The 223,350-nt window shown below is 38.5% G+C and overlaps 24 protein-coding genes and 6 long non-coding RNA genes across 43 annotated transcripts; 14 read left to right on the top strand and 16 right to left on the bottom strand.

Moving 5' to 3' along the window:
- The first annotated feature begins 6,463 nt into the window (after nucleotides 1-6,463).
- On the top strand, nucleotides 6,464-20,684 carry LOC119076165 (ras-like protein family member 10B). The gene is made up of 6 exons (XM_037182850.1): nucleotides 6,464-6,918; nucleotides 14,143-14,265; nucleotides 16,452-16,565; nucleotides 17,854-17,967; nucleotides 19,644-19,711; nucleotides 19,869-20,684. Exons 2-6 carry the CDS (start codon nucleotides 14,242-14,244, stop codon nucleotides 19,987-19,989), a joined length of 441 nt encoding a protein of 146 aa, XP_037038745.1. The 5' UTR covers nucleotides 6,464-6,918; nucleotides 14,143-14,241; the 3' UTR covers nucleotides 19,990-20,684.
- Nucleotides 20,685-26,705: 6,021 nt separating this feature from the next.
- Nucleotides 26,706-27,104, bottom strand: LOC119076174. The gene is made up of 2 exons (XR_005087542.1): nucleotides 26,968-27,104; nucleotides 26,706-26,905 (listed from the first exon to the last, which is right to left on the bottom strand). It is a non-coding gene; the product is annotated as an uncharacterized LOC119076174 (long non-coding RNA).
- LOC119076195 lies at nucleotides 27,059-28,357 on the top strand. The gene is made up of 2 exons (XR_005087564.1): nucleotides 27,059-27,177; nucleotides 27,277-28,357. It is a non-coding gene; the product is annotated as an uncharacterized LOC119076195 (long non-coding RNA).
- On the bottom strand, nucleotides 28,329-28,760 carry LOC119076176. The gene is made up of 2 exons (XR_005087544.1): nucleotides 28,619-28,760; nucleotides 28,329-28,551 (listed from the first exon to the last, which is right to left on the bottom strand). It is a non-coding gene; the product is annotated as an uncharacterized LOC119076176 (long non-coding RNA).
- A 6,665-nt stretch (nucleotides 28,761-35,425) lies between these two features.
- LOC119076098 (cathepsin O-like) lies at nucleotides 35,426-36,885 on the top strand. The gene is made up of 4 exons (XM_037182754.1): nucleotides 35,426-35,701; nucleotides 35,782-36,050; nucleotides 36,129-36,467; nucleotides 36,539-36,885. The coding sequence occupies exons 1-4, from the start codon at nucleotides 35,525-35,527 to the stop codon at nucleotides 36,858-36,860; spliced, it is 1,107 nt and encodes a 368-aa protein (XP_037038649.1). The 5' UTR covers nucleotides 35,426-35,524; the 3' UTR covers nucleotides 36,861-36,885.
- Nucleotides 36,886-37,549: 664 nt separating this feature from the next.
- On the bottom strand, nucleotides 37,550-38,147 carry LOC119076173. The gene is made up of 2 exons (XR_005087541.1): nucleotides 37,795-38,147; nucleotides 37,550-37,738 (listed from the first exon to the last, which is right to left on the bottom strand). It is a non-coding gene; the product is annotated as an uncharacterized LOC119076173 (long non-coding RNA).
- Nucleotides 38,148-40,624: 2,477 nt separating this feature from the next.
- On the bottom strand, nucleotides 40,625-66,890 carry LOC119076018 (period circadian protein-like). 5 transcript variants are annotated; one of them, XM_037182613.1, is made up of 11 exons: nucleotides 66,574-66,889; nucleotides 49,903-50,095; nucleotides 49,645-49,835; nucleotides 49,460-49,558; nucleotides 49,302-49,399; nucleotides 46,113-46,548; nucleotides 44,502-46,042; nucleotides 44,312-44,437; nucleotides 44,028-44,204; nucleotides 42,400-42,576; nucleotides 41,976-42,322 (listed from the first exon to the last, which is right to left on the bottom strand). In XM_037182613.1, exons 2-11 carry the CDS (start codon nucleotides 50,064-50,066, stop codon nucleotides 42,284-42,286), a joined length of 3,048 nt encoding a protein of 1,015 aa, XP_037038508.1. In that variant the 5' UTR covers nucleotides 50,067-50,095; nucleotides 66,574-66,889; the 3' UTR covers nucleotides 41,976-42,283. The 5 variants fall into 5 exon arrangements, with proteins under 5 accessions (XP_037038512.1, XP_037038508.1, XP_037038510.1 ...); XM_037182615.1 differs by having other exon boundaries at nucleotides 49,684-49,835; nucleotides 66,574-66,888; XM_037182617.1 differs by lacking the exons at nucleotides 41,976-42,322; nucleotides 42,400-42,576 and adding an exon at nucleotides 40,625-40,874.
- LOC119076050 (delta-1-pyrroline-5-carboxylate dehydrogenase, mitochondrial-like) lies at nucleotides 58,648-62,823 on the top strand. Of its 2 annotated transcripts, none has more exons than XM_037182683.1 (8): nucleotides 58,648-58,874; nucleotides 59,230-59,348; nucleotides 59,872-60,520; nucleotides 60,585-60,731; nucleotides 60,792-60,832; nucleotides 60,902-61,492; nucleotides 61,556-61,674; nucleotides 61,740-62,823. In XM_037182683.1, exons 2-8 carry the CDS (start codon nucleotides 59,299-59,301, stop codon nucleotides 61,853-61,855), a joined length of 1,713 nt encoding a protein of 570 aa, XP_037038578.1. In that variant the 5' UTR covers nucleotides 58,648-58,874; nucleotides 59,230-59,298; the 3' UTR covers nucleotides 61,856-62,823. The 2 variants fall into 2 exon arrangements, with proteins under 2 accessions (XP_037038578.1, XP_037038577.1); XM_037182682.1 differs by having other exon boundaries at nucleotides 58,648-58,878.
- Nucleotides 66,891-76,243: 9,353 nt separating the features above from the next.
- LOC119076014 (poly [ADP-ribose] polymerase tankyrase) lies at nucleotides 76,244-85,892 on the bottom strand. Its single transcript, XM_037182605.1, has 15 exons — nucleotides 85,352-85,892; nucleotides 81,049-81,273; nucleotides 80,692-80,987; nucleotides 80,212-80,336; nucleotides 80,004-80,140; nucleotides 79,634-79,939; nucleotides 79,245-79,559; nucleotides 78,731-79,156; nucleotides 78,391-78,669; nucleotides 77,826-78,326; nucleotides 77,604-77,761; nucleotides 77,342-77,540; nucleotides 77,182-77,275; nucleotides 76,951-77,107; nucleotides 76,244-76,886 (listed from the first exon to the last, which is right to left on the bottom strand). The coding sequence occupies exons 1-15, from the start codon at nucleotides 85,545-85,547 to the stop codon at nucleotides 76,809-76,811; spliced, it is 3,492 nt and encodes a 1,163-aa protein (XP_037038500.1). The 5' UTR covers nucleotides 85,548-85,892; the 3' UTR covers nucleotides 76,244-76,808.
- A 2,254-nt stretch (nucleotides 85,893-88,146) lies between these two features.
- On the top strand, nucleotides 88,147-90,244 carry LOC119076061 (general transcription factor IIF subunit 1). Its single transcript, XM_037182698.1, has 5 exons — nucleotides 88,147-88,312; nucleotides 88,423-89,282; nucleotides 89,348-89,574; nucleotides 89,651-89,906; nucleotides 89,969-90,244. The coding sequence occupies exons 1-5, from the start codon at nucleotides 88,289-88,291 to the stop codon at nucleotides 90,177-90,179; spliced, it is 1,578 nt and encodes a 525-aa protein (XP_037038593.1). The 5' UTR covers nucleotides 88,147-88,288; the 3' UTR covers nucleotides 90,180-90,244.
- LOC119076150 (mitotic spindle assembly checkpoint protein MAD2B) lies at nucleotides 90,233-91,172 on the bottom strand. The gene is made up of 3 exons (XM_037182833.1): nucleotides 91,012-91,172; nucleotides 90,460-90,941; nucleotides 90,233-90,397 (listed from the first exon to the last, which is right to left on the bottom strand). The coding sequence occupies exons 1-3, from the start codon at nucleotides 91,025-91,027 to the stop codon at nucleotides 90,293-90,295; spliced, it is 603 nt and encodes a 200-aa protein (XP_037038728.1). The 5' UTR covers nucleotides 91,028-91,172; the 3' UTR covers nucleotides 90,233-90,292.
- Nucleotides 91,173-93,032: 1,860 nt separating this feature from the next.
- Nucleotides 93,033-109,825, top strand: LOC119076016 (E3 ubiquitin-protein ligase TRIM33). 3 transcript variants are annotated; one of them, XM_037182610.1, is made up of 13 exons: nucleotides 93,033-93,672; nucleotides 105,809-106,306; nucleotides 106,375-106,557; nucleotides 106,625-107,285; nucleotides 107,363-107,443; nucleotides 107,530-107,741; nucleotides 108,079-108,154; nucleotides 108,223-108,413; nucleotides 108,482-108,656; nucleotides 108,718-108,915; nucleotides 108,982-109,138; nucleotides 109,250-109,373; nucleotides 109,452-109,825. In XM_037182610.1, exons 1-13 carry the CDS (start codon nucleotides 93,535-93,537, stop codon nucleotides 109,641-109,643), a joined length of 2,886 nt encoding a protein of 961 aa, XP_037038505.1. In that variant the 5' UTR covers nucleotides 93,033-93,534; the 3' UTR covers nucleotides 109,644-109,825. The 3 variants fall into 3 exon arrangements, with proteins under 3 accessions (XP_037038505.1, XP_037038503.1, XP_037038504.1); XM_037182608.1 differs by having other exon boundaries at nucleotides 93,046-93,672; nucleotides 107,530-107,924; nucleotides 107,992-108,154; XM_037182609.1 differs by having other exon boundaries at nucleotides 93,049-93,672; nucleotides 107,560-107,924; nucleotides 107,992-108,154; nucleotides 109,452-109,727.
- On the bottom strand, nucleotides 103,799-105,407 carry LOC119076073 (leucine-rich repeat-containing protein 15-like). Its single transcript, XM_037182722.1, has one exon. The coding sequence runs from the start codon at nucleotides 105,337-105,339 to the stop codon at nucleotides 103,921-103,923; it is 1,419 nt and encodes a 472-aa protein (XP_037038617.1). The 5' UTR covers nucleotides 105,340-105,407; the 3' UTR covers nucleotides 103,799-103,920.
- Nucleotides 109,826-115,699: 5,874 nt separating the features above from the next.
- LOC119076131 lies at nucleotides 115,700-117,528 on the top strand. Its single transcript, XM_037182803.1, has 5 exons — nucleotides 115,700-116,357; nucleotides 116,431-116,481; nucleotides 116,616-116,850; nucleotides 117,008-117,178; nucleotides 117,246-117,528. Exons 1-5 carry the CDS (start codon nucleotides 116,216-116,218, stop codon nucleotides 117,496-117,498), a joined length of 852 nt encoding a protein of 283 aa, XP_037038698.1. The 5' UTR covers nucleotides 115,700-116,215; the 3' UTR covers nucleotides 117,499-117,528.
- A 434-nt stretch (nucleotides 117,529-117,962) lies between these two features.
- Nucleotides 117,963-128,443, top strand: LOC119076179. The gene is made up of 3 exons (XR_005087547.1): nucleotides 117,963-117,999; nucleotides 124,265-124,269; nucleotides 128,311-128,443. It is a non-coding gene; the product is annotated as an uncharacterized LOC119076179 (long non-coding RNA).
- LOC119076134 (uncharacterized oxidoreductase TM_0325-like) lies at nucleotides 120,235-132,841 on the bottom strand. 2 transcript variants are annotated; one of them, XR_005087540.1, is made up of 3 exons: nucleotides 132,282-132,841; nucleotides 131,604-132,015; nucleotides 120,235-120,290 (listed from the first exon to the last, which is right to left on the bottom strand). XR_005087540.1 is itself a non-coding variant. In XM_037182808.1 (2 exons), the coding sequence occupies exons 1-2, from the start codon at nucleotides 132,717-132,719 to the stop codon at nucleotides 131,656-131,658; spliced, it is 798 nt and encodes a 265-aa protein (XP_037038703.1). In that variant the 5' UTR covers nucleotides 132,720-132,841; the 3' UTR covers nucleotides 131,504-131,655. The 2 variants fall into 2 exon arrangements, 1 of the variants encoding a protein (XP_037038703.1); XM_037182808.1 differs by lacking the exon at nucleotides 120,235-120,290 and having other exon boundaries at nucleotides 131,504-132,015.
- LOC119076111 lies at nucleotides 128,114-129,393 on the bottom strand. 2 transcript variants are annotated; one of them, XM_037182772.1, is made up of 2 exons: nucleotides 129,254-129,393; nucleotides 128,114-129,185 (listed from the first exon to the last, which is right to left on the bottom strand). In XM_037182772.1, exons 1-2 carry the CDS (start codon nucleotides 129,290-129,292, stop codon nucleotides 128,199-128,201), a joined length of 1,026 nt encoding a protein of 341 aa, XP_037038667.1. In that variant the 5' UTR covers nucleotides 129,293-129,393; the 3' UTR covers nucleotides 128,114-128,198. The 2 variants fall into 2 exon arrangements, with proteins under 2 accessions (XP_037038667.1, XP_037038666.1); XM_037182771.1 differs by having other exon boundaries at nucleotides 129,251-129,346.
- A 2,106-nt stretch (nucleotides 132,842-134,947) lies between the features above and the next one.
- LOC119076186 lies at nucleotides 134,948-145,819 on the top strand. The gene is made up of 3 exons (XR_005087556.1): nucleotides 134,948-134,959; nucleotides 138,585-138,600; nucleotides 145,665-145,819. It is a non-coding gene; the product is annotated as an uncharacterized LOC119076186 (long non-coding RNA).
- LOC119076020 (meckelin) lies at nucleotides 136,049-143,059 on the bottom strand. Its single transcript, XM_037182621.1, has 13 exons — nucleotides 142,710-143,059; nucleotides 139,950-140,506; nucleotides 139,604-139,894; nucleotides 138,731-139,063; nucleotides 138,389-138,670; nucleotides 138,065-138,193; nucleotides 137,874-138,005; nucleotides 137,542-137,804; nucleotides 137,057-137,200; nucleotides 136,706-136,871; nucleotides 136,539-136,626; nucleotides 136,305-136,468; nucleotides 136,049-136,244 (listed from the first exon to the last, which is right to left on the bottom strand). Exons 1-13 carry the CDS (start codon nucleotides 142,900-142,902, stop codon nucleotides 136,164-136,166), a joined length of 2,823 nt encoding a protein of 940 aa, XP_037038516.1. The 5' UTR covers nucleotides 142,903-143,059; the 3' UTR covers nucleotides 136,049-136,163.
- Nucleotides 145,820-146,285: 466 nt separating the features above from the next.
- LOC119076160 (peroxiredoxin-5, mitochondrial) lies at nucleotides 146,286-147,527 on the bottom strand. Its single transcript, XM_037182844.1, has 3 exons — nucleotides 147,323-147,527; nucleotides 146,954-147,088; nucleotides 146,286-146,877 (listed from the first exon to the last, which is right to left on the bottom strand). Exons 1-3 carry the CDS (start codon nucleotides 147,428-147,430, stop codon nucleotides 146,554-146,556), a joined length of 567 nt encoding a protein of 188 aa, XP_037038739.1. The 5' UTR covers nucleotides 147,431-147,527; the 3' UTR covers nucleotides 146,286-146,553.
- A 5,349-nt stretch (nucleotides 147,528-152,876) lies between these two features.
- On the bottom strand, nucleotides 152,877-155,190 carry LOC119076155 (uncharacterized protein CG16817). 2 transcript variants are annotated; one of them, XM_037182840.1, is made up of 5 exons: nucleotides 155,035-155,190; nucleotides 153,578-153,700; nucleotides 153,390-153,504; nucleotides 153,227-153,323; nucleotides 152,877-153,151 (listed from the first exon to the last, which is right to left on the bottom strand). In XM_037182840.1, the coding sequence occupies exons 1-5, from the start codon at nucleotides 155,049-155,051 to the stop codon at nucleotides 152,988-152,990; spliced, it is 516 nt and encodes a 171-aa protein (XP_037038735.1). In that variant the 5' UTR covers nucleotides 155,052-155,190; the 3' UTR covers nucleotides 152,877-152,987. The 2 variants fall into 2 exon arrangements, with proteins under 2 accessions (XP_037038735.1, XP_037038734.1); XM_037182839.1 differs by lacking the exon at nucleotides 155,035-155,190 and adding an exon at nucleotides 154,846-154,901.
- A 2,746-nt stretch (nucleotides 155,191-157,936) lies between these two features.
- LOC119076026 (mutS protein homolog 5-like) lies at nucleotides 157,937-162,701 on the top strand. Its single transcript, XM_037182643.1, has 4 exons — nucleotides 157,937-158,068; nucleotides 160,109-161,400; nucleotides 161,472-162,447; nucleotides 162,513-162,701. The coding sequence occupies exons 2-4, from the start codon at nucleotides 160,119-160,121 to the stop codon at nucleotides 162,697-162,699; spliced, it is 2,445 nt and encodes an 814-aa protein (XP_037038538.1). The 5' UTR covers nucleotides 157,937-158,068; nucleotides 160,109-160,118; the 3' UTR covers nucleotides 162,700-162,701.
- Nucleotides 158,159-170,507, bottom strand: LOC119076045 (protein spartin). 3 transcript variants are annotated; one of them, XM_037182673.1, is made up of 4 exons: nucleotides 167,038-167,165; nucleotides 158,790-160,053; nucleotides 158,436-158,733; nucleotides 158,159-158,365 (listed from the first exon to the last, which is right to left on the bottom strand). In XM_037182673.1, exons 1-4 carry the CDS (start codon nucleotides 167,148-167,150, stop codon nucleotides 158,289-158,291), a joined length of 1,752 nt encoding a protein of 583 aa, XP_037038568.1. In that variant the 5' UTR covers nucleotides 167,151-167,165; the 3' UTR covers nucleotides 158,159-158,288. The 3 variants fall into 3 exon arrangements, 2 of the variants coding, with proteins under 2 accessions (XP_037038568.1, XP_037038569.1); XM_037182674.1 differs by lacking the exon at nucleotides 167,038-167,165 and adding an exon at nucleotides 170,371-170,507 and having other exon boundaries at nucleotides 158,167-158,365; XR_005087533.1 differs by lacking the exons at nucleotides 158,159-158,365; nucleotides 158,436-158,733; nucleotides 158,790-160,053 and adding exons at nucleotides 162,878-163,106; nucleotides 163,168-163,347; nucleotides 163,413-163,667 and having other exon boundaries at nucleotides 167,038-167,052.
- LOC119076135 lies at nucleotides 167,269-168,536 on the top strand. The gene is made up of 2 exons (XM_037182809.1): nucleotides 167,269-167,396; nucleotides 167,459-168,536. The coding sequence occupies exons 1-2, from the start codon at nucleotides 167,355-167,357 to the stop codon at nucleotides 168,170-168,172; spliced, it is 756 nt and encodes a 251-aa protein (XP_037038704.1). The 5' UTR covers nucleotides 167,269-167,354; the 3' UTR covers nucleotides 168,173-168,536.
- Nucleotides 170,508-170,780: 273 nt separating the features above from the next.
- Nucleotides 170,781-171,475, top strand: LOC119076171. The gene is made up of 3 exons (XM_037182857.1): nucleotides 170,781-170,932; nucleotides 171,001-171,088; nucleotides 171,258-171,475. The coding sequence occupies exons 2-3, from the start codon at nucleotides 171,002-171,004 to the stop codon at nucleotides 171,327-171,329; spliced, it is 159 nt and encodes a 52-aa protein (XP_037038752.1). The 5' UTR covers nucleotides 170,781-170,932; nucleotide 171,001; the 3' UTR covers nucleotides 171,330-171,475.
- Nucleotides 171,476-172,595: 1,120 nt separating this feature from the next.
- Nucleotides 172,596-174,386, bottom strand: LOC119076116 (high mobility group protein 20A). The gene is made up of 5 exons (XM_037182778.1): nucleotides 174,101-174,386; nucleotides 173,934-174,004; nucleotides 173,757-173,845; nucleotides 173,644-173,680; nucleotides 172,596-173,255 (listed from the first exon to the last, which is right to left on the bottom strand). Exons 1-5 carry the CDS (start codon nucleotides 174,252-174,254, stop codon nucleotides 172,644-172,646), a joined length of 963 nt encoding a protein of 320 aa, XP_037038673.1. The 5' UTR covers nucleotides 174,255-174,386; the 3' UTR covers nucleotides 172,596-172,643.
- Nucleotides 174,387-176,758: 2,372 nt separating this feature from the next.
- LOC119076121 (multivesicular body subunit 12A) lies at nucleotides 176,759-180,256 on the top strand. The gene is made up of 6 exons (XM_037182789.1): nucleotides 176,759-177,521; nucleotides 178,398-178,553; nucleotides 178,617-178,811; nucleotides 178,872-179,007; nucleotides 179,074-179,268; nucleotides 179,327-180,256. The coding sequence occupies exons 1-6, from the start codon at nucleotides 177,424-177,426 to the stop codon at nucleotides 179,453-179,455; spliced, it is 909 nt and encodes a 302-aa protein (XP_037038684.1). The 5' UTR covers nucleotides 176,759-177,423; the 3' UTR covers nucleotides 179,456-180,256.
- A 3,408-nt stretch (nucleotides 180,257-183,664) lies between these two features.
- On the bottom strand, nucleotides 183,665-184,958 carry LOC119076122 (E3 ubiquitin-protein ligase RNF4-like). Its single transcript, XM_037182791.1, has 3 exons — nucleotides 184,616-184,958; nucleotides 184,230-184,527; nucleotides 183,665-184,173 (listed from the first exon to the last, which is right to left on the bottom strand). Exons 1-3 carry the CDS (start codon nucleotides 184,781-184,783, stop codon nucleotides 183,737-183,739), a joined length of 903 nt encoding a protein of 300 aa, XP_037038686.1. The 5' UTR covers nucleotides 184,784-184,958; the 3' UTR covers nucleotides 183,665-183,736.
- Nucleotides 184,959-186,950: 1,992 nt separating this feature from the next.
- LOC119076004 (probable E3 ubiquitin-protein ligase HERC2) lies at nucleotides 186,951-203,748 on the top strand. Of its 2 annotated transcripts, XM_037182578.1 has the most exons (30): nucleotides 186,951-187,128; nucleotides 187,261-187,707; nucleotides 187,779-187,993; nucleotides 188,055-188,232; nucleotides 188,290-188,683; nucleotides 188,742-191,243; nucleotides 191,308-191,461; nucleotides 191,522-191,824; nucleotides 191,881-193,526; nucleotides 193,586-194,559; nucleotides 194,621-195,739; nucleotides 195,802-196,040; nucleotides 196,216-196,280; nucleotides 196,337-196,579; nucleotides 196,643-196,760; nucleotides 196,822-197,275; nucleotides 197,335-197,673; nucleotides 197,743-197,895; nucleotides 197,955-198,074; nucleotides 198,145-198,224; nucleotides 198,286-199,324; nucleotides 199,394-200,075; nucleotides 200,144-200,856; nucleotides 200,918-201,235; nucleotides 201,314-201,352; nucleotides 201,448-202,561; nucleotides 202,623-202,817; nucleotides 202,884-203,043; nucleotides 203,102-203,410; nucleotides 203,493-203,748. In XM_037182578.1, exons 2-30 carry the CDS (start codon nucleotides 187,281-187,283, stop codon nucleotides 203,643-203,645), a joined length of 14,445 nt encoding a protein of 4,814 aa, XP_037038473.1. In that variant the 5' UTR covers nucleotides 186,951-187,128; nucleotides 187,261-187,280; the 3' UTR covers nucleotides 203,646-203,748. The 2 variants fall into 2 exon arrangements, with proteins under 2 accessions (XP_037038473.1, XP_037038472.1); XM_037182577.1 differs by having other exon boundaries at nucleotides 186,951-187,707.
- Nucleotides 203,749-212,499: 8,751 nt separating this feature from the next.
- Nucleotides 212,500-216,583, bottom strand: LOC119076015 (kinesin-like protein Klp61F). Its single transcript, XM_037182607.1, has 9 exons — nucleotides 216,393-216,583; nucleotides 216,014-216,308; nucleotides 214,896-215,924; nucleotides 214,538-214,841; nucleotides 214,164-214,465; nucleotides 213,322-214,066; nucleotides 213,121-213,254; nucleotides 212,722-213,057; nucleotides 212,500-212,659 (listed from the first exon to the last, which is right to left on the bottom strand). Exons 1-9 carry the CDS (start codon nucleotides 216,467-216,469, stop codon nucleotides 212,600-212,602), a joined length of 3,282 nt encoding a protein of 1,093 aa, XP_037038502.1. The 5' UTR covers nucleotides 216,470-216,583; the 3' UTR covers nucleotides 212,500-212,599.
- Nucleotides 216,584-223,350: the final 6,767 nt, after the last annotated feature.

Raw genomic sequence — 223,350 nt, 5'->3', positions numbered from 1 at the left:
AATTTTTACAGGCGTCAGAAAGTTCTTCTTGATTTTTTTTTTGTGTGCTATCGCATCAACAATCGCCGACACGCTTATCAAATTGTACAAATTAAATTGTTCAATTTATTTAAAATATGAAAATTCAACCAGCTCAAGGAATTGATAATTGTTGTTGATTTCACTTATATATCGCAGTAAGAGATAATGTTGTTGACAGAATAGAAGAAAAATAAAACCAGAAGCCGTTTTTGCGATAAGAGAAACCATTAAAATCACCTCATTCATACGGCGGCACCTCGATCGTGTGAACATGATTTTCGAAGCCAGACCCAGCACGTGTGCACTATTTTCTTGCTGAATTAATGTTTTTTGATTAATGGGGGAGTGAGTTTGAAGAAAGATTCCAATTAAAGAAAACTTATCGCTGGAGATGGTCAAACTGTTAGATACGAAAGACAGGGCTTATTTTTCGGAATTTAATTAGGACGACTCCGAATTTTTCGACATTTTGTCAGAATTCAAGTTCCCAATAATAAGCCCTGCGGACGGGTATAATCTGTTATTGACAGCGACAAAAATAGGTGACCAACGCAACTAATGCGATTCTTTATAATGAAATGTATTTATGTTAAAACTAACAAAGTCTGCTGGAATATGACAAGTCCCACGAAGCTTTAAGTACGTTATAAAGTTTACCTATCAAATTTGTCTCTTAAAACCTCTCTAAACTTTTCCATTAAATCTTGCAGAAGTAGATTACTTACAGTCACTAACATGTTAAAACCGCCAAATCTAAGAAAATTTAGTTTTAGATTTGTGCTTGGGCATTCTACATAAGGCTCTCACCTCACAAATCTCAAATAAGTAAGGATACCTGCACGCCAGGGCCTATTTTCCCCAAAGGTCCTTAAAATTTGCTGTAACCCAAAAACTAAAAAGGCCGTAAAAACGACGGAACGTCGATTTTGTTGTTATTTTCGTGAAACAGGAAAAATGACGGAAAAATTAAAAAATTCTCGGGAATTTAATTCCTCTAAAATAACCCCTGACACGCACCTCCCACTTAAATAAATAACTACTTCTTCCAAGGTCGTAAAGTCTTTTACACATCGTAGGCACGTAATAGATATTTACAGCGCAACACATTCATACGGTAGTAAAAATGATTCTGAAGGTTCTCATTGAGTGATTCTGGTAGATGTACAAATTTCTAGACGCGTCATGATACTAGAAACACAAAAAAGCAAAGAGAGAGAGAGCGAGTTTGCCCGGCATTCGTATCCATTCTGAAGGAAAAGATCGTCTTCGTGCCGTAGACTGTTTGCAATAGTCATTTACGTCACAAGGACTTCCTACTCTCACAACGCGCCGAAAATTCGTTCGGGTATATTTTGCACATTAATCGACACGATCAACAAATTCATTTTCTTGATTTAATAAGAGATATCATGTTGTCTTCTACCTAAACTATGTACGAAAAGTTTCGAATTTCTTAATCTCATTTGTTATATAAAACAAATTGTTAAAACATAAACACATACAACTTGGCAGTGGTATCGAATTTCGACCACAAGAGAATTCCCCGTACAAATGCCAGTGTTTCAATAAAAGAAGAAAATGGTATAATTCACAAGCAGAACAGAAAAAAAATTGATTCGCAACTAAGCAACTAATCCGACATGGCAGAGAGAAGTGGTTCAGATCAACCTTGATGGTATGATATGGCCTTACGAAACAGAACGAATATCGGACAGTATAGCAAATCGAATTCTGTTTCGTTATTGAAAACTCGATTGCAGTTTAGACTGGTTGCTTGAATGCCACGCTCATAGGTCAATATCTGGTTTTTAAACTTCCCGGGTAAAAAAAGTTCTTACAAAAAAGTCAATCGAGTGAAATGCGACATTCCCACTGAGGAAAATCGTGTACGCAAAATCTCAACTGAAAAGTTTGAATTCGTTCGCTTAAGGCTTCGAAAGAAGGTGGTAAATTTCGTTGACAAAGAATTATATTAAAAAAAAATCCTCTGAGCATTTTCAAGGATTTTCCCATCGTTTTAAAGTGTTTTTCAGAGGATTTTTTCAGAGAGATGCTAATATTACGACTGGGTCGCTTCGACGGATAGAGGGAATATGTCGCATAATTTTGAATTTGGTCGAGAGAAAATGTATTGAATTTTTTCTCAAAAAACCAGCTGTCATTCGACATATTCACTCTATCATAGCCCTGCTTCTAGCATGAACACAGAAAATATTCGGAGGCTGATGAAATCACAGTAGGCACTGCGTTTCTCTTGTACAGATAGATGACTTGCTTTCGTTGTATGAGTTAAAACATACAATACAAACAATCCTAAGCGGTAGCTCGTATCACTAAAGCCTTCAAATTTGACACTTGTCAACTCAGTGTTCATGCTAGTGGCAGTGCTGTGCCTCTATCCGTCGAAACGATGCCATAGTCGTCATATTAGCATCTCTCTGGATTTGTTACTGATTCTGAATGGATTTTCAAAAGATTTTCTAGTTTTTATTTGATTTTCTTGAAGATTTTCTACGAATGTGAGGATTTTCTTTCGAAAATTTTTGGAGGATTTTCTATTGGCTGACAAATGTTTTACCATGGATATTTGTCCCTCACGAAGAAACGTTTAATTTCCCTTTTTTTACTCGGGATAATCGTCTTGCAATTATTCCAACAAGCAATTTAAGTTGAAAGAGAACAACAGACTCATTAAATATCTCCAATTCCCACAAGTCTATCCGTCAAACGGTAGCCCAGATATCCCTCTAAGGTACCACTTAATTCATACGAATTTCATGAGTAACTAAGTGTTAAATGAAGCAATTTTTTTTCTCAAGTTTTTCCTCTTTTTCTTGCGGAAAATATGAGAATTAACACACACAAAGATCGCAGTTATAAATCATCTCGTGCTATTATTCAGCTCTACGTTTTTATTATAATTTCAAAACGGAACCATTAATTTCCATTATTATATCCATAATATTCCTTTGCATTCCCTATTGTGAGGGCGCAACGGACTAAAATCCTTTGTTATACCCACAACAATTACATATTATCCGAATAGATCGATGTTAGCATTTATATAGAGAGCCACTAATTACTTCTATGCAAATTCCATTTACATAATTCCATCTTAGCATCGTATACACTCCATGTATATCCCTCAACGGTGCCACACATTCCCACATACATAACCTTTTGTGTAAATAAAATGAACTTTTTATCCCATATAAGTGATCCATGTACATACCCCACCACATTGGAAATTCAGTTCGGTTCGAAGAGCATGCGAAAGTATCCTGTCCGATGCTATTTTCTGTACCCAAAACCGAAATTCTCATTCTTACGTCTCCAAATGTTGAGAAAAAAAAAAACATTCCAATTATCGCGCATATATCGGCTGGTTTGTATCATTCGTTACGTTACCACGCATCTCTTGAGGTCTTTTTCAGCTTTTCCGTTGGTGTGTGCTTGTTGTCTCCCACATTCCATCAGACATATTTCGTACGGATCTCTGGTTGATGTTCATGTGCTCCGCTCATGTTACCAAATTATATACAGAGATTGAGAGAGGCAGAGAGAGAGAGAGAGATTCTGTTTAAAGGAGATGTATGTTCAAATACATGAATGCAAGCACGGTTATCCTGAATTTTAAATTCACCATTGAGATGAATTTTCCCGTTGATCTCTACCAGTCATATATGGTCCATGACAGTGTGACCACATCGTTCTCATTTTCATAAAAATATTTTTTTGCAATCCAAACACACACACAAAAAAAAATTTCATTTTAATTTAATTTTCTAATTTTTTCCAATTTTTGTTGTTGTTGTCGTTGTTGTTCGGTTCATTGTTGAAAATTAAATTTCGTAATTTCCAACAACAAAAATATTAAATTTTTGTTTGCTCCATAATCGAGAGGAGTGCAATTCGAACGGGAATTTGTTCGTCGATTTTTGTGTGTGATTTATCGATGTGGAAATTATGTGATTGTTTTTCCGTGTTGAATTGTGGAAATGCGAGAACTGAGTCATAAAAATAGGTATTTTATGGGATTTATAGATGTGTCGTTGGATTTATGGATTGCGAATTTGTTTGGCTTTATCGAAGATCGATAACGGATAGATTTTGGTCGAAAGTTTTTTTTTTTTTAAATAACATTTCAGATATAATTTGAGTAAAAAGTCGAAAGAAATCGTTGGCTTCAGCTTATGTAATATGTACAAGCACCAGCAAGTGTATAATATGACTCAACCACCTCGCAAAGGTTTTAAAAACCAATAACATTTTTACCAAGTGAGAAGAGAGAGACTGACATGAATGGAGAATCGCCTCCTCAAACATTTAACTAAGCATAAAAGAACCAATTATGCCATTTAATTGATACTTTCTTTTGGTGCCTCTTCGAGACCGTATGCCATTTTTTTTGTAAATTTAATTTTCATTATCAACCAAAATTTGAAGAAGAAAAAATATTCGAATTCAACAGGCAAACGTTTAATTAAAATAAAATGTTTGCTTCCATTAACCTCCCCCCCCAAAAAAAAATACCAGCAAAGCAAAGCGATTTTTATACGGAACCATTTCACATCAAGATTTAAACTTTGTGTTGACTAAAGATAGATTTGTGTGTGTCTAATAATACGAAAAATAAAGCAACCCTTTAGCAGAACACACGGGCCCTACATACAATATAAATACACCATAATGCCAAAGAGGTTGCCAAAATAACACACAACAACAAAAAAGCAAAAACCCGAGTCTTGTGTGTGTATTCCTCGATTTAATGTTTATATATTGTGTGTGTGCTTGCATTTGAATATTGGGGGATCGGAACACTGAGAAAACGTTTATGTGGTGAAGACATTTTCTGTAAATCAATTTTCCCCGACGTCTGAGACATGTTTATTTATTATTTTGTTTAATGTTGAATGATGCATACCTCTGGGACTGTTGTTTTCGCCTTTCCTTAGGGTAATATGGATATCGGGTGGGTGTGTTGTGTTAAAATATGTTGTTGTTGTTGTTTTAGGAGTGGGTTTTGTATTGGCTCCGTTTCAAATGTGCTGAAAGTTTTTAAGAAGGGTTGTTGTTATACCTGGTGTAATTGATGGAAACTGTGGCAAATTAGTGAGGTGTAGAGTAAGTGCACGAAAATTATAGACAATATAGACAATTTATTATTTCGGGGAATTGCTATGCATGGTTTAATAACGTATAGCTGACACAAGACGATTTAATTTATGGTATATCAGTATTTGAAGGAAATTGAATTCACTTTCTCGTTGGAATAATATGGAATAATTAGAATAATTAGATCTTTGATCCGCGGATGCGAATGAATTTAATGCATTAGGGTCTCTGTTTCAGCATCAAAAGAATTCTGACCCAATACAGTCTCTGTCCGAAATGCAGACATTTGTTAATAGGCAAGACATTTTTTGAGAAAACTTTTTCTTTTTTTTTCTTTACAAATTTTCCACATTTTCACAGAATTCCCACAGATTTTCCAAAGAATTTCCACAGAATCTCCACATTTTCACAAATTGTCCACATTTTACTAGCTTTTCACAGAATTTCCAAATTTTCACAGATTGTTCACATTTTACAAAATTTTCACAAATTTTTCCAGCTTTTCACAAATTTTCGATTTTCTCACATTTTTTTTCGTTTTCCCAGCTTTACACTAAATTTCCACATTTTAATAGCTTTCCACAAATCGTACTCGCTTTCCCAGCTTTTCACAATTTTTCTTGATTTTCCAAAATTTTCCATAAACTTTTCACATTTTCTCAGCTTTTCATATATTTTGCAACTTTTTTAATGAGGGAAAGCTTAGGAAAGCCTACTAATTCTAACAGTTTCAATGATGGTAGTTATTATAGGAAACTCAGTTGGTATACATCGCTTCGTTCTATCGGAAAATGCCAATAGTCAGAAAATCTGAATGAACATGAATTGGGTTTACGTTTCAACCACTTTAGTCTGCTTGCACCCACATCCTATTTTCGATAGAAACATTTACTTAACTTTCGTAAATTTTCTCGAGTTTTCTTGAAATTTTTCTCGAATCTTTCAAAAAATTCTTAAAGAAAATTCGAGAAAATTTTGGAAAATATTCCAGCGAAAATAGCATTTCTACAACTGATCAGTAACAAGAAACAGGCTACAGCATCGCCTACCTTGACTGCTATATATCTATAATATACTCAAGATATATATTTTTCTTGAGTTTGAGTTACTTGTCTTCGATTCGCTGATTAACAGATTTGCAATGCAGATTTTGTGTCTGATCAACGTTGAATGTAATGAGGATTTCTGACTCCCGTTGTAGTAGTTTATCACTCATCTCGTATGCGATAAAGTCAAATTAATTTGCTTAAAATCTTCCGATTAAACACGAAAATATCAATGACATGACATAATCAACTAATGCCAATTTTTTTTTCGTTGAACCTAGCAATAAAAATGTTAAGTTTCTAATACGAAGTGTTATATGGTGCAATAAAAATAAATTTCTAAACAAAACCAAATCAATAAAATCAATAACAAATAAAAGTGATCCAATAATATTCGAAGAAAATCAACGCGATACAAATCGATTTTCTTTCGGATTTCCCTGCTAGTTTGTCTGTCTGTTTGTTGTTCATTAATATTGAGTTAAATTGCCTATCAAAACGTCTTCTGTGTAATATGTGGAATAGTTCGCCAACAAATTCGAAAAAGTTATTGATTAATAATTGCCGTGATTATGGTAACGCGTCTACTATATCGCTTGCAATGGAAATTCATATACAAAATAAATGTATATCGGCATAGCGAATCACTCTGGAGGGTGCAGAGCCATGGTTGCAGGGCCCCCTTAAAGCAGCTTTTTTGGGGGCCACTGGTGTTGGAAAGACTAGTGTTTTGCAGGTGAGTTTCTAGCGAAATAGTGTTGTATTTTGTATATACGTAACTTTGTAATACACGCGGTTGGACGGTCCTTTCAGATTTGTGCATTAGGTCTATTGTGCTCAAGAAACATCCACACATATTGTTCCACACTTTCCGTTTTTACGGGGCTATGATATACGTAATACGAAATACGTAATACGAAATACGAAATACGTAATACGAAATACGTAATACGAAATACGTAATACGAAATACGTAATACGAAATACGTAATACGAAATACGTAATACGAAATACGTAATCCGAAATACGTAATACAAAATTCCAATTTTTTACCGATAAGCTGCACTGTTCTATGAAAAAATGAGTATTAACAAAGATCACCTCAGCTTGCACCTCAATATACGTTGAATCATGACGCAAGAGTAAGTTCTATTTAGTTACTTCAGCTCTGACAATTTAACCTTTTAACGGCAGGTGTAATCAGATTTTACTTTAACAATTTTTAATTCTTTGATGAGAAATCTTGTATTTCACTGATTGTATCCTTCATATTGCTGAAACATAATGTTGATATAAAGTGGACATCATCACCTCTTAAATCATCGGTTGCCATAAATAGTAAATAGATTACTATCAATTTCTAACAGTATCGTATCTTCCAGTTAACATATGCTATCCAATAAATGTGTAGCCAAAATAGCCTTACAACTGATTGACTTCAAACACGATTTATCCTTTAATCATCTTGTGCATTTCTATTCAAAGCACCGGAAACTACTCAATGCCCAACAAGTTTGGTATATTGTTTGCATGGAAGCCATTCATAAGAAACAATAATTTCTAATCGGGACAATTCATAGCATTGTGCTGTGAGTAATAGTATATCATTTCAATAAAGCTTGTTCGTTCTCCGTCCATTTTACCATAACAGCAAAGGTCAAGCTTGCAAATGAGACGATATGGGCTAATCGACGTAACAGTTTAAATCTGTTCACTAATTGTAATTGTTTGATGGTTTGTGTACATTCATTCGCTTTTGATACTGGATATTGATTTCAACATAAAACACTCCAAAGGTACCAATCACGGAACACATAGCGATGACAAAATTGAGCCGATGATCTCTGGTTATCGTGGTCTTATATAGTGAAAAGTAGGTTAAAACGAATGAAGTAGACGCATCGAACAACAGAAGTAACAGATTCAATGGTTATATGGTGATATGCTTGCCACGCTTCTAAAAGAGTACTCGCCCTGTACTTCCATAGGTATTTTACGCTTTTTTACGTATTGAAGGAAAAAAATACCCAAACCAATCTCAAATATTACTTACGGATTAAATTACCTCTGCAAGGCAATTTTAAGTAGATTTTTACTCATCTTCTTTCAGCCAACTAATAAATAATTTTTAGCACGCAGAAACCTTGCAATTTTCTTTTCTCTATAAATAGAAAAGTTGAAAGGAGTTATAAGTTCAGTCTTTTAAAAGAAATAATTTTTCTCTCCATTATTTATGGTGGAGTTGCATCTTACAAAACTGTAGAAGAAAATTCCACTTTTGAATTATGGAAAACGGAAAAGTGTTTTAATGCCACACTATAACCAAAGAAACTTATTGTGGCATATTGTGTAAAAAATGCAAAAAGATAAATTGGAAAATTATTGAAAAATTTTTCACCATTCAAAGAACATAAAATTCTCAATAAAATGGAATTTTATCGGAGCAATTTTGTTGTTGCAAGTTTAACGATGTTTGAATCATTACATGAAATATATATCGTACGTTGTGAAGCTCCGTACAGGCGATATTTACGCTTCGTTTCATATTGCGACTTTTATCAAATTTTTCTCCTTTTTTTATGTGGACTTAACCGTATAAAGATGATAAATGTTTGTAAAGGTAATCACCAAGAGTGTGTCGTTTGTATCGATTTTTCAATTTAACTCTCAGATTAAAAGACACGGATGGTTAGCTAAAAATGTACCGTACATTTGTGTGTTTCGTATTTTATATTCAATATTATCTTTTCACCTGGTCTAACCAAACCTTTTTTATTGAAAGCAAACAAATTCACTGTCGTTATTGCAGTCGTTTACTTTCGAAAAAGGATTCTGGTGAAAAGACATCATCAAAAATAATCTAAAATAAAGCATTTAAAAAACGCCCGAATGTATGCTTTTCAGCAAAGCATCCATGCCTCTTACGTGTACCTGCCAGGCACTGTCTGGTCAGTTTAGGTGAAATTGTGGTGTTATCATATGGTACTAGTTCGTGTGCACTATAAGTGTAATAGTCTACCGATAATAGTACTCGTAAACGAATGTCTGAAACATTGTTCTCGTACATTTGTGTGCACAGAGTGTAAAGTTTCCTACGAACAAAAGAGAAGACTAACCGGATGTTGTAACCGAATAATAAATGTAGTCAGTAGCTATCACAGGCAATCTGTTTAAATTCGTTGAAAGTAGCATAACCATACCAAGGAATTTATCTTTTGTTGTACGTTACTGTAATTTAATCAGGCTTATGCACCATCTTGATTATATACTCATGAAGCTCAGTCTCAACCCCGGTAGCGTTTCCGGTAGCGTATGTTTGAATACAGGAGACGTCAGTGAAATTTATACACGAAATACTGTAAATTTTAAAATGCTGTAAAACCACTTACAGTGGAGGTGTGACGCAAGTCTTGTAATCCACTTACAAAAGAACTGATATCGGTGTAGTTGACACTTACAGATTCGACACGCACAAAGCTATGCGTCACAAATTACAGCGGATGGGGAAAGTACGCAAAAGTTTTATGAACAAAAATTTACCTAAAAAATTTTAGGAAGAAAATTATAACAAAAAAGTTTCCGTCACAAGTGGTCTAAATTTCACTGACGTCCCCTGTAGGACAGTTTCCCGAAAATGTATGACAAATTTTATCACAAAAATTCACCAAAAAAATTCAAAGAAACTCACCTCTTATACTTTCCATTGCATTCGGGCATAGTCTCTTCAGGCCGCCAAGGCATATTTGAACACTAAAACACTTTTTACTCGATGCAAAAACAAAAAGTTTTTTTTTTGTTTTGTCGCGACAAAAACACAGAAAATATTTCGACACAACTGTGACGCTCCGCTATTATAAGTACTAGAATCAATGTTTGCTGTGTTCACTTCAGCGGTAAAATAATTTCTTTCAAAACAGTGTCGGACATTTTATAAAAATCATCAAACAGTTGACAAAAGGTAGCGTACACATTTAATAATGTTCACCGACCGTTTTTCAAAGCTTTACGAGAGCTCAGCGGACATTCTTTCAACAATGGGAGAGCATTTATTACAATTGTAACCTATCGTAAGACTGCACTCGCACTGAGCGTAAATAAATGTTTGTTCAGATTTCACACTTCTTTAGTGAGCTAACAAGACTTCGCTAAGTCTAATTATGCCGCCTCTTTGAATAAAAATATCGGCTGAGTTCTAATAATTCTCCGCTGAGCTTTAACAAATCTCCGCTGAGGTCTAATAACTCTCCGCTTGGCTTTGAGAAGTGTCCGTTAGGTAGAAGCAAGGTGTAGCTGATCGGACACTCAATTAACAGCGGAGATCTACAACAGCTATGTGGAGTTTTATTAAATCATAGCGAACACTTATTAGGTATCCGCTGATGCTTATTGAGTGTTCGCGTAGCTACATTGACTTACTACAACGTGCTAAGGCCTGACGGACTCTCACTGAAGCCAAGCGAAGAATTATTAGAGATCATTAGAGGTTTGTCAAACCTCCGCGGAGATTTGTTAAAGCTCAGCGGAGAATTATTCGAACTCAGCCGATATCTTTATTCAAACAGGTGGCATAATTAGACTCAGCGAAGTCTTGTTAGCTTACTAAAGAAGTGGTAGAGGTTACAATTTTAATAAATGTCTACAATCGTTGAAGTGTCGGACACTTTTTTGAATGAAAATATTTTACCGCCGAAGTCAACACAGCAAACATTCTAGTACTTATAATAGCGGAGTGTCACAGTTGTGTCGAAATATTTTCTGTGTTTTTGTCGCGACAAAACGAAAAAAAAACTTTTTTGTTTTTTCATCGAGTAAAAAGTGTTTTGGTGTTCAAATATGCCTTGGCGACCTAAATAGACCATGACCGAAAAGCATAAGAGGTGAGTTTCTTTGAATTTTTTCGGTGAATTTTTGTTATAAAATTTGTCATACATTTTCGGGAAACTGTACTGTCATTTCCCTATGACGGGCCTTAAAACGAGTAACTTCTTTGTTCAATAACTTCACTGACGCCCAAAATAACAGTTGTTTTTATCAAGAGCAATTTTTTCCAAAACAGTCAGCCTAACTCAACATTCCTTTGTGCTATTACTTGCCACGTTAATAATAGGCACTGCTGTAAGTGATAGAATCTCACAGATTCTCATCTCCATTGATACAGAAAAGTGTCTTAAATGCTATAACCTAATGGGAAAACTGCTGGAAAAACATAAAAGAACGTAAAGTGTGCAAACGAGATTGGATACAGATATAATCAAAATTAGGTGTAACTATGACAAGATATACAACATACTAGTAGTATATGGAACAAGTACTAGTACATACCTATGTCATTATAGGCCCCAACCCGAATATATCCAGCCTCATATTTGCTCACAGCAATAATATATCGTTCGAAAACAATAAAGTCCTTATGTAATGTACTATCTCTTGTCTGCAACAATTCAGTTGTAGTGTCGTATCTGTATGTATTGCCTTGTATATATTTTATGGGTGGGTTAGATGAGCTACATGTGTTCGCCAACGACAGAAAGTAGACAACACAATATACTTTGGGAAAAGGGAAGGAAGGATGGATGAAAAAAAAACTAAACTAAAACGAAACAACTTGAGATTTTTGGATTAGATTTTCATATCAATACACATTATTGTTTTTCGGGAATGTTATCCGGTTGTGTCAGCTGGTTGTATTGAAATATATGTTGTAATGTTGGGAGAGATGAAATGAATTTATTTTTATGTGAGTTTTATGATCTCCAGATTCGGATATGATAGGAATTTTATTAGGTAATTTAGATGAAAGGACGGAAGGTTGTTTTCATTTAATATTATATTGTGTGTAGGCTCAGATTAGGAAGTGACTTATTGGATTGGGTGCTCTGTGTACTCGTTCTTGTTTTATTTTTTAATGGAATGGTCGGTCGGGTCACAAATTAAATTTCAATTCAAATTTTTTGTCGTCCTTTATACAAACAATATTCAATCAACAGCTTCCATATACGAAATAGCTATTTTCATAATAAGGTAGTAAATGGGATTGTTTTTCGCACTAGATGTGGGATTGCCGATACGTGCGAAGCGAGTTCGGCAACACATCGTGTGCGCAAAACCCCCATTTACTACCGTGTTAGTAACAAGGTTTTATCTCCTGTAATGTCATAATATTCACAATTTGAGTCACTCAAATTGAGTGTCACTTTTAGAATCAAAATGGGCTAGATTTAAACACGTCATTCACAGAACGTACGTTTATTAACTGAAAATTTCGATAATTTCTCATTTGCACACGGCTAACTTCGATAATTTCTAACTTCGATAATTTCACATTTATTCACGGAAAACTTCGATAATTTCTCATTTATTCACTGAAAATTGACAAATTCTTGACAGTATACTAGATGTGTGTTTTATTTGTGGGGAATATGAATGAGTGACGGCGTCATGGCGTGTTTATGTTTCAGTTTGATTTTTGAAATTTGTTTTTTATGGTGATTATGACATTACAGGAGATAAAACCTTGTTCCTAACACTGTAGTAAATGCGGGTTTTGCGCACACGATGTGTTGCCGAACTCGCTTCGCTCGTATCGGTAATCTCACATCTAGTGCGCAAAACAATCCCATTTACTACCTTATTATGAAAATAGCTAATTTTCGACACTTTCACATACCTACCTCGTAGAAATGTGTGGAAATCGATAAAACACACAAAATTATAAAATATTTCGAAAAGTGCCCGCTGCGCCACTCTACCCTTCGAACAAAAGTTGTTTGTTATTACCCAAGAATTGAAACATGAAGAGAAATCGGAAGTGAAAAATTTTTCGATTAAATTTGGTTCAGACACATCGTGTCTCAAGTTCTAGGTATTCTAAGAGGGTGAAACTTCAGAAAAAGATGTTTCGGCTTTGAAACATCGAATTAAAACCATTTTGGTGCAAAAATTGCGACCATAGTGTAGAGTCTTTAAATTTTTACTGTTGACGGCCATCCACGGCATCCAGACCTAATTTTCTGACCAGGATTTAATTCTAAAATGTTGCTGGCAGGTTATTCTACAAACCCTTTCAAATTTTAATCTCCTGCCACTATTTACCCGAAGGAAAGTTCAGAAAAATATCGGACAATCTGACTTCTAGGAAGCGTGGAAATCCTGGCCTATATCTCAACATCCAGGCGTAGGGTCCATGTATGTATACACTGACAACAGCGTTCTAATGAGGCTTCACTTGATGAAATAGATTTCGAATTGGTGGTGTGAGGTTATCTCAAGCCTTAGGGATTTTCCGGGTAATTTTTTTGGGATAATCCCTTCACCGACGCCATTTTGTTGTTTCAATGAATGTTGATACTTGATCAGATTTTCAAAGAAATCATACCTAGATCCACCGGAATTCATCCAAAATAGACAGATTTTCGTAAATCTGTCTATTTTTAGTGAACCATACCTTGAGCCACCAGAATTCATCCAAAATATAATATCCCATTTTTAATCACCAAAACACTTACAGTCAGAGGGCATTGAAATTTCAGCATGAATTTACTTCAACTGTTTTTCAGCTGATCCACACATACAATAAAAACAATGTTCAAAACGTTGGGATCTAAGGATATCAAAGTTTGAAAGTTTGAGATGTAACGTGGATAGCAAACAGTGGAAAGTTGTGAGGATCAGCTGAAAAACAGCCGAAACAAATTCATGCTGAATTTTTACTGCCTCTGACTGTAAGATATGACAAAATGAAAAATAATCGGGTGTCTACATTCTCTCAATCTCCATATGGCCCACATAGTTTTCCTAAAATATCCTTATGTCCGGCATCATCAACCACTTTGCGATGAAATAATCCCTGTCTCGTCGCCACAATCACGCCTCATTTTATATCCTTAATCATCGTTCGTTAATTATTCATATTTGCTAAACGTAAATTGAATCTTTTTTTTTCCACACTTTTCTCAACAGCAATTCTTCAAACACGATTTCCCACTTCGCCATACATGCACAACGAGACGAAATGTATATAGGAGCTGTTTGGTATGCGATACATGCATTCGAGAGCTGATGGTTCTTGATATTCCACCGCAAGTAAGTGGATAATTAATGCGGTGAATGTCGCCTTATTTTCAATAAATCATAATTCTGTACTCGCCTCGGGAATACACACCGAGGCAGCAGCTGTTAGTAAGGCTCGGAACAGGTCGACCGCTGCCGACCTGAACCTGAAAATGACTCGACCTGAAGTTTCAGGTCAGGTTCAGGTTGCTCCAAAAGGAATGACCTGACCTGACCTGACCTGGTTTTCGAAAAACCTGAAATGACCCGAACAACCTGAATGACCTGATCTCTGACTGAGTGCAGTCTTGCTTCACAATTTTGAATTTGACGGGATAAGTTTGAGTAAATTTGAATAATTTGTTTTGCATCGCTGAAATTTTCGGATTAAGATGAAATGGGAATTTATTTCAAGAAAAAAAAAAGAAATTTGATTTTGTCAACAAGTGACAGAATTTGTTTATGAAGTATGAGTTAAGTCGAATAGAAAATATCAATTAGCGGAATCTTGATACCCTGATTTCACCGACATTGTGTTTTCTTGTAATGACGAACGGGTCGGGGTACCAATAGGAACTCCTTTGTAGAAATCTCGCTCCACAGAAATGGGTTCAGATCGAATTGTGAGGAAATCTCTCGTCATCAAGCTTAACACAGGAAAATATTTTTGGTTTGCCTTTTTGATCCACCTAAACTTTAATTGAATGAGCCAACTCAAAAATACATTAGCAGTTCTCATAATTGACGTGAAAACGTTGAAAATAACGGCGACAAATGTAATTGGGAGGTCTAATAAACCCTCAACGCTACCGTATGTTCAAAATGTTGTATAACAATAAGCTCAAACAATAAGGGCAGGAAAGAGACAAAGTCTGTAGTTGCGACTGTGTAATAAAAACGAACTCTTGTCTGAAGTATGATCAATTTTTTTGAGGCTATAATTTATAGTACATTTTCTACCTTGGTGTATATTTCGAGAATAACTTCGTATGTACAATTGTATATAACGAGCGCCAGCGAGTGTATATACAATTGTACATAAGAAGTGATTCGAGGAATATACACCAAGGTAGAACAATGTTTTATCTGCTGCAAGCTGATATTTCGTACATTAGCGAAATAACCACAAAAAATTGGATTTAAAATTAATTAATTAAGCATGTTGTTTTAAAACGATTTCACAACAAAAAAAAAACATCATACAGAGAATCCTTTATTTACTTACTCACACACACATACTATCCACCTCAACATTTCGTTCAAATCACATCATTCCGACTACTTTGATTATTTTTGATCGATGTAGAAGTGACTAACGAACCACTACCGACACCAATTGCATCTCGTTATGTGATTTGTTGGCGTAGTGGTCAGCATGTTTGGTTGATATGCTGCTGGTCCCGTGTTCGCTTCGGCGATTTTTTTTTTTTCAAATATGTAGGTGGAAAGTAAATTTACCCTAGGTGGGTTATGTGTGAATTATCCAATCGTATAGGCTGTGGTTATGTATGTGTTTGTGTTTATATGCAGAAACGCGTAATGTATGAAATATCAGCTTGCAGGAGATAAAACACATTATCTACGGATAATAGAGGCCTAGTCGAAAATTTTGCTTTATTTTTGCAAGTGGTTCCTGGTGGTTCCGGGTGGTTCCCGTGTTGAAATCGAAAAGTTATGTATGTAAAGTGTCCTTAAATTTTGATAATGAACAAGTCGTCCATACATCATTTTGTCAAAAAACTTGAAATTTAGCCATTATAAATTTGGGTCGAAAATAAATAAATTATTGACAAATTTCAAAAGGATATGTTTTAAACTGACTCACTTTTCCTTGATAATTTTATCAAATTTGCCGTGTTCTGCGCACCGTTCCGTTATTTATACCGTAACTCATTTATAAATTACGAACCAAAAGATTTTCAAATAAATTTTGGTCATTTTGACTTTGCCGCTATTACCCGTAGAGTCTATGTTGTTTGTATTGAGGCTATTTAATCAGATCGATTCAGGTCGGTCAGGTCAGGTTCAGGTTTTTACCTGATCAACAATTCAGGTTTTCAGGTCAATCAGGTCAGATCAAAATTGAATAAACAGGTTTCAGGTCAACTCAGGTTCAGGTGACCTGCCTCAGGTTTCAGGTTGACCTGACCTGATTCCGAGCCTTAGCTGTTAGACACACGAACAATTTATTATTAATATAAAACGTTGTTGGTTTTCAGAAAAAATTTCCGACTGATAATTTAGCTGAATGGAATAATGGTCAACCGCTGGGATTACGGACAGTTCATGCATATGTGCTGGTTTTTGATATGGGAAATTTAGAAACATTTCAGGTTAGTAAACCTAAGTGCATAGAATAGAGAAACGAAGACATTTTACATTAACGATTTTAATGAGTGATAGCTCGTTGGATTCGTCCTTCAATTCTAGGAAACACTTTTTGAAAAAAAAAATATTTTCTGTGAAAAACGTTTAAAAGTAAAGACATGTCAGAGGGTACCGAAACCGTTCTTCGGCAATAACTCAAGAAAAAATTATTTTATATTGTTGTAATGTTGTATACGAATGTCGGTCTTGGAAAGACCTACAGGTAGAGTATACGCACTAGCTGGTGCAAGTACATCCACGAGAGTTATGACTAAAAATATAGTGAATGTTCGGAGAGTCCGCCTTCCTTCGCTCCACGGAACTGAGTATGGGATGTTGTAGCTGGCCTCGCCCACTATCGTTTCACATATAAATGAACCTTTTTATAATTTTTTTTTTTGCAAAACTTAAAGATACGTGTTTTCTAGAATTGAAAGTCAAATCCAACAAGACATCACTCATTAAAATCGTAGACCGCTTGTTCCTTAATCGCCGGAAGTCTTGGCGATATCACTCTCAAGTTGCTAGAGACTAGAGAGTTGTGAATAAAACGACCATTTTTGCTCATTCGAGACATTGATCTACTTGAAATTGAAATGGATACGAATTTATTTTCACAAAATCGGCAGAATAGCTTTTTATATTGTAATGGCTTTTACTATGCTAATTACGTTTAAACCCAAGTCAGCTGGATAATCTCGAGAATTTCATTTTTCTTTTTCCCTTTGTACAAACAGACAAAGAACTTCCTTTCGCATAATAATTAGCAAATGTTGGCAAGAACAACATTTTTTACCCAATATCTATGCAATGCAACATTTTACAAAAATGTTTTTTTTTTAAATTCCTAAAATGCAATATCTTTGATAAGCCGCAGATTCGATGGTATGTGAACCCATTGTTAAAAGATTCCACCGAAGAAATCATCTAAAATATAATATGCGTCTAAAGTGAACAAGCAAGCCTGAAATATTGGTTTTTCTTTTGTCTGGCAAGAAGCCAAGCAGCGATGTAAATGCAATGTTTCAATGAAAGCTTTATGCGATTTCTTTAAAGCGAATCGGTATATTACCATACACAATGTTAAGTGAGATACGTATAAGTATATTGGCAACAAAAGACACACCTATAAAATATGATGACACACCAGTCTTTATGCCGGGAAAAAGGTTGAAAATCCATTTTCGTAGAATTTCTTTTTTTGTTGCTGTTCGTTACTATTGAAAATAATATTCCATTTCGTTCTATTTATAGTACTGCCGCACCATAAGAGATCAAATACTGGAAAGCTTCAACCATAGGGATTTTAGTTTAATGGTTGTTGGAAATAAATTCGATTTAGTAACAGAGACAAATCCATATTCTCAGGTAAGTCGCATTTCAAACTAAACGGATGTAGTCAATTGATTGTAAGGGGTAACAGAAAATAATGTCGTAACGACTGTGGATGAAAGTGATGAATTTGTGATACTCGCCAAATCGCAAGTGTGCTTTTTGAGCCACAAGCTTCGATAACTTCGATAGCTTCGATAGAGTTTGTACACCCGAGCCGAAGGAGAGTTATCGAAGCAAAATTCACAAAAAACCCATGAGCTGGCGAGAATCACTAGGCTGTTTCTGAATTACGTAGCCAGTTACCAGTATCCAATGTATTCTGGTTTATTGCCTGCTCGATGCGAATTTTTATTATCACACAAAGAAATTCATGTTAAATCAAAAGAAAACATTCTTCATGTAATGGCTCATTTTCGTCAAGGGCAAACTTGCGCGGAATGGTCAACTTTCGCATGGGTCAGGCAATAACAGTACATTCCTGTCTTGCTGGGAAAGACAACAAAATGACTTTTCTGCATACACTTCCGAAAATGTGTCATTACTTCATTGACTTGAGTCAAGTCACTCGACCGTTAAAACTTATTATTCTGGGGCGTAGTGAGTGAAATAACTTACGTAATTTTTGGAAACTTTGAATTTTGCAAACAAGTTCGAAACGAGGACGTGATCTACTATTGAAAATATTCTTTTTCGATTGAGAGTCTCTCTCATAACGTCACTATATTGTCATATTACCGTAATACGAAAAACATTTCTCTTACGCCGCTTGGTCGCAACGTAGCTATGCAAAAAGTACAAGAGTTTTAGAACGCAAAGTTTAACCAAAAAATCTATTCCACCACTTCTGTGCGTAGGGACATTGTCGAATTCACCACACTTGTGTCCGAATTTTTGGAGATTGTGATTCGATATTTATTCAACTGAATGCTCCCATCGATTCTCCAACTTAGAAAATATACCATCTGGGCACAGTTTTGAGACTTTTCACACCGTAATGGAAGGAAATAAATTAATTTTAGAAGGACCTATATGCGCATTTTGAATGTAAGATTCAGTTTCTCAAGTCACCTATAGCAGAAATGGAATGGGAATGCAATCTGGAGCAAAGATAGAAATTGTATTCAGTTATACAGTACAGAGGAAATTGAGTCCGTTGGAATCAAAAGTAGGTCTATTCCATCTGTCAAAGTGATGTTTTAAACGTCAAACATTAGAAACTCTGTAAAACTGTCGGTAATTTCGTTAATTCTTCCTTATTTGTTTAAAAATCCAGTTAGTGAAAAAAAAATTAAGAAAAATCAACGAAATTACTGACTACTTAAAAGATTTCTTATGTTTGACGTTTAAAACGTCACTTTGACAGATGGAATAGACCTATTTGATCCCAACGGACTCAAATGACCTTTTGTATATGAATCATTTTCATGACTGGTCTTGCGCTTTTGCGGAACATTCAATTCCATTCAACCATAGGAAATTATTATTCCACCACCACCATACATACTTCAACGAGCCTAATTAATTTCTATACAAAAAAAAACTGAACAGCCCAACGACTCTTCAGTGAAGTTCACATCGAACAATACTTTTCAATTCCATCGAGCAATATTGCAGAACGGAAATCGTTTTTATTTTGGTCTCATTCCAATTCATTTTTCTGAATATACATTTACAACTAACCGACTTCCCCATCTCTTTTGTGTTCGCAGGAACTAAAGGATATTTCAACGTTAGTTCGAAAACACTGGCGTTGCGGATATGTTGAATGTTCAGCAAAGTAAGTTGCAAATTGAAAATGAAAAATAATTACAAATCATATTGACGGTAAAATGTCTTGAGCTTAAAGCAATTAAAAAGTCAATTAAAAATTGTCAATAAATTGTATATTTTCTCTCTTTCCACCCCTCCACCAAACCCACCCTCCGTTTTAATAGATTTAATTATAAAATTGGCGATGTATTTCGAGAGCTAATGGGCTGTACCAGACCGGGATACATAGCACGAACTGATTTTGCAAATGGTAGCAATGCTAAAGGAAAATGCAATATTCTATAAACAACATAAGCGGTTGAACACATTTTTAACCTTTTACAGACGGCTCGTGGCGCATCTGTTGTATTTAGCAATATGTGACGAAAATAAGCGATCAAACTATGGCTAGAATAATCTATAATGAAACTTTTGAAGTAATAGATTTTTGAATCAAACGACTGGATTAATATGCCTGGTCGTTCGTCTGTGAAAGGTTAAATTATTATCTGCGGTAAAACAATATTTCTACACGTTTAAACAAATGATTTTGGAAAACAATACAAAATGTTGGAACATTTAATTAGCTCACCGACGGCACTATTTTTAGCCGAACAAAAATATGGAAAAATTAGTTTCTAAAATTACAACAAGATAAAAAGAATAAAAAAATTAGTTGATTTCAGTCTCAGAAGAACATTAGATTAACAAAGAATGGTTGTTGATTATTATTACGTCGTTTACACCTGTAAGAACTTAGTAACTAAGATTTTGTGACCGAGGTACACACTAAATTACACTAAAGATAAATAAAGATAAATATTAAATTAAATATTTCAAACTATTATATACATTTTTGGATGACAACAACGTGATGCTTACTAAAACTAACTAATAAAATTTAATGTTGTTACATGAAAATGAAAAACGCGTTCTCTTCGAATTGAATTAATGTTTATCGGTTGGATTGAAAGTGTCGAGGGATTTTTTTGGTTTTTGAACCAACAGCACCGAAATCGGATGCATTTCGGTTATTTAAGTAATGGTCTGTGAGCCAAGGTTGTATATGGTATGGATTAGGTGACGCACTACGCAGACCACCACTAATTCACTGGTATCGCAAAAATGTCGGTCACTTTAACTGGTTTTTAATATTTTGCACTAAAATTAAAGTCAAATTTGGTATGCCATTACCGTACATTTCAGCGGATTTTTTGCCACATTGATCTGCCCTACCTTCTCATAAAATACCTTGCTTGGCTCTGAGCAATTATAAAAACAACTGAAGGCAAACACACCAACCAAGTTTCGGGTGAATTCGAGTGCAGCGCAAGTTCACTTCATTGTAGCATCTAAACCATTTCAGTAGAATTCTTGCAGTGTTGAAAATACTATTCCACATTTCATCAACTCCGTTGAAATCGTTGGGCTACAACAAACAATATATGACTCTACCTGCACTGAAATTCACCCGAAAGTAATTAGTGATCCTCTGACGGTGTTTATTGCATTACCTTCTGCGTTTACATAACTTTTTGGGTCTAAATGCCCTCAATGTCGAAACAGTAGCGGAAAACCCGCATAAGATTGCAGCGACTATAAGGAAATGATTTTTTTTTACAAAAATTCATACAACAGTTGACGAACGTGCGTGGGATATGTTTACACGTCGGACATGTGCGGCGTACATGTCCTACGTTAGCAGCATACGCGACCGAAGGAAGACAGAAGTGAAGCTGTCTGCAAGCCATTTTATACATACCTGAAGCATGTTGTTTTATCAGTGTAAAAGTCAAGGCGTTTACAACGATTTTGGCTCATGGTTATGGACCCAAATAAAAATTAAATAAAACAAGGCATCAGAACAGTCGGAGCGTTTGCTGCGACTTAGCCCCGTACAACCCGTAATCCTATTTCGTCAGCAACCATAATACGTCCGTAGCCCTAATAAGCCCGGAACCCTAATACGTCTACAACCCTCTAATGCGTCTGTTACCAAAATGCAAGTCAAGTTGGGCATTGTCAAATTTACTGAAACTGTTCATTTTTAAAATTGCGCATAGCGCAATTACGAAAGCCCGTACGAAGTACCTTTCAAATAAAACCAACAATTTACGACATTATTTTAGAAACCCAAAATTTTTTGCCAACTTTCCATTGGGTATTCAATTACCTCTCAAATGAAACAAAAACTAGCAAAATCGGTTGAGATTTACTCGATTTATGTGCAAAAAATACTTAGGGCCGACTAGCGGCCTTAGTCCAAGGGCCCAAATTTAAAACTTTTTTTGCCACCATTCTATTCGGCATTCACTTATCTCTCAAATGAAACAAAAACTAGCAAAATCGTATGAGATTTACTCGATTTATGTGCAAAAAACACTTAGGGCCGAGTAGCGGCCTTAGTCCAAGGGCCCTAATTTGAAACTTTTTTCGTCACGTTCTTTTCGGTATTCAATTACCTTCCATAAAAAACTAAATCTAGCAAAATCGGATGAGATTTACTCGATTTATGTGCAGAAAACACTTAGGGCCGAGTAGCGGCCTTAGTCCAAGGGTCCTAATTTGAAACTTTTTTCGTCACGTTCTTTTCGGTATTCAATTACCTTCCATAAAAAACTAAATCTAGCAAAATCGGATGAGATTTACTCGATTTATGTGCAAAAAACACTTAGGGCCGAGTAACGACCTTTGAGCCCTCCCAACAAGCCCACGTTGCATCTTACCCAAAAACAATGTTCAGCAACTTTGTTCTACTCGTCAATACCTTTCATTTGATATATCACAAGCAGCTATTGCGTGCGTATTTCGGTAGATATCGTCGAAAGACTGAAAAACACCTATAGGGCCCTAGCTCTGGAGGGGCCGACCCTACCATGCCCATTTTCGAACTTGACCTTACTTTTGTCTATACCAATCGGGAAAAAAAAGAATTTTGAAAAAAGGTTGTGATTTACTCAAGCTAGAGGGGTCACGGACGGACGGACGGACGGACGGACGGACGGACGGACGGATGGACGGACGGACGGACGGACGGACGGACATTTTTTTTTATTGCGGATTCGTCATCTATGAACATAACCGAATGCTTTGCCCTTACTGGCTGCTTCCAATTCGACGTGTTACAAACGGCATATTAATCTTATAAGCCCCCAGTACTTCGTACGGGGCTAAAAAAGAATGCGTCCGACTTCGGCAGGCTGTTGTTGTTTCGTAGTCCCTCTAGTCAGGAAAATAATATTGCAAACAAAAGAAAGAAAAGAAAAATCCTTTTTGTACAACTTCCTTTTTGAATACAAAACTGCACTCGCCCATGCATGATGAGTGTGTGTGTGGTGTGTACACTGTGACAAATTTAACAATATTGGCCTTCAGAATATTTTCTATAATTATACATTTTTTAAAACTCATATTTATAAATGAATGAAAAAAAAATAAATAAATGAAACAAATTTGTCTCAGTGATAGTTGTGGATGCGCGCGCTCTGGTAATTTTTTTTTCTTTTCTTGGTTTTTTGTTGTTGTTGTTGTTGTTATTGCATACAAGCACACACAAAGCACTTAAAACGCTATAAGTAGATTTTGTGCTTGCAAAAAAAAAATTAAAATGAAAAATTTGAAGAAAGGAAAATTATTGACATTTTTTTACAAATTTAATAAAATGAAAACAAAAACAGAAAAATAGATGTGTGACGAGGGCGTCACACATACGTAATTTTAGATGATCGATGTTAATTGTTGTTGTTGTTGTTATTGTTAAGGCTTGGTAGGAGCTTGTTTATTGATCTATTACAATTTTTGCTAAGCAAAGCCCCATTACAGTAATTTATCGAGTGAGCTAGTGTTTAAGGTTTTTTAGATTTATAAATTTCGATATATTTTCTACGGCACCATCAATAACACTATAATTTTATCACACCCACCACAGCCGATTGGATCAAAGGAAATGAAAATTTTATTATTGGCTTATAGCGGAGAACATTTTAAACGCACACAAATTAAACGAAAATTTTGCAGGCGGTACGATAAGTGAGTTTAACGAAGTGACTATTGTCGTTTAGACAGTATTTCCACCCGGGTGCAAATAGCACAAGTTATAGCCTATTTTCACCCGAGAGTTTTGCAGTGGGGAAATAGTATTTTACATGACTAGGGATAAAAAGATGAAAAGTAGAGCTTTCGTGTGAATGCTGTTGATCCGAGGCGAAGCCGAGGTCAATAAACACACGAAAACGAGACTTTTCATCTTTTTATCCCGAGTTATGTAATGGATTTTACTATACTGGTGCATGTAATAAGGCTGTTACATGTATAGGCAATAACCTTTACATCACTCGCATAGTAAAACGTCGTACTACACACGGAAAATAAAGTTATATCTCGTATCACGATGAGTAAAAGTACCTCGGGCTGCCGCCCTCGGATACTTTTTCTCATCTGGATACGAGATATCACTTTACTTCCCTTGCATAGTAATGTACTATTTCATGTTGAGAGCGTCGAAAGACATGCTGCAAACATGAAAAGTACGGTTTTCGACGAATGTGGCATGCAAAGGTAATTTTTCCTTGTGCAAATCTTAGACGAATTATTCCTAGGCAAGTATTTCGTATGGGAAAATGTGTCCCCAACATCATTTTGTATAAGATGCAGATTTCGTAAGATTTTACGTAGAATTTTGCAGTAACACATGTAGTAGGCGTTGACATTTTTGGTAGTTGTCAGTTTGTAGTATTTTGAAAATTCAGTATTGCGAATGTTACGTTTTGTTATTGTTTAGTATTCGGGACAATTATCATTAATTTACCGTAAAAATATTGTGCAGACGCGTTTTTTCGAGTGTGGCTTAAAAGCAGACAAAGGTCTCAAGTGTTTTTATTATGAATTGTGTCAAAACTTTCGCGTATTTATTAATTCATTGGAAGAAATCACTCTTCTTGGGGTACACTTCCGGTCTCCTAAAGTGTTCAACTTCATCTCCAAGGTAATCGTTACAATATTTTATTCTTTTTTAATTCAAAAGAATTGTTAAGTAAACAAATTCGAATTATTCGCGGTAATTTGACCACCAATTCTCACACTATCAAATATTTCGTATTTCATGTCGGGGACACAATTTTTACGTAATTTTGTTCGCAATTTCCAGTCCATATATAATACGTCTAAGGTAAACATTGACTCGAAATATAAGTGTTGCATCAGACACAGTACAAATTAATTCATAAATTGATTGTTGAATCGCAAGTGTATTTTTCGTTTTACAACTCAATGTTACATTAGCAGTCAGGTTACTTGAACACTCTTACTTAAATGATGTCATAATATAGTGTATCATACAACGATGCATGCAACTGAACAGAGGCATGTAAAATTAGCAAATGTTTGCACATTATGATGCTGAGTTGCATAAAGACTATTTGCAACCGGGTGCAAATACCACATCTTAGACTATTTGTGCGCGGGTGCAAAAAGCATCTAGCTAACAATTTCAAGTGAAATTTGTGTAGTCTACAACTGTTTAACGTTAAAGTTTTCCAAATTTGTCAGCTACATTCAAATTGTCTTCGATCTATTGTTTTTTAAAGAAACAGATAAAACGTGACAAAAATGAATTAGTGAATTTTCAGGAATAGAATTTCCCTAAGACCCTGTTTGGTAGTACTAGTCTTTTACAATCGAATTTCGAAGGAAATTTTCATGGTAAGCCTTCTATTGTTACTCTAATCTGTCAAGATTAGTCAACGAGTCAACGCGTCAGTTTTATTTTTTTTTAAATGTCAAGAAACTTCCGAAATAATGTGACCTTAACCAATAGATTACCCTATTTATAGTAGGTACCAGAAGGTCATGTCCTGCAAAGTTCATTTTCTTACTCTATCAGATGTATGAGCATATTTACTTCACTATTCGTGCCCAACTTCACTCTGATAAATTAATATCCATTGAATGTCACATCAGTGAAGTTGTTTTACAAAAAATACGGCGCTGACACTAATTCTATGCCGAATGTTATAGAATTAAACAAAAATCTAGTACATTGAGCTGTATTTTCCAAACTCCAATAATTTATAAACATTCTTTCATGAAATTACTGCTGTCACTGCGCTTATTTTCATGTGAACCAACTTCATATGGTGACATTTGTTCTATAATGACAAATGTGAAGTTGGTTCACATGAAAATATAGGCTGCAGAGAATGAAGTACTATGAAAAAAATGTGGCGCCTCTACAGGCCAACCCACTTGTCCTATGAATAATCTGTTTAATTTTTCGATTATAAATAGAGTACGATTTGTAACCAATTAAATGGAGAAAATTGTGATCGATTTTCGTCAGTTTAATAAGTTAACCGATTGCAAGTATTCGACCTATTTATTGGAAATTGCTAGGAGAAAATTCAAAGTTTAAGTTTTCTTTGATCTGATGGCAACCTTAAGACACAATAATTGACGTTTATCCGCTTACCTTGTAATAAATGTGCTATAAATGAGAAAACGTTCGTTGTGCACGCTGTGAAAACTGGATGCATAAAGCTCTTATTCCAATTAAAATTTACATGGAATTTCATCTCGCCTAATTCTCTTTATTTTCCGACATAATACGGATAGAACTATGACGGTGAAAACTGACGGTGAAGTTTTATTATTTAGTTATATAACCGCCAACGCAACTAATGCACTGTTGGCCTCAAAAGTTGTAGAAATAATACTTACGTTTGTTGACGAGAGTCACTTCTGTCGACATTATTCTCGTTCTGTGCATTAAGATTGTAATTGCAGTTAACGACTCGTAAATAATCGTTTTGAATAATTCTGAATTATTCATAGGAATGAATGTTTTGAATAAGCGGTCCGCAGCACCACGAACAATTTGTTTTATGTTTTTCGCTTCTTTTCATTTTTTATCGAACCACTTCCTGATTGCCAACATCTTTCGAAATTATGTACTTTGGCCACAAATCTATCTTGGTCCCGACTAGACAATGTCTGCTTACTCTCTTTTTACATTATATACAACAGTGTACGGTTCAACAGAAATGAAATTTATTGAAATTGAAGTTGTTAGAACTTTGACCGTCTTCAAAATCTATTTACCGGCAGTAAAAGGAGTGAATGGTCCAAATTTAAGTGCAGCCTTAGCTGCTTCAGCTGCTGCCAGAGCTTGGATAAAATCGGTCGGTGATACAGCCGTTCCCGGCGGTAAAACAAAAAACCCGAGTACCTGAAAAATTAGTAGGATTTTTTTACCACTTCTCCATCTCAATCCGAAATCTATTTTCCTACAGTTTCCAAGCACAATACCGCAACACAAACGAACAGTAAGAATTTCATTTTTGGTTTTTAAGTAAAAAGATGTCTTCGAACGGATGTTAAACTGAGCCAGAAGATCGTAATATTCGGTGTTTTATATCGAAAAAACAAGATAATGATTCCGTGAATGCGTAATATTGCCAAATTAAAAGCGCACTTGTTCCAACAATGATGCCTTAAACTGTTGAACATATGGGGTGGTTCAATGATTGAAAATTGTGTCGAACGAATTTCGATAGAAGGTTAATGGGTGGGAGGCTATCGCTAATGACTATTCTATAGTGTTCTGTGCTTGAGGATTGGCAGAAGCATTTTTTGCATTGGTCAGCCAATTGAAGCCGCAGGACGAGAAGCAAAAGAAAACGTTTTCGGGCAATTGCCAATTTTCTCAGCTATTCCATAAGTCACGAAGCAGTCTAACGGTCTAAAGTAGAAAAATTACCACAACTACTCTATGTCACACTTAATCACCCTCTGCCTCATTTGCGTTTAAAATTTGAAATTAAAATTTTTTCTCGTGAGTGTCTGTTGTGAAACTGAAATTTTATTCGAGTTTTGATAAATATTCGAGTAACGAAATAATTGATTCGTCTACTTGTACATGCAGTTACGCACATAAGTTCGCATAATTAGAATAATTTGTGTTAATCTGATGTATACGTTATTCTTTAACATAAGCCACAAGCGCGGAGCATAGAAGACGTGTAACGTTTTCGGTTATTTCTACATAGATGACATGGGTTTTCGAACCGGTACATCATTGAAATAATCAGATGCTCAAGAATAGTGTATTACATTCGATGCTGCGAAAGTAATTCATTACATGAGGTAACAGTTTTGTCATAAAAGCACACATTGTGTGCTTTCTGAGCAACAAGCTTCGGCAACTGTAGATATTTTCGGCAAGTATAGCCAACAAATCTTGCCCCATACGAAAGTTGGTTATCACAACGGAATTCACGTAAAATAAATCGAAAATATTCCTTTATGCAGGGTACAAACTACCATGTAATGGACGACTTTCGCTCTGGGGCATGCAATAAAATTATTTTTGAATTGTTGGAATTTTGCAGACTGACCCGAAGGCAGGTATGTTCACCTGGTCTAAAATGCGTTTTCCCGGTCTTTGGTGATGTGAGTATAGTAATAGTACTCAGGTTAATGAATAGGAAAGAAATTGTGATTGTGTGAGAAAATGACTTCCGTTTGACTCATCAGTAACGACATCTCCAGTGAATGTAAAGGCGTTACGGTTGTAAATTTAAATAGCATCAAGATTTGCTTTAGCTCCTTGCTGGTTATTTCTAATAAAAGAACGGGAATCGAATTTTTTTAGATAATTTATTCCTAATTCGATGTTCACTTTACACATATTTATTTGCCCAGACCAGCCAGACCAGCACCACTAGCCAAATTTGTTATGAAAGCTTGTTTCGCTGCAAAGACATTTTGAAATACAGTCGCTTTCGCTGTGGCTGCCGTTTGTATTGCTGTTAGCTCTGCTTGCGCTAAACCAGGAACCAAGAGTTCCAGTGTTGGTCTGGGTGCACCAAAAACCTAAATTTTTGTTTTATTTATTTTTCGATATTTTCCTTCAACTTTGTTTTGATTTTTTTCAACTTACGCTTCCCAAACATAGCAACGAAACACAAGCGAATACTAGAAAATATTTCATTTTTCAAAACTAACCACACGATGCTTGTCTTAGAATTCTATTGATAAGGAATGGCATTCGATGGGGCTATTTATACGGCATCCATGTGAATAATAATTGACGTTGGTACGCTTTAATGTTCAAGTTCAGCCAGACACACGACCCACTTGTTTCAACAAACGATTAAAAATACGACGCACGTGTGCGCGTTTTTGTCCTATTCAACATTTGGCGGTAATTTATTCGCAGCCAAAATTTTGCTTATCATTTCGATCAATATCATGCATCACTTTACTTAGTATGGTGGACCAGACCAGAAAGATAGACGGGTTAAAATATCAAAAGTAACATTCAAATTTTCCATTTAGAAATGGAAATTAAATATTTTGCTAAACGTATGAAGGAATATCACTCCTCCTAGCATTAACATTCGTATGACAGACGTCAAAAAACCACCAAATTTTTACACATGTATACGTACACATTTCTTTGTGTTGTGTGACTTAACTGGCACACGATATAACTTCTGTTCTAAAGAAAGAAATGAAAATCCGTTTCTCATACCACCAGTCTTCAAATATGTTAATGCTAGGAGCAATGCTATGATAAAAGTCATAATATAAAACACCGAAAGTAGAAGAAAATTTGACGTCAAATAATTTCCTACTACAACGTCTAGATCCTTCACCATCATATTTTATACAAAAACTTGCTGCGTAATAGCAGATGATTTTCGAAATTTGTAAGTCAATTTGGCGTTGTACAATTTTATCATTTATTTAGCGCGATCATTTTTAATAGTTCAGTCATAGCAATTAGCACGTCACATTTAGACATTGACTTAAAGGCTGAGCAGCGCGTGTTGGGACGTCATTAGACGAAAAACAATATTTTTTGCCCATGCTATATCCGGAAAGTAAAACTAATTTGAAACTGAGACAGAGCCTATTGTTTCTGAAATTTACAAACTTCGTTAAATTTCGTTAAATTTCTCAGAATTTCGTTAAATTTCACAAATAATAGGCCATGATTCCGATGTAACTCTTGATGCATTTTTTTCTTGTAACATTTATTGTACCTTCGCATAGTGTAACCGACTGAATGAGGTCATAAAAAGACAAAGACAGGACACATTCACTGTCCACAACATCCCAAAATCATTGACAATAAAAATTTAAAACCAAACGAATTCGATGCTGATGTAGTGGATGATGGACACGGGACACCGCAATGAAATTGAGAGCAAATTACTTCTCTTTTCGAACAAGGGAATGGGTTAAATAAATGTACTGTTCCCAAATTGTTATTTTATCTAGTACGATTCGTAAGACTTGCGTTACTGGCTTTACTGACGTGATGAAGGAACTTCATCTGATGCTACGAGATTCTGGTGGCAGTGCGGCACTGTTATCGAATTTAACGAAATCCCTAGTAAGTCAGATAATTTCGAACCACAATCTCCCGTTTATAGTGTTTTCTCTCACTCTTTCATCCATTAAAATTCATTATTCCATAGCGGCATCCTTGTCGTATATATGAATTTTAATGGATGACAGATTGAGAGAGAAATGAGAGAGAGAGAGTCGACATGGAAGAGTAACCATTTCCAGTCTCTATTCAATTTTATAGATGTTTCATGTGATTCTGTCGTAGTATCGTTTATAAAATCTGATTTCCATTCCTTTTAGTCGTAAGCGAGTTGATTTTATAATGGAGAAGTAGGACATGAGTAAAGTACCTGCCTGAGTTAGAGGCGAATAACATAGCTTGTTAATTGCTTTTGATGTTGCTATGAACTGGGCTTACTTTCTCAGCTATCTTTATAATGTAGATTTTAAACAAAACAAATTTACTTCCAAAAGATTGCGTCTTTGAACGTTTACGAAGTAGATTTACATTGAAAAGCACAATTAATAATATGAAAACACATGATGAACAAAAAATAATAATTAAATCTTAAGCAAAATGAAAATACAATAACTAAAGTAATTTAAACACAAAATAACCCGAAATGAGTGTGTCACTATTTCTAAGTTTGTTCAGTGAACAATGTTCACAGTATCTTAAATAGTTAAAATTTAAAAGAAAATCACAAGAAAATAGCACAAAAGACTTAGAGTTATGCAAATTACTGATGACAAAATGGTAAGACGACAAAGTACAGTTAAAATCATCCGAATTTGTTGTCCATAATTGGAATGATAATAAACGAAAATTGAAAAAAAATACAGCCAACCGGTGCACTCACACAAAATCATGGCTTTTGCATGTCCTTAGCGTGATTGTGTGAGTGGACCAGTTGGGTAAAACAGCTGAAACAAACTAAGACACAAATTCGGTTGACATTAACTGTATAATGAAAAATTTATTTAAAACTCGAAGCTGTTGTTGACTGCACAACAATCAGGGAATCTCTTCAATGCAGAATGTTGAATCCTTTGCAAATTGACTCATTTTACGCTTCGTTAGATAGATAAATCGCAATTAGTTGCCAGTAATTGTTCTAATAAAGTGAATGATAATTGTGCGAAGGCATATCTTCACTATCAACCTCAATGGGGCCACAATTGCAATTTGAAAATTTGGCGATTATGAATTTTTTCATATGTGCACGTGCGGTTTGATTGACCCTTTTTTCTCCCCTCAATAGGCCATGAGAAAAATGTGATTAGTTAATCTTCAACCAAATCGAATCAAGTTAGATCACATTTATAGTGAGAAAAGTGCAGCACTTTCTCTCCCGTGGAACTTTTCTGACTCGAACTGTCACTTTGTTTTCAAAAATGCATTGATGTTGTTTGTTTCGTGGAGAAAAACGGTGGATTACACCTCGCACATATGAAAAACATTGTGTTCACGTCTGGAAGGAATATGAAATATTTTTTTCCTATTTTCTCCCCTTGGTGAACAGTTTGCTAGGTAGCAGATTCGAAGGCAAATTCAGAAAATCGATTTTTCAAAAAATAAATCCTGGCTGACATATAAAGTGGCTAACTTCAAGTCCAAAGAAATTTCTATTTCTTCATTCAGATTTATGTAAGATGTGAGTTCCCACTAGGAAAACCCAAAATTGAAATTTCTGCAACATTCTACTACAATGACATACCAGCAGAGTATGGATCGGTCCTTCGTAGAACTTTACAGTGAACTTTTGCTTCATCAGTCTACTGCATTTTTATGTCATTGTTGATTAGTTATTTGCATTACTTGGATTGAAACCACGAAATTACAGTATTCGACTTCGTCTCGACGAATCATACAACGTATGCAAAAATTATTCTCTCGGAATTCACACATATACTATGATTGAGTGGTTTCAATCCTGTGATGCACACAGTTTTACACTCGTCACACCATGTAATACACAAACAACAAAACCAAATGTAATACACACCGTTCAAGGTTGAACTTGAATGTATAGAAGAAGAATGAGAATAAAAACGAAACCGAAAATACGCGATATAAAGCCGAACGAGTTGATCGTTCGATGTGCATCACACTACTCGCTGATACGGAGAGTAAGCTCCGACTCTCTCTTTGACGAATAACATAAACAAACTCCACCATTAAGGAAAATATCGCCTGGATCCCTAGACCTGTTTTAAAGGTCTGCTGAGAGAGAACTAAAAAAGTGAGGTTTCCGATAACTTTTGACGCGTGGTATTCAGTGTTTTCATGGTTTAATGATTGTAAAATTATTTACGTATCTTTTGTGGACGGCAGATTTTAGGCCATTTCGTGAAGCGAAAGTCCCTAAAATCAACCGTCCACAATAGATGCGTATGCTATAATAAATCGAGTTTCGGTTCAAAATTTTGAAGCCAATCAGACAATTCGATGAAAATTAATGAAATTGGAAATTTTAGCTTAAGCTTAAGAAGTGAGATGAAGTGTTGTTCTTTCAGACATGGATTTTTAATTACGTACCTTGAGAATAAAACTTGAAACGACAAAAATTGTAAATGTTATTTGTTAAAAGCACGCACAAAACAAAATTTTGCTGGAAATTGAAACCCGACTTTGTAGACTTTTCATTTTCTTATTTATTGTAGTCAAAACGATGCACAATGTGTGATAAAATCGAAGAACTTTTGTATGAGTATCAATTTGTATGAATTTTACCAGAAAAGTACACCGTTTGTATACATTGAAAGTTTATCACAAACTTAGCAAGATTCAGGCTCTCACTAAATTTAATCGCAAATGGAATCGTGAATTTCCACAAGTAATAGATTTTGATGTCCTCTACGTCCTCTAATGGGAGAGTGTACATTTCGAAAACAAATTTTTAACAGTGTGATCATTTTCTGCTACTACGGCTACTACCTTTAAATAGTTGTTTGAATGGATGGAAAAGAAAAGTGCGCAGTGCCAGAGAATTTGAAGTTGCTTTTCGCAGCCCGGTGAGAACGGTATCTGTTGTTTTTTAACAGATCAGAGGAAGTTATTCAGCAAAGAAAGCTCCCTCTTGTTAAAGTTGCGTGTTCACAACTAACGTCATTATGTAATTTCAGTACACACTTTCTACAAGTGAATGTCGTTGCGTATAGATGTCGCTATTGTTTCTCCCCGATGCATCTAATTCGCTTTGAGTATTTTGAGTTTTATGGCGACGATGCTCTTTGTTTACCTTTTGCAACAAAGTACACTGTCAAAATAAATGTTGTATTGTGGATAGAACAGATGATAGAACAGAAGCATCCTGTTTGACTCAGATTATACATTTTGTTTCGTGCAATGAATTAGCTTAAGAAAATGTTAGAAGAAGTTGAAAATATTGTAAGACACTGACCTAGATACAAAAAAAATGTTGAAGCGCTTTCCGTTCAGTTTGCATATTTATAATAGCCGATACAATTTTACATGATAGCTATACATATAACCATCAGATAAATAAATTTGCAGAAATGTAGCGCATAAGATTGAAACACAAATTTTGTAAATACATTTAAATATAGAAAATAGAGAAAATTTGTTCAAATATCAACGATAAAGAAAAAAGAAATGAAGAAAAACGTAGACCTAAAATAGTTACAAGAAAACAAGAAACAAGTACTTAACTTAGAACTAATGTTAACAATAAACAAACAAAAAAATCTTATTGAAAGGACAAATTAATAAAAATGTTACCTAAAAGAATTGATTTTCATTTATACTAGTCGAATTCAACCGAATATCCCATAACGTTGCATGGAGAATTCTGGTGTTTTTAAAGGAAACAAAACCATTTTCCATTGCCTATTTTTAACAATAAAGGCAGGGTAAATTGAAATGATCGATTATTAACATTTTTAGCGTATTGTGATTTGAAAACGAGTATGATCTAAACAACAAACTTTCGGTCGATCTGCATAACATTCACAATGTTTTTTCGGTGTATTGAGCTTGCGCGCGCACGTTTATAATTCGAACTCGAGCTCATGCGTATGCATTGTAACTGTTTACAGATTAAAAACCTAACAAATGCACCATAAACAGTTCAAATGTATGTAAGACTATACTGGCTTTCAAATCTGTATACACTCAGAATCGATCATTTCATTTTGCTTCGACTTTATTCTAAGGAAATTCAATTTTTTTTGGAATTTCGAGAATTTTTAAGAATTTCATTGAAAATTCTCTCGTGAAATCAAGAATGAGGAATTTTCAAGAAAGGATACTCCCAATTCTATGTACTGCCATTTTAGTATCTATTACAGTACACTGACCAAATGGAATAGAAAAATCTCGACCAGTGACCCTTTCCAAATTTGTAGCCTACATTTAGGCGGAAAAATACTCGTTTTTTATGATTTCTCTGAAACAAAATCTTTTTTTGAAACGCTTGCAAAAATGTGTTACTTTCAAATGAAAAATTGGTTTATGGGTGATAACATAAATAGGCCATAGAATCGAATACATAAATTTACACAATCTACACAAGTTTCTCAAAGTATGAGAAGTTATCTCCCACAAACCAATTTTCCCATTAAAAGTACCACATTTTTGCGAGCTTTTATTGGTTTCACTTTTTCAAAAAAAAAAAGATTTTGATTCAGAGAAATCATCAAAAAACGAATATCTTTCGCCAAAATGTAGGCTACAAATTTGCAAATGGTTCATTGCTCTTAAGATAATACTATTTTTCAGTAAAAAATATCTTCTGAATGATGTTACCTACAGTAGGTCGTATTTCAGCTGTGATTTTGTTTTCCTAAACGCCTGCCCTTCGTTGCACGCAGAATAATCAAAAAAAATCGGTTGCAGAAATTAAGTTTTCCCATGCCTCAACAACGATATTTGCCTGCTTGGGTATATAGAAACGTCATCTGCTATCGACATAGACGACAATTATAGGCGATTAGCTCTTGCAGCTGATATATAGCGAAATGTAGGATTGAAATATCGACGCGATAGATTTTGTATTAAAAAAACTGGGATTCTCTTAACGCAATTGAACCTCAGCAGATTTAATAGATATTGTTACTGTTGTAGAATGTATGGCACAGATGAAGTGAACAACTCGATAGATTTTTAACAAAAAAAGACCATGTTCAGACCGTACGTCACTCTCGTCCCTCCGTTGTAGAGTATACGTTGCATTTTTACCACTTTAACAAACGTAGTTAGGTTGCTAGAGAGGGTTTTGCTATGTGAGATTATTCTTACACACAGCGAGTGAATGCATAGATAACCTTAACTCAACTAACGTTTCCCGCAACACTTGCTGATTGCATCCGTATAATGTTTTGCATTTTACAAAATTGTCGATGATAACATACAACACATCGGACAAGTATCTTCAATTAGCATTCTTTGCATTTCTGTGCTACCGTCTTCAGTCTCTGTGTTAAACTCGAATATTTAATGGTTAAATAGCAGTGAGAAAACACTTCAATGACGGATCCACGGATTTCTATACTAGTGTTCAGTTTGGTACTAAGCTCAGTTTTCGGTGAAATTTTGCCAAATTTCGGTGATGTTGAGACAAAGTTTGTTGACTACATTGAGCAATTCAATAAGTCTTATCGCTTCGACGTTGACGAATATCGCAGAAGGTTCATTACGTTTCAGGTTCGTTTCATTCATTTTGCTGATTGTAAAATTTGTTTCGTCACCAGAACGTTAAAAAAAACTGTTAAACTGTTGACTAGACATCATTGGAAGTGATCAAATCGATGAATACGCTTCGAACGCACGAAGATTCCGCCCGATTTGGACTAACTGAATACTCGGACATGACCCATGCGGAGTTTGTGGCAGCTAAACTGAATCGAAATTCAATAAAAGCGAGAACTGACCGTCGATCTAATTCTATTATCAAGGAAACACGGGATGATTGGAAGTCACCGATGTCACAGAATATAATACGTTATGCGAGGGCTGCTTCGGATGTGGATGATCTGCCAAGGAAAGTCGATTGGTATGGGAAAAAAAAATTCCAACAGCAAAATGACCACTCTTGAACTAGAGCCAAATTTTCCTAATTTTCATATTAAAGGAGAGAACACGGTGTCGTATCGAGAGTACGAAATCAAGGTTTGTGCGGCGCTTGTTGGGCACACAGTGTTATCGAAACAGTGGAGTCAATGGCAGCGATCGAAAGTAATTCGTCGGTCATTGAATTAAGTGTTCAACAGATGGTCGACTGTGCCGAAAACAATAATAATGGTTGCCAGGGTGGAGACACCTGTAATGTCCTCGAATGGCTTGTACAGAAGAACATCAGCATTCAGACTATGAAAGAATATCCAACGAACAACAATAGTGGTCATTGCAAAATGGGAGAGTTTACGAATGGGTCGCAGTCCGTTCATGTCACTAAGTTTACGTGTGAACGGTAAATTCATTTGAAATTATCTGAACCTTAGCTGATAACTGTCGAACTTTCTCTGTTCTGAATTTGCAAAGTTATGTCGGACAAGAGCAAAAAGTACTGTTCCATCTCGCCAACGATGGTCCAGTCGTTGCAGCGGTTAATGGTCTTCTGTGGCAGAATTACCTAGGCGGAATCATTCAGTTCCACTGTGACGGGTCAACGACTAGTTTGAACCATGCAGTACAGATCGTTGGCTATGACTTGGAAGCTGACATTCCGTATTACATTGTTAGAAATTCGTGGGGAAAACGGTTCGGTAATGACGGTTATTTGAAGGTACAGATTGGCGGTAATGTATGTGGCATAGCCAATCAAGTATCAACGTTAGGAGTTGACAATGGTCTGCGAGTTTAGCGTATACATAAATAAAATGGCTAGAGAGTGACTTTTGTACAGTAAGCGTTTTCTTATGTTGCAACAAACATCTGCACCCTACTTATAGACCAGTGCCACACGAAACATTGAGACTCTCAAAGCCTATGCACTTTCTAGCCCTAGTGGGCCTGAAACGAGGGTAGTCCTTGTAGATCTCGACAACCCTCGTTGTGTACATGGTTGCCGAGATATACACTGGGTCTATCCTCGTTTAAGCCCTTCTAGGGCTAGAAGGTGAAAGTCGTGGAACAAATGTTTTTTGACAACGCTGGCGAGAAAATAGTCATTTTCTCCCCTCAGCTGAAACTTCAAGGCCTTTGTTGCGAAAAATTATGTGTTGCCCTTGGGAAGAAAAATAGGAAATTTCCTTTTCTCAGGTGACATGTTGACACAAACTCACCCTCGACCCTGAAACACCCTGTACACTGTCAATTTTTAATTGCTGAGACCGACAATTATGATTCGTTTTCCGTTGTTTAGCCTGTGATGAATAATGGATCTCATCAACGCAAAAATGGTCGTGTGTTTTCGACCTTATAAACTTCGTTCACAGATACGAAAGTAGTTACGTAATCTATCCAGTGAAAGAACTCCGAATAACGCAAAGACTTAAAAAAAAGGTGACTCACCACATGTGCCGCGTTAAACAACCGAAAAAACGGATTTTCTGGACTGGAGAATTTATTAATCAATTTGTTCCGTTGGTTCACATTTCAAATTTCTTATTTGCCTATCCCACCAAATAGATTTTGAACTGCCGTTGCTTTGGCTGTGGCCAGCGTTTGTATTGCTGTGAGCTGTGCTTGTGCTAGTCCAGGAAACAAAAGTCCTATTGTTGGCTCAGCAGAAGCAAGAACCTGTGGCGTAGATTTGTGAATTAATTTCGATTTTTTGTTGGATTTGTTCGACTTACGCTTCCCAAGCAGAGCAGCGCGACGCAAGCGATTATCAGAAAATATTTCATTTTTCAAATTGTTGTAACACCGATTTCTGTCTCAGAAATAATACTGGTCACGATCGACATTAGATGGAGTATTTATATGGTGTTACCCATTTGAATAATTGACTAAATTACGTGTTGTGTTCAAGTTCATCTAGACGGCAATGCCACTTGTTCAAATAAGAAATTAGACCAAAAATAGGTACACATTGAAGCTGAATAAATTTTGTGGAGTTAAATTCATACACAACAACCAGCACGTCATTGTTAGTACCATTAGATGAAAAGCTCTTCCATTACGCATGTTAAAACGCCTAGGACGTCATTGAATTGTGAATACAGGTGACATTAGACTTAAATACATATTTCATTAACCCTCTAGAAACGGCAGTAGTATTAATCGAATCTGTTTCTTTATGGGACAAGTGGGTTGGCCTGTAGAGGCGCAACATTTTTTTCATAGTACTTCATTCTCTACGGTTTATTTTCATGTGAACCAACTTCACATTTGTCATTACAGAACAAATGTCACCATATGAAGTTGGTTCACTTGAAAATAAGCGCAGTGACAGCAGTAATTCTATGACAGAATGTACTAAAATATAGAAAAACTCTATTACATTTCTTCTTAGTTTCTAAACATCATTCTTCTATTCATGGTCGATATTGGATGCATTAGATGAATGTAGAGTAGACTCAAGGTACTCCAACACAATTCGATATGTGTACAAAAATGCTACTTCATGTATAAAACTTCATAAGAGCACGGAGAAATTCAGAATTGGCCGAGGTGTAAGGCAGGGTGACACCATTTCACCGAAATTATTCACGGCGATTCTGCAGAGTGTTTTTAGGAAGTTAAACTGGAGTAAAATGGGAATAAAGATAGATGGAGAGTACCTGAGTAAGCTGATGACATTGTACCGATAGCAGCGAATCTAGGTCAGGCTCAGCTTATGCTACAACAGTTAAGTGAAGAGGCAAGCAAAGTTGGCCTTAAGATGAACTTATCGAAAACAAAAGTCATGACCAACATCGGGGACGATAGAGAGATCAAAATTGGTGACACTGTCATTGAACGAGTCGACAGCTATGTATATCTAGGACATAAACTGAAGTTAGGTCTGGACAACCAAACTGCAGAAATAAGACGTAGGATTGGTCTTGCATGGGCAGCGTTCGGAAAACTCAGACTAATTTTCAAAAGCAAAATGAATAATAGTCTGAAACGCAAAGTTTTCGACACTTGTGTCCTTCCAGTGCTCACTTATGGAGCGGAAACGTTAACTTTAACGAAAGTATCCGAAGATAAATTGAGAGTGACACAAAGAGCCATGGAACGGAGTATGCTTGGAATAACACTCAGAGACATAATGACGAATCAATGGATTCGACAATAGGCATGGGCGATAATGAAAATGATTATCGATAATTATCAATTATCGATAATCGATAATTATCGACTTTTTTTATCGAAAATTATCAAAAAAATATCGATAATCGATAATTATTGATATTTTGATAATTATCAAGATATCGATAATTCGATATAAAGATATTTCGGTCCGAAAATCCGATATTTATCGATATATTCCGATATATCGGTATATTATCATGAATTTTCAGATAAATATCAAAATATCGATATTTTGATAATTATCGAATTTCGATATTTTGATAATTATCGATAATTATTAAATTATCGATAACGATATGATTAATCGATTATCGATAATTTCTTTAGATTGATATTATCGATAATTTTGAACGCCTCCCATCCCTATTCGACAACAGACCAGGGTCGTTGATGTCATGGAAAGAAAAGCATCTCTGAAATGGAGCTGGGCGGGACATATTGCAAGAAGGACAGACGAACGTTGGACCAAAAAGATCATGAACTGGCGACCATATAAAAGACGAGCTATAGGTAGACCACCAGAGAGATGGACGAACGGAATTAAGAATATTGCAGGTACAAACTGGCAGCAAATGGCAATGGATCGTACAAAATGGAAAGAAGTTGGAGAGGCCTACATCCAGAAGTGGATAGAAACAGGCTGAAAAAGAAGAGAAGAAGATTCTTCTATTGTTTGAACATGTCATCTAGTATTAGAAAATCTATTACTTCATTTGTTTTGACATGGACTCGACGTTAAAGTGGTTTCAGCAGGCCAGAACTCATCTCATATTATTGTCATCGTCGTCGTTAACGGATAATTAAAGAAAGATACAACTTATTACCACTGTTGAATAGTCAGATATTAGGAATCAAAAGTCGTTTTCCATGAATGGTGCCAAAGGAAATTAGTCTAAGAATCTCGTTGCCATAGCAGCTGTTAAAGGTAAGTAAATTTGATTATTGAAGATAGCACACTTAACCGAAATCGAGTCGTTTACTTCTCTATTCATTTCCTTAGCCCGACATAAGTGTGAAATGTCGTCAGAAAAGAATTCCGAGAAATGTATTTTTTATGATACGACTTTCCTTCGTCTGAACAGAGCAAATTAGCTGATTGAACCTTTGATGCAAATTTGGGGCATCGGTACAGTTTTCTCAAAGCACATGGAACTTTCACAGACAATTTTATTTTTTATTCAAAGCTGACATATTTTTACTCGAAAATGTGGTCGTCCATTTTTCAAAAAGGGCTCTCGTAAAAAGATATTAGCGATCGAAAATTTCGAAACGCAGAAATGTAGGCCACAATTTCAGCGTACGCTCGGAACCTCTTAAAGCGAGCTTATTAGCACAGTGGACTGTAAGGTTCTTGTCTGATTAAAACTAAATACTTTTTATCGAGGAAAAACAGTCATCTGTATTTATTTCATAATAATTTCTGTTTGCTATAATTATATAAATGTATAAAACAATTCTTTCTAAATATATATATTATTCTCTGACAATAAGTAATTCAAAAATACAATTATTTGGCATAAGTTCAACATTGTTACACAATTTACGGTTGGATTTGTTGACAAGCCTTGCTGAGGTGATTTGTAAAATTTCGGTTTTCCTTTTAGGACGGAAGAAAACTTTCTCAAAAAATGATACACTGTAAAACAGAAGGGGACTATTAATAACTGCGCGTCATTTTCTACTTTCGAAAAGCTTTTCGTAGCGCTTTTTTCGACAATATGAAGAACGAGAAGGCATCCTTTTTTTGTAGAAGTCATCAGCACATTCAGGTCAATAGAAACTTCTGAAGTAATAAAGAAAAATACCAAGAAAGAAAGGAATTGACTCTCTAGCCAAAGAAAAACCACTGAAACTCCATCGATTGTTTCATTTCTTTTTGTCGAATCCACTGCAAATATTTCCAATTTCTCGTTATAATACTTACTGTCCAAAGTTGATAAATGAAATGAAACTTTGCCGAATTAGTTTTGAACTGACTCTGACTCTGTAAGTTAATCTATAGCATAATTTACGGCGTTCTTATTTCGCATAACCGCAGTTACTCAACGTTACCATCGTATCGAAATTGACGTTTGTCTGACTGAATTACATTGGCACAATTTGAACCACGAACAGTTCTAATGGTTCGGTAATGTTGTGTTGTGCAGATCTGTGTAACCATATCAGAAGTTTTTCTATCAAATCTTTTACTTCATTTGATTTAACTATTAAAAAAAGATTTATTTCAAATCTTTTACTTCATTCGTTTTGAACATGCTTTTTGTTATAAAAGACTGTATTGGTCAGAACCTTGTCGTTTATTCTTGTCGTCGATATCGATAACAGATGATCTCGTTTATGTAGTAGTTTGCGACTGTAACGTGTTTTTAAATGAGGGTGACGGTAACAGTACATTGCTTAACAATGGTGAAACCGATGGATATGGTAGTTGTTGTGTGAAATTACCGAGGTCGGTTAACACACAATAAGTACCATTTCCATCATTTATGGGGACTCTTCTGAAAAACAGCAGACCAAAACCATTTTCAAAAAATTCTTCGAAGCTTGAGTGGCTAGTGTAAGGCGATCAAAAACCGAAAACATGCAATTTTGTTACAAAAATTTCTCCACTTACACGAAACGTACATGGTCGTGTGGGGTGTTCAACCGAAAAAAGTCTGAAAACTTACCCTTTTCTTACAGAAATTGTCGAGGTACACGAAACGTGTCATTAGAAAGGTAATTGCATGTACTTTCAGGGCAAATAGGGTCTTATGGGGGTTTGGAAGCATCTACGATGAAATATGAGAAGTTGAAATGTTGAAGCGTCCTGATCACATCGTGAGAGAAGGGAAATGAATATGCCTTAAGATGTAGAATGTTATTATTCAATGAAGACAATAAAAATCAAAGACCAAAATACGATTGTTGATGGACATTTCGTCCATTTTTCGCTGTAAATGAGAACGGTGAACGAACAACAAATTAAAGTAAAATTAAAATTCCGACAAATTCCGATAATCTTCCTCAACAAGATTTATCAAAAAATTCGACACATAAATATAACTACATGATAACGTCAGTGGTATACGTACAATCCAGCTTCTAGTTGGTTTGGAAGTGAAATGCACAGTTTTTATTGTAAAATCGACAAAAAATCAATAGCTAAATGTTTACTCAACTGGTACCGGAAATGTTGCATTTTCTTCGTATATCATAGTCATCGTACTAAAAGGCATGCCGTCATTGCCTTCGCCAAAGAAATCGATTCTTTCGTCATCGCTGAGAGAGAGTTTCGTCAGCCCTTGCTGATCGAGCTCTTCATAAAGTTGTGATAATTGTGCATTTACCATATCCGACTGAGAAAAAAAGATTTTTGTTTTATTTTAAAGTTTACATTTCATCGGAGAATCCATTTTCGATGTGATGGAGCAGAGGAACAATTTTGTGTTTTGACGGAAGAGCAATTGAATATGGCCGACAAGAACGAAGCGGAGACGGAGGTATGGATTTGTTTAGTTGATTGTGTTAGTTTACGTACATTAGGCAAAGTATATACAGTCGGTGACCCCGCCTATAAGTTTTCTAACGACGACAGCTTTGTGCTCTATTCTTAAAAATTCATTGAAACCCAGTCTAGCGCTTTTGCAATGCATATAACACTTACAGCAGTTAGGCCCTCAGAAAGAAGGAAAAAATCTACATTTTGGCACCAACTTTTTTCCCAAGCGCAACGATAGTGGGTGAGGCCAGCTACAACACCCCATACTCAGTTCCGTGGCACATCGAAGATGCAGAGAAGGCGGACTCTCCGAACATTCACTATATTTCTAGTCATAACTCTCGTGGATCAACTAGCACCAAGCGGTGCGTATACTCTACCTGTAGGTCTTTCTAAGGCCGACAATCGTACAACATTACAACAATTTAAAATGATATTTTCTTGAGTTATTGACGAAAAACTGTTTTCGGTACCCTCTGACATGTCTTCACTTTTGAGCGCTTTTCACAGAAAACAATTTTTTTTAAGAAAAAGTGAAAGACACGTGTTTCCTAGAATTGAAAGACGAATCCAACGAGCTACCACTCATTAAAATCGGAGATTGGAGACCGGTTGTTTTCTATACGATTTGCGTCCAACATTATTTTCATCGGGGTGCAATTGCAGAACAGTTCTCGCAATGTCCGATTTTTAGACATTACAGACGCTTGCTAAAGGTCGATCTCAAGAGCGAAGTTTCAAACGGTTGCGTCAATTTGATGTAATTAATGGTTGCGGAAATTTTGAATTCTTTCACGACAAACGACAAGCACATCACCGGAACAATTATCAAATCTGGTACTTCTTTTGATCTAAGAAAATCTTTTACTTTAAAAGCCACCACTTTTCTACATTGTGTCCATTAGAGGTGTTGCTCGTCGTTTATTATTAGTGTTGTAAGACGTGGGTCAATTGGGATCTGTGAATTGAACCAGGTTCGTACAAAGAAACAGCCAAATGAGCCGATTATTCCAGTCTGATCTCATTCTCCAACTAACTACTTTTTCGAGGATCGTTTTACATTGCATGAGTTCGAGACAGAAAGGCTGGTCCCCCTCCCCAAAAAGAAAATTCTTTCAGAATTCGACTGAATTAGCATCCCGACTGAGAATCATTTTCTCGCATTTCAAGCTTAGAATATTTATGTGCCGAATAATTTCTAGCCAGAGGAATTTCTACGAAAGTCTCAGCTCAGTTCCCCCTTAACAGAACTGCCGTTTCGTTTACGAACAACACACAGCGACGATAAATTAATTTCTGATTTATCACCTGTTCAACACCGGTTAAGAATTGCATATCTTCGTTCAGCAATTGGGTGTCGTCCTCATCGTCCACTTGGTATAAAAATTTCACTTCGTTCGAGTAAGTCATCGCTAGCATCTGGGTCGGTCGTTTAGCAAACATCATTCGGCGTTGTTCGTTCGTAGAATCGTCTGTGACCAGGTCCTAAAACGCATAAATCGTTCGGTCGTTAGTTTTCACCACAGATTTGACAGTGATCGTGATAAAACCCTGCACGAAAGCTGTCACTGGGCTCGTTGCATTCGTCTTACCTCCAAATTTTTTTTACTCTCCAATGAACTGTTGTCCGATATAGTCGTTTTGACGAATGACGAACAGAAGCTGGAGAAGCTGGATCCCTCCGAATCCGAACCGGATGCGTTGGTACTCGTTTTCATCTACAGAGAAATATGAAAATGAAATCGGTGCTCGAATTGACAAACAATTCCGGATTTGACTCACCGTGTTCGAGGCAGTCGTATTGATCACTAACTCTTCGGGTAATCCAACAGAGGATGAGGTAAACGGCTGTAATTGAGGCTTTTGGTATGCTGGAGGACAGAAAACTGGCTGATTGTATACGGAATGGTTGGCGTACATGAGTCCAGTCATATAGTAGGGTGCGATGCCAAGCGTTGAATTTTCTCCGGAACCTCTACTTACTTGCGTCGGCATGAAATAGACGGCCGGATAAATTTCCCTGGTTTGTGCCAGAGTATTTATTGGCGCCTGATTCGTCGTATTAACCGCAGGCAATTGCAAGTTGAATGACCTCCACAATTCGTGATTCTGATTGGTTGATTGTTTCATTTGAGGTTCGTCATCCGGTCGAACTTCTTTGGCGAAAAGCGGTTTCACCATCTTCGATCGATGCAAGTCGGGTAATCGCTGATGTTTCGAGTGTTTATTTGTATCGCTATCCCAGGCCGCCGAACCGCTGCGCTTCCGATTGACATTTCTCGCATCTTTGTGCTTTTTGATCATTGATTTTTCCATGTCATCGTTGTGACGTATCAGTAAAGCTTCCGTCAGTGTGGGTGGGTTGAAACTGTCCGATGATAGTCCCGTCTCCGTATTGCTGCTGTTTGTTATTACTTCCATCTGATTGTTACTTCCCGAACTGCCGTTCCCGCCCGAACAACTGTCTCCACTTCCATCGCCACTTCGTTGTAGCGGACTTAGTTCGGTCATCGGTTCGCCAACCTCATTGACATTCGGCTCCATTTTCATTTCATTGTCTGAGCCAGTGGTAGTCGGTCGACTGTTGAAAAACCTCTGCAAATTTTCATTGTAATTCAACTGATTGTAACTGGGTGGCGTTTCTGACGAGCTTTTGCTGTCATAGTAATCATGATGAGGGCTGATCTCTCCCATCATCATCACTGAGTCTCGCTCCGATGGAGTTGCTTCCAATTCTTGCGGTAGATCTAGTTGCAGATCGGATCGGTTAACCTCATCCATCAAATTTTCCATAAATGATGCCAGTGCAATGCATCTCTTCGATATTTGTTCTTTAACAGCATCCAGCGGACGAGACACTGTTTCCGTCATAATCTGTAAGATCTCTTCCTTCAGCACTTTGCTCTTGGCAATCGTGTCTTCCGAAAATCTGGTTAAATGCTCCACAAATATGTCAACACATTCAGGTCCCTTAAGTACGCGGTGATGTCCAACCACAAATTCCAATTTCCGGGACCACGGATTGACGAAGCTTGTCCACTCCGTTTCCAATGTTACATAGCAACCATTTCGTATAAGAAATCTGTACGGCTGACTACGGAAAGCGGCTCCCGTTTCACCCTTGCGCATAACAGCTCCATAAACCGTTTTTAGCAGTGGCAGATCGGCTGGATGATAGAAATCCATTATCGATCTTCCGATTACGTCTTGCGGCAAATAACCGAAAGCTGGTACGGAATCACCGTCGAGTGCTGTTAGTATACCAGTGGATGTATGTCGTGTCGAGAATTTCGGACTTCTATGATTCAGTATTTCGTCGGGAGCTGAAAAGGGCGTACAACGTGATTAGAAATTTGTTCGTTCGACAACGACAAGAAGCTTCCGGCATCTTACTTTTATACACTCCAACGACAGGCTGAGCGCTCATTACCAACAGTACACTCGTTCCTTTCGGTGTCAATGCGTTCGACGTATCGGAGCGTGGATCACCAGGTGCCTCGCGAAAGCTCAATACCAACTTGAAGGGGACATATGATAGAGATTTCTGCTTGACAAAAAATCCGGACGACTTCAGTCCTCGATATTTTCGCAACAGAACAAACAATGAATTTCTGGTGTCTTTGCTGTACGCGTTCTTCGATTCCGAAAATGGAACCGCCACACCGGACGTAATTTGGCTGGCAAATGTAGCTCGGTCTTTCGGATGCACAAAGTCGATGAACGAGCGGCCCAACCACATATCGCGTGGGAAGCCTAACGCATCGGTTATCGTATTTGTCGTGTACAAAATGACTCCATCATGCATCGATATTATGCAACAGAATCCATTCTGAAAATAGATTTTAATTTGAAACGATTGAAAACTTTGTTTTAATATTTAAATGCGAAATAGGCGAGATAACTTTGTATGAGTATCAAACGCCCCCACGATAACGAATGGTTTATAACACTCCACACAAAATATGGCGAAAATTTCCGTCACGTTTCGGTGCTGATGGTTCTAATATTATTGATTTCGGTTGCTCTTTCTGTTCATTTTAAAGGGTTAGTTGCCTAGATATGGTCGGTTGCAGATACACGAAAGGCAAGTAAAAGAACCCACGCGATAATTATATATTGCGTCGTAATCTATAACTACTGATGGTCGTTCGCACCCATCGCAGAAAGATACGCATTAGTCACAGATATCCGAGATTTCGTTTTGAAATATAGTTCGAAATCTGTAGGACTGTACGTAGAGCAACCTGCATGAAACTTTATCTCATTTACTACGTAAGAAAAGTTTGATTTCGAGCTATTTCGGTTTTCGTAATTTGTACTTTTCGTACTTTGATCAAATAATTGAAATCACTCCATAATTGCGCCAAAAATTTAAATATTTTCAACTGACAGTTGGACAGAATAAAGCTGACGTAGTTTAATAAATGTCATATGGGCAACGCACTTCAAGCATGAGTAGTACTCTAAATAGAATTCCGGAACGGGACAGTGTCTCAAGCAAATTTTGACGCTGTAAAAAAATCTGGAACATTTTCCATACAAAATAATACTCTATTTGGCAGCTGTCACTCGAAGCACCTTTGCTTGAAGTGCGTTGCATATGGGGCATGTTTTGGAATGTAAGGTGCACTTGCGGTGTGAATTGTTTTAGTGATCTAATTACCATCTGTAATTGGGTAAAGGAGATCAAATTTTATTACAGTTTGTTCATGTCATTTTTACACAGTTTTAGATATGTCAGAGTTTTAAATGTACCCAGTCAATTAAGTTCTTCCCAAATTATGAATTTTTGGCGCAAAATTTAAAATTTCTATCGCGAATTCAAATATTGCGCAATTTGGGAAGAGCTTAATTGACTGGGTACATTAAAAACTCTGACATATCGACAATCTTTAGAAACTGTGTAAAAATGAAATGAACAAACTGTATATGACTCGATGAAAATGTGCTATGTGAGTTTATAAGTGCTTTCCCCACTAAAACAAAAAAATTTGGAATGTTGAGTTCGACCTTTTAGAAACTTCGAACGTTTTAACAAATCTTTTACCTCTTTTGTTTAAAATATTTTCTGATACTTGATTCAGAATCTTTTACTTCATTTGTTATGAAATATATTAAAAGTAGCCAGTGCCAGTCGTTGCCATCATTATCGATAACAGATGACTAGCTGTTTCAGAAAGGTAAGATATGTAAGCAAACGTTTGCGAATGTAAAAAAATGAAACTTTTTTCCAACCATCCTAAGCCACACATATGCGACTTGGATTAATTCTTCTATTTCATTTCGACTATGATTCGCTAGACTTGTTCGTGTGCAAATCGGTGTAGTGTTCTTAGAGTACCACTGCCGCAATGACCTGATGAGAACTGGTATTTTTGAACTGCATATTAATGCAAAACGTCGAAAGACGACATATTTGAATTTTCTCTCAGATCGAAACAGTGGTCGAATGTCTTATGTAATGGAAACTGGTTCAAGTCGATGGAAATTTGGGAAAAAAATGGAATTTTTGGTATGGGCAAGTGGGTTGGCATGTAGAGGCGCCACATTTTTTTCATAGTACTTCGTTCTGTGCGGCTTATTGTCATGTGAACCAACTTCACATTTGTCATTACAGAACCAATGTCACCATATGAAGTTGGTTCACATGAATATAAGCGCAGTGACAGCAGTAATTCTATGACAGAATGTACTGAAATATGGGAAAACTCTATTACATTTCTTCTTAGTTTCTAAACATCATTCTCCTATTGAGTGGAAGTATTTTAACAATCTGAATTTTAGTGGAAAATTTGAGTTTGCATTACACAAACTAGTTTTCAGACTAGTGTATAACATGCAAGGTCTTAACCAGAGTTCATCGTTTGCAATTCAATTATTCAATCAATGTCAATTATCTACGACCTTCTGCATCAAATAAAATTATTATTTTTTAATTGAGTCAGCTGAATTTTTAATATGGAAAAGGATTAAATTCTCGCTCATTATCACAATGAAATTTTTATAAAAATAAAAACAACGGAAAATATCCTCGCAATTCTAATTTTATCGGAATTTTCCATTAGTTATTCATCTACCAAGTGTCGTAATCAGACATTATTTTTAGTCTGGTATCGAAATATCAACGTTGTGTGGGTCGGTTACTTTGATAATAATCGAGAAGATCGACTTTTTCGCACTAGTGCAATAATGTAGGTCTGTTGAGGTACAGTTATTGTTAGCCAAGTTACAGTAACGCAGTTACTAGCCGACATAATATATTATAATCAGTGTGTTTGTACGATTATACCAGCTGGTAACTAAGCAGATGAAACAAATTTCTATACAAATTTGGTTAAAAGTAACTGTATCAAGCCTTGTTGGTTTTTTAATATTTTCAATAGACTCCGCGGATGAAAGCCGAATACCTAAATTCTTTTGTCTCTTAAGGACTGAAGATGTTCATTTAGACAAATTCTTTTTCACAAAATCTATTACTTCGTTAGTCTTAACAAACATTTCGCTACATAAAATCAGATTCGGATGCCGAACAAAATAGTCTTATGCAGACTGTATAGATTGGTGACCAATAACAAAACTTACATTCACTGAAGCCGTATGTTTCTCCGGTTTTTCCTTCTCCCGATTCGATTGTATGGATTCCAAACTTCCAACGCTTGGTCCCAATGATGCTGCGTGATCTTTAAAAACGCGAGGTATAAATGTAACGTTCGTTAACAATTTCAAAATGAAAGTCATACCTGCGGCCAATGGTGAAGGTACCGGCAAACAATTGGGAAAGCTATCGTATGTATTACATAGACCATCGCCAGAATGGTCACGTTTCATTAGGTGATTTTCTAAAAGTATAGAATATCGAGAGAATATGGTTCGATTAATTATAAAAATTGTTTCGTAATTAAAATCATATTGATTGTTGAATGACCTGAATTACTGTCGTAGGTTACAATAACTTCTGATTCACCTTTTGTATCACCGATTGATGTGACCGCATTATCGCTGGCATTTTCAGTTAGTGGTTCGGATAGCGTAGTTTGATGCGTAGTTTGTCGTTTGGATCGTTTCTTTTTTCGTCCTTTGGTTAACGCATGTAGACCGGAATGTTGGTCAGCATCGCTAATTGCATTATTCGTCATTTGAACATTATGATCTGCGTTTTATGTTAAAAATTATTCTTCTTTACTTGTTTGCTTGCGTCGTTTTGCCTCCATAACCACTACTGCCGCTGCTGTTACTCCCATAATGACGTGATTTCGAGCTTCCGCTGAGCTGTGATTGACTGTTACTGCAACTGTTTGAGTAAGCTGAGTCCGAAATTTTTGTATTTTTTGTTGATTCACCCTCCATTTTTCAAAGAGGTGTGTGCCTTAAGAATTCTGTAATTTTAAGGAAAAACGAAATCAGATTCACCGTTTCCAGAAATTCTAGGAAGAGACCGTCAAGATGTTATGCACACCTGTCAATCAAATATGGATACGCTTCCGTACAACTACACAATTAGAGCTACATGTTGAGGGATATGTCTTACGTACGGTTTCCACTCAATGAAAAAGTACTCAGTGAGACAGCCGTGACGCCGTGATAAATGAGCTGTCAAGTAAACAAAGCAAAAATTGAAAAAATTCAATTTTGTCTCTCACACTGAGTACTTTTTTGGTAAGTGGAAATCAAGCCTTAGTGCTATCATTGAATATCGTCGACAAAAAACTTCCAGAAAAAACAAGTCTGCAAACGAGTGGTATATAAACTGGAAGATCCTCCGTCAACCAAAAACTTCGTTCGAAGTAGTTATTTGTTTAACGAGGGAAAGAAAAATTGGAAATTGCAATTCCAATTTTCAACTTTTTCCGGATAGGAGGTGAATGCAACTTTCTTCTCAACAAAGGCTTACAAAGTTTCAGCGAAGGGAAGAAAATTACTATTTTCTCACCTGGGTTGTGAAAATCCTTTGAACATTTTGAAAACCGAGGGTTATTTTAAAGTAACATTTTTCCAGTTTTCCCTTTTTGTTAAATTTTTTTTTTTTTCTGTATAATTTGAGAAAATCTATGAAAATGTTACTTATCCTCAAAATCCTCAAAACTTGAAAGGAAAATACGTAAAATTCTAAGGAAATCCTTGAAATATTCTCCCAAGGCTATATACTTTGGGGAGGTCACGCAGTTGCAGATACGCGGGTTACACCAAGGCTGTATACTTTGGGGAGGTCACGCAGTTGCAGATACGCGGGTTACACCAAGGCTGTATACTTTGGGGAGGTCACGCAGTTGCAGATACGCGGGTTACACCAAGGCTGTATACTTTGGGGAGGTCACGCAGTTGCAGATACGCGGGTTACACCAAGGCTGTATACTTTGGGGAGGTCACGCAGTTGCAGATACGCGGGTTACACCAAGGCTGTATACTTTGGGGAGGTCACGCAGTTGCAGATACGCGGGTTACACCAAGGCTGTATACTTTGGGGAGGTCACGCAGTTGCAGATACGCGGGTTACACCAAGGCTGTATACTTTGGGGAGGTCACGCAGATCGCCATTTTATTAGATACGCGGGAACACACCTTTTCCATACAAACAAATTCACCAAAATTGAATTTGTATGGCGTGGTGAATTTTTTGTATGAAACGTGGTGTGTAACCCGCGTATCTGCATCTGCGTGACCTCCCCAAAGTATACAGCCTTGGGTTACACACCACGTTTCATACAAAAAATTCACCACGCCATACAAATTCAATTTTGGTGAATTTGTTTGTATGGAAAAGGTGTGTTCCCGCGTATCTAATAAAATGGTGATATGCATGACCTCCCCAAAGTATACAGCCTTGTATTCACCCACCCCTCGATGGGAAAGGTGTGTTTCACACGTCAAAAAACGTCTAAATGTTTATACATTTGCAATTGTACAGTTGTATGGTTTAACTTACACCAAGTATGCTTGAGTCCTGTCGTAACGAGCGAGGCACCCACATTAATTTTATCAGCCTTCTAGCATTTTCTATGGTAATGCTAGTAGAAATGCTATGTTCACATTCTTGCAAAAAAAGAGGGTGACTAACTTTACTATGTGTAGAAAGCTATACGACCTATTGTTCAAAGAAAATTGAGTCCAATCCATTTTCCATTTCCTATATTCTCTGTATCTGCGCACCATATTTTTGCGTCTTAAACATTAAATTCACAATCGAAATTAATCCCATTGTTAAATCGTGGAATTGTTTACTGCTGCATTTGAATGGTTCGGTTATTTATGTATTCATTTCTACGAAATTTAAATTTAGATCGGAAATGGCAGTTATTATTGCTGGAGTAACAATGTCTCTGTACATTTATTGAAATAAAATGTTATATAACTTTCTCGAGAGTCAATTTTTGAATTACAGTCCGAATATGGAAAGCATTGTAAAGATTTCGCTATGCTGGTCGTCACGTTGTTGTATGGAAAGCATAGCTTTGTTTAATTTGTGCATACAGCTGGATGACAAAAGTTTTTAAATTACTGTACGGTAGGAACGGAAAACGTTTCCTTTTGTGTTTCGCTAAACAAAATTGTTTTGTGCTTTTAATGAATAAAAGTTAAATTTAAACTTAAGAAAATAATAACGTGCTAAGTTTAGCTGCTAAAATTTCCAACAGCAGTTGGACATTCACAGAACGAAATAATAAAATAGAAATGTAGGTCATGGAAATGGTCTCTTATTAGTACAGGTAATCGGAACGGATGCTAACGTTTTAGACTCGTACGAATAACAAAAGTCTTATGACTTTACTGTTACGTTTGTAACACGTCGGATTTGACAAAGAACATAAACAGGTCAATTTGCGCGGATCGTGTTACGTCCTCCTTTTACGTTCTCTGGGTTCGAATTCTTGATTAAGAATGTAGCTTTTATGGTTTCTCAGAGATGCAAAATGAACTAGAGATGAAAATCCATCTGTCTGCAACTGCCAATATAACTTGAGTAGAACGCAACCGATTTTGATCATTTAGGCCCAAACGTATAGTTCACCGTTTAGATACGGTACTTTCAGACACTCGCTTAAGTTTCGTCAAATGTTTCGTTCATCCATTCATTTGTATGAGATTTTTTTTAACGTGAATGACACTTCTTGATGTGGATGGCGTTTCAAACGGCTTTGAAGATGATCTATGGCAACGCGCTCCAAGAACAGGCACGAGAAATAAAGGGCCACAACGACGCAGTAGTCCAAAATGCTCATAGAAAATTCATTTTTAGACCCGTACGAAGTACTGGGGTCTTATAGGTTTACGCATACGTTTGTAACACGTCGAATTGGACTCCCTGAGTAAGGGGAAACCTATTGTGGTTGTCTAGAGATGCCAAATCCTCGAAAAAAAAATGTCCGTCTGTCCGTCTGTCCGTCTGTCCGTCTGTCTGTCTGCACGATAACTTGAGTAAAACGCATCCGATTTTGAAAATTCTTTTTTTTTCCCGTTTGGTAATGTCAAAAGACAGGCTAAGTTCGAAGATGAGTGATTTTGGATCGACCCCTCCCGAGCTGTGGCCCAATAAGTGCTTTACGGTTTTTCGAAGATATCTCCGGACATTTAAACGTTAAACTTGTAAGTGATACGTCAAATAAAAGGTATTTACAATACAGATCGACAAAAAAAAGTTTATGGAAATCGGATGACCGACTCGTGAGTTAGACCCCTTGGTGTGGAACAGTTTTTGCTTGTAGGTCGGCCACATTTGAACATATTTCGTCTGTTTGAGCTTTATTAGATAGGTATTGACCGTACCAATCAGGGAAATTTTTTTTTTATGAAATTATGTTCTCCGGAGCGTGAGCTAGGTCTCTTGGAGTGAGCTCTTATCTGGCTACTCGGAAGTACAGTGAACGTGGTGTATTTTGACAATATCTCGAGTAAATTTTGACCGAATTTCATGAATTTTTTTTTGTTTGAAAGGTATTAACGAATGTAAAGCGTCGGTACTATTTCCGGTCTCCTAACAAAATGGCTGCCGGCGGCCATATTGGATTTTAGTAAAATAGAAATATCTTGGGAAAAATGATGCTTAGAGAGTTTCTGTTAACATGGAAATAATTTGTTATGTGTGTGGGGTTTCAGGGATTCCATATACGGACATCTATATATACCTATACACAGCTATATTGAGCTATATACAGGCATATAGAGCTATATAATAGCATATATTTATCTGTGAAATGTTTATTTATAGTGAAATATAGGTAAATATAGCGGTATATAGCTGTTTAAATAGGAATTTATGAAATTTGTCTTCGTACGGGGCTGTCTATATTGCCTCCGGCAATTTAGTTGTATATGATAACAAGGCAAAGAGTGGATAATGTAAGTGATTTTAAAGGGAGAATAGTTTTTCAGCAGAGAAGAAAATGAAGTAAGAGAAATGAAGAGTTTCACATTAAAGGCTTTTGATACGAATAGGTGTTTCGTACGGGTCGGCGTTAGCTATGTTTTTATGTTGGTATAGGCCACTGCGTTACGGACGTTCCAAATGACGAGGCCAAATGACCGTTAAAAAAATCTGTTCTTGTGCCTGTTATTGGAGTGCGTTGTCTATGTAAGACTAGAAAATTCAATCCGCTCGCTTTAAGCTTTAAGAAAATTGTAAATCGATTTTCCGGCCGGAAAAGCGGTTTATAAAAAAAATGTCAAATATTTACAGAACGTGACAACTTTCTTCGATATTTATTTTCTTCCTTGAAAGGCTGATTAAATCAAAGTATATAAACACTGAAGGTAATGCAGACCCTCAGCGGATCAGAGAAATTGCGGATCCAAACTTTCAGGTGAATTCATTTTTCGTATGTTGTCTAACTTAGACTTGTTCAACATGACGGCCCTAAATCCATCCAATTCACCACTAAATACAACAAATTCAATACGTGTGCAACATGACAGAGCTAATATTCACCTGAAAATTTGGATCCGTGTGTAACTGTGGATTTGCATTACCTTCAGTGTTATACTTTGAAGTTAGACAACATACGAAAATGAATTCACCTAAAAGTTTGGATCCGTAATTTCTCTGATCCGTTGAGGGTCTGCAGTGTTTATATACTTTGGATTAAATGGCAACATTTCGTGGAACCACTTTTTTCATGTGAAACAAAATGGCGTCAATATAGGGATTTTCCCAAAAAATTACACGGAAAATTGAAAATTGCACCGCCTAAAACTGTATCAGCATCGTAGAATTGAAGAAATGACAATTCACGCCGTAAGTGCGGTCGAAATTAAAAATGGAAAGTGCAGAGGTCTTTCTAACGTAGCGTCATTTTCATACAAGGAAGCGTTGAAATGTATTTTTCGGTTCACTTTTTCATCGACTCGTTCACTTGAAATTCAAAATTTAGGCACACTTACGGTGTGAATCTGTTGCTTCTTTGGCTGTGTATCGGCTGGTGTTCAATAGAAAATCTTTTACTTCATTTGTTTTAACATTTTTCATTATTACATAGTCAAAGGTCATATCGCGCCCTTTTTTTCATAGCGGTTGATAACCTATGACTAGACGTTTCTGATAAGTTAAAATTTTAATTTATATCAGTTGTTCCAACTACCTTCCAAAACGACAGATCAAGTTCCTTTTTTTAAGTATTACAGCTAAAGCCAGTGAAATTTCAGCATGAATTTGCTTTACCAATTTTTTTTAACCTAATCCACACAAATAATTAAAACTGTTTGTACGTCTTTATACGGTTTTACTACTACAACACGCATGCATGTAGCAGCTTCAACTGAATAATTAGTTTTCATTGTATGTGTGATCAGCTGAAAAACAGACGAAGCAAATTCATGCTAACATTTCACTGTCTCTGACTGTATTACTGAGATTCAACTAGGATAGCTCATATGTCACACTAACTTCCATTGTGATTAAACTTTGAATTGAAAACAACATTACCTTTCACGACAATCGAACAAAGTAAAACAGAGTGATGCACAAAATATTGTGAAAAAAAACACCGACTGGCAAATTTCGTTCACCATCAACACCGTTTCAAGACTCGAATTGAACTGAGGTCGGACGAATCGGGTAAGTATAGCGATAAATTTTTGTTATGAACATTTCATTCGGTCGTCGAAAAATAACCAGCAAAATGTTAAAATATCACGATTCGTAACACGTGACATTACCAGTTTCGAATGAATGTTTCGCACGTATGCACCCTGTGTCAATCAATTGACAAAGAAAAAATTTGTTTGTTTGCTTTATCCGTTGTCCGTTGAATAAATGAGAAAGTAGGGGATTTTACGGCTTATCTATCATCAATGAAATTATATTCGAAACATTTTGCCATACATCCTTTTGAATTAGAAAGTTTTTGCATTTTTGCATGGTAAATTTATGAATCAGTTCCGCAATTCCGATTTAATCAATTCAATGATTCAATTCATCTGATTTCTCGATACACAATAAAGGTTTTTCATTAATACAAAAGTTAAACAATTTATTTATGGTGCCTGATCAATATTTCAATCAAATTTTATCATTCGCTATTGAATTTAAATATTTAAATATTTTCCTATCAAATATAGTTTCACACGACGAAATTCCATTTGTCTTCGAAAAAGTAATTTCAACCATCCCACGACGAAAACGCACAGCAACAAAAATTTCACACGTCAAATAACGCATAAAAGTGTACAAAGTCTTCGAGCGTTCTTCCTAACTTTATCAAGGACTTTTCATCTGGGCTCCTATCATGGCCCTACGTTAGTGAAGGGCCGTGACGCAAGTCCGTTCACACTGAAAAATTTGACAAAATTTTTTTCCGCAGGACTGAGGAACATCATGGCCCTAAGTTAGTTGCAACGTTCGAAAATTTAACGAAAATCGAAAATTTAACGAAAATCGAAAATTTAACGAAAATCGAAAATTTGACGAAAATCGAAAAATTGACGAAATTCGAAAATTTGACGAAAATCGAAAATTTGACAAAAATCGATGGTTTGACGAAAATCGAAAATTTAACGAAAATCGAAAATTTGACGAAATTCGAAAATTTGACGAAATTGGAAAATTTGACGAAAATCGAAAATTTGACGAGAATCGAAAATTTGACGAAATTCGAAAATTTGACGAAAATTTGACGAAGAAAGTAATTCTCTATCTGCCTCCATTCAAGAAATATCTTCAAAACCCCAATTGACCCACCCATTTCCAACTTTCGACATTTTTCACATATGCCCCTCTGTTCTACTCGTAAAACTCTTAGACTTTGCCGAAGAAAGTAACTCTCTATCTGCCACCATTCACAAAATAACTCTAAAACCCTAATTGACCCACCCATTTCTAACTTACGACATTTTTCACATATGCCCCTATGTTCTACTCGTAAAACTCTGAGACTTTGCCGAAGAAAGTAACTCTCTATATAACTCTCTACATAATCGCAAAAATATTAGTCCTTTCATCCTACGCTCGAGTAGCTCAAAATTTGGTCACTCTAATCACTCTAGCTCAAACGAATCTGCCCCGATTTTTTAAATTATTTTTTTGTTCGAATCGTGTTACGAATACCTTTCATTTGATGGGTCGCACGCCTCTGTAGGTTTCAATACAGCTAAGCTACAGCCGAAAACGAGTTCCCGACCCTCGAAAACCACACTCAGAAACCACTTCGAGGCCAATTAAACAAAATTCTGGTTTTTCCTGGGGTAATGGCGTATCACATATTCATTTTTATGCCCACCCTGAGACTCCTGCAAAATTTCATGGAGATTGGCTGACTGGTTTCCGAGATCGACCGTCGATAGATAGATAGATAGATAGATAGATAGATAGAAACATACAGAGTAAGTTGAAAGATTTTGATTGTTTGGGAAAAGTCAATTTGGTGTATTTTGTATGAAAAGTGACCAATTTCAAAACGATGTATCTCCGGCTATATATAGTTGCCGCGTCTCAAAAAAATTTCTTCGTTCTTTTTTTGGAAGTTAGACTGCGTCAAGGGGGTAGGGTAATCTCGCACACCACACAAATTCATGGTGTGCGAGATTCACCTCTAAGTGGTGAATCTCGCACAGTCATGACTTTTCGTTACATGTCGTAAAAGGACGCATACTATGATCGCGTGTGCGAGATTCCCCGACACCGCGTCAAGTCCTCCGCTATCGCTCCGGACATGATTTATTAGTTCGAACAGTTCGAGTACCATTTTTTTTAATTGTGCGTACAGGTATTCGTAATGAGAAGCTGCTGCCAATAATCAACAATTTCCTAATTAACAGAATATTCACAAACGGTAATCGAATATCACCATATAGCACTCTTAGCTTGAAAGCTTCTTTAGTACGGGCAGGGGACATGTTTTTGTGTGTGTGTGGTTATAACCCACAGTCCCACGTAATTTTGTCACGTAAAATTGACTCTAAATTTGACATGTCACATTTTAGTGTCAATGCTTGGAGCTAGAGTGCTATGGAATCACTAATGTTGTTTCTTTGCGTAAGGTAAGAAACATCAAACATACATGGAATCACCAATATCATCGAGTTATTTGCCTTTTTTGTTGATATCAACAACTTCATTATATAAATGCTTGGTTATATTATCTAACCACATTAGCCGGACCTAACCGCTTCATAGATGAAATAATCACCGTCTGCGAAATCCCACACTATAATTGTAATCTAATTCTCTCTCCGAAACTCCGAAAAGCAATTGTACTGATAGTATAGTGGTTTGTTTACACTTTGCCAGCCTTCAATTGTACAAATGCATTGCGGTTGAGTTTAAATCAAGTTGCGGCTAGGAACATTAAGATTGCTTTTTGATGCTTAAAACTTTATTGTTTTGTGAGTTGGTCTAAGATATTCGGGTTTATTATGAAAGCAATAGTTGTGGCTTCGCTGTCAACCAGTTTTTCTCTTCCACACAACGACGTGAGTGTGTGTTCTCTCTCCCGACCTGTCACTGAATGTTGTTACATAAGAACATAATTTTTCAAACAATTCCACTAACGTTGTACGGTCCGGACTGTATCATTCATATACGTGCAGTGTGTGTGTCGTGTGCTTGAATTCAATTTTTATTGCGTGAAATTACTTTTTAATGTTTTGTATTGATCATCCGACCCAATAACCGAATTACAATTCCATTGACATAAGCACAACACCGTCAACCGTTCGCCGTTGTGAAAAGAAGGTAAAATTTTCCGCAAACAATAAAAATTGCGTGAGTGAGTAACTGGGCATTGTGTAACGACTTACACTGAGAAAAGGATTTTTGGCCAACAGATCGTGCTCGATCATCTGTGCTAAACATAAACAACCGAAAAGTTGTCAAAAAGTCATTCTATTTTGGTCGAGATTTTTGTTTCGAGTGTGTCTCCCCACCGCTTGATTCTCATTCACTCATTGGACCACTTAATTTTGATTGAAGAAAATCGATAGAACGTTGTTGTTGTCTGACATAGAGTGTGTGTTTGCCAGTGGAAAAATCCATTCACCGTTTGCGTTTGCGAATAAAATTTGTTTTCATTTTTCACGTCAACAGAATCCGCTGTGTACCGAATAAATTGCAAAAAAATTCCCTGGCAGTCGTTAGCAGTGCAGTACACACACAATGTTTCTTGCAAGTCGATACGCTTTATCACCCGCTACTAGTCTTCTCCGGTAAGTGATTTGTCTTTTGCATAATTTGGTGAGTGTTGTATGCGATTGAATGTACAGTAAGTTGCTGCGTCGGTTTTGTCTAGTTTTTTGTGTCGCTAATTGTTGTGTCCGAAGTGTCGACGGTCTATTTCGGTAGACAATAACAAGTTTCTTCAATTTGGTAAGTACAAGCAGTTGATGTGGTGGTAGTGGTGCTGTACATGCATATACACAACAGAATACAAAACGTTTTGGTCGGCCGTTTCACATACAAAATAGAAATTGACTCGACTCGTGAACAGGCAATTAATACCGCATGAACCAATACGACTGCATCAGTTCAGTGTACGCAGTTCAACAAATTTGATACACAAACTTGAGACACTAAATTATTTGAAGGTCGCCGCACGGACCGGTAATTACGCTGTTGAAACTTGTGAATGACAAATCTCGTTCTGTCAGGGACTGTCGTTGATTGATTGTATATTCCGTCCTAGTCCAACTGGATTCCAGTGAGACGAACTCATTTTTCTTTTGCTTTTAGGGCCGCTGAACGATCAATTAGTACTGTGGTGCCGGATCTAAATCTGCCCGATTTAACGTTAGTCAACGAACCAGTCCTCGGCTATGCAAAAGGTTCGAAAGAACGAGCTGAACTCGAGGCTGCACTAAAGAAAACGGCCGACAAATGCGAAGACATTCCGATTGTCATTGGTGACGAGGAGATTCGCACCAACGATGTCAGGTGTCAGGTGATGCCACACGATCATGCCAAAAATGTGGCCGCATTTTACTACGCCGACAAGAAACTGATCCAGAAAGCCATCAATACGGCCGTGGACGCCCAAAAGAAATGGGATCGCACAACGCTGGAGGAACGGTTGCGCATCTGGAATCGAGCTGCAGATTTGATGGCCGGTCAGTATCGACAGACATTGAATGCGGCCACCATGTTGGGCCAATCGAAGACTGTGATACAGGCGGAAATTGACTCGGCTGCCGAGCTGATCGATTTTATTCGAATGAACGCGTACTACCTGAAGGAGAATGCCAAGTACAAGCCGATTAGCGAACAGATCAAGGTGACCAAGAATTCGATGCGATACCGTGGCATTGATGGATTCATTGCCGCAGTCAGTCCATTCAATTTTACCGCAATCGGTGGCAATTTGGCCTACACTCCGGCACTGATGGTAAGTCCGTTGAGAGTGTCCCATTTCTGAGTTTCACAAAAATTTTGATTTCTGCTGGGTGTAGGGCAACGCCGTTTTGTGGAAACCTTCCGACACAGCAATGCTTTCCAATTGGATCATTTTCAAGGTGATGAGAGAGGCTGGTGTTCCGCCAGGTGTTGTCAATTTCGTTCCTGCTGACGGTCCCGTATTCGGTGACACAATTGTGCAGGTAGAAAATTGGTCTGTTCGTGCACGAACGATCCGAACTAACAATTTTTCGTTCCTTTAGTCGCCCCATTTGGCAGGCATCAATTTCACCGGCTCTGTTCCGTAAGTAAATTTTGGGCGAATGTCGGTTGTTGTCCTATAGTCTAACGAGACTTTCTGTTTTGAACGCAGAACTTTCAATCGACTGTGGCGTCAGGTTGGCGAGAACATCTCGTCGTACAAAAACTTCCCTCGACTCATCGGCGAATGCGGTGGCAAGAACTATCACTTTGTGCATCCATCGGCCGATGTACAGAGCGTTGCAACCGGCACGATCCGAGCAGCATTCGAATTTTGCGGTCAAAAGTGTTCCGCTTGTTCGCGAGCCTACATTCCCGAATCTATGTGGCCGAAATTGAAGCCCGAACTGTTGCGTCTACGCGACTCGCTGAAAATTGGCGACGTAACCGACTTCTCGACATTCACATCGGCCGTCATCGACGACAAGGCATTCAAACGCATCAAATCGTACATCGACCATGCCAAGAGCTCGAAATCTCTGGAAATTATCGGAGGCGGAAAATGCGACGACAGCAAGGGATATTTCATTGAGCCGACCATTGTGGTGACCACCGATCCGACCGACAAAATTATGACCGAAGAGATATTCGGTCCCGTATTGGCTGTGTATGTGTACAAGGATGCCGATGTGAAGAAAACCATGGAATTGGTCGGAAGCAGCACGGCATTTGCACTGACCGGAGCTGTGTTCGCACAGGATCAGTGAGTTTGATTCAGATATATTTCGCATGGCGGAACCAATGCTCACATTTGACCTCCTTGCAGAAAGTTCCTCGAGTATGCGCTGGAGGAATTCCGAATGACTGCCGGCAATTTCTACGTGAATGACAAGTCGACTGGTTCGGTGGTGGGACAACAACCATTTGGCGGAGGTCGTATGTCTGGTACGTTTATTTACTGAGTAAAACGTTCATCGAGCGGATTCATAAAATGGAATTCGATTTCGCAGGTACAAACGACAAGGCTGGCGGACCACACTACTGTTTGCGATGGTCGTCTCCGCAGTCCATTAAGGAGACGTTCGTGCCCTTACGTGATGTTGCTTACCCATATATGGGTAACTAAGGACGAGTCGACGAAAGACAATTCATTTTCCTTTCTGTGCTACTGAGCCAATGCAATTGGCTAGCAAATGGCAATTCATCCGTTGCTTTTACGTTGTATCGATAGACATTAATTTTAACTGCTTATGTGAGCACAGCTGCACAGGTTGCAAGTATTTTTTTGTTGTTGTTGTAATTCAGGTAATTTTAAGAATTTTTATTTTCTCTGATGTCGTTTGCTGTGTTCGGGAGTATATTCTACGGCGGCGAACGATTTCTCCACTCAGTTTTACTGTTAGCATCGTTCGACGAGCGAGACATCCGAATCTCTTGTTTCATGAACAAATTACAAAGAAAATGCTCGACGACGAATAGAATCTCATTGCATCCAACCAACCTATCTACCTAACCTACCTATACTTAATCACTTAGAGAGCCAACTGTGGCATTTTATGTTAGCCAACGGATCCATCCAAGAACGGAAAGTATTTCCCCTTTTGATTTTAGTTTTACTTTTGAAATTTGTTCCTTTTTGCGCGGTTTGATTGAAAATCAACTGCACCGACAGAGACGGGTCGTAAGATTTTTATTTTATTTTTTAGTTTTTATTCTTTGTTGTTTATGCATTTAAAGCGAAAAATTTTATTAATTTGATGGAAGTGAAGTGGAAGTAGCAACACCGCGCGACGATTATTTTATATTTTAAGGAAGTGAATCTCACTTATATGTAATGAGACAGCGGGTCTCAAGGATGAAATATCAATTGATGAAACAAATATATCTCTGACGTTGAAGACAAAAGACAAGACAATATTTATGTGAACCAGACGAGAGTCGATGATCTAACCAAAATGGAAATTTGAAACAATTTTCATGTCATCCTAAACTTAAACTTAAACTTAACAATAAAACAAAACAAAAAACGGTGTGTTGACGTGGACATTAATAGTAATGTTGTTGTTGTTGCGTTGCTGTTATTGGAATAAGAAAAAATTGAAAATTTTCTCAGTGTTTTTACTCATGAACTATATAATGGAACAGTCGATTAAATTGGATGCTGCGAAAGTAGTTCATTAAACGGCACTACAGTTTTGTAAAATACTAGCAAATTCATTCGTCTGTTCTTTGCGCAACAAGTTTCGGTAATAACTGACTTTTCGACAAGTGTAAAATTCGTTCATCCGAGCCGAAGTTGAGATATACAGCATTCAACTACAATTGTTAAAAACACAGTTACCGAAAAAACACTCGCGGACTCAGTATCACAATGTTGTTTCTGAACTAATGAATTACCCATCAGCATCCAATTAATTCTGGTTTATTGTCTGTCCCATGTGAAAGTGGAAATCTAAAAATATTCATTCATGTAATGGATCCTTTTTTCAATGGGCAAACTGCTGTGTAATTGTCAACTTTCGCATAGGGTGGACAATAAAAAATCTAACAAATTTAAGCGAAACCAAGAAAACCAAGAAAATATTTTTCATTTGTTCGTTTCATTGTAGACAATAAGTTTCTCCGTTTTTCATTACGAAGAAGGAAAAAAAACGAAATAAATTAGAAAAAATGCAGAAAATATGACTTTCCTTTGTTGCACGCCAATACAACTACTTCCATGATAAACAATCATTCAAAAGAACTGAACGACGCACAGAAATAGTCATAAAAGCGTACAAAGGCCAAAAACTAAAATGTCCACTTTTCGTATGAAGGTTGTTGGTCTGAGGTTAATAATAATCGTTCGAAAACGTGACTTTTCATTTGTTATTCTAAGTTATTTGTTGGATTTTATATATCTCTACGGTAAAGGGCACTTTACGGTATAGCAAGCGAACTTTAAGTCGCTCGATATATAAAACTATTCATGCTACCAGAACTGTAAAACGGTATATCGGTTCTCGATGTATTGATGTCGTAAACAAGGCTTATCTGGAACCGAGATACTGCTTTACAGTTCTAGTAACATAAATATCTATTGCTCACTGTACGCTAGGAAAATTAGTCATAACTTGCTATGTCTTACTGTAGTCGTTACTTGATTGACATGAGCTCTAAACATGTTCTGCAATTCTGCAATCATTCAGAGCGACTGTAAAGATGTTGAAAATTCCAATCAAATTGAACGGTAAGACCAAGATATCATGATTTACGCTGATTTAATCTTGCAATTATGCAATTATGGGCAAATGGTTCTCTCCCTAATCCGTATCGATTAGTCTAATCTGGTCTCACGACTTCTAAATGTTAAACTCTAAGTCTCATCGACTTGTGCAAAGCCGAGCCTATCTAGTCGATTGGCTCTAGCTAATCCGTTCTTTTCCAGGTGGCTCGTTGACACAAAACGCATCTTCTTGGTCACACGAATCAGAACCACTGCTGCTTTTAAACGTCATGTTTTGCGTGAAAATTGATTGAAAATGTAAGTAGTCAGGGGGCATGTCGCCATTGATGAAATAAATGAAAAAATTGTTTGAACTTTATATTTTGCCTTGTGTGATTGGAGGACTGGACACTCGAGAAGAGGACACACTAAAAAATCTTTTGAAAATTTTTGAAAACTATGAAGTCATTTGATCAGAATAGTATTTTTCGTACCAAGACAGGAAATGACGATTTTTTCAGCACCAGTCCTAAGTTTTCCTTACGAGCGAAGCGATATTTAGTTCGGGAAAAACTGACATTTCTTAATGAAAAATCATGGCAAAATAGGTCGTATTTCAGTTGCCGGATGCACAAAATTCTTAAAATCGAAGAAAATCCTCATCGATTTTTTGATGGAAATCCTTAAAACATAAAAAGAAAATCCCTAAAATCAATGGAAATCTTAAAACAAATGCTAGCGAAGCCGATTAAGACGATTCTTCTTAAAGACACAGAAAATCTTCGGGAAATCGCTGAAAATTCTCAGAGGATTTTCCTTTGGAAAATCCTTTGTCAACAAAATTAACAAATATCCACCCCTCGGTCACACTCGGCAAAATAAAAATTTCCAAACAAGAAACGTAATCTGCTATTACGTGATGAGATAGGCAAAACAAAAGCGTGTAAAGCATCTTCACATGCTACATCTTACATGAATAAGGCCCAAATTTTTTAGCCTCTATCGATCTCGGCTTCAAGCTTGATCTTACGAGCAACGCAAATACCACACTATCCACCTAACAATGCAACACAATACATATTTTCACGAATTGAAGCAATAAGTATTTACATGCTACATGCGTCGAACACCGTACTTTTCATGTTTGAAGCACGTCTTTCGACGGTGTCGGGGAATCTCGCACACGCGATCATAGTATGCGTCCTTTTACGACATGTAACGAAAAGTCATGACTGTGCGAGATTCACCACTTAGATGTGAATCTCGCACACCATGAATTTGTGTGTTGTGCGAGATTACCCTACCCCCTTTCGACGCCCTCAGCATGTAAAATCCATTGCATAACTCGGGATAAAATATGAAAAGTCTCGTTTTCGTGTGTATATTGACCTCGGCTTCGCCTCGGATCAACACGAAAACTCTACTTTTCATATTTTTATCCCTAGTCATGTAAAATACTGTTTACAGAGGGGAGAAATAAGAAAATTTCAACAAGAGCGATGTTTGCCGCCAGAGCAAAGCGACGTCCTCAATTTCGCTCGAGTTGGAATTTTCTATTTCTCCCAGCCCAGAGGTGAACACAACGTTTTTCATGCGTGTTTTGCCGTTTTTGTCTACGAAACAAAAACATCGATTCGCCATACCATTTTCGAAAACATAAACAAACTGGCAGTTCGAATGAGAAAAGTTCTATTTTTTTTACGGGAGAGAAAGTGTTGCATTTTTCTCACTAGAAATGTCATTCGACCAGTCGTCCAGAAAACACAATTTTCTCATGGCCTATGAGGTAGTAAATTATACAAAACACAATGCGCACATGAAAAATTTCTTACTTCAGTGTAGAGATCTCGAACGACAATATTGTAGATGACGAAATCGCTAATAAAAGTTAAAAAATTAAGTACCACTCTAATAATAGCTGAAGTTCTGACTGACACGAAAGTCGTCGCTAAAATTCCATTTATGGATGATATTAAGTCAATCAAAGAGAACTGACTGTACCGGAACACAACTCCGTCTTTATACTGTTCACTCATTTCTAAATGAAATGCGTCGTGCATCCAGTAAAATGTTGGTGGAAAATTTCGAAAAATGGTGTTCAGTGCACCTGTCAGAAGTGTGTATCGCAAAATAATCACAAAATCGGATACTTTTGATGTTCAAATTATCTTATACTTCATTTGTTAAACCACTCATTTAACTATATAAGACCAGCTGAACAAAAGGTGATCGCTTACTTTTGTCGTTGCTGTCGATAACAGACGATAAGCTAGCCGTTTATATTTAACAATTTTAACAATTGTAAGAAAATTAAAGCAAAAATCACTCGAGTGCCCATGACCATGTAATATTCAAACATTTAAGATTTTAGATGGACGGTGGATTTACATTCTCTGCACAAATACACATCTTATTAATCTCTCGTATCACTTGGCAATTAAAATTTTAAATTCCTTTGTTCTATCATCGAGTTTCTAAAATTTGAATTTCCAATTTCTACGAAACGACTACACAATACGTATATGCAATACAACGATATCCATAACAATTGACTTAACAACCTCTGTTAACCATCAATTATTGGCTCTTATTTCAAGGATTTTCTATTCGAAATTAACTGCTTTCCTTAATCCACTTACCGAGTTTATTCGCACACTGGTAAAATACGTTTGTTAATTCGATAAACGTTTGCAGATTGATTGCACTTATCGCTTTAAACAAAAATGAAATTCGTGCACTGTACTGACTGTACGACGCGAAACACTTGACTGTTATTTATGATGTATGGTCTCGACCGTTTAAGTATAATATTTCACTGACTGGAATTATAAATTTCCATTTGAATTTCCTTCACACCCGTCCAATGATTTGAATCGCACTGAACTTAGATTATCAACTGACTCGTATCGTTCTACTTGAATCAGTGTGTTCTTCTGTTGCTGGCGAACGAAGAGTATAATATCACGGAATGACACACGTGAGCTTTTGCAAATGCGAATTAATTCTAAAATATTTTCAGCAGTCTCGGCAATCGATATATAATGGGCGATGTTACAGCATTATAAATAAGATTTTACAAATTTTTTTTTCTTTCGTTCGTATTTAGTTTCATTTTTAGTCAAATGTATTTAAATAGGAGGGTTATTTATGTAGGGGTTGCTTTTCCGTCTTATTCGCCATTCACATGTTGTATTTTAAGTTCAGCTCTGTGGTTATCTAACAGAACTTTCTAAATATACCAGCGGATTCTATGTGCGGTAAAATTAATCGTTTTATGTGAAATACCCAGTATAGAACAGATGCCTTGTGCGATTTCCAAACATTTCAAACACAAACTTACGTAATTCCTTGATTAGCTATACTTTCTCATAGCCCCCTCAAGACTATTCGTTACGAGGCCTCAATGTTAGTTTCAATTTTATGTTGTCTCTTGCGTTCGATATTTCTACATTTGATTGAATAGGAGTTAGGAGGTTCTACTCAAAAGCGTGAGGTAACGTTACTTCACGGCGGTTCAACTTTATCTCAAGTTTTTGAGTAAAATGACTTAGTAAATGACAAATGATGGAAACGTCTTCTTGTGTCCTTACCGACCTCGGCTTCACCTCACACAAGAAGTACCATTTCCAAATGAGGTAATTGGCACTTCTGTGGGAAGTTTATCGATCCGAGGCGAGGCCGATCCTACCACTTGGTACTCACTAAGATTTATACCTCAATATAGCAGTATATAAGTCACATTGAGTTATTGAATTGCCAGTCGTGGCTTCGAAATCAACCGCAACCCATGTTAATCTATTCATCAGATTGTTGTCCACGATAACAGTACCGATAACGTCTCTCTGTACTACCTGTAAGTCTATGTGGTAAATGTCATTCAGTCAGCTGGGTGAATGCCTGTGACGGTGTTGTGTTGTCTTGTAAAGATCTTGGAAACTGAACGCTCAATGAAGTTATGACCGGTTTTACGGGGGACCAGTGAGTAAAGTTCTTGGCAATGGGACAAATGATCGATTGGTAAATTTCAGTCAAGATATGATGCGTCCATCATTGAGTCCCATTGGACCCATTGTTTATGAACGCTTCCTCTGGACAATTCCATGGCTGTTACTTCGTTTGTTTAAAGCATGTAGTAACTGTTTCTAAATGCAGTCAATTACATCCTCTTTCCACGACCGCTATGATGTAAAATCTAACTCGGCTTCGCTTCGGATCTACGAAATTCACTTTGAAACATTTTCATCCCAGTCTTCGGAAGAAAATATCTGGAGCATAACGACAAAGAAATCGAATCCTTTCGAGACTACCACGTCACCGTTTCAAGAAAATTGTGTAAATTATATATAAATCAAATCAACACTCCCACCAACCTGACCCACGCAATAAAATGCGAGTTTCTCATCTAAATTTTCCATATCAAAACCCAATCATTTGTCCATATCATTGCGTTTATTGGTGTCGTATGCGTCTTCAGTTTGCAATATTTATTTACTTTCACCATTCAATCGGTACTCGGCGACTCACTCCAACCAACCCTTCCCACAAGGTTGTTTACATTCTTAGGTATGTGCATAGCTCGTTTCATCCGAAGAAAAGACACATCAGATTAGTATATTCATTTCATATCAATACGCAATTTCGAACAACAATGCAACATTAATGTGCCATGCCAGAAGAGAACATTTTATGTAATGGAAATAATCGTGGTAATATTAGAGCTAAATTGGGTTGGGACACGACTATATATATTTCACGTGTAACGAGATGTGATCGTAATTGAAAATAAAATCGGAAACACATGTTGATTTTGTAGCAAGTTTTGAAATAGTGTCCGGTCCGTGCATGCTCTCATACGGTAATGAATGTTTGTCTTACAGCAATTTCGCAACCAGCAATAAATTTGAATTTAGACTTTTTTAATGGAAAGAGTAGAAGCACCCAATGTTATGACCTATTAAAGCGGTGAAGACGTGAATTGAAGTTGTCAATAGGAAGGAATTCATACTTAGAACGATGTGTTATGCGTACAATTTTGTATCATCCTTCTATGAAGTCGCTACTGCGGACCCTAGACCGGATCATTCAGTAATTTATGCAGCAAGTTACGAATTTAGGTTGTGTAGCTTGCTGCATAATGGTTCATTTATGACATCGAGCGCAAGGTACTTTATAAGCTCTACTTCTGTAATTATGGCACGAGGCCGCATTTCATTGCGAATCTCTCCGGCGATAGATTCCTAGCAGCCCGAGACTGGCGTACATATACTTAGGGATTGTCCGCTTTTTGCAAAGCCTTATATTTCACACTTTTGGGTGTTAAGAACTCAGCGATGAAGATTTGTCATCTTCAGATGGAAAACGCCTTAACATCTCCTTACTGTGAAACTGTGAAAACTAGGAAGCAAGGCAAGAGAGTTGAAACAAAGAATCTTGAATGTGGATTTCTGCTTCTCCTTTGAAGCCTCCCACAACGCTAATATAATGTCTGAAATAGCTATTTTTATAACATATGCCTACATATTCCCACCACTCCTCCTAAAATTCATAAAATTCTTAAAATGGACCAAATCCTCCTAAAATCTCCTAAAATCTTCTAAAACTCCTAAAATTCCTAACTCTCGAAGAAATTTTTTAATAATACTGAAAAACTAAAAACGGTAAAAACAGCAAAATTATGCGGCAATGAATTTGAACTTCTGTATGAACCTGACTCAACTTGCGAAAACACTCCTTTCTTTTAATCATGCAAATAGCGATCCTGAACGTGGATTTAGCGAATTGTTAGAAGATGCGACTATCGTGTCACTTCGAACGTTTAAGGACACATTGAATAATATAAACGTCACTGACTTCCTAATGAATCGACGTATTTTCCAGATGTGTAGAAAAAAACTTTTTGGTGCACAAGAGCTGATAAATGATGGAAACAAAATTATGGTGAATCTTGTTAATTCGAAAGGCGCAGTCGACAAGAAAAACCTGATAAAGGATCAGTTGCTGGCTAGTCGAGACTGACGTCAGAAAAGAGGAAATCATAAAAGTATCAATTATTAAACTACATAAGGTAAAATATGTTTTGACAAAAAAAAATAACTTTTTGTCAATTTTCTTAAACATTTTTAGTATTTTACGAAGTGTATGAGAAACAGAGAAAAAATTCCTCCGGAAATTACTTATACAACCTTTCCCACATTTTAAAAAATTCCTCCTAAAATTCTCCTAAAATTACCTTCCAAATCTCCTAAAATACTCCTAAAATTGCCTTTAAAATTTCCTAAAATTCCTAATTTTAGGAGCCTTCCTAAGCCGTGGGAACTTCATGCCTAGAATTCGAGTGTAGGCAGAAGTTTAGTACAAGATGTTAGTACAACATATGATACTGTACATCCAACCGAATTTTATATAACGGTTTTCCCAATAAAATCAACGAAAGCTTATTTTTTGTCACTGAGTTGAGAAATACCTTGTAATTGCTTGAGCATATTAAAATTTGCAGTGCAAACCTTCCACCGCATATTTTTTTATCATTCAAAGCTTAACGTTTTACTGATGCCAACCATATCAACAAGTGTATTTCATTATGAACACCTCTTTCACGGCATAGTAAAATAAACCAGGCAGAAGCGGTACATTTTTGAAACGTCAAATAAGCTACCTTATATACACTGTACGAAAATGACTGTTAACAGTGACACAAATTGAAAAATTGTATTTACAAAAAAAATAAGGCTACTAGATAAATCAGGCCCCTAGTCAAATCAAGCACTCTTGTCTGGTTTACTTTACTCTGCCGTGCTTCTTTCGATCAAAGTATTTTTGGCCGATGGTGGAACATCTTTTACTTCATTGGTTTTAACATCTTTGGAATTAACAAAAAAAAAGTCGTGACATGTTACAGACGGCTATCTGGCTATCATCGACAATGACTTCAGGAATAGATGGTAACCTTTTCCTAATACGGTCCTATAAAGCACAATACTTTAAAACAATTGAAGTAAAAGATTAAGAGATCAATCTCTTGAAAATACGTGGATCAAATGAAGTAATAGATGCTATAGTGTTTCTGATCGCATCTGTAAATGAAATTGGAACACTATGTGGAAAGTTAATATTAAAATGGCAGATTTACACCATATTAATCAGGATTAATTAAAAATTGTTTGGTTTATTGGAGTGATCGTCAGTCTTCTCCTCCATCGGAGTTTTTTTTTTTATGCAATTCGAAAACGGTTCAACCGATATCAACCGATATTCACTAGGCCCCATCTTTTGGATGGGTCAGATCCCTTGACTGACTGACTAATTTTCTCAAGAAGATTTTTGTAATCCGTGCAAAAAAAATCTCTCTAAAAGTTATATAAAAGTACAAGGGTATGCGTCCAGTAGCAAAGTTTAGCTTAGAGATTCTTATTCCCTTTTCTTAAATACCACAGATTCTCAATCCACATAAAAAACTTCGTTCATATCATGTCCTTCAAAATGGCTCATACGTATTTTCAGTACTTAAGAGGTATCGATGCTTTGCTGAAAAGTATACATTTGGGTGATTTTTAAATACTGTCTTTTGATGATATCTTTCCGCCAGAATCATTTTTCAAGTATGTACGACTGCAATAACGACCACAAATTGTTAGCTTTCTACATAAAACAGATTAGGTTGTAGCAATACTCTATCTAGCAACCAAACTCTCAATTCTCTGTGTCACACCTTATTTCTTTGTATTTTACAAACACTATTACATGTAAGGGCTACTTTATTCTTTTACCACCTTAATAAAAGTAGTTTGTTTGTTACAATACCCTCTGGTTGTAGCAGTTTGACCAATCATGAGAAAACTAAGCAGTTTATGAAAATTTCGTTACACTGCTCACTTTTTTTAGAGCTGGTAAAGTTTTTTTTAATAAAAACATGGAAGAATGAGACCATGTTTTGACACCTTTTATTGGTATGCTATAGTACAATGGTAACTTATATGTTAATTTATTCTTATTGATGACAATTTTTCCAACTGTCTCTCTGTGGAAGACACCCAGCCGAACGTGTGCGAGTTTTTCCATTATATTGATTAATACTACAATTTTAGCTAACCACCGATGCCTCTTAAGTTTTATTGTCTGCTAACAGACCCTGGAAAGGGGCTAATTTCTCGCTTACCTCTTAAATAAAAATGGATGTCGTGTGATTACGGCGCTCGCTTCGCTCTGGCCGCAAAGTTCACACTCGTCCAAACTTTAATTTTTTTCTTATCATCGATACCAAGATATTACACAAAAAAATTTTTTGGAATAAATCCTAGAATATTATTCCAGTATAACTATTCCATTAACGAGCTTAACCCAAAAATTTCTTTTTTAGTATTTATAATTTTCTTTTGTGAAAAACCATTAAGAATTACTCAATTTAAACACGATAATATCACGGGACGATACAAAAATTCTTTTGGGAATATCTCTCAGATCCTCCGACCGTTATGTTATAGCCCATCTTTGGACTTATCCTCGGGAATGGAATTCCCCGTCTAATAAAAAAAGTTTTTGAAATCCGTTGAGGATTACGTGAAGTTATCGTGTTATCTAGGAACGAGACAAAAATTCTTTTGTGAATATCTCTAAGATCACCTGTCCGTAATGACCTATCTTCGAACTTAACCTCAGCAATTTAATTCGCTGTCGATAAAAAAAAAACATTTTGGAAATCCATCGAAAACTACTCGAGTTATCGTGGAATCAAGCGACAAGACAAAAATTCTTTTGAGAATATCTCTAAGATCACCCGTCTGTTATAGTCCATCTTCGAACTTAACCTCAGGAATTCAATTCCCCGTCGATTAAAACAAAGTTTTTGGAAATCCGTTGAGAATTAGTCAGGTTATCGTGTTATCAAGGAATCATCAAAGTGTGACAAACATTTTCTGTATTTAAGGTTTTTGGTCATACATTCATGCATTTTCAATCATAGTAGTAAACATTGTGTGACAAACATTTTAGGGTGTTTATCATCCATAAGACCTATGACTTTCAGTCAAGGGAATAATTGTAAGGATGAAGTCTAAAAATTATATGAAAATTGTGGGCTTACTAAAATTCTGTTTTAATTCAATGGGTTCCGTCTTGACGCGCGGCGGAATATACTAGTAAAGAAAGAGTTATTGAGTTTTAGGGGGTAAAATAAGTGGCGATGTCTAGTAATTGCAAAAAACTGAGGTCAATCTCGTCACAAGTATGGATCGAAGATTTGTTCTTAATTTGGTTACACTGGCCGACTTTCGATTTTGTGGACCATTTCGATTCAGCTGTTTGACCAGCTGGTCCACGTAAACAAACAAAGTCAGTTAATTCTATAATCATCAGGAGTAGTGTCTTATCGTTAACAAAATACAACTAAAGAGTTTCATTTGAGTTGAATGTATTACTAACACAGTGCGAACATTTTATTCTATTCAGATATGACTTTCACTATTCCACTATTCTTCTTAAATTAGAGAAAACGTTTCCACGCAAAACATGTTTTCTACGCAAAACATGTTTTCCACGCAAAACATGTTTTCCAAGCAAAGCACGTTTTCCATGAGAAACATGTTTTTCATGGGAAGCACGTTTTCCATGTGAAACAAACTCTGTTTGTTTAAATGGATCAATCAGCTGGTCAAACAGTGCACAAAATTGAAAGGCAGAACGAGACAAATTTGCATTCAATCAGTGCTAATCTCTCGATTGATTACATAACTACACAGATAAAAATATGGGATTAAAATTTTTAGGTCCGAGGGAATTACACGGAAAATCCGTGAATTTTGATAAAGGCTGTGTAACTTATAATATAGCTGTAGTTTTTATAATATAGCTGCAAGACTTATAAAAATATAGCTACTAAACGCATATTCTGTTAATGTTGGTTATTTACATGCAATATGAGTTACACAACTATATTATGGATTACAGAGCTACATTATGCACCGTGGACACATTTTATAGCTAGGATCTGCATATTGTAGCTGTGTACTCTATATCATAGCTGTGTAACGCATATTTGTCGTATGAAAAATATAGCTGTGTGCTGCATATGAGAAAATGTATGGGACCATGCATTCAAGTCGGACTCAATGTTAATATACAAACAAAAACTGTTCTAAAATATCTTGGCTGATTGTTATGAAGCTTGATGATCAGATTACAGTAATACCTTTTTAATATAGTCAGAATGAGAATGACGAATGAGAATATCAGAAATTTCACTGCATTAGAAACGAATTAGTTAATTAGCCAAATCGTAAAAACCAAACTCGTCATTTCACAGAAAATAATTGAATTCGTGATTCTTCGCGCGGTTTCAATTCACTTTCTTTCAGAACCTAGAACAATCCTTGTAGTGACAACTCACAAAAGTGAAATATAAAAACTACACACTTGAATTAGGCTGTGTGCCGCATAATATAGCTGCAGGATTTATATTGCCGTAGCAACGCTTCGAAATAAGAACGTGTTAAAGCACAAGCAAAATTAGCACATCAGCAGCATAGATGACGGTCGGATTCTCAGGTTAAGCATCAACCGGCGCGGTTAGTACTTAGATGGGTGACCGCAAAATTCATGAAAGTTTGGGAAATTTTTTTTTATTTCTCGTGATAGATTTGAAATGTGGCTCACGGCTGTAATATAAATTACACAGCTATTTTAACTGTAGTCTTCGCAATATACATAACACAGCTATATGCCAAAAAATTGTGGTGCTAAGTCCACTTATAGCTCTCACACGCATATCAGGATTTTCCGTGTACTTTCAAAAAGTAATTCTTGTGGGATTAGATTTTTAATATTCGCTAAAAATTGAATAAATGTAATTTCTTCAGGGATTAAAAATAGGACTAAACAATAATATTGGGGATGGAACGATCGCACGTTAAGGGATTACTGAGGGATTCTTTCGAAAAACAGCCTACCGAAATCGGGCCGATTTTTGAAATGAACCCTAGAATCCAAAACCGCTTTCAAAATCTCTTTCCGGTTATACTGTGTGGCCAGTGGAGCTGGGAAGTGAACCACCTAGACACTTCGACAATAAATATATGTGAATAGCGTGAATAGTGTCACACCCTTGCCGAAATCTGAAAATTTCAATTTTCCTAACTGTTTTTCTTCCACAGGTGACGATGCACCCAAAAAACATGGTTTATATGCGTTGTCGATGTATATTTTATCCTGAAATAGTTGAACTTTGGAGGGTGATGTAGCTTTGCTAAAATAACTTTTGATATAAAAAAAACGTCTGCTCATACAGTACTCTGTCTCAGCTCTCTAATGATACCTCACATGCGTTTGTAGTTCCCGTTACTTGTCAGTAGAACGGGACAGAATTGTTACTGTTACTGTTATAGTTACAGTGAGATGCGGGAAAACAAGAAACGTATCCCCTTCAAGGACCTTTAAGGCCAACACACACTAGCATCTAGTGTCATCGGGAATACGATATTTCTATTGTTTAATCAGCTAAAATCGGTTTAAACCGGTTTTAACAATAGAAACATCATATTCCCAACTGACACAAGATGCTAGTGTGTGTTGGCCTTTAGACACTCAAATTGTGACAACGACATCTTTCTCATCGTTAACTATTTACAACAATTATTTCATCTGAAGATTTAAGTAAGAAAATTGCACAGAAAAAGGAAATCCGCTGTTTCCCTGAGAGCTACTGTTCCACGAACCCAATTTTCAAATATTAATCAAATTTACAGATTTTCTGATTAGTCGTCAATGGTGTTTTTCGCTTGCATCTCCGGAAGTTTTCGCTCAAAAATGATGACCGATACGTCAAATGGAAGGTATTGACGAGACTAATCAGAAAATCTATAATATTTGAAAATTGGGTTCGTGGAACAGTAGCCAGTATCTGTCAAGAAATCAGCGGATTTCCAACTTTTTGTGCAATTTTGTTACTTAAATCTTCAGATGAAATAATTGTTGTAAATAGTTAACGATGTGAAAGTTGTGTCTAAAGGTCTTTGAAGGGGACACTTTTCCTGTTTTCCCGCATCTTCCTCAGGAAATTATTCGAATATTGATCAATTCTTTGGGAAGATAAGACGTCAGCAATCTGATTTTGCGGCATATCAGAGGTAATGTGTTGAGGCACATCCGGAATCGGTAAGAGAGAATTTGTGTTCCTAAAAGCATGCAGAAAAGTGGAAGACAAGTCATGGTCCTCTAACTGTAACCAACTTAAAGGGTCAATCAGCTGTAAAGGCAACACATTCTTCGGTCACTTCGGGCCGATGATTTATAGATAGAGAGAGAAAAAACACCAACGAGAACGACGGAATGCCTTTTATTAACTCATTTAAAGTTCAAAACAATTTTACATTCGTGCTATTACATAGCTCTAATATTACATACGACGGGTTTTAAATGGTTTTTTTTAATGTTGAAAAACAAACGAGAACGAAAGGGTTAACGCGTGAAGCACAGAGTTCGCGATGCGACCAATGCGTCACAATTCGTACGTTATATTGCAATTTTTATCACGATATTTGCGCGGTAAATCGATTCGTATAAAATGATTATCATTTTGCTGCTGGTAGACTCGCGTACCGATTGGTATGGCAGTGTTGATGGTACGGCCGGTCCGATCCGAATTGACGTTAAAACATTTGATGGCCGAACACCATAACGAGCACCATTGCCACGATCTGGCATTCGAATCGGTCGTGGTGGTTGTCATTAATGCTGTTGTCGTCGTCGTTGTGGTATTTCTATTTCGAGTATTGCTGCGATCAATGGAAACGGCCGGTGTTATGACAAAATATTTTTCTAAACGATTATCCGTTACAGTCATGCTGTTCCGAGTATTGTTTGCAGTGACCGTACGCAGTGCAAATCATCTGGATGATTCCTCGTTCCCGGAATTATCCTCCGGTTTGACAATCTGATAGGTGATCAGATATTCGGGGTATGCCTGGAAATGACAGAGACTGTAGTTCTGAGCTGGGACTGTGTTCAGCAAACAATGGAAATCTTACCTGTTCGCCGCGATACACAACATATTCCGGGAAATGTAAACCACCAACCGAAGGTCGACCAATCACGGAATGATGACCGGGAGGAGCATGAGCCATTTTCATTGCACTGAATTGTAAAAATGATTTTCCTAATGCGACTCTACATAACAGTAACTGCCTGGAAGTGAATCATTTTTAGCGGATTTATCGAAGGAGGAGAAGACCATTAGTGGTGCCCCATTAAACACTGACCTAGGACACGAATAGCACGATTTGTCCTTATGCGATGGGCATCCAATACCGCCATTGATGCCATAAACGTACTGATTGCTCTTCGAACTGTGCTCTGTAAGTAATGCGTTCCGGTACATTAGTATCAACTATCAAAACGACTGCGTGTGTAACAACGCACTTGAAAAATACAATCCAGCGCCAAACATTCCACCAATGTACGCATGTCGCTCATCGAATCCTTTCTGAACGATGGCATTTATGAACGGACTGCCATGGAACAGCATACGTTCGGTGGATTGATGATTATTTTCCTCCGTGATTTCGCTGCGACGATGGGCGTACCGTTCCCATAGCTTACGATTCTGAACTTTTTGAATCTGTGGAAATGGCAGGAGTTTTGTCACAAAATGTCACAACTGTCAAACGTGTAAGACACTCACTCTGATAATGTTGTATCGACTGAAGAAGCCACCTGATTGACCGTTATCGCGATGCTCTCGTATGGTGGCTTGCATTTCTTCTTCGACGGCCAGAAATTCTTTGTCGTCTGGCAGTAGGTCTACTAGCAACGTTCCAGGGTTCGGCGATAGACCTAAGCCTTTACACACAAAAGCAAAAATGTACTGACCCAATGCTAAACCGTTCGCAAGCAATGCACTCACCAGTCGTCGTTCGTAATTGAGCTATTCCTTTCAGTATTTTGTGCCGGAATCCATACGCCGACACCCCAATCTGTTTTAAGTCTTCGTGTCCCATTTCGGCTAAAATTTCTAACGTAATCTGCTCCCGGTCAAACAGCTCAATCAAATGATCCAGCTGTAAACTGTTCAGTAGGCTAGCTACGGTGGACAGTGTTTCCGGTTCAGTTGTAATTTCATCCGGTACACCGTCCGTATGAGATTCGGCTCCTTGAGCTGGTCGAAGTGCAGAACGGCTGCAAGTCTGTGATATCGGAACGCTTAATGTCATTGACGCACCGGTAGGTAGCGTCACAGTCTCTGTGGTGGGCGTTGTGGCTTCTGTACTGATCAACGTTGCATTCGATGTAGCCAAATTCTGATTGCCTATGGATGCGGTCATGGCATCTTGCAGCAAACATTTCACATCATCGGCTGAGGCTAATTCAATGGGTGTCTGTCGTTCTTGATTCTTCATGTAGGCATCTGGTCAGGGAAAGTGTTTCGATTAAATTGACGTTCCGTTTCACATTTAACGTTACAATCATACCTGCTCCATGAGCCAACAGCAGCGCACACAATTGTGTACGACCTTTTTGGGCCGCTTCATGTAACGGTGTAAATCCCCATCGATCGGTGGCATTCACAATCGTGTTGTGTTTGATCAATAGAGCAGCAATATCTAAATGGCCGTACGATGAGGCGTTATGAAGTGGTATCAGTCCACCCTTGTCCTGTGAATTAACTTCGGCGCCGTTCTCCAACAAAAACTCAGCCACTTCGAAGTTATTGTAACCAGCAGCCAGATGAAGGGGTGTACTGTTCCGACCTACGAATTATTTCGTCCGGTTAAGTATCAACTCACGGCCACAACAACAATCACATCCTACCTTGCGCATCACAACAGTTAATATTTTCCGGTGTAACAAGCCGTTGGACTCGAGCCAAATTCCCTTTCTTTGCCGCATCCAACAGAGCCGCATTGCCACGCAACAGATCGGCAACATCTTGATCACCTTCACGCACTAAGTCTAGGGGTGTAGCACCATCTCGATTCTTTTTCGTCACATCGGCACCGTGCTTTATCAACAGTTTCACAATTTCGTATTTGTTTTTCGCTGCGGCTTCGTGTAGGGGCGTAAACTTCCACAGGTCGGCAACATTAACATTGGCTCCGTGTTTGACTAGTAATTCAGTGACCTCGTAATGTCCGTACGAGCATGCATTGTGCAGAGGAACTAGGCCGCCTTTATCGGACGTATGGACTTCGGCACCGTGTTCGAGTAGAAATTCTACCACCGGCACACGATTGTAGCCTGCAAAGAAATCGATTGGAAATTTTAAACGGAATCGCATTTAGGGACCTCAGGTCCACTGGAACCAAAATCTGTAACTGCACCATACCTGCAGCAAAATGTAACGGCGTTGAGTGTCTTCCATCCAAGTCTCGACAGTTAACGGTGTGCGGATTGGACAGTACAATTTTCTTGACCGTTTCCAGATCACCGGATTTGGCCGACTCCAGTAATTGCACTTCCAGATCAACCGGATCTGGTGGACTTTTCAAAATTTTCAGTACATTTTCCGACGCTAACTGAGCGGCTGTGTATCCTTGCAACGACACAATCGTATAATCGATATCATATGACAATAACAAACGACACGCTTGAATATTGTCGTCTCTAGCACAACGGTGCAGTGCGGTCTGACCCAATCCATCTAAATTGCGAATGAAAAGAAGGGGGAGATGATGATCGAATGGATAAATCGACTCAAGCCTATTCCGAGCGTACCTAATGCATTCACTTTGGCGCCGTTCTTCAGCAACGTGTCGATAATTTCGTAGAGAGAATGGTCGGCAGCAATGTGCAACGGTGTGAGCAGATTTTTATTTTTCTCATTCAGCAGCGCTCCCTTTCGAATTAAAATATCGAGAACCTGCTTCCGCTTCGGATATATCGACATGGACACACAATGCAACGGCGTGTCGCCAGTGTACGGATGGACAAAGTTACAAGTCTCTGTCGTCAGGTTTTTCTTCAGCTTCGTAATATCGGCTTGACGACATGCTTGAAGGACGCAATGTCCTTTGTATTCATCTGGGATAGAGGAAAATCGACGTTAAAACAACGTTCCATCCACATTTTAAACCAGTCAACTTACATGCTATTCGTTCCTGTAATTCCCTCGTCGGCGCCGAATCGATAGCTGACTTATTGTGACAATTCAGTAGTGATGGATCGGCACCTTCGCTGAGTAATAAACTGCAGACTTCCAGTCGGGTCTTTGATGCAGCCTCGCTGTTGTTAAGAAAAAAAATCGAATTAAATGGAGCTGTGCATCACAATCGACGGAAAAGCGTTTCACTTACTGCAATGGTGTAAATGCCCACAGATCGTTAGCATTCACATTGGCTCCGTGTTTGATTAGCAGCTCAGTTACTTCAAAGTGACCGTACGAGCAGGCATTGTGTAGCGGAACCAATCCACCTTTGTCCTTTAATTAGAAAAATTGATTGAGGCTGTTTCAAAATGAGTGTGGGTTCTTACAGATACGACGAAGTATCTGAGCCAGTTAAGTCGCTTGTCCCTACGTTTATAACACTGATAATACGGATCTGGGAGCTTATAAAACAATAAGTTTCCAGACCTGCAGCTAGTTCAAGTTTGAAGATAAGAAAGGGTTTTGATGATCTTTGGGTAATTACCAATAGTAATCAGTGTAGCCCGTCCTGAGTCAATTCCTTTTTTAAGGAAAAACGAACGGGAGTGTCGATACTAAGTAGGGATTTTTGACGACAGTTTGACCAAGTTTGACTAAGGTCCAAAAAAGCAGTAACAAAAAAATTTACCTTCGCATGCACATCAGCTCCGTGCTGCAATAGAATCTGAACGATTCTGATGCGATTGTAACCAGCAGCCAAATGTAGTGGCGTTGATCGTCGTCCATCACTAGCGTGACAATTTACATTCAATGGCGTTAAGAGAGCCAACAGTTTGTCTTCGCCACCCGATCGTGCCGCTTCTAGCAGTTCATCCTTGTGATATTCACCGGTCAAAACGGATCTTGTCGCATCATCGGCCAGATCGAGAGGAGTCTTTTGTTCAGAGTTTCGAATATTTGCATTCGCTCCGTGCTGCAGCAAGGCTATCGAATTTTAAACGAAATTAGAGATGGGATATCGAGGGGGATATCATAATCAGCTCACCTATGCACACATCGACTTTTCCTTTGCTGGCAGCCTCATGAAGTGGTGTGTAATTCCAGTTGTCGGTTGTGTTCGGACTAGCTCCAGCTTCTAATAGCAAACGAACCACATCAGCGTGCCCGAAGCTGCAGGCATTGTGCAACGGATGTAGGCCACCTTCATCACAGGCTTGTATACATGCTCCGTGAGCCAACAAAAATTCGACCACTTCACGACGTCCATAGCCTAAGTTGATGACAAAATTAATTAGTCGTCTTGTGCAAGAATCACACTCATTGCGAATAGTCCCTTGCTCTTGGACATTGTTGGTTCTCTAATTAAGGCGAGACATCGCCGTCGGGACGAGATAAAATCGATGTATCGCTTTAAATCGCTCTAAATTTATTGAAACATGATTTGGTCCTAATATGTTTCAATGGGACTACCGATGCATTCTTCTGCCTTGCGATACCAGATCCAGGCTACGCATAAAATTTTCAAGTGAAGTAGTCCTTCACTAGTAGTTTCAATAAATCATTAAATCAATGTAGACATTACAAAGATAGTATAGAGAAATTCTAGATTGAAATTGGCAGGAAAGACTCCTGAGGTCATGTGCTATACGCTAACACTTTTTTTTGACGAAAATCCTCCGAGAAAAATTTAATAATTTTTCTCTTCATATTACTAACATTGGATCTGTTGTAACAACTTTATATTCGCGACATAGCGCAGCGTTTTTCTGTTGATAAGGTAAAAGAGTAGTAGACGATAAAAAATGACTGCCGTAGTACCGTTCCAGATGCTGTTCCAGCAGTTGGGCCCTCAGAAACAAGGAAAAAATCTACATTTTGGCACCAACTTTTTTTCTAAGACTTCTGTAGGCTTTGCAGCCCAAAAGTACTGGGTTCATTTATATGTACAACAATTATCAGACCTATCCTTCTGTAGGGCTCTTTCGTATGAAACCACATTGGAGACCGAAAAAATGTACAAGACAGGCTCAAAAAATTCCAGAGACTGGCTTGCAGAGCCATTACGGGTGCATGGAAGTCCACACCAACAGATGCGTTGGAAGCCTTATTAAATCTACCTCCACTTCACATTCTTATACAATCGGAAGCAATTAAGACCTTAGGTAGAATCGCATCCTTGGATGACAAAAACTTGACACCTACTGAACATACCAACACTTGGTTTAAGGCTAAGGATTCTCTACCTGTTCTGTCCATGCCTTCAGATAAAATTACCAAAGTTTTCACTTTAGATAGAGATTTCGAAGTCGTCGTCCCTAGCCGAGAAGAATGGCTGAATGGCACATTCCCACCAAAGATAGGCACTGTTCTATATACAGACGGTTCAGTTATTAAGGACAATGCTGGAGCAGGCATGTATTGCTCTAAGCTAAATATCGAAATGCAGATTCCACCAGGAGAGTTTTCATCGATTTTTCTTGCCGAACTTCGGGCTATCTTGGCCGCTGGCCATTCTTTGGTAGATGACAATTCCATTCGACAATCAATATATATTTGTTCAGACAGCCAAGCAGCCCTAAAAGCACTTAAGTCGTACACGCAAAGTTCTGCCCTGTCGTTAGAATGCTGGCACCTAGTGAACCAAATAGCGCAGGTAAACAATTTGAAGCTAGTATGGGTTCCAGCACACTCGGGCTTCGAGGGTAACGAAAAAGCTGATACGCTAGCCAAGGCGGCAGCTTTGAGCAAGACATATGGTCCGGAACCCATAAATAGCGTACCGCCGTCGATAGCTGAACGACAGATACTTTCCTTAAGAGAAAAGAAATTCAGAGAACACTGGGCTAATATCAGATCATGCCGACAGTCCAAACATTGCATACGCATCAGCAGGATCAACACCAAGTACTTAATTAATGTCAGTCGTACGAGGTTAAAATTATACACTGGAGTGATCACTGGACACTACGGCTTCAACAAACACCACACCACTATAGGCAAACGTTCTGATTCGAGCTGTGACCTATGCGGTCACCATACTGACACAGCTGAGCATTTTCTGTGTGACTGCCTAAACAGGATGAAGCATCTGGGCAACTACACCATTAAATACCAGTCCATCAAACATTTGCTACCCAAGGACGTCTTGAACTTCATCGTTAGTTCAGGTAGATTCCAGGAATCAGCATAGAACCGTAACAAATCATCGATAGTAGCACAATAGGCCCAACGGAGGCCTCCGTGCGCGATTTAACTCACAGTAGTTAATCAGCTATCTCCTTAATAAAAAAAAAAAAATGTGGAACGATAGTGGATGAGGCCAGCTACAACACCCCATACTCAGTTCCGTGGAACATCGAAGCTGCAGGGAAGGCGGACTCTCCGAATATTCACTATATTTTTAGTCATAACTCTCGTGGATGCACTCGCACCAGCCAGTGCGTATACTCTACCTGTAGGTCTTTCCAAGGCCGACATTCGTACAACATTACAACAATTTGAAATTATTTTTTCTTGAGTTATTGACGAAAAACTGTTTTCGGTAATCTCTGACTTTTCAACGCTTTTCTCAAAATTTTTTTTTTTTCGAAAAAGTGAAAGATACGCGTTTCCTAGAATTGAAAGGCGAATTCAACGAGCTATCACTCATTTAAATGGACAACAGCTTGTTCCCAAAGTTAAATCACCTGAAGTCTTGGCGATATGATTCTTAAAATGAAATTTTCATTTTCATGGTAAACAAGCGTCACACGTCAGGGCCTAAAAGATTAAAAAGTAATTCTTCTATAAGGATTCCTTATTTGGGGATAAGTTCAAGTAATCCCTGAGGGGATTAAATTTAAATTCTAAAAAAGATTCGGTCGCGTACTGTTAATCCGAAAAAGATCTAGATCTAGGTCCATATTTTTATCTGTGTTGGTCCCTTACAGTCAATGCATACAACTAGTGTTCAACTAGAGGCAATTTTTGAGCAGAAAATCGTTTTTGTATTTCGGTTTGAGCACGCTGATTTCAAAAAAGTTAGTCAGCAGCTGAAAATATGTTTCTATCAAATCTTTCGTAAGCACGTAGAGGAAGGGTATGCAGAAGAACCGTTAGAATTTAGTGAAAATAGTCAAATGTTTACCATATTTTCAACGGCTCATTTGTCATATGAGTCGACAGCTACGTATATCTAGGACATAAACTGAAGTTAGGTCTGGACAACCAAACTGCAGAAATAAGACGTAGGATTGGTCTTGCATGGGCAGCGTTCGGAAAACTCAGACTAATTTTCAAAAGCAAAATGAACAAAGGTCTGAAACGCAAAGTTTTCGACACTTGTGTCCTTCCAGTGCTCACTTATGGAGCGGAAACGTTAACTTTAACGAAAGCATCCGAACAAAAATTGAGAGTGACACAAAGAGCCATGGAACGGAGTATGCTTGGAATAACACTCAGAGACAGAATGACGAATCTATGGATTCGACAACAGACCAGGGTCGTTGATGTCATGGAAAGAATAGCATCTCTGAAATGGAGCTGGGCGGGACATATTGCAAGAAGGACAGACGAACGTTGGACCAAAAAGTACATGAACTGGCAACCATATAAAAGACGAGCTATAGGTAGACCACCAGAGAGATGGACAAACGGAATTAAGAATATTGCAGTTACAAACTGGCAGCAAATGGCAATGAATCGTACGAAATGGAAAGAAGTTGGAGAGGCCTACATCCAGCAGTGGATAGAAACAGGCTGAAAAAGAAGAAGAAGAAGAAGATATGTCAATGTGGATGCATTTAAAACCCAATTCGCCCCGAAAGTACACGCAATACCCTTAAAGCGACATCTTAACCGGCCATGTATCTACCTCTCATGTATCTACCTCTCATGTATCTACAAGTGAAAAGTGAATAATTGTGGTTCTCCATCAGCTCACACTAGCCGCATTATGTGACATAGGAATGAAGAAAATTTATTTAAAAAAAATGGCTTTGGCTTCTCGGCAAGGGTTATTATAGGGAATTAAATTCCTGAAATTCTCGAAGAATCCCGAATTCTATTTTCTGTTAAATCTCGTATAATGTAATCAGTTCAGGTTAAAAACAATGAAAGGAACTTTGATGTATCGCCTTTTCAGGCAAAAAGACACAAAATGATATGTGGTAATCTTTGAGAATTTAATTCTCTTAAAATAGACCCTGCTTCCAGGGTCCAACACCTTTCTGGGCATGTAGAAAAAAAGTCCACTAAAAAATGCATCTGATAACAGTGGGCCCACTTTCCAGAACAATTATTTTCTCTCTCACACACACAAAATGTGTCCTTCGCACTCAAGGACATATCAATATTGCTATAGTGTTTACCTGCAGCGAAATGTAACGGAGTCGATTTGCGATTACCAGCTGTATCTCTGGCATTCACCGTCTGTGACGTAATTAGTTTCTTCACTTTAACAGTGTCACCAGATTTACAAGCCTCGAACAGCTCACGCAATGGATCATTTGTAAGCGATGGATCCAGGCTGACCGACAGCAATGTTCTGCTACGTGTGGTCATCATAATTATAATCAATTTAAAATATCACTCGAATTGCTAAGCAATTGCTAAGAACACTTTTTTTTTACACGGAGAGAAAAAAATGAAAACAAAAAAAAATTCTTTTGTGTTGTCACCAAAAATATTGAAAGTGAATGTGGCACACAATGTAAATGGACACGTATTTAGATCATTTTGGAGCGGAAACACCTTTACTAAATTCACACCGAGAATACCAAAATACTTTGAATGCAATTCGATACTGATGAATGTAATTAATTAAATGCTTTATTCGACCAAAATCAATTTAATTTGAGTCACTCAATGTCCCATCGACAGGCCATCTTTATTATGATTTTTAATACTGTGCGAGCGGCCGTTTGCATTTCGCATGTGGCACCTCCAACTCCAACAAAGTTGTTGTGTTAGTTTCAGAAAAAGTGCGCAGCGATAAGAACCAAGGTTCTGAATTTGAAATTGGGAAGCAGTTTGCATTATCATCAATTAATCATGAATTCATGAATTCATTTAAAGAGAAAGAGAAACTTGTCCACAAAAAATTCTAGTGGTCCATATATTTCGAAATAATAATTTTTATGATAGAAATAATGCTCAAAACAAACGAGGCATTGAAAACGTGTTTTGATCCTATATTGCTCAAAACAAACGAGGCATTGAAAACGTATTTTGGTCCTATTTTTCATGACGAAATTTTCGAAACTGTCAGTACCGGGCTGGCTCGAAAAAGCCCATCGGGGGCTCCATGCAACTCAATTTAAAAAGGCCCACAAATTAAAAATTTTCATACAAAAATCCAAAAGGCCCATCGGGAATCCCCCGAATTCACCGTATGGCCAGTCCGGGCCTGGAAACTGTCAAATGAAGTTAGAACTTTTTCTATTCAAAATTGCGACTGCTGCATCTGTCAATGAAAACTAGGACCAAAACACGTTTTTAATGCCTCGTTTGTTTTGAGCATAAGAAAATCCTTAAGGCTAGTACACATATCATGAAAAATCGACCAATGCAAAATATGACATAAAATGTACGAGTTATCTGTCAAATATTTTGCAACCATTACTCATAGGTAAACATTGTGCTTGCAAAAATATTTGACATTTTGCTCATACATTTTATGTCATATTTTGAAAGCAATTTCACTCCTAAAATGGCGGGTTCAACCATATTGGGTGAGATAATGATTATTTTATCACCTAAAGTGGCTGAATACCAAAACGCGCTATTCATTTTATTTTGTTCAAATTGGACAAAAATGCGGATCTTCGCAGCACGCAAGCATGAGAAACGTTGTGTTCTCCTCGGGGAGAAAATAGGAAATTCCACCTTGAGCAAACCTTCTCTCTTGATGAAAAATCCTATTTTCTCTCCCTGGTTAACAAATAACTATTTCACAACTCAGACGAGAAGTGGTCATTTTCTTCATCCGCTGAAACTTCGAAGGCCTTTGTTGAAGAGAGTTTGTTGTGTTTGTTGAGAGAGTATCAGCCATTCAAGTTTACGATATTTTTAACATTGCAGTTTAGTACCGGGCTATTCAAACAGCTAAAGAGATCTAACAAATAACGACAGGAAAACAGGTTACAACACAAAACCAATTGTCTCCTTTCCCAGTTTTTTTTTAACATCCACGAGAGACAGTAAAACGAGAGCTACTGTCATGTTTTATTAATTGAAGATCATATGTAGATCAAACGTTACGTCCTTAACCAGGACGTTTTGAATCACTGAAAATATCGTCAGCTGCTATACCTACAAATGAAAGCTAAGACATCAGTTCAAAGGCAAAACAAACAGAGCTACGACGCTCTTCCCTTACCCATGGTTCACGTTAAGTAATTAAACGTAGAGACAGTACTTAACAAAGTAAACTGAATTACTACTTTCAATCAGTTCCCCTAAAATTATTTTGTTCACTTCTAATTCGTATCCCACTGAATAAAGTCGTTTTGTATTTGATCTATTCTGAAACTTTAATCTTGTTGAATCCAATAAGGTTCCGATTCCTTACAGTGTTCAGTTACCTCTTAAAACAAGTTGGAAATTTGATTTTCTTAGGAATAACACTAACACTAACAGAAAAGCATCAGAATCGACCACAGTTCTTGAGCATGTGTCTGAAAAAAGCTCGGAAAATAGGCCCATGCAAAATGATTGACATAAAATGCATGACCCATCTGTCAAATATCTTTCATGCCTGATGCAAACTTGATGTAAACGCTTGTTTCATGCATTTTGCATAGTCTTAAGTATAGTTTCCACTTAAAAAGAGCACTCCGTTTAGCCTCCGTCTACATGACAGTTGTAAAATAGAACAAAAGAAGTGTCACGCAAACGTAGTGGAAATTGAATTTATTTCAATTTTTTACTCCGTTTACGTGACAGTTCCTTTGTTCTATTTTACAACTGTCATGTAGACGGAGGCTAAACGGAGTGCTCTTTTTAAGTGGAAACTATACTTTACGAACTGTCTAAGTAAGTAACGTATTACTGTAGTCCAGTGAAATATACGACTGGTTGTCATTTAAATCTACCAACTTTCAACTATGGTTGCTTGCTGGGTCTTTAAATTTGTTTGACATAAAACCGACAAAACATCTGACATTTGAACGTCAACCGCAAGGCTAATGATTGTAAACGACTGCATACATTGTTTTGGAACGGTTTTCTTGTGTGGTCATCAAAAATTCATTTCCAAAAATAATCAAAATTTTTGACGAATATTCTCGTTTACATCCGGAACCAGAATGTCTAACCAGAATGTTCGACCGGTAAGAACTTAAACGTTAGAAATGCGAGTGACATTTAATAATTTCATGCTGCATTAAGACCATTACAGCCTGGTGAAATAACCATTTTTTACTTGAACCCATTTATGTAGAGCTCATCAACGGCGCCACCTGCCTCTGTACAGGAATTCGTCATTCGCGTACCGAAAAATCTCAAAAAGCACCATCATGTCATGAGATTCAACGCAACGCTGAATGTGGATTTCGCTCAATGGAAAATGGTGAAATTGGAGCGAGAAAACAATCTCAAAGAATTCAAAGGACTCGATGAAGACACACCGAAATTCGGTGCCGGATCCGAATACAATCGTGAGTTGCGAGAAGAGGTGCGACGCAAAAAGTACGGTATCGTTGCGAAACGATACAAACCGGAGGCCCAACCATGGATATTGAAAGTTGGTGGAAAGTCGGGTAAAAAGTTTCGCGGGATCAGAGAAGGCGGAGTTGGTGAAAATGCTGCCTTTTATGTGTTCGCCCATGCTCCGGACGGAGCCATAGAAGCATATCCACTGAACGAATGGTACAATTTCCAACCGATTCAACGGTACAAGGCATTATCGGCCGAAGAGGCCGAACACGAGTTTGGCCGACGAAAGAAGGTCATGAATTTCTTCTCGCTCATGTTACGGAAACGTTTGAAGGGTGATGACGATGAGCCAGAGGATCCAGAAGAAGCGAAATTGAAAAAGGCAGCAGGAAAGAAGGGAAAGGAATTAAAGATCAGCGACATGGATGAGTGGATGGAATCGGATGATGATTCGGATTCCGATGAGGAGGACAAGCCGAAAGCGAAAGAAGAGGATGACAGTGGCGATGAGAAAAAGAAGAAGAAGAAAGGCCAGCCGGAGAAGCCGAAAAAGAAACGAAATTTAGATGAAAGTGCCGGCGAGGAATCGGATGATGGGGATGAGGAAGGTCGCGAATTGGACTACATTTCTGATTCAAGTGATAGGTTCGTTGGTCTTCACACCCATTTTTGCTTCGTGATTTTTAGAATTGAAAATTGTGTGTTTTCAGTGAACAGGAACCGGAGAAGCAAATGAAATCCGTGGCTGAAGAAGATGCGCTACGCAAATTACTGACGTCTGACGAGGACTCCGACGATGAAAAGAAATCCGGCGAATCAGATAAAGAGGAGGACGAAGCAATGGCGAAGAAAGAGGCTAAAGAGGCAAAAGATGCCAAGGAGGCCAAAGACAAAAAGCGAAAGAAATTGAAGAAAAAATCAAAGGAAGAGAAGAAGGGTAAGTGTTCCGATGCGTTCCGGCGTTCGTTCCATTTGGAAATTTTCTCATTTCCAAATTTCACTCGATGTTTTAGGCTCCTCCAGCGAACTAAGTTCGGACAGCAGCGACTCTGATGTTGATGTGAAGAAGAAGAAAACGAACGGAAGCTCAAACAACAATTCACGATCAGCTTCGCCAGTGGAGAACAACAAACGGAAATTCTCAATGCCGACCGATTTGGGTGGATCCGAAAACAGTAACAGTCCAACATCAACACCAGCCAAGCGACCGAAATTGGATCCACCACCATCATTGCCGCCATCGTTCACAAGCGTCTCCAACAGCAAGGAGTACGTTTGGCGATTCGACATAACTCTGAACGGCTGTCTAATTATCCGTTTAACTGTTTCAGTGACTATGGCATTACGGAGGAAGCGGTTCGACGTTATCTCATGCGCAAACCGATGACAACCACCGAACTGTTGACGAAATTCAAGACCAAGAAAACCGGCGTCTCAAGCGACAAGCTCGTCGATACGATGACGGCAATTTTGAAGAAAATCAATCCGGTCAAACAGACCATCCAAGGGAAGATGTACTTGAGCATCAAACAAAATCGATAGATGCGATAGGCCGCCCGTCAACATGAACCTTCCCGAAATGAATTAAATTCCCATTTGATAGAAACGAACGAACGAAACGTTTTATTGAAGTCTTAGAAGGTGCACGTAACGAATCAGACGAAGTCCTCGGCACTCAGCTGAAATCCCGATACCATTGCCATTGGTAGAATTGTGTGCGATTCGGCCATAATGTCTTTCCCTTGCGTCCACGGAAATTCCTAGAATAGAAATCAATGATTCCCGTTAAACCCGACCGACCACTTCCATCACTAATCCTTGCCTTCACTTTCGGATCGCACGTTAATTTGACCAGCGCCACCTGTGTCGTGTGCAACAATATCTTGAAATTTACTCCGGACGTTGGCAGTCGTCTCAAATTTTTGCATTTCTCATCCAGACCCAACAGAATCGCTCGAATCGTCACCTCGGCTTCGATCAAATACTGATCGTCGTCGTCGAACAGCTGCTTCTGGCCGGGTGCCGACTCAAATCCGAACGAAAACATTTCCAGTGTCGTTTCGTCCTTCTCGAACACCAAATCGACTTTGTACAGTTCGTCCTGGCGCTTCAATGTGATGGCCGTTTTGAGAACGTTTTGTATGTATTCGCGTAGTGGTGGGTAGATGCATATGTAGCAGGTTGTGTTGTACATTTTCTGTCGCTTGAATATCGATTCGGGATACACATTTCGGACGTAGATGATCGAATTGATCAGAACTTCCAGCATTTCGAGGAAGAAATCCTCTTTGGGAATTGTCCAATCTGTAGAGAATACACACAAAGTCCGATTGGATGTCGGTCATGCGATGAAATCGAAGAGTATGGCGATTACCTAGTGGCTGTGACATTTTATCATCAAACAGTATAAATTGTTCACTTCTGACGAGGTTCGATCGAGTTAATCTTGTTATTATTGCGCCCGATTCGATGTAAACAAAAAAAATCGCAATCTTCCACTCTCGTTTTTATTGTGAATGATTCATGTGATGAACTTGGTGAACTGTCAACAAAATCAGTGGTGACAGTCATGGCATTTTGTAGTGGAGGGGAAAGATATGAAAAGTCGGTATACATTTTTCAAAAGGCTGTATTTGTATGCAGACTGTAAAGAGTAAAATAGGTCTGTTCTAAGGCCATGCAAATTGTCAAATTACTGTCAACTTCCATCCATAGAGACATAGCCTCATCAACAGTTACATGAAAACCGGACTCTCACTCTGGCTATATCAACATTACCAAAATGAATTCACCAGAAAGTCGGATACCTGTTTTTTCTCTAATTGAACAATGTTTGAGAGCAACATCAAACATTTAAGAAAAGGTAATTTGCTTATTTTGAGAGAACTCAACCCCGACGAAAGGAAATATTTTGCAAACTATCCATTAATACTGTCTATTAGACAGTGTCTATGGAAATGATGAAATACAAACCGCCTTTTTCATGACGCGATTGGCATTACACGACTCTGATGATTTTACGCACACAAAAAATTCACTTCTTCTGAACGGCAACGACGATGGCAATGATAGTCATCACTTTAGTAGTTTCTTAGTATGAAACACTGCCTATTATTATCAAATATTGTGATGTGCCACGTTACGTAGATGGAAGCACAGGCTTTCAGTAGTATGCGACACTGTACGTCTGTCAGCATGAAATAAAAACTCAAATCCAACTACTGTACTGCTGACCTGTGGCGACTCCCTTGTGTAACGAAAAATACGAGAACAAATAGTTCTGAATACTACTGAATTTTCACCGATCAGTGTTATTCTCTGGCGTTCAATTTCACGTTGTCTGCCGCAGAGCAGATTGCACTATTTCTACACGCCCCTCCTCAACAAAAAAGAAGTTTTTCCGAAATGCACCCAAAAACTGAGAACGCAACTGGCGACTTCACGACAATTTTCAAGTGAACACAGTGATTTTTCTCTAATGAAATACATTGAGTGGGGTATCGTTAGAAAGGTTTGATCTCTCACTATAAGGTAAAAATTAGCTTCGATCAAAATATGTCCACTCAATGAACTTTTGTGACAAAACCGGTTCAGAGAGGTGTATGAAATTTCATGAAATGAAAAATTTTGTATGGGGAAGGAACTGGTCCGATTTTACTGAATGCTGTTCTGAGCTCCCAATAGGCCCCTGAATCGATGTGCGTTCTAAGTTTTTGGGTGCATTTCGAAAAAAAAAAATTGTTGAGGAGGGGCGTGTCTACGTCAAAGTTAATCAACATGAATAACTCGGTAAATTTGAGAAGCACGTACATTTGAGAGGCACTAGTAGAAGAGGCACTGCTTATTCAATGTCATGAGAAACGTCAAACTATAGTTATCGGACTTTATAATCCTTACACATGTTACTGCAGAACATAGTTGGCCCTGGTGCAATACAACATAATATTTGCGTATACTCTTCTAAATACTCCAATTTTTAATAAAGAAGTAAATCAAGAAATCGAGCTCCATGCTTATGTACTTGAGGGATTTACTAAATTTAAGAAAAAGTTTTATGGCACTAGTGTGTCAAATACAGTGCGTCTCATAAAGTAAACCTAAGCTTGGTATCGTACTAGTTACCCTCAATGAATGTACAAACCAGATATGGCCGATTCTTCAAAATTTGTCTATTTATTTTGAACGTTGCGTTAGAATCCGTTTTTAAAATCGTTATGTCCTCCGAGAAGGTGACATTTGACCTGGGTGGTTTATATTCATTGATTACCCTCACTGTTTCTGTATTATAGTCTTCAATGCAATCTCCCTACTGTATTATAGTCTTCAATGCAATCTCCCTACTGTACACACACCGTTCACACTCGAATGCCAATCATTGTCTGGCAACACTGTTACCGAACAATATTTCAAAATGGCGTGGACTTTTTTTTTGTATTAGCGTGTATGTTACTCGCAATCATTTTTAATGAATAACTGGTAGGTTTCCAAAGAAAATACAACCCGCAAAAGTGTCAATATTTCGGCGATATTTCGATCAATTACGGATCGCGGATATGTAAGTGCAAAAGTCAGTGAAATTAGTGAACGATAACAATAATACAAAATACGGTGAAAGTATCCCCTTGACCATATTTATATTGTATTCAGGGTTTACGCTAATTTTAATTTATATTTTTGAAGTTTGTGTTCGCAGCCAGATAGAAAGTCTAACACCAAAATGCAGTGTCGCGATTAATAAAATGATGAAAATTTTGAGTTGAGTTGTGTTTAAAAAAAAAAGTGTTTGTGGTGTTGGTGGTGTTGCCCCCGAAAAGGTGTCTTGTGATTATCCATCAATTTTATTACCCGACAGAATTTGGTATATTTTGTGAAGCATTTTTGCATTACCCATTTTGCAATGGAGTTGGAAGATTTGGAAAGCATAAATAAAAATGATTTTCTGCCACTGTTACCACTCAACATAAAACAGGAACTTATGGATGGTGGCGGAGGAAATGTCGAAACCGGAAATATTTGCGATAGCGTTGAGAAAAAAGTAAGTTTTTTTTGTGTTCCAATGTATAGAGCAACATAACGATGTTAGGCTTAAACTTATCAAAGAAATTTATTTTTTTTTAAAACTCCGCATCCATATCATTTCTAACATACATATACAAAAAGCGACCGCTGCTAGCACAGTTGTTATAACTATAAAATACAATTGTGTAAGTCTTAATCCCATTGTGGATTTTGTTCCGTTTTTCTGTTGTTTCTAAGTACACAAAAATGCCAACAGCGAAAATCGATATCATTCAAAACCCTAACTGCCTACCTCCCACCGAGAATTTCTTTTAATTTCTTACTATTGACCTGTTCAACTGAAATAATTTTTCTGTTAAAAACAACAAGAAGATGCTCCGTTTGTATATAGTGACGACACTAAATGTGTATTAAAGGGATTTACAATCGAATCAGCAAAAGTATAGGAAGAAACGTCTCGGTTTTTATTGTGTATAATGAAAGAACAGTGCATAGCATCTCCGTTTAATATTACAGCTGGTAAGGAGACAATATATATATAACGAAGTCGTGATGTTGGGAAAGTTGATATTTCTGTAAAGAGAAAGCTTCAGCACAACCTTACCTAATTATGTAATTGAATTTCATTTCGACTCTCCATTGGTATTTGAATGTTACCGTGTACACACACGTGAATAAAAAGGCATTTTCGTGAAACATGAAATATATATTTTCTGCTTATCAATTGTGAACCTCTATTGAGAGAGATCGCTTTCGGAACAATATAAATATATGACACAAAGAGAGAGTTTCTCAATTATTTATTTTTTGTGGAATTTAACTTATATTTTGCAAGCCGTATATCCATTTGGTCTGGTCGATAATCAGGTAATAAAAGTAGACAAAAAGATCTGACCGATTTTGGGGAGTTTTATGAGAATCTCGGTAGAATATGGGCTGTTTGATACAATGGTGAAAAAGGAGCGCCATTGCCGGTTTTATTATCATCGGAAATTTTATTATTTATTGCCCCCCAGTAAAAATCTGAACGATCTTCTATTGATGGTCCTTTATTGTTCGGAAAAATGTTTAGTCCAGTTCTTGTGCTCCGATCTTTTGTGTTTATTTAGGGAACATTGCAAAATGCATAGGTAGGCAAAATACTACCTGCGGATTCTCATTGTTCTCTTTTCAATATTTTCTGTCACATTGGTAACAATGTACAAAACTGTTGTTTTTAATCGACTAGTCTGTTGTTTTGGCCTCAGGCAGTTCATTTGACAAGGTTTTAAATGAAAGTAAAAATTGTTCATCTCACACCGTTGACGAATAGTTTTCTCCAACTGAACAATCTGACGTTCTGCCTAGGAGAGAAGTTTCTGATCACACCCGATTTAGATGGTGAAAGTCTTTCTCAGGGCCTTAGAAATATTTCACTGAAAAATTCACCAAATTTAGTGAATTTCTTCGTGAAATTCCGGCGGATGTCGAGCTGTCCTTCTACACAAGTACTGTCTTTCGTTTCATCTGGTTTTAGTCCAGATGGTATATTACCAACAAATATAACATGCGTGCGTTTCGTGCGTGTGTAAATACGTAAATGTGCGTATTTCATATACCAGCTGAATGAACAACAGCTTCACATTTTAATTGTTTGTCCTTGTGGCACATTTTATGGTGAGACTTTATTGTCAAACATAAGAACACAAAAATTTCGTTGTTTGTATCATACTTCTGAAGGTGACATGTTCGACTCGATATACGGTCTTGAGGTACGTTTGACCACTGTTTCGATCTGTGAGAAACTTAAATATGTCTTTCGACATGTTGCATTAATATGCAGTTCAAATGTTCAAAAATACCATTTCTCATCAGGCCATGGCAACAGTGGTACTTGATACAACGCTCTAGGAATTTGCACACGAACAAAAATAGCGAATCATGATCGAAATGAAATTACAATTCATCACTATCCTTGCAGACTCGTGGCGGTCTGTGGTTAAGCCACCCCAAAAGCTAAATTAAGTTTTAACTTTTGTGTCCCATACGATGTGAAACTTAGGAAAGTTTTTACAAACTTCCATAAGCCGTACATGTATGTGACAAAAGGCAAAAGCCAAAAGATGAACCGATGACGATATACGGTCGTTTTACAAAAGCAGCAAAATTCTTCTTTTTTCCAATTTTTTGAAGTCAAGCATGTAACACGATGAACACATGTTAGGCAACTGTAACGCAATCAAAAAATGACGTCATCGTCCTTATCCTCGGCTATGTCTAGAATCTACCCACATTTAAGAAACTCTTTTGCGTGACGTAAATAACCAACGCGTCATGGATGTCTCTTATACAACTTCTGAATCGAAAACCGGCATTTTTGCGTCGTCAGTGCTGCCAATATTTTTTTGAAATTAGCGCCACATATATTCATATCGGACGCCAGATGATATGGCTTGTCCATGGAAAAAGCGGCACTGTGCAGCGTGTGAGGTATCATTATCATCCACGTCCTTCTCTTTCTATCACATTTTCAACCATATCTTGTTTCTCTCTCGCACCCATGACATAATTTGTGAGCGATCCCTAAAGGGACTGTCCATAAATAAAAGTGACCCTGAATGCAAAACTTGATAATTACGGATGACATACTGTTATTGAACAGTACACCCAGGGAAATTTACAGATTTTGTAACGAAAGTGAAAACGTAGCTGAAAACCCAAATGGATAAAACGAATGTCCCGTCCTGCAGGGAAGAAATCTTTATATCCATGTCATCACTGCAGACATTGATTGACATTTTGTGAAACGTGTCTGTGTCATTCCCACATCTTTCTATAAATAAATTTAAACCATTTCCAATCCACCGTCACCTTTATGCCACTCTGAATGTAAAGAATTTGTAGACGGATGGCCTAGATTTTGTTGCCTGAAATTTAATTTAATTTTTATTGAAAATGGAATTCCACTAACTAGGCTATAGCAAGCATGTAAAGTACCCATAGCAACGCGATGACTATAATTAATTTTACGCAATAATCGTAAAATGGCATTGGGTAGTGCCGTGCTTTTAGTAGGTAATTTAAAATTAGTTGTTGTAATAACAGTGCCAAAACTAGCGACTCATCAAAACGTATGCGTTGTTAGCATAGAATTTCCAGTGTTGAGTTAAGTAAAGTTCAAAGAATCTTTCACTACGACACCTAAAATGTAAATTTTGTCATTTTTATACACTCCCTCCAATGAGACATTTGACAAGTTTTGTCGGATTAACAATGGATTTAAACACCCAAATGGATTAAAATTTTGGGTTAATACGATTCTCAAGAACTCTTACGTATTAAAAGTTTCGATGCTTAAGGTCCACGCATCTGTACCTGTAAATCGGCTTAAAGTTTTACCATTTGTTGACCTTAAATTAAGATATTACTTGTAGTGTTGTGCACGCACACTGTTGTAGAAAGTGACAACATACAAAAAGAGGATTTTATCAAAAACCGAAAGCTTAGGCCGAAAACACACGAGCAATTTTGAGTTTATAGGATCGATAATTATGCTTTAGTCTAAGGTGAATGTCTTATTATAATGCAGAACGTAGCATAATTATCCCTTCAACTCAAAATTACTCGTGTGTTTGGCCTTACCGATTCTTCTTTCTGCTCCATCTTTTGCGACATGCTAACTATTCTGATCACTAGGTTCTACCTTTTGGGCGGGTCAGGTCCCTTGACTGACAATTTTTTCAATATATTTTTAATCAATTTCATTTTATTTTCCGTTGTTAAACTTACGAAACATTACAAATAACATAACTGATATCAAAACCTTCGCTTGAGTACAGATTCTTTGGAAAAGTACTTTTTCTGTTCTCTAAACGAAGTAAACGATGCGAATGTTGACCGATTAGAGGACTCTTTCACTTTGGTACAATATAAAGTAGTACGGTAGACGTTCTTCCCTTACACTTATTTTTTAAAAGGAAGCCACCCGGTACTTACTACATTCACAAAACCTGTAATCATGAATAAAATAGCACGACTCGTGCGAATTACAATTTGATTTTTGCGTAACGAAGCTGAAAGCGTCAACTCTAGCGATATCATTCATTTGAGAAATTGTACTTCAAAGATTGCATCACACTTGTCTCGTAGAGATTTTGTTGGAATATCACTCGTTTTGGAAGTTTTAGGTCAACAATTCAACGAAATTCAAAATTCGAAAATTTTACGAAATTCGAAAATTTGACGAAATTCGAAAATCGAAAATTTGACGAAAATCGAAAATTTGACGAAATTCGAAAATTTGACGAAATTCGAAAATTTGACGAAAATTGATTTGACGAAATTCGAAAATTTGGTGAAAATCAGCAACACCGAAAGTGACCAAATTATTTCCAGCTGCCCAACATACACAGAAAGTGACCAAATTTTTTCAATGAAAATGATATTCAAAAACTTTGAATTTTGATATTTCGACCAAATTACAACCAACTTCACAACAATCATAACAACACAAAATAGATGTACATTTTTATATGAGAGAAATTGTTCCGAAAATTAATTAATTCCTCGAAATTCTGATTTTTCCTGGGATAATGATGAATGAAACTTAAGTTCTAATGGCCTTGACTAAGGTTCCTGCAAAGTTTCATGGAGATTGGCTGCAGATGTTCCGATATAGCCCGTCGATCAGATAGAAACATACAGAGTTAAGTTGAAAGATTTTGATTGTTTGAAAAAGTCAATTTGACCAATTTCAAAACGATGTATCTCCGGTAATTGTAAACCTACATAGTCGAGTGATAGCTCGTTTTGTTCGCATTTAAAGCAAGAATATGATGGAGTAGGTTTTGTGGTGATAAATCTTAAAGTGTAGAAACTGAATTGTTCGGCTATACATAGTTGACGCGTCTCAAAAAATGTTCTTCATTCTTTTTGGGGGATTAGACTGCGTCAAGTCCTCCGCTATCGCTCCGGACATGACCACTGATCTTGCACCAACTACACCAACTCAATAAATCTGTTTATGCGACGACAAAAATTGAAGCAAAAAGATCTCTCAGCTGACCAAAGTAAAACACACCGCGACTGAGTGTGACATTTTCTGTTTTTCGCTTCGCTCTGGCCGCAAACTTCACACTCTCGTGGGAGTTTTAAAGTTTTCTGTTTTATTGTTTTTTAGTGTCATTCCATACATTTGAATAACGATTCAACAATTGGTTTTTCATAAAATTTTATGTCATGGCGTGAAATCTGCTACTTTTGCCCCTGATAGCTGACTATTACCGTTATAGAAAACTATCATACGTGATTGCTGACTTTCACCTGACTATCACTGACTATAGCCAACTATCACCGTGATGGATGGATATAACTAACCGACAGAATCAAATTCCATCAAAGTAATCTTTTTCGATTGATTGAATTTCCAACAGTGGAAAATACTGTTTTTCTGGAATAACTTCCAGATCCTTAATCCCACATAGCCCATCTTCGAACTTAACCTCAGGAATTCAATTCTGCGTCGAATAATTACTCAAGTTATCGTGTTTACAAGCAAAATATTGGGACAACCATTCCGTTTTTCATAACATATCATACAACCTTTCATACAAACATTTTAGGGTATTTTCCGGCATAAGACCCTGACTTACAGTCAAGGGAATAAATTGAATTAAAATGCAAATATTCTGATCGATCCCGTTCGTAAAGTATCGATTGTTCATAAAGAATATCACGCGTGCGCAAGAGACGCAAGATATGGTTGAAACTGTGATAGACATTTGATAATAGCAACACTCGGGAATCTATTGCCAATATTGTACTGTAGGAAATAAATTGAAATTGCACTTTATTTTGCTCCATCTGAATACACCATGAATATACAGACTCTTTGCATACAGTAACCGATAGAAAACCCAAGCTACACGCGGCGTCTTTGCAACGTTGACATCATCTGTTTGCACACATAACACGGATGAGTGTAACAAAGACACGATTTAGCTTGTGTTTCGATTGTTTATTATTCTGACTGTTAAGTCATGGGTCTTACGTTCATACGTTCACCATGATTAATTTTCAGAAATCCTGCACCAATTTTGGAACTTTTGGTTTTAATTGAGGAGGAACAACATTTTCGGTGTCAAGTTCGTAGCACTAATGATCTCGGAGTTATTCGTCAATGAATTTTTGCATATTTTCTAGATGGGACAATAACTAGTGCCGAGCCCATTTTCAAAATTTTTGTTCAATTCATGAGATCTGGTTTACAGATGAACAAAATCGTGCCAGTCTCCCGTCTAGGAGTTTATTTCCGAAAGAGTTTTTCTCTGAATATTCAATGGCCGATGTCTGAACTGATTTCAACAAACTTTGTTCCAATGGTAGAAGAATGCAATATTCCGATTTATGATTACCTGCAGCGGGCATACTTTTTCCAAACTATACTCACAGACTAACATAACTAGGCTCCCCCTTCTTGGGTCATCAGTAGGCACAATACATAGATCTGCCCTACAACGTATAAAAAAACTTTTAAACCAGGTTTTATAAGAACGCTAAAAATACCAATTATTTTTGGATGTTTACCCAATTCCTGAGGTAACTCCTAGCATATGCCTTCAATTTTATTGTTCCTTTTTCCAGTCGTTTCAAACTCTGTGCAGCGTGTCTGGGCTTATCTATTATAAGGTCTTAATTTAGAGATAAAATCTTAAACGTAAAATGGAAGAATGAATGTTTCAGCGTCTTTTGATAAGTTCATTAGTCAACATTGTGCTTCCGCGGCGGGGTTGAACAAAACTTAAATAGAGTCGCGATACCCAACCTCTGATTTTTCTTCACGTTCTAATTGAGGGGCTCGAGTACTTATAAGGAACCACATTCAGTTCGCAGATCCATCCAGCCGTGTCGGAGAACCGGCACTCAAGGCCGTGCAGTACTGACGAGTCAATTTAAATACAAATTGTTATCGCAACGGATAGAGGCACTAGTTCTAAGCAAGTTCGTGTTAAAATGGCTTCCCTCGACAACCTGACTACGTAGCCACCGGCCGAAATTTTGACATTTTTAAATCGTGATATGTCCAAGATGAAGAGAGTTTGAAGCTCTTTGAATGGCGATATTTGTAGAGGATTCCAAGCTCTATATTAAACGCAGAGAATGGATTTTACAAAATTTGTCTGAATTGAACAATATTTGAAAAAATGTTATTTTCATCTGTAATACAGAGGTTCACCCTGTCTGCAACAACACAATAATGCCTGATCAGCCTGCAGTGTAAGCTTTACAACGATACCACACCTACCATACCAGCCTCACAACAAGTGTCTGTTACGACATTTTGTTTGCAGCAAGGTCACTCTACAACGAAATTTTCAATTTATCTTCAAGTGCCCGTTCCTTTAGGATGAGGGGAATTGTTATCCATTCTTCATAAACAAGTGGTTCAAGTTATTTGAAGCAATTCTTACATTTTTTTTTTTTTTTATCGCGAAATATTTTATTTGACAAGGAAAGGTGGTCAGGCTTAGCCGTCATTCCGACCTGTAAAACCTTGTATCTTTTTAAAGTACAGATAACAAATTACAAATAAAAAATTTCTTCCAAAGGCTTTTCTGCGGAGATGGTTCCCATTATGCAACTGGCGTTGTATCGTTGTATGGCCATAGAAATTTTTTGTATCAGATATGATTTTGATTTTTTATCTCCGCTAATCTCTTGTAATTTTGATCCAATTTTTTCTATGAAATTTTTTGATTCTGTACTCCATGGGCCCATGGTTTCTACCGCGAAAGCTAGTAGAATATAATTATTAGTAGAAGTTAAATTAGAATAATGTTTATGTTTGTTAAATGCTGCAGTATTAGCGAGTTCTCCAGCCTTTTTAGATGTTTTCGATAGATAAGAGTCGGCAAAGGTGTCTACACAAGTAGCGTCCCAAACGAGGGGTTTTCCTTTGAACCAAGGTGTTAACGTCACGCCATCTGGTCTTTTACCGTCATTTCTAGATAAACCTATTGGTTCTAATTTGTTAGGAACATGCAATGATAAAAGAGCACGACTAATTATATCATTAAGCTCTGCGTGACGTTGATATCTTCCAGCGCTTTTCTGGCAGCTGAGGCCGTGTAAGCCTTTTGGAGACACCAGAGATCCGCATATGCAATGATGTACTGAACATATGTTACATCCTAGACGCAACCCAATGCAAATTCTGAGAGAATTATTGTCCATGAAAGTTCCAATATTCGAAGAAGGAATTGAATGTAGCCAGGCGTTAGATTCTTTACATTGTAAAGCCTGAAAACGTGCTAAATCAACCTTAGAGGTAAATTTTAAATTCGTTTTGATTATTCGTTGAATGTTGATAAGATCCCAAGCCTTTTGTGAGGACTTCAAAGAAGGTACATGAACATTGAAACCTTTCCATTTCTCTAAAGCTTCATCGAATCTAATGGAAAAGGCCTCGTCGTGAGAATTTACGATACGAGAGACGAGGCCCTTAACACCAAATGAAGAGCTGAGGAAAGCCGGTAAGGAAATGTCCTGTAGTCTTCTTATTCCGAGACCACCAAAGTTGATAGGCAAAGTAGCTTGTGTCCACTGTTTGTTATCTAAATCAACATTCAGAATCGTTTCCAAAAGTTCTTTGACTTCGCCATCATAAGCTGAAAGGAAATCAGCAAATTTCCAAGCAGGAGACGTTCTCACTAAATAAGTTAATTTCGGAATAGCAAAACAGTTACGTAAAAGGTATAATGACGTATGTGAATTCAAAATTTTTAAGCGTTCAAACATAACCCTCAATTTACTCAATACTTTTCCCGCAAATTTGAAAAAACCTTCTTCGAAAATTGGCGCACCGAGCAGATTCAAATCCTCCTTAGTTACAATGCGAATGCCAGGACAAAGATCATTGAATTTCGAAACAATTTCTTCGTCAACTGAGCCTGAACAGAAGAACAATTCACATTTCGACGGATTTATCTTAAGACCAATTTTATCCGCTTCACTGATCACTGTTTCGAGATCGTGGTATACTATTTCCGGATCATCGCATACGGTTCCGTCATCGAGGTACCAGACTTTCAGTTCACTTTTTAAACGTTTAATTAACTTGTGTATCTGGAGTCGGCTCTCCGAAACGGCTGGATGGATCCGCGAACCGAATGTGGTACCTTATAGTACTATCCCTCAATAAGAACGTGAAGAAAAATCGGAGGTCGTATCGCGACTCTATTTTGTTCAACCCCACCGTGCTTCACGTTTCAAAATTTTCCACAAAGTTGACTATAGTAAAGGCTCGGAACAGGTCAAAATTAAATCAATCGTTTTATATAGACAGCTCAAGCTCCCAGGTAAACGATCGAAATTAGTAAGATTTGTTTTCGAAGTCAGCGGCTTTCCATCACACATAAAACTGTTCTGCTGATTAGGAACCAAGAAAACTTCAATATCCAAACAAGTCAACTTCAGGTTCACTCTGACAGGTGTTAAAAACGCTCATTTCTATTGCTTAGAATTTTGTGCATAAATTTAGCCTCTTGTCTCAAAGAAATTCATATTTTTGTAAGGAAATGCATCCGACGACGGTATTTTCAGACGAATTTAATGAAAAATGTTCCGACGAAGTTGCCAACTATTGTCACTGTCACAATCATTTCCAAATTTCATACAAAGTCGAATAAAATTTGTTTCAAAACCCTTCCTGAAGTGACGACGAATCGTTGTGTGTTCATTGTATTGTCAGGAAAATATTACGCCAATAACTAGTATGACTAACACAGCATTGCTGGCTAAAGTTGCTCAATTTACATACTGCCCCCAATTTATTAATGCAATGACGTGATGTGTTTCACAGAGGTTTTGGCTAATGTAGTCACTTCCGTGTCACATGTTTTATTCATTGAATTTAATGGCATTTTAATCAAGTTTCAAAGTTAGTGAAAAAAACGGAAATTTTTGCTGACGGAGAATTATTTGGCATCAATTGGGACACATGTGGTTATTCAGAGTGAAATCAGCCGAACTAAATTTGTGTGGTATGACTCGACGGCTCTGCCTCACGGTTATAAAAATAGATATTAAACTTGTGCCGGAACCGGAGAAACTCGCCTGCTGGTCAAAATTAGGGTTTAGGTCTCATTCAATTGGAAAATCCTTCAATCTATTGATAAAGCTGTACTTTAATCGAAAGACACGTACAATGAAATGTCAGGCTTAAAACTAATAGAAAAACAACCGTCGCACGTTGCTCGAATTTCTCTCCAATTTTCCCAATTATTTCTTACAAATTTCTGTCCCAACTGGCGACCTTGTTAGCAAAAATCAGTGCACCCACAAGCAGAAAAACATTCGTTCCCACCAACGACGTGGCAAAACTGAAGCAAGGTTCTAGTAACGCATCCACACCATTTTCAAAGTCGTCGCTACTTCCGATACTGACGTCACCGTCGAAACAAACATTTCTCTGAGACCGGAACGTCAGATTCGTAACACCAGCGAATAAATCTCTTTCAATTCGCGCGATTTGATTGAATGCCACATCTAAGGTCCGTATCTGAATGATGGGTCGAATGGACTCAGCGCTCAGGAATTCGATTCGATTTCGACACAAATTCAAGTCCCGAAGATTGGTGAGCAATGTGAATGTACCGTCTGGAATTTCGGTAATGCTGTTGAATAGAAGGTTCAAGCTGGTCAAATTAGGAAGAGATCCTGCTGTCGTAGGGGTTAAGGTAAAATTAACCGACTCAATGTTGTTGAAGCTGAGCTGCAATAGCCTGAGGCTCTTTAAGTTCTTGAACGAATCCGCCGAAATCACTTTCAATTTGTTGTAGTTCAGCCAAAGTTCTTCCAGTGAGTTCAGTCCACTAAATGTTGGCAGTTCTTCTATCGAATCGCCGACGCGAAGTGTCTTGAGTTGAGGTAAATTCGCAAATGTGTCACTGCTAAGCGACGAGATTTGATTTCGATCCAATCGAAGTTCCTGCAGCGCTTGATTGCTATTGTGAAATGTTGAGGTCCATGTCGTAATGCTGTTGGCATTTAATGTCAAATTGGTGAGTAGTGGCAACAGCCCGAATGTCTCAGCACGCACTTCCCAGATCAAATTGCTGTCCAAATTCAATATTGTCAAATTTCGTATGGGCTGGAACACCAATGGGTCCAGGTAACTTATTTGGTTATTTGTCAACGACAAGCGTCTTAGTCGTGTCAGCCCCGTAAAAGCTCCGATGTCTATGTGACTAATGGTGTTGACATCCAAAAAAATGTCTGTCAATTGGCGGCAATTTTGGAATATATTTCCCGGCACGGAAGTAATTTGGTTGAGCATCAGCACAATGTTGATTAGATGGTCACAGTTACCGATCGGACTAGTGAACTGTTTCATACGGACGCTGAAGAGTGCCACACTGTCGAGATTAACGAATCGGTTGATGAGCGTGCTGGGAAATATTTCGATAACCGATGTTAGTGATATGAATAACGTGACATTTTCGTTAGTAAAGCCGGGCATATGAGTTCCCGTCTCTGCGTCCATATCACGTTCCGTTAAAATGGTTTGGTTGATTAAATTGCATGAGTAGACACTGGTTTCGGACAGTTCATAAGTGCACGTCACAGCTTCAATGGTTCGAATGTCTGTCAAGGCTACGATTATCAGCAACGGAACAGTTGTAAGTGTCACTAGCTTTGCGAACATATTTTCCTCCGTTGTCTTTGTCCACGTCCTTCCACTAGCACAAGTGAAATCAAACTGGAATCGATTTTGTTCGCTTGAATTGTCTACTGATTAGCGGTGCGAGGGATACGGTGTGTGATCAAATTTGATTCATTTATTGCTTTCCAGCGATAGATAAAGTAAGCTCAGAAATTTCTAATAATGCGTTATCTTGAAGCCGGTCGTATCATATGACGTGATTGCCTGTAGTAACAAACTTTCGAAATTTCAACAAATTCGTCACCGACTCTGTTCCATCACCAATGAAATTGGTGCAAACTACGGTGTCTGACATTTTTTAGTCTAATCTCCTGGAAGTAAAAACAATATGAAACAGCGAACGTCTCAGGTTGCGAATTTAACCTCTGTGGACGTCTGTTGCACCGAATGAACTTTCAATGTGAATGCCTAAGAGCAAGTACAGATGCTACATCCCTTTGTATAATTGCAGGTTGACGAAAACACAAACACCGGCGATCCCATACCACCCAAATGTGTGTGGTGTTCCGAAACACTAACAGCTGCCGATGCACCAAAAATTCTCGAATGTCTTCACGTATCATGCGGCCGTTGCGTATCATCGAAATTCTCCGAACTCGATCGATCCGTTTCACCGGTGCTACACTGTCCCACCTGTAGCATGGCCAGCCAGTTCGAGCACATCATCGAAAATCAATTCATTATCGAACAGAATGCCAACGAAGATTCACAAAATTCGGCCGAATCGGATGCCAAAACGGTGATCAAATGTAGCAGTTGTTCGGATGATGCGTCGGCGACGTCTTGGTGCGTCGAATGTTCGGAGTTCATCTGTGACAATTGTGTGCAAGCCCATCAACGTTTGAAAATCACAAAAGATCACACAATCAAGACGAAAGAAGAGGCTGCGGTGGATAATCAATTGGCTGCCGGAACAGAGAAATGTTTAATGTGTCCCGTTCATCCACAAGTAAATATTTGCGAAACTAATGTTGTTTGTGGGACGGGGAAATGATTTGATTTGATTGGCAATTTTAGGAAAAGCTGTCGTTATTTTGCGAGACCTGCGACAAACTGACATGCCGAGATTGTCAACTGGTCGACCATCGTGATCACAAATACAAATTTGCTCACGAAATAGCTGCAGAGACACGAAACAGTCTGAGTTCGCTGTTGAATGAAATAACTTACAAGAGGGTGTTGCTCAACAGTGCGATGAAGGTAAATACAGTTGAACTGACACCCAATCAACCAACAGTTTCCTTTACCAAAAACCAAATTTGTTTAGGTCATTGACGATCGCCAGAACATGATAACTGAGAAGAAGAAGGAACTGGTAAAGGAAATCACGGACATGGTCCTCAAAATCACAAACACTGTCAACATACGCGGAAAGCAGCTCGTTCTACGTTTGAACGAAGTCTGTGACAGTAAACTGAAAGTGCTGAATGAGAAGAAAGACGCCCTGCAACTACTCTCCGGTCACACCGACCATTGCATCGATTTCGTTCAATCGGCACTGGACAACGGCAGCGATTCAGCTGTCCTGTTCAGCAAAAAGACCTTATCACGTCATCTGCAAAAAGTTAAGTGCCAAAGAGCCGACATTCCGAATCCTGAAATTCCAGTCCGGATCCAGGTGCAATTGAGTCAGGTGCAAGAGCTGCAAAAAGTGATCGCGCAACTGGGAACGATTATTGTTGATGGTAAAGCGTATCCACCGACAGCTTCGCCAGGAGCACCACGACAGCAACCAAGTCCGAACATGATTCCGCCGGGAATGAGACCGGGACTACATCAACCGACGAACATTCAGCCAACGATGAATGTTGTGCAGCAACCCGGTTTTCACAGCAGTCCACCGATGTACAATACGACACCACCTCAGCCGCAACAGTTTAATATTCAGATCAATCGACCGTTTACGCAAGACGCTAACAATGCATTCGGTAAGTGTCACGTGTGATGTGCGCACGGATATCCAATTTTTCTTCTTCTTTTTTTACTAATTTCCTTGCCATAACAGTTCGATTCCCCAACATGGGTCCCGGTCCAATGCGTCAAGTAGTTCCACACGTTAGCTCATCCACACATCCTCAAAACATGGGTAAATAATGCGAAACACTTTCTTTATCTTCTGTAACAAAATCCAACAAAAAACCAAATTTCTTTTCGAAATTGAAACAAAATCAGAAATAAGCTTACGAGGTTTATTAAACCAAGGGCCAGCAGCCGGACAGAATCAGCAACACATTAGCGGTGGCTATAATCAAGCACCGCCAAATTTTAATATGACACCCGGCCAGGGTCAACGAATGCAACAGACCATGCAACAGCCACATCCACAGCAACAGCAACAAATGCAACCGAATCACCAACAGCAGCAGCAACAGCAACAACAACAAGCGTTGCGACCGCTGCGACCACCATTCATGCAACAAGGTCCACAAAATTCGGCATTTTCGACGCAACAGAATCCGAACCAGAACAGTTTCATGAACGGACCACGCTTTCCAAATATGCGAATGGGTGCCGTACAGGCGAATGCCATGCAACAGGCTGCAATGCGTCAACCGATGATGCAAAATGTAAGTTTTTTTATTGTTGCCTTTCGTGTCACTTGGTTGAACAGCCGTTAATCATTTGCTCGGGTAGAATTTCGCTGGACAACAGTTGCAACAGCAGCAGCAACAACAACAGCAAGCGGGATTTGGTAATCATGTACAGTCACAGCAACAGCAGCAACAACAAAATCAATTGCAAATGCAGGCACCGGCCCATGCATGGCATATTCCCCAATCAGCACGGCAACATAACGGTAATTGAGCGAAAAATATAAATTGTGTAACGCCACCGCATTCAACGCCTCTACCAATATGTATACAGGAATGGCGGGTCCTTCTCAGAGTCCTCTGATGCAATTCGGTAATCGTCAAAACGAAAACTCCTTCAAAATATCCCTCAAGTCACCCAACAGTTTGAAAGCAATATCGATCAATGGTCAAGGTATGTCCGGGAATATTCCACCGAATGTCACATCAACCAATCCAAAAACGCCAAGTCCCAGTACAAATGACGTAAGTTCTCAGCACCAAAAATCCATTCAACATTTCCCGGTAACCAAATTCACCTTTGACATCAACAGAATGCAAAAGACTTTACCGATTCGATAGACAAGGCATGCGAAGAGTCGGTAAATGATTTGATGGCAACGATAGCCAAACTGGATTCAAATGGCGTACAGGTTCTACCGGAAGGGCGAGGCAAAACGACATCGCCGCAAGTACATTCGTCGACGGATTTAACATTACCGGCCGATGGTAAGTTTTGTGCGTAAAATGACAACGAGAATTGATGTGTGACACGAACCAAATCTTTTAGCCGACAAAAGCGGTCAGAAAGACGATCCGAATGAAGATTGGTGCGCTGTCTGCTTGGACGGTGGTGAGTTGATGTGTTGCGACAAGTGCCCCAAAGTATTCCATCAGAATTGTCATATTCCGAACATCAGTTCGCTGCCAGATGAAAGTGAAACGTGGCAGTGCTTATTGTGTGTTAATCTGGCTGAGCTACCCATCGGTAAACGTTTTTCTTATTTTTTGTCTCAGCGACAGTGAATCTAAACAGCGAAACCTTCTTTCACAGATCCCGTCGGTGAGAAACGAGACAGCGGTCTGACCAGCAATGAATTGAAAATTATTCAGAGAATTTGTCTCGAGCTGTACTGTCAGTACGAACAGAGCTTACCGATACGGGAATTGGAGCCGATTACTAACACTGCGTACTATGAAATCATCACCAGGTGAGTCCTTGGCCTTTTTTTACCTTTTTGAAACGAGCAACGGATTAATGGGCTAGTTGTCAAAGCCCAACTGAAACGGGAAATTCTCACAAAAAATTTCCAAATTTCCAGCCCAATGTCGCTCGAGATAATCCGTTCGAAACTGGACCCCATGTACAATGACCACTACAAAGACGTAAACGCGTTCATCAACGATGTTCGTTCGATATTCCGCAACGTTTATCTATTCTATCGAGTGAGTGTTGACAATCGAACAAACGAACTCGCGAACTGTATCTCTAATCACACGCTCAATTTCCATGCGCAATTGCAGGAGGATTCAAAGGTCTACGCCAGCATACGATATTTGGACGAATTTTTCGAACAGCAGCTGGCCAAATGGTTGCCTCACTACAGTGCGGCGAGCAACAACTCAACGAACATTATTGCCGACGAGCCAGACATTTATACCGGAACGAGTGCCAAACGAATTCGCACGGATGATGATGTGTCCATAGTACAGTAGATGGAACGGTTTTAAAAACTGTTGTGACTGTTGTGACTCGCGTCACCTGAGTAGGTGGAAAGATTCTTTGGTTAAGTGAAAAAATCGTTTTGTTGTTTAATGCTGCTCACCAACAATATATATACTCTACCGTGTAAACGGATTTGTGGTTGGTACATGGAAAGGGTTTGTCGCGATCTCAATATTTAAGTTTGTTTACATTCTCTCTCTATCACTCTCTCAGTCTCTGTTCTACATCGAACCGTGAAACCCGATTTCGAAATCGATCTACGCGGTTCAACGGATTCTAAATGGATTGCACAATCGCTCATTGTGTGATAACCAATTCGGGTAGACAAACTTCAATCACCAACAAACCATTTCGGTGTCCCGTAGATTCGATATTTATGCGCAAGTCATTTTGAATGATGGAAAAGAAAAGAAATTGAAATTGTTACGAGCTAAATCATGACATTTGAGGGAAAAATTAAAATTTTAATCTACGACGGACGACGAAAGTGCGCTACATTTCAACAGCGGAAATGATGGACAAATTAGCTTGTGGATGGAAATACAAAATTGTTGTCAAGTAAGAGAAACTACAAATGTGTCAGAACTAAAGTTTAAAACTGTTTTTACAGGCGTCTGCGCCGAAAACCGTTCCTTTTTTCAATGAAACATTTTTTCGGTGCATTCAGTCACGTTTTCGCGTCCTTATTGACCTCGGCTTCGCCTCGGATCAACAAACTTCACGCGAAAACTCTTCTCCGTTCTTGTGCTCTAAATATCTGTTACAGTCGAGTTGCCAGTCATGCAAATCCATTGAGGGTGCTCTGCGAAAGTCTTCTGCCATTCAATTAAAGATCGGCAGACACAGTTTGGGTGCTGTTTCATTTAGCGGGAATCGGGAAATAATCAAGGGATTTCACAACACTGAATTATAAGGCAGAGCTTCGCCTAGTACGATATGCGTGTGACAGTCTATCTTCAAATCTTACGATATTTCGTAAAACTTCTCGTTAATACATATTCTGCCTCTGTGGTTCTTCAATCCATGATATCGTGTGCACCCTGAATTTTTCACTTTTTCAGCTTTACCGCTAGTCTGAGTACGAAAACATTCGCTCCGTACCATCTTTTGTTAACGTTGTTATCGTTGGTCATGTCTTACAAATCTTGAAATTTCAGACCTTTCCCTTATGTCCTTTCAAGTGTTTGTAGGTCATTATTTTACGTAGCAACGGACTACTTAATCGGTAAACGGTGAATCATGAACAGTTAAATGCAGAAAGAGGACATGTAACATTAGCGAATTATAAGAAAAATGAATTTGCATTCATTTAGCCTCGTTTCGAATAGATCATCTACAAGTTACGGTACTTTCAAACCTTGAACTTAAGTTTCGTTAAATGTTTCGTTCATTCATTTGTATGAGATCTTGTAACGCGGATGGAATTTTTTAACGTGGACGACAGCATATCAAACGTACTTGAAGATGGACAAGCAACAGTACTTAAACATAACCACAATTTTGAACAAAGACAAAGTCATTCGTTAAGTTTTTATTCCTCCGTGATGTCTGACAATTGAGGGTAAATTAAACATATGTCTGATGTTTCAACGAGAAATTTAACGAAATTCGAGAAATTTAACGACATTCGAGAAATTGAACCAAATTCGAGAAATTTAACGAAATTTTGCGAAATTCGAGAAATTTAACGAAATTCGAGAAATTTAACGAAATTCGAGAAATTTAACGAAATTCGAGAAATTTAACGAAATTCGAGAAATTTAACGAAATTCGAGAAATTTAACGAAATTCGAGAAATTTAACGAAATTCGAGAAATTTAACGAAATTCGAGAAATTTAACAAAATTTTGCGAAATTTCACGAAATTCAACGAAATTTTGCAAAGTTTGTGAAACTTAACGAAATTTGACGAAATTATGAGAAATTTAACAAAGTCCGAATTTTGCAAGTTTTACAAATATTAGACCATGTAACTGTATGTATGATTCTTAGAAATAGAGTTGTAACGTCACAGTGATGTTACGAATTGTGACGAAAAGACAAAAAATCCCAACAATAACCTTAAAACTTTTGAAATACAGCTATAACAGTGCTTGGCACTAGGCGACCGTTAAACGAATTGAGTAACAGACGCAATGATACGACTGTCACATCGGAAAGAATTTAAAGATTTCAATCGAAAACGAGTTAAAGATTTCTCTCACTTTATCTATGAGATTTTGCGAAAGAGCGGCGAGAATCTTCGAACATTTTTGTATACCCTAAGCAATGTATACCACTGGTAACTGTTACCAGTCGTGTTAAAAAAAAAGTGACTTGCTATTTTACCGAAAGCTAATTTGTTGGAACTTTCTCGTGCGTCGATTTTGTTTAGATAATTAAATGTTACGCAAACGTTATTATTATAGAGACTTACAGGTGTAAAATTAGTTTGAAACGAAAAAAGAAAAATGGAAAAATCGAATTTTGTTTAGTTGTTTAATGCGACCGAGGAGAGTGTATGTGTGCATGGCGTTTCTTTTTTGTTTAAGTTATTTATTTATCCACTTTCAACCCAACACCCCATTATTCTCTCTCTCTCTCTCTCCCGCCAACCCACATCAATCAAACATTATGATATATGGGTTATGTTAACATAACCAAAATGCAATTCACATTATTATACAGCGAGAAGGAATTGCATTAATTTATAGAATGAAACTGAATTTTCGTCGTAAAAATAAAAATAAATTTAATTGAATGTGTCAATAATCAAACAAACCAATGGATAGATCTACAACATCAATATTATGTAACGTTTAGTAGAACAAGTGAAACATAACTAGAGGATAGAATCATTTACTTTCATCGGGTAAGACAATTTAATTTATCCCAATTTATTGGAGACTTTTCTTTTATTATAATCGTATCCGATAGGGCCGACAATTTTATGTAATTTTGATTTCCTTATCAATTTATGATTTGTAATTTGATTGAGCGATTCGATTGTTTGGTCAATTTATTGCAAAATGAATTTATTAATGAATCAAATTGTAGTTTATAGTGAATATTGAATGGTTAAACACTTATACTACTATATATACTATGCAGAAGTTAGACATTATACGGCAACTTTTTCCACTCATCAATGAAAGTTAAAGAATACGAAGAAGAAGAATGAGAAAATATTTAGCGTTATACGAACCATAAATTTATCTTTACTTTATAATCCTCAATTTAACTAATTATTACGGTTTATGATTAAAACAAACATTTTATGTAGAAAATACGAAATAATTCATTTTAATGAGCAATGAAATGAATGAAAAATATTATTCTGTTTAGCGAGTAAAATCAAGAGACATGGAATAATCGACAAAAGAAAAATGAGTAAATGTAGTAGGAATTACTATCAAAAAAATATTTTAGAAATAAAAACAACAAAATATTGTACCTAAATTGCACGGAGTTTTCATTTTGTTTCCAGTTTCCCATGGGATTGAGGTGAAAATTCGCCGACATGAGTATCATCGAGTTGTTGAAGAAATGCCGAGGAGTGCACATTTCTTCGGAAACTTTTATTGTTGACTGACTGTAAGTCAGGGTTCGTATGCCGGAAAATACCCTAAAATGTTTGTATGAAAGGTTGTATGATGAGGGATTCTTCTGACAAACAGAAGACCGAAATGGGACGCATTTTCTGTTTGAATTTTTTATATGGACCCAGTAAGTTATTCGACCCCAGAAGCCAAAACCAGTTTCAAAAAAATTCTTCGAAGCTTGTGTGGCTAGTGTGAGGTGATCAAAAACCGAAAACTTGCACTTTTCTTACATATTATTCAGATTGTCGGATTAGCTCAATTAAAAGACAAATTTCTTAGTTTTGCCAATATATTTCGTTCTCACTTCGAGTACATCATCAGGGCTGTAACAAAAACATTTCCTTGATAAAAACAACATATTATAGCTGTAAACAGAGACACAGCGTACCTATGTATAACTACATTCGTAACAAAATTACAAAATTGTATGACTTCCACGAACACAATTTCGAATTACTACGAAACACATTGCAGTCTAATGGATATCCCAGCAAATTGTAGCATCTTCTTATGACTTGTTTTTGTATTTTATACAGACGGAACATGCACAGCAATATTGTTATGGACAGTTTTGTAATTTTGTTACGAATGTAGTTATACATAGGTATGCTGTGTCTCTGTTTACAGCTATAATATGTTGTTTTTATCAACGAAATGTTTTTGTTACAGCCCTGATGATGTACTCGAAGTGAGAACGAAAAATATTGGCAAAACTAAGAAATTTGTCTTTTAATTGAGCTAATCCGACAATCTGAATATTAATTGACCAGCTCACAAAAAATTGAAACTTTTCTTACAAAAATTTATCCAGTTACATAAGCCGTACAGTGTCGTGTGGGGTGTCATTAGAAAGGTAATTGCATGTACTTCCGGGGCAAATAGGGTTTTATTTTCTAAATCTCGGAAAGTATTTAAATTAAATGAAGTAATAGACTCTCGGTTGGTGTACTGGTAATATGCTTGCCATCAGTGAATCAGAATTCGTCAGAATTCTTTTCAAAAATAATCAATTGATTATTGTTAGTAAGAAAATTGAAACGAATTCGTATGCGACCAAGAGCCACGATTAAATCTATAAACTCTGTTACCTTTCAGATTCTGAAATTCAGAATATAGTTAAAACTGTCACTTCATTATTTTTAAAATGTATTTTGCTATGCCAGACAACATATTAAGCCAAATGTCGTTGCTTATTTCGAATTTCGAAAATTCGTCTATTTTGAGCTAATCTTAGTAGCTTTGCCACAGAATAACTAGAAATAGACGAATTCCGAAAAGGCTCAAGAAAGGCTCAAATCTACCGAAAAATGAGAAAAATTCGATTTTTTCAATTTCGGAGTATCATACTGACCACCCTGTATTTTTAGCGAATTGACTTGTATGGAGAGTCTTGTGCAGAATACAATACTCTGACGAATTACCGAAGAAACTATAATTTAATTTTTACTACTTTCCGCTCTGTGATGGTGAAAAAACACAATTTTTGAGGTTGGAATGCCCATAACCCGAGAATGACCAAAAATCAAGCGTATCACCCAAACTATTCTTTATCAGTGACCTATTTGCCATCGATTCCAGCAATAACATGTTGTCGACCCACCCGTTCCCACGCCTTGTTCCATAGAGAGTGTACTAAATATGTCGGTGAAATTTTGCAATTTTGAGCAGCTCAATCCATGTAAACCATTAGGCAACACCAAAGAACCGCATATGCATGTGTGTGTTGGAACAAATATTGCAACCTAAACGTAAGCCAATGCAAATTCGGATTGTATTGTTGTCCATGACTGTTCCAATGTTTGATGATGGTATTGAATGTAACCAGGCATTTGATTCTTTACATTGTAAAGCTTCGAAACGTGCTACGTCCGTTTTCGATGTAAACTTGAAGTTCTCTTTCATTATTCGTTGAGTGTTAATTAAATCCCAGTTCCTATGCAAATGCTTGGTAGAAGGTGCTTGAAGATCATGTAAACTTTTCCATTTTTCCAAAGCTTCATCCAAATGAACAATAAAAGTCGTCTCTTGAAAATTGAGAATATGAGAGACATGACTTTTAACTCCAAATGAAGAGCTATGATTTATGATTTAAGTCAATTCTAGCTTCATTAATAACATCGTAAAAATCTTTTCAGTCTGGTAGAAAAGTCCGAATTGTCGAATATAGAGGATGAGACACTGGCATCGTTATTTTCATTTTTTTTACAAAGCCAACGTCTTTACCACCTTAATAAATGTACTTTGTTTGCTAGAGAGGGTATTGGCATACCTTATTTAAGTTTACTACTGCCTTGGGAAGGGATCAGTGGAAACAATTGACGATGACTACTTCAAGATCACTCTAGCCTCAGAGCACCACTGAACCGTAAGGTCGAAACAGCGTCTGCCTTCTTTTATCTAATTTAAATCGAATCGTGTGGGTAAGGGAAGAGTTTGATTGTTTGATACCACATCATGAATAAACCGATGAATATCATCTGGGTCCATTACTCGTTTCATTCAGATTGTCGACCCAATTTAAGTTCTAGTTCGAGAAAACATATTCGTCACACACTAATCGTGATCATTAAACTAGTGCCACGTTTGTTGCTTTAACGGATTCATTTCATTTTTCATGTGCCTGTTACAGTTTTATGTAAGTGCGTAACACGACTCTTGATTATAATTACAATATTTGACAAACGAAAGTATTCTTCTCGTGTCTCATTTAACTGTGGTCCGATATGTTTCCCGAGCAATAAATAGTTATTTTTACCATCTTTTACTGTTATACAATTCTTTCCACTGCAGAATACTCGTAATTTGTTTACCCAACCACTTATTGGGCACGCATACACAAATAGTGGTAACAATTGATGATTTCGTCGGTCATCGTTCGAACTGTTAACAAAACAATTTTTTTTCATTTAATTCTTCACTTATCGAACATACATCGAACATATCGTTGGTCCACAAAAATTAGACATTAGATTTATAGCAATATGGTTTCGCTGGTTAGGCCATCATTATTCGTAATCGTAGCATCGGTTTTCAATTCGTTTGTAGTTTGTACGGACAAAGAGTTATTTCTGTCGCGAAAACGGCGCTACCTTACATTTCCCGAAGAAAGTACACTGCAATTGGGTGAGTTTAGGACAGAGAAAAATTAAATTGATCGATTGGGCCTGTGACTGACGTATTTTACATTTTGGGATAGTTTACGATCAGATCATTGGCGTTGTGGACTTCACCAATCTCTTCATCTTAGGTAAAAAATTTGATTATTTTTCGTGAGTCATCAGTGACTGTGATTTGGATCCAACTGGATCCATGTTTCGCATGTGATGAACCGGGTAAAAATTGATGGTACTCTTTCACCACACTTTTCATATATTAAATTAGGAATTACATGTGCCATGGCTTGGCAATTGCCGCACGAACCATTCGATGAAGATTTTCTGAAAAATCAATTTCTGAATGATGATGAACCGAAGCGGAGAATCGATGAAAATGTCACCGATACGTCGGTGAACGACTACCCAGATCGGAATTACAATTCACTAGACTCGAGCAGTTGGAACGAAGTGTTTCAAAGTAACAAACTCTCATCATCAGCATCATGGGATGACAGTACCAGGTTTGTGTGTTAGTGGGCGCACCAGTCTTTGGGCATTTAGCAGTAGTCGGACAAACTATCTTATGGATGAACAAATAATAGGTGTTCGACTACTGGTAAATGTACTGCTGATGCTTGTGCTCCAATCTCTCATCTAAGTAAATTTCCCCTTCGCCAGAAAGAAATTCTCGTACCAGAAATTCAGAAAACCAACGAAAAAACATTTGGCATATGCGGCTATCGGTAAACGCAGCATACCGCCAACGAGTAAATTTGATCGGTTCTACACTAACCATCACCGCACAACGCGGCACGTAATCTACAAAAAAATCGAGAAATTCTTGAATGCGTAAGTACGAAGTCGTATAGTTCATAGGAGAGTGTACAAGTGATTAAACCGAATACTACGCTTCTAGTCGTGGAGTGCATGGATCTGATTGTCTGCGTAAAGCACTCTGTGAAACCAGTCAACGACAAGGGAATGAGAAGCCCGGAAGTTTTGTGGCAGAAATCATGAGAGTGATATTCAGCTTGCCGGTACCGAACGAAGATACCGTTTATCACGGTCCGAATGAACGTGATTATGATATGGCGCATAATGCTAGTATTAACTGCTCCGAAATGTATTCAAAGTGTAAAGAGAGTTTGTGGAACTTGGACTTTGTTTAACTTCAATAAAATCCAGGCGACAATAATGGACGGTGAACTTTGTGAACGTTTGTGTTTGGTCTTTTATTATCGGTATGATGCATGATAACGCCATTGAAGTACAAGATTTCGACACGAAAAGCATACAGTGCAAGGGAAACGAAAACTTATAAATTAGCGTTGAGTAGACCTACGCTCTGGCCGCTATTTCATTTCTTGTTGTAACAGTACGGCCTCACCAAAGCTTCGGATGCCGTGACTACAAATGAGTATGTGATCTAATACCAAATTTAGTACTGTCCTGAACATCAGGTCTGGCTGATTGATGCACGCGGAATAAAGCCGCACCCGATATCGTATTGGTCAGCGTTTGCGCACTTTTCGTAACCGATTCGTAGTCAGTGTTGATTTTGAAACCATTTCCATCGCCCGTATTGAATTCTTTCATAAATCGTTCAAAAGCACATTCAACATCACTAAGACCATTATTCACTACACTTACATACGAGGTCGTTGCCAATGGTTGTCGTCATATTTGTTACGAACTCTCTGAACTTGTTCATTAGAATAGGTAACACTCGATCGAAATCGTTTATGATGCCTTCCGCACTGGGATCATCTGCTTTGACCTGGCTCAGAACATCTCCATCAATTCCGATCGCTCCAGATGACAGAATTTTTGATTGAGAACTACTGAATGCAATAAGTTTTGCCAGAAAGCCTTTCTGAGAAAGGTCTGAAATTTGCTGGGAAGTCTATTCAGTGCTGCTACTATGTCATCGTAATATTTTTGAAGTCCCTCAATCCAATTCGGTAAGCCTTCATTTGAAGTAGTAGATTTTTTCCACACATTATGAGGAATTCTTTTGAATTTCGACTGACCGAAATCGGCGCTATTTTTTCCGGGACTTTTTTTATATATGCCTAGTTAGGCCTTGGTGCCTAGGCCCCAAAACCAGTCTCAGATATTTTTGATTTTCCATACCTGGCTGGTTGTAAGTGGCCAAAAGTCGAAAAATGAGGTTTGGTAGTTCGGATTTCATTTCAGTAAGGTGGCGAGGACACGGGCGTGTATGGGTTCGTTGGAAAGCTGAGGTCAAGTACTCCTGGGGCAAATATTAACTTCATAAAATTTGCTGATAATCGGCCGAAAATATGACTTCTGGAAAATTTCTCAGAATCGATGGAACCTCCGTGAACTTTGATGAGAGCTGTGACCTCACTAATGCAATTATTTGATTAAATTATTACTTATTATGAATGTGGAAGGCCTCAGCTTTACAGCGATACGCATATTTACTAGTTTGGCGGAGTGAAACACACAGTTTTCATCTGTTACGTAGTCACGTACCAAACTACTAAATATGGATATCGGTGTAAAGCTGAGGTCCTCCACATTCATAATAAGTAATAATTTAATCAAATAATTGCTTTAGTGAGGTCACAGCTCTCATCAAAGTTCACGGAGGTTCCATCGATTCTGAGAAATTTTCCAGAAGTCATATTTTCGGCCGATTATCAGCAAATTTTATGAAGTTAATATTTGCCCCAGGAGTACTTGACCTCAGCTTTCCAACGAACCCATACACGAGCGTGTCCTCGCCACCTTACGGAAATGAAATCCGAACTACGAAACCTCATTTTTCGATTTTTGGCCACTTACAACCAGCCAGGTATGGAAGATCAAAAATATCTGAGACTGGTTTTGGGGCCTAGGCACCAAGGTCTAACTAGGCATATATAAAAAAGTCCCGGAAAAAATAGCGCCGATTTCGGTCAGTCGAAATTCAAAAGAATCCCTCTATCTGTAGTACAGATTCTGTACTGAACGGTTCCTCGTTCTTAATCTTTTAGTCGCAGCTGTGATGGACTAGAGACAGTTCAGATTTTAATATTTCTGATGGTTTTAAGTCAGAAGGAAACTTTGGTTGTCTCACCACAAGTAGCAGGGTGATGAGGACATTTAACTTCAAAGTCATCTTCGAAATACTAAAAAAATTGTGTCGACTATTAGAGTGAACTCGCGTCGGATTTTTTCTAAATTTTTGTAAGACAGAGAGCTTATCGTGTATGCGCCAGCAATTTACTCATTAAATGTTGTTTTGCTGTGGTCAAAATTGCATTTTACGTTTTATCTAATACACACAGACTGTGCGTGTCTGTTCTTCTATTAGATGAATATTTTTTCGCTTCCAAGCCTTACATGCAAGGACTGGCTGCCAGAAAGCGCTCAAGATTACCATGCACTTACTCATAGCTAATTTTGTAAATATTGTGAAATCACTGCTAAATCGCTCAAACAAACAATCATTTCACAAGCTGTCCATTTGGACTGAATATGAGTATAATGTCCATACTCACCACTGCTTGTTATATTTACCACAAGTAATTCTATATTCACCAAAACTGTAGTCACATCACGCAGGGCCTATTATTTGGGAATCGATTTTGGGAATATTTGGGAATATTTGTGAATTTTCCCAAATATTCTCAAAAATTCCCAAATATTCCCAAATATTCCCAAAATTCACAAATATTCACAAATATTCCCAAATATTCACAAATATTCCCAAATATTCCCAAAATTCACCAATATTCACAAATATCCCCAAATATTCACAAATATTAACAATATTGATTCCCAAACCATGAGGCTGATGAAATCACAGTAGGCACTGCGTTTCTGTTATACAGATAGATGACTTGTTTTTGTTGTATGAGTTAAAACATAATCCTAAGCGGTAGCTCGTATCACTAAAGCCTCCAAATTTGACACTTGTCAATTCAGTGTTCATGCTAGTAGCAGGGCTGTGCCGTAACACATACATTTTTTGGGGTACCTCCAACGCCGCTGGCTTAAAACACTTTATTATGTATCACAAATTTTATAAGCATCCACTGAATCGTTCAAATTTTATTTAAGTCTACGTCCACCTGGTCTTAAATTTTTGTGAATATTTGGGAATATTTGGGAATTTTGGGAATTAATTCCCAAATAATAGGCCCTGCATCACAGTGAAAAACATCCTTTCCATCAAAATTTGTTCTTGTTCGTAAGAGGTTATTAACTAGGACACTTCTGCTATGATCCTGTTATTCTGTCTCAAGAAATACAAATATTTTTCCATGTGGTTAGTCTGTCTATTAGACAGAGCGTTGCAGTTATACTATAGTGTAAGAAGCTAAGCAATATTTTCAATAGAAAGAATTTTAGGGGAACTCAGAGGTAATGCAAGTAGTGCGAAAGCTGTCTTGAGGGGAGGGTCAGACAAAAGCCTGCGTGTGATAGATTTTTCTTCTTTTGTATTTCAGCTTGCGTGGGGGAATAAGAGGTTTCAAAATCATTTTCATGCGAGTCTTTCCATTTAGTTTTGGGCTAGCTTGCTGCAATAAAGACTTTTATTCTTAGTGAAGACATCAAATCATGAATGTTTACATTTACACTAAGCATTTTTGCTCCGTGACGACGGATTTTTTTGAATTTAGCATTTTTGCTCCAAAACGACGGCTTTACTACTGCTGCTCAGGCCGTTAACAAGGACCAGTACGTAGTCTAATACCAAGCTGAGTACTACCAATGCATCTTGAACGTCTGGATTGTCCAACTGACATTGAGTGAGCTGAACGTCACCCTTCAGCGATATGGTGTCTACGAGCTTCTGTACACGTTTCATAACCGGCCCGTAGTCAATTTCTATTTTCCTACCTTTTCCATCACCTTCCTCGAACTCTTTCACGTAGCGCTTAAATTCACATTCTAGATCGCTAATAGCAGTTTTCACTGCACTCGCCAGCTCACGGCCAATTATTTTCGTCATGTTTTTTACCACTTTTCTGTACGCTTTCATTAGAGTGGGTAGCACTCGATAGAATTCGTTAATGATACCACTCGCACTGTGAACGTCTAGCTTGACCTGGGCAAAACTTTCTAAAATTCCAGTCGCACCCGATGAAAGAATTTTCGATTCTGAATTGCTGAATTCGATGACTTTAGTCAGAATCGTTTGGAAAGTCGTCTTCACCAAATCAGCTGGTCCCGTTACCTCTCCGGGAAACGTACTGAAAGCTGAGATAACATCATCGTAATACTTTTGAACTGGTTTCATCCAATCCGGTTCAGTTGTACTCGAACAAGCCGTCTTTTTCCACACATTTTCTACACTGAACGGTTCGTCTTTTTTGTCTTCTGCTGTCGCAACGCAGATGGTCTAGAGTAGAGACGTTTGAGAGGATGATGTTAGAAGAGAAGCGTAAAGGTGGTTTCACTTACAGTCAGAAAAGTGATGAGGAGACCTAACATGAAATTCATTTTCGTAACACCACAAAATGTTTCCACCAAGTATATGGGATGTGACTGTCTTTGATTAGTGTAATTGCCTTTTTATCAGTTTTCCTGTTATTTGCAAAAAAAATTATTTTTATTTATTTGGGTCGCCAGACTATTTGTGCTGCGTAAATTGTGTGTCCAAGATTTTTAAGAGCAATTATAGTAACAGCGTGTAAAATACATGTTTTAAAAATAGAAGCTGAATAGTCCAAGTTCAATGAAATATTGAACTGACTGACTTACCTTTAGGGAATGGGAACTTGTGACACATATTGTGTAAACTGTAAAATATTTTCATGAGCAATGAGTTTTTATCTTTGCGATCAATTGTTGTTGTAATATTTATTTATTATTTACTGTCGTTGCACGACAAAGCTTATTTTTCACATCATCAATAAGTTCAAGGTTCCTTACAATTCAAGGCGTTGGATATGTTGAAGGTTTTCATTGGGGTAGGGAAGAAAAGTGCACCTTCTGCAACGCTAGAATGCATCCTCATATTTAGAATTACAGAAATTTTGAACACGTAGACAAGGTTCAGGACCAAGTTTATCACAGATGTAGCCTTGATACCACGTAGACTAATAGTAGATTATGCACCTCTGTCTAAAATGTTTATTTTGACGATTTGGATTTTGTTCCATGCATTCAGCGTCGGCTCGGTTCATAACTTCTAAATCGTCAAAATAAACTTTTTAGACAGAGGTGCATAATCTACTATATAACCTGTTCTTTCTGAACCTTGATCGGTTGTTGACGCTTACACAACAATAGTTATTTGTGTAACAAGAATCGTATGGAGGTATATTATCGCACTAGATGTAAGATTGCCAATCCGAGGTGAGGCCGAGGTTGGGAAGACGTCGTGTTGCATACAACGTTTTATGGAATGAAGAAAATCGAATAAATACCGAGGATAATTTCAGTGAGACTTCAGTAACACATGGCTTTTATCGCACTAGTGCAAATCCTTTATCGCACTAGAGCGATAAAATACTCTCATACCACATCGATCACAGGTGGCATAAGTTACAAATATCATCACTGAATTGCATAAAAGTATGTTATTGGCATTTGAGGGGAAATGTCGATACCATACACTTTATTGCATAAGCAAAAAAGTGAAGACGATGTAGCGGAAAAGGCAATTCTCCTGTCAGTTCTAAAAATATTCGTTTATGATTTCTGAGATAACAGAAAAAAGCATTGAGAGAGGAAATTTTCATCTGCAAGGCAGAATTTCGTATATCGACACAACAATTGAATGCTTGTGTTGGTTTGCCTTACAGATGAAACAATGGAAATACAATGACAACGGCTCTCTGCACTTGCCTTTTAATATTAAGAGGCATCGGTGCTTAGCTAACATTGTAGCAAACATTTGTGTGCCCCGTATTAACGAAATTTTCATAAACTGTTCAGTTTTCTCAGAGCTGGTCAAATTGCTGCAACTAAAACTAATTTTTATTTAAAGCTACCACATTCGTGGTCGGAATTGCAGTCGTTCATATTTCTAAAAAGGATTCTGGTGGAAAGATATCATTAGAAGTAAACTAAAATCCAGTATTTAAAAAAAACCGCCCAAATGTATGCTTTTCAGCAAAGTACCGGTGACTCTTAAGGAACGTAAGCAATAAAATACTGTTATGATCCGAACATATGTAAATGTGCTACATTAATTGAATTTTTTAAAATCACAAATCAAATGTCAGATTTGATGAAAAAATTTTGAAAAAAACTTCTTTCGTTGATCATGACTCAAACATTAATTTTCCGTTAAAAAAAATATGAACACGAGCGGTCTAACTTTAATTTTCATGTCATTTCATTTCCGTATTTCTATTTCGTGGAGAATTCTTCACATTTTCACAGATCAAATTAACACTTGCACACTACACTTATATACCTACGATGTATAGTTTCAGTGCTTAATCATGGTTTCATGGTGTCAGGAAGTTTGTGTCTTGACTGTGTCAGCAGTTGATGTAAAATTGGTAGTTAATTTCAGTGTAGTAATGGTCAAAGTATAATGGACAATCATCATACTTACAAAGCAAAAATGTACAAGTAAATGGAGCAATTTGAAAAATCGTGCACCGTGTTGACTCAGTCGATTTTTGTAGCACACTTAGCCTAAGTTTTCCACTTGAGCGGAGCGAGTTTAGAAATATAGGGACGTGTGCTACAAAAACACTAAACCTCTTGCGATTGACATCATAGATTGTGAATTTTTTATTTACCGTCACTACCGCAAATATCAGTGATGCGTGTCTTTTGAGCTGCAAAATTTAAGAAATTAAATTTTCCATGATAATACCTGCCGACAGCGTCTATCAGTGACAGTCCTCAAAAGATCAAAATGCTCAAAATCCACAATCATGCGAAATCTGAAGGTATGATAACGTACGGACATATCATTTGGTATCGATAGTAAGTAAATGCAGGAATAAACCAAGGTAGATGTAGTATGGTTGACTATGATTAGCTAGTGTTTTACAAAATATTTTCGCTATCTCAAAACAGAGGGCCATAGTTTCTATTCCAATTTTTGTTTGTAATGAAGGTAGGAGTAAGAGATGTCGTCTGATTCGGTGGTATATGACATTACCTCCACAATAAATGTACCTTGGTTAAATCACTCCATTCTCATATAAAGAGGCGTTGAAATTTGCATTTCTGTTAATTTCTGTCATTAAAATTCATATTCTGAGACGCACTTTTACCTTTACGTCGTAAATACTCTACAACAACCTCTATTAGAGGAATCATTGTTGACGCATTCTGCGAGAGTACGCAAAAAAATTTTGACCAAGAAAATTTTGACTTAAAAAAAAAAATTTACCGAGAAAACCTGGCAGATAAAGTTTCTTAGAAGTGTCTTCCTCAACAGCTGCCACGCGACGCAGATTTTTTCGTTAAAATTTTTGTTGTAAAGTTTTACAGTCAAAAATTTTTGTGTACTCTCGAAGCCTATTTTCATTATCAAAAGGATTTTCTTTAGATTTTGGACAATTTGGATACGATGAAATGTTCGCCTATATTTAGTTGTCTTGTTCGTAGCGCTGGTCGCTTCCTTCTTTTTAAGAAGTACAAACTGCGTCAGGAACTCCGCTATCGCTACGCTCATGATCACACGTGTTAGAAATTACTTCTAAGTTTAAAAAAGCACACGCGTAAATCGTTTATTGATTCAACTGTTCTAACTGTACAGTCCTATTTATTCAAAACATTATTAAGAAAAATTCCAGACCATTCGTGACGCAAATGACAATCAATTTGTTTAAGTCTACGAGACTATAGTGGCTTCCAATTATTTTCAGCTTAAATTTCGTTGGATGATTCCGCTTTTGAATAAACTTAGCTTAACTTAGCCCTGATTGAGACTATCACCTGGCCAGAGGATGCTCATTGAATCTTCTTTTGGTTTACTGATGAGATCGTCAATATTCTGTCTATTTTTTCCTGGATTCGAAATTGTATTTACGGTGACGAAGATTTAGAAGAGATTAACTGAAAATTCAACTGATGAATATGTCTACCCTTTTCCAATGAAACTGCCTTCTGATTCAGTTCTCTTTTCCTGATCATTTATAAAATGTTTGTTTTAATATTAAAACAGAAACAAAATTATTGAAATTTGAAGTCGTTATTGCTGTCTGGATTATCAAGGTCCCCTCTTTTAATTCAATACTTCTACATTCAGCTGATGATTCGGCCTTTTTTCGTTTGTCAATTCTTTCTGGTCCTCTATTTCCCGAAATTTCAAGAAATTTTAAAGAAAACTTTAGGAGATAGGCCTCTAACGGTTGTCTTACCGACAGTGACGCACATGTTCAATTCGATTATTTCCAGGTCCTTGTTTCCTGCTCATTGGAAGACGGCTAAGGTCATTCCGCTGCACAAGAACTCGCGAACTCATTCGCTCGATGACTACAGGCCGATAAGTATGTTGCCTGCTCTTTCTAAGGCACTTGAGAGGTTACTGAAAAGGCAGATGATTCGTTTCATGGAAGGTCGTGGCCTTCTGTTCAAGTTTCAGTCTGGTTTTCGTTCCGGCCACAGTACGACCTCAGCTCTCCTCCAAGTCACGAATGACATTAGAGTAAATATGAGTAAGAATGTTGCCACTGTTCTCCTCCTTTTAGACTTTTCCAAGGCGTTCGACTCTGTTTCGCATGATCTGCTTCTAGTCAAGTTGCAGACGGAGTTTGGTTTTTCGCAAAATGCAACTCGGATGATGAGTAGCTATCTCTCGGGTAGGACCCAGTCAGTGTGTGTGAATGGGTTCCAATCAGAGTTACTCAGTGTTCGTTGTGGTGTTCCACAAGGATCGGTATTGGGTCCTGTCCTTTTCTCAGCCTTTATTAATGATCTCCCTGGTCGATTGCGTCATTGTAAGAGTCACTTGTTTGCAGATGATTTTCAACTTTACAAGTCGGTCAGTGAGAGTAACATTTTTCTTGATATGGGACTGTTGAACTTGGATCTGGCTGGTGTGTCGGCGTGGGCCAAAGAGAACCGGTTGAAGCTCAATGCAATAAAGACTAAGGCCATTGTGTTCTCGTCTGGTAGTTGGGCTAAGGATATACCGGAGGTTGTCTTTGAAGGGGTTACAGTAACCTACGTTTAGTGTCAGCGAAGGTTTTCGCTGGACTCCGTAATATGTGGCCTGTCGCTCGTTCCTTGCCGTTGAAGACGCGTGAGCTCCTTGTTAAGTCCTTGTTGTTGCCACATCTCACGTATTGCTGCCCAGTGCTGGGTCAGCTTTCTGCTAGCTCGAAGAAGGTTTTTGAGAAGTCGTTCAATGCTTGTGTTCGGTTTGTTTACAGCATTGGTCGCTATGAGTCAGTTTCGGGCCACGCTGCTCGGCTGCTAGGGAATGACTTGTTTGTGTATTTCGATTATTTGTCATCGACGTTTTTGCATAGGGTCATAATTTCGAAGCAACCTGGTTATGTGTACGATACTTTTGGAGCGTCGAGTAGGACTCGCAACCTGATTTTGCCGCGAAATGATAGAGATGTTGTGAACGGGTCTCTCTTCGTTCGGGGTGTCGCCAAGTATAACGCTCTGCCGGCTGTAGTGAAGAGTAAACTTTCGGTAACTGGCTTTAAACGTGTTTGTAAGGCTCATCTAGGGCTCATAAGCCACTAGTGTCTTGCAGTCAATATGTCATTTCTTTCATTTTTCATCCTGTTCATCTTTTCATTTCATGTTTCAGCTACTCACACTACCAGATCGATCGATGCGTTGTTAGATGTACGGCCATGAAGCTTTTTCTTTTTTTTTTTGTCAGTGTCTATAGACACTATACTGTTCACTAATAATTATTCTTCGGTTCTTTTCGATGCATTAATTGTTTAAAGGAAGAATGATTTGTTTGTAAATTTTTTTTTTTCTTATTATTTACTTGGATTTTTGTTTTTCATTCGGACGATTTCTTCTCTTAAACGCAATCATCTACAAATTTTCGCTATTTTTTGTATCGCGTTGTTTTTGTTTCGCGTATAATATGTAATTTTATAAGGTAGATCACCTTACACATATTTTGTCATTAATAAATCAATCAATCTAACTGGAAACACGGACGGTCGGAACCACAAAGTAACGTAGGATTTTTCATTTCGTTAAAAGTATTGAAATCGACCAATTATGGGAATGCAGCTTCTTGGAACATTTATTGCGTGGCAAAATCTTAACTTACAATAACGTGTAGCTTGTTGAACTCGTACGGACGCCCAGATTTTTTTTAAAAGCTAATTTGGAGTAATACGGATGCGGAATTGGCGAACTTCAATATTTGCGGTTCTGCAGTCTACGACAATTTTTTTTTCCTAATGTCTTCCAGTTATAGGACTTGCGTCACCGGCGCTCTGCTAACGCGCGCCCATGATTTCTATATTGACGCCACCTCCGAGTAGAATTCGCACCCTTTACTAAGTTTATGTGCAATTTAAGCAGATTGATCGACGCGCCTTTTGTTAACCAGTCCGAGCCAGCCACAAAATTATTCTTGGAACGTGTTGCAGGTCTTAGTTCTTTGTTAATTCTTAAATTTCAATCTCTCTCAATCGTATTGAAGGACTTACGCTAATGTATAAGAACTAATTCTAATAATGTCCTTAACGGTCTGAGCTGGAAATGAAACCCCGGATATCTGAAGTTCACCCACAGTATAAAAGATTTTGGTGAGTGGGAAGAGGTTAGATTTTGCTTCGTCATCTCACCTCACACCAAATTCATTGTTATAGTATCCTGCCTCACTCCGAGACAGCTTATGCATAAAATTTACAAGAGAAAACGAAATAATTTCAGTTCTTGATTCAATTTATTGATTCAGCTTTTCAATAGGTGAATGAAATGGGCCTTATATAATAGACATCACGCTGTGTGTCTATCCAATTAAGCGCAATGGTTTGAGTAATCCTTGAGTAATGCCTTGAACACTATTCGCCAATTGCTGAGTAATTTGACCAACCGATTTGAACACGGCCGTCAATGTTGAGGACAGTTTACTGGACGAATTGTTAAGTGTTCGTAAATGTGCTCGTACATTTACCGCGTTTGAAACAGTGTTCACGACGATAGATTCCGTAATTTCCTGTACGAAAACTCCTACCGAAACGACGATTACATGAAGAACAACAGGTTCTTCACATTTTTGCTCCAATATAATGGCTTCACTACTGCTGCTGAGGCCATGAACAAGGACCATTACGTAGTCCAACACCAAGCTGAGTACTACCAATGCATTTTTAACGCGTGGATCTTCCAATTGACATTCAGTGAGCTGAACGTCACCCTTTAGCGCGATGGTGTCGACGAGCGTCTGAACACGTTTCATAACCGGTTCGTAGTCAATTTCTACTTTCCTGCCTCTTCCGTCACCCTTCCGGAATTCGTCCACATAACAAATGAATTCACGTTCGAGGTTGGTAATGGCAGTGTTCACTGCACATACCAGCTCAGGGCCAACTGGGCACGTCAAGTTTGTTACCACTTGTCTGTACGATTTCATTAGCATGGGCAGCACTCGATAGAATTCGTCAATGATACCACTGGCACTGTGAATGTTTAGCTTGACCTGGGCATAACTTTCTAAAATTCCAGTCGCACCCGATGAAAGAATTTTCGAGTCTGAATTGCTGAATTCGATGACTTTAGTCAGAAGCGTTTGGAATGTCGTCTTCACCAAATCAGCTGGTTCCATTACCTCTCCGGGAAAGGTACTGAAAGCTTTGATTACATCGTCGTAATACTTCTGTACTGGTTTTATCCAATTCGGTGGGCATGTGCTTGAACAAGCCGTCTTTTTCCACACATTTTCTACACTGAACGGTTCGTCCTTTTTGTCCTCTGCTGTCGCAACGCAGATGGTGATCTAGGGACGATTTAGTGGATGTTAGAACAATTCAGAAAACCGAACAAAATTTTTTTTTGACTTACAACAGTCAGAAAAGTGATGAGGAGACCCAATTTGAAAATCATTTTTGAAAAACTACAAATAATGTGTCGAAGGTGTGGACGAACCAATTGAATATAACTGCCTTTGAATAGTGTAATTTCCTTTTTATCTCATTTTTTTTCAGCTATTTGCAAAGTTTGTTAAATATTGGCTTAAATGACAAAACATTCTTCTGAATAAGACGAAATTGACGCCGTTGCTACTCGGATCGTTAGTTTACTCAACTGGCCGTTTTATTGAATGTTTGGCTGATTAGCTTATTTATTTTGGGTTTCTTTTGTTATGTTTTTGTCTTCATAGTTTACCTTACAACACCTGTATCACAAGAAACGAAATGCGTGCGTTTGTTCGTTTATGTTTTCGGTATAAGCTATTATACCCGGCTATCTTGGAGGAGGAAATGTGAGCTTCTTTCGCCACGTAATTGCTGGTAATTTTCCTTGAGTTATGAAGCAAGAAAGAGAACTTAACGTGTGGGGCATTTTATGCGATGATATGGCAAAGTATGTTGAGATGGCACAGAAAATATATTTTAAAAATTTTCCACACATTCGAATATCTTTAGCCGTATTTCTTTGAACATCTGTGCAAATGGCTCAATTTAGATCACCAAATTTTCTCTAAAAATTGCATACTGTGTGAATCATCATTGAAATGTCGTGTTCAAGTTTTTCAAGGCAGCGAGCGAGTTAACTTAAATTAACATAATTTTTCCAAACTTCATCAGGTACCGTAACTAGTTGAGTGCGCAGCGCAAAGCGCTGCGCTCTTAATACATGACTTTGCAACAATCTAAAAAACAATGCCCGAAGGGCATCGTCCTTTTTAAAAATCTAAAAAGTAGGTAGGAGTGTTTTTTAGGTTGGAGAGATGGGAAAAAGTCGAGTTCGGACCTAGGTTAGCACTGAGGCCGCACCTCGGACCTAATGATTTTATCATTGATTTCGGTAGTGCTTTTGATGCTGATTCAGGAAATGTGGGTCAAAATTTTTTTTTATGCGTCACTTGGCCGCTAGGTGGCTTCAAAGTCGGAATTTTTGAAAGTTAAAATAGCTGTCACTTCGCGTAAAATCAATGGATTGGCGTGATAGTTCCGTCTAAAGGGTTTTTGTGGTCGGCGCTTCCAATAGAACACATTTGAGAGCCGCCAGAAGCCTGTGAGCTGCCGCAAATAGCAAAAGACTGCTTTTTCTCACAGTTTTTCTCGATTTTCTCCAAAATTTGTCGATGGCCACTGGAAATACCTATCGATTGATGTGCATATCAAAAAAATCGTCGGAAGCGTTTTTGAGAAATGTCGAAAAATGTGCCAAAACATAGCAACAACTTCGACGTTGGTACGGCGACAAGATGGCGTCGTAGAGTTTTGGTTTCTTCGGAGAAAAGGTTCACACAAGAAAGTTGAGGAGGGTCCCAGAACAAATTTTTGATGGCCGAGGTCAGTAGACCGATTTGAGATTTTAAGTCACTCGATGTTCCAAGAGTCTCAATGTGCGGCACCAAAATTTCATTTTACAGTAGAGATCTTTATGTCACTTGGATTTTTTATACAACATTTCCCAAAGTTTGGACCGTCAATAATCTGATCTAATCTAATGTAAACAGTTGATGCTGGATCATTTTCCTAAAAGAATTCGAAAATTTCAATCAGTGCATCTTTCGATGCATGTTTATGAATTAAATTAAAGATAAGGCCTATCAATTCCACAACATTTCGTCATCAAACACTAAATATTTTATATTAAAATATTTGAGTTTCGATTCCAACTCTTACTTACAGAATCCCATTAATACAACGAACCATTTTGTAAACATCAACAATATTTTTCATTTCGCTTTATCAATACGTCAAAATGGCAGTACTGAACGTACTAGATCAACACTGATAGAAAAGTTAACGCGGTGGACGTGTACTGTACGTAGTGGACGTGTAAATTGGCTGGCAGACAGTTATTTTTGGATCGAACACCCCACTTACCAAATACACAACTTGGAACCTCGGAAGTAATATACTATTACATCGAACGTTAGTACCGAGCGCTTGATGTGTAAATTGTCACTCGAAGGAGCAGTTGCTTTCATGCTGAAGGTGCATATAGCAGTTAGAGTAAGTTACGTCCTTAATTAGACATTTTTATTTGGACGGGTGAGAAGTTAAATTGTAGCTCGCGCCTTGTTTATTTCACTCGAGAAGTCCATTGAAGACATGACTTAGCGCGTTAATGTTGAGTATTGTTTAAGAAAGGAATTTTTATTCAAAGCAATGCAAACGACAAAATTTACAATTTCCGCTTTAAAATAAAAGGACTGCCACCACAACGAAAAAATTATTGTATAGAGTGTCGAGTCGACTGATCGTTTCTAAATTCCTTTTTCCCATGTACGATTATTCGTCAGATGCCAGGATCTTTTGCAAATCAAAACTTCTTACTAACAACGATCCACCATCAACTGGCAGCAATACCCCAGTTAAGAAGGACGCTGCATCACTAGCCAAATAAGCAATAGCTGCCGACGTATCGCTCACTTCACCAGTACGACCAACCGGATGACTTGCCTTCAACGCTTGAAACAATAATTTCATTTTCTCAGGTGACAATCCCATTGAGCTGCCGACCAAAGGAGTCCTTATTACGCCCGGATTTATTGAATTTGCCCGGATACCGAATGGTGCCAAATCGAGCGCAATGTTTTTTGTGAATTGATTGACTGCTGCCTTTGAAATGGAGTATGACAAAATGTTTGACTGGAAAAAATGTCTGAATTGTAACAACGAAATATCAAGCAGAAGCAAAGCACTGCTCCTAGCATTAAGGTACAAAACATTCGGAGGCTGAAGAAATCACAGTACGTTTCTTTTGTTTAGAGAAATGACTTGATTTATGAGTTGAAACATACAACACAAGCAATCCTAAGCGGTAGCTCTTATCACTAAAGCCTCCAAATTTGACACTTGCCAATTCAGTGTTCATGCTATAGGAGCAGTGCTGTGGCAGAAGCATATGGACTGACTTCACACATCAGTGCCGCCACACTGGCTGTATTAATGATGTTTCCTTTTGTTTGCTTCAAAAATGGGACAGCTAATTGGGTCAGCTCGATAACACCCTTTACGTTAACAGCAAAAAGACGATCGAATTTATCCATCTCAAAAGTGGTCACGTCATCAAAATGGGCGATCCCGGCGTTGTTAATTAAAACGTTCAATTTTTGGAAATGTTTGATCGTCTCATTTATGATGCGCTTAGCATCAACTGCAACATCTGCTACAATCACTAGTGGGGTTGGACTTCCAGCTTTTTTTATCTGTTCGGCCACGTCCAACACATTTTTCTCGTGACAGTCGACCAAAGCAATTTTTCCACCTAATTTAGCCAAATGACGACTGGCATCTGCTCCGATTCCAGAACCAGCTCCTGTGATCAAAATCACTTTGTCCTCGAAAATCATGGTTCCTTCTGAGGCTCTAATAGGCTAAGTGTCTGTTTCGATAAATTTCTTACTGCACCGAGCAACGTTTACCGGCAACTGCACGCTGCAAACTAAAATTATATTTGTCCCCAGTAAAGTCTTATTGCTCGAAAGATGGAAACGTGAATTCATTAAGTAGTTGCCAGAACAAGATGTCGACCGCATTTTTGATTAACGCGATTAACGTCGACTCATTTTGTAATTAGTAATTTTTGCAACTAGTTGCGAAAAGTGGTAGTTTTTGTCACTAGACGTAGCTCGCGCCTAGTTTATTTCACTGGAGAAGTCCATTGAAGACACGACTTAGCGTTAATGTTGAGTATTGTTTAAGAAAGGAATTTTTATTCAAAGCAGTGCAAAGGACAACATTTACAATTTCAATTTTAAAATATAAGGACTGTCACCACCACGAAAAAATTATTGTATAGAGTGTCGAATCGACTGATCGTTTCTAAATTTCTTTTCCCCATGTACGATTACTCGTCAGATTCCAGGATCTTTTGCAAATCAAAACTTTTCGGGTCCTTGGTATGAAAATCCATTTCACCACTAGTGGTGAAAAGTAAAACATTGAAAAACCTGAGAAGAAAAGACCTTTCGATCACCACCCAAATCACGCATGAAAAAGTTCAGTCTCCGCAGCGCAGTTGCAGAAAACTAGGTCCCAACTTGTGGATAGGTCGGGTCTCTTGATGATCCTAATTTAATTGGATATTCGACTAGTTTATGTTAAGAGTCAATGCGCCAATTTCTCACACAATTGGAAAACAAGCCCGCTCCGATATGATTGAGTTGTAGCTCATTCGATTCGTCGTTCAATTCTAGCGAACAGGTATCTGCCATTTTTTTTAAAACAAAATCCAGTTTGGTTGTAATATGTATACATGTCATGTGATGTCAGATGGTGTTTAATGGTTATTTATGAAACAAGAATCGTATGAAGGTATTTTATCGCACAAGATGTCGATTGTCAACCCGAGGCGAAGCGGAGGTTGACAAGACATCATGTCAATTATCAATTATCAAATATCAAATCAATTATTTTGTTCATTTAATGCATTTATATTTTCTGGCATAACTTTCGAATAGTTGATCACCCATAGCTCATCTTGACCTTCCAAATGTCAAATGGATAACTTTTAGAACCTAAATTCTTCACTATTTTCTCACTATTTCTCACGGGAACAACACATTAAATTATCAATTATCAACAGAGTAAAGTCCGGTTTTTCTGGAATAGTTTCCAGAACCTTATCCCGACATAGCCCATTTTCGAACTTAACTCAGAAATCCCTTTCCTCGTCGATAAAAAAAAATCATCAAAATCGGATAAGAATTACTCAAGCTATAGTCATGACAAACAAAAATATGTTACAAACAATTACGTTTTTCATCACATTTCATGCATGGTTAGGTTACAAATATTTTATGGTATTTTCTGGCGTAAGACCCTTGACTTTCAGTCAAGGGAATAAATTGTATTCGGGAAATTGATGCAATTTACGATATTTTCTTCTACTGGTCGACCCTGTACTGATTTCATTAATTACTTATCTAGCGTTTGGTGTATCTCGTAATAAATATCTTAATGAAAACAATCATCTCTTCTCTATTATCTCTGTACCACTACCACTCCCATTTCCATTTTAATTACTTTCATTAATAGATGTTCTTTGTTCTTATCTGTCATTTACATAGTAATAATGGTCTTTGATGGAAAACATTGAATTAAATAGTATTTTTCGTTATGAGTGATGAAAAGTTGAATTTTTCGAGTGGTTTTCTAGTTGAGTTTTACCGAGGCGAAGCCGAGTAGGGCAGGCTTACGACGTGTCCTGAAAAATTCTGCTTTCATCAAGAGGTACGAACGATGTTCTTTGTGAGGAAACCACAACACATAAACAAAGATATCACTCTACGCAAACTCTAAAACAATTTCATCAATTATCATGCACACACGATTGTGGCCGAGTTCCGTCCACCATATTAAATTTGATCAATCGTATAGTCATGGAAAAATTCAATTAATTCCTTTCACGCACTATAAATCGTGAAGAAAAGAATTTTGTGCACCTGACAGCTGAAATACGACATATTTTGCTATGATTTTTTGTTATGAAATGTCAGGTTTTCCCGAACGATATAGCGCGGTGTTAAGGAATCTCGCGCCGCGTCATTCACAATAATTCACAAAGTGACATCTTCCTTATACAAAATGTGTCAAAATGTGAATTATTGTGAATGACGCGGCGCGAGATTCCTAGCAACCTATAGCGCGCGGGAAAAAATAGTACATTAGGTTGCTAGGAATCTCGCGCCGCGTCATTCACAATAATTCACATTTTGACACATTTTGTATAAGGAAGATGTCACTTTGTGAGTTATTGTGAATGACGCGGCGCGAGATTCCCTAACACCGTACATTACTATACCAGTGAAGTAATTTGATATTTCGTATCCAGATCCAGATACTCATCGTGATACGAGATATCAAATTATTTCACGTGTAAAGTATAACGTTTTACTTTACGAGCGAGGGAAAAGGTTTTCACTAGTGAGGGAATAGCCACTTTACTTTACTAGTAAAGTAAAATTCATTTCTTTACGATTTATCGTGCGAGAACGGTTTTGAATGAATTTTTCCATGACTATTCGATTGAACGAATTTAATATGGTGAATGTGAAGTTTGAAATTTTTCAAGAAAATTGATGTGTTTTGTCTATATCAGTTGTGCACATAACGTTGTTCGTACCAAGACAGGAAATGACGATTTTTTTCAGCACCAGTCCTAAGTCTTCTTCACGGGCGAAGCGAAAAAAGTACTATTTTTCCCGCACGATATTTCAGTGTTGTCCGATGCACAAAGTTACTTTCACTGCTGCTAATCCGTCTCTTTGAGAAGTCTGAAAAATTGATTTTTTCGCAATAAGTGACGAAAAGTAGGACTTTCCGTTGCCTTTATTGCGAAAGCGTTGTATACAACACGATGTTTATTGTCACACTCAGCCAACAGCCTCGAGTGACAATCTTCACATCTAGTACCTAAAAAAGCATTTATCACTCGGTTGTATAAATAGCTATTTCGATCGTAGTGTCGAAAAGCGTCGAATTATGATCCTAAGGTACAAAAATGTGTTTTTAAATTTAAATGATTTCCCAAAAGGTATCGTACGTGATACCACAGATAGCCCACAATAAAAAAACAGCCCAAAATTTAAATGTTTTCTCAAACGATCGAACAAACTTCTTCTAAAATTTTACCACTCAATGATTCTGTTTGATTCAACATTTTGATTTTATTGCATTTTTCAATTAAATTTTCCTTCAAACAATTCGGGTGGGTAAAAAGTAAATATTTTCGGATGACGTTTTGTGTATAAAAATGGTTTGATTGTACAAATGCAGGAAAAAGGCTGTGTGCTTTAGAGCAGAAATCGCCGATCGATCAACGTTTTCCTTGAAAGATTCCATTTGACCCCGAAATGAGTTACGTATTGAAGGACCTGTGGTAAGGAAATAGATGTGTCAATGAAAAGAAGAAAAATCTTTCCATTGAACCGTACCTGTTGAACACCGGCCACACCCAAGATACCAGCAACATAACTGTCGGTCAACACGAATATCCATATGAAAACCATCAATTCGTACAGAAATAGCACGGTGTCGTTTCCGTAAAATAAAACGTTGTCGAACGAATGGCCGGAGTCGAGGTAGAACACACCTCTAGCTATGTACGTACAAAGACACAATTTTATATACTTTGAATTGGAAGTAGCTCGCTACATTGATACACTTACTATCTGGTCCATTGTTGGAAAACTCAAATTCGAGCACTTTTTCGATGACCGATTTTTCTTGAACGATGTATTCAAGATCCTTCAATCCCTGGCGACATGAAATTTATTTGTTTAAGATTATCTGGAAAAAAAGCTTCGTCTTCTAACTCTTGTTCATCCAGACTCACATGATCGATGAATGCACCCAGAAATCGGTTGATGTTGTAGTAGACCGAAGCAATTTTCTCTAAACTCTGTTCGTACAGTTTATGTCCCACTTCAAGTGTGTGGTGACTTTCAGGACCATTTTTCAGTAAATTGTGCAGGGGGATTATCATTTTGTCGTATAAAATTCTGGAATGAAAATTTCGAGATTTTTTCAGTTCGTTGAACAGACCAAAGCACCTAGCATAGTAGTATTCAATATTGGTAATGTTGACAATATTGAGCACTCTCGTAATTTATTCCTCTATTTGACATATGCAATATTCTGCTACAATGCTAGGTGCGTTGTCCAAGTTCGTTGGCATTTTGTATACCTCAAATTTTTCGGTGCCTGGAAACTGTAAGTTTGTTGTTCGGAACTAGGCAACAATCCTCGATGGCCGCATATATTGTCTTCCTCTCGTTTCAATTGTAGTATCATGGAACACATGTCAGTGTCAGAGAAACCATGCGGTGATCTGTTGTGTAAATAGAATTTAAAGAAGTGAAAATTTCACCTCTACATCTTCAATCTTTCGTAAACGGCAAGCATATCGAAAGCACAATGTTTATTAATTGAATGAAGTAAAAGATTTCCCATAAATGTCTCGCAAATTGTTAGATCTAAAGGTCAGGGCATCAATATTGGAAAATATTTTCGTAAATCACGGAACTCGCGTAAATTTGAGAAAACTCGCAGAAAATTCACGGGAAGTCGAGAAAACATTTTCATTAAAAAAAAACCCTGAAAAGGAGTAGCAGAACCGACAAACTGCCAATATGCTTTGCTTCGATTCGAACTCGAGGAAAATTGACTCACCTGCCATGTATATAATAACCAAACGTTTCGTGTTTCAGTATAAATAGAGAAACGTTAGCCATCGAACAGACATCGACGAACTGTTGCACCGAATTGTTAACGTATCTTTCGTGGAAAAGGAAATTGACCAGTCGCTGTGCCAAATAGACCACCGTGAAAATAATAATTCCCCACGCAATCTGCAGCGTTTTATTGTGCGAGTCGAATGTCTCGATGTTCACCATTGAACATTCATCGAATAATCGATGCTCAAGGTTTAATATCTTGAACGGAAAGGAAGAAAATTTTTTAAATTGAAGCAAAGTACCAACCAGCGCCACAAAAACACTCACAACAACCGTGAACAGAACGATGACTATATGAAGAAGAAAGCAAAATTTTCGTTTCGTCGTCAATTTCAACCACTCATTTGCTATGAAGTAATTTCTCCATGCCGACACGCCGTCATAGCTTAATTGTTTACTCTGTGAAAATTCGGCGGGTCATTAAGTTGCGTCTATAAAATGCTAGGCAATTGTCTTACGCTTGAGCTTATCGACGGTGTATCCAAATGATTTCGGGGATGATGATCAAACACTTTAGGCCGTTCCCAATCGATCAAAAATATGTCAATGTGACTTTGCTCCCAGATCAGGTGGATAATACTTATTGTCTTGAAAGGGTTAATTGAACGTTTGTTTTATACTTAGTCTACTCCAGCATTAGGTATCTTACGATTACGACAAAATGACAAGAAGATTCTCTCTATAAGGAAATTCATGAATCTATTCAGACAATCAGGCCCATAACCTGATGAATTTCTTTTTCCGTTTCTTTACAGAGAGAACCCATTGTAGTGTCGATATACCTTCAAAGCAACAGCCACATGAATGAAAACTTCAACAACGTCTTGTTCTTTAACTGGAAGCAACATTTTAACAATGGACTGCGTCCGCACCACTATCAGTGCATAGATGCTGATAAAAGTTCCTTGCGCGAACAGTGCATTTCCTACGTAAGAGCATAGATACACAAGAAATTTTACAAAAATATCGACGTCATAGTATTGGCGTTGTTGTCGTGTTTTGTAACAGTATGCTCGGAACAGTGAATATATAAATGCTGTCACAAGCAAGATGGATAGGACAATCTGTGAATAAAGATGGAAATTATATCCTGTGTGGAACGGGAGCAGCATTCGTTCACTCACATCAAACATCGAATTGAGATCGTAATTTTTCACGAATTTTATTTGCATTCGGAAATCGACGTAAACGGAAAACGATTTTCCATTTAAATTGGTAATGTTCACCTCACCGTAGTTCACTTTTAACAACGGTACAGATATCCGATTCGGATAAGTGGTATGATCGGTGGTGATGGTGAATATCAGTTCAACGTCTTTGGCATAACGGAAGCTCTTAAAGCGCTGCAGTTCATTTCGGTCGTTGTAAGTCTGTTTCCGGAATGTGCTATTCCGGTCGGTAAACGTATCCAGTAGAAAGAATCGCTTCACCAGTTGCCATTTTTCTCGATTATTTTCCTAGAAAGCAATTGGGTTTGGCCGTTAAGGAGCCGTCGTCACGCTATTTTATTTTTGATCATCCTCCCGTGCGTCACGCAACAAGGGTCAAAGCTGACTAAAATTTCTTGAGTCGTCAAGTTTTCCTGTACACACTTCATCATTTGAGTACGACCCCGTTTTTACTCCGTTTTGGTAGCCGTTTAGAGAATGCGCATGCGCAGAAAGAGAATATTCTCTTTGCGCATTATGAAAACGGAGTGCATGCGATCCACGCTTATGCTTAGTTTCCTCTTACCAAAAAAGTACTCCGTGAGAGAGCCGTTAGAGAGCAAATTGTCAAGTAAACAAAGAAAAAATTCAAAAAATTCAATTTTGTCTCTCACACGGAGTACTTTTTTGGTAAGAGGAATCTAAGCATTAAGGGTCCCCATTTTCAGTCCCCAAGTGCAGAGAGCAAAAGATAATAAGCAATCGAATCAAGCAACGCTATTTGTCATACGGGAGAGGATTTTCCCGTTATTTGCCTTATTGCCATTTCCTTAGCCACATTTCACTTACCGCATTGTGTGCGAAGGCATTCCGTATCAAAACTGGCACTGACTTCAACAAATGCAAATTATTTTCGGTGTAGTTCAAGTACAAATCGTACAGCAATGGTTCATTATGTGTGGCAATCAGGTGTTTCAAATTAACGGAACAAGTCTTTACGAAACTCTTAGCGAATTTAATGTGCGTGTAATCCATGGTCGACTCGTCACAAAAATTCAAATCGCTCACGGCCAGTCTCTGAATCGTTTTCAATGTGCCATTTACGTGAAATGCAGTCAATAGCATTTCAATTCCATTTCTCTGAAAAATCATTTGGATTAATCGTATCGAGTCTTGTTGAACAGCTACCACTTACCACATCATTGCCATTCACACTGTAGTGATGGTCGAGAACTTTATCCATTTCGTCGATGGAATCCTTTCCTTTCTTATAGAACAAAAGTGGAGTCATCTTAAAGTCGTTTCCATTGGAAATGATCGATGTTTGTGACGTGAAAAATAGACTGCACGGTGAATTCTTGTCCAAATTATAATTAGTCAGGACGCACAAATTTGCCAAATGATTACAGAACCGAACGTCTTTCATCACTTGACAGAAGAACGTGATAAAGTTCAGATCCTTGTAGACGATAGTCGGTTGCAGGTTTGCATAATTTGTGAAATCCTTAAGCAGCGCTTTCGGTATGCAATACTCATAGCGGAAGAAGAAGTTTAGTTTCGTGTTGCAGGTACAATTTTGATCGTCTCTCTTAACAATTTGTACGATTTTCGATTGAACGTTTGAGTGTGTCTGTTGGATGTACTTAATGGAACATGTGGATTGTGTCTTGTTAGCTTGGCATATAGGTTGTTTCGATGAGCTATCGTATTCGATGATAGCCGTTGTGTTTTTGTTGCAAGAGCATGTTAGATCTACGACACGAAAATTAAACAAAATTAGCGTCGATGTGGTATACTTCGATCACGCATGTTAACGTGGGGCAAGTTTATTTAACATTTGAAAAACAGGCTGAGCCGCTGAACAAGTGGGAACGGTTTTTACTACATCAATGAACTTCTAAGCCTTTCGCTACTTAGGCAAAATGGTTAAAACTGAAAGATACTGTCTGTTCTCGATATACTGATAGCCTCAGCTTTCCAGTGATACCATGCATACATGCATAGGTTGGGTATATGGGTAATAAAACGACGATTACTCTTTTTTGATATGACAGTCAGAATTGGATGCTATGCGAAAGTAATTCATTACATGAGGCAACAGGTTTCATGATAAAAACTCACTCGTGTGTTTTTTGAGCAACTGTCACTGTGACTGTCTTTTCCACAAGTGAGCAGTTTAAATATCCGAGCCGAAAACGAGGTTTACATTTTCACTAAAGTTGAAAATCAATTACCGAAGCAAGTTGGCTCGAAATCCATACGAGTGAATTTGTGAGAATCACGAAGCTGTTGCCGAATTAATCGATTACTTTGCAGGATCCAATGTGTTCTCGTTTATTGATTGCCTAATGCGAAAATTTTATCAGACGAAAGAATTCACATAAAATGAACCGAAAATATTCATTCATGGACACAGTCATGTAATGTTAAACTTTCGCATGGGGCAGGAAATAAAATTTTATTTTTTTGAGATTACACTTGCAGACGTTTTTTTTTCAATCAGCGTGCCAAAGCCGATGTGAGATAGTAAATCGCTTCCAAATTTTACCTTGAAATGTACTGACTGCCTGCAGTTTGTCTAGTTTCTACCTTGCACTAACGGGGGACTGAAGTTTCAATAATTTCGATAGACAACATAATTCTAAGCAAAAAATTATTCTACACTAGCGATAAATTATAAACATTTATATTTTTAATTAATTGTTTTCTGATTTTCAAATATCAGTCAAACATAAAAAAGACTATACGCCTATATATGCCTCTCTTTTCTTCTCATGTCATTTTTTCTTAATTCTCTCACGAAAAAGGTATGCTTTTGGGTTGAATTTGGGTCGTAGTCGTAATTGAAGTATAAATTAAAAGTCTAAAACTTGAAAATTCGGCACTAGTGTAGAACATTTTTTTGTTTACAATAACATTCTTAATCTAAATACAAAAAATGTCAAAAGTTCAACGTCCCACTGGTACATATACTTTGAGCTGCGTGTTTAATTGTACAAGGATAGGTGGCTCCTTGTTTTGGTTTGGTGCATTTGAATTTGATTGGTAAGTTTCACTTCATGTGTAGAATCAGTCAAAATTAGAGAGAGACAAGCGAGTTCTTGTTGTAGTTTTCAAGGGGAAAACAACACTAGCGAATGGTGGAAGGGTTCGGGCGAATAAAGTTAAATAATGTGTGAATCAAGATGATAAATGCAGACGAATAATGGGGAAATAGTAGACGAATGGTTCAACAGTGGGATAAGATTTTTCATTGCTGTTTCCACTTGTTAGCGTTAAATTGTGTCAAATTGCCGTCCTAACGTCGTATATATTAGTTCATCTCAGACTGACTCATCAAAATAGTAAATTATAACCATATTGCAATAGAAACGTGATGTCAACCGTATGAACTTCGTGATTGGCATAAATGCATATTCAGTCAAAAAAAATCCTTAAAAGGTAAATGTGACGCAAGTCCTTTATCTTACGTACAAAATAACCAATATTGCTGAGGATGACGCATTGTGCACCGTACGCAACAGTTTTATTAACAAAAAATTGACCCAAACAATTTGTGAAAGAAAATTTTACAAAAATAAATTTGTGTCACCATTGGAGCCAAGGGGAAGTCAAAAAGTTACTGTAAATATGCTCCGCCATTTTTAAATCATTTTCGGTAGCGGACTTGCGTCACGCCCGCTTGCTAACGTACGGACATGATTCATATGAGCGAAGCGACATTTACATTGCCGTAACACGTAAAATCCATTAAACGAAGTTTGTACAAGAAAATAGTTTTCCTCTACCAGCACACAGCCGCAGATCTCATTTTATTTTAAACGTCCCTTTGATTGCAGCGGTCAAGTGTTTTCAATATTTGAGTCGGTCTCACATTTCGAACATCTTTTTATGAATGAAAAACAAACATAAAAATCCTAAGTAAATAAGTAAGAAACATTTGAGAGAAACTCACAGTCATCGGCTACAATTAAATTTAAATTCGAATCGCACGGTACGCATTTGAAATAATTCACGTCAAAGTATTCGTTAGCCTTGCAGAATTCGATGCGATTATATAAAAAGATTTTGTTCTCTTCGGCTGCAGCTAATTGACCGTTTAACGAAGCGAGAATGAACAAAATCACTTTCATGTTCACACAAACCATTCGATTTTCGATTTCAATTATTTATACCAAAAATTTGAACAAAAAGTTTTTGAATTTAAAGTTGAAAAACATTGAAAATCGACTTTCGACACGGAAATACAACACACACCCGAAACACTAAATTTGGTTAATGGAAAGACTTGGATTGTTTATTTTCCACACAATCTATACACATATTTGTTTGCATATTATTACAAAGCCATAGTAACCACCGTCACATAGTGCCTCTTTGCTAAAAAAGGGGAAAACTCTTTACAAACGCGTAATTATTACCAGACTCAGCCTAATGATATACAGAGTCGATTTGCATATAAAATGCATGGCCCGTGTTCTGTTTTACATCGTAACTGGCATTACTATCGATAAAACATTCAACAATCGTCTTCGTCGAATAAATATAGTTTCACTTCCCCTGTTGTAGGGGAGCAATATTGTACAGAAGAACGGGTATGTTGGTTTTTATATGTCGGTATAGACTTTCAGTTTCGTAGCATTATTATCGTCACGCAATCTAGCTATTAGTGGATATTTATGCAACCTGAATGACTTACCTTTAACCCATTTTTACATATTGTCAACCCACAAAACATTCACAGCCGGTAAAAGCGTATCAGCAGTTTTACTGTTATCGGATCTATTACTTCATTTGATCGAGATTTTTGCATGAGATTTTCATGCGTTCGATTATTGCAAAATCTTTTACTTCATTTGCTTCGAACATTTAAACATTAGTTTTCCTATATACCACCGCATATTGTTCAGAGCTAATTGTTGAGAGCTCATTCCTGAAGTTGTTTATCGATAACAGATCATAGCTGTCTGTATCGGGTTAACCGTTAACTTAAATGCGTTGTCACCTAGAGAATAGAGAGAGAGATGTGAGTAATTGGTGAAAAGTATTTGATTAAAAACGATACATACAACAGGTCAGCGATAGTGACAATTCAAAATTTGAAACACTGACAAAAAAGTTTCGAAAAACTCAGCTGTTGCAGGTAAATTTGTCTCCAGGTAATCTACAATAGCTGCCACAGCTGTAGCACCCCATACAACAAATACAGCTGCGGCAGAAACTTTTTCGTCAGTGAATGTGTACTGAACTTCTGATGCCGGGGAGCAACAGTCTTTCTCTAGCCCTCTTTACTCAAATAGTTGACAAAAATGCAGTTTGTCAAAATAGAGTCTGCTGATAAATGCCTGCTACAGGTGCATTTGGAAGGAAAACAAAAATTCAAATTCGTGTCAATCTTGTCATCGACAATTATGCTCTGTTTTCCATTGCTTCCGATATTCACTGGTGAATCGACAAAACAATGGAAAACGCAGCATAATTGTCAGTGACATCAGAGTTTGTCATTTATTTTGTAATTCGCTAACGATAACCATAGCACCAACACCAACACACACCTAGAACTAGCAAAGAATGGTGCATTATTACTAAGGACGTAATATGAGAGACGTGTACGCATACGAGAGCTTGTGCAAGTTTAGTACAATGCTCTTTTTAAATCCTTTTTAGCAGTGAGATATTTTTCTGGGAGACTAACACATTGTTCACGTTAATTGCATGCCGTAGTTGTTCACTACCCAACTACTTGTATAGTCTCTTTAGAGAAGGCATCATTCTTACAATTTGGAAGGATGACATATCCATTTCACTTTAAAAATTTAGGAAAAGGCTCGCCGCACACGGTGCAAATAGTCTTTTTTTATAACTTTGGCTATTTGCACACGGTGCAAATAGTCTTTTTATAATACAAATTCTATTTGCACCGTGTGCAAATAGCCGAAGTATTATAAAAAGACTATTTGCACCGTGTGCAAATAGCCAAAGTTATAGAAAAGACTATTTGCACACAATACAAATAGCGTCAAACTAATTTAAAGGAAACCAAATTCATTACAGTCAATTCCGGTTACTTTAATCGATCATTTTACACAGTTTTTGTTAATTTTTGATACAAAAACAGAAAATATTGCAATTTTTATTGCAAATATCCAATTAGATTTGAAACTGAGGAATCCGTCAATCAAATGTGACAATAAATGAGTCATAATTCCTTCTATAAAATTTAACGATAAAGGAGTGATACATCCTTCTACAAAATGTAACGATGAAGAAGTGAAATATCCTTCTACAAAATGTAACTACGGAGTAATACATCCTTCTACAAAATGCAACGATAAAAAAGATACTTCCTTCTAAAGAATGTAACGATAAAGGAGTGTTACTTCCTTCTGCAAAATGTAACGAGGAAGGAGGGATACTTTTCTTTAGAAAACGTCACGATAAAGGAGAAATATTTCCTTCTACAAAATGTCACGATAAAGTAGTGATACTTCCTTTTACAAAGTGCTACGATAAAGAAAAAATACTCCCTTTCACAAGGTGCTATCAAGAAGGAGGAATACTCCCTTTTACAAAATGTGACAACGAAGGAGTGATTAATTATAAACGGAGAAATTCTTATAAAAAGGTTTTATAACTTGTATTTTATGTAAACAAACAAAAATTTCAAATTTCTTTTCCCGCTGCGATGGATTATTTGCCTATGGGATAGAATGAGTAATAGAACGAATAGGACTGTCGAATGAGCTTGAAGGGGATTAATAAGATAGTCACAAAACTGTATCTGTATCTGTAACTGTATCTCTTTATCGTTGCAGTTTGTCACTCCTTCCTTACACAAAATGTAACAACGAAGGAGTGATACTTCCTTCTTTAAGAATGCTACTTCCTTTTACAAAGTGCTACGAAAAAGGAGGAATATTTTCTTCTACAAAATTCTACGAAAAAAAATATCTTATGAACGAAAATAAAGCTTCAGTGTGCAAATAGTCTCTTTTATATACTTTGGCTATTTGCACACAGTGCTAATAGAATTTGTGTTATAAAGAGACTATTTGCACATTGTGCAAATAGCATCAACCAAAAATTTAACTCATAAATTAAAAGGTTGGGTCGTTTCTTCGATAGAGCTGTCAATTTAAAGTAACTTTGCTGAAGGAAGTATGCACAGCAGTGCTGTGAAGTATGCCAATAAAATTACGCTCAAAGGTGGCACAAGTCAATTTTTGGTTGCCTTATAATTCACTAAATGTGAACAGCTGATTTTGTTTACATTTAGTGAATTATACGGCGATTATAAGGTCGTAAAGTATGAGTTAGCAAACTGTAAGAAAAATTAAATTTCGTCAATTTTTCTTGATTTACAATGGGCTGATCATGTTTTTCTTCCTTTGAAGTCTCAAAAATCAGCAAATTCCATTTTTCTTATAATTCGCTTATTGGGCACGTTCCCTTTCTGCATTTAGTAATTTATGTGTCGTCGATCAACGCGGAAATAATAAGTCCAATGCATTTGTGTGTTTAGAAACTTTTTATTTTTCTTTCGTTGCTGTTTACCAAAATCTATAATCTATGATGCCACGAAACGTATAAGAATATTTCAGAGGGTTTTTTTTTAAATCTAAATGATAGTGCGCGACAGTTGGGTGTCTTTTATTCAATTCGATTTTTGTTTTGTTTAGTTATTTCGACCATTAAATCGAGAACGAATTTTCGTGGGTTTGTATAATGCACATCAAGGAATTTTGTAAATTCAATCGCCGAATCGCCATGCAACTCGGTTCTGCCTCTGCATCACCCATCTAAACGTTGAGTTTATTAGCCAAAGAACACGACAGACCAGTGCCATCGGGCTCCACATTCAATTGCTTGACAACGCCGTTTTCAACGACCATTGAGTATCGCTTCGATCGAATGCCACCAAGTGGATTCAATTCGACGGTCATGTCAATCAATTTACTGAAACCGGCTGCCGGATCGGCCAACATTCGAACCTTGCCAGCGGCTTTGTGCTCTTTGCCCCATGCAGACATGACAAACGGATCGTTGACGGAAATGCAAATTACGTCAGCTACCCCTTTTGCTCGCAATGCTTCCGATTGTTCCACATAGCCGGGTAGATGAGTCTATGGTGCGATAATAGGGAACGGAGTATTAGCAACAGCGTAATTATATTCGCGTTTATGAACACTCGCGACTAACCTTTGAACATCCGGGTGTAAATGCTCCGGGTACGGCGAAAACTACGACCTTCTTTCCGGCGCATAGTTCGGCAATGTTGACTTTATTGCCCGGTGAATCTTCGAACAAATCGAAACTGGGGATATTATCGCCTTCCTGTCAATTAAAAACGATTTGATTGTGAAATGTTAATGTGGCACCACACGCAAATCAAAGAAATTGTCTTTCGTGCATAGTTGTACAATGTCACAATCGCTAGTCAAGCGAAATTGATAAAAACTTTTAATTTCGTTACATAATCTCGACTAACATAAATCATCATCACAACAGATCAATAAGTCACAGCACACGAAAAAAACGAACAGAAAAAAAAATCGACGAAAATTTTACCTGAATTTGAACCATTTTTGATGTCGAGAATGTTCTTCTTACAATGTTTGCGGTGTGACTGAACACAAGGCCTTTACAAAATGCTTGTCGAATCAAAGGTTGATGCATTACTTATTTAAAAGCGGCAAGTTTTCCGATTAAAAATTTAACAAACTTGAAGAGACACGGCCGTGTGTTGTATAATACGAGCACAAAATGTACAAAAAAAAACCACACAAACAAACAATACAAAACCGGTAACTTAGAGTATGTAAATACAAGTGTAGTACCCGGCTTTGCTCGGGATTATTTTAATGATAAAATGAAAATATTTAAATTTCAAAAACACTTTCAAACGTCAAACATTTTCACGCTTTACAAAAATGTTTCCCGTTCAAAGAACGCATCCACGACGTAAACAGGCAAAAAAAAATCTCACGCGATAAATACCGCATGAAAGCGAAAAATTTCGTGCGCTCGTCCTAACTTATTTTCCTCAATAGTCGGTATGGAAAGTTTCAAGTCTTACAAGCAAACAAATATTAATAGCAATGGCGTTTTGTTGTCACTCTGAAAGGAGACATTTAAGGTGAGAAAATAAACATTTTCTCCCCTAAAATGGCTGAATACCAAAACACGCTGGATGATTTTATGATCTGCAAAGTGGGCCAAAATGCAGATTTTCGCAAAAAGCAAGCATGTAAAAAGTTGTGTTCACCTCGGGGAGAAAATAGGAAATTCCACATTGAGCAAATTTCAATTTTCAATTATAGTTTTTAATGAAATAGCGTGTGAGAAGTTTCCATACAGATCCGAAGGTGAGGTCTGGAATCGAATACGCTAAAAAAGACTTTTAGTCCGTGGTACGAATAGTATTTTTCTCGGTCCAATATGAAATAGTATTTTACATGACTAGGGATAAAAAGATGAAAAGTAGAGTTTTCGTGTGAATTTTGTTGATCCGAAGCGAAGCCGAGGTCAATAAACACACGAAACCGAGACTTTTCATCTTTTTATCCCGAGTTATGTAATGGATTTTACATGCTAAGGGTGTCGAAAGAAGTGCTTGAAACATGAAAAGTACGGTTTTCGACGCATGTAGCATGTAAAATACTATTCGTACCACGGACTAAAAGTCTTTTTTAGCGTGTGAGAAGTTTCCAGACAGAGCCGAAGGCGAATGTACTATTTTGAGTGATATCTTAACCCACTTGGAGAAACTTGTGCTGATTAAAAAAATTTACGAAATCTGCAAAGGTTTTTCCAAGTGGGATAAGTTATCATCCCACAAACCAATTTTTCCTTTAAAAGTAACAAATTTTTGCCTGCTTTAAGTATGGTTTCCACTCAACAAAAAGAGCCCAGTGAGAGAGCCGTGAGAGAGCAAGGTGTCAAATAAACAAAGCAAAAGTTGACGCCGTAAGTGCGGTCGAAATTCAAAATCTTTCTGACGCAAGTCTTTCTAACGCAGCATTATTTTCAACAATGAAGCGTTGAAATGTATTTATCGGTTCACTTTTTCATCGACTCATTCACTTAAAATTCAAATTTTAGGCAGACTTACGCCGTTAATTTTGTCTCTCACACGGAGTACTTCTTTGGTAAGTGGAAAACAAGCATTAGTGGTTTTACTTTTTTAAATGAAGGCTACAAATTGGCGAAGGGTCCATTGCTCCGAAGAGGCATCAATGCTTTGCTCAAAAGTATATACATTTTGGAGTTTTTAAATACTGGATTTTAGTTTATGAAAATTTCGTTAAACTGCTCACTTTTCTCAGATTTGGTCAAACAACTACAACCAAATCTAATTTTTATTTAAAACTAACTTATTCGTGGTCGTTATTGCTGTCGTAGATTTTTGAGAAAGAATTCTGTTGAAAAATATCATCAAAAATGAATTTGCGCTAAGCACCGGTGATGACTCTCAAACTTTATATTATAGATTCTCTTCTGTCAATAATTTCGTCTCACTTGTGTGACGCGGTTTTAAACCGGCATCGGACATGTATTTGTGATGATATTATCAAAAGTTTTGTACAAATACATTGGTCGGATCGGTTTTGAGTATAGGAAAGAGAGAATCGTGGCGGGATTGTTTAAATATTCACGATAGACAATGTCACGCAAATCATCCATTTAATGCACACGGCTATAAGATTCTTTTATTGATTTAAGGAATCGACATTCCTTGTTCTTTTTCTCGACAATTAAAGTAGTAATTTTGAATGCAGGTCCTCCTCTACGACCTCATCATACATATTGTTCTTTTTGTATATACGTATACATGTTGTACCATTGAAGTGAAGTATTTAGATGTTGAGTGTAGAAGTGAAGATAAAGATTCTGGGTTAATGGCCTAGCTGTGCACACAGTTTTTATTGAAATTTCACATCATCTAAAGACGTCATTACAACAGTGCTTTCTTAAATCGATAACTACGACTTAACCTGTTACAGAAGGCTGTCATCTGTTATCGACAACGACCTCGACAACGACAGTATTAATAAACGACAAGCTATCAGATCAGATAGTAAAACGGTTATTGTACTTGCCGTCTGTGACAGGTTAAAGGACTAACTTACTTGTTAGGGAGAACGGAGTAGGGACCAAAGAATCTTTTTCTGGGTTCCTGTGGAGAAGAGAATCAGATACTATACCGTCACAATTAACGTAGTCCTCTGCTCTGAATTCCTTCTCTTTATTTCAATAAAGCTTGGATTGAATGAAACTTATTGGTGGTGGATCTAAGAAACCAAACTTGTGAATGAAGTCCATATAGCGCCTCCACTTTGACATAGAAATATGTTGTGTTGTGACTCTGCAACATTGTAATGGCAACTTACCTCATTATTAAATTTCATACCTCAACTGCTTGTGTTGTGCCTCGATCTTCTAGGTTTTACAGTGAGAAAAATGGAATAAATGAAGCATTTTCGTTTCCAGTTGTTAAAGCAAATCAATGGCGTTCACCTTAGTGTTTGTAAGACGTTTTCACGAATGTTCACAATTTCTAGAAATCTTGAAATCGACGAAGATCCGAGAAAATTCGTGATATTCATACACGTTCGTGAAAACGGTTTCATGGTTACATTGCTTCACATTTCAATGAACTTTCTCGTTGCTTTTTAACAACTTGTAAATCGGCTCGGACTGTTGGATAGAGGACTAACTGCAGGATATTTCGGATAAGACCTTTATCCGGACTTCCAATAAAACACGACTTTGCCTTTCGGCTGTTTATTGAAAAGTGACTAACAAGTTGTTAGTAACAACAGTTTTCATGTCTTGGGCATAAATTACGGAATTTTTCTCGTAATCTAGGCCCTCAGCATGAAAAGGCTTATACGCATCTGCTGTGGACGGTATATTTTAGGCACTTTCGCTTGTCGCCCTCACTTCGTTCAGGCAGCAACCCACGAAATTGCCTAAAATATACCGTCCACACAGTGCCGCCTTTAGCTTTTGGGCGCCATCGGGCAATTGGAAAAATAGGAGCCAATTTTGTAAAGCTACATTTGATTAAGGACCTCGGGCGCCACTTTCTTCCGCTCCACTTCGGGCGCCACGGGCATTTGCCCATTTGACCCATATGGAAAAGGCGGCACGGCGTCCACAACAGATACGTAAATAACTATTGCTCTTAACTCTGGCCACTTAGACCTTGTGATCCATTTAGACTGATCAGATATACATCTGGTCACAGAATTCTTGAATGATAAAGTTCTTCTTGTTTTTCAGTAACTCATTTCCGAAATTAAAATTCCTTTCAGTCGCTTATATGGTTGGTCTCGGTCTTGGTCAAAGCATTGTTCCGAGAAATCGACAGTAGACGGTGTAAAAAATCGTTCGGAAATCACTCAGCTCTCTAAAAATTGTGATGCACCGGGTACGTGTATTCAGTATGTGGAATTAAAGGCAGAGGTTCCAATGATTTTCATTGACTCAGCCAGGTTAGCTTAAGCTGATCAAAATGTTTGGTGGACTCATGATCCGAGTAAATTGGGAATAAATCGACGAGGAATGAATTGCAGATTCATTATTATAAACGTTCTTCTCTCGGCAGGCTGTATAAACTTTGGGAACGTAGATTATGATAGGCGACTGATGCTTCAGCACGCCACGTCAAATTCGTTTTTGGTGAATTTTCTTCTTTCATATGGAAGAGGTGTGCGACGTACATATCTGAACACTGAAGGCGATGCAAATGTTCAGCGGATCATAATAGAAAATACAGAACCCAAGTTTCGGGTGACTTTGAGTGCAGGAAGATGCGGGAAAAGGCAATAAAAACGCATATGAATCAAATCGGTACAATTAGTGAGTGTGTCACCGCACATTCTTCAAAATAATTAAAAATTCTCAAATAAGTCGACATTTTTCGTCCGAACATTTCTGACAACAAACTTGATGTAAGCCTACACGCCAAATTTTCCAGTAGTTCAACAAACTAATCCGCGCCGAGTTAATACTGCAAAATACGAATACGACACAAAATTTTTGACTTGGACTTTGCCAAACAAAAACAAATTGACAATATAATAGCATTACAGTTGATCGCTAACAAAAATCGAATACACACAACATTGTCCTACAAGTTCACCACACCTTGCGCTTTGCGTATTTGTGGGGAACATGCAAAAGTTCATCACAGTAGGCTGCTGAACCCACTAAAATCTAATTTTAAATCGCTAGAATAATTCCATAAATCTAAATGTGATACTAAGAAACCACGTGTTTCAATAAGTCCTGGGAGCGATCCTGAAGACATGGACCTAATCTTTTTGGGCTGAACGGCGTACTTTCGTTCACTTTTCCAAGTCCTCTCAAGAAATATCACTAAATAACTAAAGAAATCCAACATTACATCTACATTACACATTGCACATTACATTACATTACATTGTAATGTAATGTAATGTAGCGTTACAAAGTGCATCTTTGATTGTATTAACTCGGCGAGGATTAGTTTGTTGAAAATTGGAAAATTTGGCGTGTAGGCTTACATCAAGTTTGTTGTCAGAAATGTTCGGACTAAAAATGTCAACTTATTTGAGAATTTTTTAATTCTTTTAAAGAATGTGCGGTGACACACGGCCTAATTGTACTGAATAGAATCTTATGCGTTTTTATTGCCTTTTCCCGCATCTTCGCAATTTTGTTTGGTGTGGTGAATATGTTCTCATGAATGTTGAACGAGTATTTCACCACCGCAACAATGTTCTGTTAAAATTGCAAAATTGCACGAATTCTTCAGTGTTTTGTATGTAATTTGTTGGAGGTCTAATAATTTGTGTGACCTCATCAAACCGATGCATTTCCAGTGGCATAGGCAATGAAAAATTCGGTCCAAAATTTCTCGTCCGGGTGCACCCTTTCAAGCCGTTTCAATTCTACAAAAAAAAGTCTGAATATTCGAGCGACAGAATTTTGTTTTTATTTGGTTAATTTTCCAGTAAATGTTTTTTTTTCGTTTACTTTAAAAAATAATTGTTCATCGAAAGTCAAAAAAAAAACTTTTTTTTTCTTTTACTTCCCATTCCATCAACCATACAGTTTTCACATTTGAAAAAAAAAGTTTCGAATTACAAAACGAAAGGGAAAAAAATCAATTTTTTTTTTGGTTCATCATTTTCCCCCCTCAAAGAAATTCTCGTTTCTCTCTCTTTCTCTCTTCGGCATTCCTATCTCATTCCAGGTTCGGCAAATTTTCGTCGTCCGAATCATCCTCCTCCTCTTCCGGATTGAAATCGTCGAACGAGTGTTTCTTATCGGAGAACTTGTTCAAATTACCGAAATCTTCCATAAATTTAAGATTATCTCCACCGGGGAGACCTCCTTCCTCATCGTCAGCTGTAAGAGAAGCAAAATTTGTTTTTTTTTTTTAGATAAATCCGTCCAGTAACAATATTCCCAATCAAATTTTACCGTTGTCTTCATCCACCCATTTGTTAAAGTCTACTTTCAGAAAGTGTGGCTTCTTTTTATCGGTCGTCAGACTGTTCCAGTATGGCCCACTCTCAGCCTATATTTGTACAAGGAAAAATGTTCCAGAAATCTTTTTCCATTTGTCTAACTCAAAGTCTCTCACCTTTGTGATGGTGAACTCGATGCATCTGGCTGTATTTTTGTTTATTACTTTGTCCGGATTGATTTTGTTTAGGAAATTTAACGTCACTTCGTATGTCTTAGTTGCATCGCTAGTGCTAAGTAAAAAAAAAATCGACAAAATTAGTAATGGTCACCACAGTCCCGGAATCTCGTGGAGGATACACATACCTGACACCTTTAAAGTACATTGAACTTTCTGTGAATTTGAACTCGATGTCTTTGCATTCTACGGTTACGGTTAAATAGATGATGTCGGTTCGTTGGGCCCACATTATTGGGGGTGGTACGATACTGAAATCGGAAAATGGATTTTTTTTGTTTTTATTTTAATGAAAAAATTGAAGATCCGTCTGTCGGGATCCTGGAAACTTGTCATCAATTTTCTTTTGGCGAAATTTCTAAAATGTTAGTTTGTCTGGAGCGATGCGCCTGGGAATTAGAACTTCTTTAATGGACAACGTGGGAAGTTTATTTCATCCCATCAACGTTTCGATGGAAAGAGAAAACGCCAACCCGCCGATCCAAATCAAACTTTTCGAAGATTTTCGACCATTCGAACTACAAAATCTAGTCCGGACAACTTTGATTTTACGTTGGATCAGATTATAGACTGAAACGTTTACTAAAATCTTATCAACCGACTACGATCACAAAGGATACCTAAATCCTGATAAACCGATTTGAAATCCGACAAACTGAATTTCGATTGGAAATTGATCAATCGACTCAATTAGCATGGAACGAGTCGAATGTGATTCGGTTTCCCATTTTGTATCGATCTATTATTGACATGTGTTCATTAGTGATTGAACATCATCGAAAGTTCAATACCATGGTGCTGAAGTTAATGAAAAGTAAATTGAGTCGATGTTCGAACATCAATCAAACTTTTTGTTTGGCTTTCGAACACGCGAAGTCAATTAAATTTTTGGTCTATCGATAGAACTCGTTGCTTGGTACAAACATTGGCTCTATACATCCACGGGGGTGTTACTTAAGACATTTCATTGTAACGACGCTTGGTGGTTTGGAAACATTTATAAAAATTAAATAAATTGCAATCTCCTCCAGCCACTCAAACTGACCGATTTCTGTCATAGATAATTTTTGTTGACATGTTTGTCATGTAAATTGTTCGAATCGGCAGGAATGTTCTAGACAATGGAAATTTCGTTAAAAATTAGTGACAGAAACAAAGAGAAAACGAAAGCGGCTGACCATTACAGAACAGCATAAATGGAACCGTAAAATGTAAATGGATTTAATGACCACAAGCGCCATGCACACATCCACCATTCATACATTGTTACAAGAAGCACCACGCGTTGATTTAATTACGGCCGGTCGAAGAATTTTTTTATTTTCATTAATTTTACGTTAAATGGAAACGAATTACATGAACGGTCAGTGAATTGAACCGAAATTGATGAATTTATCGGAAATTAGCATATCCGTTCAACGCTATTTTCGATTGCATTTTACGGTTTTCTATCGCAAAAAAAAACGCCTAGCAAATGGACGATTGGTTTATTCCAGAAAAAAAAACCGCACCACACTCAATTTCCGCAAATTGTTCACAGAAAATCCACATTTCAATTGATTAACGTAAATCGGTCGACACTTACATCGCGTTTGGTGACATGTTTCCAGTAATAATTTCAGAATTATTCGATGAATTGCAGGTTTACGGAATCTTTTTCACGAAATTTCTTTTTCGCCGAGATGGATTTGTAATGTGAAAGAAATGTCAGACAGTGATGCTTGTGTGCGATTAATGCCAATTCAGTAGCACCAACATGACAAACCTGAGAAAGAATGAAACGAAACAATTGGACAACTATGATTTATGGCGGTGAAATTTAAAAAAATTTCTTATGCATGAAACGCAGTCAAATTTTTTCAATTTGTTTAGCACACCGTGAGCGGATATTGGGTAAAATATGTTATGAGAATAAAAATTCTCGGAGTGGTTAGAGTGATGTGATAAGTCGTTGTTGTCAACAACGACTTATCACATCGATATTATCCTCAATTTTCTATTGCTCAAAACAAACGAGGCATTGAAAACGTGTTTTGGTCCTTTTTTTCATGACGAAATTTTCGAAACTGTCAAATGAAGTTAGAACTTTTTCTATTCAAAATCCCGACTGCTGCATCTGTCAATGAAAACTAGGACCAAAACACGTTTTCAATGCCTCGTTTGTTTTGAGCATATCGCTCATAACTTGTTGTTGTAGGTTACATTAGTCATTGCTTCACTATCTGAGCATTATATAACTTACCTGTATCGTAATGAATCTATCTCGTACACTGCCATATGTACCAAGGCTGTATACTTTGGGGAGGTCACGCAGATCGCCATTTTATTAGATACGCGGGAACACACCTTTTCCATACAAACAAATTCACTAAAATTGAATTGAATTTGTATGGCGTGGTCAGGGCGAAATGTGATTTTTCTTAAGAAAATAGTAAAAAAGTGATAAAATTAGTCGAAAATAGTTGGTGTTCTCACTATAAATTGATTTTTAAAAAGTGACTGAATTGTGAAAAAATAGCAAACTCTAAATTGTAAATTTCAAGGACACTCTTTCGCTTTCTACTAAGAAAAAGGAAAGTATACTTTAGCGTTTGTTGGAAACGTGCGGTAGGTTTAAAAATCTTGGAAAAGGAAAATCCTACAAACCATTTTCTTCAAGTTGATTTCACACACAATCTGTACTGAGTGCGTTTATCGATTTCGGTGTCACCCGCCCTCGTGGGTGTCGTAACCTGTTCTTTCAGAACCTTGGTATGAATGGGAGATTTGAAAATAATGGCTGCTAGGAATTTAGCGTCATTCACAATAATTGACAAAATGACACATTTTGTATAAGGAAAATATCACTTTGTGGGTTATTGTGAATGACACGGCGCGAAATTCCTCAACACCACCAATGGAATAAATGCTGGAAATGGCACTGCTTGTGTGAAATTTAGCGATCGAGTCGTTGCTGAGGTTGATAAACACACAAGAATTGCCATTTTGAAATAAATTTTGTGAGTAAAGTTTATTTCCTTCTCCTTTTTTCGAACATGCTTTCTCGATGGATTAGGTTTTTAAATTGTGATTCGTACATCAGATTTCCACTTTTTGTTTACTTATCCATAGTGACATTTCTCTTAGGCGAAGCTTGGGTCGGCAAATATTCTGAAAATTTGCAAGTAGTCCCTACGGCTCTAATCTAGCTGTATTCTGAGACCAGTAGTAAATAGCTCATTTGAAAAGTATTTCAATTCCTTATGCAGTACTAGAAAGCATTGGAAGAAGAAATTCGAATTATTTTAAGTTTTTTTCATGTGTCGGGGCCGAAAATGAGGAAGTTTTGAGATATTTCTCTAGTTTTCGACCCCTTACATGAAACATTTTTGAGTATCACTTCGTTCGGGCTACAATTCGCGAAATTGCCTAAAAACAATCGTCCAAAACAGATACACAAATAACTAATGTATTGGCAAGGTCCAAAATGGTAATTTATGCAACTTGTTCCGAAATGGGGTCGTTTTCGTCACTAGAGGTGATTTTATCAAACAAGCGAAGCGAGGTATCCTAATACATCGGAAAATCGGTAAATTTTCAGAAACAATCTTTGCGCGCAAGAAAATTTTTTGACGCCTTTTTGTAATACTTTTCAATACAAAACATTTTCAATATTTTTTCTCGAAATAGTTGGAAATAGTGAGAAAAGTAAAAAAATCAAGAAAAAGTAAGTCACTTTCGTTTCTTTTAAAAACAGTCGGAATTCGTGAGAAAAGTAAGTCACTTGCCGCCCTGTAATTGTTTCTTGTGTGGCGTCAGTGACTGAGCTCCAAATTTTACAAGAAAATCATGAAAACCATTTGTTTCTATTTTCAAACACGAACAAAGCAAGTTTCTTTCGGAACCTTGGAACAAAGGGCCTGCTAATACCCAAGGTTCTGAAAAGAAAAAAAAACAGGTTAAGACACCTCTGAGTTGATCGCGAAGGCGTTGACACACAAATTGAGTTCAGCGGCTACGAAGTTTATATGAAAAAGTCAACGTAACAAAAACAAAATTCCGAATTATCCTAAAAAACATTTTCTTCAAGTTGATTTCACACATAATCTGTACTGAGTGCGTTTATATATTTCGGTGTCACCCGCTCTTGTGGGTGTCTTAACCAAGGTTTTGAAAGAACAGGTTAAGACATTTTCGAGTTGATCACGAAGGCGGTGTGATCAAAATTTTCCTGTAGGTTTGGCAAATTTTATATGATGATTTCAACTTACCAAAAAAAAGTTGACTTTTCAAACAATATACATGTCTGAATTGTCAAGATTTGTGTTTCACCCGCCTTCGTAAGTATCTTAACCTGTTCTTTCAGAACCTTGGTCTTAACCTGTTCTTTCAGAATCTTGGTCTTAACCTGTTCTTTCAGAACCTTGGTCTTAACCTGTTCTTTCAGAACCTTGATCATACCATCTATACACTGTACACTGTTGATTGTTGTTATAAAAGCTTTCAAGGCTAACAGACCCAAATGGTCGTGTAAACAAAATTTGAGACCGCCAGGGACTTGTGCAGTGATTCAGGGGCAAAGTGCAATTTTTCTAAGAAGACTCGGCGACGTTAAGTGAAAAAATTCTTCCGGTCAAGTGGTAAGCCAATATTCAGTATCTGACTGGAACAGATTTTTTTTTGATCATTTGACGACTGCTGTTTTCAGCACTTAAACAAAACAGCACGACTTGAACAACAACACAAAAATATATTTTCTCTTATTCATAACCACGAGTATTCTTTGACCCATTAAAAATATTCGGTTTGTTAACGAGACCCGCCTCTTGCTTGGAATATAAAAAAAATCGGAAAAACAATTCACTGCTTCGATGCAGCCGCCTTAGCAAATTCACTCAGATCTGGAAACAGCGAACCGGCTGGAACGTATTTCACATCTGCAAATTTCAACAAAAGACAAAATTTCAATCCCATTTTCTGTTCACAAACTCCTCTCCCATCGCTCACCCAATAATGGAGCTCGGAATTCGGACACAATGGCCTTGCCCGTATGCTTGGCCGCCTTCTTTGCCAATCCTTTCGGCGTCATATAATTAACATTGTGGCTGACATGAATCATATTACCGACCGTATCGAATGCACCCGATGCAACTTCTCCTGCAGACGGGCCATATTTGTGTTCGATTATTTTCACGGAATTGTTGCTCAGACTAGTTCCTAGTATTCCGGCTGACTTTTCCAGGCCCGAGTACACGGTGGAGAATCCTTCGACTGCACCTGATGTCACGTTCAAAACTCCGGTCATCTGTAAATGAGAAAGCTATAAAGGCTGTAAAGGCAATGAACAGTGACTGATCTAACCGTTTCGTTGGCCTCTTCCTGGCTGTACCCTGCAGATGTCAGTAATTTTGAACCCTGTCGTTGAATGTGTGGCGCCAAAAACTTTCCCAAAGCCATTGTGGCCGAACCGACCTTTCCCGCAACATATCCAGTAATACTTGCAGCAGCAGTGGTTGCTGACTTCGCTATCTCCACTCCGTTGACAACGCGCTCAGATACAGGAGCCGCATTGTTTGGAGCAGAAGTAATTTTCGATATAACGAATGGTGTACTGTACGTGACGAACTGGCCAATTTTTTCGGATCCTTTCACCAAACCATTGGAAATGCAGTACGCTCCTTTCACCAGATTTCGCGATACTGTGTCGGCTGTGGCTCGACGAGTCCGTCTCAATTGTTCGGCATCGTCAGACAATCCCTGTTTTACAATTCCGTGCAGAAGAGATTCAAGAATTTCCGTGACAATTTCATTGCTGCCACAGGGAATGACAATGCCAATTGCACAACCAGGTTGATCGGCTTGCAGATCGGGAAAAACGAATGCTCCGAAATCTGTACGGTAGCATGGTGATGTTCCTGGGTACAGCGGATACACCCACGATATATCGTTCTCGACGATCTCTTCGGTGCTAATATCTTGCAATTCTGACGGGTCGGCGACGTGCGGCTTTTCAACTATTTGCAGGAAGTAAGTTCTTTCCAATTTCTTTTCGAGATTCTCGGCCACTTCGACGATTCGCAGTACTGAATCTTCGGACGATGTTGTTACACTGCCTGTGTCGGAAATGTAAAAGAGTTTGACTCCTTCGCACGAAAACAGCAATTCCATCGCATCGATTGATTTCTTGTCGTCGACACGCATACTTCGTAGCTCCTCTGACAATTCGAAATAGGTTCGTGGACGCATCGGGCTGCCATTGGATGTGGATGCAGAACTGGCTCCATCTGATGCATCTACACACATATCTACCAGTTCGTATTTCTGACCCAAAGTCGTGAGTCGCTGCAACACCTCACCTCGGGTTCGTTTCATTTTGTGTATCATTTTGCATGCATCACTCCACGTCTCATCCAACTGATCTAAATCGTCGGGTACGGCCACTTGAACGCTCAATCCTTCATCGATCAACGAGATTCCCAGTTTGTAATTGATCATTGCCGCTTCAGGCTGTTCCTGTTCTTCGTTCCGTATGGCCGTTTCGATGGTCTTGTAGGCGAGATTATGCTTCGATTTGATGACTTCGAATGACCTCGACCATTCCTCTTCGATTTGCATTTCCATTTTGCTGAAAAAAAAAGTTGAAAAAAATTGATGTTAATCGCGATGCATGTCTGTTACAGTTTAATCGTCATGGACACATCAACGAATAATTCGATCAACGACGATGACGAGTACATTCTCTCATTAGCTTGGAAACAGTCCGTCTTGTCGGCCGCATATTTCAACAAGAGAACGATGGACGTACATCTAGTCAAAGAAGTGGATGATTTCAAGCCGGGCCTATCGTACACAGCCAATTTACTGCGACAACTGACACCGTCCATAATTCTAGCCAGTGGTAGCGTAACATTCCACCGAGAATTGTTGCGTCTGCTAAATTATCCACCGAACACCGATCTGGCCCAGTTCAAATATTCGATCAATCATACACCAAACTCGAAGTTGGTTCTGTTTTCGAACTGCGACGCGAAACACCTTGCAAAGTGTCGTCAGAGAATTTTGTCCCTTGACATTCCCGGCATGAACAAGAACATGACGGACATTGAACGAAGCAATTTTATGGAAACCATCGTATCGTCACATCAGGAGCAATTGGTAATGGGATTCGGTAACCTGCTGATCTACCTGGACGAAATGTGGAAGCACATTTTCCTGATCACTTCCGACGTACCGACAATTGCTAGCGTTAGCATTCGTGCTCTGAACGACCAGGTGCTCATCGACGAAGACACACTGAGCGGACTGCACGTATTCTTTCTGCAACAACATCCGTCCGGATTTAAAATTGGTTCCGACGGCGGTTCGAAAGAGGGATTTTCACTGTATTCGGTGATGAATCGCTGTTACTCGAAAATTGGAGGAAAATATTTGCGAACGTTGATGCAACAGCCGACCAACTCTCTGGACGAATTGAATTCACGGCTGGACACCATCGACTGGTGTCTGGATAAGAACAACTTCGACGCCCTGAACCTAATCAAATCGATTTTGCGTAAGACTGGAAACATCAACGAAGACTTTGGGAAGCTGCTGAAGAATCCCACGAAACGACGGTACTGGCTGTCCTTTGCGCGGAATATTCTGAATTTGTGCAGCATTTGCCAGTTGTGTTTGGAGCTGGAGAAACAAGAGCGGGAAAACGTTTTATTGAGCGAATTGGCCGTGCAGGGACGTGAACATTCGGTGCTGTTGTGTGTCAGTTCGTCTGTGTGTAAAATGATCAATTTCGAGCAGGACAGCAACAACGACGATTACATAATACGGACGGGGTTCCATCGGGGATTGGATGAAATGCGGAAAATGAAGGACCAAGTCAGACGAACCATTTACGAAAAGTTTATGGTTTTGGTGAGGCGGAACCATATTGCCAAGTGTACGGTGACTCATTTTGCGGAAATTGGATATGTGTTGGGTAGGCAGTCTTTGTGTGGTGTAGACTGTTCATGGATTCGGCCTAACTTTCTACTTATTTTTTTCCTTAAGGTGTCAAGTTCGACAGTCCGGCAAAGCAGAAAACGTTCACCGATAACTTGACCACGAACCAACTGGAATTTTTGCTCCAATCTCAAGGCATATTCTGCTACAAATTCGCTCAATGCAACGAACTAAACGAATCGTTCAGAGAATTAAATGTTCGAGCCCGATGTCAGGAGGAACAAATTCTAAAAGAATTTCTCTCTTGGTACACCCCTAACGTTCCGACCATCCAATACAACACCGACTTATACGCCAAATTGGACTGCATGATGGTCTTCGCCGAAATTGCTACCAAATATGAACTAGTCCGTCCCGAATTGACGCACGAGAAAGCACTGGAGATCCGTCAAGGGCGCCATTTTCTGTTCAATTCAAAGACCACAGTCACACCGAACGATACAATTGTGAACGGTGACCAATTCGTCACGCTACTGATGGCCCCGAATGCAGCTGGAAAGAGTTTCTATCTGCGACAGATTGGCTTGATTGTCTACATGGCCCATATCGGTTGTTTCGTGCCGGCTACTGCCGCAAAAATCGGTCTGGTCGGTGAGATTTTCACGCGACTCTATTCGGAAGAATCGACGCACAACAGCCAGTCGTCATTTCAATTGGAATTGATCCAAATGAGCAGGATACTGTCATCGTCATCGGACCGGTCGCTGATTTTGATCGATGAATTCGGCAAAGGAACGAATTTGATTGATGGCAAAGCGATATTACTGTCATGCATCGAACATCTGTTGACACGCGATGCCGCCGTACCCATAACATTCATTACGTCACATTTTTCCGAAGTGTGCGACTACTATCGATACAATAGGTGGGTCCAAACGAAGACGTTTAAAATGTTTCGACACGAAAATGGCAGCATCTATTCGTCACATGAATTAATTGATGGTGAGGGTGCGCACAGCTATGCACATCAATGTGAAGAGGTGAAAGTGTTCCTGGATTGGATACTTAAGCAACCGAATAGCAGGTAATGGCGTCGACTGAGTAAAATCCATCGTTTCAGGTTAATTCGTTCTTCTTCTAAATTTCCAGTGGCCATGGAAACAGCGACTTTGGCGTAGATTCTCTGACAGAGGAGGTGAACGATGTTTACTTGAGGAAAGTTGAGTTTTGTACGGAAAGCTTTTCCAAATTTATGTTGAATGGGGGAGTGTGTGACGAGAACACTTTCGGGCATTTAGAATCACTTTCTCATACCAATAAAGCGAATTTTAGTTGAAATTTGACTTCTTCAATGTCCAGTCTTGCCAGACTCTTATCTCAATTTACTATCAAAGGCAAAGGCACGACGGTCAGAAATCTCAAGGTGGAAAGAAATATCTTTCGCCGACAAGTCAAACCTATTTGAAACGAGAGACACAAGCGCTATTAAACCATCAAACAACGTAAACGAATGTCTTTGAAAAATACTTTTTAATAAAATGGTCGTCCTACACATGCGGAATTAATGCAACAAATTCAATGTCGATCCTGTTTTCGACACACGTCCGTCAACCTGCTAAACAGCTCTTTTGCCTGTCTAAACATCGACTCCCTGGATTGGTTGATCAACGCGCATAGTACCAAGATTACAATTGGCAAACTGGGGCCAATTGCATGCGTTGTGGGTTGTGCTCCAATGTAAGCCTCAACGAAAAATCAATCAATGATCAAACGAACCACTAACACATTCAACTGAACCTCATACCTCCCGGGCACCGTCTCACCACAAATATGCCATGCAGACATTGCAAATACTGTCCGCAATCGGTTGGATGAGCCGCATACAAACCATTTCGCAGGGGTTCCGGAATCACACACTCATCACCGGCTTGTTGAGCACCGACAATGCCAACAATTACGACGACGAGTAGCGAAAATAGTACAACTGTTTGAGAACGAATACAGATGTGAAACGTTGGGTTAGCACGCGAATAAGTTGGACAAACATACCCTTAGACATTGCCGTTCCGTTTAGTGTTGTTTGCGTTGTGAAATTGAAAATTTAACTGAACTGAGGACTGGACGACTGTTTTCATTTATATACGACTAATTGGGGCAGAGCTTTAATCTTATCGAATTTGATTAGATTTGCAAACCGATATGTCTTCAAGCAGGAAATTGGAATTCACTGATGTCAATCCGTTCGACAAATCCAAAGAAATTTGATAAACACTGACCTTGCCGTGCCTTTAGTCCAGTTATCAACTGTAATGAAATGCAATCTAAAGAACGATGGATGGATTCGATAGAATTCGAAAATTGTGGGTGTGAAGTGTACAGCGCTTACATCGTACGCAAGTACAAAAGCACGCACGGTGGGGCTGAACGAACTTTAAATAAAAGTGTAAGTTAACATCTCGGGTTTTTTCATAAGTGAGTTAGTGGATGGAGAACCAGCATCAGCGCCAGGCAGGGCTTGTGAAACACTGAGGACTTAAGACTGACATTGGAATTGATAGAGGGACAAATTCTAAGACTAAAAATTGATGCTCTCGACATTTTCTTCATAGAGCAATAGCAGCTGAAAGTCAAAATTTCGCCATATTGAAAGACTGATATCTCCCTTACGAAGTAACTGAGAAAGCCTCTAAATGGTAATCTCAGTATAGTTTCGCAAAGTCTTTCGAATAGCAAAACAAATATTTTTGAAGCGAAGTTCTCTGTTACATTTTCAGAAATTGTAGGCTACCCTCGGCAAACTTTGGCCGCTTCTATACCTTTCTGGTAGGATTATTTTATATCAATGTGTTGGTAATGAGATAGCCTAAAGGATCTTAGTTTTACAACGATACCAAATATGTCATGCTTGATCCTGTACAAGAAATATTGATGAAAGATTTTTGCATCGAGGTCGTTCTACTCGCAAATCTAGATAAAATTATCTTCGAGCTGTTAAGCTTTACTGGATTCATCTGATTTTAAACGCAAAATCATGAAAATCGGTCTAAATTTACCTCCACTACATATGCTGGGAACGACTACTGTTGTTCTTATCTCTTATGGTCAAATTGCTAGATTTGAGCTCGCTCCAAGCGTGCCTGATCAATGACCAATTTCCTGATCGGTAAAAATTTTCAAAAACTTTTTTTTGCGATGATTGGTCGTCAAGACCTTTTGTTGATTACCTGAATAACAACTGTCAATATATAGGACGGAATGGCTGATTAAATACTGGCTTTCCATCAAAATGATCCAGGTTCGATACCCGTGTCAGACAATTCCACTGGAACTCAATTTCCACTCAAACTTTACTCAATTTGGGTAGTTGAAGTGTGCGGTTGCTGCAACGATGTCAAACACTGAATGCTTCGCGCAAATTATGTGTCTGAGGTGTCCACGATACCAAGAAATTTTTATAGAAAAATTGCAGGTAACCGGGAAAGCGAATGATTGCTGAACAAAAAATTGGGAAAAGTAGCGGGAATGATTTCGGTTACCGGAAAATTTCGACTCGGTTATCGGGAAGAAAACATTAGTTGCACACGCGGAATGACTCAAAAAACATTGTCCAAATGAGACTGTTCGGGTCAAAAGTCATTCTGTTCCATCCGTCAAAGTGACGTTTTAAACGTCAAACAAAACTTAATTAGCGAGGTGATCTAAAAGTTGTTGATTTTTTCTTTAATTCTACTTCAGTTCAGTCAGAGGTAATGAAATTTCATCATGAATTTGCTTCAGCTGTTTTTCAAATACAATCAAAACTGTTTATACGTAAGAGAATTAACAATAATTTACACGTTGAAGTTAATTGCGGCTTGTCAACTTTCGGCACCCTGGACTTTACTTAAATCGTCGAGGAATGCCTCCAAATAAATTTCTAAAAATCCAAAACGGAATTCTAGATTTTTAGAAATTTATTTGGAGGCATTCCTCGACGATTTAAGTAAAGTCCAGGGTGTCGAAAGTTGACAAGCCGCAATTAACTTCAACGTAATCGACTTTGTGACCAATTTTCATATTTACTTTAGTTTGACGTTTTAAATGTCACTTTGACAGATAGAATAGACCGACTTTTAATCCTATCCCAACAGTATCAAATATACGACGAATTTCTATGCCAGCCTACATTTAGGCGCGATATCAATTAAGTACAAAAGTTTCCTTAGATAGTATTTGCATACCTCCAGACGTGGTTCATACCGAACTTGTTATTGGTCGTGAAATGGTGTTAGTCCGAAAACATTTACGAAAAGCCTTGAGAACGCCTCTAACTCTAACATGGCACTTTTCAACCATATCTCCGGACTAATTCGATCGATTATGCTCATCATCTTCTGACGGACTAAAGCCCATAATTTCGAATAAACTTTCCGAAAGAAAATTGCCTGCCCAATGCGAAAGTTTGACCCCTGCGAAAACGATCCATTACATCAACTCTTATCTTTTGAAGTTATATTCGAAATTGCATCCAAGCATTACGGAACATCATAAAAATGAAAAACTTCTACTTCTAGGTACATTGAAATTGTGTATTACATTGTATGCTGCGAAAGTAATTCATTGCATGGGGTAACAACTTTATGATCCTCACGAACTCACTTTTATGTTTTTGAGCAACAAGCTTCGGAGAAGTTTTTTTTTGGAAGAGTAAAGTTTGTATATTCGAGCCGAGAGCGACACAACTTCACTTGTCAAATCCAGTAGCTCAAAAACACAAAAGTGAGTTTTCGAGTGTCAAAAAATTGTTCCGAAGAAATGAAGTACGTACCAGCGTCCAAATAATCTGGTTTACAACCTTCCCCGCCTCATGCGAAAGTTGGGAAAACTTATGCGAAACAAAATAACCGAAAAATAGTCCACATGTAATGAACCATTTTCGCAGGGGGCAAATTGCTGAGTAATAGTCAACTTTCGCATAGGGCGGGTAGAAAATAAAGTTCACTCGAGCATTTGTGTATCTCGCTCCTTGAACATATATTTTGTTTCTGCAGTGTGCAGCTCAGTTTCAATCAATCATTCAATTGAATTAAGATTAAGATTAGGTGAGAACGCGCGATTTCTCATCAAAATATTTTGATTTTATTCCGATGAAGATAACGTTCCACATCATCGTTCCAACTCATCAATTAGATTTTAAAATCCGTTTAGGCAGCTGTCAGTTACTTTACTATTCGTTTTCTCTTTCCAAATTGCACATTTGCGAACGCAAATTTATTTTGATCAGAATTCTACAGTCGATTCAATTGAAGTTTGTCCGAAATGTGATAAAACAATCATTGGTTCAAATACCATGCTGTCACACTGTGACACGCAGATAAAACGGAAGACTCATCAATTTCAATCACAGCTAAGCAAAACGATTTATCAGCAAACCAAAACACGACGACGAAATATAGTAAACAAACATCGTGCGTTTGAGGTTTCTTATCGTGATGGAAACACCATTGTTGAGTACGTTGGGTTCTTCCGCAGAAAACACTCTGCAAATTACACTTCTTACGGGTCATATCTACGGAACCACTTTATCGATTGCCTGTCAGGGAAGAAGTCGATTACGAGTTATCGTGATGACAGACCAACAGGAAAATTTCTCCCTTTTTGGGGCAAATTGTTCGTATACTTTCACAGCACTCACCACGAAGTGTATGACCGTGTTAACTGTCTTGACCAAAGTATTGCGTACCGAATCTGAAGAGGTTCGAATGTGAAAACAAACGGAAGTAAATCAATTTTGTGCTGACAAGACATGCTGTAAAAATGTTGCTGATTCTTGCTGTTGTTAGATTTGCTGATCCGAGCAAACGGCAAAGGTCAAACAATCTCTCACAATTTCTATCATATTTGTGCCAACATTTCCACAACATCTAATGAAAAACAAGTTAAACGCAGTTGTACTCATTAAGAGCGCTCACATTCAGTTGACTCGTCGATATATTGAGTCGTATTTCGACGATGATTTTGAAACTCAGTCTGCTCATCACTTTCGTCTTTGTGGTAAGGATTTTTGAAATTTTCTCGTCTTCTCCTTCTTGTTTATCCCACTTCTTCATATCCAGACTAACTGCGCGGCAAGGGTGGAAAAGGACGAATCTTTTAACATAGAAAATGTGTGGAGAAAAACTGCTTGCAAGTCCACACCGCATTGGTTGAACGGAGTGCAGAAGTATTACAATGACATCATCATAACTTTCGGTTCATTTCCCAGCGAGGTGTCGGGCGAAGCTGAATTGGTGGTAGAGACATTTCAAGCTCTCCTGACCAAACTCGTTGATTCCAGCAATTCAAGGTCAGAAATTCTGTCAACAGGAGCGACTACAGTCTTAGAAGCTTTTAGCCGGATTAAAATAGCCGAACAGAGTGCACAAGGTATCATTAACGAGTTCTATCGAGTGTTACCCATTCTAATGAAAGCGTACAGAGGGATCGCGACATATTACACGCCAGTAATCGGCACTGAACTGGTGAGTGCAGTGAACAATGCCCTTAACAATCTCGAATGTGCCTGTGAGCTGTACGTGGAGAAATTCAATGCGGGTGATGGAAACGGTAGGAAAATAGCAGTTGACGACGAGCCGGTTAGAAAAAGTGTACAAAATCTCGAAGATACCATAACGCTAAACGGCGATGTTAAGCTCAGCAAACATGAATTGGCCGATCGGAAAGTTCAGAATGCGTTGCTAATACTCAGTCTGATATTGGATCATATGATCATCTGTAAACACGGCCTCAGAAGCGCTAGTGAGACCATACTGTTGGAACAAAAAGCATAAAGAGTCAACCAACCGCAGGGCTTAGTTTTCTGAATTTAAATTATGCAAAATTCCGAAAATTTCTGAAATTCCTAGAAAAAAATCAGAATTTTAAATTCCCAACACTGCCCTGCCCAACACTGCTTTGTTCTGATTTTAATTTTATCATTCATCGTCATTTAGTGTTATGGCTAGGTTTTCCCCTTAATCACCTTGGAGCGAAATTGTATCTCTTGATTTGAATAAAGAAAATCAAATTTCCACTATGCGGGAAAAGGAGAACGAATAAATATAATTGAAGGTGTAAACAAAACAGGTGTAGTGACGAGTCTAAAGACAATAAACAACAAATTCGAGTGTTAGTACAGTCTGTGTTGGCAAACAATTTTTTTTTTTAAATTGTAAAGATTCTATTTGTAGTTCTGATAACAGAAATCAATCTGCATCTGGTTCGTACAACGTGCAATGCACATTAGATACTTATATCAAGTGAACTTGAACATCGATGATTGAACACAAGAAAAATAAACTGTCAGAAATCAGCTGACTAGTGATGAGTCAATGAATGAAAAATGTAAAAAGCTCGATTCTTGCGAAATTGTCTGACCGCAGTGAATGTATACATGTATAATGAGTCTATTCACATTTTTCATTTCTCTTTCTCAGGGATTCGTCGAGTGCCCTATATTTGTGAATCATATTATACGCTTCAAGTGCTTCATAAGTTTCAATTAGTTTAGTTCATTAAAACTTGAATATAAAAAGTAGAGATATAACGTGTTCTAAGACGGTATGACCCAATGAATGTATATACTGATATCGAACAAGAAATGCGAGTAGATAGGGGCCGTGCCCAGTTTTTTTATACGTTGCGATTTAGCAACGGACCAAAGGCAACACTAGAGCTCACCCACAGCGCAAGGCTATTACTCCTTTCTCTCGTTTATTGAAGAACCAAAAATGCAAACTACTTTCTTGAATTTATTGGAAAGCCGTAACGAGACATTGAAACAAAATTTCTTACTTTTATCGTTGAGACGTTGGAATGTCTAAAAATCCGATTTATCTCGCCTAATGTCAAAAATCTCGCGAGGTGTTGATATCGCATTTCTTGTTCGATATCCACCTTCTATCAGTATATAATTTCCTTGGTATGACCCCTTATACATACTGGGTTATATCATTGGCGGATGTTATTGGTAAATTTACCGAAGTTCACTGAAATTTATCGAAAGTTTACCGAATTTTTGTTTTGATAAATTCACTAAATTTTCCGAGGGGGTAATCGCTCCAAAATGATCTAAAGAGTGATTTGCCCCTCGAAATTTTCGGTAAATTTTAGGTAGATTTCAGTAAATTCGGTATATGAATTTACCAGTAAAAGGCTCTGCTCATTGGTTTCATGAAAACCGTTGATGGACACTATACATATACAAACCACTGTGAATGCAATTACCGTCTCTTTTTTAAATACCGGTAAACGGTATTACCGAAATTTTCGAGAAAATTTACCGGTAAATTACCGATAATCTATATTTGGTACACCGCTGTACGTTTAATTTTTAACGTTGTCAATTTACAACCAACCGGTTTTCTACCGGTTTTTGATAACCGGTTGCATTCACTACTGTCTGTACTAAACACAAAGTTGTCTTTCTAGTTTAGATATACAGTGTCGACGGTTTTGTTATTGAATTACACTATTCTTACAACTAGTCTTGTTTGTGTCAGAAACAGATGGAAGTAGGTCATCCTTGCTTTAAGACGGAGAAATGCTTATCTGTGCACTTCGTAATAAAGAGCTACTAGTTTAACAACTTCGCTCAATCAACCGAATAGACAATGTACATACTCGTCAATCGTTATCTTATTCGTGTTATCAGAATATCTTCGCAATAGTTTCTCATTGAGTCGAGAAGAACACCATCTGTATTCCTTGGTGTACGTGTACAAACAAAAATCCAGCAAAACGTTGAAAACATATGCGATTGCAGCAGAACTTATTTACGCATGGAAGTAAAATAGCGAGGAGTGACGTAAATGAAACTTGGCCTTAGTCACGTCCTGTTAAACCGATTGTTTGAGAATTGTTTACATTATGCACTTTCTAAAGTCAGGTATACGTATAGAGTAGGGGCAAATATATTGCACCAAAGAAAAACAAATGCAATTCCGATGCACTCGAACAAAAAACCGAAATAGAAAAATTTCCCACTTACCGAATATTTTAGTGCAGGGATGAATTGTCTTCGTTCGGGAACATCAATTTAACATAATCAAAGTAAATTTATCAAAATGAATCAATAATAACTTCCGACACAAAAATACATGAAAACTGAAGAAGTGACAACCCACAAGTCCAGACCGTTGACAGATGATTTTTTTTAAGTCAGTGACATCTAACGTCAATTTGATAGAAACAGTGATAAAATAATAGCGGGAAACTACGAAAAACGAGACTGTCAATGAAAATGTTTTGTTGATGATGTGATTTGGATGGGTCTGCTGCCTGATGTCGGGTAGTTTTTTTTTTATAATTTTACCGTCAGTGACCAGGACACCGATGACAATTTCTCACTTCTATTTTTTAAATTAGAAAATGTATTTTAAATCGCTCGCTCGTAACGGCGGCTCCGATCCCACTTGATGGAGCACGGTGTACTAAAGAAACATTACATAACCTAGTTGACGTTTCGTTCATTGCAGAAGAAGAAAAATCCGAAAAGTTTTTCTCGTACCTGCGATTATTCTATTTTTTGTGGATTTATTCAACTAAATTATGTAATTGGATCGATGCATGTTCGCTCCGAGTTTATTCAATTTTGATTAACATTTCGATTATCCTTCAGAATGGCCGGAGGTGAAGGTGCTGATAACCCAAACTTGAAAGGACTATCCAGGATTTTCAATTCGGAAACCAACTACGGACGGGCAAATGTGAGTGACCATTTTGATCGGCATAAAATTTTGTGCGCAAATTTTCCGTCGTTCAAGTAAAAGTGTCGAAAATTTCGCGAACATTTATGATCGATTATGCAACCACCAGTTCGGGTTAACTTTTGCTGCGGACCGAAAAAAAAATGAATTTCTTTTTGGTATGTTTCAGGTTGCAAAGGCAACGTATGCGTTAATGGGTCTAGCAATCCTTTACTTTACATTCAAGCCAAAGAAGAAGTAAAGCGAAATGTGAAGGAGTGATATTGTCAACTCATCAATTTAATGCTCCTCAAGTCCCAACATAAAGTCTACAAAAGTTAATAGGAAGAAAAAGTCACTTGTAATCGATGCGATTCTTGAAGTAATAAATTGAATTCCATTTCAACAGTTGCGTTTATGTCAAACAGACGATCTCGTATGTAGTCGCCGAATGAATATAATCTGGTGATGGGAAATGTTAAAACAGTGAGCGTTTGACGGATCGGTAAGACTTACCATTTCGACAGTATTTGTGGTAAGATCAACGAGTTTTGAACTATTGAAGAGAGTCAATCGATTGTAGGTGGTAAAAGGACAAACCAAATCTCTTTGAAAGCTTAACTGATCTTGGGAGATGAATAAATCGAAGAAGACATCAGCCTCTAAAATCCAATATAAGTTCAAATGCTATCATCACACCTTGCTTCACTATACCCGATTTATTTACCCCATAATGTGTACGGTAAGGTCGCAGTAATCATTTTCGGTGCAGTCCAATTGTAAAGTCCTTGGAAACCTATCGTCGATTATATCATGAATTTTAAATGAATTGACCAAATGTCCGTCCAGTCATGGGCCGAAAACACACGAGCAATTTTGCATATTGCTGAGATCGACAATTACGCTGTGCTTTCTACTGTTTCATTTATTCTTCAAATTGAAAACGCTGCATAGCTGTCGACCATATCATATTGCGAAACAGATCGTGAGTTTTCGGCCACAGTTTACGAATAGATTTATCACTTTCTTGGTAACGAAATCTGAAGAGAGCTTTTGCGATGTTACTGGTAAACACAACTTGGTTTTATTGTTTTAGTAGCCTACCTATGTACCATCATTACGGGAATCATTATGAGCAAAATTGGTTTTAGCTAATCCTTGGCCGGAAAGCTGGGGATGAAATTGTTTGGCCGAAAAATATCGCAAGCGCTGCATAAGATTTATGGTTATTATAGCACTGCTACTAGCACATCGTAGGCTATTATTTCAATCAGTGCATAGTTCAGTTAGAAGCCAGGATTTAACGACTAAATTTAAGGACAATGAGTACAGTATAGCACTTACAATCTGTTATTGCGAGAGTATGGCGACATCATTAGTTAGTAAGGTGAATTCAGTCGTTCCTTCCGTCGAGACTGACTCAAACATCGCACCAGTTCAGAAAATTGGGCAGAGTTGTCACGGCTAAATTTTTGGTAATCTCTTCAGGCTACTTTATGGACCGGCTGACGAAATCATGACACCAGCGTAAAATTCAAAAACATTTTTATTTCGCAACTGTTGCTGGTGAGTTACCTCACAACGGAATTTGAAGATCCAATTTTCGTACAATGTCTTTCGCTTTATTCAATGAAGCCGGACCGTGTGAATTCGTGGCCATTTGCTGGAGTATCGTCATGTACCGGTCGATATTCTGGAGATTGCACGGTTCCGTTTCGCCGGGTATCGACAGTCCAGCCAGTGCCGTCGTCAATTTCATTCGTAATTTCGTGATGTACGTCTCGAGCAGTTGATTGTTCTCCTTCAGTGCGTTCGTTTCGCTCTCCAATTTAGAGATTCCGTTGCGGATATTCTCGACATGTTTTTCCAGCACCGAATTCTGTTGTTCGTAGTCGGTGTTCGACTTCCGCAGTAAGCGGAGCTCGGTGTCGACCGTTTTGTTGTGGTCGAGGAATTCTTCGGTGAAAATGGGAATGTCGTAGTCACCGATTCGTGGCAGTTTCGGTGGCGGTTCTTTGAGTGGAAGTTTTTCTTGCCGCTTTTCGGGCTGCTTTTCTTTCTCCGGTTCATCGGGTTTTTTCTCAGATTTGATTTTGTCCGGTTTCTTTTCGGATTTTGTTGATGTGCCGTTTGTTTTGGTGTGGATCGGGGAATGTTCGGGTTTTTCTGGAGATGATTGGTCGGCAGCCTGGAAGAAAAATGTAAATTAATTGATCGGATAGCAGCTTGATAGCACAAGTAAGAGAAAAAAGTTCGAGCTAGCGATGGGACACTGTGCAAGGTGTAGATTGGTTGTATTGGAAGGAATTTTCAACATCGACACTCGCTTCGTCCGTATTCTTTGAAAGTCACGCATTCCCCGTATCATCCTAACCAGCGCAGAATGAACAGGGAGTTCAGATGAATGGAGTCAATGCTTGAGACGTAGTCGGTCAGCATGTAAACATGCCTCGATACGCGTCATAATTCAAATTAGTGTGCACTACAGAAGAACGTTCTTTCGAAGACAGTTTGATATCAAAGAGGCGCTCACTGTTTGTACATCAACGATTTCCTCTGTTGATTTGTTTGCTTACCTTGTTTGCTTCGTAGATGGCATACTCTTTGTGGTATCTGAAACCAAAAGAAACGAAACAAAAATGAGCATTCGTCGGCCGAAATACACAAAGTAGCTATGACCACAACCTACCGTTCTTTGTCCAATTCAGCTGCTTCCAGATAGGGTTTTTTCAGATCGTCACTCAGTGCATTCCATTCCTCGCCGATGATTTTCGTTAACTGAAATTCGTGCAACGAAAAGCAAATCAAATATCGGGCAAATGATCACAGACGACATCGAACTCATCGAAAAATCTGTCAAAATTACCTCAATAGCAGTCGATTCCGGTTTGACCTTCTTCAATTCCTCACGCCGAACGTTCATGTAGCGAATATAGCCTGGTGTGAAATGGACGAAAAAAATGTTTCAAGATCGGATGCTTGGACGGTTCACAATTTCAACTATATCACAACTAGTGGAAATGTCACTTTTACCTGTTAGCGGATGTTTCGGTGTATTGGGATCCTTTTTCTTCTTCTTTTCACCGTCTTTCCGACGAAATCTCTTTATTTTCAGTTTAGACTTTTGAACTGACATTTTCGGCTTCTCGTCGTTCAATTCTCCGCTGTTATTTTCGTTGTTTTCCATCCTGGAACCGACAGATTCGCACAAATTTTTGTAAGAATGAACTGGAAACGACTTTCAGACGTTCCTATTCAATATATAATGAAACAAGAAGGGATATAACATGAATATGCATGTAAACTCTGTGTAAATCTAGACGAATTACCCGTACAGATGGCGCTATAAAATCGACGATGCGACATACAGTCGCGAAATATGGAAGTTTCTGTTGTCAAAAGATTCTGATTAATAACAACAGATGTTGCACATTTTGACATTACAAGTCATTATGATGGAGAAAAGCTTTCGGCGGGGAAAAATGAATGCAAAAACTACAGTGGCCTCGGTCTATAAATAAGACTCTCACGCAATTTGAATATAACTTATTATTGTAGCCACGCATATAGCGTCGCAAAAGAGACCTAATTCAAAATTTTCTTTTGTTCTTCTGTCTTCACGTGTCTCTTATCAAAACACCAAGTGTCCTGCTAACAGACCATAATGTCAATGCTATTTTTTATTGATAATAACGCGAAGTGTCACCACCTATAGATCACTTCGCGAGCTATCAACTTCGGGAGAATACGAAATTTTACAAGAAAAATCTAACTAGGCATAAACAAGTTTCGTCAAGTGCGGCCCGATAGAGTGTTGTTATAGTATGTTGTGTTACAAGTATTGTAATGTTGATTTTTTCAGCACTAGACCCAAGTTTTCCTTACGAGCGGAGCGAGTAAGGAAAATTGGGTCGTGTGCTGAAAAAATCTCATTACAATACGTGTAACACATCATGCTTTGTGCCAACCGAGAATTGAAATAGACAAATGCACAAAAATTCAGAATTTTCATTGTAAACAATCACTCTTCGAATTTGATCGATCACGTTGCTTTGCATTTTTTTAAAACGAATGCTGTAATAACTCATACGAATTTCATTTCAACACTGGTTTGAGTGTTGTAATAAGCCATGAAAACGGGTGTTGTAATTTTGGACATTTCAATCTAGTTATCGATATTGAAATCCGTCGTATTTCAATTCTCGGTGGCACAAATATATATTGTGCCACCGAGAATTGAAATACGACGGATTTCAATATCGATAACTAGATTGAAATGTCCAAAATTACAACACCCGTTTTCATGGCTTATTACAACACTCAAACCAGTGTTGAAATGAAATTCGTATGAGTTATTACAGCATTCGTTTTAAAAAAATGCAAAGCAACGTGATCGATCAAATTCGAAGAGTGATTGTTTACAATGAAAATTCTGAATTTTTGTGCATTTGTCTATTTCAATTCTCGGTTGGCACAAAGCATGATGTGTTACACGTATTGTAATGAGATTTTTTCAGCACACGACCCAATTTTCCTTACTCGCTCCGCTCGTAAGGAAAACTTGGGTCTAGTGCTGAAAAAATCAACATTACAATACTTGTAACACAACATACTATTGTGCCACCGAGAATTGAAATACGACGGATTTCAATATCGATAACTAGATTGAAATGTCCAAAATTACAACACCCGTTTTCATGGCTTATTACAACACTCAAACCAGTGTTGAAATGAAATTCGTATGAGTTATTACAGCATTCGTTTTAAAAAAATGCAAAGCAACGTGATCGATCAAATTCGAAGAGTGATTGTTTACAATGAAAATTCTGAATTTTTGTGCTTGTCTATTTCAATTCTCGTTTGGCACAAAGCATGATGTGTTACACGTATTGTAATGTTGATTTTTTCAGCACACGACCCAATTTTCCTTACTCGCTCCGCTCGTAAGGAAAACTTGGGTCTAGTGCTGAAAAAATCAACATTACAATACTTGTAACACAACATACTATTACACACTTGTCACGAAGAAGTCGAGGCTTGCCCTTATCACATAAGCGAAAACGAGACAACAACATAGAACTGAAGTGTAATTTTTGAATTAAACTTCTAGTTAAGTAATTTTGACATCCGAACACCGCGCGTATGTGATAATAGTAGATTATTCACCTCTGTCCACATGTTTATTTAGACACTTGGGGAGTTATTGCATGAGCCGAAGGCGAATGTTATAACCCCAAGTGTCTAAATAAACATGTGGACAGAGGTGAATACGCTATTTTATCTACCCAAGGCGTACTGCTATTATTTCACCTAGGTAGATAAAAATAGTTATTTACATGACAAGGGATAACAAGTTGAAATGTCCAGTTTTCGTTCGAAGGTTTCGGCTTCGTCGGGTCAACAATCATAGGAAAACGTGACTTTTAATGTTTATCTCGAATTTTGTAACAGATTTGACATGCTCTGGCTTCCCAAACCAATTTTCATGTTTTCCCTAGTAATGTAATAATTCATTTTCGACCCTAGGGAAATCAAAAGCATGTACACATCTGGGCACACTGTGAAAAAAGCGATTTTTGTTTAATCGTTGCCTGAAAACCTCTCTCAATCACCATACTCTCAGTGGACCCCAATATCTTGTGAGGACATGGTGCGAGTGTAACTGACAGTTTGAATATTATTCTTTTTGTATTATTTGCACACATCACACACAAATGTCTGCACGATGACAGGTCGCATACATAATTAGAGAAGATCGGATTTATATTTTTATTGCACATACAACTGCGGCTTTAAATCTTCCATATCGAACTGTGGAATTGTATAATAGAATCGGTGTGACTTAGTGAAATTTTCGTTGTTTCGGTGAACCGATCCAGCGTAGTTTTGTGTTTATTTTTGAGATCTCTTTGTTGTCTTGGATACACAAATCCAAGACCCTTTTTTTCTCTCGTGTGGTGTAATATTACAACAGCACACAGTTCATTGTTCTGTGTGTGAATTTCTTTGCTCGCAACTTGTACAGTCTCTTGAATCGATTAGTGAAGAAGAAAAAAAAGTTGATTAACCGACATGACGACATAATTTTACGGTACTTAAAACCGAAGCAATTGAGAAAACCAAGTTCTGGTGTATGTACATAGTCAACCACTTATGACCGTTTTAGTGTTCTCAATATCGTCGTGCAATATTTTGGTGAACGAAAACATTCGCAGTGCTTCTCATAAAAATCGTATTGTTTCTCAAATCTCCACGTAAATGAAAACATTGGTGGAGAGTCGGTTCTGCACTTAAACAACATATCGATTTTCGTTAATAAACAAAATATTTCTAAAGTAAACCCAACGACGACAAAAATGTCCAAAGATAACAAGAATGTGAATAATCTCATTATGAATATACTGCCGGACAATCGGCCTATCACATCGCTACAAATTGTTGAAGATTACGAAAAGTAAGTTGTAGGGACCATATCACCATCCATTTATGTTTAAATATTTACTCGATTGTTCGTCCAATGACTCACTAGTGAGTTTATTTATGGTCGTTTTTTTCGCATGATTATCTGATTCACGTATTGTGCTGCACAGGTACTCAAGTACGAAACACTTGATTGTTTTGATTAATAAATTTCAGCGGCGCGCGCGGTATGGAGTTATATCATTGATAAATCTGTTTCAGTGTTACAGACTTGGGTATAAAATTGCAAACTGGTTTTATATCAATTGCCTGGTGATGATGTTGATTCGGTCTGGTTTTAATATTTGTAAAACGTGTTTCTGTTGCTCTCGCGTTTATTTTCCAGAAAGTGATATCGTTTCCGCATACAATCGAAATTTGTAGCTGCGATCTTTGACATGGAACAGCATCTTGGTGACGGTATTTTCCCCCGGCGAATTATCCCCAGAATAAAAAAAAAAATATTTTCGACTGACAGTTATCACCAGGCAATTATCGCCCCATTCGATGAGAATTATCACTTGGGGAATTATCACCCTAGTTGATCGGAATTATCGTCCGGGAATTATCCTTCAGCTATTCGCAGCTTGGGTACGACCCTAAAGCATTTTCCATTTTACAAAATGTCACCCTGGAGCTAATTGAACGATCCTATTGAATTTGGCCTTTTAACAAAATTTCTGTTCCAATTGTGTTAGGTGATGATTCCCAGACGATAATTCCCAAGCGATAATTCCAATCGATTCCGATTCTCGCGATGCCCACAGGGCCGTTTCATTTGTTGTATGAGCTAAGGGCTACGGATTCCCATTACGCATTAGACACTTCACAGACCTTCCATTCAAAAACTCGTTTTCCCTTTGCATTCTAGGTGCCCCAAAAACTTCATTGCAATACATCGAACTTATGACCAAGATGCGGATGCCGATCTGTGGAGAAAGTACATGATAATCGGCAAAAAAAGCGGTCGATATCTCTGTCTGTCGAAGAGTGAAGGATTGCCGGACTATGTTGTGGAGACATTAAAGTAAGTCGAAACTAATGACCAATAGACTCTGATGTTCAATCTCTCATTTAATAAATTCTGCAGAGTCATTGGTGACCGAGAACTACCGCCCGAAGGATTTTCACTACTTTCACGAACTGCCGACACCGAGCAAAAGGCTTGGCGGAATCGACAAATCGCGTACAAATTATCCAAACGCGGATCTGTGACTCAGGCTGTAACCGATGTTATTCTGTGCTCAAAATTGAAATTGGCACCGGAAGGATTTGTACTGGCCGGGTACGATTTACACCAGTCGCAGTCGATGTGAAAGTTTAATCAATTTTTCTGTCTTCACAGCGAGGTGAATGGCATTGTTGTTTGCTTCAAATCCAGTCCAGTTAGCCATCGACCGCCACCCAATCCACCGACTCACACATCAGATTTAGATAATTCGCTGCACTACATGAACATATCGACGAAGCCGTTGTATCCAGTAAGTTCTGTTGAAAGGGTACATGACTCCCATATCGTAAACCGATCTTCCAATTCTAACTCACAGACTCCACCGGCGAAAAATGTCCACGATTACGAAGAAATCCAAGCATCATACCGTCTACCAACGCCTGCCCGAATTGCACCGAAGCCGCCAACATTGCATACACAACACTCACTTTCGGGAACACTTAGCGGTCACAGTGAATTGGATGGCGTACCGTTCTGCATAAATCCGAATCTAACTCAACAGTCGTTCGAGGTTTGTATAAGCAGCTGTCGATCAGATTCGTGATTTGATTCGGTCGTTTCCTTTGTAGATGCCGAAGTTGAAAGAGATTCCTGTGAAGCCAGAGTTGGACTACAATTTCCAATTGGAACGGCAAATTTTGTGCACATTGAAATCATCGAAAGCAGCTAGCCGATTGTCGAATCCGTTTTACCGTTAACGCAGTGTTCGAGCAGATAAATGTTCGTAATTTCACACTGCAAATGAAAGAAGAAGAAGAAAAATCAGTGCCAAAAACTAGGCCAAACTCTCGATTACGAGGTAATTGTGTGGCCAAAGTATCGGAACAAAAAAAAAGCAAATTCGTTTAGTCGTGTTGTGTTTGTTCCGCAATATGCAGGGACAGTTAATTCGTTTTTCTTTCGTAATTTTAACTTTTTTCTTTTTTGTATTTATGACGAATCGAACAAAAACAAAAAAAAATTAGTTTTAGAGGTTTACTAACCATAATAATCAACATTATAGTCAATATCGAATTACTAATATTGACAAGAAATGACACAACAGAGTAACAGAGAGTGAATCAAAGTTGTTTGATGAAACGAAGAAATCTTTTGTAGCCCCATCATGAGTGGTACGAAATTTTTATAAAATTTAAATTTACAAAAAAAAAATGAGCAAAGAACTCGTCAACACCATATACACCATTCTAATCGCAAAGTTAAATATTTGCCATAAAATCATCAATTCGAATTTTAGTCAAAATATATGTGTTTGTGTGGAACTCGTTCCACATGAATATATAGAATCATTATTATATATAAGGACGTAACACCCTAACACTATAATATAAGAGTGTATGTTGAAAGAAGAAACAAAAATCTGTTAAAATGTTGGCAATCGATTGTTGAGAGAGAAAGAGACCTTTACGTGTAGTTGGATCTAGGATTTATTATTGTATACAATTATATACTATATTGATTGATTGATTGATTATATATTCGCATTATACACCCGGCAATATTTTGACGTTTTCTTTCGATTTCTTGATACAGTCGGCGACTTTCAAAGAAGTGATGCATTTTGTTTCAGCTGATCCACGGGTGAACAGTGTACGTACGCATGCGCGTGGTAATGTTAAAACCGTTTAAAGAGACGTAGAATCATATTTGTTTGTATGAGCGGATCAGCTGAAACGAAATGCGTCAATTATTTTAAAGTCGCCGACTGTTATGAAACCTCGACAGTTGGTTGAAGTCTTATATTACAAATCAAGTGGTGACGCACTTCCATTTAATCCACAAAAAAAAAATCAGTTTTACCGAAATGTTTAGACCACATGAAAATTAGATTTGCACGATCCCCAGGGCGTTTAAGTACTCGTGAGATATCTTAAATTTTTTTTTGGAAATAATGGTATTAAGAGTCATTTTGCGAAAGCTTCGAACAAGTTGTATAAAACATCAGTCAAAAATCCCTTAATGGGTAAATTTGACGCAAGTCCTTTATCTTACTTATAAAATAACTGATATCGCTGAGGGTGACGCATTGTGCGCCGTACGCAAAAGTTTTATCACCAAAAAATTTGTGAAAGAAAATTTTACAAAAAGAAATTTGCACTCGAAACAAGTTGAAACACTGAGAATCACAACTCAAGCAATGATCATGCCGATTGCCGATTATTGTTCACCGGTATGGATAAACAGTTGCCATGTTAAACGAGTGGACACACAATAAGTGGCATCGCTCCAGCGTCCATTCTGCGTGAAGAGTCTGCCATCAGAGAATGCCAAATAACCAACATAGAAGGCTCAAATCACGTTCTCCTTTCTGGCAGCTCTTTAGACAGCATTTCAACATAGGAAACCTCAAACTCGATGGAAAGATGGGTGGCAGAGATCCACAGTCCATAACAAGGAACTGGTCGACGATCCGACTGTTGAAGTAAGCGGCGAAAATCTTCCGAGACGCTCATGGTTACGCTTAAACCGAATCCGAACGGGACAGGGATGTTGCGGCTACTTGATGCCCAGGTGGAATTTTGTCGAATCGCCACTCTGTGAATGCGGACAAGTTCAAACCATGCAACACATCGTCGAAAGTTGTCCCATCCACCGTTTCAATGGCGACATCGAAGCAATCCACAACGTAACGAACGAAGTGGCAACTTGGTTCGAAAATCTGCAGATAAACATTGAGAGATGGTAGTTGGAGAAGAATCTGAAATTGCACTTGGTTATGGGTGAGTCAGCTGCCAGAGAAGAAATTCGTTATACCCGTGATATTATCGCAATTGTTTCTTCTCATTTTGGCGATTTAAAAAAAGCCAACGTCAAACCGACAAATTTAAAAGAATTGACAAAAATCTTATCTGTTTCCAAATTTAGTTGTTCTGTATTCTTTTCGGCGATTCTTCTTATATTACTTTGGGGATTTTTTGTGACCTTCTCTTACCGATTTTAAAATTTATGTTAAAACTATGATGTCGTCAAGTGACGTCATGACCTATCGGAAGCCATTTTTCATATTTCACATTAACCGCTCCACAAATACTTTACGTAAATAAATTGGCAGATCTATGATTGTATAGCGATAAACTTGTCGTTTGTATGCAAGGTTCAAATAGATAAATTAAAGAAAACAAGGCATCAGAACAGTCGGAGCGTTTGCTGCGACTTAGCCCCGTACGACCCGTAATCCTATTTCGTCCGTAACCATAATACGTCCGTAGCCGTAATACGCCCAGAACCCTAATACGTCTACAACCCTCTAATGCGTCTGTTACCAAAATGCAAGTCAAGTTGGGCATGGTCAAATTTACTGAAAGTGTTTATTTTTAAAATTGCGCATAGCGCAATTACGAAAGCCCGTACGAAGTACCTCTCAAATAAAACCAACAATTTACGACATTATTTTAGAAACCCAAAATTTTTTGCCAACTTTCCACCTCTCAAATGAAACAAAAACTAGCAAAATCGGTTGAGATTTACTCGATTTATGTGCAAAAATCACTTAGGGCCGAGTAGCGGCCTTAGTCCAAGGGCCCAAATTTGAAACTTTTTTGCCATCATTCTATTCGGAATTCAATTATCTCTCAAATGAAACAAAATCTAGCAAAATCGGATGAGATTTATTCGATTTATGTGCAAAAAACACTTAGGGCCGAGTAGCGGCCTTGGTCCAAGGGCCCAAATTTGAAACTTTTTTTTGCCATCATTCTATTCGGCATTCAATTATCTCTCAAATGAAACAAAATCTAGCAAAATCGGATGAGATTTATTCGATTTATGTGCAAAAAACACTTAGGGCCGAGTAGCGGCCTTAGTCCAAGGGCCCAAATTTGAAACTTTTTTTTGCCATCATTCTATTCGGAATTCAATTATCTCTCAAATGAAACAAAAACTAGCAAAATCGGATGAGATTTATTCGATTTATGTGCAAAAAACACTTAGGGCCGAGTAGCGGCCTTAGCCCAAGGGCCCAAATTTGAAACTTTTTTTGCCATCATTCTATTCGGCATTCAATTATCTCTCAAATGAAACAAAATCTAGCAAAATCGGATGAGATTTATTCGATTTATGTGCAAAAAACACTTAGGGCCGAGTAACGACCTTTGAGCCCTCCCAACAACCCGCGTTGCATCTTACCCAAAAACAATGTTCAGCAACTTTGTTCTACTCGTCAATACCTTTCATTTGATATATCACAAGCAGCTATTGCGTGCGTATTTCGGTAGATATCGTCGAAAGACTGAAAAACACCTATAGGGCCCTAGCTCTGGAAAGGCCGACCCTACCATGCCCATTTTCGAACTTGACCTTACTTTTGTCGATACCAATCGGGAAAAAAAAGAATTTTCAAAAAAGGTTGTGATTTACTCAAGCTAGAGGGGTCACAGACGGACGGACGGACGGACATTTTTTTTTATTGCGGATTCGTCATCTATGAACATAACCAAATGCTTTGCCCTTACTGTCTGCTTCCAATTCGACGTGTTACAAACGACATATTAATCTTATAAGCCCCCAGTACTTCGTACGGGGCTAAAAATAAATTGTTTGCTGTCACATCTAGACTATGGTGAGAACGCAGTTAACAAACCCCAGGAGGTTGCAGACTTTGTTCTAAACTGATATTTTTGAAGTCACGTCAAACATGGTTGTTCTCTTTCTCCATCCGAATCGATTTAAGGGTCACTCAAGGACGTACAAAATGTTAGATGGATTCTGCACTTTATCTGAATTTTGACAGACTTGCACTGAGAGGCTCTCATTTTGAGCTTGCAGATTCACTTTATAAATCAAGCTGATGACTAAGGAGTCGATGGGAGCGGCACAGTTAATGAGAAAGACGTACATAACCATACAATACCAGTCTCCGTCAATTTGGATCCCGATTCCCTTCACCCCATAAACAGTGAAACGACAGATTTGATCGCATTTATCACACTTAATTTATTGAATACGGTTAGTAAATCTCTACGACCCTTACAGACTAGGACTTACAAATAGATGGGATGTACATTACTCGTTTTCAGCTTCTTGTTGCACGATGGACATTTTTTGAAGATTTTCACCGCATTTTTGATACAATCACCGCAGTAGATATGGCCACATGTGGTGGAATGCGGCGCCTTTACGTCGTCCAAACAAATAGCACAGCTGTGTCGAAACTGTTTCTCTGGCGACGTTTCATCTGGATTTGGAATTTCCGGTCTGCCAGCACGCTTTCGACTGTCGTTTCGTTCCGGTGACTGGAGGCGGTGATCCGATGGTGAACCTTGATCGGATAGATCTATGACAGGAATCTCAACGGATGGCCTCGGTCGCAGTGGCTGGTTACTGTTTACGAAAATGACCTCATCGTCACTGTCGGTGTCGACGGAAATAACGGTGGCAACCGGAGCAACATATGACACTTCAATCACATCTGGTTGGCCTGACAATTTAAAATCAGTTCCTTGCTTCAGCTCGTTCCAATTTTGCTACACTTACCCGATTCATCGGTCAGATGGATGGTGGAAGAAGTTGAAGTTGTTGTTGTTGTGCATTGCCCGGAGCTGGTTGGATTATCTGCCTCCATAGTTTCCGACTGTGCAATGAACTGTTGCATCCAATCATTGGTCGTAGCTATCGTAGTGGTCTCAGGAATGTTCATTTGATCGATTTGACGAGTATTTTCGCGAATCATGTTTTCCGCCCGTGCAATCAGGTCTTCCACAGATTCTTCAGCATTTGTTCCGTCGGCTCCATCCGTTTCATTGTATTCCGGCTGAGTATCTTCCTCTTCGTTCTATGAAAGAATGTTGCAGACATTTTGAATAATTTTCCGGAAAAAACGATCGAAAGACTTGGGCGCCTCCGTTCAAATGCAATTTTACCTTCAACGATCGGTTAATGTAATCCAAAATGAAATCGGTCATGTATGTGGGAATAGTGTCTGTGCTTTCGGCATCTTCAGCCAGTGGCCCAGCAAGTTCATTCGCATGGGCAGGTTCTTGTTTAACATTTTCCATTAGAAATCCAATATCGTTGAAATCAGAATCCATTGCCGCTTTTCTGACAACAGGCGGATCAAACTATTTTCTTTCAAAACAGCAATTGCGTCAACAAATTATGGAAAACTATTTTTAGGAAAAAAAAATCCTTTCACAGTCGCACAATCTTTTTTGTGTATTTCTCGTTTTTACTCTGCACATTGACATTACATTGATGGTTTTTCTCTGGTTGTCTGATCTTCTTCGGTGTGGATGCAATGCAGTGAATAATATTTGTGTCCATATGGTCCATTATATGATGGTTTAAATCGACAAAGAAAGTTTGTATACTTAGATGGTATGAAAACAGTTAATCTGCCGCTCACTCGAAAATATTTCTTTGGAAAGCCTTAAATCTATGATCAATCTAAAATGTTATTTGTACCGACCGTGATTATAATTGTTGAGTCCAAAATGTTCTCCGCTGAGTTTAAATCCGAAACAACGCTCGAAAAAGTAACATTGACAAAGGCAACGTCAATTTCTGGACGAAAAACTACAATCTTAAACGTCGCTAAAGCTTACTTTTTGATTCTAACCAACGCTCTTCAAGCAAAAGTGCTTCGAGTGACAGCTGTCAAATAGAGTTCTACTTTCTATTACTAAAAGCGGACTTACGCTGAAAACTTAATATTGAAAGTGTCCACGCCAAACCAAACGCCGCTGTGTATACGATTTTCTCATATCACAGTATGTACGTTGAAATTTATTTTATATGCTTCCTACTGCGGGACGAAAGAAAAAAATGTAAGCCCACGGCCGAAAGTGACAGATATGTAAGCTCACGCACCTTCGGCTTACAATTTTCTGTCACTTTCGGCCCTTGGGCTTACATTTTTCAACTTTCGTCCCCAGTAGGCAGCATATAAAACTTAATACGTAACTCTTTCGGCCTCCTCAATCGATACGTAAATAACTATTTCACAACGTATGCTAGAAAATAGTCATTTTCACCCCTCCACTGAAACTACATAAGCCCTTGTTGTAAAACTCTTTGGATTTACCTCGGGAAAAAAGTTGGAAATTACACGGGTGACTTGTAAAAACATTCTGGAAATGAAATTTTCAACTTTTCTTCCCTCGTAGAACATTTGTTCATCCACCGATTCACTCAAAATTCAACTATAGGCTCTTGTTCTCAAGTTCTTCTAGAGAGAAGCCTCTGACAGCATGACATATAATTTAAAATAGAATTCTTGGCAGTTACAAGTTCTACACTATAACATCTCCTCCATAAAGAAAGTAATGAAACACGTAAGAAGATCCCTGAGAGTAATGAACCTTGCAGAGCTGCCAATCTTCCCAAACTTTTTCGAATTTAATTCGCCAATTCTCAAAGTGCATGTGCAGTGCAGCACATATGCAACGACAATCGAAGAACTTTGCATGTTAATCTTGATCGATGGTAACCTCGATGTTGTAATAGTTATTTCCAATGAAAGTATACTCTGTATAGTTATGGTCTAATGTCAAAATTTGTATGGAGCGGAGGAAATATCGATTTCATATAAACTAACCTCTCAGTGAAAATCATTGTTTGAAAGGTGAGTGTTTTTTATATGAAATCGTTATTTCCGCCGGTTTGTATGGACAGACCAAACCTGATTCGCACTTTCTTTGGTTATTTGTTTACCTAGAGGCGACAAAATAAAAAATTCCAACAAGAGCAACGATCGCTCGAGTTGGAATATCTTCATATTTCTCCCAGAGGTGAAGACAACGATTTTCATATGTTGTGTCTTACTGTTTTTCTCCACGAAACCAAAAACGTAAATTCACCATGCTATTTTTGACAACATGAACAAAATGACAGTTCAAATAAGGAAGTAGTCTGTGTGAGCTTCCCAAAGTTTACAGCCTTCGAACTTTTCTTAGTAGAAATGTCATTCGATCAATCGTCAACAAAACGCATTTTTCTCATGGCCTATTGAGAGGAGAAAATAAGGTAAATCACAACGAACATATGAGAGGTGAGTTTGCTTGTATGAAATTGTTATCAAGGCTGTATACAGTCTTGATTGTTATGTCCTCCGCTACATACAAAGTTTGACATTCGACCATACCTTGCGTTGACGTTCATTGACTTTTCTTATCCTTAAAAAATCGTTTAGGTTGGATGTTCAATAATCTACTATTCTGTAACGAATGTCATCAAAAGCAAACCCGAACCAAAGAACGTAAGGTAAAGCAAAAATTGGAAAAACAAATGTCTGAGTTCAAAATTTTTTTCTCGTCAGTCTACAGACGTTTTTAATTAGATAATCAAAGTTTAAATTAGTGCACATGCAAGACATTTGTCACAGAACCATTACCGATCTCAAATCCAACAAATTGAATCGCGTAATCAACTGTTGATGGTCAAAATAAACAGTTTTTCGTTTAACGTCAGTGTGTTGTGTTACCCACAGTCAGTTTAAGTGTCAAAAAGGGTGGAAAATTCATATGAACGACGAAAAATGTAAATTTGTTCGATTTAACAAATTGTTTAGCCTGAATTCACATATCATCAATGGGAACGAATGATTTATGCCTACGGCCGTTGCCTTATTTGGATGCAAAATGGTTAAGGGTCGATTTGTATGGGGCTTTGCGTGATTTGGAATGTGCAGCTCAACAATTCAATAATCTGGTTAAAGACAATGAACTCATTGCTAGCGATGGAGTTCAACAGGGTACTGTGATAAATTCAACTGGATATGTGTCATATGTCAACACCACGATCGGTAAACATTATTGCGGTGTCGCTGATATATCGTGCCTGTGTGCAAATGGTTCGACTTGTACGGGTATCTGTCGTCCGGAAACGGAATGCAATTGTGAAGCTTGCCATCAGCTTGACGAAGAGACGACAAAGAAAAGTTCAACGGTGCAGAGTCGCACCCAATGTGAACCATCCGATACAATTTTGGATTCTTGGCTCTGGGGACCCATTCCAAGTATGTTCTCAGCACTGTTCCCACTAAGATCGGTTGCTAAAATTAACCGACAAAAAATATGTTTCTTATAGACACGGAGCAGCGAGCCAATTGCATTAAATCACTGTTAACGGAACAACGAGAACTATCCCTCCAGGCAGCCAGCCATTCACTCTCGGCCATTCACCTCAAACAGCGTCTGAACATTTACCATCGTTACTTCATCGCCTTGGCTCGTTTTAAGTCCGCTAAGAACGTCGATTGCTATTCAGATCCCATTGAAGGACAAGTGGACGGAAGCTATCAGGTACTCTCATCCAAATGTTATCCCAAATCGTCAAACGATTCGACTTTTCTTTGAAATCTAGAAATGCGGCAGCATCGACAGTTTGGTAACGAAAGATGCCGAAAAGTCAGCTTTGGCTAGAGTGGGAGCTCGAGCTGCCTTGAATTTTTCATTTGCATTTCTCCGACGTGCTTGGCGTTCCGGCGAAGATACTGACCTCTGCAGTGAACTACTCACCGATGCACTTGCAGCACTTCAAGGTATACTTTTTGCCATTGCCATAGAGCGATGGAATGTTAACGAAGTTATTCGTACAGGACTGCCCGAAGCGTCACTCTTCGATTCGTCACAAGTATCCGCATTGTGGATTGAGGTGTTGGAAAGATCGACCAAATTTCTGCGTCAAGTTGTTTTGGGCGATGTGATGGGCGGAAGATGTTTGGTTCCCCGTGCTGATCGTCATATTGCGCTCAGTTTACTGTTGGAATTGGGTTCGCAGAAGGGAACGCTGAGTGCTTCGCTCGAAGCCATTCTTTTGCTACTGACGCTGTGGGACAAGGAAAAGGATGTGGACGATAATCGTACACCGAATCAAATCAATGGGGCGCCATTGGTCCCCATTCTACGACGTTACGAACATGTATCGAGTCAATCACATGCAAAAGTACTGGAGGGGAATAATGCAGCTAGTCCAACGGAATCGTTTTTAAGGTATGGCCAGTAGTGACTTGCTCGCGTTTCGAATTCAAGAGAAATTTTTCCCGTTTAGATTCCTCACTTTACCCGAATCGGAATCGGCCAATGTCGATCTTCGACAGGCAGCCGTTGTGATCATCAGTCATTTGGATCGGTTGGCCAAACCTCAGTTACCAACTGGTAGTTACGCACCCAAGCGTACCAAGCAACTGCAACAAATCCTAACCCTTGGCTCATTCTCCGTCTCATCGGAAAATTATGGATTTACGTCCGAGCATGTTACCGAGCAATTTCCGATACTCGGTACGGGATCGAAATATTCAACCACCTTCATCGACTTGGGACCGAACGCGTCGATCAAGCAGATGATCTTCTCCGAGAAGCAGGTCTACATCCTGACAACCATCGGTGAAGTGTTCATGTTGGACAATGAAATTACGTCCGAACCGAAAGTGGAACCGGTTGACATTGCCGGTTGTGATGCCGGTACAGTGATTCAGATTGCTGGTTTGTGCGAGGGAAAATATTTGTTTGCATTGAATGAGAAACGTGAAGTGTTTGTGTTGGGTGTAGGCGATGGACGATCGAATCGGGGTGACGTGGCATTGAAAGTTCATGCCTTTTCGGATAAGTTCATCAAAAGCATTCATTGCGGTGCCACATATTGTGCAGCTGTAACAGTGTCCGGAGGACTATACACTTTCGGTCGGAATGTAACTGGATGCGCGCCTGTCGTTTCGGAAGAGAAATTTGCTCCGATTGCAGTGCAAGCGATGTTTGGTCAAATGGTCGTCGATGTTGCATTGTCGACCGGAGATTCTGGTTCACTGTGCGTCACATCGGATGGAAGTGTTTACGCGTGGAATGATGTCGATCTGGGCAAAGCTGGAAATAGCTCGTACAGTGGTGGTTCTCAAGTTCCCGTTCAAGTCGAGGGACTAACGCGAATTTGTCGTGTGTTCTCATGCTCCGAATTCAATGTGGCTTTGTCTTTTGACGGATCGGTGTACGTGTGGAGCAACAAAAATGGTGCACGACCTTGTTCGGCTGATATGTCCGATGAAAAATCGAAAGCGAATGCTGAGTTGTGCGACTACCTGCCGCATCCACGACGAATTGAATCATTGGAAGGTAAAAATATTGTCGATGTGGCAGTCGGTAGCGCACATTGTCTGCTCATGACGAGTAATGGTGAAGTTTACGGTTTTGGGCGCAATGATTACAATCAGATTTGTCCCAAGTCGGTATCCTCGTCTACGATGATTACAACACCCATTCAAGTTACGCCTCCATCGCTACGAACAACCGGAATAACATGTGGTCCAGCACAATCCATTCTATGGAGCAATACGTCCACGTCAGGAATCGCTAAGAAACTTCCGTTCATTGTCGACCTGTCCGAATCAACGTTCCGGTTAATCGATCAACTTTTAGCGATTGTGTGTGCCATTACCAGTGAGATCAGACATCCTCCTAACCAAGAATCTGAGTGCATTGCAGTGGCCTCATTAAACTTGCTTCGGCTCCAGTTACACGCCTTGATCACAAACAACATCAATCCTCAAACGGTTGGACTGGGCGAAGGTTCCCGCCTTCTCACCAGTCTTAAAACTCGAATACTGAGCCTAGCTGGCGGACCAACAATACTGAAAACAATGCAGGACGCAGCCCAGTGGACATTGCAGGTCGGATGGAGTGTATTTCTACCAACTGCTGCCGAAAGAGCACAAACATTAACATCCCTGCTTCCATCCGATCCTAGTGCGTCAACATCAACGTCAGGACACAGATTCATGACCGATTTACTAGTCGGTTCCCTCATGGCAGAAGAAGGATTACAAACGGCACTGAAACAAGCCATCAATTCAGAACCGGGAGACTCGTCAAGTGGCCACAATCTGCCGTTATTGCACCTGATCAAGCAACTGTTACGCAATAATGCTGCCTTGACACAAGCTCGTCTCGGTCAACTGTTAGCCGGTCCGTATGTCAAATCGGAAGATGATTATGCACAGGCTGAAAGTCCCGAGTTTCCGTCGCCCAGTTTAGATTTACTGCATCGTTTCCAACGACTTCTTCTGTCCCATTTGCATCAATCGAAGAACGAAGATCTGGCTGGAGCGGAAGCATTGCTCGCCAAATACATGCAACAAATAATCACGCTGTCCGTGGCAACGTTGACGAAAGCGAACGAAATCATTCTACAAGGAAAAGAAGGAATTGTTCCGGTCCTAGCCGCCGATATATCGGACACACTGCTCTACGAACTCATTGTGGGACTCGTTCTATTGCATCGTGATTGTACCACTACCATTTTGCCGTCGTTCGAATGGACGAAACTGTTTGTGCCGCTGTTGAATTGCTTGGACTGCTTGAATCGAATCATATGCGATGCTGATGTTCAAGACACGGATAACATGGGTTGGCCAGCAATCTTTTGCCGCGGATCACCGAAACCAGTTTCAGCTCAGGACGATGCTGTGGTGATACGACAATGCGACATTGAAAATCACATCCTTTCGGGTGGTAAATGGATCATCATCAGCGGTCATGTGTACGACGTGGATGGTTACCAGTAAGTGTGACGACGACATATTAACGTCGAAGTTAGCTCAAATTTTCAACTTGAATCGTTTCAGTTGCGACATCGGTTACGTCAATGAATTGCTGTCCAATGGAGCTGGGAAAGATCTGACCAGTGAACTTTCAAATCCATTGTATCGCGTCCCATTCGAACATATTACTTCGCACTTGAAGGTCGGAAAGTTTGCCCACAACGACAGCGATGACAAGGTAATTGCGATGCTCATTCGAGTGGTAATTCACTTCACTTCCTTCTGGTCTCTATTTCAGGCGTCTGGATTCCAGAACATTTCATTGACCCATTTAAACACCGAACAAGCGTTGGCCTATCTACTCGGTCTACGAGCTTGCATACTCCAACGAGGGCCCATACTTCAACCAGCCGAAATTTCGTGCAAGAGTCTGTTGAAATCACCGATTTTGAGTGGTGGTCTGCAGGTCTTACAACCGTCGAATCCATTCGATGAAGAGAAGGGTGAAGCACGTAGCAGTGCATCCACTGGCAGTACACCGACAGAAGCGTCTAGTATATTCGCCTCTGAACTGCCACAACCAGCTCTGTGGCCACACATGGTGAGTTAACTGGCGACTTGACCGTGGAAGAGATTGAAACGAAATTTCCGTTTCAGCTTATTACTCATCGCGTCGACTCACTGTTAACCGGATTGAGTGAAGCACGATTAACGGATCCATTGGTATCGACGTGGTACACCATTGCGGACCGATTTTGCAAGGAGAACAGTTTCATCTGGCACCAAGACTTTCCCACTGAACATCCGATCAGCGAACTTGAACGAAACCTCACGGCTGTGTTCATTCGGCATCAAAGTTTGGGTCCGTTAGTGCTGGCTGTAGTCGATCGAGAACTAAGTGGTGCAAGTGATAAACTGCCGACACCTGTGGCGGATGTCATCCGACTCGTTCATCAAACCAAATTTACGTTAATTAAGACGCGACAGCAACTGAACCGAAGCTACAAAGAAGTGTGCGCACCAATGTTGGAAAAATGCCGGTTTCTGTTGTATGAAGTGCGGCCGGCCATTAGCATGGAACAGTTAGCGTTGAAGCGATTGAATATTCTGCGCAAACCAACCCGATTCAAATCGCTGGTGAAACGGATCATAAACGATATCCGAACCGCAAAGGTTTTGCACGACATCGCCAAACCCGACGATATACTCAACGTGACGATACAGAGTCAGACCGGTATCAAGCTGCATTCGAATGAAAATCTAAAGAAAATTAGCTCAACGGACAATTTGCTGAGCAATGAGGTGGATGGCAGGAAAATCGCCGGTGAAAACGATAGCAATGTAACGTTGGAAAAACGCGATCCGATCGACGGTGGTGATACAAAGACTCCGAACAATTTGGAAAATTGTCGTCGATTCAAGGCCAACGAATGGGACGATCAGTTCGTGAATGATTTCATTGCAAAATTGAGCGAGAAATCGATGCAAATCTGTGACAACAGTGAATCGCTGTCGTCGGTGATGACGTTGATTGTCGATTTTATATTACAAGAAAATTGCGATGTGGAAACGTTGCGACGAGCCATGTACTGTCAGGTGCAACGGTATCAAATACGTAAACGAGGACTGGAAATGTTTGCCGAACTGTTGAGTGTTAAAGGTTTATTGGACGACGTTGCGTACAACGTGCTGAGCGGCTACCTGGGCCTCTTTCTCGAGAAATCGAAACAACATTATCTGGGCAACATTATGGACGATCTGAATATGATAACGGCTTTCCAGAAGGCCGACCTGTTGCTGTGCCACAAGACCATTATTGAATGGGCAATCGTTGAGATGCAAAAGTTTGTGAATCAGGAGCAAATCTTCGGCAAACAGAAATCGCACGCCGGCAAAGACAATTCCAATTTGGGTACGTACGTGTTCCTCAAGAAATTACCGCGCGCCCGCTTTCTGCTCGGCGTGTTCGGCATACTGTCCAAGGATCTGGGCGGAGATGAAATCAGTTTGGTCATAAATTCTGGTGCGCTGGGCAGCATTTTGGGATTGCTGAGACAATGTGGTGGAGAGCCGGCTGCGTCCAAGATTGGCAACGAACAGTCGTTCGTTTATGAGGATGCAATCGTGAAAAGGGCACCGAAAACCAATGCGACTGGATCCGAGCTAGCAAAACTCATGAAAATTGGCACAAGAGTGGTTCGGGGAGTTGACTGGAAATGGGGCTCCCAAGATGACAGTGGAAACGGACGAATAATATCGGAGGTCGGAGATGATGGTTGGGTTCGAGTGGAATGGGACAATGGGTAAGTGTGACATTCGATCAGCCATTCGTCCATTTCTTACTTATGTTTTACATCTAAAGCTCAACGAACTCGTACCGGATGGGAAAAGAAGGTCAATACGATCTGAGACTCGCCGACAACACTTCAAGCGTTGCATCGCCCGATACCGAAACCGAAGACGACGTATCGTTAATTGAAATGCAGCTAACCGGCAACTCACATCCGACGAAACTTCTGAGAAGTGGCTGCACCAAAATGCTGAAAATCATTTCGGTCTGCGTTGGACAACACGGCGATAAAATGGAGAAGAATGCGGTTGCGTGTGTGGCATCTATGTTCCGGTCGGTGTTGTCGTCCAAGATTGGTTTTCTGAACCAGGGACTCGAACATTGGACGACGTTGGGCTTTCTGCGTGCCATTTCGCAGCCCAAACAATTTTCGAAATTTTTGACGTCGCCCATCTGGATCAAACTCCACATCGACATACTGAACGCACCGATCACCTGTGAACAGGATGTATACAAAAAGGTCCACAGTCTACGGCTGTTGCAAGCGACTCTCGTCAATTGCGATGAAACGCAAAGCGAACTGACCCTGTCGTTGGTGGAGAAACTGTTCGCCTGCCTTGGGAAAATCATTCTCTATTGTCCCAACGATTTGTCCTTGGCTCAGAATCCATCGGATCTGAAAGCACGTGTATTGCTGGGCGCATCGAATTCCAGTACAGTTGCCGAGGAGCTGCTAGGTCTGCTGCGACGACTGCACACCTTACCACTTTGGAATGGTCCGATCAATTCGTTTCTTTCGAATAAGCTTTGCATCAGCACGGAGTTTTTGGATGAACAGGACGACTGCAGCAATGAACAAGAAAAGGGACTGATTGTCGCTGCATTGAGTCTGATCGGTGGTGTTGATAGTCGACCTCGCATTGGATTGAATATTACGCATGATGGAGTCCGAGGAACGATTACCAGTTTTACGCCGAAAGGAAAGGTAATGGCAAACGTGCACCATTCGTCCGAGGTGAAGAAACTGTCGATTGCTGTGGCTCAAGGTAAATTTCCGAACATTTCGTGGGACACTCGGTCTTGCTTTTCACACTTCTTCCTTTCCAGATTGTGCCGACGTTGGCGCTTTCAGTTTGTCGCGCATGAAACTCAACGAAATGTTGATAAATTCCTGGACAGTTCTACTAAACGGCCCCACCGAATGGAAGACGAATCTGGCATCGAATCAGATTAATGTGGCGCAGCTCCGCTCGCAACAAATCCACTTGGCTGCACTGAACGGGACCAGCGTACTGTTTCGTCATCAAAATATTTTGCGGAAAATTTTACGGCAACGAGCTCCTGGCATCTCTCGATACTCGTCCGACGAAAGTATTAGCGAGCATGGAAATGAAAATGTTTCGCCGGATAGTCAAAATGACGGTGGCTCATCGGATGAACAACATGTTAGCAACAATGAACTGCTGATCCAAACGATTTTGGCACGGGCCACACAGGCTAATCCACTTAAAGCCCAGTACACCTACACAGATCTGACACTGGCAGCCTTAGCCTTATCCCAATTGCTGTCTAGTCATATTCACACCGAAATTAATGCACCTCTGGCTACTGCTAAACGCCCCATACCGCCACCAGTTCATCCAACACTTATCCATGGAGTTCCGATTTACAACGATGGACTGTTGGATGACATTCCAACACCGTCCAGTGAAAGTTCGAACGTGTGTTCGGGAGCCCGAGCGTCGAACCGGAAACTATCGCCAATGATCGCACAGATCGTCGAAATGGGATTTTCACGCAAGTCAATCAACTTGGCACTGAAAGCAGTCGCCGGTCAACCCGATCAGCCGAATGTTGACCAAATCGTCCAATGGATTTTGGAACATCCTGACCAGTGTCCGCCGCTACAAAACGCGTCCAAACAAAATGATTTGAATGGCGATTCGGACTCCGATTGCGGTAGCATCGATACGGTGGAATGTTTCTTTGTCAACGATAAATATGCGTCGCGTGACGACTTTCAAACTGCCGATGCGTATGCTCAGTATGTCCGGGAAAAAATCGTTCCCGGTATGACGGTCAGATGTTGCAGAGATTTCGAAGAGATTCACAAAGGCGACATTGGCACCGTTGTCAAAGTGGATGCAGAAGGACTGCACGATTTGAACGTTCAAGTGGATTGGCAGATTCATTCGGCAGCGTATTGGATGTGTTTCGTGCATATTGGTACGGAATTTTGACCATGACCTTGACCCTTTTACAATTTTTCGTTTTTCTACAAATTGCAGAAATACTAGAGCCTCCAAAGGAAGACACTACTGCCACCGATAATACCATAGTCATTGGATCACACGTTCGAATCAAAGCGAATGTGTCAGCACCGCGCTATAAATGGGGTTCGGTTGTGCGAGGAAGTGTGGGTGTCGTTACGGCTATCAACGACAACGGAGATGTTACGGTAGACTTTCCGCAACAATTCAGTTGGACGGGACAGCTGAGTGAAATGGAATTGGTGACGAATTCTCAGGTGAGTTTTAAGTTCTGCGTTTCAAAGTGTGATTCATGAGAGATGAAAGTTGTGACTGAAGCTCGGTCGACCTAATTCAATCATAGTCAAAGGACATTTTGACCAGAACGCATTTTTGTTCTGACAGACACTCTTCCCTGTAGCTTCTGAAGATTTTCAATTATTTCATTTCCAGGGTAACTCTTCATCCGCTCCAAATGAGTCGTCGATCGGCGGGGATTTAATTGAAGACTGGTCAAGGTGATTAGACAAAACTTCAACTTCCCTTCCAACAATATAAGTCTCTACCCTTTCAGATGTATACGATCGCTAACGGTTTCGTCGAACGAGTCCATGGCCAAGCACTTGTTGGACAAATCTACCAACTACTGGCAAAGCTCTTCGGGTGGCATAGCAAAGAATTGGATCAGACTGGAAATGCACGAAAACGTTCTCGTTCATTTGCTAACAATAACAGTTAGTCCGGCTGATCGGTCGCATATGCCATCGTTAGTAGTTGTGCGGGTCGGCGATAGTGTTGACACATTGAAAGACTTTGGGTGAGTCAGTGTGTGCCGAACCTTTGCCTTGACACTCAAATATTTTCGTCTTTTCTTCGATAGTTGGGTGTATGTGAAACCCACAGACACTGTGATTCAATTGCTGTCTGATGTCAGGGACTACTATAACTGGATAGAAATTGTTATCAAACAGAACCGCAACAATGGCATTCAATGCAAGGTAAAAGGTTGTCCTTCTTTTGTAGTAGAACCGGATGTAAAGGAACATTCAACTTTTCAAGGTTCATGGAGTCAACATTATCGGTCGTCGTAAGCAAACGGATCTGGATCTAATTCTCACCAATGCTGCATTCCTGGCAACCGAATTTGATTCGACATTTGAGCCCAGTTGTTCGTCATCGTCCTATCCAGAAGATAAGCATTCAAAAGATCAGTTGCCGAAGGTTCTTGTGTGGGGACTGAACGATAAAGAGCAACTCGGCGGCCTGAAAGGATCCAAAATCAAAGTTCCGACCGCTTCACCCACACTGAGTCAATTGCGTCCGGTCTGGATATCGGGTGGATCCAAGTCGCTGTTCATAGTGTCGCAAGACGGAAAAGTGTACGCATGTGGTGAAGGTACGAATGGACGTTTAGGTCTGGGCCATAACTACAACGTTTCGACGCCGAGAAAGGTACCGATTCTCAATCAGTACGTGGTGAAGAAAGTAGCTGTTCATTCTGGAGGCAAACATGGTTGGTTCTTGCACGTCTGTCTATACCTTAAACTCTCTTTACACTTGACTGCATTTCAGCTATGGCGTTGACGTTGGACGGAAAAGTATTGTCTTGGGGCGAAGGCGAAGACGGAAAATTGGGTCACGGAAATCGTTTGACCTTGGACAAACCGAAGTTGATCGAAACATTGAAATCGAAACGAATCCGTGACATTGCTTGCGGTTCGTCGCACAGTGCTGCTATTACTAGTTCGGGCGAGCTTTACACGTGGGGTCTAGGTGAATACGGACGCTTGGGACATGGCGACAATTGTACACAATTGAAACCGAAACTGGTGACGGCTTTATTGGATCATCGCATCGTTCAAGTGGCTTGTGGTAGTCGCGATGCACAGACGTTGGCATTAACAGAAGCTGGTGAGTGAATGGTTTTCAGTTTGCTTATTGCTTCCTCTTTCCCGTTGAAAACACCGATGTACGTTGCAGGACTCTTGTTTTCGTGGGGTGACGGAGATTTTGGGAAATTAGGCCGAGGAGGATCTGAAGGGTGCTCAGTTCCGCATCAAGTGGAACGATTGAATGGCGTTGGCGTTATTCAAATCGAGTGTGGAGCTCAGTTCAGTTTGGCTTTGACGAAAGGTTTGGATAAATTTGCATTCTTCGGACTCAAAGAGATTTTCAATTGAACCGTTTTTTAGCTGGTGAAATTTGGACCTGGGGTAAGGGAGACTACTATCGATTGGGTCATAATTCAGATCAGCATGTGCGAAAGCCGACACCTATTCAGGGACTTCGAGGTTTACGAGTTATTCACGTTGGTATGTTAACTAATCCTTTGAGTAGACGTGTCTCTATTCCTACAAAATTTGAAACATTTTTTTTCCGTAGCTGTTGGCGCTCTACACTGTCTTGCAGTGACTGATACGGGACAAGTTTTCGCCTGGGGAGATAACGATCACGGACAACAAGTGATTAACTTGTCTCTCTCAAAATATTTTCCGTTTAACTTTCCGTTTTGTATCTGCTCAGGGTTCCGGAACGACATCGGTCAACAAGAAGCCAATTGCTGTGGTTGGTCTGGATTCAGTGTTCGTCAATAGAGTCGCGTGTGGTTCTTCGCATTCAGTTGCCTGGTGTCTAGCCCAATCAACAGTCGAAGAAGATAAGAAAGAGCCGCTCCCATTTTCGTCCACGAAAGATCCGTTGGGTAGTAATGGACTAGGCATTTACGATCAGGAACCGCAAGTGATACATCAACCGGGAACATTGAAATCACCGAAACAGTCCCTGTCGGCGATACTTCTTTCACTGGAATCGAACAGTGCGCGTCAAGTTGCACTAAGTCACGTACTGAACGCTATGAGCATTCTCCAAGCCAGACAGTGCATCCAGGCGGCATTGGCTTGTCACAGTCAGGTGGTCAATTATTCGGAAAAGAGCGGAGACAACGACAATTACTTCAAAGAACTGGAGTCGCTGCACAATCCAAATAATCCGTTAAACAATCCGGAAGTTATAGCTAAAGGTGGTGGTGAGGGTCCTGCGGAACGAGTTGATCCGGCAACACTTGCTTTGGTCGATGCGTCTCCAGATAGCGAATCATTGCCTCCATTGCCGGCAGGACCTTTTGCAGCTTTTCAATCGTTAACTGGTTCCGTTTCACTGTCCGCATCTATATCTAGCTGTAATGCCACCCAAAAACAATCGAAATTGTCAATGTCCGTTATGGCAGCGACGATGACACATCAGGATGAAGTGATCAATGAAAATGGTGTGGCTGGATTGGATGAATTTACGTCACTGCTGGGAGAGTCTGAGGCGAAAGGATTGCTGGAATTGCTAAAATTAAGTGTGGCTGGCCGTACTGGATCGGGAAATACGTCTCAAACAATTGCAAACACTCTCATTGCATTGGGCACCAATTCGTCAGCGATTGGCAGCATGATCTTGGAAACATGCATCACGGAATTGGAAGATCTGTGCACGTCGAGACATTTTCTCGGTAAAATGCCGAAACCAGTTGTTCAGGAAACCAGTCATCCGTATATCGACGACATCACTCTTGTTGGTAAGTCGACACAAAAGCGCAATGCGTATGAATGATGACGCTAATGACTTTCTCTCTGTGGTTGTTCAGGTCACGTAAAAATACCGGGAGCCGAAGCTTTACGACTAGAATTCGACACACAATGTTCGACAGAAAAGCGAAACGATCCGCTGATCATTATGGATGGATCAGGTCGAGTTGTTGCCAGTCGTTCGGGTCGGGAGTTCGCACAATGGGCACCGGAGATACGAATCCAAGGCGACGAGATGCGTTGGAAATTCACCAGTGACAGTTCCGTCAACGGTTGGGGTTGGAAATTTTGGGTTCACGCCATAATGCCACCGTTTTTCCTGCAAGAGCTCGGCTCTGATCGTGCAGTATTATCTCAACCGTCAATGGACTTGGTTATGGCATTGCTCGATCCACGACTAGTGCCATCCAATAAGGGCATACTATTGCGACTTGCTGCTGCCGTGTCAGCTTGTGCCCAACTATCCACTTTAACGACCCCACAAAGAATTTGGGCGCTCAAGAAATTGCATGAAATTCTCACGTCGAAGTATTCGCCGAAACCGCTGGATCCATCGTTGAGCTCGTTCCTGATGCCATTTTTGCCATGCTTACTGAGGCAGTACGAGTATGAAGAATCTCAAGTCCGAGGAGGCGTTCATTTGATGCATTCGGAGTACTTCAAAACTATGGCCGCTCTGGCTTGTGACATGCAATTGGACTCATTGATATCGGCTGACATCCATAAGTGGGCATGGTTTAAGTATGTTTTTCAACTCCGGTTCAAGATTCGTATAGACACGAACTGACAAAATATTTTCCTTCATTTAGACGATATTGCTGTGCCGTACGTGTCGCTCAGTCACTCATTAATCGAACACCATTGCCCCGAGCATTTGTTATGGAAGTCCGGAAGAAATTGGCCGACATGTTGCCGAATCAATCGGTTTCAGCGATGTTTGGTGGAGCAAATGGATTGTCATCATCAATGACTTCACTGTCGAGCAGTCACAACGCTACCACATCATATTCATCGGCGTCGTCCAGTTTGGTTCAGTACATCGATTCGGTGATATCTTTGGCAAGCATTCCATCGGATGGCGAGATGCGAGAACAGGAGAATCAGTACCTACAGGAGGACCATACAATTTTCAAAGCACAACACGATCGCCAATTGTTACAGTGGCTGAATAGACGACCCGAAGACTGGAAGTTATCATGCAATGGGGCGAGTACCATTTACGGATGGGGACATAATCATCGCGGGCAATTGGGTGGACTGGAAGGCGGACGAATTAAGTCTCCAACGCCGTGTGAATCGCTGAGCCTTTTACGACCAATTCAATTATGTGGCGGAGAGCAAACGCTGTTCGCTGTCACACCGGATGGCAGACTATTTGCTACTGGATATGGTGCTGGCGGTCGACTAGGTATCGGCGGAACAGATTCAATTTCAACTCCAGTTCTGGTTGAATCGTTGCAGCATGTGTTCATCAAAAAAGTTGCCGTTAATTCGGGTGGAAAGCATTGCCTTGCGCTGACTGGTAAGTTGAGGTAGTATTTCGGTGTCGCAGTTCTCACTTTAATGAATCGAACGATGTTTAGATTCGGGAAACGTTTACTCCTGGGGAGAAGGTGAAGACGGTAAGCTCGGCCATGGCAACCGAGTCAACTACGATCGACCGAAACTCATCGAATCATTGTCGGGTATCGGTATCGTGGACATTGCTTGTGGATCTGCGCATAGTGCTGTGATAACATCGTCTGGACATGTGATGACATTTGGGAAAGGTAGATATGGTCGACTGGGGCATGGAGACTCTGAAGATCAGCTGAGACCGAAATTGGTTGAAGCACTGCTGAATTATCGGTGTGTTGACATTGCTTGTGGCAGTGGCGATGCACAAACGTTATGCATAACAGGTAAACTCGAAATGATTAATTAGAAGTGCGAGAATGTTGTGATAAAACTCAATTGAACTATTTCTTTCATTTCCGAAGATGACGACAACGTATGGAGCTTCGGCGATGGGGATTACGGTAACTATCTTCCCTTGTGCACTCAATCATGACCAATTGTCGTTGGTCTAACGAATTGTCAATTAATTCACCGAAATTCCTTTTTGTGATTCAAGGCAAATTGGGCCGTGGTGGCAGTGACGGCTGTAAAGTGCCAATGAAAATCGAGAGTTTGGCTGGACTTGGTGTGAACAAAGTCGAATGCGGATCTCAATTCTCAGTGGCGTTAACCAGATCTGGATCGGTCTACACATGGGGCAAAGGAGACTATCATCGATTGGGCCATGGTACCGTCGACCATGTGAGACGGCCGAAAAAAGTTGCCGCTCTGCAAGGAAAGAAAATCGTTTCCATAGCAACGGGAAGTTTGCATTGTGTTTGCTGTAGTGATCAGGGTGAAGTGTTTACCTGGGGGGACAACGACGAAGGACAATTGGGCGATGGAACTGTGTCGGCCATTCAACGACCTCGATTGGTGGCATCGCTACAGGGAAAGCATATTGTCAAAGTAACATGTGGCTCGGCACATACATTAGCACTATCTACTACACAATTAACTGAAGGCTCTCGTCCACCTCCGATTCCACCGTTAGAGTACGATTTCGTTAGAGAACTTCCACCAGAAGCCCTTCACGCAAGACTGGTTCTTCTCCACCATTTCTCCGAACTGTTATGTCCATGCATTGCAATGCTACCGATAAGTGGCGAATTATCGCTTGGTGCACTGAAGGATCTCCTTGTGTACAGTATCAAAGAGGCATCATTCCGGAAAGTCATCCAAACGACAATGGTGCGAGACAAACAACATGGACCAGTGGTGGAACTAAATCGCATTCAAGTGAAACGATCTCGATCTCGGTCCAGTGGTGGATTGGCTGGCGTTGATGGTTTAAAGAGTGTATTCGGTCAAATGGTCCAAAAGTTACCGGTTTTGAATCAGGAAGCGTTGTACTTGCCGCACAGAGTGTGGAAAGTGAAATTCGTTGGTGAAAGTGTTGACGACTGCGGTGGTGGTTTCAGCGAATCAATTGCTGAAATGTGTGACGAACTACAAAATGGAAGCGTTCCGTTGCTAATTCAAACGCCGAACGGTGCCGGAGAGGCAGGTGCCAATCGTGATTGCTTCTTACTGGATCCAACATTGACGTCTGTCTTGCAAATGAACATGTTCCGATTCTTGGGTGTATTGATGGGAATAGCGGTGAGAACTGGGTCGCCATTGAGCTTGAAGTGAGTTATTAGAGGAAGAGGAAAGCAAAAGAAAGGAAAATAACGAGAAATTCTATTTCAGTTTGGCCGAACCAGTTTGGCGGCAATTAGCTGGCGAAACACTTCGACCATCTGATTTGACCGAGGTCGATCGAGACTACGTTGCCAGTTTGTTGTGCATTCGCGATATGGAGGACGATCCGAAAGTGTTCCAAACTTTAGAGTTACCATTTTCGACTCCGTCTGCCAAGGGTCACGAAGTTCCACTATCCACTAGGTAACAATTGAAATTGAATCTCACGAGAGACAAAGTGATCAAAACCCCCATGACTGATTGCTACAGGTACACTCGCATCACGCCACAAAACAAGAACGAGTATGTTCGACTAGCCCTAAACCATCGACTGCACGAATTCGATGAACAAGTGAAAGCGGTCCGCGATGGCATGTCGAAGGTGATTCCCGTGCCACTGTTATCGCTGTTCACAGCAACTCAGTTACAGGTAGATCGTCGGATCATTCAACGCATTTCTTGTAGCTAAAACGTTGTAATTTCCCCAGGCAATGGTTTGCGGATCGCCTGAAATACCTCTAACTCTACTGAAATCGGTGGCCACATACAAGGGAATCGATGCCACATCGCCATTGGTCGGATGGTTCTGGGAGGTGATGGAAGAGTTTTCCAACCAGGAACGATCTCTGTTCCTACGGTTTGTGTGGGGCCGTACACGACTGCCCAGAACGATAGCCGATTTTCGTGGACGTGATTTCGTACTACAAGTACTCGACAAGTACAATCCTCCCGATCACTTTTTGCCTGAGAGTTACACATGCTTTTTCCTGTTGAAAATGCCGCGGTATTCGTGTAAGGTAAGTTGATGATTATTCATATGTAGTGTTGCGGTGGATAGTGGTAATCACAAACAAATGAAATCTCTTCCTTCTAACACAGTCTGTGCTGCTGGAGAAACTGAAGTACGCCATCTATTTCTGCAAAAGCATCGACACCGATGAGTACGCTCGCGTTGCACTGGTAGAGCCCACCGAAGCGACGGTCAGCGAAAATAACAGCGACTTGGAGTCGGAAGTGAGCGAGGAAATTTGAAGTAATCGACTGATACAAAACAAAACAAAAATTACCAAAGGTTACCAGCTACTGTTTTCAAGATACTAAAGAGAAAAATATTAAATTTTAGTCAACGTTGCAATGTAAATTTTAAGTGAAACCATTTTCAGCACAGTACAGACACACAGACACACACACAGATTGATCATAAAAATATGCACCGTGCCTATGATAGAAATCGAATCGAACCTCTTTATACACGAGCGGGTTTGACTGCATCGGTGGTGGACTTTTCTTCGATTTCGCGCGAATTCTATGTGATCATTCATCGACTGACTATCCCAACCTCAAGGCTTATTATTCGGCATTTTTCGGAAATTCTTAAAATTCTTTAAAATTCATAAATTTAACAAAGGAACAATTTTTGGGAATTTTTTAGAATTTCAGAATTCAAATTTCGAATTTCCCTGTCCCGACCAGTTCCCAGCGAAGATTGATAACCCAAACTTTCCATGAGAGGGATTTGTTCGAAAAACCGTTTACCGAAATCTGACGCATTTTGCAGTGAAAAAATTCAAAAAAGAAATTCTTCAAAGCCTGCGGGACTAGTGGTCGAAAGCCGAAAACGTGCACTTTTCTTACAGAAATTTCTCGAAGTACACGCAACAGGGACGAGTTGGCTGTCATTAGAAAGGTAATTTTGTGTACTTTCAGGGCAAATAGGGTCTTATGGGAGTTTGGAAGCTTCTACGATGAGTGATGAGCACTTAAACATTTCAACTTCTCATATTTCATCGTAGATGCTTCCAAGCCCCTGAAACAACATAAAATGACCATTCTAATGCCACCCTAATGCCTAATACCACACGACCTTGTACGGCTCGAGAAATTTCTGTGAGAAAAGTGTAAGTTTTCAGTCTTTGTCGGTTTATAACTTCAACATCACATATCTCAGTGTGGATGAATTTTAAACCCAATAAGACCCTACTTGCCCTGATAGGACATGTAATTACCTTTCTAATGACATCACACGACCATGAAAATGGAGAAATTTTTGTAAGAAAAGTGTAAGTTTTCGGTTTTCAATCACCTCCCAGCAGCCACACAAGCTTCGAAGGATTTTTTTGGAAAGCGGTTTTTGCTTCCAGGGCCGAATACCTTTCTTGGCCACACATAAAAACATCCACTGGAAAATGCGTCCGATTTCGGTCGGCTGTTTTTCAAACCAAAAAAATGCTAAAATTTCCATGGCCTTTGATCCAAAAATTGATCGGTTGCCAGCACTGCACAGTGCGCACTATTCACTATTTCCAAAACATTCCAAAAGTTATGAATCTCTTTACTGACACGCTGCGCTTGGGAAATTTAATTTGCTGAAAAATTGGCCTAAAATTTACCGAAATTTACGAAAACACGTTTTCGGTCAATTTCAGTCAGTCCGGTCAATTTAGGACAATTTCAGCCAATTAAATTCTCATTAATGGGCCCAGCGAAGCGTTATTCCAATTTCTATTAAATGTTAGCGAAATCGAAGAAAATGTCCATCGTTGGTGAATTATGAAAAGAAAAACGTTTTAACCTAGTCGCTAAATTGAACGTCACATCGTTCGACCGAAATATTTTATTTTCCCAGCTGCCACTAGAAATTCTTCAACAAATAAAAAACGAAACCAAAAACCCAAAACGCAGTTGCACTATAAATTAGCATTTAGTCAGACTAAAATATCGTTAACATAATCGTTCTTAGACTATAGTGGTTGATTTGACATCAAAATTAAAGTGAATGTCTAGTTTAGTAACACAAACCAACGCTCGCGCTTTTTCTCAATCTTCGGTTCATCGATAGATTCGAAAATCATACAGGTGATATGCTTGTCGTCTATGGATATGGTTTAGATACAGTTACTGAATGCTTTACATTATACTATTGTGATAATGAGAGAGAAACTAGGACCAGTTAATCTTTACTTACCTTGAGAAATGATAATGTTTAGTTTACAGGAAGACCAGTTATAATTAACTGGTCTTCGATGTTCTCCTCGCTTTTATCGTAACATCTATACTTTTATGATTAGAGCAAGAATACCGAAGACCAGTTAATTAAAACTGGTCTCGCTGTAATTGCCATAGACTGTTATGATCAGAGTGAGAAAACCGAAGACTAGTTAATTATAACTTGCCTTGGGGTACTTGTCAAAGTATTTCCTTCATGTTACGTTCAGAGCGAGAGGATCGAAGACCAGTTTGTTATAAGTTGCCTTGGGGTACTTGTCAAAATATTTCTTGCTCTTTCATAACATTTTCATATAACGTTTGACACATCCTTCAACTCAAGTCAAAGTTAACGGTTCTATCTCATAGTTTAGTTCAATGAGCGTGTGTTCTTTCCGACCACAAACGCTTGGACTCATTCGGAAAATTTGCCGAAAAAACCAAAGCAAAAGTCATTAACTACAACGCAAGTTCCTTTAATATTATTTTTGCGGCACGTTTGAGAGAAAAAACAAAGTCGGTAAACTGTCCGCTAAGTCAACTAGGTCACAAGTATGAGTTTTTCGGTTTTCGATCTCTCCACATTCACTTTAGTTTTCCATTGAAAATGTCAAAGATCTCAAAGACATAAACTTTCATGAATTTACTAAGAGAAAATCTGAACTAAAGAAAACTCGCAGATTAATTATCCGCCCTAACAACTCTTTAGCAGTGGTTCAGGGCCGGATCATTACCATACTAGTTTCGCTGCTTTCTATTTTATAGTCGCCGATTAGATTTTCAAAAATTATTTCGATATTCTGAAACCCAAATTCCGCCCGACTTACTCCATTTTGACCATATTGTAAAGTAAAACTGAAAATTTCAAAGAAATTTTTTCGACCATTTTCGCAATAAATTACTAAAACAAACCACCAAAACTGCAATCTATTTCCCACTTCGTTGTGATACCAATCTAAAAAGAAATTCATCCACCTCTCCTACTCTCTTATACGCTTATTTCCTTGCCACTGAGCTGTTTGAAAAATATTTATTTTCATGCGTGTCCCATGCGAAAGTTGACAATTACAAAGCAGTTTACCAACTGCGAAAGTGATCCATTGCACATCAAAATTACAAAATTGTTACCTCCATGTAATGAATTACTTTCGCAGCATCCAATGTAATCTACTGCAACAGACAGAGAGGTCATGTATTTGTTAAGCGTTAAATAGACTCATATTTTATGCCTTAAAGGTATGACATTTGAGTCTAATATCCTCCTTTCCATCAAATGTTCAACGAAAGAGAGAAGAACGTTTACGGCACTCTCAACTCAGTGTCTTTAATACGTTTCGCGATGAAATGAATCTAATTTATTTCCATAAAATTGGCTTTCGATTGTTTTGTAAATAAGAAAAAGAAAATTAACGGAAATGCCAACAATTTAACCTCTTACAGCCGCTCATATCATGTTATTGACGGCGGCCACCAAAGTGAATCACTGACTCACTCACTTGACAGTCGGTGACTCTGAAATTTTTTTTCAGCTGTTTTTCAGCTGGTTATTTCATACAAACAAAAATGATTACTTGTTTATTCAGATGAAGTGATTAGCTGCGTGCACATGGTAGTGATAGAACCGTATAAAGTCGTAATAGTATTTTATCACATACGCGCGATGTTCGGATGTCAAAATTACTTAACTAGAAGAATAATTCAAAAATTACACTTCAGTTCTATGTTGTTGTCTCGTTTTCGCGCCTCGACTTCTTCGTGACAAGTGTGTAATATATACTACATGAACATGACTAGGGAATAAAGGTGAAATGTAGAGTTTTCGTTGATCCGAGGCGAAGCTGAGGGCGTTGAAAGTAGTGCTTGAAATATGAAAGGTACGAGTTTCTACGCATGTAGCAAGCGAACGAAGTTTTGTTTGTATGAGTGGACCAGCCGAAGAAGAGGTGAAATGAAATGAGTATTACTCATTGAGTAATCTATTTCAGAAATGAGTAGCGGACTCGATATTTTTATATGATGATAACATATGCTGACCGTCTGTGAGAGGTTAGCTGTATACTGTGAAAAATTGTATTATTATGACAAAAAATGAAAGTTTTCTTTTATACACAGAAAGTATTTTCTATAAAAAAATATTTTACCTAAGCCTAACCCGAGTATTTTTTCGTCCTTTTTTTAATTGTAAAATCTAAATTTAAGCACATGAGCAGATGAAATAAAAATTAAAATAAAAATTATTTAAAATGATTGCAAGCATGTCAATATTGTGCTTCAAATTCTGCAAATAAATGCTGTGTCAATAATCCGAATATATTATAAATTATACAGAAAAAAGACTATTTCTAATAAATAAAAACAAAATTTAATGAAAATAAATGAAAAATGTAATTTTGATATAGGTTCAGAGTTCGCATCCTCTTTCTACGACTCTTTTACATTTCATGTGGTGTATTGAAGAAGATTGAAAAGATTTTACATGCATCGGAAGCGAAAACCGGTAATTTCATCAATGAAGCTTTTTTTTCGGTGCCCTCAGCAAGTAAAATATTAAACGTAACTTCTAAGTGTTGTGTTGCTTGATGCACCAAATTGACGTAACTTGGACGAAAAATGAAAAGTCACATTTTAGCTCGGATGTTGATCTCGGCTTCGCCTCGTGACGTAGTAGTAGCTTTGCATCGGATTTCCAATCTGACATAGAGTGCCCATTAACAGGAACACGTGTCACTAGTGCGATAAAAACCCTTGCAAATCCTTTGTCGCACTAGTGTCGCACAAAGAGTAAAAGCAAGTCCCTGGCTATACTTCCAAAACAACTGATATCGCTGTAGGTGACGCTTTCTGCGCTTGTACGCAAAAATGCCCAGGGACTTGTGTCACTTTTACTCTTTGAGTGTTTTTGACTGATATCAGTTGTTTTGGAAGTTTGATTGAATTTCTCCAGTTACACGAGCTGTACATGGTTGTGCGGGGTGTCATTAGAAAGATAATTGCATGTACTTTCGGGGATCTTGTTGGGTTCAAAATTCATCCAAACTGAGATATGTACAGTTGAAGTTTTCAACAGAAAAAAGACTGAAAACTTACACTTTTCTTACAGAATCTTCTCGAGGTACACGAAACGTACATGGTTGTGTGGGGTGTCATTAGAAAGGTAATTTCATATACTTTCAGGGAAAGCAGAGCTTACGGAAGTTTGGTTGCATATGCGATTCAATATAAGCACTTAAACATGTCAACTTCTTATAATTCGTCGTAGATGCTTCCAAACCCCAAAAAGACCCTATTTGCCCCGGAAGTGCATGACACCCCACCTTTCTAATGACACCCCACACGACCATCTACGTTTCATGTACTTCGAGAAATTTCTGTAAGAGAAGTGTAAGTTTTCAGTCTTTTTTCGGCTGAAAACTTCAACTGTACATATCTCAAGGTGGATGAATTTTAAACCCAATAAGAACTATTTGCCCCGGAAGAACATGCAATTACCTTTCTAATGACACCCCACACGACCCTGTACGGTTCGTGTAACTGGAGAAGTTTTTGTAAGAAAAATGCAAGTTTTCGGTTTTTGATGACCTCTTACCAGCTACAGAAGCTTCGAAGAATTTTTTTGAAAGTGGTTCTTGCTTCTAGGGTCGAATACCTTATTGGGCACACATAAAAAATTCCAATAGGAAATGCGTCCGATTTCGGTCTTCTGTTTTTTAGGAGAATCCCTCTGATATATTCAAGCCGTCTGTGAGCTTCCGGCAGAATGGAATCTACTACATACTGGAATAAATATTTACATAAAGCGAAGCACGTCATTCCTAAATAAGTGATCAAGATGGAGAGAGAGAAGAAGAAAGAGAAGAGGGAGAGAGAGAGAGAGAGAGGTTCGTACCTTGGAATGTTTGCAGGTACTATAAACATTGATTATTTCCCCTTGTAGAAACCAATGGTTTCGCACAACTTTCAATTTTCTGTGTTTTCGTATGATGGACTAACGAGCAATTCAATATTCCGAAGGTACAAAACTTTATTTTACCTGGAAAACACACTAATTCCAGGGGTGGTGTTATCTAATACGCATAAAAAATCAAGTTCAACCGAATACACCAGAACAAACAAACAGAGCATAATTGCTCTTCCCTTTCTCGTGGACTAATGAACTAGTAGAACCAATGGGGGACTGAAGTTTCAATAATTTCGATAGACAACATTATTCTAAGCAAAAAATTATTCTACACTATCGTAAAATTATAAACATTTATATTTTTGATTAATTGTTTTCTGATTTTCAAAGATCAGTCAAACATAAAAAAGACTATACGTCTCTATATGCCTCTCTTTTCTTCTCATGTCATTTTTTCGTAATTGAAATATAAATTAAAAGTAAAAAACTTGAAATTTCGGCAATAGTGTAGAACAATTTTTTGTTTACAATAACATACTTAATCTAAATACAAAAAATGTCAAAAGTTCAATGTCCCATTGTCGTTCTCTTCTTCTGCCACTTAACTAGACCACATCTCCCCGTTTAGAAAAATTAGTTTATAGAGTAGGAACACTCTTCGTTCTTCTTCTTACACACGTGGAAAGTGAAAGTTGAAAGCTCCAAAGAATAATCTATCAAAAGTCACAAATTGGCCAGGTAAACAAACACATCAGATTACGAATCCCCCACAGTTACGAGTTTCCAAAAAGATGGGATCGTCAAGTTCATAGGTCTGATGCTCTATGAACCAACGTCAGCTACTTTCGTATTCTACATGGAGTTAACTTAGCCAATATCTTCTTCTTCTTTTTCAGCCTGTTTCTATCCACTGCTGGATGTAGGCCTCTCCAACTTCTTTCCATTTCGTACGATCCATTGCCATTTGCTGCCAGTTTGTACCTGCAATATTCTTAATTCCGTTTGTCCATCTCTCTGGTGGTCTACCTATAGCTCGTCTTTTATATGGTCGCCAGTTCATGATCTTTTTGGTCCAACGTTCGTCTGTCCTACTTGCAATATGTCCCGCCCAGCTCCATTTCAGAGATGCTATTCTTTCCATGACATCAACGACCCTGGTTTGTTGTCGAATCCATTGATTCGTCATTCTGTCTCTGAGTGTTATTCCAAGCATACTCCGTTCCATGGCTCTTTGTGTCACTCTCAATTTATCTTCGGATACTTTCGTTAAAGTTAACGTTTCCGCTCCATAAGTGAGCACTGGAAGGACACAAGTGTCGAAAACTTTGCGTTTCAGACTATTATTCATTTTGCTTTTTAAAATTAGTCTGAGTTTTCCGAATGCTGCCCATGCAAGACCAATCCTACGTCTTATTTCTGCAGTTTGGTTGTCCAGACCTAACTTCAGTTTATGTCCTAGATATACATAGCTGTCGACTCGTTCAATGACAGTGTCACCAAATTTGATGTCTCTATCGCCCGCGATGTTGGTCATGACTTTTGTTTTCGATAAGTTCATCTTGAGGCCAACTTTGCTTGCCTCTTCACTTAATTGTATAAAACTTCATAATAGTGTAGTCGATAACGCAAATTCTGTTAAGGAACGTTTACCGAGCGAGTTCCGGCAAACGAGTGATTGGAGGTTGTTGGGTACATCGAATAAATAATTTTCTGAAGAAGAGACAAAAAATTCCTCCTCGTCCTTCCCCTCCCCACCCCTTCAAAGTTTAAATGCAGAGGTGTCTTTGTCGAATTATTGACAGGGCTGTGTGAAACGGAGAGATACGTGTGATAGCTCATTTTAAAGGTAAAGGTTCAAAGTTTTTTTTTGGCACAGTTAGATTTTCCGATTTCCTCGCCTTCAGGAAAATTTGAACCACCCTAACATGCTTGTGATGGAGTATGAAATACCAAAATGACTTCCTTAGCTTTCTCCTTTAGCTAGCAAATCATTTTGGAGTTGTGTACTCCATCACAAGCATAAAGGAGTTGTTCAAATTTCCTTGACGGCGTAGAAATCGAAAATTGATATTGAAAAATGGAACATGTTTAAAGAAGCAAATTTTGTTTTTCTATGTATTTCTTACGATTTCAAAGCAATCTAGACAAGAAAATCAAAAAAAAAAATTTGACCAAAAAACCGGTCTAAAAATCCTATGCGAAACCATGGAATTTTTTCATGAAAAATCAATGTGGCGCCTACACTTTGCAAAATACAATTATACTTTCTTCGGCAAAATTGTAGCAAATGACACAGAGAACAATATTACCAAAAAAAGTTTTTACTTCGGAACATATTTAAGAAATTATTTAACTTTAACCATAAATTTAAAACATCAATTTGAAGAAAAGTCGGAGAAGTCTTAAACGATTTGGAAAATTCGGAAAATCTAACTGTGCCAAAAAAAACTTTGAACCTTTACCTTTAAAATGAGCTATCACACGTATCTCTCCGTTTCACACAGCCCTGTCAATAATTCGACAAAGACACCTCTGCATTTAAACTTTGAAGGGGTGGGGAGAGGAAGGACGAGGTGACGAGGAGGAATTTTTTGTCTCTTCTTCAGAAAATTATTTATTCGATGTACCCAACAACCTTCAATCACTCGTTTGCCGGAACTCGCTCGGTAAACGTTCCTTAACAGAATTTGCGTTATCGATACACTATAAAAATTGTATAAATGTATAAAACTTCATAAGAGCACCATTTCACCGAAATTATTCACGGCGATTCTGCAGCGTGTTTTTAGGAAGTTAAACTGGAGTAAAATGGGAATAAAGATAAATGGAGAGTACCTGAGCAATCTCCGCTTCGCTGATGACATTGTACCGATAGCAGCAAATCTAGGTCAGGCTCAGCTTATGTTACAACAATTAAGTGAAAAAAACTGAGCCTATGATAAAGTGAAACATTAAATTTGGGGAACGTTACTGCTAGCGCTGGATTATTTGCCATAAAATCGAATTGCCAAAAATAAATCGTTTATTGTGAGCGGTTGCGTAAACTTAAATCAAAATAAAATTACAGAAAAAAAACTTTGTTCATCGACGGACAGCCACAGCATCAATTTTCCTTGTTCGAATCGCTATTGCCGATCGTCGTGTCTGCGTCAATCGGTGGAATCTGTCGAACAAAATGATTTTTCTTCTCAGAATTTCGAGCTAATTAATTGTTAAAAAACAAACCTCAATCTCCGCAATGCCATTGGGTCGCAGTGGATGTCCGATTGGGTGTTTGCTGACACAGACCGGTGTCGATTGAGTGTTAGCGATTACAACTGTCATTTCACTAAGCACTCGATTCGAAATGGATTCGGACGCCATCGGGTGAGACGGTGACACGGCATCAGCAAATTGATCTTCTTCGTCATCGCCGTCCTGTTCCAAAATTGTCACAATTCGCTCTTCTTCCATCGACGAAGCTCGACCGATCGGCGAAGACATCATCAGGCCGTTGCGTTGCTGGACCAGTGACGATGATGCTATCTCGTTCACGCCATTCATGAATGCGGTTTCATTTCCCTGCAAATTTAACGGAAATGCGATTAGACGTGTGGCAGATCGATTGTTTTGCGCCGTCTGTACCTCTGATATCGACATCGATACGTCCAGTTCCGATTCATTATGAGTCGACCAGAATCGTCGAACGATGCGATCATGTGGCGATGTTGCCGCCAGTACTTTCGGATAGTTGAAATCGCGTCTAGCGGGCGTGTCGCCTGAATGGATAGATTGAGTCGTTACGTTACATGTCGGTCGATAAAGATTCAAATGCGAAACACTTACCGCTCGACGAATAGACCTTCAAGTCATTGCCGTGGAAATTGTGGACAATGGTCCGCAAATTGTCAAACTTCTTCTTTGACGCTGCGCCGAAGGAATTGACGAACGTCGTCACAGTTTGCTTGAAGTTTAAGTTGGCCTGTGAATCAATCTTAAGATTTTGGTCAGCATCGTTGACGATGCCGCTGATATCCTGCGTCGTACTCTTCATTTTCTCGATGCCATCCGAGATCTTGCTATCGATGTTAGCTAAGGCTGCCGCTGCCATGCCTTTCTGCTTATCAAACTGCTCGATGATTTTCACCTTCGACGATTTCATAGCTGCCGCAAACAGTTTGGTGTGATTGGTGATCGATGCCATCGTTTTCGAAATATCATTTCCCGTCGCAGCGAAATCCTTTTTCTGTTCGTCCGTCATTGATGTCACTTTGATCGCTTGCTCATCCGAACGCTTCGCGTGCTCGTGTTTCATGTTTGTAGTTTCGTCAATTTGAGTCTTTACGACAGATGTCAGAGTGTCCATCGATTGGGTGATTGTTGGCGAAATGGTTTCCATGCTATCGGTGTTCGATCTCAAATCGTCCAAAAATTTGCCCATATTACCGATCAGCAGCTTGTTGGCTGTAACAGCTGAGTCGACAGAGTTACGGCAACTGGTCAGTAGACCCGTTCCATCCGCGGAAAGAGTCTCCAATCGGGTAACGAGATTGGTTGAAAATTTCGAGATTAAATCTCGCTGGGCGTTGATCTGCGAGGGAAATTTCGGAAAATCAATTTAAGCTTCAACGACACTGTGCTCCACGCACGATTTTAACGAGAAAAAGTAAAACCAAATTCTCACTCACCATGTCCAGCATCGCTGTATGGCTTTCCAGTGACCTCGCATTTTGGGCATCCAGCGAGCTCAGCAGTGACTTTAACATCACATTGGTCATTGCGTCACACATTTTCCGTTCGTCGGCTATGACCTGACTGAATATTGATTGGATCAGTTCAACCTGCTCGGCCGTACAGCTAACATCACCGGTCATCTTTTCGGCCAACATTCTTTTCACATCGCATGCATTCAGTTCCGCCGCCGACCGTTGTTCGGTCAACTTACCCACGATCAATGCAAACTGGTCCGAATTTCGCGTCATGCTAGTCTCTGAAATGAAACGGAAATTTTGTTCCCGTTTTTATTGACCTCCTGACTGCATCGGCCCGCTGATATGCTCACCGATGTACTCAACGAAATTCTTCGACTGGTTCTCGATTTGACTGTGAAAATTGTCAACGTCGGATGTCATGTCGCTGATGTTTGTATTCATCGACTTTTCGAAATTCTCCGAAACGGACACAATGTTCCGGTCAGTTTGCTTGCGACGTTCGATCGTATCGTGCAGCAGATAGGTGTCCTGCGATGCTGTATCGGCAGCATTTTTCAACTGTTGCGCCTGCGATGTTAAAACTTGTTCGGTGTGAACGTGACTGGACACAATTTCTCTTTTCTCCTGGTAACGGCGGTTGGTATTTCGAAGAACCTGCGGGTAAAACGGTCATAGCGTCGCGAATTTTGATTTAAGAAATGGTCTCACCTTAGACGTGTGTACAAGTTCTGCTTTGGTAGAGTGCAGATTGTCGTACGTTTCGGCCAATTCGGTTTCTCTTTGCACAAGATTGAGACTCACCTCGTTGAATACTTTCTGAACTTTTGCGACCTCGTCCTTCAGCACTTTGATGGTCATCTGCTTTTCGCTCAATTCCTTGTTCTGTGCTTCAATGCGACAATTCATTTCCTCATATGTCTCCTCCGCCAGGTAGATTCCATTCTTCGAACGAGACGCCATCAGATCTCTCTTCAATCGTTCGATCTCCTCACTGTACTCCTTCAGGGCCAGCTTTTTCGTCAATTTCTGATTAATTTCCGGTTTGTTTTGAATGTTCTTCGCCCGATGCGCATACTCTAACGTGCTGAGTGTCTCCTCCAAATCCCGGTGACCCGGCGAAATCGTTGCTATGATTGACGTTTTCGTTCGACCGCCCAGTGACTCTTGCAGCAAACGCGTCAGTTTCGATTCTCGGTATGGTATATGCGGTGTCCTTTCCACAAGTGCCGTTATCACACGGCCCAGTGTCAACAGTGACTGATTGATGTTTACCGTCTCTCTGGTTCGGATGCCCTTTTCATTGCCGGCCTTCCCAATATTCTCACTGCCAGCCAAATCGACCAGGTTCAGTTTACCGACTTTCAGCACCTCTTCGCCGTCACTGTTGTTCTCTCTGATGTGAACCAAAATGGAAAAAATTGTGTGCGACCTCGACGACTGTATGTTCATCAGGGTCGATGCAGTTTTACGCTTTTCCTGTCCTTTGGCCAGCAATTTGTACACATCGGCGCTACTGTGAACGGGAAGTTCCTCCAGGCCGTGGACAATGATCGATCCCTTTTTACTGTTATCGTCGTAGATCCGAATAGGCGTTTGATCTGCCGTGGACAGCAAATCGGTTAGCTCCTCATTGTAGAGTTCCAGGAACGAAATTCGCATCGAAAATTCCACGCCCATTATGCGCAATTCCTCGAAGAGGTGTGACACCGCTCGTGGTATGATACCAACCTGGGACATCTACAGAGAGAGAGAGAGAAAACAAACGAAACCGACGACGACAATTAAACTGATTGCCCAACGAAATCCATTCCAAACAAAGCACTTACAGCGTCCCACGAATTCGTGGCATCCGGAGACTCTTCACCGATCATCGTGTGTGTCTTTCCCGTACCGGTTTGACCATACGCAAATACTGTACAGTTGTATCCAGCCAACACTTCTTCTATGTACGGAGCCACAACCGACTGATAGACGGCGACTTGATTGGAATCCTGTCCAAATGACCGATCGAATGTGAATTTCTTGGTCATACGGTTATCCTGTTTGACGACCACTTCGCGGTTCGAGCTGACTTCGACCGCTTCATGGCTACGATTTGCTCGTTCCCGATCGTTCATCGGTCTAAATGATGTCAAGGGATTTAGCGAAATTCATCGGCGAAACAACGAAATGGGAAATTTCGGTGCGAATTTCTTGGATATTCACCTGACTCGCAGGAACACATTAACATTCCTCACTTCATGCTGTTCATTCGATCTAATGCGTGACGTTGATGCCGCCATTTCAGCCGAAAAATTAATACGAAAAATAGGTTTCCCAAAATAAAAAATTAACAAAATTCGTGCGACCGCTAAACCGTTCTGCTTTATTGTACGCTTTGACGGGTAGAAATTTTAAAATATCATTTTTTTGGTTTTCATTTTTGTTAGGTTGGAATTCCATATACAGACTGTGTAATACCGGTAATACCGGTCATACCTTTGAAATCATGACCGACAATACCACGTACCGAAACGTTTTCGAATCGGTGGCGCGAAAATTAACATCGAATAAATGCCACTTCTTTTTCACTAAATTAATTAAAATTTGATTGAAACGACTCGAGTAGACTAATTTCTATGATATTTTGATTTCTACCGAAACCCAATCAAATAAATCGACAAACATTTTAAATGCCAATTTGACCGATTTTTGGGATACAACTGAAAATTCAACTCAATTTAAGTTTGCAATTGGTTAGCATTCTGCAGTTTTAATTGTTCCACATCGCCTCTACATGTTGTCAACAAAAGAAGCGAAAAGGGTGTCATTTCAGTCACACGTACGTGTGGAATTGAAGAAACGTAAAGACAAACGCTACTTCTATGTGGTGGAATATGTGTGGAACAAATAATACGAAAGAAACAAAGGAAACCCACCAAAATTGCATTCTTATGATGAGATCCGTTTAATCAGAAATTTATTAATTTAATTGGAAAAGTAGGGTAACGAGTATTATCTATAGCAGATCAGCTGGTAATCGGTCATAAGAATCGGTAATTTACGTGGTAACAGCCGTTACAACCAGGGTCTACATGTAAATTCAACTTGACAAAACAAAAAACCAAAATCTTCGTGACATTCGCTTCAAATTGCTGAATTGGACACTGCCATCTGTTGGAAATTTATTTGAAATTTCACCCGATTACTTTGCACTTTGAGAGCGCCATAATTCAAATTTATGCCTCTTCCAAAGCATCGATTGTTTCAAGTTTGCATTGGCACCAAGTTTTTAATTGGTTTTTGTTCTTTCAAATGTCATTCTCAATCAGTCGGACCTAAGATTGAGGAAATAATCTGGTGAATTTTGGAGAATTTTAGTGAATCTGAGGCAGTTTTTGGTTAATCTCGGATATTGTTAATCTCGGACTTTGTGGGAAATAATATGAATTTTGGGGAATTAGTGAAGATTTATGTGAATTTTATAGGTTCCAAGTATATAAGTGTGTGTAGCTCATTAGGCACAAGAAGCCGACTGGCAGCCCATTCATACATAGTTCATTCATCCTTTCACGAGAACGATGAGTCCAATTCTTAATACTAATCAAGCAGATGATAAATTCTTTCTTTTTTTAATTTAAAATGAATTAGTTGTATTATATGTCGCTCACCTTATATAGCTTGCACCTCACGGACGATAGTGCTAAATGCCATAGATCCAAGCTTATCATACATTGTCCATCATTTTTGTTTGTGTGTCCACTGGTGCAAAATATTGATTTTTCGGATTATCAGCAAATCATCACAAATATGTTCAACTTGAAATTTATAATTTGGTTATTTCTCCTCGTCATAAACAAGTTTGGTGATGGCGGGTTCAGATTAGTTATTTGTTTACCAAGAGAAGTAAATTAGAGCGAAGTTTTGTGGACATAGAGCTGAGCGTAATGCAAATGCACAGTTAAGGCACGGATCCCTACGTTCAGATGAATTTGGACAAGTTATGTTGCACACATAGTGAGTACGTACAGAGCGAGAGGACCGAAGACCACTTTATTATAACTTGCCTTGGGGTACTTGTAAAAATATTTCGAGGAATTCTTCTGAAAAACAGAAGGCCGAAATCGGACGCAGTAAGGTATTCGACCCCAGTCCCCAGAAGCCAAAACCACTTTTAAAAAAATTCTTCGAAGCTTGTGTGGTTGATGTGAGGTGATCGAAAACTGAAAACTTGTCGTGTGGGGTGTCATTAGAAAGGTAATTGCATGTACTTCCGGGGCAAACAGGGTCTTATTGGGTTTAAAATTCATCCACACTGAGATATGTACAGTTGAAGTTTTCAACCGAAAAAAGACTGAAAACTTTTCTTACAGAAATTTCTCGAGGTACACGAAACGTACATGGTCGTGTGGGGTGTCATTAGAAAGGTAATTGCATGTACCGCAATAACGACCACGAATGTGTTAGCTTTCAACAGAATATAGACTTGGTTGTAGCAGTTTGACCAGCTCTGACAAAACTGAGCAGCAACATGTCTGACAGTTGGGATCGTGTCTGACGTTTACAATGAAAATAATCTATAGTATTTTTCTTGTTATGTGACTTTGCCTTGTAAACCAAACCCAATAAATAGAACTAAAATAAACGAGTGTGAAGTTTGCGACCAGAGCGAAGCGAGAGTCGCAAATTACACGAGTTTAAGTGAAAACATGTGTTATTTTGACAAATAGGGTGAGTGTACCAATCCTCGGACAAGAATGAGTCCTCGGACACCTATTGTTCTTTCATTCATAAACTACGCTCACCCCAGATACATTTTGTTGAACTTATTCATTACAGTTTGTTTGAAATGTCAAATTGAAGAAAAAAAAAATGTTTTTTTATTATAGGTTGACATTTCCAACAATCTGTAATGAGTCTGTTCAATAAAAAACATCTGCGTATCACCGCCTTAGTGATCACCTCAGAAGTGTCTTAACCTGCTGTTTCAGAACCTTGCGAAAATGGATGGTCTATCTGGTAGTAGTTCTCAAACGAAGCATTTTCTACTCTTTGTTAAAACGATCTGGAGTCTTGTTACTTGATTTTGCCTTGTAAACAAAACCGAATAAACAGAAACAAAATTAAAGAGTGTGAAGTTTGCGGCCAGAGCGAAGCGAGTATTTTACCGGGGCATTTTATATACAAAGTTTCGAAGATTTTCAGTGAAGCTAAACAGAATTAAATCATTAATGAGAGATTTATTAGACCGTTCTAGTAGCTCTTCTTCTAAATGCGTTTTTGTGGCCATCAACATACAAAATTACATTTCATTAAAATAAATCAATAAATCATTGCCAATAAAAGTACTATTGAGAAGCTCAAACAAACAGTCAAGGAATCTGACCCACCCAATAGGTGGGACCTAGTAGGTAAGTGTCAGAGAGATGCTAATATGACGACCGTCGAAACGACCCATTCGTCGTATTAGCATCTCTCTGGTAAGTGTATGAAAATGATCTATAGGGTAAAATGGTCTTGCTTTGTCCTAATTGGATTGAGTTGTTGTTGGCGAATTTTGTGTTTTTCTTTTTCGTTCCTTCATTCCGATGAAATGAAACCATTCGAAACAAAGGAGCAATACAAACCATGCAAAAAAAACGAAATTTTTTGCCCCCAATTTATCATAATTCCAAAATTTATTTATTCCCATTCTGATTTCAATTTCAAATAAATGTGTAATGCTCAACGTGACTGGGTGTAAGAAAGACATTCAGAATGGCATACAAAATGATTGTCCATTTCGTATTAGTGATCAATTTACATCATTTATGAGTGTAATGGAACGACGACGTTGCATAAATATATGTCGTTCTACTGAATTGAAATATGCCGATTTTTACGACAGAAATAAAATAAGAAGGAGAATCCAATTATTACAAGACTGTAAAGAGATTTTAAACTGAAAAACTACATTATACGTAAACGACAGAATGAATAATTAATTAAAATGTATATCAAGCAAGCAATCCAATTCGTTTTCGACACAATCAATGCGCGACACGGAATTAAAGTTTTGCGCTTATAATTCAGAATATTTTGAGAGTGAGACGCGATCGGATTTCGTAAAATGAATGTAAAATTTATGACAACTTTTCGAATATTTATGTATACACATCGCTGAATCGATACTGTTTGTAATGTCGGCTGTAGACAAATAATTCTACACAAGAGAAGATTTCAAATGCAATGCGATTTAAATTGTATAATTATGTTAAGCCACATCACTCAAGGCTTTATGAATGATGTTCGAGAAACCAATCCAACTAATCGGTGTTCTAGCCAAATATACATTTTGAAATGACTGAGCGATGTGATGGAAATTGTACGAATTGTACAGAATGTTTTAAAGAGACACAACCACTCAATAAACACGGCTCAATTCACGCCGTAAAAGTGCCTAAAATTTGAATTTTAAGTGAACGATTCGATGAAAAAGTGAACCGAAAAATACATTTCAATACATGACGCTACGTTAGAAACAAGCCTGTATACTTTGGGGAGGTCACGCAGATGCAGATACGCGGGTTACACACCACGTTTCATACAAAAAATTCACCACGACATACAAATTCAATTTTGGTGAATTTGTTTGTATGGAAAAGGTGTGTTCCCGCGTATCTAATAAAATGGCGATCTGCGTGACCTCCCCAAAGTATACAGCCTTGGTTAGAAAGACCTCCGCACTTTCCATTTTGAATTTCGACCACACTTACGGCGTGAATTTAAACATGCTTAAAGCTGCAATCGCAGTTCACTGTTTTGGGTCTCCGTTTAGATATTGCGCATGCGCACAGAGAGAATTCTCTCTCTGCGCATGCTCATTGTCTAAACGGAGACCCAAAACGGTGAACTGCGCTGGCACCTTAAGTATAGTTTCCACTTAAAAAGAGCACTCCGTTTAGCCTTCGTCTACATGACAGTTGTAAAATGAAACAAAGGAACTGTCACGTAAACGGAGTAAAAAATTGAAATAAATTCAATTTCCACTCCGTTTGCGTGACAGTTCTTTTGTTCTATTTTACAACTGTCATGTAGACGGAGGCTAAACGGAGTGCATTTTTAAGTGGAAACTATACTTTAGTATTTGATTTGGCTACGTCCTTTCAAAACTCTCTATCGCGACATCGGTTTATGTCAAAGTATACTTAATTTCATGACGTGGACCTGCTGGACAGGTAATATGTTCTGTTCTAGTTCTGCTTTATAATGTATACGTCACGTCATGAAATTCAGTTTACTTTGACATAAACTGATGTCACACAACACGTGTGGGCTGACTCTCTAAGGGTCGCTATTATCCCGATCAAAAGGCTATATAACTATAGAGGTAGAGCTCAAAATACAATTCATTTTTACACGACCAAGGCTATAAACTTTGTGGAGGTTACGCAGATCGCAATTTTAGTAGATGCGCGGGATTACACCACTTCTGAAGATATTACATATAAAACAATATTCATCAATCGTCTCAGGAGAATTATTTTATCTTCAACTGTAGTGTGTCACCTGCGTGACCTGCCCAAAGTTTACAGCCTTGATCATTGATGACGTCAAATCATAAGACTCTTTTAATGTGACGCAGCTACGCTATGCCAATACTCCTTGCGTTATTTACATTGAGCAGTGCCAATTGTTATTGAGTTGGCTGCGTCCCCTCAAAATACTCTATAATGTAATAGGGCACAACACAGCTTCTAGCATGAACGCTGAATTGACACAAATGTCAAATTTGGCGGCTTTAGTGATAAGAGCTGCCGCTTGGTATTGTTTTTATAGATCATCTTGAAGATACGCAAGATACGGTACATTCAGACTTAACCTCACTTAAGTTTTGTTCGTTCATTCATTTGTATGAGATTTGACGTGGATGTCATTTTAAACGGCCTTGAGGATGATCTATTGTATGTTTTAACACATACAACGAAAACAAGTCATCTATCCTCACAAAAGAAACGCAGTGCGAGAGAATCCTAACTTTGTTGTGTAAAGACGAAGAAGAAATTACATAATTTCTGACGACTTTTTAATTTCCTAATGGTAAAGACTTAAGGTGACCGAAAATGACCGAATCAGCGACACTTAATATCCGTCTGCATCAATGAATGTGTTGACGTTCATTGGTCTGCATAGTACAGAGCTGTTTGTTATTTTCTTTTATCTTAAAAATGTACTTACTTTACACTATGCTAGCTGAGCGCAGCAAAAACGTTTTAAATTTTATTGAATTTGGCGATAAGAAATTCCCCATACAAAAAAACATTTTTTTTAGTTTGTTACAATCTACCAAGCGAAATGGATAACTTTATCAGACACACTCCATTCAACATTTTGAAATGCTATACACAATGCTACAAAATGTGAGATATCAAACCGGGTGAATATCATGATGGTATGTGACCAGTAAACATGCCGATGCAGTATAATATCTATCATATTGGGTTGATTGTGGTCACCAAATACTGTTATCCCAACAAAAATCTCTTCGAGAAAAGTGTGACGCAGTCTTTGAAATACAATTTCTAAAATGAATGATATCGCTAGAGTTGACGCTTTCAGCTTCGTTACGCAAAAATTAAATTTTACACCCAATTTTAGTTCAAACAAGCTGGCTTAGTTTTTCTCATCATCTGCCAAATAATTTTTACCAAAAAAAATTTGACTGGAAACAACCAAAATTTTACCAAAAAAATCTGCGTCGCAAAGTGGCAAATGTTCAGGAACAGATCAGCAAGAAAATTTATCTGTGGGACTTATCAGTGGGCAATGACTTGCAGCCGCAATACCTTTAAATTGGTCATGTTGGTAAATGCTGTGCCAAGTCCTTCGTTATTTATATACATTACGTTGATGAGCGAGAGATAGACGAGTGAGTTTCGTTTCGCCAGGCTCGCAATAAAATTCGTTATGACAGTGTAGCAGGTATCTAATGCAAGGCATTTCAGTTTCTCCAACTGACCTAACATGCTGGCTATACGTAGATTAATGGGATGTGCTGAAGAACTGCCATTGAACTGTAGAGCTACGGCTTCGAGGTTCGGTGGCGTATTGTGCTAAATCTAACGCTGCCAATTGACGGAGGCCAACGCAACGTTTTATCGATATCCGTTGAACACTTGGATTGAGCTTGAGATATATTTTCAAA

The sequence above is a fragment of the Bradysia coprophila genome, unplaced genomic scaffold (genome assembly GCF_014529535.1).
Source record: "Bradysia coprophila strain Holo2 unplaced genomic scaffold, BU_Bcop_v1 contig_232, whole genome shotgun sequence".
Lineage (NCBI taxonomy): Eukaryota > Metazoa > Arthropoda > Insecta > Diptera > Sciaridae > Bradysia > Bradysia coprophila.
The sequence above is the reverse complement of the archived record's forward strand: the minus strand, read 5'-3'. Positions and strand labels throughout refer to the sequence as shown.

What these genes read in the sequence shown, in the direction of transcription:
- LOC119076165 (XM_037182850.1), top strand. Translation starts at nt 14,242, where the DNA reads ATGGTTCTTGATATTCCACCGCAA. An exon ending in GAAATTTAGAAACATTTCAG is followed by an intron (nt 16,566 to 17,853) that starts GTTAGTAAACCT and finishes TTCTATTTATAG; the next exon opens with TACTGCCGCACCATAAGAGA. An exon ending in TATGTTGAATGTTCAGCAAA is followed by an intron (nt 19,712 to 19,868) that starts GTAAGTTGCAAA and finishes CCGTTTTAATAG; the next exon opens with ATTTAATTATAAAATTGGCG.
- LOC119076098 (XM_037182754.1), top strand. Translation starts at nt 35,525, where the DNA reads ATGACGGATCCACGGATTTCTATACTAGTGTTCAGTTTGGTACTAAGC. An exon ending in GAAGGTTCATTACGTTTCAG is followed by an intron (nt 35,702 to 35,781) that starts GTTCGTTTCATT and finishes ACTGTTGACTAG; the next exon opens with ACATCATTGGAAGTGATCAA. An exon ending in ACTAAGTTTACGTGTGAACG is followed by an intron (nt 36,468 to 36,538) that starts GTAAATTCATTT and finishes GAATTTGCAAAG; the next exon opens with TTATGTCGGACAAGAGCAAA.
- LOC119076018 (XM_037182613.1), bottom strand. Translation starts at nt 50,066, where the DNA reads ATGGAGGGTGAATCAACAAAAAATACAAAAATTTCGGACTCAGCTTAC. An exon ending in AAAACGACGCAAGCAAACAA is followed by an intron (nt 49,836 to 49,902) that starts GTAAAGAAGAAT and finishes TAATGCAATTAG; the next exon opens with CGATGCTGACCAACATTCCG. An exon ending in TCTTAACCGGTGTTGAACAG is followed by an intron (nt 42,577 to 44,027) that starts GTGATAAATCAG and finishes TTTTTTTCTCAG; the next exon opens with TCGGATATGGTAAATGCACA.
- LOC119076050 (XM_037182683.1), top strand. Translation starts at nt 59,299, where the DNA reads ATGTTTCTTGCAAGTCGATACGCTTTATCACCCGCTACTAGTCTTCTC. An exon ending in CCTACACTCCGGCACTGATG is followed by an intron (nt 60,521 to 60,584) that starts GTAAGTCCGTTG and finishes TGCTGGGTGTAG; the next exon opens with GGCAACGCCGTTTTGTGGAA. An exon ending in AATTTCACCGGCTCTGTTCC is followed by an intron (nt 60,833 to 60,901) that starts GTAAGTAAATTT and finishes TTTTGAACGCAG; the next exon opens with AACTTTCAATCGACTGTGGC.
- LOC119076014 (XM_037182605.1), bottom strand. Translation starts at nt 85,547, where the DNA reads ATGATGACCACACGTAGCAGAACATTGCTGTCGGTCAGCCTGGATCCA. An exon ending in TGGGCATTTACACCATTGCA is followed by an intron (nt 80,141 to 80,211) that starts GTAAGTGAAACG and finishes TCTTAACAACAG; the next exon opens with CGAGGCTGCATCAAAGACCC. An exon ending in GTCGATACAACATTATCAGA is followed by an intron (nt 77,541 to 77,603) that starts GTGAGTGTCTTA and finishes CCATTTCCACAG; the next exon opens with ATTCAAAAAGTTCAGAATCG.
- LOC119076061 (XM_037182698.1), top strand. Translation starts at nt 88,289, where the DNA reads ATGTCTAACCAGAATGTTCGACCG. An exon ending in CTAACCAGAATGTTCGACCG is followed by an intron (nt 88,313 to 88,422) that starts GTAAGAACTTAA and finishes CCATTTATGTAG; the next exon opens with AGCTCATCAACGGCGCCACC. An exon ending in AGCGTCTCCAACAGCAAGGA is followed by an intron (nt 89,907 to 89,968) that starts GTACGTTTGGCG and finishes TAACTGTTTCAG; the next exon opens with TGACTATGGCATTACGGAGG.
- LOC119076150 (XM_037182833.1), bottom strand. An exon ending in CGTGCGATCCGAAAGTGAAG is followed by an intron (nt 90,398 to 90,459) that starts GCAAGGATTAGT and finishes TTTCTATTCTAG; the next exon opens with GAATTTCCGTGGACGCAAGG.
- LOC119076016 (XM_037182608.1), top strand. Translation starts at nt 93,535, where the DNA reads ATGGAGTTGGAAGATTTGGAAAGCATAAATAAAAATGATTTTCTGCCA. An exon ending in TGCTCAACAGTGCGATGAAG is followed by an intron (nt 106,558 to 106,624) that starts GTAAATACAGTT and finishes AAATTTGTTTAG; the next exon opens with GTCATTGACGATCGCCAGAA. An exon ending in TCTGGCTGAGCTACCCATCG is followed by an intron (nt 108,916 to 108,981) that starts GTAAACGTTTTT and finishes CTTCTTTCACAG; the next exon opens with ATCCCGTCGGTGAGAAACGA.
- LOC119076073 (XM_037182722.1), bottom strand. Translation starts at nt 105,339, where the DNA reads ATGTTCGCAAAGCTAGTGACACTTACAACTGTTCCGTTGCTGATAATC.
- LOC119076131 (XM_037182803.1), top strand. Translation starts at nt 116,216, where the DNA reads ATGGTTTCGCTGGTTAGGCCATCATTATTCGTAATCGTAGCATCGGTT. An exon ending in TCATGGGATGACAGTACCAG is followed by an intron (nt 116,851 to 117,007) that starts GTTTGTGTGTTA and finishes CCCCTTCGCCAG; the next exon opens with AAAGAAATTCTCGTACCAGA. An exon ending in ATCGAGAAATTCTTGAATGC is followed by an intron (nt 117,179 to 117,245) that starts GTAAGTACGAAG and finishes CTACGCTTCTAG; the next exon opens with TCGTGGAGTGCATGGATCTG.
- LOC119076111 (XM_037182771.1), bottom strand. Translation starts at nt 129,292, where the DNA reads ATGATTTTCAAATTGGGTCTCCTCATCACTTTTCTGACTGTT. An exon ending in TCATCACTTTTCTGACTGTT is followed by an intron (nt 129,186 to 129,250) that starts GTAAGTCAAAAA and finishes AATCGTCCCTAG; the next exon opens with ATCACCATCTGCGTTGCGAC.
- LOC119076134 (XM_037182808.1), bottom strand. Translation starts at nt 132,719, where the DNA reads ATGATTTTCGAGGACAAAGTGATTTTGATCACAGGAGCTGGTTCTGGA. An exon ending in TGGCGGCACTGATGTGTGAA is followed by an intron (nt 132,016 to 132,281) that starts GTCAGTCCATAT and finishes CATTTTTTCCAG; the next exon opens with TCAAACATTTTGTCATACTC.
- LOC119076020 (XM_037182621.1), bottom strand. Translation starts at nt 142,902, where the DNA reads ATGGTTTGTGTGAACATGAAAGTGATTTTGTTCATTCTCGCTTCGTTA. An exon ending in TCGTTCTGTTCACGGTTGTT is followed by an intron (nt 137,805 to 137,873) that starts GTGAGTGTTTTT and finishes TTTCCGTTCAAG; the next exon opens with ATATTAAACCTTGAGCATCG. An exon ending in CAGGCACCGAAAAATTTGAG is followed by an intron (nt 136,872 to 137,056) that starts GTATACAAAATG and finishes TTTTCATTCCAG; the next exon opens with AATTTTATACGACAAAATGA.
- LOC119076160 (XM_037182844.1), bottom strand. Translation starts at nt 147,430, where the DNA reads ATGCATCAACCTTTGATTCGACAAGCATTTTGTAAAGGCCTTGTGTTC. An exon ending in CAAAAATGGTTCAAATTCAG is followed by an intron (nt 147,089 to 147,322) that starts GTAAAATTTTCG and finishes TTTAATTGACAG; the next exon opens with GAAGGCGATAATATCCCCAG. An exon ending in TTACACCCGGATGTTCAAAG is followed by an intron (nt 146,878 to 146,953) that starts GTTAGTCGCGAG and finishes ATCGCACCATAG; the next exon opens with ACTCATCTACCCGGCTATGT.
- LOC119076155 (XM_037182839.1), bottom strand. Translation starts at nt 154,886, where the DNA reads ATGCAATCGAAAATAGCGTTGAACGGATATGCTAATTTCCG. An exon ending in AACGGATATGCTAATTTCCG is followed by an intron (nt 153,701 to 154,845) that starts ATAAATTCATCA and finishes TTCCGATTTCAG; the next exon opens with TATCGTACCACCCCCAATAA. An exon ending in TCGAGTTCACCATCACAAAG is followed by an intron (nt 153,324 to 153,389) that starts GTGAGAGACTTT and finishes GTACAAATATAG; the next exon opens with GCTGAGAGTGGGCCATACTG.
- LOC119076026 (XM_037182643.1), top strand. Translation starts at nt 160,119, where the DNA reads ATGGACACATCAACGAATAATTCGATCAACGACGATGACGAGTACATT. An exon ending in GGAAATTGGATATGTGTTGG is followed by an intron (nt 161,401 to 161,471) that starts GTAGGCAGTCTT and finishes TTTTTCCTTAAG; the next exon opens with GTGTCAAGTTCGACAGTCCG. An exon ending in CTTAAGCAACCGAATAGCAG is followed by an intron (nt 162,448 to 162,512) that starts GTAATGGCGTCG and finishes CTAAATTTCCAG; the next exon opens with TGGCCATGGAAACAGCGACT.
- LOC119076045 (XM_037182673.1), bottom strand. Translation starts at nt 167,150, where the DNA reads ATGTCTTGTCAGCACAAAATTGATTTACTTCCGTTTGTTTTCACATTC. An exon ending in ACACGGTCATACACTTCGTG is followed by an intron (nt 160,054 to 167,037) that starts GTGAGTGCTGTG and finishes TTTTTTTTTCAG; the next exon opens with CAAAATGGAAATGCAAATCG. An exon ending in AGGAAGAGGCCAACGAAACG is followed by an intron (nt 158,734 to 158,789) that starts GTTAGATCAGTC and finishes TCTCATTTACAG; the next exon opens with ATGACCGGAGTTTTGAACGT.
- LOC119076135 (XM_037182809.1), top strand. Translation starts at nt 167,355, where the DNA reads ATGATTTTGAAACTCAGTCTGCTCATCACTTTCGTCTTTGTG. An exon ending in TCATCACTTTCGTCTTTGTG is followed by an intron (nt 167,397 to 167,458) that starts GTAAGGATTTTT and finishes CTTCATATCCAG; the next exon opens with ACTAACTGCGCGGCAAGGGT.
- LOC119076171 (XM_037182857.1), top strand. Translation starts at nt 171,002, where the DNA reads ATGGCCGGAGGTGAAGGTGCTGATAACCCAAACTTGAAAGGACTATCC. An exon ending in CCAACTACGGACGGGCAAAT is followed by an intron (nt 171,089 to 171,257) that starts GTGAGTGACCAT and finishes GGTATGTTTCAG; the next exon opens with GTTGCAAAGGCAACGTATGC.
- LOC119076116 (XM_037182778.1), bottom strand. Translation starts at nt 174,254, where the DNA reads ATGGAAAACAACGAAAATAACAGCGGAGAATTGAACGACGAGAAGCCG. An exon ending in ACCGAAACATCCGCTAACAG is followed by an intron (nt 174,005 to 174,100) that starts GTAAAAGTGACA and finishes ATTTCACACCAG; the next exon opens with GCTATATTCGCTACATGAAC. An exon ending in GCTGAATTGGACAAAGAACG is followed by an intron (nt 173,681 to 173,756) that starts GTAGGTTGTGGT and finishes TTTTGGTTTCAG; the next exon opens with ATACCACAAAGAGTATGCCA.
- LOC119076121 (XM_037182789.1), top strand. Translation starts at nt 177,424, where the DNA reads ATGTCCAAAGATAACAAGAATGTGAATAATCTCATTATGAATATACTG. An exon ending in TATGTTGTGGAGACATTAAA is followed by an intron (nt 178,554 to 178,616) that starts GTAAGTCGAAAC and finishes TAAATTCTGCAG; the next exon opens with AGTCATTGGTGACCGAGAAC. An exon ending in GAAGGATTTGTACTGGCCGG is followed by an intron (nt 178,812 to 178,871) that starts GTACGATTTACA and finishes CTGTCTTCACAG; the next exon opens with CGAGGTGAATGGCATTGTTG.
- LOC119076122 (XM_037182791.1), bottom strand. Translation starts at nt 184,783, where the DNA reads ATGGATTCTGATTTCAACGATATTGGATTTCTAATGGAAAATGTTAAA. An exon ending in ACATTAACCGATCGTTGAAG is followed by an intron (nt 184,528 to 184,615) that starts GTAAAATTGCAT and finishes ATTCTTTCATAG; the next exon opens with AACGAAGAGGAAGATACTCA. An exon ending in CCATCTGACCGATGAATCGG is followed by an intron (nt 184,174 to 184,229) that starts GTAAGTGTAGCA and finishes TTAAATTGTCAG; the next exon opens with GCCAACCAGATGTGATTGAA.
- LOC119076004 (XM_037182578.1), top strand. Translation starts at nt 187,281, where the DNA reads ATGGGAACGAATGATTTATGCCTACGGCCGTTGCCTTATTTGGATGCA. An exon ending in GACACATTGAAAGACTTTGG is followed by an intron (nt 196,580 to 196,642) that starts GTGAGTCAGTGT and finishes TTTCTTCGATAG; the next exon opens with TTGGGTGTATGTGAAACCCA. An exon ending in GTTGGCATTAACAGAAGCTG is followed by an intron (nt 197,674 to 197,742) that starts GTGAGTGAATGG and finishes TGTACGTTGCAG; the next exon opens with GACTCTTGTTTTCGTGGGGT.
- LOC119076015 (XM_037182607.1), bottom strand. Translation starts at nt 216,469, where the DNA reads ATGGCGGCATCAACGTCACGCATTAGATCGAATGAACAGCATGAAGTG. An exon ending in ATACAGCGATGCTGGACATG is followed by an intron (nt 214,067 to 214,163) that starts GTGAGTGAGAAT and finishes TTTCCCTCGCAG; the next exon opens with ATCAACGCCCAGCGAGATTT. An exon ending in TATCGATGTCGATATCAGAG is followed by an intron (nt 213,058 to 213,120) that starts GTACAGACGGCG and finishes TTAAATTTGCAG; the next exon opens with GGAAATGAAACCGCATTCAT.